General features: G+C 49.0%; 7 protein-coding genes and 1 pseudogene across 15 annotated transcripts; 3 read left to right on the plus strand and 5 right to left on the minus strand.

Moving 5' to 3' along the window:
- Positions 1 to 9,835: 9,835 nt before the first annotated feature.
- Positions 9,836 to 34,928, minus strand: EMC1 (ER membrane protein complex subunit 1). 4 transcript variants are annotated; one of them, XM_057698011.1, is made up of 23 exons: positions 34,814 to 34,920; positions 30,593 to 30,717; positions 29,865 to 29,930; positions 29,530 to 29,623; positions 28,553 to 28,681; positions 27,763 to 27,889; positions 27,086 to 27,235; positions 26,627 to 26,794; positions 26,052 to 26,123; positions 25,632 to 25,691; positions 24,854 to 24,976; positions 24,007 to 24,103; positions 23,548 to 23,670; positions 21,669 to 21,868; positions 21,370 to 21,519; positions 20,370 to 20,531; positions 19,925 to 20,044; positions 17,055 to 17,192; positions 14,587 to 14,760; positions 13,801 to 14,011; positions 12,880 to 12,964; positions 11,694 to 11,823; positions 9,836 to 11,510 (listed from the first exon to the last, which is right to left on the minus strand). In XM_057698011.1, the coding sequence occupies exons 1-23, from the start codon at positions 34,906 to 34,908 to the stop codon at positions 11,331 to 11,333; spliced, it is 2,979 nt and encodes a 992-aa protein (XP_057553994.1). In that variant the 5' UTR covers positions 34,909 to 34,920; the 3' UTR covers positions 9,836 to 11,330. The 4 variants fall into 4 exon arrangements, with proteins under 4 accessions (XP_057553994.1, XP_057553995.1, XP_057553993.1 ...); XM_057698010.1 differs by having other exon boundaries at positions 9,837 to 11,510; positions 25,632 to 25,694; positions 34,814 to 34,928; XM_057698012.1 differs by lacking the exon at positions 23,548 to 23,670 and having other exon boundaries at positions 25,632 to 25,694.
- On the plus strand, positions 17,381 to 17,487 carry LOC130843014 (small nucleolar RNA SNORA70; annotated as a pseudogene).
- Positions 34,929 to 34,978: 50 nt separating the features above from the next.
- On the plus strand, positions 34,979 to 41,121 carry MRTO4 (MRT4 homolog, ribosome maturation factor). 2 transcript variants are annotated; one of them, XM_057698032.1, is made up of 8 exons: positions 34,979 to 35,256; positions 37,258 to 37,316; positions 38,148 to 38,251; positions 38,757 to 38,838; positions 39,099 to 39,166; positions 39,430 to 39,581; positions 39,969 to 40,045; positions 40,148 to 41,121. In XM_057698032.1, the coding sequence occupies exons 1-8, from the start codon at positions 35,229 to 35,231 to the stop codon at positions 40,304 to 40,306; spliced, it is 729 nt and encodes a 242-aa protein (XP_057554015.1). In that variant the 5' UTR covers positions 34,979 to 35,228; the 3' UTR covers positions 40,307 to 41,121. The 2 variants fall into 2 exon arrangements, with proteins under 2 accessions (XP_057554015.1, XP_057554022.1); XM_057698039.1 differs by lacking the exon at positions 34,979 to 35,256 and adding an exon at positions 37,021 to 37,080.
- A 60-nt stretch (positions 41,122 to 41,181) lies between these two features.
- LOC130830733 (aflatoxin B1 aldehyde reductase member 3) lies at positions 41,182 to 48,847 on the minus strand. Its single transcript, XM_057698020.1, has 7 exons — positions 48,544 to 48,847; positions 45,390 to 45,577; positions 45,108 to 45,212; positions 44,319 to 44,415; positions 43,976 to 44,075; positions 42,431 to 42,560; positions 41,182 to 41,590 (listed from the first exon to the last, which is right to left on the minus strand). Exons 1-7 carry the CDS (start codon positions 48,779 to 48,781, stop codon positions 41,429 to 41,431), a joined length of 1,020 nt encoding a protein of 339 aa, XP_057554003.1. The 5' UTR covers positions 48,782 to 48,847; the 3' UTR covers positions 41,182 to 41,428.
- Positions 48,848 to 58,304: 9,457 nt separating this feature from the next.
- On the minus strand, positions 58,305 to 65,212 carry LOC130837617 (aflatoxin B1 aldehyde reductase member 2). The gene is made up of 7 exons (XM_057710549.1): positions 64,846 to 65,212; positions 62,055 to 62,242; positions 61,773 to 61,877; positions 60,624 to 60,720; positions 60,273 to 60,372; positions 59,548 to 59,677; positions 58,305 to 58,734 (listed from the first exon to the last, which is right to left on the minus strand). Exons 1-7 carry the CDS (start codon positions 65,171 to 65,173, stop codon positions 58,573 to 58,575), a joined length of 1,110 nt encoding a protein of 369 aa, XP_057566532.1. The 5' UTR covers positions 65,174 to 65,212; the 3' UTR covers positions 58,305 to 58,572.
- A 191-nt stretch (positions 65,213 to 65,403) lies between these two features.
- Positions 65,404 to 81,487, plus strand: SLC66A1 (solute carrier family 66 member 1). Of its 4 annotated transcripts, XM_057744227.1 has the most exons (9): positions 65,410 to 65,443; positions 66,261 to 66,320; positions 69,963 to 70,182; positions 76,061 to 76,190; positions 76,868 to 76,955; positions 77,590 to 77,732; positions 77,906 to 77,998; positions 78,605 to 78,790; positions 80,279 to 81,487. In XM_057744227.1, exons 3-9 carry the CDS (start codon positions 70,019 to 70,021, stop codon positions 80,348 to 80,350), a joined length of 876 nt encoding a protein of 291 aa, XP_057600210.1. In that variant the 5' UTR covers positions 65,410 to 65,443; positions 66,261 to 66,320; positions 69,963 to 70,018; the 3' UTR covers positions 80,351 to 81,487. The 4 variants fall into 4 exon arrangements, with proteins under 4 accessions (XP_057600387.1, XP_057600210.1, XP_057600303.1 ...); XM_057744320.1 differs by lacking the exon at positions 66,261 to 66,320; XM_057744404.1 differs by lacking the exons at positions 66,261 to 66,320; positions 76,061 to 76,190 and having other exon boundaries at positions 65,404 to 65,443.
- A 3,828-nt stretch (positions 81,488 to 85,315) lies between these two features.
- On the minus strand, positions 85,316 to 218,262 carry CAPZB (capping actin protein of muscle Z-line subunit beta). Of its 2 annotated transcripts, XM_057698098.1 has the most exons (10): positions 218,106 to 218,262; positions 158,570 to 158,659; positions 126,064 to 126,185; positions 120,720 to 120,833; positions 103,371 to 103,512; positions 102,903 to 103,019; positions 91,291 to 91,356; positions 90,504 to 90,580; positions 88,918 to 89,030; positions 85,316 to 86,158 (listed from the first exon to the last, which is right to left on the minus strand). In XM_057698098.1, exons 1-9 carry the CDS (start codon positions 218,106 to 218,108, stop codon positions 88,928 to 88,930), a joined length of 834 nt encoding a protein of 277 aa, XP_057554081.1. In that variant the 5' UTR covers positions 218,109 to 218,262; the 3' UTR covers positions 85,316 to 86,158; positions 88,918 to 88,927. The 2 variants fall into 2 exon arrangements, with proteins under 2 accessions (XP_057554081.1, XP_057554089.1); XM_057698106.1 differs by lacking the exon at positions 88,918 to 89,030 and having other exon boundaries at positions 218,106 to 218,252.
- On the minus strand, positions 132,783 to 133,259 carry LOC130830792 (40S ribosomal protein S24-like). Its single transcript, XM_057698119.1, has one exon. The coding sequence runs from the start codon at positions 133,211 to 133,213 to the stop codon at positions 132,815 to 132,817; it is 399 nt and encodes a 132-aa protein (XP_057554102.1). The 5' UTR covers positions 133,214 to 133,259; the 3' UTR covers positions 132,783 to 132,814.
- Positions 218,263 to 285,456: the final 67,194 nt, after the last annotated feature.

The following is a 285,456-nucleotide window of genomic DNA, read 5'->3' on the forward strand; positions in this document are numbered from 1 at the left end:
CATTACTTTTCAATCTTTTTTCTTTTTAGCAGCAGTGATTTCCAATACTGTCTTCCAGCTCACTGATCCGTTCTTGTGCCTCATTTAGTCTACTATTGACTCCGTCTAGTGTATTTTTCATTTCAGTTTTTGTATTCTTCAATTCTGTTTGGTTGTTCTTTGTATTTTCTAATTCTTTGTTAAAAACTTCTTTATACAGTGGAATACTACTCAGCCATAAAAAAGAAATAATGCCATTTGCAACGACATAGATGGACCAAGAGATTATCATACTAAGTGAAATTAAGTCAGAAAGAGAAAGCCAAATACCATGTGATATCACTTATATGTGGAATCTAAAATATTACATAAACTTATCCACAAAATAGAAACAGATTTACAGAACAGACTCGTGGTTGCCAAGGGGGAGGGGTTATGGGGGGGGGAGGGATGGAATTAGCAGGTGCAAACTATTATATATAGAATGGAGAAACAACAAGGTCCTACTGTATAGCACAGGGAATTATGTTCAGTATCCTGTAATAAAACATAACGGAAAAGAATTTTTCTAAAAAAACATTCTGATTTCTTGCTGTGTGCATCCATTCTCCTCCCGAGTTCTCTGATCATCTTTACAATCATTACGCTGAACTGAAAGAAAGTAAACTTTTATCCACGAGATAACGTCTATTTTTTTGCCTGTAAAAAATGATCCGGGCTCCAGATCTAAGAGGGAAAAGCAGTTTGACTTAAGGAAAGGTATGCATGCTTTGAGGGCCCTCTTGTGTGTGAGTTCTTGGTGGATGACTTCAAGCTCCAGGCCCCTGTGGCTCACAGTCCACCCAAATCAAAAAATGCTCACAAGAACTGTGGAGATTTAAAAATCCTGAAATTCTCCCCCATGGTTTGGAGGAGCGTCTTTTATTCCCAGTGTAATGCTGATAAGTTAATTGGTACCTGGTGATCAATCTAGACTTTTAGGAAGAAAAGACCTATTTTACATTAGAAATAAAATTCAATTAAGTCAAGGCCAGTCTTAGAGGAAAACAAGGCTTCAGTGATCATGGTAGGGATTTTCCTTTAGTGTCTTACTTACATCAGGTTAATAATAATAACAGTTTTCTTAAACATAAAAAATATGAAAAAGACGGGAAAAAAACTGTTCCGTGACACAATAAATATTGCCCTATTACAAGATACAGAACCAGAACTGTAAGAAGGATGGAGACCAAGCATTTTATAGTTGCTCTTGGGACATTAATTTTATTTTACCCAAAGGACAAAATTAATCTGCAAAGGTTCTCTTGGAGAGGTTTCAAGAAATAAAAAAAGATCAAATGATCTCGCCGTCCTCCATCCCCCTCCATTTGCTGCAGCTGGAAGAAAGAGAGAAAAAAGGCAAGTGCAGACTATCACAGGGAGATGTGCACCTGTACCTAAACAGTATTTTAATATATTTTTTAATATTTCTGGCTTATGGATTTGAAGAAAGCATTCTAGGGTAAGGACCTTTCATTATAAATACATTAATTTCAGTATTGGAGGTTTGTTCTTGTCTTGCTACAAAGATTTACAATGGCATCCACATTCTAAATTTAGATAACAAAAGAAACAGGATAAATAGGGGAGTAAAAAAAAAAAAACTTCTAGATAAAACATAGGCTTCTAATACTTTGGCCAGAAAATAAGATCAAAACTAAAAAACAGTAATTTTTATAAATTATTAATTGAGGGACTTAAAATACTAGTTTTCTTCTACCCCAAGTGGCTGAGCAAGGAACAGAGTCTCTTCAATAAGTTGTGTGGTGAAAAGCGGATAGCTACGTGTAAATGAATGAAATTAGAACACTTCCTAACACCATACACAAGAATAAACTCAAAATGGATTAAAGACCTAAATATAAGGCTGGATAGTATAAAATTCTTAGAGAAAAACATAGGCAGGACACTTTTTTTTTAAGCTCTTTATTGGAATATAATTGCTTTACACTGTTGTGCCAGTTTTTGCTGTACAACAAAGTGAATCAGCTGTATTTATACATACATCTCTATATCCCCTCCCTCCTGCAACTCCTTCCCACCTTCCCTATCCTAGCCCTCTCAGACATCACCCATCATCAAGTTGATCTCCCTGTGTTATGCAGCAGCTTCCCACTAGCTAGCTATTTTACATTTGGTAGTGTATATATGTCAATTCTACTCTCTCACTTCATCCTGGCTTCCCCTTCGCCGCCACCCCCAGCCCCCCTGCCCCGTGTCCTCAAGTCTGTTCTCTATGTCTGCATCTTTATTCTTGCCCTGTCACTGGGTTCATCTGTACCATTTTTTTAGATTCCATATATATGAGTTAGCACATGGTATTTGTTTTTCTCTTTCTGGCTTACTTCACTCTGTGTGACAGACTCTAGGTCCATCCACCTCACTATAGAACACTCTCTGACATAAATCAAAGCAAGATTTTTTTCGATCCACCTCCTAGAGTAATGAAAATTAAAACAAAATAAACCAATGGGAACTAATTAAACTTAAAAGCTTTTGCATAGCAAAGTAAAACATAAAAAGACAACCCTCAGAATGGGAGAAAATATTTGCAAACAAAGCAACCGACAAGGGATTAATCTCCAAAATATACAGACAGCTCATACAGCTCAGTATGAAAAACAAAAACCACCCAATGAAAAAAATGGGTGGAATGGAATTCCCTGGCAGTCCAGTGGTTAGGACTCCATGCTTTCACTGCCAAGGTTGCAGGTTCAGTCCCTGGTTGGGGAACTGAGATCCTGCAAGCTACAGGGAGCGTCCAAAAGGAAAAAAAAAAAAGGGTGGAGGATCTAAATAGACATTTCTCCTAAGAAGACACACAGGTGGTCAAAAAGCACATGAAAAGATGCTCAGCATCACTAATTATTAGAGAAATGCAAGTCAAAACGACAATAAGGTATCACCTCACACCAGTCAGAATGGCCATCATCAAAAAATCTACAAACAATAAATGCTGGAGAGGGTGTGGAGAAAAGGGAACCCTCCTACACTGTTGCTGGGAATGTAAATTGATACAGCCACGATGGAGAACAGTATGGAGGTTCCTTAAACTAAAAATAGAGCTACCATATGACCCAGCAATCCCACTCCTGGGCATATATCCAGAGAAAACCATAATTCGAAAAGACACATGCACCCCAATGTTCATTGCAGCAGTACTAACAATACCAGGACATGGAAGCAACCTAAATGTCCATCAAAAGAGGAATAAATAAAGAAGATACAGTACATATATACAATGGAATATTACTCAGCCATAAGAAAGAACAAAATAATGCCATTTGCAGCAACATGGATGGACTGACCTAGAGATTGTCATACTGGGTGAAGTAAGTCAAAGAGAGAAAAATATATAATACCGCTTCTATGTGGAATCTAAAAAAAAAAAGAAGGGTACAAATGAACTTATTTACAAAAGAGAAATAGTCAGATGTAGAAAACAAACTTACGGTTACCAGAGTAAAGGGGGGGCGGATAAATTGGGGGATTGGGATTGACACATACACACTACTATATATAAAATAGATAACTAATAAGGACCTACTATATAGCATAGGGAACTCTACTCAATACTCTGTAATGACCTATATGGGAAAAGAATCTAAAAAAGAGTGCCACTGCTGGGCATATACCCAGAGAACACCATAATTCAGAAAGACACATGCACTCCAATGTTCATTGCAGCGCTATTTACAATAGCCAGGACATGGAAGCAACCTAAATGTCCATCAACAGGTGAATGGATAAAAAAGATGTGGTACATATACACAATGGACTATTACTCAGCTGTAAAAAGCAAGGAAACTGGGACATTTCTAGAGACATGGATGGACTTGGAGACTGTCATACAGAGTGGAGTGAGTCAGAAAGAGAAAAACAAATACCGTATATTAACACATATATGCGGACTATAGAAAAATGGTATAAATCAACCGGTTTGCAAGGCGGAAATAGACAGATGTAGAGAACAAACATATGGACACCAAGTGGGGAAAGCGGGGAGGGTTGGGGGGGGAATGAATTGGGAGATTGGGATACCAAATTGTACGCTCTAAATATATGCAGTTTATTGTATGTTAACTATCTCAATAAAAGTTCTAAAAAAAAAAAAAAAGTAGATGTATGTATATGAATAACTGATTCACTTTGCTGTACACCTGAAACTAACACAACATTGTAAAGCAACTATACTCCAATAAAAATTTTAAAAAAAGAATTTCAACCCTGTGGCCATTAAAAAAAAGGGTGTGGGAGGTCTGTACTGCTAATATGGAAGTTCTCCATGACATGTTACGTGATAAAATCAAGCTGCAGAACATTACGTGGTCTGGAGAGATGCATACCAAACTGTTCAGTAGTTACTTCTGGGAAATAAAGGGTTGGGGAAGGTCTTAAAGGGGATACTCGCCTTAATTTTTTTTTGGCATTGTTTAAATTTTTTTAACTTCTATAATCTTTTTTTATCTTTTTAAAATATTTATTTGGTTGTGCTGGGTCTTAATTGCAGCACTAGGGCTCCTTAGTTGTGGCAAGTGAACTCTCTTAGTTGCAGCATGCATGTGGGATCTAGTTCCCTGACTAGGGATAGAACCCCGGCCCCCTGCATTGGGAGCATTGGGGCCCCCTTAACCACTGCTCCACCAGGGAAGTCCCCTATAAATCTTTTTTTTTTTTTTTAAGCTCCCCTATAATCTTTTAAAATAAAGAACTTAGGAACAAAAATTGAAGCAGTTCATGAATACGAAGTACCAGTATCTCCATTATTAAAAGGTACCTGGTACTTCTCAGTTTACATTTCACAAAAAATAAAAGTGCACAGAATGTCGTCTACCTTGTTTTGATTATGGAATGATAATTGTCAGTTTTTTAATGTTAAGGTAATTGTGATAAAGAATAGTGTTTTCTAAAACATATTTGGACTTTGAGTCAGTAATCAAAGTTGTTTTTATTTTGTTTATATAAGTACATATAAATATAATACCAAAGATACCTTTCCTTTTTAAAATGGAAATTATGGTACCTATATTGATTTTATAAGCATGTCTTATAAAAAACTGATTTCCCATGTTGATCTTATAAGCATTTCTTTTAAGTAGCAAAGCAGGGCTTGTCAGAGTTCCAGGCACACCAGGAAAAGGTGGTAGGACTATCTCGGCATTTCAGCCAATATAAGAATTCCTAAGTCACCAAAGACACTAGAAACTTAAGAAACTACAGACAAATGTCCTAAGACTTCTTTGAAGAAGGTATAACCATTTGAGGAACTATTTGTCAAGTAGCAGCTTCATACTTAAGACCGTGGGGAATTCAGAAAACAGTCTGACAATCCCTGGGAGACACAAAATGACTGAAATAATAAAACGCTAGGATACATCACTCAGGAAATTATGTGGTTACGCCCAGGAAACTGGGAGATCCTCAGTAGCCGAAATCAACAGGGAAGGCTTTATGGAGTGTAGATTTTGGACAAACCACATTTTGAGAAGGGAAAAAACATCCCAAGTAAAGAATATACAGAAAGAACAGACTGATGACTTTAAAACAGAATTTTAAATGAACAGAAATTTGTAAATAAGTCTTGGGATAATCCTGATAATTGTGGCTTATATAATAAACTCTTAACAACAACAACAAAAAAGGCAATTTATAAAGGCAGTGAAATAACAAATCTGAAGTTTCCAAGCTGAAAGACACCTTACAGACCATGCAATGTATGCCCTCACACAAATGGTAAAACACACTCAGAGAGGTTAGGTGACTTGAATTAAAGTCTCAACACATATGTTAGGACTTGAGTATTTTTTCCTATCACACTTTGTTCCAGAAAGGACTTATGGAATCTTTATGAATATATGATGTCTAAGATGCATTAATTGAAAAAACAAGTAGCAGAATTAAACAGCATGATTCCATTAAGAAAGAGTACGTAGGACTTCCCTGGTGGTCCAGTGGTTAACACCCTGAGCTTCCAATGTAAGGGGCGCAGGTTTGATTCCTGGTCAGGGAACTAAGATCTCACATGCCTCATGGGGCAGACAAAAAAAAAAGTATGTATACAAGAATATTAAACTCAGACTCTCGAGGCTTCCCTGGTGACTCAGTGGTTAAGAATCTGCCTGTCAATGCAGGGCACACGGTTCCAGCTCTGGGCCAGGAAGATTCCACATGCCACAGAGCAACTAAGCCCTGCACCACAACTGCTAAGCCTGCGCTCTAGAGCCCGCGAGTCACAACTAGTGAAGCCTGCGCACCTAGAGCCTGTGCTCCACAACAAGAGAAGCCACTGCAATGAGAAGCCCGCGCACTGCAACAAAGAGTAGCCCCCACTGTCTGCAGTTAGAGAAAGCCCGTGCGCAGCAACGAAGACCCAACACAGCCAATAAATAAAAATAAATAAATTTATAAACTCGGACTCTCAATGCCCATGTGGGTAATTAATGTTAGAACTAGTCCACATTAATTTTTGCATTTTAATTTTTTTTTAATAATGTGCATGTTCTATTTAAAATCAAGGGGAAAAAAAGATTTGTTTAAAGTGACTTGAGACACAATTATTCCTGATACTGAGACGAGGGGAAATTCTCATTGGTCATCCACATAACATGATAAACAATGTCTTTAACAATATCTCTAGAATAAATGCAACACCAAGTCCTAAAATCCATTCCTAGGGATAGGTTATGACAAAATACTGTCCCCCCAAATTCAGTCTAGATGCACAGCTAGTTCTCTGCTGGTCTGGCTTCATCTAGGGATCGATTTCAGAGTAGCCTGAAGAAAAGATGGATTATATACAAGGGTAAGTCAAAAATAATCCACACTCTGGCTGTAGAATTTATTTTAATTAACTTTTAGAGAAGACAAATACATCATTTTTTGACATAATCTTGCTTTTCAATGTACTTCGTCTGTCAACGAGCTTTCATATTCCCTCGTTAAAAAATATTTTAGGCTGAGCTTCAAGCCACAAATGCACTACTGTCTTCACCTCATGAGAAATGAATCTTCGTCCTCATAGGGTTGCTTTCAGGGGACCAAACAGGTGAAAGTCCAGTGGAGCAAGATCAGGACTATAGGGAGGATGCTTTAACACCTCAAAGTGAAGTTTCTGCTGAGTGTTGACAGTGTGGGCAGAAGTGTTCGAACCTGCACACCCTCAGACCACAAAAAAACAAATCACTGCACACTGAAAATCACAAGTGGAGCATCCATTTTTGCTCGCTGATGAGCAAGTGAACTGATGTAACACGTTCACACCTGCACAGCAGTGACTGGGGAGACTGCAGCCTTGAACAGAAAGCGCTGATAAGACAGTGCAGCCAAAAGAAGTTTTAATAATAACCAGAGCGTGGATAACTTTTGGCTCACCCCTGTATATATGTATGAGGGTGCCCACCACAAATGTGTCTCCACTAATCTCCTTTTGAGTTATTTGTTACTCTTCTCTTACTGCTGTCTTTACCCAGTCAATTTTCATTTTATTTTACTAACATTTGCATTTGTGTAAGCTGTCCCAAGTACTTTTGTAACAAGGTGAAAGACTGACCATCGAGATCTACATTAAACTTCCCGGAGCACAGCTATTCTGTGCTGCTACACAAGCATGGAGCTCTGGCACTCATTAAAGCTGGGAAGAGGAGTAATAGTCTCTCCTTAAAATGAGACAACCTGACAAGGATTTATGGCTAAACAGAGGGCCAAAGGAATGCCTTCAAGAAGTTTTCCAGTGCAGACAAAAGGGTGGTCAAGGCCCAGAACTTTACTCCACAGAGAAAGGCAAAATGAGTTAACTCGCAACTTAAAATTGTAGACCGTAAGCAAAATAAATATTGGAGGAATACTAACAAAAATTATTTGGGTTTCAGAAATGTTTAACTCTGTGACTTGTTTTGGTGGTTAAACTGCAGGGTCAGTTGTGTCTTAGAGCCACACCTAGTTTATGACAATAAAACTGTATTAATTGCACATTAGCCTGGTCACCGAATTTCTCTGCTGGGATGGGAGAAGTGGGGCAGGTATCAACCTCTTCCAAAAGTGGTGTTAGGGACTCTCTGGTGGTGCAGTGGTTGAGAATCCACCCGCAAATGCCGAGGACAGGGGTTCGATCCCTGGGCCAGGAAAATTCCCACGAGCCACGGAGCAACTAAGCCCATGTGCCACAACTACTGAGTCTGCACTCTAGAGCCCACAAGCCACAACTACTAAGCCCATGTGCTGCAACTACTGAGGCTGCGCTCTAGGGCCCGCATGCCGCAACTACTGAGCCTATATGTTGCAATTGCTGAAGCCCGCACACCTACCAGCCTGTGCTCCGCAACAAGAGAAGCCACTGCAATGAGAAGCCCGTGCACCACAATGAAGAGTAGCCGCAGCCCGCAGCAACTAGAGAAAGCCAGCGCATAGCAACGAAGACCCAACACAGCCAAAAAAAAAAAAAAAAAGCAACAAAACGGTGATGTTAAATCAATAGGATATAATTTTAAGCGGGTAAGTGGGACATAATACATTACTTTTCACACACCCCTCACCCCAAAAATTACCTATCAAAATTTTAAAAGATTCTTACTGATCCTGAAAGTTCTAACTGCAATTCTGTGTTCAATTTATGCACATTCCCCAGTCATTGATTCCTATTCAGAGTCAAAGACTACGGAGAAATTATAACAAAAGCCACAAGTCATCCTACATTATTCCCAAGAGGGACTGAGAATCATTAAATACTATTTAGTGGCAAAATTTTACACCACAGGATCTTGTATGCTGACCAAACTAATAAAAATATGACAAAAAATACTGAAGAACTTACTTTTTTAAGTGAAACATTGCAGAGGGCTCCAAAATTAACCTAATTGATGAAGGTAGGGGAAAACAGATGGCTCTAGGGATACACACAGAAAAAGAGGAAGACAAGAAAACAGCAGAGAATTGAGAGGAAGCAGTTTCAAAAGCCATAGGCAGAGGCTGAGCATGGCTGGTCAGAAACAAGTGCTGCTTTAAGATTAAGAAAGGTTGAGGGACTTCCCTGGTGGCACAGTGGTTAAGAATCTGCCTGCCAATGCAGGGGACACGGGTTCAATCCCTGCTCCAGGAAGATTCCACATGCCGTGGAGCAACCAAGCCCGTGCTCCACAACTACTGAGCCTGCGCTCTAGAGCCCATGTGCCGCAACTACTGAAGCCCGCGCGCCTAGAGCCCGTGCTCCACAACAAGGGAAGCCACTGCAATGAGGAGCCCGCACACCACAATGAAGAGTAGCCCCCACTTGCCACAACTAGAGAAAGCCCGTGTGCAGCAACAAAGACCCAACACAGCCAATAAATAAATAAACAAATAAATACATTGGAAAAAAAAATTTTTTAAAAGAGAAAGGTTGAGAACTAAGAAGACTTAGATTTGACCATGCCGTTAGCATTACCTATTTTAACTGCCTGCTTTGAGGTAACTTTCAGTAAAATAGTTATGATTAAAGTGGAAATACAGGGAACTTTATGAAAAGGCAGGTAGGTTCCCTTCCATCAGCTTATTCTTTCAGATTCTGGCACATACACGGGTAAATGAAAACTAGCATCTAGCAGATTTACTGGGCTGTGTCAGCAGAGCAGGCAACACAGCAACGGCTAATGAGGCAGCTTGCACACATTTATACAGGACAGGCAAAATTCCAGCCAAGCTTTCTCCAAACTGGGGCAGAATTTTTTTAACTTGTACTTATTGCCGTCTCTCGGGTCACTTTTTTTTTTTTTTTTTTTCCTCTCTTTTTTTTTCTCAGGTCACTTTAAACAAAATATGTCTTGAGTCAGGATGAATAGAGCCTGTTTTTTCTGGAGATACTCAGATGTTCATTCATTCGTTAAAATCAATTTCACAATTTTATTTTAAAGTAAAATTATTCTCATTTCTCTTCCTTCTCTACCATCACTATATGACCACAGAAAGAAAAAAATTTGCTTTTTAAATACAACTCTTATATAATTAAGTTGGCATGTTTCCCAATTAAAATACTGCACTCCATTTCTGCACAGCTTTCTGTCCCCTCCAATGCAGAAGCAGCCTCAATGTGATGTTCCAAAGCCACAAATAAAGGACTTGAACAATGTCATTCGTCACTCGCTTTATTCAGACACTTAAACGTACCTCTCTCCCAACAGGGCTCTCTGTACATTTCATTCTTCACAGTAAAGAAAAACACCATCATTCCCCAAACCCATGAACAAGGGAAAATTTTTAGGACATCTTTAGTTTGATAGCAGACATCAGCCCAGCCAAGATGCCAGTTTCCTACCCCTACCCTTCTCTTCCTCCACAAGATGCCAGTTTCCTACCCCTACCCTTCTCTCCCTTCTTTTTTTAAAGATAAGATTTCAAATCTGCTCATATTAAGAGAAGCATAGTAACCCACACATTAATTTATAACTAAAAATAAATAATGAGGTTCTTAAACAAGGACAACTTTCTCTAACTAGGTTCTAAGATGACTAGACCAGCCTGTGAGTGAAATGAGAGATTATGAGGGACTGTGAAACAGACAGATTTGTTTTCCTCCCTTGAAATCTCTTCAAAGTTCACACAATTCAGTAGTATTGAAAAGGCCTCAGCTCCGACATCTTAGGAGAAAAGCTTGTACGATGACCAACAAACCAAGACACTTACGCACTTGGCTTTTGATGAACTGAAGCTAAGACTGGGTGGCCCACTGATGAATGAAACGAGAGGCTTAGCTGAAAGAAGTTTTGACACATACACAGATTCCTCAACCCAAAGTTACTTTGGAGAGAAGCCATGAGAGGCTGGCTCAGCCCTCAAACCTCAGCTAAGGATGGCTCTTCTTTCTCCCCAGTGTAAAATAGCAAATGCACCTACAAGGTGGAGTTGTCAGTAAGAGTTCCCTTCTGACTCTGAAGTATCAGAAGGCTTTCTAGATACACTTGGGAAACAGAAGGCAAACCAACATCAATTCAAACAGGCCTCACAAAAGAGAAAAATCTGTTGGAGGTCTTATTTAAAAAAAAAAAAAAATTCGTGGACGGGCACAGAAAGGAAACGGCAATGGCTTTGGGACTCCAGGGGAAAATCCATCATCGTGCTTTGAGATCTTGACTGAGAGAGTGAGTTCAGCCTCCATCCACCACCAGTGACGCCGCAGCAGACGTATCTCAAAAGAAGTCCCCACGAGAGCCCATCTTCCTCCCCAGGACTCTTGACTGAGACAAGCACCTGATACACATCCTCCCACGACCTGTCAAACTGCAGCTGGAGCTTCCTGTCTGACCCTCACTCCCCTCAGCTCTCTGCTCTCCGGCAGTGGGTCTTTACCGCCAGGCACGATTCAGGAGTTTCACCTGTGCCAGTCTCTTAGTGATCATGGTGGCAAAGACCAGGCCGAAGAGGACGCTGCTAATTAGCACGTAGTCGTAGTCATCCTTCAGGACATCGAACTGTTTGGATGGGTAGACTCGAGTTTGGTAAATGTCCAAACCGTAGGCCACAACCTGGAAGGCAGAGGGAACGAGAAATCCATAAGAAAGGCACCAGTGATTCGCCCTCAACTGCAGACCCTGGTCAGGAAGGAAACAGACTCCTCAGCTGTCTTCCCATGGGTGAAACAAAGAGCAGGTGTCGCACAGGGTGGCTGTGGATGAGGTGGCACAGGCTGGGCCAGGGACTCTACTCACCAAACAAGTGGACTCCAGGCCCGAGGGAGCTGTGTAGATACCTCGCATTCGAGAAACTGTCTGGTTATAGTTGATGAACCGCTCTGCGTGGATCTGTACATCTGGAGAATACGGGATCAGGTTCTCCTCTCTGCAAAACACCAGCCAGGACCGGCATTCAAAACTGTGTAAGGGGATCTCCTGGCTGCCCTGAGCCCTGGGAGCTTTCCAGGCCACATATCAGCCTCAGATCTTCCTCCAAGGTCTATGCGCATCAAGGAATGTTAGGAAGGGCTGCAGGGAAGAAAGCTGTGTGGAGAGTAACACAGGTCGGGATTCCTACCTTGTTCTGTGTCTAAAAACAAAACCAAACCAAACCACAGACAACCAGTATTTCACACTAGAGGAAGGGCCATTTTAAAACCAAAACATTGAACCACTAGGCCAGTTCCTGCTCTTCACTCCGGGGTGCCTCAGTCCACCAGCTTTAGCCTCCCCCCTTTCTCCAAACCATACTCCTCCCTTCCCTTCATGCAAAGATACATCTACTGCCTCCTTACGCTACCCACAGTTCCTCACACCCCTAAGGGAAGAGAATTCAGGATGGAGACAAGAAAATACACAGAGATGATGGCTGGAAATACAAAAATGACAACGAACACTGACAAGCTACTGGCTTCCCCACATGACCCAGCCCCCAGCACCTCCCTCACCTCATTTCCCAGTGTCCCCCACCATCGGCTGCTCCAGCCACACTGGCCTCCAGCCTGCCCTATAACTCGCCAGACTTGATCTCAGGGCATTTGCGGTTCCCTCCTCCTGTAACATTCTCCATCAATACCCGCAAGGTCAGCTTCTTACCTACTTCAAATCTTTACTCAAAAGTCACCTTTGCAGAGGGGCTTCCCCAGGCCACTCTCTCAAACTGCACCCCACACACCCCCCCACACACCCTTTCCAGCCCGTCCCTTTAGCTTTTTCTCGTTAACATGCACAAGCACCTAACACAGCATCACGTCACTCGTTTATCTTATTTACTGTCCATCGCGTCTCCCCTACGGGAACGCAAGCTCCACGAGGGCAGACGTGTTCACTACCACATCCCCAGCGCAGCAGGACAACACACAGCGACTGACAACCAAGCGTAATCAACAGGTTAAGTTCCTTAAGGTCACACAGCCTGCAGCGCTACCCACATGGGTCTCACCTGCTTTGTTCTGTTGGGATCTCGGGGCGGCGGGGATCCAGCAGGGCTTTAGGAAGGGAAAGCACTGCTCCGGAAGGCAGCCCAACTACACGGAAACGAGTCAACAAAAGTGAGTGTTCACACTGACCTGAGCCCAATGAGGGCGACTTACAAAAACGTCCTGAGCACAGAAACCGAAATAGAGTTTGAAACCAAAAAACGGGTCAATGAGGCTCCCTTAAATGGCCAAAAACAAGAATCCAGTACGCATGGGTCTGAGTGAAGGTTCCCCCTTTGAAGATCCTAGTTTCTTCACATACCATCCTGAGACACGAGAAAATAAAGATCTAGATTCAAGAACTGGATAATGATGAAAGAAAAGCATGGAAGCCCACTTCATCCCCCTCCTTTCCCCCAATAATACCTGCCCCAGCTAAGCTGGTCTCCTCGCTGTTAGCCAAACACGCGCGTATGTGCTGCTGCAGCAGTGAGGCTGGTGGGGACGGGGGTGGGGGGAGGGCAGCCGGAGGACTGGGCAACATGAGATCCCACAGTTTCAGGAATGATGGGGATTAAACTCGGGAAACTACCAAGAGGGCTGTCTTCCTCATATTTGAGGATAAAATAGTAATGCCAAGTGCCTATCAAGTCTGAGAGTCCCAAAGGTCTTTGGTAAAATCAAACAGACAGAGCAGCCAGTTTCTGCAGCCCAACTGCACAGGCTACCTGTGAGTTATGGAATCAGGTCTCAACTTTCCAAGCAAGGTGAACACAGAACAGAGACATGAAAGTGGTTCATCAGGAACGAGGACGAGGAGGGACGTGTCAGCTCTTTTACAGATGGCAAAGCCAGACTAGGGAACTTCTACTGAAATAAAGCCCTCCTCACTGATCCCGGCTCCGTCCTCCAGTGCAGCTGCCTGAGGGGACCCGGTCACTCACTAAGCAGGTGTCGGCTGGTGATGCCCCGCTCGGTGATGGTGGCCTCCATGGCACTGATGGCAGAGGGGAAGATGTAGGACTGCTGGAGGACCTGGGGCAGCTGCGGGCGGTCCAGGGAGCTGAAGGCCGTGGCGTTGTACTGCTCAGTTCCCTCATAGAGCTCCAGCGCGGTGAACTCATTGCGCCGGGCCTTGGTGTTCCAGTACTGGTACTGCGGAGAGAGGAGGAGGGCACTGCTTGGGGCTCAGCTGCTGGTTCAGCACGAAAGGGGAACTCACATGCAAAGGCACGTCTGGGAAGGAAAGAAACCACCACAGCACGCTAGCTCTCTTCCTGCTACCAAGTTTACTAACCTCCAGGGCAGTTTTACCTAGACTATCCAAGTTCACCACAAAACAAAGGAATTCTCAAGATTCTCCGAAGTCAGAAGAATAATAGCTAACATCTGAGCGCTTACTACGTGCCAGGTGTTATTCTAAACTCAACTAGAGGTGACTATCGTTACCCCTATTTCACATACGATACAACACAGGGAGCTTAAGTAACTAGTTCAAGGTTGTACAGTCAGGAAATGGAAGAACAGGCGTTCTGAATTTCTGAGCCCAGCCCCCTACCCAGCACCCTCTGCTGCCAGCCAGGGGTTTTGAATTCTGTGAAAACACAAAGCAGGAACTGGTTTCTGGAACAAGAGGCAAGGAAAGGATTTAGGCCACAGGGAGACCGACCACGTACTCTTACGCTACGTCAGGCCCCTGGTGGTGCCCGAGGTCACACGTCGTGCCTTACCACCACCCAGTTCTCCGAGTGCACGATGTGGACGGGGCCCTTGGCCTTCCTCTGCACGGAGGAGTGGATGATGCGCCCGGTGACGCCGTCCACGAGGAAGATGCCGATGAAGGTGCGTTCGTGGTGAACGTCTGTGCTCTCCGTCACCACGGCCAGCAGGTTGGGGTTCAGACTCTGGGGAGACAGAGAGAAAAGCTCCTTCAGAACCACGGTGGCACATCACAAGCGCCACCCCCGGTGAGCCCGGGAGAGGGAGGCGGCCCGGAGCTCTCCAGCTAGCAGAGGAAGTGGGTTTTCTGGCTGGAAGAGCTTCCTATTTAGAGGTCCTCATCGCTGTGCTTGTTCAGTGTCTGCTGCGGGCTGAGGGCCATGCCGGAGGCTCTGCCTCCATCATTTCACTGAATCTCATAAACATCCTTGAAAACAGCTGTTATTATCCACATTTCACAGATGAAATGTCTTAAAGTATTTAAGTAACTTGCTCAAGTCACAGACAAGCAAACAGTAACTCGAGATACAACCCAGGCCAGCCCACTCACTGACGGAAGGACACGGGTCCAGCAACACAATGACTCTCTACGAGTGCCCTCCTCCCACCACACCAACGCATGGGTCTCAGTTCTCGTCTTACTTGACGGACTAGCACCAGGTGGTCATTCCCTCCTTGAGACACCTTCTCCACCTGGCGTCCAGGACACCCGCGCCCTGGTTTTCCTTCTGCCTCACCAGCTGCTCCTTCTCAGTCCCCTCTGCAGGTCCCTCCTCCTCTTCCCAGTCTCTGGACGTTTCTGTCTACACTTGCTCTCCTGGTGATCTCAGTCAATCTCGTGGCTCTCACACCATCTACAGGTGTTGGCATCACCCGAGTTTATGTATCCAAGCCAGACCTCTCACTGAACTCCAGACTTGACTCACAGACCACCATGTAAGTATCACTTCTTAGGTGTCTCATCTCAAACTTGACATGCCCGAAACTGAACTTCTGTTCTATCTCTGTTAAAATCTGCTCCTCTGCAGGCCCCTCAAGTGTCAGTGTCTTAGACCTGGGACTCTGAGTCATCCTTGACTCCTTCTAACACAGATACAAACACCCTGTCCATCAGCATATGCTATTGGCTCTACCTTCAAAAGTATCCAGAATCTGATCACATCCCAACCAACGCAGCTGAAGCTGCCATCACCTCACCTGGATTATCACAGTAGCCTGTCTGCCTGCTCCCCTCCCTTGGCCTCTATAGTCTAGTCTCAACACAGCAGGCAAAAAGTCTCCAAAACAAATGTGAATCCAAAAAGCCCTACTCCTGGGTCTTCCCTGGTAGTCCAGTGGTTAAGAATCCACCTTCCAACGCAGGGGACGCAGGTTCAATCCCTGGTTGGGGAACTAAGATCCCACATGCCACAGGGCAACTAAGCCTAGGCACCACAACTACAGAGCCCACGTGCCACAGCTACTGAAGCCCACATGCCTAGAGCCCACGTACCGAAACAAAGAGTAGCCCCCACTCACTGCAACTAGAGAAAGCCTGTGTGCAGCAACTAAGACCGAACACAGCCAAAATAAATAAACTTATTTTTAAAAAAAGAAAAAAGAAAACACAAGTATTCAAGTAAACTTTACCTCTTAAAAGTAAAATTAGACGTCAAACACGTTTTTCTAGTACAAATCAAAATGAACTTTAGAATTTGTATGATTTTGGTCATTCTGAACAAGTAAGACTGACTGTGGCCCCAAGGAAGGCATCCGTTGATAAAGAGTCCAGTGATGGCATTAACAGTAATGTTAACAACGTGGCAGGCACTCTTCTAATCACATCACGTGTTTCCGTGAATCTGCAAAACAACCCTATGCCGTAGGTGCTACTATCCCCATGGTGTTGGTGAAAAAGGAAGCTCAGGAAGCCTAAGCAAGTCACACATGATGAGCAGCAAGTCTGAACCTGGACCGTCCAACCAGAGGCTTGCACTCTGCCTCACGCTTAGTGGAACGGCTGCCTGTCGAGCTCCTTGGTCCATGTTCCCCTGTTCTATTACGCCTCCTCCTCCAGCTCAGTCTCTGCTCAGCCAGAGGCTGTAAGTCATGTTCCTCACCACGACGATGACATTCCCTCAGGATAGTTCTGCAGCCGGCTCGTCACAGCTCCGTCTCCTGCCTTTACCACTAAGCAGAGATGGAGCTGCTGATGGATCGACGAAGGTTCCGCCCCAGAAAGGGCTGTCAGTGCTACCACTGAGAGTAGCAGCTGACATCTACTGGGTGGTGGCCACATGCCTGGCACTGTGCTAAGCATGAGTGCCTCATGTGATCCTCACAACAATCCTGGGAGGAGGGCCTGTCGGGCCCATTTCACAGACAATAAGCTAAGGCTCAAAGGGATTAAATGACTCACTCCAGGTCCCGCATCCGCCAAATCCCAGCGCCAGAATTCCACCCCATGCTCCTCCGCGCTACCCCAGACAGCTGGCCGTACCTTGTAGAGCACGCTGCGGTCCCCCATCACTCGGCCCTGAGAGTGAACGTGCTCGCTGCTGCGCTTCCCCTTCACCTGGACGATGCGCTGCACCTCCGGGGGGATGGTCAGCTCCCAGCTCAGCTCCGTGGTGAGATCCTGGGACGGAGCAAAAGAGCCAGCGCTGGTCATCAGGAAGGTACCTTAGACCCGCGACAGCGGTGGCTAGACACGTCCTGTCGTTCAGCTGGGGCCTCTGTGCGGGAGGGAACAGGCATCAGAGCTCCCAGAGAAGCAGCAATACGGATCTAGTCTGGAAAGAAGCTATAGAACTCTCGGTTTAAGTAAGGAAACTAGTAAAGCCTGGCGTGCAATGGCTGCAGACAGCAGCCTCCTGGGCAGTGGGGGTACCTGTCACTTGTCTGGGCTGCCTGAGGGGACCTGGGAGACAGTCCTCTCCAGGGGACATTCATGTCTGACCTCATGCCGCCCCCAGTTGAGGCTCCAGACAGTGCTGCGCGGTGCCTTTGGAAAGCCCCAGGGCCCAGTGGCCAGCCACATCATCATGTCCATCTGCACCATACTGCAGAGCAAGGATCATGTGACTGAGGCCCAACACAGAGCCAAGTTCAAGTTCCCTGGCCACCAGAAGATCCATATCTCCAAGAAGCAGGGCTTTACTAAGTGTAATGCAGACTTAGTAGAATCTGAAGACTTGGTGGCTGAAAAAGCAGCTCCTCCTGGATGGCTGTGGGGTCAAAAACATCCCTAATCTGTGGCAGGCCCTGCACTCATGGGAGCCTTGGAGCTGCCCCTCCTCACTCACGTCCACCAATAAAAGATGGTGTCAAAAAAAGAGATACTAAAGCCAGTGAGAAAGGAGAGGATTACTCAATAGTAATCCATTGTTTATCTGAGTAAGAATAATTCAAAGAAAACTAACCACTTATTACTAAAATCTAAGGTCATGTACATTGAGCCAGCAGTGAATGACTAAGCTGGCAGGGACCTCAAAATGTTACAAGAAACGTTCTTTATAGTCATAAGAAACCAATAGACCTATATGGTTAAAGGCATTACTATACATCCACACTGTGGAATTACACAGAGCCCTGGGGGGTGAAGGGGTGGGGGAGTGACTGGAAAGGAGCACAAGGGCCCCCCGGGGGCGCCAGTGCCAAACTGCTTCCTGATGTGACTGCCGTGTACACAAACAAGTGTGTTCCTTTTGTGAAGGGCCACTGAGCAGTAACCTCGGAATTCTGCACTTTTCTCAGTACTATATTTTAATGAGATAGGGGCTTAACAAAACAGTAGGTAGAAAACATAGTAACTGAAAAAAGCAGATTTCCTATTAATTAAATATAGGTCAATTCCATTTCAGGTAAGAAAGAATATACATGAAGCGCATGTCTAAGTGGTCCGCAAGCTGTTTACCCAGCACTGCAGACACAGAGGCAGCACAGCGGAAGGCGTGGAGACCACGGACAGGCATTCCATCTGGGGAAGCAGCTGGCAATGGGGCTGAGAGCGCCCGTTCACGTTTTGCTCCTATACCTCTGTATCAACTTAACTGTATACTATAAAAATGTATTCATGTGTTATTTAAATTTTTTTGAAACAATAAAAATTTTTATTAAGAACAAATAAGGCTCCATTACCATGGACTCCTGTGAAAATATTAGAATTCACTAAACCCTTCCCAGAGAGCAAGGTCGCCAGGGAGCCCACTGGAGGTCAGAGGCTGGAAGACCACCTCCGGCTGGCTTCCCACGTGAGCTCTGCCTCCTTTGTCGTCCCCCACCATCTTTACAATGACACTCTCAGGACTCCACTGACTCATGGCAACCGCACCCCAGGTCATGCCCCTCTATCCACAAAGAGCTGTCTCTTTCAAGGTCCCCTTTTCATCAACTCAGAAGGACATTTTTTTTCACCCACAGGATAAAGAGCACGTTTTCTGGACAGACCGTTTCCTATGCTGTTTAAGCTAAAGGTTAGCTGTTACAAAATGTCAGGAAAGGGCACTGCGGTTTTTAAACAGTAGCAGCTAAAACCTGGATGGCATTTACCCTGTGCCAGGCATTGCTTTGTGCAACTTACGTGTATTAACTCTCCAACTCCTCACACAACAACCCTCTGACGTGGCAGTATTACCATTTTGTTTTACAGACAAGAAAACAGAAGGCCAGAGAGAAGTCATTTGCTCAAGGACACAAAGTGAGTAAGCGATAAATAAAGCTAGGCTTCCCACACAAGCAGCCAGGTCCAAGCTCTTAACCTCTATGCTATACTGCCTCTCCAAAGGCCTCACGGACAGGATGGGAAGGCCCTCTGGGGAGTACATACCATAAATTACCCCTCTACACAACCCTGCTGTCAGGGCCAAGGCCCTTGTCAAGCTCAGAGCTGGACTTCAGAGTCAGGGTGAATCACTATTTGCAAGAGCTAGACTCAGGTATGTGAGGATCAGAGCAAATCACTCCCATTTCTAGAAATAAAATTCAAAGCACACAATCAAGCATAGATCAACAACACCATCTTCATACAGAAAGTACTATTGTTCAATCAAACCATTCCCACCCGCCACCCTCCTAAGAATGGAGAAAATGCCCCTTCTCTCTGCTACAGAAGAGGAACGTGGGATGAAAGCCCCACAGGGGCAGAGATGCTGTCTATTGCGCATGGCTCCTTCCACAGCAGCTAGAGCCACACCTTCCGTGGAACAGCTGCTCCACAGATGTGAAAGTGACTGCCTTGGAATCAGACATCAGGAATATGCTCATCTAAGTTTACAACACAGTGAACAGCGCAATTCACGCCTTAGCCAAATAACCAGGAAACACCTATATTCCTCCTACAAAGGGTCCTGCCAGCATGCCCTTTCCTACCTTTCGAAGTCGATATCCGCACAGCCGTCCCTGTTCCGCATCCACCAAATAGAAGAAGATGGAAGGAGCGAGTTCATGAAGCTGTCGCAGGACATTCCGAGTGGCCGGGAAAGCAGTGACCTTGAAGACCCCAGAAAAGAGTTAAGGAAAAAGGAATCTCTAAGCACAGTTTCTGCAGACTTGTTACTGTTTCCCACCAAAGAAGGCCTTAAGAAGAAAACACCAAATCTTAAAAGAATTAAAGTCTATTAAACTCAATCGGGGCTTACATGGAGTTCTGTTAAGAGTCCGTGTTTTCACAAGTGCAGAAAGAGCAATCACGTCAAGCCCAGATGTGTGTTCACCACAGCCAGCTCCCCTCTGGGGCCCATGAGCTGCTGTCTGAGCACCCTGCCCCACACGTGATCAGCTGGGCAGTTCTGCAGCCACGCTGCAGACGGCGTACCTTGTACTCCTCGTCTATCAACAGCAGCACCTTGGCATAGTCTTGATCCATGATGGGGAGAAGCAGAGATTGCAAGATGGGGCGCTTCAGCACCGGGGGGGCCACCTGACTCCACTTCCCGAAAATGGGATTGAAGACGTAGAGCGAGCTCATTCCTGTCTCCTGAAATGGGCGAGCAAGCAGTCAGCCGCCACCAACGAGAAAAGAGTGCAAATCCTCGGGGGGAGCCTGGAAAGCTGGGACTTGAGCTCGGCTATGGCGATTCCCTAGTCTTTGCCCTCCTTGTGGAAGATAAAGTCTTGGCTGAAGGTGAAAGTGTCTGAAGGAAGATGTGTCAAAAGAGTAAGAGTTACGGGGATATGTGTATAAAAACAGATGATTGAACTTGGTGTACCCCCCCAAAAAAAAAAAAAAAAAAAAAAAAGAGTAAGAGTTAAACTGCCTCAAGCTCCAAAGCTAAGCAAGAATGGGTCACGCTGGGGAATGAACAAAAAAGTCAAGGACCAACTCAGCAACCCCAGGGCAGCCATTCCAGAGGATGTCTCCCAAGTCCCCTTTCTTTTTCTTTTTTTTTTTAATTTTTATTGGAGAATAGTTGTTTACAATGTTGTGTTTGTTTCTACTGTACAGCTAAGTGAATCAGCTGTACATATACATATATCCCCTTTTTTGGATTTCCTCACCACAGAGCATTGAGTGGAGTTCCCTGTGCTATACAGTAGGTTCTCGTTAGTATTCTATTTTATACATAGTATCAAAAGTGTATACCTGTCGATCCCAATTTCCCAATTCGCTGGCTTACATCACACCTGTCCTACAGTCCTTTCCACATCAGCCCCGGATGGTCCTCCACTCAGGCAAAAATTGGAAGAAACAGAGCTCTAAGCCCTGACTCCTTGCCTTTAATGCTCAGAGAATCCCAAAGGCCTAGGAGGAACTTAATTTACAAAACACCAAAAACCACAGCCACACTGGCTCCGATGAGAGGTGGAGGCCTCACCTTGTCCTTTACCAGCAGGGTGCACTGTGGGGGGTGGGGGAAATGGGCAGTAGTCCTCTGGACCATCAGTTTAAAGGAGGAGTCTGGCTTGACGTTGGGGAGGTACTGTTTCCACAGGATGGTGCCAGAGCTGCTCTCAATGCCAAAAAGCTGCAAAATAAATACCTGGCTCACTACCAGCAAGGCAAACCCCAAAACTAGTTCCATCCGTGAAAACTAGAACCAGCGCCAACCCCCTTCCAAAGGTTTTTTGTTCCCCGCCCTGGAACCTCAGAAGATTTGGCTCAAGCCCCTCTCACCTTGCCTGAGGCCGTCACCATCACCATCATCTTCTGGAGGTTGAACTCGTCCCTGGCCAGGGTGTCAATGTTGATCTCATTCTTAATCTGACTCCGGGGCTTCCGAGCATCATAAAACATTTTCCAGAGGTGGGAGGTCCACGCCTGCAGCAGGATGAGCTGGGACGAGAGGCGCTTCAGGAACATGCCCAGCAAGCCGTCTGGTGTCAAGGAAAAGGTAATGCAGCTGAGGCTCACTCCTCATCGGACTGGGTGTTTCCAGCGAGGGGGCACCTGCTCTTCCTAAGGAGTGCTCTCTCCCTCTCTGGTGGAGCACTCAAGTCATCCACACCCTAGGCCACCAGGCCAAGGGGCAGTCCTGTGCCCGATGCCAACAGTCTCACACTCAGGCACAGCCATGCAGGAACTTCCAAACCTACTCACCTGGCTCTCAGCACTTCACCTGCCTGGAATCTGGGAAGAGGAGACTAAGAGGGTAGGGATCAGCCAGCCATGCAGGACGCAGCCATGCTGTGAATGTCTCCACCACAACCCCACATCCAGAACGGCCAGAGGAAGGCGTCCAGGTGCCATGACAAAGCCGGAAGAGGGTGGGCTATGGGGGTGCCGGGGCGCAGGTGTGCGTGTCTCGTGGACAGGTACTTCCATTTCCCACTGCTTTGGGCCTATGTTGTCAACTAGTTAATCTGCACCCAACAGATATACTCGCAACCCATTCCCAGGGCTCTCTTTCACTCTACCCCTTCCTCCAACCATGAGGCTACCACCCTCAAATCTCCTCCAGAGACCAGACTGGCCACCAAAGAAAGACTGGTCACCATGGTAAAAAGCATAGCCTCTGGAGTCTGGCAGACCTGGATTAAAATCCCAGCTCCACTACTTACTAGCTGGGTGACCTTGAGAATGTACTTCACCTTAGAGCCTCTAGCTCCTCATCTGTAAAATGGCACATAATCCATTGGGCTGTTGCCAAGATCAGACCACATGATGTACATACAGGATTTCCCACAGGGTTGGGTACGGGGTAAGTGCTCACTGGAAAGGAGCAGTGCCTTTGCTTCTCCAATTTTCCATCAACCTCAACTCAAGGAAGAGAAGTGAAAGGCAAACAGGAGAGTCACAAGCATAGCAGTCCACGCACACGGTATACACCTCACTGAGACACGTCAGGGAAAACAAATAATTAACCAAACGCTAGCCGTGTGGGCAGGCAACGAGCAACAAGGCAGCAGGAAGCACGTTTTACCTTGAATGGCTGGATCCAGGCAGCGGAAATAAATAGTAAAGTCAAATTAATCCTCAGCTTAAGAAAATCTGCAGTGCCTAGCAGGGCACCTGGCCCTGAGCAGGCCCTCAGTAAGTACCACCTGGATAGCTAAGCAAGGACGGAAGGGAGGAGGGGGGCAGGAATGAACCAGAGGAGAGTGAACCAAGGTCATCCTGCGTGCTGGGACCATGGCCGGGTTCAGAGGACACTGGCCTACTACCACAGTAAGCTGACCAACCCAGTCACATCTCTCTGGAAAGGTGTGACTGTGGCTTTGGGGACAACGGGGATACAGTGCCCGACATGGTCCCTGACAGCTCTTAGGTATTCAAACAAGGGTAGCTATGACTATGCTAAGAAGATCCTTTCTCGTCAGGATCTTTCCCTAGAGGGAGTCACAGGTCATTCCTTTCAGAGAGAAGAATGGCTAAACCTTAGGGCCACAACCACACCAGAAACTGGTCACAGCACTAGTTCAGAACAGACTGGCAAAACGGCCGTGCTCAGGAAGCCAGGGACGCGTAAGACAGCACCTCCTGAGGTGCAACTACCAAGCCCGGTCCCAGTGCACCCCCACGGGCAGCTCTGCTTCCCGGCCCCCTCGGTTCATACCTGCCTTCTTGCCAAATTCCCCTTCCAGCTCAGCCTGCGCGCCCGTCAGGGGGAGGTCCACCATCTCCAGGCACACCACCTCAGCCAGGGCCTCCTCGCGGCTCCACAACACCACCCTCCCTGCTGCAGAGGCCAAGGTTACAAAAGTCAGGCCCGCCTCCCTCGTCCCCTGAAGGGACTCTCCTCGGTGGCTCAGGGACCACCACAGTTCTTGTGCCAAAAAGAGAAATGTCAGGGCAAGGGGCTGGAATCAGGAGATCAAGTGAGGAAAGTGCTGTCTCCCATCCGAGAATGCTAAGGAATTTTTCAAAGGCAGGTGACATATGGCTCTGGAAAAATTATTCAGGACACACTCCACTTGAATCTTTCCCAGAAGCCTGTCCACAGCCCCACATAAAGAGTCTGAATGGAATTCATGGGCAGTCCTAAAAAAAAATGGGTTGAATGAGGTCCACTCACCCAGCTGCTGCAGGAAAAGTAGCAGGTGATCCTCCGTCTGTACCAAGGCCCGGTAGCCCACAGAGTCATCCTTCTTCAGGAAGACCTGGATGTACAGCTACAAGTCAAACAGTCAAGACCACAGCAGTCAGAGAGAATCTAAATGCCTCTCAGAGAACCAGACCCCAAGATTCAAAACATGAGGAGTTGGTCAGAGAACCAGACCCCAAGATTCAAAACATGAGGAGTTGGTCAGATGTCCAGGTCACTGCATTATTGGATGTCCGAACAATACAGCTTTCACCTGGACTCCAATTAGATACCATGAATTCTTAGGAGCCGACACAGCAACAGTGCTAGGCGCTAGCTCAGGCCTCTCCGTGGAGGAACCTGTGTACTTCTCGGCTACCACATCGTCCGTCATGCACCGGTCACACCCCGCAAAGTGAGCAGGAGACCCAGATCAGACTTTCCGCTTTAGCAATGCAGAAGCCCCAGCCCAGAGAGGCTGAGGAGCGCCAGTGAATGTGCACAGAGGCGATGTCGGGCAGCGACTCTGGACAGGGTCCTCAACCTCACCAGGCACGGTTTCCTTGTTTATAAAATGAAGGCAGTAACGACCACAAGACTGCTGAGAGGGTTAAATCAAGCATCGCGTCAGTACAGAGCTTAGCACGGAGCCTGGCGCACTGCCAAGCCAGCATACATGGTACCTGCTTTTACTATTCTTCTCAGGGGTTGATGACAAGTCAGCAGCCCAGGTATGACGAGACCCCATGTCCAGAGAACCCTACTCCAGGACCCATGGCTGTGAGGTGGCCCCGAGGAAAGAGAGCCCTAGGCTGAGAAGCCCATGGCCCCGACTTACCCGCTCTGGCCGAGTGCCGTGCTGCTCCAGGCCAAAGGTGATCGTGGTGTCGAGCAGCCGCCGACCCGTCTCCACTAAGTAGAGGTTAATGGTGTAGGTCTGGTTGAAGCAAGCCAGCGAGTCCTAGGGGTACAGACAGCAAGGTCAACTACAGGGATCCCCAAAGCAAAGTCCCCCAAAGGAAGTCCGAGAATCCAGGGGGGGAGGGGGCAAATACCCTGGAGAAGGATCCAGGCCAGGAGAAGAAATATACACAAAGGGAAATAAAAGAGAAAAGCTAAGTCCTAAAGCAGAAATAAGGTGTCTGAGTAAACAGATAAAATTACAACCACTATACATATCTGTCCTAGAAGGAAGCCACTGCAGTGCAGGGAGACTTGCAAAAGCCCACAGGCAGGGAAATCACACACCCCCTTGGGAAGAGCTTAGGAGCTGGAATCCACGGCAGAAACCGAAGCCTCTGGCCAGAGTCCCACACTCTGCTTCAGTGCAACTGCTCAGACTACCACTTAACTCCACCAGCCGGGATCCCATGGGACATGGGGAGACAGAGGCCCAGAGGAGAATGCAGTTAAGAACAGACTCTAGGGATTCTACTTTCTAATCTCCCAACTGAAAAACATCAAGAGAAACATGGTTTAATTTACAGAACTCAGAAAACCCCATTTGAGGCTAAGAACTCCAGGAGACCTGCTCACAGCCTTGGCTGCGCCCCCAGCTTCGTTGAGGGGCCTCCTGTGTCTCTAGGTCTGGCATGCTGCCCAATGCCACACCCTACCTGTGGACCAGACTTCTCCGGAAAGCTCCCCGTGGACCCATCTTCAGAACTGCTAGGCTTCTGCTGGGGAAAAGAGAAGGACAGAAGGAAAAAATACAGCCAAAGGGTCACTTCCCGATCACCAAAATGAAGCTTTCACTTCTATGTCTTTTCAGCCCTTGGGAGAAGGCAAGTCCCATTTCCCATCCCTGCCCACAGAGCCTGTGCAACCCTGAATAGTCCCAGAGGAAAGTAAGGTCACCCCATCCCTGGGGACAAAGGTGTGCAGAAAGCCCTACAGATGAGGTGAGAACTTATTTCTCAACAGCCTCCTGCCCCCGGGTTCAAACTGACCAGGTGAATATGCCCAGACTTTAAGCTCTCAGGACTCCAGGCAAAGATAAGAAGGGAAGACCCCAGCCTGTCACTCCCAATACTCACTGCCTCATTCCGACAGGTCACGACTGCAGCCACCGTCTTCTCCCCAGTGGTGGCAAAGCTCACTAGGGCAGTCTGGGGATAAAGCAAGGCGTCAGCTCCTAAGCTGGGCCTGTCCTAGCCAGCGCTCTCCCTAAGTCACCACCACAGGAAGGCTGGCTGGCCTTGGAGTTGGAAACGCTCCCAACTTTGGAGCCCAATGGCCAGGGCATTTGAGAGCAGGGGCAGGCCCCACTGCATCCACAGCTGAACACAGGCCCTTCCCCAACCCCCAACACAGGCACAGGTCAATCCTGCATCCCACACTGCTCTTAATACCTATAGGGAAATTCTAATTAACACGCCCACTCTCCTGTGGACTCAGGAAGGCGCCAGTTTTACTCTAAAAATCCTCTGTAACTCTCAGAAAAAAAAAAAAAATTCCATTTCAGCTCCAAAGCTAACCCCTCTCAAACAACTCTTGGAAAGATGTCTTCTTTCTTAAGCAAACATCTCCAGATTCAAAGGCAGGGATTTTTAGCATCCGTGTCTCGGCTAGATCCTCCTGAGTCCTAGCGGACCACGCTGCCTGCAGTTACCTGCGGGAAGTCTTTGAGCAGACTCAGGATGCCGTGGTTGTAGTGCACCAGTGCGTAGTGGCTTGGGGACAACTGCAGGAAGAACTGGGCCCGAGAAGGATCCACTGGGTTGGGCTGTGTGGGCAGGACTCGGGGTTGGAATCCGCTTGCAAATTCTAGGTCAAGAGACTGGGAGACAAGAAGAAAAAGGATGAGGGCCAGAAGTCACTGATCATCCCAGGCCGGCAGCCTCTGTCCCACTTTGCCAGTGAAAGTAACGAGGCCATGGCATATGGCTCCAGAAGCTTCCGTTCGGGTTCTCCAGAGAGAGTGGCCCATCTCCTCATGCCAGTTCAGCCAGATGCCTGACCTCCCCAGGGCTGTCAGGCCTCGGAAAGGAAGCAGTGACACTGGGAGAAAGGCTTTTCTAAGCAGCAAAGGCAACGCCTTGCGCCAGAGGAAGCAGCACTAGCCTCTCACCTGCAGCGGGATCTGCCTCAACTCCCACTCTGTCTCCAGGGCCAAGGTCTGGAGGGACCATGAGCTTGGGTCAGGGCACACCAGGACAGCCTCATCCACCACACCGCAGGCTCCGGTGAGACTCTGCAGCCAGGGAGTCGACACCCTGACCTGCGGGAAAGACATCAGAACAGGAGGCTCACGGGGATTTTCATGTGTCCCTCTCAGCTCACCAGCAACGTCAGCACCAGATCCCACTGTGGGGCCTAAGCTCAGAGGTGCTTCCTGCTAGGTTCCAAAGGAGATCCCCCATTCTTCCCAGCCTCCCGGGAGCTCTAAAGCTCATTTGAAAAATATACCAGGTCCTTTTTAATACTTGACAATTCAGATAATCATTTCTCTACTACATTTGTCTTATATGGTTTTCTGTTATCACCTTACAGTATTATCTTGTAAGATACTTGCAGACAATGAACAGATCTATACAATTTTTTTAGCTACCCCAGGAGAGCACCATGTGCAAACATGAGGGCTTTAAACAAATGCCTGATGAGGAGAAAGCAGCCTCCAAGTGCCCAGAATCAGGGACCATGAACGGCTTTTGCATCCTCCCAGCCGAGTTCCCTGGTCGCCAGGGCAAAGCAGGGCTCTATCTACTCCCCTCTACAATTCACAAGGCTCCTCGGGCCTGACCATACCTGCTGAACAATCTCTCCATCTTCCACGTTAAACTTGACAATGTTCACATGGCTGGAGGGAACAACTCCGAGGGCCCACACTACCCCAGAGCCGTAGGAATACATCATCTGGTAATGGATGCTGTCACTGGGAGAGGGAAGGAAAAGCAGGGAGCAACAGCTTTAGCCATAGGACAGGACCATCCTCAGGGGTCTTCCAAAACCAGGCCGCCAGGTACTTGGCCGGATGTCACAAACTAGCAGTCCCAAATAGGTTTTGTTTGGTTCACAGTTGTTGTTGTTTTTAATGTGAATTCATCCTCAACATTTAGAACTGAGAGTTTACATGTAAATATAAGATTTCTACCTTTTCTTAAAAAGTGACACAGTATTTAACACCAGGCCTGTGCGGCACCAATCAGCTGAGTAAGGCTGCCCCCTCGAGGCAGACAAGGCACACTGCAGCTCCTGATAATCCCCACAGGGCCTGCTCTGCTCATGGACGCTATGCACATGGCCCGGCAGGAATCTGAGCTATGGGTCCCTGCCAAAGCAAGTGAGAGAACGAGCCACTCCCCTTGCTTGACTGGCTCTCGTGCCCAGATAGAGAGTTTTCTCCGCACCAAAGGAAACTCCAGAGGCAGCCACAGCCTTGGAGTTCAGGCCTAGAGCTAGCTGAATCCAACACGCTACAAATGATGCCAACTTAAGGTAAGCCTGAGTCAAAGTAAACACTTCAACCCTCGAGGAGAAAAGCAGGCTTATAGAGAAGAGGAGGAGGAAGGCATCACCAGGGGGAAGGCAGCTTTACCTTTCTGGGAGATGCTCCACCCACTTTAGGTGCCCAGTGGAGAGGTGATGGAGGGCAAGGGTGGTCTTCTTCAGGACCGCAATGTACCTCACCGACTCCTGCAGGCCTACCAGCCCAAGCGCCTGGAAACTGAGCAAGGACAGGGGTGAGCGCTGCCCAGGGTCACCTGAGCCTCAGGCTGGACAATCTGGGATATAACCACCATAGCTCAGTAGGCAGCGAAACAGGCTTTGGGGTCAAATGCACCTGAATCCTAATCTTGGCTCTGCTTTCCACTGGCTGACTTGAGAGTCTGTACCTGCAGCCACTTGGCTGTACTGTTTCCATGAAACCCCCGTGGATCTCCTAAGGGTTGTTCCCTCCTTCCCCTGGGATCCCACAGCAACCAAGCCAACCGTTTACTGTGGCAGCCACCATACAGTTCTGTCATTAGTGGGCTGCACACCTGCCTCGCCCAACTGACAATGAGTTCCTTGATGATGGAAACTGTCTCACATTCACAAGTGGGTTCCCCCTGCCTGGGGGCTCCCTGAGGACTTACCAAATGAATTACTAAGATGTATAATCTAATGCAAGTAACCTGTAATTTAGACAACTTTAGCAAAGAGTAACAGTAGCTCAAATTGTTCTTAAATATAAAATTAAAACACTAGAAGTGTTATATCATGTCCTTTTATCTAGAACATTACATAGTTCTCACGTCATGGTAAGATTAGGAAAAGCAGTCAACACAAGAACAAACACCCAGCACAGAGCTCTGCATCTAACAGGTGCTCAATAAATGCTGGTGGAGTAAGCGCATGTGTCCCATAACCTCAAGAACATCAAAAACTGGGTGTCTGATGTTCTCTGGCTCTTCAGCGGTTTTTTCCCCTGGGAAAAAAAGCCAAAAGGCCCAAAGTTACTGTCTATGCAGATCTGTGTTCCAGCAAACACTTTAACCAGGCCAAAATGAAATTCAGCTTCTTCCCGTGTACCTGACACTGTCCAATGTAACCTCCCAGTTCAGGCCCCCAATGTTAGTCTCCCAGGAGCGCATGATCCGGCCGCCATTGGACACAGTGATTGCATCTGGAAGAGAAAAGACCACGTGAGCTTATCTCCCAAACTGATGCTCTGTCTGTAGCCTGCTAGGGCCTGTGAGCAGTGGCCTCACCTCTGATGGATAAGTGCAAACAGAAACTATACCTGTCCTTTCCTGTTGGGAACAACCCCTACTCCATTCCCTACCGGACCCTGAACAAAGGAAGGGACCAAGGAAAGAGGAGGAGGAGATGACGCTATCATGGGGACAAAGAAGGACTCTACCTACCCTGTCCATAAAGCAGCATGGCGTCCACTGCCCCTTCCGCCGTGCCCTTGTCAACGTGGCGCCACACTGAGAGACAGGAGAGTCACACGTTACTACGAACTGCAGCGAGGCATCCAAGAAGTCGGGCGGCAGAGAACCAAAAAGGCCTTCATGCCCAATTTTACTTCGAGGGAGGGAAGGATTACAGCTAACTGGCAATGATCCACTCCCACTCACTGGTTAATGAGGGGAGCCACTATTGTCCCAATCCGAGGTCTCCGCACTTCCCATCCCCACCACCACCCCATCAAACATATAAATGGACAATGACAAAATTCACTAAAGCCATACGACTCACAAGAAAAGTAGTGATTGTAAATTACATTTCCATAATGTTAATCCCTAAAAACATCCATAAAAGCAACATAAGTAATGGGGGGGATCCAAAGCTTTAGTGCAAAATAGAAAAATGTGTTTTTTGCAGCAATATCTTATTTAAGAACAGTCAGGACTTGGGCTGAGGAAATAAACTCAAAGGCCAGTTACACGAATACATTAAATATTCAAAGATGTTAAGACCAAAACAAAACAAAAAACACATGATCAGAGTCCAGTAAGAGATGCAACTTTTGGCCAACTTATCCCTAGGCAGGAAATCAGCCAGGCAGACTTCACAAGCCATTCAGGAGCCTGGATTCACTACAGGCAGCCACGCCATCCCCAGCTACCCGTCCACACAGTTCACTCACAGATCTCCCCAGTCCGAGAATTCAAAGCTGCAATCACATTCTTCTCTGTGGCCACAACCAACTTCTTGGATCCAGGGGAAAATTCCAAGGAGGCAAATTTGAGCTTCCCGACATACTGCTGTCTCCTAAAGGAACGAGTACAGAGAAATGGAAGGCGCCAAAACCATCACCGGACAAAACGCTTTGGAAAAAGACAACTGCACAAATACATGAGGTTATCATCATCATACCTATCTCGGGATACATGACAAATGTCTGTTAACAAAGAGAGCTGACCAAAAGCAAGATTTCCAGGCAACGTACTCAGAAGCAAAGGGAAGAAGAGAGAATACCCCCTAATCAATGAGAAATACAACAGTCTTCCTTCTAAATGCAAGCACTTGTTTATCCCAAGATACACCCAAAAGAGCAGCTGGCCTAAACCCCACTGGAACAAAATTACAGTCCTCTCTGAACTTGTTAATAGTGGAACTAGAAACTCATGTTACACATGAGAGAAGAGACACAAACCCTGCTGTCAATGAGCATACAATCCAACTTTCCCTTCTATTTTCGGTGAACTTTGGAGAAAAATTATGCAAATATTCTTACAAAACTCGATAGATCAGGGTCAGGCCTTGGTTCTCTGCAGCCTGATTTTAGCCCACGTTATGATCAGAATCCACCTGACTCATTACTCATACTTTCCTTGGAATATATCCCATCACTTTCAACACTCTCATCTAAGCATACAGTGAATGCACTTCGCTTCCCGTGGCATACTACCAAGTACAGAGGAGGTGTGTTGCACATTGCTGTTCATGAATTGCAACCTCTAGCAAATTAAACACCTGACATTTATACTGAATCTCCTTTGTTATGCTCTTTGCTCTAATTTTTTAAAAAAGAAGAAACTACACTAGTGTAGACAGGTTTATATGACATTTGACAGTTTCTATCTGTATTTTCACATACTTTAATCTCACTGTAGTCACTGAACACTTTATGAAGTACATAGGACAAATATTATTACTCTCATTTTACAGGTGAATAAACCAAAGTCCACTGAGGTCAACTAATTACTGTCGGAACTAGAATGCAAAATTAAGACCTTCTTAGTCAAAATCCCATGCACTCTTTTACAATGCTGTTATCTTCTATCTGGACTATAAAAATAATGCCTGCTTATTGTAGAAAACGTGAAAAACATATAAAGCTATAATTTTTATTATAAAACAAAACACCTGCAGCTGTGAGAACAGATGCCCCTTTCACACGAGAACCTGTACAAATGGAAAACCAGCATGTCCAAAGCATTGCCGCTTTCCAAAGGAGAAAAGGGCCGCCCATGGGCTTCACGATCGAGAAAATCCTTAATTCAGCCTTGATCCCCAGTTCCTCATCTCTGTCATTTTAAACAGCATGCTGCTTTGCCAAGTTGCTGGCACTGTTCCAGGTGCTAAAAAAAAATCCATTTTACATAGTACCATGGTGAATCCAGACCGACACCAGCTCCCATTAAACACCAGCTGAGGATTCCCTGGCTCACTGACAGATGTCTTCTAGCTGAAGATGCTCTGCACACCAAGGAATAGAGGAAGGATTTTGCCTTACCCCCCCCTTTTTTCTGGTGAGTGAAAAAGGTTCGATCATCATGGAATGACAGGTACCATGCGATTAATTACTCAGAGCAGATGAGGCAATTTGCACAGTCTTCAAGTCCTTTGCTAATTGCAACTCTCTTGTGAATTATTCTGATTCTATTGCAGATTTTGATTTGTATGATCAGCACTGATTATCTGATTAGTGTCCAGCTTGTGGTTTTGAGTTTATCAAACTACTGTCTGTTGTTTCATATTTAAGTGTATTTAAAGAAATTAAACACATTATTCAAGCCAGAAAAAATAAAATAAAATAAAATAAAATAAAATAAAATAAAATAAAACAAAACATGCCTAAAATACCACCACCCATAAACGTTTTTTTTTCCCAGCCATAAACTTTTCAACATTTTGGTGTATTTCCTTCTGTTTACTTTTCAATTTATAAATTGCATATACCTAGGATTCCGCTAAACTGGAATCACACACTGTACATGTGTAATATATACAGTCAACCCTTGTACAACACAGGTTTGAACCATCCAGGTCCACTTATATGCTGGTTGTTTTCTACAGTAAATACTGCAGAACTATACAATCCATGGTTGGTTGAATCTGCAGATATGAAACCACAGATAAAGAGAGCTTACAATAGGTTAGACTCAATTTTGCACTGTGGGGAGGGTGAGCACCCCCAACCCGAGTTGTTCAAGAATGAACTGTACATATTGGGACTTCCCTGGTGGCACAGTGGTTAAGGATCTGCCTACCAATTCAGGGGACACGGGTTTGAGCCCTGGTTCAGGAAGATGCCACAACTACTGAGTCTGAGTGCCACAACTGCTGGAACTCAAGCACTTAGAGCTAGTGCTCCACAACAAGAGAAGCTACCACAATGAGAAGCCCACACACTGCAAATAAGAGTAGCCCCTGCTCACCACAATTAGAGAAAGCCCGTGAGCAGCAAGGAAGACCCAACGTAGCCAACAAAATAAAAAAAAAAACAAAATTGAATTTTTTAAAAATTAATTTTAAAAAGCTGTACATATTATATTGTGAGCATCTGCCCACATCATTAAAAATGTGACTTACACTGCATTTGTCACACTGTCTATATCACATACTTACATATCTGCCCCCCTAGACTGAGCTCATCTCCAACTCTGTACCTGCAGCACCTAGGATGACTGTTGGCCCACAAGAGGCACTCAACAAACACATAAATCAATTTGTCTGATACAGAAAAGACTTCACAGAGGGGCTGGGCTCTGAAGGTAGTGCTCCCAGAGACTTGCCTGGTGGCATAGTGGTTAAGAATCTGCCTCCCAATGCAGGGGACACAGGTTAAGTCCTGGTCCAGGAAGATTCCACATGCCCCAGAGCAACTAAGCCCGCGAGCCACAACTACTGAGCCTGAGCTCTAGAGCCTACGTGCCACAACTACTGAAGCCCACGCACCTAGAGCCCATGCTCCGCAACGAGAAGCCACTGCAATGAGAAGCCCGCGCACCGCAATGAAGAGTAGTCCCTGCTCGCCACAACTAGAGAAAGCCCATGCACAGCAACAAAGACCCAACTCAGCCAATAAATAAATAAATAAATAAAATTTATTTAAAAAAAAAAAAGATAGTGTTCCCTGAATAGTAAGAATTGTACTCAATGAGTCAGGCACTATACTGAGTAATTTAAAAAGAATTGCCTTATTCATCCTTACAACTACTGTAGGAGGTAATGGACTATTAGTAAACCCATTTTGCAGATAAAGAAACCAAGGCACAGAGTGGTTAAGTCATTTTCCCAAGATCGCACAACGCTTAAGTGGCAAATTGACTTTCAAGCAAAAGTGAGCCAAATCCATGGCCTTAAGAACGGGTGGGTGAGTGAATGAGTGACTAGGTGAATGAGTGACTAAGTGAATGAGCGACTGACTGCGTGAATGAGTGACTGAATGAAGAATGAGTGACTGAATGAAGAATGAGTGACTGAATGAAGAATAAGTGACCGAATGAAAATGAATGACTGAGTGAATGAGAGATTGAATGAAGAATGAGTGACAATGAAGAATGAGTGACAATGAAGAATGAGTGACTGAATGAAAGTGAATGACTGAGTGAATGAGAGACTGAATGAATAGTGAATGAGTGAGTGAGCCAGTGAGTGAGGGAGAGAATGAATGGCACCTCCTGTCTGCCGTGAGTCTTGGGCGGCCCTGTTTTGAGGCCATGGCAGGGCCGGGCTAGAAGGGTGGGAGAAGAGGCCTTTCACTGAGGGCTGTCGACGTCTGACCCCCAGTAGATCGGAAATCTGACAGTCGCAGAAATGGGGCCTGATGGGAGAGGAGAAGAGTGACCTCTGACCAGAACGGCAAGCATGCCCGGATGGCAGAGCCCGCTTGACGGGCTTGCGACCTACACAGTCGCACAGGGACTGGCTCAGAAGGGCCTCCAACTCTCGGTTTCATGCTCTGCCGTCGCCACCTTAAAACTCTTAATTCTTAAACAAGGACTCACATTTAATTTTGCACTAAGCCTCGCAAGTTATGCAGCCGGCCCTGCTACAGGGTAACGGCCCCCCCCCCCCTTTTTAGACAGAAGACAGGCACTGGGGAAATAGTTCCCGAATAGGACCCGCATGTACGCACCAATCAAATTTGCCCACTTGGTCTTCGTAGACCGCGGCCGCAGGGATGAGCAGGACAGCCCAGACCCAGAATCTGGAAGCCGCTGCCGCCGCCATGATGGAAACCCGGGCCCCGCCCGCCGCCGGCCCGGCATGCACCGGGCCGCAGGCTCCGCCCCCGCGGAACCATAGAGTTGGGACCGCACGCGGAGCCCTCGGTGGGGCGCTCTGGACCCTGGGATCCCCTGCCCGCGCGGGAAGTCGCCCTGGAAACGCGAGGAAGCGGGCGGGCGACGGCCGGGCCAGGAGAGGCGGGCCTGCTCGCAGATTGGGTCAGGCACGTGCAAGGGCAGCCCCCGGGGGCAGTCCCAGAGGCCCCCGCGCCGCCGAGGTCCTAACAGGCAGCACCGTCTTCCGCCGCACGTGGCTGCAGCGCGATGCCCAAATCCAAGCGCGACAAGAAAGGTGAGCGCAGGGGGCCTTGGGACCCGGATGGGAGTTCGCGGGCTGGCTGTCAGCTGCGGTGGGGGACGGAGTGGGACGCCGGGACCTCCGCGAGGGCTCGCTGCGAGCTGGGATGGTTGGAGGTTTCCGAGCAGCAGGAGCACCGCAAGCACCGGAGGGGGCTGCAGCCCGGTCGGGTCCGAGAGCGGAGACGGCTTTGCCAGGCTTCCAGAATTTGTCCAAGGCCAACTGGCCGGGGAACAGCCTCTGAGCACCCAGGCTGCTCCCGATCTCTCCTTGGCCCACCTTTCCTACCTCAGCCTCTCTCTCTCAGCTTTCCGCGCTCCCCCCACCCTACCGCCTTTCCCTCAGCCCGGGTTTATCCCTGAGTTTGGTCCTGTGTACTTGAAGTTGCTTCTGCCTGGCATGCTTGTGCTCCGGTCTTCGTACAGCTGGCTTTTTCTCAGGTAGCGGTTCGTAGGACACCTCCTAAGAGAGTATTCCTGACTACCTCTACTATGGTGCGTCTCTCTCACCCCGGCTCTCTAGCACATTCACTCAACTAATTAGGGGCCTGGCAGTCTCTAGGCGCTGAAGGATACAGCATTTACAACAAAGAAGGCCTAGAGCCCGCATCAAGCTTAATATTTTAGTTATGGGAAATATATCCTCCCAGGATACCAAAAGTCAAATCAATGAATTCAGAAACTGATGAGTCCCGTGGAGTCAAAGTGAGAGAAAGAGAAATTGACATTCTTTTGTACAGTGTGGCCAGAGAAGGTCTCTCTGTTGAGATGACAAATGAGCAGGAACTTGATGAAAGGAAGTAAGCAACCCATGGAGTTACCGGGAAGGGTGGAGGTCCAAGGAGGGAACACAAAGGGCAAAGGCCCTGAAGCAGGAGCATGTTTGACATATTCTGGGGCAAGAGGCCAGCGTGGCTGGAACAGAGTGAGCAGAAAGGACAGAGAGGGAATTGGGCAGAGTGTGCGGACCTTGAAAGGCCTTTGCAGGGAATTGGCTTTCACACCCAGATGAAACAGGAGGAGAGAGTTTGAGTAGAGGAATGACGGGGTTCAACTTTACTTTTTAAAAGATCACTCTAGTGGCTTTGTTGAAAATAGACAGGGGAAGGCAGGGGCAGTGAGCAAGGGTGGAAACAGAGAGACCAGCAGTAATCCAAGAGAGCGTGGTGCTGGCCAGGTCCACAGTTGTAGCAGTGGAGATGGTGGGAAATGGGCAACGGTATTTTGTTTGCACTCCTGAGCTACACTTTCGCCTGCCGGGTGTGATTACTTTTCTGGATGTGTGCTTCATGAAGAGGGACTGACTGAGTGCCAGGCGGGATGAATAAGAAGCGGTCCCCTCCTAGGACCCAGGGCTTTGCATTTGATACCCTGATAAGCGTTTGTGGAATAATTGGGTTCTGTGGAGGGAGCCTTGCTCAGATCTGGCAAATGCCAAACCCTTCTGGGTAAGGGGCAAACTGGGCCCCAGCTGTTGTTAGAGAAGAAGTGCTTGTCCCTCCCCAAAGAGGCATTGCTGCATGCACGGGTCCCAACTGCAAGACGAGGTGTAGCAGAGGAGATGTCGTCCGCAGACTCATCCTTCCACAGCACAGAGCAGCTGTAGATGGTCTCTGTGCACCACAGCCAAGAGCAGAAAGGGACCTGTCTCAACCAGGAGGCTGGTCTGCCACTGGAAACACCCCCAGAGCAAGAACACGGCCGCCCCCCACACCTCAGTAGGGATTTTTAGGTTTGCCTCAGAGAGGCTAAGGAATACCTAGTTTGTCTAAGTAACTGGAAAGATGTGAAGGGATCTTCAGGCTCAGGAATGCTAAAGGTAGGCACTCTGAGGACCCTGGGAGCAGCCTTGCATGCCAGAAGTGGTGGCCATGAAAGCCTTGGTACCCTTGCACAGATTGGCTTGGTCCAGCTGGCTACCAAAGCGGGGAAGAAAGAGTCTCCAGGACATCCAGGTTTGTCTCTCATCACCTCCCCTTTCTCTTCTTTGTATTAGTTTCCCTAACCAAAACTGCCAAGAAAGGCTTGGAACTGAAACAGAACTTGATAGAAGAGGTAAGAGCTTGTTCTTTTTATTTCCCCACACCTTGTATTTGGTTTATAAAGGTGGGTGTAGGGCTGTTTGTCAGGGAAACATACTGTTTTTAAAACAAACCAAAAAACAACAACAGCAAGGTGCTGATCCTGCCTTTTTTCCTCCAGCAGCAGCACCAATAAAAACTCCCGTAGTGATGGTTTCCAGCTCTATTGAGCCCTTACTCTGCCCCACACAGCACTGTTTCATGTGTGAAACATCCCTGTGAGGTAGATGCGAGGTGATGGTATCGCTGTTTTGCAGTTCGGTAACTGAAGCTTGCAGAGGTTTGTTAGTCTGCCTGATGTCAGAAAGCCAGGGAGTTAGCAGATGTGGGTCATAGCACCAACCCACTGTCTGCACTGCCTCACGGCTGCAGGCTGGGTGAGAGCGGAGGCTCCTCCTGCACAGAGATGCCGTTTTCCTGGAGACCTGCTCGTCGTGGCTGCGGCCAGCAGCATGGGCACCGAGGGGCTGATGAGCCGGCTCCCCTTATGAGTAAATAACAAAACTTCATGTGTTTCCACATAGCAGGAGCCTTCCTAGTGCGTAGCTAAGTTTCTAGGTCGTCAACAATTACTGGACAAAGCAAAGAGAAGTGGTCGATTGCACTGGTGGCCACAGTAGGTCGGAAACTGGGAAGAGAGTGGGCTCTTGACCTGCGTCTTAGCTAGGAGGAAACCACCAGGTTAGAGGCTCTAAACACCCATGTCTGTAAGAGTCCTGGAGCAGCCTCTTTCCCACCTAAGGCCAGGGTACTGCCCAACCCCTGCTGCCCCTTGGACTCCAGAGCCCCATGAATTGTCCCACAGCTTCGGAAATGTGTGGACACATACAAGTACCTCTTCATCTTCTCTGTGGCCAACATGAGGAACAGCAAGCTGAAGGATATCCGCAGCGCCTGGAAGCACAGCCGGTGAGCGGGCAGTGGGAGGAGGGCCCGAGTGCAGAGGGGCCAGGCTGCTAGCAAATAGGTAGCACCTAAATAACGACAAAGTACCACACCCCCACCCCTGCTGAAGGGCGCTTTTTAACTGTTGAAGCTGGTCTTGCACTGGGGAGGGCAGTGCTCAGGTAGTATTTGAGGAGTGATCCCTCCAGGAGAAGGGGCTCCCTGAACCCTGGGGTCTGGTCCCTTAAGGAACATTCCGCCAGCTCTGGTTCAGACCATTAAATGGGCCTCTTCCACATATCCAAATGTGCTCACAGTGGGCTGAGACAAAATGTTGTGAGTGTCAGGGTCTGTGCAGGAAAATAATGAGAGGGACCCTGGGCTGGCGACAGCGGGCAGGGCTGCTTGGAAAAGTGGGAGCCTCTGGCCACGCCTCCTGCCACAAAATAGCCTGGGACTGGAGCCGGTTTGCACTTAAGTGAGGGCAGAGCGGGGCGCTTCCTTTATGGACCTCTCTTTTTCTCCGTAGGATGTTCTTTGGCAAGAACAAAGTGATGATGGTAGCCCTGGGTCGAAGCCCATCTGATGAGTACAAAGACAACCTCCATCAGGTGAGTCTCAGGCCCTCATGCAGAGGGCCAAGGCCAGGCTGCTTTCTCCCCTGCTCTCACATGACTCACACTGCAGCCATCTGGCTGGCCCAGCGGTCAGCTTAAAGCTCAGTTCTCCTTTAACCTCCAGACCCCCCTCCAGCTGTGACCAAAAATGTCTCCAGGTGTTGCCAAATGTTGGGGGCCGGGGTGGCAAAATCGTCCCCAGTTGAGAGTCACTCCTCTAATGTGCCCGACCCCACCCCACTTTGGTTTTGTAGGTCAGCAAGAAGTTGAGGGGTGAAGTTGGTCTCCTTTTCACCAATCGCACTAAGGAGGAAGTGAACGAGTAAGTGCTCTGGAGGAGCAGTGGGAAGGAAAAGGTCGGCAAGATCTCTGGGGAAGGAATAATCCAGAACTTCGTACAGTGGAGGCATCGAGAAAGCGCTGGTTCCTGGAACCCTGTTACTGAGTCTATTCTCTCCAGCCCCGAGCTCCTGGCTGAGCTCAGGAGGATGGGGAGGGGAGGGGAGGCCCAGGCGGAGCCTGACTTCAGGCAGGCAGATGGGCCTGTGGAAAACCTGCCCTCCTGCCACTCCTCTTTCCCCTCAGGTGGTTCACGAAGTACGCGGAAATGGACTACGCCCGGGCTGGGAACAAAGCCACTTTCACCGTGAGCCTGGACCCGGGGCCCCTGGAGCAGTTCCCCCACTCCATGGAGCCGCAGCTGCGGCAGCTGGGCCTGCCCACGGCCCTCAAGAAAGGTACAGGGACGTCCGAGAGCTGAAAGGTCACAGCCTAGCGGCCGAGAGCACAGGTTTCCGAGCCGGACGACCCAGCCTCCCCTTTCCAGCTGAGCAGGTTGTTTCTGCAGACCTCCGTTTTCTCCTGTGAAAACGGGGCTGAGAGTGCCCACGTGATAGCTGGGGTGAATGTGGACAGTAACTTACAGCTAGAATGCAGCGGTTAGGCGACAGGAAGGAGGGAGGAGTTACTGCCCCTCCGAAAACCCTCCTAGGCAGCTGAACACTTGCTGATAAACCCGTGCCCTGGTGCTGCTGCAGTTGCTGGGGCGGGGGGCCGACCTGGTCCCTCCAGCTGTGCACAGGCCTCTGTGCAGTGTAACTGCTTGCGGGCCTCCTTCTCTGCAGGTGTGGTGACCCTGCTGTCCGACTACGAGGTGTGCAAAGAGGGCGACGTGCTGACTCCAGAGCAGGCCCGCGTCCTGGTGAGTCCGACCCCCCCGGCATCCGAGGCTGCGGCGGGAGGGGCCGCAGACTCCTGACCCCACTCACTCCTCATGACCTTTGGTTCCCTTTGCTCCTTACAGAAGCTTTTTGGGTATGAAATGGCTGAATTCAAGGTGACCATCAAATACATGTGGGATGCCCAGTCCGGGAGGTTCCAGCAGATGGGAGAGGACCTGCCAGAGAGCGCGCCAGAAGAGTCGGAAGAAGAATCAGAGGAAGAGGAAGACGACGACAGCTGATGGGCACTTATGACGGGGCTGCCGGGCCCGCGGGCCTTGTGTGGACTGGAGCCCGTGGGGCTGCCCCTGCCCTCGGAGGCCGCAGCCCTGTGTTCTGCTGTGCGTGTACACAAGGGATGGTGACCAGGACGACTACTTTTCTATAATTGATGAAACTTTGGCAGCAGGGGGTCTCCTGCAAAAGGGACTTTTCTTAGGAAAAAAGCCTTTGGGTTTGGGCTTTGGTTTGGACTCCCAGGATTCTTTGTTCACCTCAAGCCAGTGTCCAGCACTGGCTCCTGTGTGACCACCACGGCCAGGCGGCTCTGCGGGCGCGAGAGGAACCGCCTTCTTTCCTCTGGCCCTTGGTGCCCCTAGCTTGAAACTGGGATTTGCTGAGGAAGACAGGCAGGCTGCCGGCCCCTACCCCTACTCTCTTCTCTCTATTCTCTCCCCTGCCCCCCGCCCAACCAAGGCCAAGAATCTTATGGGTGACCAGAAGACAGGAGGCATTAGCTGAGACAAGAATAAAGCCACCACTGAAGCTGAATGTAGAAGATGTCCCACAGCCTCCAGGGTTTATTCTCCTGGGCGGTGGCTCTCTGTGGTAGGGTTTTGCCCAGATTGTTCTGTTTGTGTTTAATGAGGTCATTCTGAATGAGAGAAAATCTACCTCGGGGTGTACGGCCCTCTTTTCTTCTGTCACACGTAGAAGCTTGAGGGCCATCTGCAGCCCTGCTGTGGAGAAGTCAGGTTGGGTTCAGGGCGGGAGGCTGGGAGACCCTTTCACTGTCTCTGCCCTTTGAAGACTAATCCCTACTCCTGCCCCCTTCTCACCAAGCTGGTGGGAGGATGGGAAACAGCCTTCCGGCTGCAGAGGAAACAAATTCACCAGGTTTGCTTGGGGCCTGGGCTCCAGCCAGGTTAGTGTCTCTTTATTCAGACAGGAAATGCTCAGGTAGATGCAGCCCCGGGCTTTTCACATAATGAAGGCAGCTGAGAGTATTCACAAGAACATAGGAAATAAGCAGTTTGTGAACTGGGACTATGAGGAAAGAACTAGCTACAGCTTAAGGTCAAAACGGTGAGAGAATAAAAGAGGTGACAGAGTGTGCCCTCTGCCACCCCAAGTCAGGACTAGGCCTAGCGGAAGTAGTTGGGACATTCATGGGCGACCAGGTGCCAGGCCTGATCAAAGGCCTGCACGACGGCCGGCTCCAGGGGCCCTTCCTCAGCAGCCGCCAAGTTCTGTTCCAGCTGCTCCATGCTGGACATGCCCAGGATGACGGCGTCCCCGTGGGCGCCCTGCAAGGGGAGACGGCCAGACGTCAACACCCGAGTGCACCAGTCACCCCAGGCACACACTCCCCCTGCTCCGCAGCCTTGCCCCTGCCAAGACCTGAGATCCGATGTCTGTAGCCTATCTTATTCCACAAAGAACTCATATTGCCTTCAAATAGCTCTAAAACCCTGCTTCCCTAGACTCATGCAGCTGGGCAGGCCAGGGTTAGGCACATGACCTCTCTAGGCTTTAGGCTTCTTTTATCTTGCAGGGTGATTGTGGGAATGGGGTGGGAGGGGGGGTGCGGCATGCAGGATCTTGGTTCCCCAACCAGGGATCAAACACATGCCCCCTGCATTGGAAGTGTGGAGTCCTAAGCCCTGGACTGCCAGGGAATTCCCTAAAATTTTGTATAAAGTATTTTGCTTCAGGCCTGGCACTTCACGGGGGCTCAAGAAAGAGGCGCCATTAGCACATGACACCCAAGCTGGAGGAAGGTGTTGGGAGAGCAGGACAGCAGGGAGAGGGCAGCCCTGCCAGGTACACAGAGCTGCCCTCTGCAGAGCGGGCAGCCAGAGACAGGTAAATGCTAATGGGGAAAAAACATAGGTTTCAGCGTCACACATCCCTGCCCTATCTCATGAACCCATGGTCAAGTGAAGTAGCCTCTTCACTTGTCTACTCATTTGTAAAATTGGAATAAGTATATTTTCTAGGGCAATAGTGTTTGTAATGTGACACTCAATAAGAACAGGATTACCACCCGAAAGACCTGGGCGGTGGAGAAGTTCCAGAAGAGGAAAAGGAGTAATCTCAAAAATCACCAAATAATCACATCACCCTCTTCACTTCCTGCTTCCTACCTGGAGCTGGGAGTGGTGGTACATCCACCGGAGGCTGGCTGAGGTCATGCTGGGGGCACTGGTGCCATACGCAGCCTGCAGGGCCTTCTCCACCAGGGCAACAGCCTCGAAGTAATGCTCCTTCCAGAAGCTGGGCAGGTGGAGAGGGTGGGACAGGGGTCAGGACCATGGGGTACCTACAGGGTGGTGGTCCCTGAGGCGTTTAGGGACCAGTATCTCAAGGGGAGTTTACTTCCCTGAGCAGCAGGGTGCATGTGGATTTCTGGGCCTCCTGTCAGGGTGCTTTCCGCCCAGTGGTGGGCACAGTGAGGATGCAGGGGGCAAGGATCCTTGCACTAAACGTGCCCACCAGATGCAAACAACACAGCCTCCCAAATCAGGGCCCCAGAGAGGCTACAGCACCACACCAGCGTGCCCAGGGTCACAGGACAAGTCCTGGCTCCAGTCCTAACTCTGGCCTTGTATCAGTCCCCTGCCTTCACTTACCCGCTCAGGGAAAAGACACCCCAAGCCAGTCCCACACAGTGAGTGCAAAACATAAAGGAGATAATGCACCTGCCATGCTTTGTCAACTAAAAAGAGCAGAGAAGATGAAAGCCATCTACCGAGATCCTCCAGGGGTGAGGCCCAGGGGCTGGTGGTGTGACAAGCTCCTTGAGAGACTGCTTTGGGCAATGGCTCCTAAACCAGGCCAGACAATCAGAAACGCTGGCAGGGGTGGGCAGCTGGATTAGGGTTTAAATTGCACCAGTGCACACAGGACGGTTCCAAATATTACATACTCTGCTGGTTAAAAAGTCCTGGGCCATTTCAACAAAAATAGCATTGGAGCCTTGGAGGCTCAGCTTCTATAAATCTTGAAAGATTAGGAACTTTCTAGCAGTCCACAGATAACGTCTAAATTTGATGAATTAAGGAGTAAGCAATACAGTGTATACATCAGAGATCTCACCGTAAATGCCAGAGGGAAAGAAAGCTGTAGGAGTTTAAAAAGCATCACCTCTGAGGAATGCAACTTGGAAAGGGCTTGCTTTTAGCTGTGGGCATTACTTTGATAACTTTTTCAAACTTTCAAAAGTGAAAAAAAGGAAGGGAAGAAGTCTGGTCCCAACAGATGTTCAACTATAACTTTAGACACTGATGACAGTTTTATTGCCAAGAGTTTACAAAACTTACACTCAGTTGCCCCAGGTGACAGGCCAGCATCAAACCCAGGATTCCCAAGTCCCAACCCAAGGTTCCTCCTCCCGCTGTGGACAGCGGGTAGGCTCTTCCCAGGGAAGAGACATAGTCTTACAGACCTGGCAGAAAGTCCAGAGCTCCACGCATTCCCAATCTAGGACCCCAATCACTCCCCAGAGACACTAGGGAAATTTTAGGGGTCGGGGGTGGGTTCTTCAGTAAAGCCGGTGGGAATCCAGGGGCCAAGATCTGGGCGCAAGGGAGAGGTCCTAGCGCCCAAAACAGCAGCCCCAGGGACTCCCCATTTCAGACTAAGGGGACCCACGCCACCTCCCGCCAGGACGCAGCACATCCCCAGCTCACCGCTTCCTGTAGATCTCAGCCCAGGTGGTCCCAAAGAAGCGGCCCACAGGTTGTTTCCCGTCCTTGTCCTCATACTTGTACCTGCCGGTCAGCAGGCCCCCTGTGGGAAGGCTGTAATCAGATCTCCTGGCACTGCCCCCAGAGGCTGTCTGGACTGGAGGTGGGGGTGATGGTGGGGGACCCAGGAGGGATGGAGGACGCAGCCCGGCCTCTTGTCAAACCCCTCCCTGCTTCCCAGGTCTGGGGCCGGGCATCCCCCGCGTTGGGAATAGGCAGAAACAGGGCCAGGAAGAGCCTTCAGCCCCAGGAAGAGCCTGTCCCCACAGCAGCCCATATCCCATACCAGCCAGAGGGTTGTAGGCGTAGAACCTCAGTCCAAAGTGCCTGAGGCAGGGGAAGAGCTCTGTCTCCACCTGCCGGGTGATGGCGTTGTACATGCCCTGCAGGCAGAAGGGCCAGCTGGAGAGGGTGCACGGGACCCCAGGTTTTCCCGTGGAGAACCCCCAGTTCAGACCTTAACAATCAGGGCAGATACGTAGTGGCGCTGGTGGAGAGGGCTCACGCCCAAGGAACACACATTCCTTCGGCCAACGTTTCTGAGCACCGCCTATGGCCTGGATATTGGATTTCCAGCCGCAAGCCAAAGGACAAAGCTGCTGCCCTCAGCGATGCAACAGTGAGGCAGAGCGTTAACGGGCATAAGCAACAGAACAGGCGATCACACACACTCGGGAGTTCTGTCGCCAGTGCCTGGCAGCAAGTAGGTACACAAACATCTGCTGAATGAATGAGGAGGAGAAGAGGAGGACCTGCGATCTCAGGCTCCACTGGACCCTCGGGAAAGCCTTCCAGAGGGAGAGTCATCTAAGTGAGACCTGGGCACTCCCTCCAGGGAGAAAGGGGAGCACAGTTCCAGGCTGACTGCAGAGCGAGAAGCAGGCAGGAAGGGGAGCCAGGGCCAGACAGAGCGGCTGCCTATTGGCCGGGCTGCGGGCACCCAGGAACCACCTACAGGCTGTGAGCAGGGGAGTGGCTGCTATGGAGAGGGCACAGGGGCAGTGGGAGGGGCCAAGAGGACCTGGGATCAGCAGGCAGGCGCCCTGGAGACGAGGCCCCGCAGCCCTGGCCTCACCTGGTACACGGTGGGCAGGATCCAGCCGTTGCTCTTGCACAGGGTGCAGATCTCGGCCACCTCCCAGGCGGCATAGTTGGAGAGGCCAAGCTCCACAAACTTGCCCTGCGGGGGAGAGGCCAAGGTCAGAAGCCACGACAGCCTGGAACACTGGAAAGGGGAGACTGGGCTGGGGACCCTGGGAGTGGGGTCTGCCCCCAGCTCTGCTCTGGGACAGTCTGGGAGCCTCCACTCTCTTGGGCAACGACAGGCCAAGGAGAGGAGCAGGGGGGCTGCTCTCACCTCCTGGTGCAGCTGGTGGCAGGCGCGCAGCGTCTCTTCCACGGGGGTGTCGTGATCTGGCAGGTGCAGGTAAAAGAGGTCCACTCGGGGGCACTGCAGCCGCTGCAGTGATGTCTCCAGCTGGGACCGGAGGCTGTCAGGCTTCAGAGAGTTTGCATCCAATGGATTGGCCTTGGTGGCGATTTTCACTTTGGGAGGAGAGACATGGAAGTTCAGGTCAGTTTACCAAACATTGCAGAGGATCTAGTGTAATGGTTAAGAGACAGACCTGGGTTCACACCCCAGCCCTCCCAGTTCAAGCTCTGTGACCCTGACCAAGTTATTTAACCTCTCTGAGCCTCAGTCTCCTCGAGTGTAAATTGAGAGCGACCATGGTACTACCTTGTCAGACGGCCCTGAGGATTGATCAGAACTTTGACAGATTTGCTCATGACGAGCTGCTAATGTTATCACTATGATGACTATTTACCAGACAGCTGGGTGTGCCATGCCTGGCGCTCAGGGCTGGCTGAGGTACGCCAGCACGGGATCCCTGCCCTCAAGGACGCACAATCTAAGGGGCCACTACAGAGTGAGAGAGGCGGGGACAAGCACAAGCCAGGGGAGGAGCCCTGGGAGTTCAGGGAAGGCTTTCTTAGAATCTGAACCTCCAAGGGCAGTCAGAGACCACCCAGAGGCAAGAACCTGGCGTGTGAGGAGCCACACCTGTGATCCCATGGATCTAGAACACCCGGTCCAGGGCGGGACATGAGACAAGAGAAGGGGCCACACACCAGATACAAAGGGCCTTGAGTGCACCCCTTAGAATCTGACTTCAGGAGGCTACAGGGAGACTTTATGAACACTTTTCAGCCAGCGAGCAAGTGGTCAGCTTTGCAGTTTTGAAAGATGACCCTGAATGAAGCACAGACAAAGAACCTCAGGGACAGGTCTGGAAACAGAGAAAATGGCAAAGAAACTGCGGCAGGAATTCAGAAAAGAGATGCAAGAGGTTTCAACTGGGGCCCCAGAGACAGAAAGGCAGGAAATTTCCATCAGAGAAATATCCCATTGAGAAAAGGCTGGTGTTATGCCCCCTGTGTGAGTCAAATACCGTTCTCCCCACCCCCATTAAGAATGCCAGGTGGCCGGACTCACGGGTGAGGGGAGGACCCGCTCTGCACAACTCACACCTGGAAAGTCACCTCAGCAGGCCAGACCCCTTGAGATGGGAGAGAGCAGGCTGGAGGGTTGGAGGGCTTCTCATTTGGAATTTTCCATTCCACCACCTCCTCCCCCTCAGCCCCACCCCTTCTTGACAGTAACTTTAGATCTGAGATTTAAGAACTTTGGCCCAGCTAGTTAGGGCCTGAAGGAGGGAAGAGAAGGAGGAGTTAGAGAAGGAAAAGCAATCAGAAATAAGACCAACCTAAATGCCCATCAACAGATGAATGGATAAAGAAGATGTGGTACATATATACAATGGACTATTACTCAGCGATAAAAAAGAATGAAATAATGCCATTTACAGCAGCATGGATGGACCTAGAGATGATCATAAGTCAGACAGAGAAAGACAAATATGATACTGCTTCTATGTGGAATCTAAAAACATGATACAAATGAACTTATTTATAAAACAGAATTAGACTCACAGACAGAAAACAAACTTATGGTTACCAAAGGGGAAGGGGTGGGGGGATAAATTAGGAATTCCAGATTAACATAGACACACTCATATATATAAAATAGATAACCAACAAGGGCCTACTATATAGCATAGGGAACTATATACTCAATATCTTGTAACAACCTATAATGGAAAGGAATCTGAAAAAGAATATATATAGTTATACATATATATGTATGTGTATAACTAAATCACTTTGCTGTACACCTGAAACTACCACAACATTGTAAATTAACTATATTTCAATAAAAATTAAATTTAAAAAGAAAGAAAGAAAAAAGAAAGAAAGAAAGAAAGAAAAAGAAAGAAAGAAAGAAAAGAAAGAAAGAATAGAGTTGTCACAGAGAGGCAGCCGGGTGATCTAGAAGGCATATGAGATGAGATGCATGTGTATTCACGTTTTGTTCCAGATCTACCGCGCTGTGAAACCCTTCACTCTGCGGAGCCTCCAAGTAAAAGACGGCACAGGGCGCTGACGATACTACCACCACTACCACCATTAACAGCTAGCAATGCTGAGCCCCCATCATGCGCCTGCCAGGCACGTGACAAGCACTTCAGATGGCATCAGACTGATAAGGGATGTTCCCCTATCCCGATAGGCTAACCCTCCCCTCGGCTACATCTGCCTGCTCCAACGCCCTCCACGCTGCCAAATCTCGTTGCCTTTGCACACTCACTGCCCACAACCACAGCCAGGAATGCCCTTTCTCCTCTTACTCGCCCTGGAAGACTATCAGTTCTTCAAGGTCTGTCGTTCCATTTTCCGAGTGTTCTGCAGTGTCCCCTCCCAGGAAGTGGTCCCTTTTCTGGGCTCCCCAGCCATCTCTAGACTCTGAGCTCCCTGGAGTGGGTTAGTATCAGTTTCCCTTCGATGGCGCAGAGAGGGCAGTTAGACTCGGGAAAGCTTCCACGCCCCCATCCCAGCTACTGCCCGTAGCTCCTGCGGCTCCCAGGCGCGGCCACCCTGGTGAAACGTGAGGCACTTCCCACTGGACGGCGCCCCGGGCGCTCCACGGAGCAGTCTACCGCCCAGAGCAACGAGGAAGCAGATCCCCGCTAGTTCCAAAATCGGAGCCGGCACTGTGCCAAGGAATGCCAGGGCGATGGGGGCAGGATTCCTGCAGATCAAGACTGCACCCGGCACCTGCGGGGGAGGGAAAGGGGGCAAAACCTGCACAGCGCCAGGCTCCGTTTTCAGCGCCCCCGAGAGGGTCTAGCCAAGTCGTTCCAGGCTAGACCAGAGTTGGGACCTGGCTGAGGGGAGGGAAAAGGAGAGGAAAAGAGTCAAGACAAAGCACTGTCCGGCCGTCCGGGGCTAGAAGTGCACGGGGCCTGAAGAGCGGGGCGGGGCGGTTCACAGAGCTGCGGGGTGGCCCGTGGAGGTCGGCGCCCCGGGAGCGGAGCCAAGCTGTCGGTCCTGGCCGCGAACGATGCTTGGCTCGCGGGAGGTCAGAGGGCCGGGGCCCGAGGGCCAGGCGTTACCTTTGCAGTCGCTGCGGCCCAGTCCGAGCCCCAGGTCACCCAGGATGCGCTCGGACTGGCCGTCGGCGTACACGAAGGCCGTGTCTATCTCGGTGTGGCCGCGCTCCAGGAAGGCGCGCACGGCCACTGCGCTGGTGGGCGCGTCCATGCGGCGCCCCATCTCCATGGCTCCCAGCACGGTGGCGGGCCGTGCTCGGGAGCCCGAGGCAGCCCGTGGGGGCGACACCAACTGGGACATGGCGACGACGGGAGACTAAGACAACCCGAGATCCAGCGCAGCCGAAGGCAGCAAGAGGCCTGGAGAGCCGCCGCTTTAAAGGGGGGGGGGGGGGGGGAGGGGGGAATCGGGCCCCGCCCACCGGCGTTGGGGGCGGGGCCGGGCGCGAGAAAGATGAAAGGATGCGCGGCTCCCCGCTCCCTGAAGGGTCTTGGGGTCCCGGTGTTCTTCCAGAGGGGACTCTCCTAAGGGCTGACCGCCCTAAAATGAGGTCTTGGCCCAGAGGAAGTGCCCTCGGAATTGTCCCGCCACCTTGCAGGCCCCAGAGGTGGGCTCTGTGGTTCTCTCCTGGGGTCTTGCCAAAGGCTCAGCCAGCGTCAGTATTAAAATACTGAAAGAAAAGAACTGTCAGCCTCAAATCCTATACCCAAGCGAAAACTCCTTTCAAAAAGGAAAGCAAAATAAAGACTTGTTCAGACAAAAGTTGGGGAGAATTCATAGTGGCCAGCTTTCACTATAGCAAATATTTGAAAAAATTCTTTAGAGGGAAGAAAAGTTGGATTTGCACATGAAAAATGAAGAGTGCTGGAAATGATAAATGTAAGGATAAATATAAAGGGCTTTTTCTCATGTTTGACCTTTTAAACAGATAACTGGGTTTTTATAAAGTTAAATATACACTTACTGAATGACTCAGCAAAAACTACACCCCATTAATCTTCATGAACCTACAAACAAAAACCGTTGTGCAATCGAGTACAGTTGTTACTGAGTCCAAGCTTGCTCTGCTCACCGCATGACAGGCCAATGAATTGGAGAGGAGGTGTTGAGGCAAGGAATACAATTTTGTTTGGAAAGGGGGCAGACCGAGAAGATGGCAAAGATTGTCTCCAAAAAATCATCTTATCTGGGTCTGGATGCCAATTTCTTTTATAGAATCAGAGAGGGAGCGGCTGTGAGGAAGTAAAGTAAAAGGGCCATCAGTCTTGCAAAACATCTCCAGGAATGACCAGCCTCTCAGAGGGGATGTGTTAATTTCTTCTTTCTTGCAGCCGTTCAGAGATGGGCAGGGGTCAGATTGTCGGCCTGTGAGCTCATCAGAGGCACTTTTGTTTTACATACAGGCAGAGGGGCAGGGTTCCCTGAGTTAAGCCATTACATGTGGTTATAATCACAAAAGCAACGAAAAGCAAAGGTTAAATTCAAAGAAACAGATCCAACATGGAGTCCCATTTAGCTCTTCCCAGTCACACAGTGATGTATAAAAAGGATAATACATCACGACTCAGTGGATTTCATCCCAGGAATACAGTTGGCTTTATATTTGAAAATCAATCAATATAGTTGACTATAGTAACAAACCAAAAAATAAAACCGATATGATCATCTCAATAGATGTGGAAAAAGCATTTAACAAAATTCAATACCTATGCATGAAGAAGGAGGGGAAAAAAACTCTCAGCAAACTAAAAGAAAAGCGAACTTCCTCAAACAGATAAAGGGCATATACAAAAAATATATAGTTGACATTATATTTAACAGTGAAAAAACTTTCCCCCAAAGATTGGTAACCAGGCAATGATGGCTGCTCTCACCCCTTTTTTTTTGTTGTGCTGGAGATACTAGTTATACCAATATTTCAGTGTGCGTGCGTTGTAGCAGGCAATTTCTAACATAACTACAATGCCATTATCACACTTAAAAAAAATGAACAATTCTTTTGTGTCACTTAATACCACATCCATAGTATTCAACTATCCCTGATTGTTTTTAAAAAAAGTTTCAGTTGGCTTGGATTAGGATCAATCATGATTTACCCATTACATTTGGTTGTTATATTTCAAAATCAGTCAATATAGTTGACTATACTAACAGACCAAAAAATAAACTTGTATTTTTTTTTTTTTTTTTCGGCACACGGGCTTAGTTGCTCCGCGGCATGTGGGATCTTCCTGGAGCTGGGATTGAACCCGTGACCTCTGCATTGGCAGGCGGATTCTTAACCACTGCACCACCTAGGAAGCCCTAAACTTGTATTTAAACTTCAGCAAAAGTCTATTTAAATTTCAGCATTCTCACCCCTTTCTATGCATTTGCTTATGGAAGAGACCTATCTGTTGGGCTATAGGATGCCTCACATTCTTTTTGTATAGTCATAGTTTCATTTAGCTTGTTCCTCACATTTTTTATCAAATGGAAGTTAGTGCTAAATGGCTAGATTATATTCTAGTTCTAGTTCACTGGTTGTTTTTGTTTGTTTGGTTGGTTGGGATTTTTGGGGGTTTTTTTGGTAAGAATGCTCATCAATGGTGCTGTATATTTCCTGATGCATCACATCAGGGAGACACAACCTCATGGTTGACCCACTCCTGACAACGCTGAGATCAAACAGTGGGTTCGTGTGGTATCAGCCTGCTCCCTCCAAGCAAGGTTCCCATCAACCCTTCACCTTATGGTTTCATCTTTTGATGATCTTTGCCTGAATCAATCAAGATAGAATTTTTAAGTCTCAGATTATGTTGTGTACATTCTAAATACAGATCTTAGGAGTATAAGGTTAATATGTATAACCTTCTGACTACAGTTGGCCCTTGAACAACATAGGTTTGAATAGCCAGGTCCACTTAGACGTAGATTTTTTTCAATAGTATATACTACAATACTGCACAACCCAAGCTTTGTTGAATCTGAGGAGGTAGAATCTCTGATGCAGAAGAGGGAACCTTGGATACAGAGGAACCTCATATGCAGAGGGCTGATTATAAGCTACATGCTGTGCGGCGGGTCAGCACCCCTAACCTCCACATTGTTCAAGGGTCAACTGTACTTTATTTATTTTATTTTATTTTTTATTTTATTTATTTATTTATTTTACTGGCTGTGTTGGGTCTTCGTTGCTACACACGGGCTTTCTCTAGTTGCAGCGAGCAGGGGCTACTCTTCCTTGTGCGCGGGCTGCTCTTCGCTGTGCGCGGGCTTCTCATTGTGGTGCCTCCTCTTGTTGTGGAGCGTGGGCTCTAGGCATGTGGGCTCAGTAGCTGTGGCACACAGGCTCAGAAGTTGTGGTGCATGGGCTTAGTTGCTCCGAGGCATGTGGGATCTTCCTGGACTAGGGATCGAACCCATGTCCCCTGCATTGGCAGGCGGATTCTTAACCACTGCAACACAATTACTGAGCCTGCGCTCTAGAGACCTCGAGCTGCAACTGTTGAGCCCATGTGCCACAACTACTGAAGCCTGCACACCTAGAGCCCGTGCTCTGCAACAAGAGAAGCCACAGCAATGAGGAGCCCGTGCACCACAATGAAGAGGAGCCCCTGCTGGCCGCAACTAGAGAAAGACTGTGTGCAGCAATGAAGACCCAATGCAGCCAATAAATAAATAAATTTATAAAAAATAAATAAATAAATAAGACAATTTGTTAGAGTCTAGTAACAGACTAGCTCAAAAGGTATGCACTGTGCAGCAGGAGGATCAATTTCAAAGTTTAGGGGACAACAAATACCAGCAGTGTCTAAATGCCAAAGCCTCTAAGCAGTGATGTGATTATTACAGACACCTAAAATCTTTGGGGTTTGAATGGGATAGAAAGTAGAGCTTGATTTACTGACATTTAGAACACTTTCTTTATAGGATTTTTAACAAATTATTTATTTTGGCTGCATTGGGTCTCCGTTGCTGCATGCAGGCTTTCTCTAGTTGTGGTGAGCAGGGGCTACTCTCCGTTGTGGTGTGATGGCTTCTCTTGTTGCGGGGCAAGCGGTCTCTAAGGGCACAGGCCTCAGTAGTTGCAGGACGCAGGCTCAGTAGTTGTGGCACACGGACTTAGTTGCTCTGCGGCATGTGGGATCTTCCCGGACCAGGGATGCAACCCATGTCCCCTGCACTGGCAGGCGGATTCTTAACCACTGCACCAGCAGCGAAGTCCTCTACTGAATATATGGAGGCAATTCCATAGGTATCATGAACGCTTCTAACCAGCACATCAAAGCATTTGCAGCCTGCAGAAACAATTCTAAATGCACTTATCAACTATGCAGTTCAGTGAGGGAATGGCCACTGTACTCCCGACAAAATACTCCAAGGCTCTCATATTAAGTTCAGTTTCAGGCCATAGTACCATTCCCTTTATGGACAAGCCAGAGCAACATAACTTTACATATGAGGGGAACCTCTAGGGAGAATCCTTTTCTCCCTCAACCTCGGCCTGAACCTAAGCTTTTTTCTCAGGCTTTGTGTTTCCTCCCTCAAGGCAGGGTATGCATCTACACAGAAGAGCTGTTATTCTAACAGGGTTAGCCAAAGGATCAGAGTTGAAGCACATGTCAGTTTGGAAAGGCCAGGTGCCTAATCAAATAGTAAATACCAGATTTCCATTTCTCAAGAACGTTGATAACCAGTGTATAACTTGTGCATCGTATCCGTTAATATTTACCATCTACCATGGGGAATGTAATGTAACGACACCACTGGCCACATAAAAAGCATAAAACATAAATCTGAACTGGTGTTATAGACTACGAGGTCTGTAATCCACCCCTACCCCCCCTCCAATTCATATGTTGAAACCCTAACTCCAAAGTGATGGTGTCAGGAGGTGGGGCCTTAGGGAGATGACTAGCTTTAGATCAGGTGTGAGAGTGGAGCCCCCATGATGGGATTAGAAGAGGAAAGAGACCAGAGAGCTCTTCCTCAGCCAGGCGAGGACACAACAAAAAGCAAAGAGGCTGTCCCACCAGGAAGAGGCCCTCACACATTCCAAATACACTGGCACCTTCATCTTGGACCTTCCGGCCCCCAAAACTGTGAGAAATAAAGATTTGCTATTTAAGCCCCGCTCCCCGTCTCTGCTATTTTGTTATAGCAGTCCAAACAGACTGACGGGTGGCATGAGCATTTCAAAATAATTGCTAATTTTTGAAGTAGAAGATTGTGTCCAAAGATGATGATTTATCTTTTTAAAAAATATTTATTTATTAAATATTAAATAATAAATAGACCTGTGCTGGGTCTTAGCTGTGGCACTCGAGATCTTTAGTTGCGAAAGATGATTTACCTTGTACAAGGTAGGAAGTCTATTTTCTTATCACGTATAACTTTTGATCTAGATTAAATAATTGTTTTTCTCAATTAAATTCGTTCATTTTTCATTCTAAAATTTCTTATGCACGCCAGATGAGTAAAGCAGCAACTGCTGATATGTGGTATCAAGAATAGAAATACTTGGGCTTCCCTGGTGGTGCAGTGGTTAAGAATCAGCCTGTCCATGGGTTCGATCCCTGGTCTGGGAAGATTCCACCTGCCGAGGAGCAACTAAGCCCATGTGCTACAACTGCTGAGCCCACGCACTGCAACTACTCAAGCCCTCGTGCCTAGAGCCCACGCTCCTCAACAGGAGAAGCCACCACAATGAGAAACCAGAGCACCGCAACGAAGAGGAGCCCCTGCTCACCACAACTAGAGAAAGCCCATGCGCAGCAATGAAGACCCAACACAGCCAAAAATAAAATTAATTAATGAACTGAAAAAAAAGAATAGAAATACTTCACAAATAGGAAATAATGCCAGTTTTGTATCAGTGCCAGAAACTTCAAATAGATAATCAGTCAATTTCAATGATAATTAAATTTTTTCCATCCAGTTCATGGAATCAAAGTAAAGCTCTTGGAAGTTCATTTTGTTGAAGGTGAAGCAACTGACACTACTGTGCATATTTTAAATTCAGTCATCAAGTTCAACAGTGAAGATCAACATGCTTTGTGGTGGCCATACACGTACAAATCTTCGTGCATCACAGTGTTTGTTAAAAATAATCTTATTACATTAAAAACCAACAGTTCTTCTCAAACAAGTGTGCATCAGAATCACCTGAAGGCTGCTTAAAATTAATCGCCGGGCCCCACCCACTAGACTTTCTGATTTAGGAGGTCAAGGGTGAGGCACAATGATTTGCATTTCTAACAAGTTCCCCAATGATGCTGATGCTGCTGGGCCTGAGACCACAATTTGAGAGCAAATGGCTTACCATTTCACTGTTAGATGTTCTCCATCACTATATCATTCAATTCAGACAGTATAGACCAGGATCTGCAAACTATCGCCCATGGACCAAATCTGACCCACTGCCAGTTTTCACAAATAAAGTTTTATTGGAACTTTGGCACAAAGCAATATCTATTTACTTATCTATGGCTGCTTCCTCACTACAAAGGCAGAGCTGAATCACCGCAATAGAGACCATATGGCCTGCTGCTATGGACTGAATGTTTATGGATTAGTTTAGGGCGAATCCACTAAATTGGTTGCTGGCAATTATAATAGTCTCTGTACAAATTCACATGTTGATCTAACCACCAAAGTGATAGTATTAGGAGGTGGGGCCTTTGGGAGATGCTTAGGTTACGAGGGTGAAGCCCTCATGAATGGGATTAGTGCCCTTATAAAACAAACCCCCCAGAGCTCCCTTACCCATTCTGCCAAATGACAACACAACAAGAAGATGCTGTCGATGAATCAGAAAGCTGGTTCTCACCAGACACCAAATCTGCTGATGCCTTTGTTTTGGACTTCTAGCCTCCAAAACTGAGAAATTTCTGTTGTTTATAAGCTACTCAATCTGTCATATTTTGTTTTAGCAGTCCCAAATCGACTGACACCAAAATATTTACTACCTGTCCCTTTACAGAAAAGATTGCTGACCTCTGATGTAGGCCATGGTGGAATTAAGTTTTCCTTATATTATGCTGAGACTACAGAATATTGATTTACTCGTATATTCATTGGTCATTCTCTACTTCTAAAATGCCATTTCCACTTTCACAACAACCACAAGAAAATTCTTTAAGAACTGGTATTTACTATTATGTCCCTAGTAAGAGCATTTGTTATCAAGTACAAGTCTCTCCAGTATGGAGCTGGAAAGATTCTTGGGGAGCAATAAAGATTTTCAAAAAGCTTCTTGTGTGAAATTTGGGAGATTCAGGGTTGTTTTAGTATATCTGGAACAGTGCTGAGGCAGAAGGGGTGTTAAAGAAAATGAAAAAATAAAAACCTCTGGAGTAGAAATGTATTTTCTCATAAGCATTTATGGATTCTAATGTTCCTCACTTCCTTATCACTTCTAAAATGTATTCAGAATGCAAACTGGAGACACTGGTGAATTAACCATCACAACCACTGGTAACAAGCAGGCCAGAATGGAGAGGAAGCACATAGGTCAGCCCTGACACCTTCCCTCGAGCCTTTAGCTTCAGGAGTCCCCTTTCTGCCACACTGACTCAAGTACAAAATCTATACCAACTCATTTTTCTGGTCTTTTATACACTACACAAGTCTCCAGTTTAAGGTTAAGTATTTGTCATCTTCCAGATCCAACTCTGTTCCCCTGTTTTTTGAAAAAGCTGTTTAGTAATGAAATGGCTGAATTCAAGTGACCATCAAACATGCGTGAGATAGACTCCCTGAAAGGATCTAACAGATTGGAAATGACCTAGCAGATGCCACATCCCTGACAGAGACACTCAGGACTAAAAGTTCCCCTGACCAGTTAAGAGGTTCATCTTCTTGACCTCTTAGGACCGTTGCTCCCTGAGACAGAGTTTACCTTCCAAAGATGACCATCAGTTTCTTTCACATCCTCCTTTTACAACATAACTTAGACACTCTTCCATGAGGCAAGAGAGATGTTGGTTTTCTTGGGATGCTTGCCCATGTGCTGTGGGGAAGCCCAGGGCACATGGAGGGGTCACATGTAAGTGACTACAACAGCTGACAGTCAGCTTTAACTACCAGATGTATGAATTAGCCTGTGGGTCATTTTAGCCTCCAGCTGAAATGGCACTTCTGACAATGGGGAACAGATGCATATTCCCCACTAAGCCCTGCCAGACTTCTGAGCTAAATGACTGTGTTTTTTTTTTTTTAAAAACATCTTTATTGAGACATAATCCACTTCACTATACATCCATGTAAAGTGTATACTTCAATGTGTTTTTGCGTATTCAGCACTGTACAATCATCACAGTCAACTTTAGAGCATCTTCAACACCCACCCAAAGAAACCTGAACTCATTAGCAGTTAACCTCCATTTCCTCCCAACCCCCCCTCAGCCCTAGGCATCCACTAATCTACTTTCTGTCTCTAATAGATTTGCCTATTCCAGACATTTTACGCACTTCAGATCATACACTATGAGGCCTTTTGCAACTATCAACTTGGTATAACATCTTCAAGGGTCAACACTGTAGATGTTTCATTACTTCATTCTTTATTGCTGAATAATAGTCCACGGTATGGATATACCACTTTTTATTTAACCATTCATCAGCTGATGGACATTCGGGCTGTTTCTACTTTTTAGCTATCATGGATTTCTTTCTGGACTCTCAGTTCTGTTCCGTTGATCTATATGTTTATCCTTATGCCAGTCCCAAACTGCTTTTATTTCTGTAGCTTTGTAGTAAGCTTTGAAATCAGGAATTGGAGGGCTTTATTCTTGTTTACATTTGTTTTGCCTATTCTGTATCCCTTGAATTCCCACATGAATTTTTAAAAAATTTTGTCAATTTCTGTAAAAACAATTCCAGCTGGGGTTTTGATAGGGACTGTATTGAATCTTCTTAGGTCAATTTCAGACTCTTTAATCTTCAGCAACTCAATTTTGTGACGGTTTGTTGTGCAACAATAGTTGATACTATTATTAATATGAGTGGAGTAATAACTGATTTTACCCCACTTGGGGAAGCATCCACTTTACTACGGGTAAAAACAAAGAAGGGTATCTACGCTTTAAATAATAAAACTTCATCTGCAGGGTGTCTCTCTATATGGCAAGAAGGACTTCTCTTTGAACAGAATCTTTGATTGGCAGTTCTGTCTGCATTTCCAAGTTGAGCCCCTTTCATCACTTGAAGACAATGGTCCAAGTGCTGCCTGGCCCACACCCCACCCCTCCCCCAGGGGTGGGTTTTTTTTGCCCTGGGAATGTTCAGACAGCAACCATTGGACCTGGGGTTTCATTTCTTCTCCAGCCTTGGGTGCCTCCTACTTGGGACAGGGATTTACTGAGGGAAATGGGGCTCCTGGCTGCCCACACCCACTCCAACCAGAAGGAGGCCCAGCAGCAGAGCTGAGAATCTGTGGATGACCAGAAGACAGGAGGCTTTAGCTAAGAGTAAAGCTGCTGCTGACATGAGTGTGCGTTAAAATGTCCCACAGCATCCTGGGAGGTTTCATTCTTCTTGGTGGTGACGCTAACGGTAGGTTTTTGCCCAAATTATTCCATTTCTAAGTATGTAATGAGGTAATTCTAAATGGGAGAAAGTCTACCCCAGGGTGTGTGACCCTCTTTTCTTCTGTCGCCTGTGGAAGCGAGAGGGCCCCCTGCAGCCCCGCTGCGGAGCGGTCAGGCCGGACTCAAGGCAGGAGGCCGGGAGACCCTCCTGCTGCCCCTGCTCTTTGATGACTCCAGCTCATGGTTCTACCCCTTTGGCAGGAAGCCCCCAGGCAGGGTGGAAACAAGCTGAAAGCAGTTGAGGACACAAATTTGTGAGGTTCGCTTCGGGCCTGGGCTACAGCCAGGTCAAGTGCCTGCTTTATTCAGATGGGAAATGCCTGAACGGGGCTCAGCGCCAGACTTTCCACACTGTGAAGGCAACCGGGAGGGAGGCGGGGTTCTAGAAAAATAATGCATGATCCAGACAGTGGAGGACGACCATGCTAAATCAGCTCAAGGCAAAGACCGGCCAGGGTGAGAGGAGAAGAGGTGACAGAAAAGGAAGAAACCCTCTGGCGGCTTGAGCCGTGTTGGGGCCTAGCGGAAGTAGTTGGGACATTCGTGGGCAACCAGGTGCCAGGCCTGATCAAAGGCCTGCACGACGGCCGGCTCCAGGGGCCCTTCCTCAGCGGCCGCCAAGTTCTGTTCCAGCTGCTCCGGGCTGGACATGCCCAGGATGACCGCGTCCCCGTGGGCGCCCTGCAAGGGGAGACGGCCAGACGTCAACACCCGAGTGCACCAGTCACCCCAGGCACACACTCCCCCTGCCCCCCAGCCTTGCCCCTGCCAAGACTTGGAATCTAGGATCTTATGTCTAGCCTACATAGTTCTAGAAAGTACGTAAGGTGCCTTCAACAACTGTAACTGTGTGACCCCAAACCCTGTCTTCTTTCCTCCTGCTGACACACTGCTCATCCTCACTCAGACTTAAGTTCAGAGCCCAGTTCTGCCACTCAGAGCTGTGTACACTTGGTTTAGCTATTTAACCCCCTGAGACTCAAATCTTCTCAACTGTCCCCGTGGTGATGGGAATGAGAAATGATGCAAAGCACTTAGCTGCCATTTATTGAAAACCTAGTACTATATACACATGCCAGAGTCTATGCAACTATGTAAGGCTCAAGCTGGAGAAAAGTTTCAGCCAGGAAGACAGGGCACACCAGAGAGAGAGGGAAACCCCAACTCCCACCAGAGGAGCCAGACCCATGGGTTTTATAGTCAAATCTGAGATAAGTCTCTAGCCCTTTCACAGCTGTGTGAACCCCAGTTTACTTGTCAGTAAAACTGGAATAATCACACTTCATCAGGCCTAAGTAATAATTCAATCCATGTTTGTAAAGCCCTCATCATGGGGCCTGGCACTTGGAAGGCTACTCAGAACACCAGGAAGGCTGCCATGAGAACTGGAACAGAGAGAAATTTCAGAGGGAAAAACTACTTAGGAATCACCTGAAGGTAATGCTGGATTCCCTAAGAGAGCAGAAGAGGGGCTTCCGGGGATGGCTGGGTTACCTGGAGCTGGGAGTGGTGGTACATCCACCGGAGGGCGGCCGAGGTCACGCTGGGGGCGCTGGTGCCATCCGCAGCCTGCAGGGCCTTCTCCACCAGGGCAATAGCCTCGAAGTGGTGCTCCTTCCAGAAGCTGGGCAGATGGAGAGGGTGGCACAGGTGTCAGGACCATGGGGTCACACTGGTGCCACCACCAAAAAGTCAACCAGGGCGGCTGCGCCCACCCCACCCCTGCAGCATGGAGAGGTAGGCGTCCCCTCTAGCAATGGGTCTCCTGCTTTACTGGGCAGTAGAACCACCCAGGATGCTGGCTCCCTCACCAGGGACCTCAGTGACATCGTTACCCCTAAGAACTCAAAGCCTGCGTTAACTTTACCTAGGGAAACAGGCAGCTAGTACAGGGCACGACTCGGCCCCAGGCCTGCTGAGCCCCCATCCAGGGCCCTGTCTTTCCCTCTTGGCAGGCGATGAACATTTCTCAGGGACGAGCTATGACCTGGAAGATCAGGCATAAGGTCCAGGGATCCTCACTCCTCACGGAGGTCCCAAGAAAACAAGAAGAAACCCTACAGAGGGCTTCATAATCCCTCCAGGAATCAAGAGAGGTAGGTCCAGGCAGGAAGGGATGGCCTGGAGCCCCCAGGAAAGCAGCCTAGAACGTCTCCATTTCAGATAAAGGGAACCCCCTCCAACTCCACTCATCCTGACGCAGCCCATCCCCAGCTCACCGATTCCTGTAGGTCTCAGACCAGCTGTTCCCAAAGAAGCGGCCCACAGGCTGTTTTCCATCCTTGTCCTCATACTTGTACTTGCCGGTCAGCAGGCCCCCTGCGGGAAGGATGTAATCAGATCCCCTGGCACTGCTCCCAAGGGCTGCTATGGACAGGAAGTGGGGGTGGTAGCGGGGTGGGGGGACCCAGGAGGGACGGAGGACCCAGTCTAGCCCCTTGTCAAACCCCTCCCTGCTTCCCACGTCTGGGGCCGGGCATCCCCCGGAGTCAGAAAGAGGCAGAAACAGGGCCAGGAATGCCTTCCTGCCCCAGGGGGAGCCTGTCCCCGCAGCAGCCCATTCCCCGTACCAGCCAGAGGGTTGTAGGCGTAGAACCTCAGTCCAAAGTGCCTGAGGCAGGGGAAGAGCTCCGTCTCCACCTGCCGGGTGGTGGCGTTGTACATGCCCTGCAGGCAGAAGGGCCAGCTGGAGAGGGTGTGTGGGTGAGGGGACCCCAGTCTTCTTTAAAAACCTTCAGTCAAAACCTGCCCAGGACTTCAGCAATGATTTCCAAAATCACTAGTGGTGGCTGGGGGATAGGGAGATGGTGCCAGGCCCCAGGAAGAGACAGTGGGTGGGAGATGTCATTCCACACATGTCTGCAGGCACCAACTGTGGGCTGGACACGGAGTTCCCAAACACCAGTGGATCTAGTAAGGTCTCTGCTTCCAACAGATGTGAGAGTCGAATTAAAAACAAAGACAGAGGGACTTTCCTGGTAGCACAGTGGTTAAGAATCCACCTGCCAATGCATCAGACATGGGTTCGAGCCCTGGTCTGGGAAGATCCCACATGCTACAGAGTAAATAAGCCCATGTGCCGCAACTACTGAAGCCTGTGTGCTGCAGCTCCTAAAGCCTGCACACCTAGAGCCTGTGCTCTGCAACAAGAGAAGCCACCGCAATGAGGAGCCCACGCACCGCAACGAAGAGTAGCCCCCACTTGCCACAACTAGAGAAAGCCCACGCACAACAACAAAGACCCAACAAAGCTAAAAATAAAAACAAACAAAACCCCCCCCAAAAACAAACAAACAAACAAAAAACTAAAGACCGGACAGGTGATCACATAAACGTGAGTTCTGTGATCATAGCAGATTCTCACAAACACTTGCTCAATGTATGAAGATGTGGTCTGGAGACAGGAGGCTCCACTGGACTGGCAGGGAAAGGCTTCCAGAGGGAGAGTCATCTAAGTGAGACCTGGGCACTCCCTCCAGGGAGAAGGGGGAGCACAGTTCCAGGCTGACTGCAGAGCAAGAAGAAGGCAGAAAGCAGAGCCAGGGCCAGACAGAGCAGCTGCCTATTGGCCGGGCTGCGGGCACCCAGGAACCACCTACAGGCTGTGAGCAGGGGAGTGGCTGCTATGGAGAGGGCACAGGGGCAGTGGGAGGGGCCAAGAGGACCTGGGATCAGCAGGCAGGTGCCCTGGAGACGAGGCCCCGCAGCCCTGGCCTCACCTGGTACACGGTGGGCAGGATCCAGCCGTTGCTCTTGCACAGGGTGCAGATCTCGGCCACCTCCCAGGCGGCATAGTTGGAGAGGCCAAGCTCCACAAACTTGCCCTGCGGGGGAGAGGCCAAGGTCAGAAGCCACGACAGCCTGGAACACTGGAAAGGGGAGACTGGGCTGGGGACCCTGGGAGTGGGGTCTGCCCCCAGCTCTGCTCTGGGACAGTCTGGGAGCCTCCACTCTCTTGGGCAACGACAGGCCAAGGAGAGGAGCAGGGGGGCTGCTCTCACCTCCTGGTGCAGCTGGTGGCAGGCGCGCAGCGTCTCTTCCACGGGGGTGCTGTGGTCAGGCGCGTGTAAATAGAAGAGGTCGACCTGGTGGCACTGTAGCCGCTGCAGTGATGTCTCCAGCTGGGACCGGAGGCTGTCAGGCTTCAGTGAATTCCCTTCCCAGGGATTGGCCTTGGTAGCGATTTTCACTTTGCGGGAAGAATGTAATGATTAAGAAATTTATTATAAACCACTCAGTAGCCATGTGACCCTGGCTAAATTGCTTAAGTTCTCTGAGTTTCAATTCTCTAATCTCTGAAATGGGGATGCTAGCAATGGAACTGTCCTCACAGGGCAAGCACGGGGATAAAATGATGTCTCGTGTGTGAGTTTCCAACGTTCACTGCTGTTCTGTTATTAGTCACCCAACTGCTGGCTGTGCTCAGCCTCATAGTAGAGGCCGAGCACACAGAGATGAACTAAACACACCTGATCTCTGCCCTCAAGGAGCTCACAGGCTAGTAGGTTATAATATGTTACAATATGTAAGTGCAGCAGAGTCTAGAGGAGAGGTGTGTGGCCAACCTGGGAATTCCAGGGAGGGCTTCCTGACCCCTCAAGTTGAATCTCCAAAAAAAGCATCCTAGGACTTCCCTGGTGATCCAGTGAAGACTCTGTGCTTCCACTGCAAGGGGCGTGGGTTTGATCCCTGGTGGGGGAACTAAGATTCCACATGCTTCATGGCATGGCAAAAAAACCAACCAAACAAACAAGCCAAAAAAACCGAAGAAAACCAAGAGTCTCAGCCAACAGAGAAGGGTAGGAAGCACATTCCAAAGGGTGGGAACTTGGACAAAGTCACAAAGACAAGAAAGCACAGTATGTGAGCGCCACACCCGCAACTCTGAGTTATAAATGCCAGGAAGGGAGCACGGGCCATGAGATAAGAGAAAGGGGCCCAGCTCTAATCCCAAAGGGTTTTCTCAGATACCATCATTCAAAGGTTTCATGAACGAACCGGTCAGCTGTGTTCGCTCTGGCTGCCGCATTGAGAGAGAAGTCAGGGGTCAGGCCTGGAGCCAGGGGGTTAAGTAAAGAAGCTACAGCAGGAATTCAGGAAAAAGAGATGCAGCTGCTGAACAGGACCACTGGCAGATCCATTTGAGAGAGAGGTACCAGGTAAAATGAGCAGAAGGCAGCGACAGTGTCCCCCTCCCCTTCCAGACTCCCGGAAGCGTGCCCATCCGCACATCCACTGTAGAGACACACTGCCCATGAGAACAAGAGCGTGTCCTGCCACACAGGCAGCTTGGAAGTGCTGCAAAGGATGCCAGCTCTCTGGATTCCGCATTTTCCCTACTTGGCAAAGGCAACTCAGTAGTTTCAGAGGGGAGGGAGTCATCAGATCACCCGGATACGGGAGAGACCAAGTCCCCCAGCTTCTCGTCCAGATTTTCTCAAACCCCCTGCATTCTTGGTGTGAACTTTGCCTCAGTCCGGCCTGAGGGTTTTGACTCAGTGAGTGCCTGGCCTCAAAGAGGGAAGCAGGGAAGGGCTGGAGAGGGGAAAACCAATTCAGAAACAAAATCTTCAGCAGCCACAGGGGAGCCAGGTGAACTGGACAGTGTGGGTCTGGGATGCACTTTCCCAGTCTGCTCCTCCAGATCCACCAGGCTATGAACCTAAGGAGGACCCGGAGGAGACCGCCCACAAAGACTGGGAAGGAAGAGCCTCAGGATGGAAAAGAGGAGGAAGTGTGCGGTAGTAACAATAACAGCTGAATTTACTGGGTCCCACCGTGTGCCAAGCACCCTACTGGGCACTTCCAATAGCATCAGGCTGATGAGGGACTGTCCTTTCACACACACACATCCTCCACGCAAGCACACCGGCCTTGGCAACAGCTATGCCCGCAGCCTTTCATGCCCCTTTCTCTCATTCTCTGCCCAACAAACCCCTATTGGTCCTTGAAGGCCCAGCTCCAGTGTTCTCTGAGCCTTCCCTAGGGCCTCTCCCTGACCCCACCATGCCCTCCTCCCCTAAAAGTACTTCCTTTTCTAGGCTCCTCTGAAATCATTCGCTTCCATCTTCCCCACTAGACTCTGAGCTCCCTGGGGGTGGGTTAGAGTCACCTTCTCTCCTATAGCTCCATAAGAAGCTGGCACGGGGCCACAGAAGTGGGCAGAAAGGCCTTACCCCCTATCTCACACCTCCCCACTCTTTACCCCACCACCCCTGATCCCCTAGCCCAGACTATGGCGATGCTACAGCTCTCCCTAAGAGAGCCAGGGGTACTGCCAACTGAACAGAGAAAGTCTAGGGACTGATGAAAGACCTGGATGAGAAAAGCGCGCTCGGGGAGTGCATGGGCGCGGAGGACAATGGGGAGAGGGGCGTAGGCAGAGTGCCTGGGAACCGGTTATGGGCACCTGGCAGGGTTGGAGGGGGTACGACATAGCTCTGGAGACCAGTGCCGCAGAGACGTGCACGAAGAAAGCAACGGCCGTAGGAAGCCAAGGACTAAATCAGGCTCGGGGTAAGATTCGGGGTTACCGAGCTGCAATCCCCAGACGAAGAAGAGAAGGGGAAGCTGGTCAGGATAAAGCGCTGTTCAGCTGTCGGGGCTGGATGTGCAAGGGACTTGAGGAGAAGGAGGGTTCACAGAGCTGCGGGATGGCCAGGAGAGATGGGCACCCCGGGAGGGGACGAAGCTGTCGGCCCTGACCGCGGCGGGTGCATGGATGGGGTCCGGTCTGCGCTGCACGGTGCAGGGGGAGGACAGGTAGTCCGGGGCGCGGGCGCTAGGAGTTACCTCTGCAGTCGCCGCCGCCCAGCCCGAGCCCCAGGCCGCCCAGGATGCTCTCGGACTGGCCGTCGCTGTACATGAAGGCCGTGTCCAGCTCGGTGTGGCCGCGCTCCAGGAAGGCGCGCACGGCCGCGGCGCTGGCGGGCGCGTCCATGCGGCGCCCCATCTCCATGGTGCCCAGAACTGTGTCGGGCCGGGCCGGGGAGCCAGAGTTGGCCCTCGGGGGTCGGGACATGGCGGCAGCGGCGGCCGCGGTGCGAGCCTCGAGCGGCCCGGGACTACGCGCACAGCGCACGGCGGCGCGGGCCACGGCGCGAGACAAAGCGCTCAGCATGAAGTCCGCGCCTGCGCGCTGGGGCGCCTCGGGCCCAGCCTACCTGCCGCGGGGGAGAAGCGTGGCTCCCACCCCCGCGCATGCTCCACTCGCTCGCCACGCCTCCAGGGGCCGTCCGTCGAGGGCCCGGCGCAAGAGGCGGAGCCGCGCAGCTCCGGGGCCGAGCTGCGCGGGGCGGGGCTGCGCGGGGCGGGGCGGGGCTTCTTGTCAGCTGACCGCGGCAGGAGCCAGAGAACTCAGAAGCCGGGCGGTGCGGAGGCTCTAGACGTGGTAAGTGGAATTTGAGGCTGGGGCTGCGGTTCGGGACTCTGGGCCTTACCTGCCATATTTTTCCAACACCCTCCTCCAGCCCCTGGACGGTCCTGGGGCTACTGTCCCCACCTTGGGGCGCTAGATCCTGGAGCGAGGCTCTGGGCTGGGATTGGGAGGCTCTCGGGGGCCCAGGTCCCCCTCCTCAGGGGCGACCAGCATGACCCCTCGGGCCAGTCTGACTAGGGCTTGGGGTCTGTGTTCCTTTTCCATCTCCCGATCCCGGCCGACGGGCCTCTGCCCTTCTGACGGCTTTGTTTTCCCCAGGGCGGGCCGGGGGAAGGAACCTCGCGGCGAATGAGCGCTGACCCAGCGGCTGCCCTGTTATTATCCCCGCCAAACAGGCAGCCCGTGCTCGGCTGAGTCACTAGGAAGGAGTTGTGACCGAGCACCTGGAGGGCTGGAGTGGCTGGCAGCTCCAAGCCCGGACGCCCCTCCCCTCAATTGCTCCCCAAGTCTGCAGGGAGCCCAGATTGTCCCCGCCCACTCCATGCCTCGGACAGGTTTGCAAGCGTGTAGGTGGGGAGTCTGTGTTTGGAAGAATGAGGACTGACGCAGTCTTTTCTATTCAAGGCTTACTGAAGCCTGCTGTTTGCCAGGGTCCCTGTGGGGGGAGGCGAGAGAGCTACAGCCAGAACAGAGTAATAGCTATCGCTGGTTATTCGACTGAGGGTTATCCTGTGCCAGGCACCATTCTCATCGCTTCGCCTGGATTATCTCGTTTAACTCTGCAATTAGCCTAAGAGGTGGTTACTTGCATTATTGCCCTGTTTTACAAATTGGAACTCTGAGGCTCAATCATTTGCCCAGGAATTCTGTTCTAGTAGGCATCAGTCAGGTCAGTTTCAGAGTGCTTTCTCCTGGATGCTAGGCCATCCAAGCTCACAATTAAGTCTCCCTTTCTCCTTTCCTTCCTTTGTTTCTCCCTCTCTCTCTCCCCCTCCCTCCCTTTCTTCCTTCTTTCCTTCCCTTCTCTCTCCTTCTCCCCCTCCCTCCATGTCTGTCTGTCTCTTGCTGTTTTCTGAACCTTTACAGTGCAGCTGGTGTGTCTGGGCCCTAAGAATAAGTTTACAACTAGGGTGAGGGAGAGGAGTGGGCTTAAAGGGCAGCATCGTGTGGGGAGGAGGGTGGGGGAAGATGTGACAGGTGTGGTCCAGCCAGCTCCTGTGAGGCCCCTGTAAATTGAGAGGGCAGTTTAGAACTGGGTCTTAGTGTCTCTCTACCATGCCCTGCAGGGTGAAAAGGACAAGCCTAGGGGAAGAGACGGCATGGACAAAAGTCTGGAGACCTAGGAATGACCCTCTGAAGGCCTAGAGGGAGGGATAGGAGATTGGGGGGGTGGGGGGAGGGCAGTTCTTGGAGTACCCTGGGGCTTTGCCTCAAGGAATTTGGACTTATCTGGTAGATAAAGGTGGCCACTTGAGCAGCTTCAGTGGGGAGCATCTCCGTGACTCAGCTTGGGATCTGGAAGAGTTGCTTGGCTGTGGCAGGAAATGCCGTTGCCAGGGCCGCCTTTCTTAAGTGTGGTCGTGTGCACAGAATCTGCATGGTCAGAATCCACTGGGGGAGCTTCTTAAACCCAGGGTCCGTGATCCTCAGCCCAGGCGCTCTGATCCTGAATTTCAAACATGTGCCCTCCACCATAACAAGGCACCCCTGAATCAACTATACTTCAATAAAAAAACAAAACCAACAAGCCCCCCTGCTGTGGTCCTTGTCACACATACAGACCTGGTCAACCTTTGTTGCAACCCTGGACGTCCATTCACTCAGTGCTGTTGGACCAGGAGGTGGGCCTGGTCTCAGAAGCCAGCCCTGGGGCCCAGGCTGGTTTCCTACTTAGGTCAGAACCCACAGGTGACAGGCTCTATGCACAGTGGCCCTCAGAGAAAAGTGCCTTCTGTTTGGGGCTCAGGTGTGTCTCAAAGTATCCTGAGCCCCGAGCTGCATGTGGGCCCCATGCATGGACAGGGGACCACCTAGCCAGGGCCCTGGGCCCTATGAGCCAAGGTACCTCCCTCAAGACACCCCCCCCCCCCCTCACTGGGCATATGTGCATCTTCTTTCTTCCCTAACCTGCTGGAAAGAAGGAGTGAGAGTGGCCTCAGGGTGGTTGAGATACTGGTCTCTCCTTAGTCACTGCCAGTGTGTCAGGCCCTGGGCTAAGAGCTTTATGTGCATTTTATCTGTGCAACAACCCCAAGGAGTGAGTGTCATTATCCTCATTTTATACACAGGCTCAGACCGTTACTTGCGCAAGCCACTCAACCTTATCTGTGAAATGAGGACAGTGTTCCCCTCACAGAGAAGGTACTAGGATGGCAGTGTACTACGGTGATGACCTGCCGTGGCGTGTTGGGGATCTACAAGAAGAGGCTGGGGGAGGCGGTCCCATGGAGGGGTGGCTGGGGAACAAAAGGACTTGACTTGAAATGCCTCTGACACCGCAAAGGCACAGTTCCTACCTGGACTGCGTGTTCACCCGCGGTGGCTTGCAGCTACTGCTGGCAGGACATCAGATAAACGGCTCCAACATCAGCTGTGTTGAAGGTGTAGGTGGGTCACTAAGGTACAGAAAGAGGCCTTCAGCCCCCCTTGTGGGGACCCAGGAGGGACTGCAGTGAACCACGCAGGCAGTGACCTGGGGTGCCCTTGCCCCCAGCTCTGGGGCTCCCTGGCGAGTCACATTAGAGCTGAGAACCTAGAGCTTCCTGAGAAAAGCAGCTGACCCTGCCCGATGCTCCCACACCGCTGTGGCCTCAGCCGTTCCAAGGGTCCAGCTAGGGTGTCTCAGCCCATTCGGGCAGCTGTAACAAAATACCATAGTGGGGTGGCTTAGAAACAAACATTGGTTTCTCACAGTTCTGGGGCTGGGAAGTCCAAGATCAGGGTGCTGGGGGATTCAGTGTCTGGTGAGGGACCACTTCCTAGTTTACAGATGGCTGTCTTCTCGCTCTGTCCTCAGCTGGCAGAAGGGGTAAGGGAGCTCTTGGGTCTTTTTTTACAAGGGCACTAATCCCATTCATGAGGGCTCTGCCTTCCTGACCTAAATACTCCCCAAAGGTCCCACTTCAGAACATCACATTGGGGGTTAGATTTCAGCATATAAATGTGAGGACAGGAGAGACATAAACATTCGCTCTATGACATTGTCTTTGGGGCATTGCTTTATGAGGATCCTGGGCCTTTTGACACAAGCAGAAACTGAAAGTGGCTGGAGAGAGCCTCATCCCAGGCGAGGAAAGCTCCTCTGAGTGCAGTGAGAAAAGAGGAAGCCTGCCTTTGGGCTGCATGAGACCCTGGACCGCCCTGCCAGACCACAGGAGGGTGCCGCCATGCCCAGGGACAGACAAAGCATGGTGGCTATGAGCACTCCCTGCTTGGGTGGCCCTGGCAGGTCACTTCCCCAGGTCCACGTGGACATATCAGTAGCCCCCACTTCACAGAGTTGATGTGCTGCAAGATGCAGAAAGGCTTACATAAGGCGCTTAGCACAGAGCCGGTAAAGCGCTCAGCCATCAGGTGCTGTGATGATTCTGCCCGGTAGTGATGCTCCAGCAGCCCCACTTCCTCTCCCTCCTCTGGGACTGTCACACAGACAGTGACTGCTCCAGGGCACCGAGAGAGGGGACTTCCCTGCCTGCCTCAGCAGCCAGCCAGCTTCTGGCTTTGTCGGCAGTGAACCTGGGGAGGTGGCTCCAGACGCTGTGCCAGCAGGTGTCCCGCACGTGTGAGCTGCTGGGAGAATGTGGCTTGAGCGCTGCAGGCTTGAATCCCAGCCACTTGTGCAACTCACGTGCTCCTTCTTCGCCACTTGCCTTATCTGACCAATGTACTAGGAGATAGCTGTACTTTTTTTTTTTTTTAATTAAAAAATTTTTTTTAATTTTATTTAAAATTTTTTTTGGGTCCAGTCGTGCAGCTTATGCGATCTTAGTTCCCTCACCAGGGATTGAACCCAGCAGTGAAAGTGCGGAGTCCTAACAACTGGACCACCAGCGAATTCCCAGGACAGGCGTACTTTAAATGAGAGGATGTACTTAGTGGGCCTGGTCTCAGCAGACCCTTGCAGTGTGATTTACAAGAAGAAAAAACTGGAAACAATAGAAACATTCAAGAGTTAGAACAAAGGTGGTGGTGTTTGAGGGTTTAGTTCTCTTCACTAGATTTATGAACTCATTGGACCCTCGCAGCCCTATGGGGGAGGTGCTCTTATGGCCCCATCTTGCGGATGAGGAGACTGAGGCTCGGGGAGGCTGAGTGGCTTGCCCAAAGTCAGAACAGGCAGAGTGGGGATTCGAATGCACCTGTCTCTGACCCCAGATCCAGCGCCCTCCCTGCACGTGTGGTCTCTTTGACCTCTGTACTGATTGTGTTCTCTGGTTCAGGGGCAGTAAGGCTGGAATGGGCTTACAGTGAGGGGACCATGACTAGGACCTGGACCTCCTGAGGCTGAAGGCCCCTCTCTTTTTCCCTGTAGAGCCCTCGCCTGCCTCAGCACACCGGCTCCTTCCCTTTCTCCCTCCCTCTGCAACCATGGTCTGGAAGAAGTTGGGCTCCAGCAACTTCTCCAGCTGCCCCAATGGCTCCAGCCAGTGGATATGGGACGTGTTTGGCGAGTGTGCCCAGGATGCCTGGGACAAGGCCAGCGTGGGCCTGGGCTTGATCTCCATTCTCTGCTTCGCTGCATCCACCTTCCCGTGAGTAGCATCAGGGTGGTGGGACCAGGGCTGGGTTGCATGGGTGCGACAAGGGCTCCAGGGGCTGCACCGAGGATGGGCTGCCTGGCTGGCCTTGGGCCTCTCCAGACTCAAGGCCAAGTGTACTCCCTCCCCCACCCCCACTCGCTGACTTCCAGCCCATCCTGGAAGGCCCTGCAGTGATCCCCACTCTAGGCCCCGCCTTGTGCTAGACCATGCTGACACACAGACAGGAATGCTACCACCTGCTCAGTGCGTGCCCGCTGTGTACCTAGCTCATTTCTAAGCACGTGACATGTCTTTACCCTGTTTAGTCCTTATAACCACCCTGTGAAATAGGTACAATCCCTATGCCTACTTTACAAGGAAATAGAAACCCAGAGAGGTTAAGTAACTTGCTCTGAATTGCACAGCTACTCAGAGAAGAGGCAGAGGAGCGGGAGGGCTGGGGAGCATCGAACTCGGCCCCTGTCCTGGGACAGTTTGGTGGAGGACAAGCAGTGATCACAAAACAGCGTGGCCACTGCTGTGATTAGGGAACGCGGACACACTGTGACCTGGGCAAGTCCCTTCACTCCTCTTCCCCTTCAGTTTTCTCATCTGTAAAATGGGAATATTGTTCCCTACCTCACAGGGTTGCTATGAGGATGGCCTTTACACACTGTACGCTCAGTCCTGTTTTTGGGGGTGGGCCGGGGGGAGAGGAGGTCAAAGAGAGCATCAGGGGTCCTGTAATGTAAGGGCAGTCTCCACTCTTAGGAAATCTTATGCTGTTTCTCCTGAGGGAGAAAGATAATGGTTTAAAGGAGAGGTAATTTATACACCATTGAGTTAGCCCATTTAAATGTACAAGTCCAAGGTTTCGTATATGCGCAGTGTTGTGTAACCATCACCACAATCAGTTTTAGAACATGTTCGCCACCCTAAAAAGAAGCCCAGAAAGAAATGAGTCATTCCTTGTTTCCCTCTAAATCTCCCAGCCCTCAAGCACGAATCTATGTTCTATCTATAGATTTGCTTATTCTGGACATTTCATATAAAAGGATCATACAGTATGTGGCCTTGTGGGACTGGCTTCTTTCAGTTAGCATACCATCCTCAAGGTTCAGCCACGGCGTACGTAGCCAGTGGCAATGCTTCCTCCTTTTTTCCACACGAATAGCAGTTCATTGTATGTGTGTATACATTTTGTTTATTCATTCATCCATTGGTGGACGTTTGGGTGGTTTCTGCCTTTTGGCCTGTTTGATTAAGGCTGCTGTGTAGGTTCATGTACAAGTTTTAGTGGGAATGTGTGTTTACTCCTCTTGGGTATATACCTAAGGGGTGGAATTGCTGGGTTGCATGGTAACTCTGTGTTTAATCTTTTTTTTTTTTAATTGATTAATTATTTTTTAAATTTATTGGCTTCATTGGGTCTTTGTTGCTGTGCGCGGGCTTTCTGTAGTTGCAGAGAGCGGGGGCTACCCTTCATTGCAGTGCGAGGGCTTCTTATTGCGGTGGCTTCTCTTGTTGCGGAGCACAGGCCCTAGGTGCATGGGCTCAGTAGTTGTGGCTCTCGGGCTCTAGAGCTCAGGCTCGGTAGTTGTGGTGCACAGGCTTAGTTGCTCTGCGGAATGTGGGATCTTCCCGGCCCAGGGATTGAACCCGTGACCCCTGCATTGGCAGGCAGATTCTTAACCACTGCGCCACCAGGGAAGGCCCTGTGTTTAATCTTTTGAGGAACTGCTAGACTGTTTTCCAAAGTGGTTGCACCATTTTATATTCCCATCGGCAGCGTATGAAGGTTCCAGTTTCTCTAAACCTCCATCAGCACTTGTTATTTTCTTTTTTTTTTAATTAATTAATTTATTTATTGGCTGCGTTGGGTCTTTGTTGCTGTGAGCGGGCTTTCTCTAGTTGCGGAGAGCAGGGGCTACTGTTTGTTGCAGTGTGTGGGCTCTAGGCACTCGGGCTTCAGTAGTTGTGGCTCGCAGGCTTAATAGTTGTGGCCCATGGGCTCTAGAGCGCAGGCTCTGTAGTTGTGGCACACGGACTTAGTTGCTCCATGGCATGTGGGATCTTCCTGGACCAGGGATTGAACCCATGTCCCTGCACTGGATTCTTAACCACTACGCCACCAGGGAAGTCCCTCTATCTTTTTTATTATAGCCATCCTAGCGGGTGTGAAGTGGTATCTTGTAGTTCTGATTTGTATTTCCGTAATGGCTGGTGATATTAAGTAGCTTTCCATTTGCTTATTGGCCAAATTATATTCTCTTTGGAAAAAGGTCTATTCAGATTCTTTGCCCATTTTTCTATTGGATTGTCTTTTTGTTGTTGAGTTATAAGAATTCTTTATATATTCTAGATATATTTTGCAAATATTTTCTCCCATTCTGTGGATTTTTTCACTTTCTTGATGGTGTCGCTTGAAGCACAAAAATTCAAAAATTTGTTGACGTGCAGTTTTTTGTTTTTGGCAGTTCGTGCAGCACATGGGATCTTAGTTCCCTGACCAGGGATCGAACCCGAGTCCCTTGCATGGGAATGTGGAGTCTTAACCACTGGACCACCAGAGAACTCCCTTGATGATGTCCAGTTTATCTGTTTTTTTCTTTTGTTGCTTGTGCTTTTGACGTCATATCTAGAAATGATAACTTAATCCAGGTAACAAAGATTCACCCTTATCTTTTCCTTTAAGAGTTTGATATAGATTTATCCAAGTCTGACACCAATTCCAATGTGTTTTTTTACCACACCACCAAACAGTCAACTCAATTCTCACACTGTCTACACCTGAGACAGCCTCAGATCCCTCCTCCCCACTTCAGAGATCAGTCATAAGTCCAGGTTGTCACTTGTGCTTCTGACCTCCAGCTGTAGAACGGAGATTCCCCCCACCCCTCCTCAGGCTCGATTAGTTTGCTAGGGCGGCTCACAGAACTCAGAGAAATGATTTTTATGGAGGCTTTATTACACAGTCGTTAGCCATTATCAATTAGGCGCAATCTCTAGCCTCTGTCCTCTCCGGAGGTGAGTAAGGGGGCGGGACAGGAGGCCTGTGAGACTGACTGTCCCAACCTTGTAATCACATGGTTGGTCTCCCTGGCAACCAGTCCTTATCCTCAGGTGACCTAAGGCCTTTCCAAAAGTCACTGCATTAACATTACAAAAAACACCTCTCTCTCTCTCTCTCTCTCTCTCTCTCTCTCTCTCACACACACACACACACACACACACACACACACACACACCCTTAGGACATTCTTAGGAACAATGTGAAGAAGGGAAGAAGACCAAAGATACATATTTATTATAAATCATAATATCACCAGTTAGCTCTTACATGTAGAGCTTTGGTTCAGCTTGAGTTGTATTTTGTATACGGTGTGAGGTAGGGGTCCAAACTTGTTCTTTTGTATGTGGTACCTGGTCGTCCCAGTACCATGTGTTAAAAAGACTACACTTGGAAATCCCTAGCACTCCAGTGGTTAGGACTTGCGCTTTCACCGCTGAAGGCCTGGGTTCAATCCCTGGTTGGGGAACTAAGATCCCAGAAGCCATGTGGTGCGGTCATTAAAAAAAAAAAAAAAAGGAAAAAGACTACTCTTCCCTCATCAAGTTGTACCAACCTGCTGTTGAGGGCTTGACATTTTTACTGGCTCACCTTGTCCCAGCTGCCATACTAGATGTGGCAGAAGTAAGCAAAACCAACCCCATCCTTGCCTTTGCAGACCTTCTATTAGGGAAGGAGGACTGGAGGGACAGGGGGAGAGACTGGAGGCAGAGAGGCTGCTTTGGAGGCTGTGTAAAGCATCTAGCAAGCAATGATGTCGTGGGGATTGGATAGTTGGCCCTTAGGAGGCAAACCGGACAGATTGGGGTGATGGGTGGAGGCTGAGGGAGAGAGACTCCCTGTCCTAGTGTGAGAGCTTCCCCAGAACCACGGGGAGCTGGAGGAGCTGGAGGAACTGGAGGAGCTGGCTGAGGCTTCCCCTTTCCCCAGGGCATAATGCCGGCATGGCCTGGGCCTGGCTCATTAACCAGGGAGAGGGGTGTCAGAGGCCTGGGAGAAGCCCCAGGTGACAGCCGGAAGGGCAGGCACCTTTCTGAGTGTGACAGAATCACTTTCCCTGAAATTTATAGAGACCCTTCAAGTCACAGTATCCTAGAAGGGGCTTTATTCAGGGCCACAGGGTAAACCTTAGGGGCCTTCTCTGCGCCAGGCTAGGCACTGTCCCTTCCCTTAGGAAGCTTGAGTCCAGGAGGAACTGCTGGCCGGGAGGGCCCTGAAGAGGAACTGATATTTCCTGAAAGATGTAAAGGAGGGGCTGGGTGGGCCATCCGCTGATGCAGAGTTTGGAGGAAGAGAAAGCAGTACTGGTGAAGAGGTGGCTGGGGGCCTTGTCAGGAGGATGGGATGCTTACTGAAGAGCACTGAAGACTTTGAAAAATTTTGGCAAGGTTGGGGTTTTATTTTTTATGTTATTTATTTTTTATTTTTAAAGATTATTTATTTATTGGCTGCATTGGGTCTTTGTTGCTGTGCACAGGCTTTCTCTAGTTGCGGCAGGTGGGGACTCCTCTTTGTTGCCGTGCACGGGCTTCTTGTTGTGGTGGCTTCTCTTGTTGCAGAGCACAGGCTCTAGGTGTGTGGGCTTCAGTAGTTGTGGTGCCCGGGCTTAGTTGCTGCATGGCATGTGGGATCTTCCCGGATCAGGGCTCGAACCTGTGTCTCCTAGATTGGCAGGCGGATTCGTAACTACTGCGCCACCAGGAGAGTCCAAGATTGGGGTTTTAGAAAGATCCTTGAGAGGAAGGACGGAAACGAGGGGCACAGGCTTGGGGGACAGACCTAGAGAGGTGGGTTGGGGGGGTGGTTCGCAGGAGACGGAGGTGGAAGAATGGCCACGGGAAGAACCAGGGCCAGGCCCAGCTTTCCTAGCTTTTATCTTGGGTGGTGTGTGGGATGAGGTGCTATTTAGTTACCTTTTACTAATTTAAAAAACATATTTATTTGATCGCCCCGGGGGCTCTTTAGTTGCAACAGACGGGCTCCTTAGTTGTAGCATGCAAATTTTTAATTGCTGCATGTGGAATCTAGTTCCTTAACCAGAGATCGAACCTGGGCCCCCTGCATTGGAAGCACAGAGTCTTATCCACTGCGCCACCAGGGAAGTCCCAACCTTTTACCAGTTTAAATACATGCAGATGATTAAAAAGAAACGTAAACAGCAGATGGCCGTCATGGAAAGGCTTAGGGCAGGACTGGAACGTCAGGATCTGGGTGTGAATTCTGGTTCCCCGACTTTCCCATCCCCAAAGAGGCTGATCAAGACTTGACCCCATGGCTTTTATAATCAGAGCTCTGGGAACCACAGCCCCGGCCTTCTCTGTTGCCCTTTGAAGATAACAGGCCGTGGTTTGGCCCATCTTATCATCCATCAACCCTGGAGATAGGGCAGTGCCCAGGCCTTGGGCCACAGCCACAACCACCATCCTTCCTTCTGCTACCCCCCCATCCCCCATAAAAGAGAGAACCCAGGGTCCCTCTGAAGTGTTCTCATGGCCTGACACAAAACATCAGGACCCTACAAAGACCCCACGTCCCCACCAAGAGACTGCTGTGGAGGAGAATCTGTCACGCCATGGCTCTCTGGAAATATGTGCATTCCGTAGAGCTCCCAGCTTGGAAGGGATTCCCTGGTAAGAATCCCCAAAGGGCAAAGAAAGGCCCGTGAGGATCCCGCCTGTGGGAAGGATCAGCTCCCAGGCCAGCTCCTGTGCAGCCGCCGCCCTGGCCCCGCTCTGCTCCCATCAGCTGTTCCCATATTTACCCCCCACGCGGTGTCACAGCCATCGGGCCCTGAGCACGCGTCTTCCTCCCCCGCCACAGCCAGTACGTCAAGGCCTGCAAGACGGGAAACATGGACCAGGCCCTGTCGCTGTGGTTCCTCCTGGGCTGGATTGGCGGAGACTCCTGCAATCTCATTGGCTCCTTCCTCGCTGACCAGCTGCCCCTGCAGGTGGGCCGGTCCCCAGGCAGGGTGGGCTGCCAGGGACAGCCAGGCAGAGGCGTCCTTCCATCTTATGAGGGCTCCACGCTGTAAAGAGAGCCCTCTGCCTGCTGTGCAATGTGACAATGGGCTGGTCACTGCCCTTTTGTGGGCCTCAGTTCCTCCATGTACAGAATGAGCACATTGAGCCAGAGGATAGCTGGGCTCTTTGACCTCTGAGGTGCTAAGATCCTGATGGAGCTTTCAGGGCCTGGGGCCCTGGAGGAGGAAGATTTCCTGTGGGAGGCCCGGGTGCCATCGTCCTCCTGTGGCTAGGTGGAACTGGGACTCAGAATCAGGAATCTATTGTCTTCTTGAGGGGGACTGTAAATTGCTCTGGTATCAGGTCAAACGGTAGCTTCCACTTAACTTCCGAGTCCCATTTTGTCCTGCTTGGTCCCGCCAGCCGCCATGTCCTCCCTCTGCCTGAACGGGCACCTGCCAGGCTCTTGCCTACCTGATGTCTAGTTCTGCCAGGTAGGAACTGCGATCCCCTTCTTTGCAGATGTGCAAACAGAAGCTCCAAGAGGTGAAGCAGCTTGCTCAGGGTCACCCAGCTGGGGTGGAGCCGAGCTGCCTGGGTGCTGGCATGTGGTTCCCCGAGCCTGGGACTGCAGCCAGCACCCTGGCCCCCTCCTCTCTTGCAGACCTACACAGCCGTGTATTACGTCTTGGCCGATGTGCTGATGCTGTCGCTGTACTTCCATTACAAGTTTAAGAAACGCCCCTCTCTGTGTGAGTACGGGGACCCACCTGTGCCAGGTGCCTGAGGGCAGCCGGAGGCCCGGGAGCTTGGGAGGAAGCAGGTTTCCCATTGCTGGTGATAAACCAAACCTCAGAAAGGCTTCCTCAGGCTTTATCTGCAAGCCGGGGCCAGGATTGCCTGATAAGCCAAGATAGAGGGCAGTGAGCACAGCTGGGCAGGACCGCAGGGCATCCCCTTCACTTAAGTTCTCTCATTCAGCAAACATGACTTCAGCTGCTCCTCTGTGCACGGCTCTGGGCTTGGAGCTGGGGAAACAAGGACACGGCACACAGGCCATCGCTGCCCTTGAGTGTTCAGCAGGGGTCACGTCCAGGGCTGTACAAGAAACGACCCCGGCAGTTGGCATTGGGGCTCTCTCATTATCACTGCCATGCTCCGTAACCCCCTTCCTGCCCCCACCGCCATCATCGGTTCACCTTTACAACCCTAGGAGAAGGGTGCTCTCGTTATACCCATTCTACAGATGAGGAATGAAAGCTCAGAGACCTTAGGTCACTCGCCCAAGGTCACACAGCCACTGAGGGGCAAGACCAGGACTCAGAGCCCACTCTGTCTGCGCCACTCAGATCCCTAACCTCAGCTCCCCTCCTGCCTCATGCCCAGGGTCTGCCCCCATCAATTCCGTGCTCTTGTTCCTCTTCGGGATGGCATGTACCGCCCCGCTGCTGAGCAGCGCTGGCTCGGTGGCGGCCCCAAGCGAGGTCTTCCGGGGGCGGACGCTCTTGTCTGTGGAGCCCGGCAATAAGGTGAGGTGTGGGCCTGCGAGGGCAGAGCAGGGGTGGCGGTCTGGCTCACCCCGAGGGCCCGCCCCTGCACGGCCCTGCGCCTGGGGGAATTACTCTCTAGGAGGGAGCTTGGGGCTCTCGTCCTGCACCCTTGGCCCCTGCTGGGCGCTGAGCACCCGCCTCTGCCCTCTCAGCCCTTCACGAAGCAGGAAATCGTTGGCTTCGTCATCGGCTCCGTGTCCAGCATGCTGTACCTGCTGTCCCGGCTGCCTCAGATCCGCACCAACGTGAGCCGTGGGCAGGGACGCTGGGGCCGAGGGAAGAGGAGCCGGCGGGCAGCTTGAGCTCCTGGGTTAAGGGGGTAGTGCGGGGGTGCGGAGTCTTCGTGCGGCAGGTCTGGTCCACGCTCGTTGGCTTGGGTGACTTAATGCAGTTCTCCAGGCCTCAGTTTCTGCTTCTGGAAATAGGCATGAGATGCCTGCCATCCAGGGGTACGTTGTGACCCGTGTGTGTCCCAGGGAGGTAGGAGGTCAGGTGAGAGCGAGGGGCTGAGAGCAGAGGAGAAGGCAGGGAACAAGGGATCGGGGAGCCTTGCTGGGCAGCGAGTCAGCGTGGGGCTGGGGACTGGGCACCTTGGGGCCGGTGGGGTGGTGCAGCCCCAGTCTCCTGCTAACCTGGGCAGGGGGCCCGGGAGATGATGGAACGGGGATGAGGAGTCAGGCCCTGGAAGCAGCTGGTCTGCACACCAGGTCCGTGTCAGACATTGGTCACATTGCGTGCGGCCAGCTCACAGCATGCACAGTGTGGCAGGGCAGATGGGCATGTGGGCCGTTACGGTCCAGAGAGACAAGAGCCCCGTTTGAGGTCTCTGACCCTCCTCCGCTTGCCTCTAGTTCCTGCGAAAGTCGACCCAGGGGATCTCCTACTCGCTGTTCGCCCTGGTGATGCTGGGGAACACTCTGTATGGGCTCAGCGTGCTGCTCAAAAACCCCGAGGTGGGCCAGAGCGAGGGCAGCTACGTGCTGCACCACCTGCCCTGGCTCGTGGGCAGCCTGGGTGTCCTGCTGCTTGACACCGTCGTATCCTTCAGGGTGTGAGGGCTGGTGGGGCAGGTGGGGTGGGCAGGGCTGCAGCAGCCTTTGCCTGCACACGGCTTCAGCATCCATCCATCCATCCATCTTTCCTTCCACCCATCCACCCATCCATCCTTCCATCCATCCATCCATCCATCCATCCATCCATCCATCCATCCTTCCATCCATCCATCCTTCCATCCTTCCTTTCATCCATCCATCCATCCACCCACCCATCCTTTCTTCCTTCCATCCATCCTTTCATCCATCCATCCATCCATCCTTCCTTCCTTCCATCCATCCATCCATCCATCCATCCATCCATCCATCCATCCATCCATCCTTCCATCCATCCTTCCTTCCTTCCTTCCTTCCTTCCTTCCTTCCTTCCTTCCATCCATCCATCCATCCGTTTCTCCATCCTTTTATCCATCCATCTATCCATCCATCCAAGAGTCAAATCTCCCATGTGCTGGGCATCCCTCTAGGTACCGGATCCAGTCGAGCAAGAACAGAATGGCCTTTGCCTCAAGAAGCTCACAGCTCAGTGGGGAGGCTGACAGGATACGCATAATCATAAATAATCACTTCATTGTGGTGCCATCGAGTACCACTGAGAAAAACTGTAAGAGTGTGTGACCAGGCTGTCCTGGCTTAGAGGCTCAGCAGAGGGCTCCACGAGTGCCATTTAAACTGTGCCCTGAAGGAGAAGAAGTTAGTCAGGCAAAGGCAAGGGAGAGGTGTTCCTGGCACAGCTTGTGCGAAGGCCCTGGGGAAGAGGGCGTAAATCAGCCCATCCAGGCAGGAGGAAGGAAAGCTGCAATGTGGAGATGCATGGGAATTAGAGAGAAAAATGAGCTCCAGTCCTGGCTCCCCTGTGTCCTGTGTGACACAGAGCAAACCGTTAGCCTCTCTGTGCTTCCATGTCTTCATCTCGCTGTCTCACCAAGGTCATGGGGCAATTACATAAGCTAAGGTCTCTGCAAACACTCAGCACCGGACCCAGCATGCAGTGAGCGCTCAGTAAATGTTTGCCAGCTAGCCGAGCAGGGCATTACTTGGGTCTCCTTGGGGAGGAAGTAAACATGGCCCTTGTTTGTTTCACCGTTTGCCGCGTTCCTGGTAGGTGCAACGAGAGATGAAGGAAGTTAAGCGCTAGTGCCCCAAATGGCCCCCGCCACTTGGTGAAACCCCCAGGATGCTTCAGGGCGGGAGGAAGGCAAGATCCTGGGGCTGAGGTCGGGGGAGGCTGAATGGGGAGGAAGACCCCAGCGCTGGACTTGACCGATGAATGGGGTTTGGCTGGGGGTCGAGGGGTGGGAAGGCAGCAGGAGCAGAGGCCAGGAGGCCATGGCTGACCCTTCCCACCTGGCTGAGTGCAGGGGTGGGGTGGGGGAGGGAAGAGGGCAGCAGCTCTGGATGGGGCCATAGGCCACCCCAGGGCAAGTCCAACCTAGGCTCTGCTCCTTTTGGCCTTGACCTCGACTCCCCCAGATCTCCATACAGTTCCTGATGTACAAGGACGCCACCACCTCATCAGAGCGCCAGCCACTCCTGCCCAGCTGACCAGGACCCAGGCCAAGCCCGGGATGACAGGGACCTCCCGATGCCACACTCAGGAAGGGAGTAGTATGGGCAGTGATGGTGCCGCTGACCCTGGACTGGGCCGTGGAGGAAGCCGGGGGGCCTAGAATTGGCCCAACCACCTCCCCCCGACACCTCCGAAACCTTGGCTCACCTACCTCATTCTGCCGGCTCACCCCGCCCCACCCGCCCGGGGAGGGGCCCAGCTCAGCCTGTGCACCCAGGACTGTCGTGTCCACTGCAGATGGCCTAGGAAACGGTACTCCCGATGAGGCCTGTTCTGGTGCTCCTTCCCTGAGGTGCCGGGCTCCCGGCTGCTCTGGGGAACAGTGATGGATGGGGCTCGGGACCCCACCTACAGGGCCCAGGTGGGGGCCTCAGGGCTCAGAATGTGGGAGAGCCAAGCCGGAGGGGACCGTGTCTGCTGGCCCTCCCCTGCCCGGCCTGCTGGGCCTCTGGTTTCTTCAGCCTGCTTCTCTGTGACAGGCTCCACACCTGGTGGTGGGGACACAGCAGCGAGAAAGACACTCCAACTGGGTCCCTGCTCCGCCGGCGCTCAGCAAGAGGCAGAATAGTTAAGGTTCAGACCTTGGTTCTGCATCTCAGCTTCTCTGTGCCGTGGTTACCTCATCTGTGCAATGGGATGATAGTATTACCATATATCCTTCTAAGGATTAAATAAAATTGTGTGATTACGGAGGTTAGCCCCAAAGTCTGGCGTGCAGTAAGAGCTCTTTGAAGGTTAGCTTTGATCATCTTGAGTTGGAGAAGAAGGACAACCAGATCTCCTGGAAATCAGGGAGACCTTCCTTGAGGAGGTGACACAGCAGAAGGACGAGCAGGAGATAACCTGGGGAAAGTCGGATTGTTGCAGGCGGAGACGGTGGAGAGGAGGGCAGGGCTTAGTCCCGAGCTCTAGTTCTCGTGACCCAACCTCAGTTTGTCTCCCAGGCCCCATCCCGAGTCCGCTTTCTTCTTGGCCACAACCCCTGGGTGCTTGAGGACAGAGGGGCCAGCTCCCCTCTGTGGGCCGGCTCTCACCCCCCACCCCCCACCCCTCCCCAGGCCTCCCAAGTCCCGAGAGCCATTGGGGTGGGTGGTGTCAGGTGCGGCTAAGGCTGGGGGCGAGGAGCTGGGCCTCAGCGTGAGCCTCTTCTAGAATCGTCCTCTTCCAGCTGCAGAGAAAGGAAGGAGCCCAGCCACGGGGCTGCAGCCTGTGCTGCAAGGGGATGCATGGCCCAGTTTGGTGCCACAAACACAGTTCTCTCCGCCCTGGCCCACACTGTGCTGGGTGTCTGGGAAGGGGGGGTGAACCAGCTCTGGTCCCTGCCTTCAAGGAGGGGAGATCGTTGCCTGGCCCTAGAGGGAAGGACTGTGACCAGAAGGTACAAAATGCTGCAGGAAAGAGGCTCAACCAGGGAAGGCTTCCTGGAGGAGTGGCCCTGGAGCAGAATTTTGAAGGAGACGGAAGGGTGTGTGCAAAGGCCTGGAGGTGGGAGTCAGGGCAGCTTCCAAGGTGGGGCTGGAGTGGTGACAGGGTGGTGGGGGCAGGGCCCGCTGCCAGTGCTCCGGCAGGTCCCCCTCATGGCAGGTGACTGGGTTTGGGTGCGGGAAGAGGAGGGAAGGAGGGCCTGGGGAGGCCAGGGCGGGAGCACCTCTGAGGTTCCGTTGGGCAGTGGGGCAAGTGGGACCCATCACCCCAACCTCGTCCTGGGCGGGCCTGCAGAACCCTGGGTGTCCCCTGGCCTGCAGCTGACATTTACTGAGCACGTGCTGTGTGGGGGCTGGGCTGTGCCCTCATGCAGTCCCCACAGCCCCCTTCTGAGGTAGGTGCCATCGTCACGGCCATCTTACCAAGGGGAGAACAGGCTCCAGGAACTAGGTCCGCCAGCTGAGAGGGGCAGCGGTTCCATCCCCAGTAGGTCCCTCAGCTGCAGGGGCCATCCCCCTCCAGGCCCGCAGCGTCCCCTCCCCGCCTCCGTCCTCAGCTGGGGGCCCAGGGCTTCAGGCCGGATGCCAGCCAGCCTCACCCTTGCCCTCGAGGGTGGGGCAGCCCTGCTGTGCTCAGGCCCCCTCCTCACTGTCCTGAGCAGGGCCCCCCCCCCATGCCCACAGCCCATCTGGTTCAGTGCCCTTTGCAGTCAGGATCTGGCTGTTCCCAGGGCGGTGACCTGGCTGGGTGCCCTCCCAGCCTGAGGACCTGGGGGCTCAGCGTGGCAGTGTGAACCCAGGTGTGGGCCTGGGCTTGAGCTGGGCAGGGAAGGAGAGGTCACAGCCCCTGCCCTGGTGGGAGTGCCATAACCCCTTCCCTCCGGGGAACACCCCGTCTGGTGGGGTGATGGCCCTTGCCCACACCAGCCAGTCTGCTGAGTGCGGGGGTTCCTCCTCAGGAAGGCCGCAGTCCGATGGGGGAGACGTGGGCATGTCCATTGGATGGAGGACACTTGTGACAGTGGGCAAATGGGACAGGCCTGCAGGCCTGTTGTGCCAGGGGAAGACTCATCAGCATGTCCAAGGAAACTGGGACCCTCCTGGTGTTCCTCCCCAAGAGGGGAAGGGCCAGTCTGACCGTCAGTCGATTCCACTGCTTGGACTGGGCCGCGCTCACCGGCCAGTGCGGTCCCTGAGGTGAAAGGTCCCGGGTGGGCTGCCTTGCTCCTTTGGCTGCAGGCAAGGGTTGGTAGGGGCCTCACCTCTAGGTGAGGCCTGAAGGGACAAGAGCCCTCCTCCCGCCTTAAGTGTGGGCCTAGTGTTTGGCTTCAGGCCCAGGCTCTGCACTTACCAGTTGCCCTGGTAACTGGTTCGGGAGGATTTCTCCCTTGGGACCCGCATGGGGTGCAGGAGACTGGGCCAGTCACCCCCCCCCGCCCCCCCCAAAGATCCCTGCCTTGGCAGGTTACATGTCAGTTATTTAAAAATATATATTTTAATTTTATTGGAGTATCGTTGATTTACAATGTTGTGTTAGTTTCAGGTGCACAGCAAAGTGACTGCTATTTATATACCTATATTCATTCTTTTTTTAGATTGTTTTCTCATACAGGTTATCACAGGATGTTGAGTAGCGCTCCCTGTGCTCTACAGTAACCGTTGCTGGTTATCTATGTGATACATAGTACTGTGTGGGTGTTCACTCCAGTCTCCTGATTCATCCCTCCTCTGTGGTAACCATAAGTTTGTTTTCCGTATCTTTAAGTCTGTTTTGTACATAAGATCATTTGTATCTTTTTTAAAATTAGATTCCACATGAGTCATATCATGGTATTTGTCTCCGTGTTAGCTACAGAATGAGATGCCATCTAGGAAAATGCCCAGGGCACCCCAAACGTGGGGCGGGGGCAGGCAGGTGGCACCTACAAAGACGGACTGGCCCGCAGCCCTGTCCTCAGCACCCGGCCCCAGGCCCTCCCAGCCCAGGGTCCCCTTGGTTACTTAGTGAACCTGGGACATTTCTTTTTCCCCCACTCGCCCCATGTGGGGTCTTCGTTCCATCTTAGTTCTGGGCCACACATCCCGGTGGGAGCAGGCTGTCTGCCTCTGCGTGTGCTGAGGCTTCAGAGCGAAGGCTGCCCCCAGGCCCAGTGACTGGCTGCGTAGATGCTGGACACAGGTACCCCTTTTCTTCCAGCCTCTTTGGGGGCTCACTGGCCACCAGGACCAGAAGCCCACTCACGAAGCAAGCAGCAAAGGCTCTTGGCCAGCTGCGCGCTCACAAGGAAGGAAAAGGTGACCCATCAGCGTCTGGAAAGACAGGCACCAAGGCTCCGGGAATCATTCCTGGTGGGAATGAGATGGCTGTTTCAGTATCAGTCTCTCCAGAGAGAGCATCTTAACTGGCTCAGCATGGGTCACCCGGGGGGACGAGGGAACAGCGTGGCCGCCCTGCACCGTGGGGAGCGGGTGGCACTGGAGAAGGAAGAGGGGCCATGAGCAGGTCCACAAGCCCTGCACCGGTCCCACAGAGCAGGGAAAGGCCCAGCGGGAGGTGGCCCCAAGCCTGGGGCACACTCCTCTTTTGCCCCTTGTTTCTGGCTGGCCCTCATTGAAGAAACCGGGTCTCAGAGCCCACTGTCCCTAATCTCACCGGCCTGACTCAGCACCAAAAAACAGCAGTGATGGCTCTTCCAGTGATGGAAGATTTTAGAAGGAAGAGTATCAGGCCTGGCACTTGTTACAGGCACAACTTCTGGCTTTCAAGTGTTATTTTTGGTCACGTGATTGAACACCTAATAAAAACGAACTCATTTATCTGTGCCAGGCATGTGACCACAAGCCTGTGAGGATGTCATTTCCGCCATACACATGTGGAGACAGGCTCTGGGCCCACCCACCTGACAGAGCTCCAGCCTTCACCTGCCTACCTACCTCATCTCCACCTGAAGGTCCTTGAAAGGACCTTCAGGGGTCTCTCCTGGTCCCTTGTTTCTATCTCGGTGGTACTTTGCACTCAGGAAAGACGTGCCCCATCTGGGAACTTTCTCATCAGACCAGAGAGAAGCCGGGACCAAGGAGTCAGGGACAGGCATGTCAGGGATCCAAGTACCTCAAGCCAGAGGGGCTTCACCGGGCTGTGGGCCCTGGGGTCAGCTGGGAGCGCGCCGGCTGCAGCTCTGAGGGCCCTTGGGCGTGTCACCACAGGCTGCTTTCCCACGTCCCTGAGGGCCATGAGGCTGGCGTGGGACGCGTGGGGACGCGCGCCTGCACAGCAGGTGTCTGCTGAAACGAAGGGAGCCTGGGGCTGGGGCAGCCCCACCTCGTCCCACCTGAGGGGTCTGCAGCGTGGGGGCCCCGAGGAGCCGCTTGGGCTCTGCAAGGAGCCGCTGCTCACTCACCCCGTGCGCCCACTCCCTCCCCCCGACACCCTGCTGCGTTCCCCACCCCTCGGGGTCAGCCGTGAGGTCACACATGCTTGGAAAGTAAAGCAGGCGAGAAAGAACACAAGGTCAGTGCTCACTGCGTCCCAGTTTCTTTTTATTTGTTTTTTTTTTTGTTCTTTTTTTCCTTTTTTTTTTAAGTATGGAAGCTCAAGTATAAGATGTAGATTTTTTTCTCTTTAAGCTTTACAAAAAAACAAAATAAAACAAAAACTCCTTTTGCATTCCATAAAAATTGACAGAAAAGCACCTGGCCAGAAGAGCAGGACGGGCCGCAGGTCCCCGCCCCCCACTGTGTGGTCTCCGCGGGACAGGGGCCAGGCTTGCGGGACGATGATGAGGGCCACCTCTCCTTTCTCCCAGAGCTGTCCCCTGTCCCCCCCAACCCCCAACCCCAAGCAACTCCCAAACACACATGGAATCAGATTTCCAGTTTTTCTTCTATCTTTCACACACCACAGTTATTTCATAAAATTTTTTTGTTTTACATTTTTTACACCAATGTAACAAAAAGGTGGGAGGGAAGGGAGGCAGACAGTGTATTTTATGCCTATAAATGGGTGGTGGTGGGCAGACGGGGCCGGGGCAAACAGAAAACACGGTTTCTATGGAAATACCGAGTTTTGTTAGCAAAATGTGGTGGGAAGTAGGCCTCGGAGACAAGAAGGGTGTTCACAGGGTTTATTCTCGGGAGAGATGGCGCTGTGCGGTGGTGATGCAAGTTGTTAGGTGACCTGTCGGGGAGGGAAGGGACGAGGGAGGGAGCAGAGTTTCTAAGAAAGGAATCTAATGCGCGCATGGCGTGTCCGGTTAGTGGGGAGCGGAGGCTTAGCACTGCTGCTTTCTCTTCAAAGCCTCCACCAGGTCGTTCTTAAGAGCTTCTTGTTTTGATTTGTCTGCGAAAGTCTGCACAGACCTGCCGGGGGCGGAAAAGAACTGTCATTAGCGGGTTGAATGGGAAGAGTGTGGCAGCGAGGGGTCGAGGGCTCCCGCGCTGCTGCGTCCAGGGTGCGGGGCCGGGTCCCTGGGCTGGGTGCCCCCCAGGCATCTCTAGGAGCGCAAGCCTCAAGCCGTGCGGAGGAGACTGAGGGTGGCCCCGTGGGGGAGGCCACGGCCCACCTCTGCGCCAGGCTAGGCGTGACCTGGACTCGGCACAGGTCCCCACATCAGCCCGAACCAGAAGTAGCTTCTGGGCTTCCCAGCACAACGCAGCAGAGACCCTCTGTGCTTCAGGCCAGCTGTGGACTCAGGCCAAAGGCCAAGAGGTAAGGACCCCTGCAAAGCTTCCCCCGACCGCTCCCCTGCCCAGCAGGGTGGGGTGCAGGACTGGCCACCCAGTGAGTGTTGAGAACCAGCACCCGGGACACAGAGCCCCCTGCGTTCACGGCCCAGGGGGCACCTGTGGGGCAGGCACGTCCAGGCTTCTGCTGCGAGGCCCCATCAGCTGTCAACTTGGCCAAGACAATCCCTCAGCATGAATTTCAAGAGGCAACAAGGGACAGGTAAGTGGCTCTGGGTCACTGCTGTCAAAGCCTGAATTTGTGGGGAGATGCTCACGGGAGTGCACTTACACACGGGTTAGACAAAGCGAACAACTAAGCTTTGCAGCGGTTGTACAACTTACAGAGCGCGTCTCTCACACACTTAACTCTCACAAGCATCCTGGAGGGAGGGGTCTGAGCATTATTCCCAATTCACAGATGAGGAAACTGAGGCTCTGAGAAATGCCCCGGCAATGACCTTAATGATCACTTTGTCAAATTCCCCCAATGTGTGGGTTAACCAGGAACTTATTAAGCTGTTTATAAACTTTCTAACAGTTTCAGAGCAGTGGAAAGAACGAGCAGAAGGCTGCCTCACAGCAATGCCATGGAGCCAGGGAATCTCAAGCTTGACACGCACTGGCCGTGGAACAGAACGGGAGGGAGAGACCAAAAACTAATCCCCAGTGCCGAACATGGGTGAAGCGCCATGAAGTAGGACCCAAGAGCATCCCACGTGGAATTCTGGCCGCTGAGTCCTAGAAACTTCATGGGAAGTGCCCTCACGATGGTAGAGAGGGTGGCAGAGACAAGACTTTGAAAGTCTATGTGCAACTAAAAAAATTCCATGAGAAGCGCTGACGTTTTTGGTTGACACTGCTGAATACACATTCTGAATACGTGCGCTGCTCTGCGACAGCCAAAGGAAGGGTCAGGCACCAGCCCTGGTGGCCCCCAGGATCCAAACCTCAGCCAGCCCACCACAGGCTTCTGGAAGGCTCCCAAAGGGAGGTGAATACGCCCAGTGGGCGGAGGCAGCAGGCGGAGTGGCAGCTCCCCGGCCTCAGTGGGTGCTGGCTCTTCTGGGAAGCAGTGGGCCAGCCCTGGGTTGTACCCAGCTCCCTGCTACCCCTCAAAGAAGAAGTTTCCAGAGTTAGAACCAGCTAACAGACAGAGGTTAGTCTTGGATTGGCTGGAGGTATAAGGAGCAGAGCACTTCTTTAGGGAAAGGAGCTCGGGAAGGTCATTGCCAAGCAACCCGGAACCAATGCCTGGAGGTGGGGAGGGGCTGCCCTGGACAGAAGGTGCCAGGCTGCCCCCTGCTGCGGGCGGGCCTGTGTTGGAAAGCCTCCAGTGCGTGGCCACGGGACTGGCCAAGGCAAGGGATCCAGAAGATTCTAGACCCACCCTAACAGCTGAGAAGCTGGAGAGAAAACTGCACTATATGGAACCCCTTAAAAGCAGGTTTCTTAATGCTATGATGGGGATGCGATGGTCCCAGCAGGAGGAGGGAGGCTGACCGGTGCCTCAGGCCTGAAGCTGCCACACAGACCAGACTGTGCTGCGGTCCCAGGGGAGTGGCTCTGCCTGCTCACACAAGTGCCCCCCCACCCCCTCCAGGAAACCCCACTGAGCCTCTTCTGGGTCGGGGCCTCTGTGTGCAGCCCCTGGGCCTGGGAGGAAGCCCCTAAGCCCCGGCTCTGCAGCCCTGCCCGGCTGGGTTTATATTAAAACCCGTCTCCCTCCTCCTCTCCGGGGACGCTGACCGCTTTCACACATCTGTGTCTGTCACTGCTCAAGTCATGGTTCTTGGCCATTGTCGATGAGCCAGCGTGAGGCTTTTAGGAGGACAGCTGCAGCTTGCCAGGGCACGGGTGATGCTGCTCCCGCCAGCAGCTCCGGGGACATCCGGTCTGGGGGTGGGGGCGGAATACAGCCCCACTCTGTGTCCCATCCTCAGACTCGGATGCACCCCTTTTAGGTGAGCTAGCCCCAGTCAATCTCCCACCGAGAAGGGGCCTTATTTGGCTTCTGGGATCTTCGGTGGAAAGTTGCCGAAGCCCTGGCTGCACACACAGCAGACAGAGGCCCCCAAAGCCGCGGGCTGAGCGGGAGGCCACGGGGAGCAGCGCAGGCTCCTGCTGGAGAGGCGGCGGGGATGCCCGGCCCAGGCTGCTCAGGAGCAGAAGCCCAGATCGCCTGCCCCCCTCACACGCGGCCCCCACCCAGAGTGCAAGGCATACACACCGCACACGTGATCGGGTCCGTGTTACACGGGGCGAGCCTACACGTTAACGGGGCTGCTCCCGGGCGAGCGGCCACGGGGTTAGTGGTGTTTAAGGGTCTGGGGGATCTCAGCGGGCTGGTGAGTGCTGTTTAGTGGGGCGGCGCTCAGGCCTCTCAGGCAGGGTACCTGCAGCGGCTTAATTATCAGGCTGGATGTGGAGCTGGCGCTGCGTCAGCACTTGGGAAAGCTCCCTCTGCAGCTGCAGGAACTTGGGGTTGTCGGGGATAACGTCAACAGATCTACAGAGAGTGTGCAGAGGTGAGAGCAGCGGGAGGCGAGGACGCGGGCCCAGGAGCACGCGGTGGGGGCGACAGTGAGAGGAGTACAGGGGACACACAGGCAGGAGAGAGAGGGCAAGCGTCACCAAGGCCACTGCCCCTCGGGGCCTGCGGTGCGGAGGTCGTGGCCGCGGAGCTCTTGCGGGTGGTGGTCACAGATTTCAGGGGTTTGAACCACCACCCCGTGGGCTCTCTGCCATTTTCCAGCCATCGCCCAGGGACCCTACAGGTGGGTGGGTGCGTCTGGTGTGCATGGTGCTGGGGCCCCAGGTCAGGAAGCTCTGGGCACAGATGACTTATGAGGCCCCAGGCTCAACAGCTAGAGGAGAGTAATGTGTGTGCGTTTGGGGGCGGGGGGGTGTGTAGAATCAAACCCACCAAGGGCCAAACCACGTTCCCCACGGGCGGGAAGAAATAGAAAAATGACGACTCCAAAGTGGACTCGACTCTTTAAAACTGTGTGAGTGGAAGACTGGAAAACCTGTCTCCTGGACAGATTCACAAAGCAGGGCAGCCCCTGGAGCTGCTTCCCGCCTCTGCTCGCTCCCAGAGGAGAGCTCTGTCCGCAGAGGCCTGTGGGGGACTCGAGGGCTGGAAGCCCAGCAGAGCACCAGCCCCCGGACGCGCGTGGCGCTGTGGGGACGCACAGCCAGCCTCCATCCCGCGCCCTCCCGTCAACAGTCCTGCTCCTGGACAGGCGGGGGGCCACTGAGAGGAGTCCTTGGTGGAAGGTCACACAACTCCAGGTGACAGGGGCTACGTGAGGTCCCGGCCTCCTGACTCCAAGGCCAGTGCTCGCTGCACAGCACCTCCACTGCCCCCAAGGGGCCCTGGCCCCCCGGCCTGCCGCCATGACCCTGAGGACCCCGCGAGCTGACCCCTCAGCCTTCACTTCGGCCAACACTGAAGACTGGGGGCACAAGATGTGTGGGGAGGGGCAGCCGACAGAGCCCTGGGAGGACCCCAGGGTGGCGGGTGCCTCAGCAGAAAAGCGGCAGGCTGGGGGGCCCCCTCTGCTGCCCTGAAGCCCACCCGACCAGCAGCTGGTGGTGCCCCTCGCTCCTGCGCCTTAGGGTCTGACCTGGAGGGACTCTCAGGCCCCGGAGTCGAAGGTGCTATGCAGATTCTTAGGTGGGACTCAGGCTGAAGGACTGAGAGGTGACTCCAGGGACAAGGACACCAATGCTGTTACGGTGAACGGGCCCCAGGAAACAAAGATGGTGGAGGTTGGAACCCACCTCTATTCTGAGTACAAACCCTGTATGCGGGCCTTTCCTTGCAGAATCTGCAATAACAACCCTATAAAGTGGGTACTTCAGCCTTGGTTTACAAAGCTGGAAACTGAGACCCAAGGCCATAGAGCTATTAAGCAGTAACCTAGGATTCAAATCCACATCTTTTTGGTTCCAAAGCCTATGCTTTTGGGTACATTACCTCAGCCCATTGACGATGTCCTTTGTTTTTCCAAAGTAGATCTCATTCAGTGTACTTCTGATTTTATTTTCCATGTCCTGGAAAGGGAGGTCAGTGAGACCGACGGGAACAGGCAGGCGTCCCGACGCCCTCCCTCCTCCCACCCCGCATCCCTGCAGTCCCCGCTGTGACCACAGGGGGGGGACGCAAGACTGCGCCAAAGCCAGCGAGGGCGCCCCACGGCCAAGACCTCGCCTGTGACGTGTGCTCTGAGCGCCTGCCCATCCTCGGCACCCAGGTACCTGTGTCCTATGCTGACCGTTACTGGGAACTGGCCTAACCCCCATCACCAGCCCTCAGCCCTCCCACCGGCTCTGTGCACAATTCTGTGCAGCTGGAGAGCACCCCCTTCTTCCAGGTGGCGTGGGGCGGTGGGGGCCGAGGCAGCCGCAGCTCGAGCTCCTCCAGAGCCCACTGGTGTTCCCGGGATCGGCTTCCTTTCTGAGCTCAAGTCTCTGCTCGCACCCAGTGGACTGGGGGAGACAGGACTTACGGCCTCCTGAACTGCGTCTTCTGGGTGCACGTGTTTAGGGGGATAGTACACGGGGTGTCTCTGGAGCTGAGCCCTGCTCGCGTCCAGATCAGAAGGCTCAGAACACATGAGGCCAGGGCCAACAATGAGAAACGTGCTGCAGCTGCTGTGGAGTTGCAAAGAAGCAGCAAGGGAGGTGGGCGAGCCGGCTGAAGGGCTCTCGGGACGAACGTCCCACGCGGAGGCGGCACACCGGGGCGGCAGGAGGCCACTCACCTCGACCAGGCGCCCGATGTTGGCTATGTGTGGGGAGCAGTCGCTCACGGTTTCATCCTTCTCCATCTGCAAGAGACAGAAATGTTCTTCCAAGTCAGAAGAGAGCCAGGTGAGGGCGGCAGCCTCTGCCGACGGCACAGGGCCTGTTCTCCCTGCGGGCAGGCCTGGGACCAGCGGCAGGGGTTGCAAGGCCACTCTTCCAGTGGGGAAACCCCAGCACAAAACAACTCAAGTTTCAGGCCATAGACAGTCCAGCCAGCAGGAGCCCAGAGTCCCCACGTCCAGGGGAGAGTCTCTTGCTCTGCCCTTGGCGAAGCACACCTCTCCTTCCGCCCCCACAAGCCTGCGGCAGGGAGGGCACAGGCGGCCACGGGTACCAGGCACGCTGGGGCCTGATGTCGCAGGTGAGCCTCCAACGTGCTGTGCTGCTGCTGTGTGTGGCAGCTACGGAGGGAGGGACCGACAACCCCAGTGTCAGACAGATGGGGTGACTTGGCCAAGGTCACACAGGCAGTAACAGCAGAGCCCAGGTCAAAGCCGTGCTTCCTTCCAAGCCTGCATTCCTTGTGCTCTGTGAGGCTGCGAGGCTGGCCACGTGACTGTGGGGAACTTGAACAGGAGAATCTCAATCCAGGTCCCTGGTTATGACGGAGGGGGTTTTAGAGGGGGTGGGACCCAGCGAGTCAGTTCTGGCCCAGTGATCAGTACTCTGAGTATTGAAAGGGAAGGGGGCGCTTCCCTGATGGTGCAGTGGTTAAGAACCCACCTGCCAATGCAGGGCACACAGATTCGATCCCTGGTCCGGGAAGATCCCACATGCTGCGGAGCAACTAAGCCCATGCGCCACAACTACTGAGCCTGCGCTCTAGAGCCCATGAGCCACAACTATTGAGCCCATGTGCCGCAACTACTGAAGCCCATGTGCCTAGGGCCCGGGCTCCACAACAAAAGAGCCCCTGCAATGAGGAGTTGGTGCATGGCCAACTGAAGAGTAGCCCCCGCTCTCTGCAACTACAGAAAGCCCACGCACAGCAACAAAGACCCAACACAGCCAACAGATAAAAATAAATAAATTGATTTAAAGAAAAAGAAGAAAAGAAAGGAAAGGGGGCAGGGAGGGGAGAAGGCACTGATGACCCTGACAGGAGCGCTGAGTCATGACACAGAGCTCTCCCCCCACTTCCTATGTTTAAGGCTTATTTTTATTTCCCTCACGAGATTATACGTTCCTTAAGGGCAGATATATGTACCTGTTTCACACTTGACAGGTGCCTTGCAGAGTGGTAAGTGCATAAATGCTGTTTAAACTGAGCGGAAGCGTAGCTAGTCACCTCTGTGATTGAAATAAAATATGGAAGCTGCGGGAGTTTGGGAGAGAATGGATACATGTATACATATGGCTGAGCTGCTCTGCTGTGCACCTGAAGCTATCACAGCATCGTTAATCGGCTATACTCCAATATATAAGTATTAAAAAAATAAAATACAAAAAAAATCTGGAAGCTGAAATAGACAATTAAGAAACAGGATGAGAAGACAGGAACTGGATCAGGAAGGCTAGAGCTCAAAATGAATTTGGACGAGTGAGAAAAGCAGAGCAAAGGTGGAAGGTTAACGACCTTCAGAACCAGAACAACGGGGCAGATGCTTGGGGTGGGTGGTGGTCTGTTCAGCAGCTAAAGGCCTCTGCTGTGTTGCACCTGTTTTTATTTCTCTTATCCATTAGGGAGACTGATTTTCAGGCTGGGAGAGGTAGAACAGACCCAGTTAAGAGGGAGACAAAGCCACGAGCAGATGGTAGGAGAGAACCAAGATATTTTAAATGATTAAGTTTCAGGACCAGACAAATCTGATTCTGTGACACAGACATCCTTGAAAAGTTACAGCACACTTCAGAGGTGCCAGAACACTGGGGGAGGGCAGAGGCTGACCCCGCTTCCATAGCAGAGGGAAGACTGGAGTGGGAAATTAACCACTCGTTTGACCCTGATCCAGACAACAACTTTTGATGGGACCGTTAAAAACAAAATATCTGCTGGTGCATTTTCAAATCAGATACTCCAGGAGCCAGCACAGGCTTGCTGTGAACACGATCTGCTGCGAGATCTCCAATTTCCTATTGAGATGGACATGCTGGGTTGGAGAACAGAGGCTCCTCTGAGATCACATCACGGTGGCAGGTTCCCACCTAAGATCCTGCGGCTGTGGCTGGACGATGGCGTGCTCCTGTTCCCAGAGTGGCCCCGGGGCATCCCGCCGATTCTCCACCTGGCCCTGGGTCCACCTGTTCATCCAGGGCTTAAGGCACAGCCAAGAGGGTTCATGGGATGCTATCTCCAGCATCAACGGAGGAGGTGACAAGAAGGGTGCCTCCCAGACCTGAGACATGGGTCAGCTGCAGAGCACAGCGCTTCCTGGCAGAGGCCGCCTCACTCCATCCCGTCCTCGTCAGAACCACTTTAAAGCCGAGGAAACTGAAGCTTAAAGGTGCCAGGTACTCTGCCCAGGTGACAGCCCTGTTAGACCCTGACGCCTCTGCTCCCCCTGCCCCAGAGCGCTGCTTACGTTCACCCAGGCAAACGCAAACCCCATACCTTGGCTCAAACGTTAACCTGAGAACAAAATGGGGAACAAGTCCAGTGAAGAGACTTGTGGGTCTGAGGTGATCTCAAGCTTGACAAGAATGACGTGGCTGCTAGGACAGCGTTCACGCAACTGTAGGGACCAAAATGAAGGTACTACGGGTGCCCAGTTCAGGGGCAGCCCATCCACCCCCATCACACAGCCAAGCTGCAGGGCCGAGGCTCCGTCACTCGCTGAGGAAGGCCCCCTCTGTTCTGTCCCAGCCCAGCCACATCTGCAGGGCTGGGTTCAGTCTGGGTTTTCAGAGTCATGGACAAAAGCTGGAGTTCTTCTGCTTCAAAGGTCTGAACATCCTCATCCCAAGAAATGGGAAAGAATGTGGGTATTTCAGGTTGGGAGGGAAAGACTCGGGAGATCCTGGCCATGCTCCGAAGGCCTGCTGTCTGGCAGGGGCGTGTCCAGCCATCCGCCTCACTGCCGAGGGGTGACGGAGATGTCTGCAACAGCATCTGCTCACAGAGCAATGAGCCCTGGGTCCCTGCAGGTGTCTGGGGAGAAATGGGGCGGCCATTTGTCAAGATGCCACAGGAGAGGGATCCGGAGTGGAGTGATGGTCTGGAAACCATGGCTCTGCAAGGCCCCTCCAGGGTCAGGAGCAGAGACGCCTGGTTCTGGCAATGCCGTTCTGCTGAGAACTGGCCAAACGCAAGAGATGGAGTGAGCTGCTAGAATGACCGGCTGCTCTGCCTGCGACACCGGGCCCTGAGCCGCCGCAGGCACTACGGCCAGTGATCCAGCGGAGTCTCAGCCCTCAGAGGCTCCGGGGCCCCCATGTGCCCACCAACCTCAAAGTGAAAGCCACTCCCCACCGTGCCAGGCGTGATGAGCGCCCCACCCTGGGCAGAGCTGTGGCACCTGCAGGACACGCTCAGGGCTGAGGCTCCACAACTGGAACGCGTGCGTGTAGAACGGGGGCTGGGAGGCCCCGTAGGTGCCCCCCGCCCCGCCCCAAGGAAGGACGGCGCCTGCCTACCCATTCTTTTTTTGTTTTTTTTTTTTAAATATTTATTTGTTTGCGTTGGGTCTTAGTTGCGGCAGGCAGGCTCCTTAGTTGTGGCTCATGGGTTTCTTAGTTGCGGCATGCATACGGGATCTAGCTCCCTGACCAGGGATCGAACCCGGACCCTCTGCATTGGGAGGGCAGAGTCTTAACCACTGTGCCACCAGGGAAGTCCCTCGCCTACCCATTCTTACAAAGCATTTCTGGACACCAACATGCTGGCACTGAGTGTTCTCTCCTGCCACGTGGAGGAGGTGCCTGGCCTGATGGCAGCTCAGGGCTGCTCTTCTGGGTGAGGAGAGGTCTGGGGGTCTGTCCCAAATGAATTACGTCCTCCCACAAATCAGTCTCTCCCCCTCTCCAGCTCCACACAGATGGCAGATTCCCTGATTCCAGGCAAACAGTGAGGCTCTGAGCTCAGCGAGGACCCCATTTTAAATGAGCACCAACCACCCAAAGTGAGGCCCAGGACTGATGGCAGTGGGCTCAGGGCCGTCGGGGAAGCAAAGGCACATCAGATATCCCGCCTCTTCAGAATCAAGAGCCATCCTCCAACAAAGGAAAAGGCTAGAACTGCTGGGCACTCAAAGGTAAGAGAAGGTCTGGGCTGGGGGGCCGGGAAGGGTGAGCCTCTCCCAGGAGTAGACCGACTCCCTGGGAGGACACGAGGGGCTGTGAAGCTCAAGGCAGGGAATCAGAACCCAGGGCAAAGGCCCGGCAGGGCCGGGGGGAGGGAAGGAAGAGGGTGGGCTGGGGTGGGGGCAGAGGCCTGGCACGCAGACGTTATTTCCCCGGCCCCCTTGCCCGCACCCCTGCCGGCCCCCTCCACACCTGGGCAGGGTCAGCACGCTGGCAGTGCTGACCTGCCAGAAATAGAACTATTTTTGCAACGCAGATACTATTACATCCTTATAAAAGCGGCTGCCAGAGGAAAACATTTTCATGTGCTGTGGTCACACAGATGTTCCACAAGGTGGTTCCAACTGAGTGTGAAGTCAGAGCCCAGCCCGCTTGTCCCCATCAAGCACCTCCGCTCCTCTCCGTGGCCTGGAGACGCAGAGATCAGGGGCGAGTGTTTAGAAAGCAGGCCGTTTTCCTCAAAAGGGAAAACGTGAGCAGAGTGCCCCGCAGCACTTTCCAGTGAGCAGAGCCTGGAGGGTGGGGCCCTGCAAGAAGCCAGCTCCTGCTCTGAAGGCTCAGGGCGAGGGCCTTCCTTGCCTCTACCTTGCACTGAATGAGCTGATGGACACACTAGGCCCAGAATGCGCCCGGCTCAACGGCAGGTCCCTTCCCAGGACCCTCCCTGGCCTGGCTCCTGGGCAGCAGCCAGCGGCATCCTCCTGGTTACTGGGCTGTGCTCCAGGTCAGAGCAGGGCTGGAGGCCAGGACGGAACATGCTGTCAAGCCAGAAGACAGTGGTCAGACAGCCTCTCAAGGAAGGTCTGGTTTGCCTGGTTTAGGAAAAATTTAACTGACCCTAAAACTGTATACATTCTAGAAGATGGAAAAGTCTCTGCTTGCATGATACATGGTAGCAGCAGTAACAGCTATTATTTATTGGGCATAACCCATGCGTCAAAATGTTTATTTCTGCCCTACAACACTCCTTCTAAATGGGCATTATTAGCTCGATGGTGAAAATGCTGAATTTCAGAGAAGGGAAGTGGTTTGTCCAGGTCACACAGCTGAAAAGAGACTGGGCTAGGATCTGAACCAAGGTCTGGATGATTCCAAGACCTGTTTTCTTCCAGGAGACTTCTCCGTTTGCTCAACTTCATCCACGTTCTTTACCGGAAAAAAAAATCAAGGACAAACCACAGTCTAGGGCTCAAAAATTCCGAGCAGTTTCATCCCTGCCTCACCCGCCTCTCTTCCCCAACCCTCCCTCGGTGTCTGCTCTGCTCCCCTCCTGACCAACCTTCCCAGCAGGGGACAGGCACAGGGAAGTGGCCTCATGCCAGCTTTCCCTCTCTGCCAGGCTGGGCCATTCCACCCCAGGTCACCCGATGTAAACCAAAGCATCCCTGAAGCCACACTGCTGAAGCCTCTCTGCCCCTGAACCCAGGAACCGCAGGGAACAAGGGAGTAGCCGCAGCTGTAGCTGAGCCTCCCCGGCGAGAAGCCCTCCCTGAACCACCCGAGTTTGGCCCGGACCCCTTTGTTCCCCACATCTGGAGGGAAGGCCACGGGCCTCTTCCCCCTGCTCAAACATGCCGCCCTGCCGAACTGCCAAGCGCGAGTCAAAGAGGATTTCCCTGCCTGGACACGTGAGCAGGTGCCTCTGCTGGAGTCTCACTGCTTGAAGATACATCACGACGAGCCTTGGTGCCAAGTGGCTGGGGTGGGGGGAAGAGCTCTCCTTGCGAGTGACCGGCCTAATCTCCATGCCCCACGAGACATTCCACCTTTGTTTCTAAATATTTAAAATTTGAAAAAAATATCACATGAACATCTGCAGGGCCTGGCCCCGGACTGGAAACCTTGGATCTCTTTCCAGAGATTCACAGTCCTGCCTCTTTCCCACGTCTCCAGCTGTCACACAGAAGTGACCCCTCAGTGCAACTTCCTTTTCAGCATGTTGGTACTTGGCCCGCAACATTTTTTCACTCGCTCGCAGCCTTCCTGCCTTCCCGCTGGGGCCCAGGTGGCAGCTTCCACCCTCCTCCCCTCAAGGACTGGCCGTGATGAACCTCTGTGAAGACCTCCCTCATCCTGCCTCCTGTGGCCCCATGGCTACAGGGATTTGCCAAAACACTTTATTTGCTTCGTCTTCCAGGGAAGTCCCTAAGAGACATCTTTTGGTGGGGGCGGGGGAACAAAAGGCCAGAGTGGAGAGGGGTGAGGGCGCCTTGGCCTGAGCCCCTGGGGCATCTCCACAGCCAGGGGTCACAACCAGGTGTGAAATCCGGCTCCAGTACATGTACCAACAGCTGAAAGCAAGTCAGTGAGGGCTGCTCAAAAAAAGGCGCAGATGGAGGCAAAGCCTGGGGGCGCCAGGGAAGGGGACCCGGGGATAAATCCTGCCAAGCCCAAGCCACAGCCCTTACCAAGACAGGCACAGGAAGCAGGAAAGTGGGGGAACCCTGGGGGACACGCCAGGGAAGGGTGGCCCAGGCCTGTGTGGCTGCGGGGTGGCCGGTGTGAGGTGGATGGAAACAGGAGAGCTGGGAGCCCTCGGCCTGGCTGGGTGCTCCTGACCGCTGGCCAGGATGGCTGCCGGGGTCGGGGCCGGCACGGAGGGCCTGGTGAGATGGCCCCTTCCCTCCTGACACATGTGGGGAGGGTGTGAGTGAGCACGGGGCTGCAACGAGGCCTGGGTCACTGCGAGTACTGCTTAATGGAGGAACTCAAGTGAGGAAGACCCATCTGAGCCCCTCGCTCACAGCCTGGGGGTCACCCCAAGGCGTCTCCAACCCGTCCCTCCTCTACTCCTCCCGCCTCTGCCCTTCCTCGTTATTTCCTGCCTTGAGGCTCCTTCACTGACCGCCAGCTGGCAGAGCCACATCTTGAAGACACAAATGTGATCAGATCAGTCAACTACTTAAAAATCTTGAAACCCTCCTCACTACCTTGGGTGGTGAAGGCATCTCATACGGTCAACTGGGTTCCTGAAAGAGGCACCCACAGGGCGGCACTGCTGAGCACACTCCGGGACTCCGTGGCTCTGGCCCCACTCGCGGCGCCTGCTTCTGGGGCCGCTGGTCCACTGCCACTGCCCACGCTGGCTGCTCGAGGGGCTGCCGACGGAACGTCCCCGGGCACCCAAGGGGTAGTGTCCTGTCTACACTGAGCCCAACTGCTCGATGGGTTTCTGTGCAAATGCTTACTGAGCATCTCCTGAATGCCAGACACAGGGGACAGATAAAGACCAAAGAATGCAGTGTGGCAGAAGACAGCCTCCTCTTTTTTCCAGGCAGACAGATCTGGGTTCACAGCCTGGCCCTGCCTGCTACTTAGGTAGGTCACCCTGGGCAAACTGCTTAATGGCCTGAACCTCAGTCTCCTCACCCGCTAAGCGGGAGCAATACTAACTCCATGCTGCTGGCGACCCCACCAGCGGAGACAGCCCGCACGCCACACGTGTTCACCCTTCCTCACCCGCTCACTCAGCTTTCCCGGAACCCCTGCACCTCCCACCCAAGAGAGCCGGAGACGTTTTCCCAAGGCTCACCTGGGACAAACAGCTAAACCCACAGCCCTCATTTCCCCTGTTTGCGCAGAAGCTACGCATCATTAACGTAGATTTGTCACCCTCATGGCTTCCCTGCCCCTCCTTCTGCAGTTACTTACACTGGAAGCCAGCCCCAGCTTTAATGCACCTCAGATGAGTTATGTGACCGGCCGCGAGGATGATGACAGAAGCATGAATTTCCTCACAAAAGCCCAAGAGCACAGGCAATCCAAACAGGCCGGCGCCCGGCCCGGCGCAGCGCGGAGGACAGCCACTCATCAGGCCTGCGCTTGGCTTGGCAGCAGGCGCTGCTCACGGCAGGCCGGAACCAGATCCTGGCCATGGGCTGACAGCTCTGATTTAAACGCTTAGGAAGCCTGAGGATTAAATATTTGTCCAGGTCACTGTAAACTGGATGGAATTATAAACAGTTTGGAGCCGTAAGTGATGCAGGAAACAGCCTCCGGATACGGACTTAGGATTTTCCACCCCCCCCCCCCCCAGGTGGCAGGGTGTGGGGGAGGCCAGCGATGGGGGAGGCCAGCGATGGGGGAGCCAGCTGCCTGGGGGTTTGGCCGCCCCTCCCTGGTCAGTGGTTCCTAGGATGGGCTCCATCCAGTGAGCACCAGCCTCGCTCCTGGGATGGTGGGGGACAGCCCTGCCCAGAGGCCGGACAAGGGGACCCCCAAGATCCCTTGCGGCTCCAGGCCCTGTGACACGGCAGAGGTGGTGCAGCTTCTGCACGGAGAGTCTGAGGCCCAGGCACCTGCCCTGCACTTCTGCTGTTCAAGGGTACGCAGATGCCTCTCGGACTGGAATACAAATGCACTTAAACGAGCTACTAAGTTTATCCTTTCTGCCACATGTTTAAAATCAATGGTTACTGAAAGTATAATTATTATCTTACTGAAAAAACCACTGTGATGCTAAAAGCCATCGTCATAAAGTCAGGCTCTCCTAGGATGAGGGTGGGAACAGTCATCTCTGCCGAGGAAGGCTTCCCCCGAGGCTGTGATTTTACACTAAAGCACCCCTGCCCTGCACTGACACAGGGGTAAGACCTTCCCTTGGGATGGGGCTGTTAAGGGTCCTAAACAGGGACTCCTAAACAAGGGTCTTAAACCTGCGTAGAAGCTGAAAGCATGTGAAGTAGAAGTCAGGACAGGTCTGCTCCGGGGGAGGTGGCAACCTTCCAGTCCAAGCTCCCAGTGCACCTCAGACACACCAGGAGGGGACACCTTGGAGATGGGCTGCTCGTGACACCTTAGCCAAAGGTGGGCAAGAGAAAGGAACACAGCAGCTGTGATACTGTGATTTATAAGAAATACATGTTTGGTCATTAGGATGACCAAAATACATTTCTCATGTACATCTGGTCTGTATCCGGTTCCTCACTCACAGCTTCCACACCCTTGGAATTTCCTGAGCGACTGATAAGAGCAACGGGAGCATCTTTCATGATGTCTGGTCTCCTGTCCTCAGTTCCTGAAGTCAATCGCTTCAGGGCCACAAAGGTGAAAGGGGTGTCTGGTCACTCACGACAAGCCCCTTTCCACCACAACTGGGTTTATGTTAACGAGGTGACTTTTGGAAGGCACCTGAGGATGAGGGCTGGTTACCAGGGGAACCAACCACAAATAGAGGGGTGGACCTTTCAGTCCCACCCCTGATTTCCAGGCAGGGGAGAAGGCCTGGAGGTTGAATCAATCACCAACGGCCAATGAGTTAATCAATCATGCCCGTGTAATGAAGCCTCCATAAAACCCGACAAAAATGGGGATTCAGAGAGCTTCCAGGTGCCACCATGCCGGGCCCCAAAACTCCACGAGGAGAGACGCTCGTTTGAGGCCTCACCCTGTGGCTCTCTTCACCTGGCCGTTGTCTTCCATGGTGTGGGTGCCGGTCCCTCCTGGACTCGGCTCTGAGCAGGAAGGTGCCCTCCAGCTGCAGAGCAGAGGCGCCCAGAGAGCCCTCCTGCCTCGCCGGGCTGTGCAGGACCACAGAGACAGGAAACAGAGCCAAGCAACGCCTCTCACCACATCAAAGGACCCTGAGTTGCAGAGACGTGCTGAGCCCTGAGGGTGAGGTGAGAAGCCACAGCCAAGCCTGCAGTCACCTGGTCCTAGCACGGCAGGGAGCCGGCCAGGAAATGGCAGACGGTGTTCAACCACAGGTAGCTCAAACGGCATCTATCCCTGCTCAGGCGGCGGATTCAAGCTGAACAAGCTCACCCTGAAGACCAATGCCCAGAAAGACGGTTATCAGACTGATGCCTCCCTCTATGGAAGTCTTTGATAGCCACGCTAGAGAGCTCTAAACCTGGCCTTGTATATGAATACAGAGTCATCTTAGTTCATGTGCAAGGAAAAGAGCCGGGAGGAACAGCTAACAGCTTTCGGGTGACCGAAACGGAGACTCAACATGTCTGTCATGGGCAGAACAGACAAAAACCAAAACTTGAGTTCACATGTGAAACCTCATTCTGAGAAAGATCCGCTGCACAAGAACAGGATGGGAAATCCCTGGACCGTCGATAGTTCAAGGGAAAAGCGATGGGGGTGGGGGTGCCAGCGGGTGGCCACCGAGTCCCTGCACACCTGTGAGGTGCCAGCAAAGCAGCACGGGCCCGTTCTGGGGAATAGGTTCTCTCCCGGATGCCTCTTTTTATGGAGGCTGATGTAAAAGAAATGGGCTGTCTTCCAAGGCAGCGAGCTCCCTGGTCCTACCCGAGAAGGGCAGCCAACGTCAAGACCCTGTGACTCAAGCAGTCTCTGGAGTGGTTTAACCAGACATACTCATTTTTTCTGTATGAGATGAAGGAATATTCTGAGTTTTGCAAAGTGCCCTGCTAGGGTGCACAGGGGCAGATGCGGCTGACGACCAGCCCGCCACCCCCCTCATCCCTGGAGCACTGCCGCGGGGGCCAGAGCTGAGCAGAGAGCAGGCATGCAGTACCGTGTACCTGCACAGGGAGGCCGGTAAACGCACTTGGAGGCTTAAGTAGGCACCCCCCTTTTTTGGATCCCTGTTTTATTTCAGCCCTTTCTCTCCTTCTGGGGACCCTGGCTACCATCCCCCAGCAGCCTGCCGCCAAGCCCCGAGGCTGACCCTCTTGTTCCATCACTCCTCACTGCCCACCTCCAGCCCCCAAGATCATGGCCATCAGTTCTCTTTGCAGAAAGCACCTCTCCAGTGTCCAGTGTCTGCCGCCCGTCCATACCCACCCCTCTTCCAACTGTGAAAAGCTGCCCGCTTTCACTCCAAGAAATCGACACCCCTGTTCATCTGCTCCACCACAGGTAGTCACATGACCCTAGCCTGAGGAAGTGATTCTGTGAGGGACAAGTAACCCGACCCAGTAGGGAGACATTCCTGGGGTTACGGCAGACTTGCTCTGAGAGAGAGGCTCTCCCCCAGGACGGCCAGAGGCCGCCAGGGGCCCGCACGTGGAGAGTCAGAGTCCTGCCCACGTCATTCATGTCTTATACCCAGCCGGGCTGAACGATGTCTAAACTTCACAACTATGTGAGCTGACTCGTTTCCATTTTCACTTAAGTCAGTTAGTTTTACTTCTGTCACCCGCAACCAAGATCCCCCCATACATCATCTAACTCACAACTGAGAAATTAATCCATTCTATGTTACCAGAAGCACATCCTAAACATCACAGGAGCATCTCAGTGTAAATATCTTGACCCAACATAAAGCCACCTGTGACCGAATCTCAGGCCCGTGGGGAGATCATGTCAGGCCCAGAGGCTGCCCCAGGACCCCCTGTGGGGGCAGCGACCACCCTACCTGTCTGGTGAGGCTGCCTCCGAGGTTCATGGTGCCGGAGCCAGATTTGTTGGTTTGCAGCCACAGCATCACCGTGGAGGTCAGCTTGTAATGGGCAGTGCGCCCACTGGACTTCTCCTGCAGGGCGAGACAGAGATCAGAACCTTGGGCGCAACCCTGAGCTGAGCAGAGCCCGAAGCGGCCCCTGAATTCAGGTCATTCTAACACGTCCCTTCCTGAGACATCACCACGACATGACCATATAAAATCCCAAGTGGTTTTCAAAGGGGCCGAATCCACGGTCATGTGTGTCCAAGTTCTTTGGGGACCTTTTTCATCAGTGACTCCTGCACTCCTGACTTATCTCTACCCATGTTGCCGTGGGCACATTCAGGGATCAGCAGGGTTTATACGTCACAACATCCTCCCATCAAGAAGCATCGGCTAGGGAACAGGCTGTGGGCCGCCAGCTGCGGGGGGGAGCTGTACCTGCACTTCCACCACGTGGATGGAGTCCCAGCAGCCTTTGATTTTCTTTGATCCATCGCCAGCCTTCTTTATGAGGATCACGCCAGCAAAACCATGATCCAGATCCCAGAGGTAGACAGAGGAGACGCCGCCTTCAAAATACCTGCAGGAAACAGGCCCACGTGTCCATTAGATGTTTAGTCCGTCAAATTACAGATCATCATCCCAGGTCCCGGGGGTGGTCATCTGGCGAAGATTCATCTAACTGTCTGTCTGGGATTAAGGACCCTCCCTACGGTGGTTCCAGGGTTGATTCCTGCATGTGTCCTGCTCATTCACTGGTCAGGGGAGGGGATGCAGCATCTTTGGGGCGGGGGGGGGGTCACAGAAAGAACATGGAATTAGGAGTCCTAAAGATGAATTTGAGTTTGAGCTGCCCCTTCCTCTAGCTTTGCGGCCTTTGGCAAGCTGACTCCACTTCTCCGGGCTTCACAGTCCTTCCAGACGAAGGGTCCAGCAAAGTGTGTGACATACAACAGACCCTCAGTGCAGGTCATTACTACTGAGTAATCATTATTGTCTGGTATTCGTATCTTTTGGGATGGCTACCTTACAGGTGAAAAAGAGGAAAAAAACAGAGTAACCACGGTCCAGACTGCTCCCACTACGAGCAGACAGGGCTCTGCTCCCCCTGAACAGCTCCAGGGCTTCTGCAGGTCTTTCAGAGCAACCTGCCGCAACACTGCAGTCTGAAACAAAGGGCTAAGGTTGGGACCGAGCTTCCTCGCCAGGTCTGAGGCAATACTGAAAAATTCCTAATTCAGATCAAATGCAAGAGGGAAAGGAAAGGCCAGAGGAGCCAAGGAAATCAGGCAAGGATCCCAAATTCAAGGGCGCCAAGGCAGCGGCTGTGTGTACAGGTCCGAGGAGCTCAGAAAGCAAAGGTGGACCATCAGCTGTCGAGCAGCACCTGGAATTCTGCTGACAACCAACTGCGACTCTGGAAAGATCTCGTCTCTGGGGGCTAGCACATCCTTTACCAGAAAGTCTGTGGCCTCTCTGACCCCAATTAACCCCACGTCAACGGTGCGGCAGGCACACTCTGGGACTCTCCAGGAGGGCCAGTGCCGCAGCCTCGGATGTGAGCAGCAGGCGGGCACCACGATGCACGGGGCCCCACCCCTGCCCTGCCAGTCACCTGTTACGTCAAGCACTTATCCGCCCAACGACTACTTATCAAGAGCTACCAGCTGTGAGAACTGGGCCTTAGTTTCTTTATAAATCAGGGACAGTATCTACGTTATAGGACTACTGAGAGACAAAAACAATATAGGGAAGTAGATACTTGACCAAAGATTATCATTTTTTCCCCCAAAGCGTATTTTTTATTGTGGTAAAATATATATAACATAAAATTGACCATTTTAGCCTTTTTTAGGTTTACAGGTCAGTGGCATTAAGTACATTCAGATTGTTGTGGAACCATCACCACCACCCATCTCCAGAACTTTTTCATCTTCCCAAATTGAAACTCTGTAGCCATTCAACCATTACTCCCCCTGCTCCCCCAACCCCCTGGCAACCATCATTCTATTTTCTGTCTATCAATTCAGCCACTCTAGAAAACATAAGTTTCTAGCGTTTGTTTCCAATATTTATCCTAGAAAACTCATAGTTTCTATCGTTATCATTTTTTTAAAATTTATTTTGGCTGCGCTGGGTCTTTGTTGCGGCGCACGGGTTCTAGAGCATGCAGGCTCAGTAGCTGCAGCACACGGCTTAGTTACAGTATGTGGGCTCGAACCCAGCTCCCTTGAATTGGGAGCACGGAGTCTTAACCACTGGACCACCAGGGAAGTCCCAAAGATTATTATTTTAATAACAAAAACAAGTACCAAAAATGAGCATGTATGTGAATCATACCTCGATAGCACTGTTATATAATAAAAAATAGAGGACTTCCTAGGTGGTGCAGTGGGTAAGAATCCTCCTGCCAATGCAGGGGACATGGGTTCGATCCCTGCCCCAGGAAGATACCACATGCTGCGGAGCAACTAAGCCCGTGCACCACAACTATTGAGCCTGCGCTCTAGAGCCCATGAGCCACAACTATTGAGCCCATGTGCCGCAACTACTGAAGCCCACGCACGTAGAGCCCATGCTCTGCAACAAGACAGGCCATCGCAATAAGAAGCCCGCACACCACAACGAAGAGTAGCCCCCACTCGCCACAACTGGAGAAAGCCCGTGTGCAGCAACAAAGACCCAACACAGCCAATAAAATAAATAGATTAATTAATTTAAAAAATATATATACACGGTAAATGTTAATATTTAGAGAATGTATGTGATGGGCATACAAGAATTCTTTGTATTCTTTTTTGGGTAATTTTACGCTAAATCTGAAACTCTTTCAAACTAAAAAGGTTTTGTACAAAAGCCAGTATGTGATATACACCAGGGTGTAACCAAGAGACAATCAGACAGAAGAGGTGGTCCCTCCTCACACTGGTGAGCTGCAAGGCCTGATGGCTGCTTTGTTCTCTGGCTCTGACCCACCGCAGGCCCCCTGGGGGTCCACACCTCCTCAAGCCCTCCTGCCGGGATTCCTCAGGCAGACTGTCCCCACCCTCCATCCAGTGCTACCCCCTGTGACTGAGCTGTCAAGTGAAATTCACAGCCGTCTCCCCTGGCAAGTCGGCCCCAGAAGGCAGGTGACGGCAGGAGGCTGTAGGAGGTGGCAGTCCCGGGGCTGAATGTCCCTCAAAAGGTTGAGGGTGGGGAGGATGCTGGCTCCAGACCAGGGCTGTACAGTATAGAACTGCAAGGGGAAAGCTCGGGAGAATGAGGAGACCCAGCTGTGGGGCCCAGGCGACCTCTGGAAAACTGGCCAATGCTGGACACTCGGCGACCCCACTCAGGAAGGCTCTTTCTCTTGTCCTAAATCTCTCGGCAAACCCCAGGCAGGTAAGTGTTTTGGCCTAGAGCCCGAGGCCCCCCGCCCTCCATAGGGCCACCCTGACCTGGGTGGGTGGGAGCTGGGCACACTCCGGGACCATCCTGGAAAGTCGCTGGGACATGCGGGGACGCATCGGTCACCTTGGGACCAGAGCCCTCGCTCAGGTGAGCGGGTGGCATGGGCTGTGGGGGCCCTTCCCGCTTGCTCTCCTGCGTTTTGGTCTCTACCCCCGCCCCCCACAATTCACTGCTGCGGGAAGGGCGGCCCACGGCAGACCTGCCCACTGTCCCGTTCCTGTCGGCGACAGCTGGCTGGGTTCCATCGCATGGTTGTTCCTTTTCGTCTGCTTGTCGGGAGAGCAGTCCCACATCAAAAGGGAAAAAACAACAACTTTTAAAAATGTGGCTTTTCTTGTGCTGGCAGAAAGGGTGGGCCGCTAATTCCTTCTTTCCGCTGGCCAGCCTGGAGTGAAGGCGCGAGGCCCAGCGGGCGTGTTCATCCTTCCGCAGCCCACGGCCTCAGGCGCCTTCCAGACCAGAGTGTTGTTCTTGTCTCTGTGCTGGGACTCGGGGAGGGGGAGGGCAGGTCAGGCTGCCCTGGGAGGGAACCAGCAGAGGGCCCGGTGGCCTGAAAGCCCTCGCCGACACCACCCGGCGACCAGTTCAAAAGCACCAGGTGGCCTGTGGTTGAGCCCCCTCTGTCCCCTCCTTTAGACTTGCCTCCTTCCCGGAAAATAAAACAACAGCGTTACCGTTTTGCAAGGCAGAACTGGCTGTTTCCACCCCAAAGCCCCACCCCACGGCCAGCCCCCACTCCGGGCAGCCCCTCCCTGGCCTCCTCGGCTTCCCCTGTGGCCACACCGACCAGGTCCAAAGTTACAAAATGCTGGAGACAAAGGAGGTAAAAATGGAAGCTTGATTCTCATCCTCACGTGGGTTACTATTCTTTCCCCAAAATTAAAAAATTTATCACAAGAACGTTATTTAAAAAAAAGGAAACTTAGCCCACAACACCATAAATCAACTTATCCCATAAATCTCCTTTTTCCGAATTCCCCTCCAGTCTCTGTCCAGATGCTTACTTTTTATGTAACTGTAAGCACAGCACGGGGACTGGGCTGGGCTCGGCTTTCCTCCCTTGGCCGGAATCATGAGCACCTTTCCACGGTGAGCTCCGTAATTGTTTTTAAGAGCCGGGACAGATGCCAGCGGACGGTATCCTAATTCACAGTCGGCCTTTCTTTTAATAAAGAAACGGCGGTGGTGGCACCAGAGGGGCCGCTGTCGCTCATGTTCGAGAGCGGACTTGCATTCCACCCACCTACACGCATCTCCGGGGACCTGCGCGGCGGCGAGTCTCAACCTGATATCCCAGGACAAAGGGGGTGGAGGACGAGTGAGCAGAAAGGGCCGGCTCAGAATCGCCAAGAACGCCAGCCTGTGCGGCAGGGCGGCTGTGGGCACGGCGGTGGCGAGGGGGCCGCAGGGCACCCCCGTTCCCGCCCCACAGTTTACGGCCCTGCTCTGCGCGTGAAACGTTAATTAAAGAGGGACCTCAACAAGTTTTTGGAAATTTATTCTTACCTACTGTACTTTGATCATAATGACATGAAACGGGGAAAAAAATAATTTTTATGTGGCTCACATTTATGAGTTTTTACATAAAGGCTTTTGTGGGTATTTTAAGAATGTGCTAAAATGTTGTCTGAAACCACATAAAGCCATCTGAGGAGTCGCCCGCCAGAACTAACAGCACACACATGGAAGCACTTTAACTGGCCTTTGTATACTTAATGAGTCAAATAGTATTAATATTGTTTAAATGCTAACATGCTATTCCAATAAGGTGGCTCGCCATCGCTGGAGACTCGCTCCTGGGCCGTGCACGGTGACGCGAACGCGGGACCAGAGCGGCCCGGCGCTGAGAGCCGGCTGCCGAGGGGCTCACCCAGCCCACCCCACTCTAACCCCGCTCCATCAGGGAGGGAGGGAGGGAGGACTGTCCCGGGACCACTGCCATGGCCCAGCTCAGCTGGGCTCAAAAGGGAAGGCCCAGAGGTCTCTGGTCAAGTGGACAGCTTGGGGAATACCTTTAAAATGTGGACGCCCAAAGATGAAAGCCCTGGGCTTTTCTTAGGCCTTGTACCTTCAGGGTTTCTTAGGCCTTGTACCTTCAGGGAGTGAGAGCTGAAATCCACACGCACGGTGAGGGGGGTAAATGACCTGTTAGCCACAGGGACACAGGGACAGTCTATGGGGACACTGTGGAGAAGCCACCCTGGAAAGTCAAACCAGGAAACAGTGGGCCCTTTCAGAGTTCCAGGAACATCAGGAGTAAAGGAAACGATAGACCAGCCCAGACCAACCCGGGGACAACTCTGCCCTGGTGTCCACCCAAGAGTGAACTCTTTCAACCGACTGCCACTGGCTCCACAGTCTTGGTGGCTTTTAAGACCTTCCCAGCTGAGAATTCAGACAGCTGGGACTAAGGAGATGGGGCCACCTGGGTTGGCTCTATAAGTCCCGCCATCTGAAGAGTAGTATATTGACTGCAACCGGGTTTCATAAACTTCCAAAGACCAGGTCACCTGGGGTCAGCCCTGCACTGGACAAGCCAAGAGTCACAGGCAAGCCCCTAGCTCGGGTGGGCTGGCTGTTTACCCACATAGCCAATCACAGTGACGCACCTGGGTGAGTCAGACCCTGAACCGGCATCAGTGAAACGCCTGGGGTGTCAGTGACTCTCTTCTTCTCAGAGATCTATGTTGTTTCCCCCAAAATGCACTTCTCCACTTGACCAAAGTCAGTGTCACACACACAGACTCTATGCCCATAACTCTCCAACCACAGGACTTCTGGGGAGGAGGAGAAAAAAGGGAAAACATAATACTTCACACTCAAACAGACCTACTTCACAAAAGAAAAAAACAAAAAAAACACCAAAACCTATTTCGGCTCCCAAACCTTTATGGAGTGTTTGAGGCTGAGGTGTGCGTGGAGACCAGGATGGAAACTTGTTTCATGAATCTGGACTGTAAGCAGGCTTGGCCAACGCAAGGCTGCGCATGTAACAGGGAAGGTGGGGCTGGAATCCGCTTGGGTGCTGGCCCTCCTTCCTTCCTGTCGAATTGCCTTCTGGGAGAATAGCTGGACCCGAATGCAGAGGCCCCAACAGGTAATGAGTCTCATGCCAGGACCCCCACAGAAGAACCACGGCCGGCACAGATCTGCTGGGTGCACGCCCTTCTCGGATTCACTCCGACGTGGTCCTTTAGCCGCAAGTGGGCTGGGCCGCCTTCCCAGAGCTGGGCAGGAGGCTGGAGAGGGCGTGGATCTCTGGCAGTACAATGACACCTGCGATGCAGAGGACGGGCAGCCACCCCCAAACCCAGACAAGTCAGCAGTGGGGTGGGAGGTGGGGGGAAGCACAAGGCCACGCCCCTGGGTGCCGGAGTGTGAGCTTCTGCAGTCGGCTTGGTTAAACAGAGCCAAGAGGAAGGCGAGGGATATGTACGTGGTGCCAACGTGGCTGTCTCATTTGTGAGATGAAAACACTGGATTTGGGGGGGTCACTGGGGTCTCTCCCAGCGCTGACACGCTACGATCGGGTGGCTGCACGAGGGCCACGTGAGGCAGACCCTGAGCACCACGGTGCAGACTCCTAACACCTGGATCAAGCTGACCACAACTCTGTTTACACACCTCCAGTGACAGCCGTTTCCACCATGGCTTTCGGAACGCGTCCCAGGGCTTGCCCACGGACACGGGACAGGTATTCTGCGGAAATTCCTTTCAGCACACACAGGTGCAACAGCCCCCGGAGCAAACATGCCGATCTGCTTAGGCATGTGCGACTTTAACGCCAGTTGCACTTAGAAGTGCACATCTGGACTGCGGCTGTGGCGCTTTACAGCCTCTCTTTACAAGGTTTTTATTTTTTTACTTGAAGAGGAATAATGAAGGCCTCTCTGGAAACAATGGTGCCGCTGCAGGGGCCGCCGAGCTGGCCCTGGCGTCTGACCACGCTGTCCACACCTCGCACCTCTGTGAGCGTCTTCTGCCTCTCCGGGCTACCCATGAAAACACCGCCCACCCAGGAGAACGTGGACAGTCAAGGCCTTCTGGAGTTTCAAAGTCATCGCCATCTCCCAAAGGGCTGCCACTTTTGAGAACTCATTCTGTGTTAGGGGCTTTGACACATTATTTTACCATTAAGCCTGTGGAAACCCCAAGAGAGAAAGGAATGCACCCAAGTTACACAGTTGAGAAGTGGGATGCTGGCTGCCCAGAGCCCTGTCCTGTTTCCTTGGCCCTGGTTCAGCCTCTGGGGCTGGACTTGGGTAAGTTCTCCCCTGCCCTGCCCCACATGCTGCTGTACACAGTGCTGCCTCAAGGTGCAGGAGAAAGTCAGGGAAGGAAGGAAGGGCTACACCAAGTGGCTTGGAGTCTGGGCAACACTGAACACCCCGCACTGGGAGTTCTGGAGAGGAAAGGGCCACCACTTCAAGGCAGCAGCAGGGGCCTGTTGCCTGACCTCTATAAGACCAGCCACCCTGGATACTTGCATGAAGCAGCTTCTCTGGGAGCACAGGGTGCCTGGCAGGACCAGGGAGCACCACCACCGGGGGGAGCTGGTCTTTGCTACACCCCAACACGTGTAGCCACACAACCCGAAGCATGACTGGCTGCCATGTGGTGACAGAAACCCAAGAATCCTGGAAGAACCAGAGTCCCTGATGCTGACTCAGGGATCATGTTTGTAGAGGAGCTTGTTTTCCACACACTCCTGTTTTCCATTTAACTTTCTTCCAGCAGATGAAAAGTAGACAGTGCGTGCCAAGGCAAGCAGACCCGGGCACGGCCTTAGGAGCCAGGCGAAGGGGACCCATGTGGATGTCACTGGCCTCCAGGCTGGGGGGCAATGGGTGGTCTGTCTGGCACCCGTCTGCAGGGGCTCTGGGAACTCCAGCTGATGCCCCTGCTTCAGAGCAGGGCTCACAGCAGATGCAACTGACTCCGCGAGAGCAGGAAGCCACTCGACCCAACTTGCCCCAAAGCCGAGGGGCATCTCCCCATGCCTCCCACTCGCTCAAAACAGCACAGCTGGGGCTTCCCAGGTGGCGCAGTGGTTAAGAATCCGCCTGCCAATGCAGGGGATGTGGGTTCGATCCCTGCTCTGGGAAGATCCCACATGCCATGCAGCAACTAAGCCCGTGCGCCACAACTACTGAGCCTGTGCTTTAGAGCCTGTGAGTCACAACTATTGAGCCCATGTGCTGCAACTACTGAAGCCCACGTACCTAGAGCCTGTGCTCCTCAGCAACAGAAGTCACGGCAATGAGGAGCCTACACACGGCAACGAAGAGTAGCCCCTGCTTACCACAACTAAAGAAAGCCCGTGCACAGCAACAAAGACCCAACACAGACAATAAAATAAATTTCAAATAATAATAATAAAAAATAAAGGAGGTATTTAAAAACAAAACAAAACAAAACAAAAAAAACACTGCAGCTGAGGTGACCCTGGCCTCCCCCTTAGCTGCTTCCAGCACTTTTGCACCAGCCCAAGACTGGCAGCTGGAGGCCCACAGCAGGCAGGGCGGGTTCTTGGAGGCCCTCTGCATGCATGGCTGAAGATACAAATAATGTACGTGGAAACCCAAACACTAATTACGCTGCCGACAAGCTCAGAGCCAGACATGACTTTCCCGCCTTTACCCTGCGGTCCGCGGAGCACAGGATGTACAGCAAGCCATGCTGTGGCAGGGTCCCCTGGGAGACCTTTAGACACGGGAGAGGTTCCCCACCGCTGGACAAGGGGAAAAGGTGCATGTGTCGGGGGCCACCCAAACCTATCTGAAGGGGCAGGTGGCGAGGGCGATGGCCAAACCAGATGGTCCAGGTCTCCCCTGCCCCAGAACTTTCCTGCACAATTCCATCACTTCACGCTTACTCTGCTCAGTGCTTCCACCCATTCCCCAGCCGCGTTCTGACTGTGGAGACCAAAGGTAACTTGGCCCGTCTGCTTCTGGTGGCGGGAAACATGGGATAACCTCAAACCACCAGTGTCGCTCAGCCAGACTAGTGGGAGAGCAGTCAGGACCAAGCAGCTGAACTAGGAGCAGTCTGGGTCAGGGTCGTCCACCCCGGCCTCCAAACGGCTCCTGGAGGAATCACTCAGGACGTACGGTCAGAGCTGCCCCACGCAGCCCGGGACCCTCCAGACCCTTCCCAAGGCGCGGATGACGACGCCCCAGGCCCACGCAGGACAAGGGCCTGTGCACCTCTCCCCACCCCTCCTGTCCTGTCCACCTCTGCTCTCCAGCCACACCAGCGAGCCCCTTGGCTTAGAGTACTGCCCGGTTACACGGCTGAGCCCGGCTCCCTACGACCATCCGAGCTTCCACGATTCATTAGAAGGACTCATGGGACTCAGAAGAGCTGTGCTCGCAGCCACAAGTTATTCCAGGGGAAGGAGACAGGGCAGAAACCGCCAAGGGAACCAGGTGCAGGCTTCCAAGCCCCCCTACAGGGGAGTCACAAGGGGTGCGCCTAATTCCCCAGCGACGGGCCAGGACCACGTGCGAAGTGCCGTCCCCGGGGAGCCCGGGGTTCTTACCCGTGAGCTCCTCGGCCTCGCACCCCCCAGCTCCAGACTCCGGCACGGACCACCGTGTTGGCAAGACAGTTTCCACATCGCGACCATTCCTATCAGGGAATGGAAGGGAACCTCCCAGATCCAAGTTCCCAGACGCCAGCCAGGCCTGCTCTGGTGTCGCTCCTCTGCGACAGGGAGGCCCGCTCCAGTCACCCCACGGCGCCTCCCCAGCCACCACTCTAGACGCAGGGCCCGGTTTTTGGTCCTTCTCAGCACTTACCAAACGGTGCGAATCCTCTGCTCATTTGTTCACTTCTTCCCCTACGTACCTCCTCAACCCTGTTAAGCCCCAAGGGGCCCGCCTGAACCGCTCCCCCCCACCACCCCCGTCACCTGCAGTGCTCAGAGCACGGCAGGCTCTCGGGGACCCACCAGTGGCTCCATCATCAGCACCCTCTCCCGTCACTGCAGATGGGAACCACTTCCCTCCATTCTGGAAACAGATTTACTCCAGGTCTTGCCGTGGGCTGGTGGCAGAGCCCCACCAGAACCTGAAGCCTCCTAAGGTGGGCTGCTGTCTCGCCACATCCCTGCCAAAACCACCCCCCAGCCACAATCAAAAACACATCCACACAGGTAACTGCTGCCAAATGAGGATAATTCTGTTACACTCGAAGGTCCAAGCGGAGTGCAAGGTGAGCCCCAGACCAGCACCTCACTGACCGCCCTCCCACCCCGCCCCTGCCAAGACGGGCAATGGCAGTTTGCAGACAGATAAGGAAACAGAGGCTCAGAAAGTGGACCATTTGCCCAAAGTCAGTGAGTCAGGACAGAACAGAGAATCGAGGCCAAGCCTCCTTCAAAGCCCAGCTCCTCCCCACTCTGCAGCCTGACCCGGATACAGTGCCAGGGTCAGAGACTTTGGCTGGGAGGTGTCTGGGCCTCCTGCCAGGTGGCCCCACCCACCACCAGTTACCTTCTTCCCATACCTCTGCTACTTCCATTTCATCAGAAAGACTGCCACTGCTACCTACAATTCCCATCAGGACTGAAAAACACTAAAACTCTCCAGACCCAATGCTCACATCCCAGGAAAGCAGAGCCCCGAGGAGCCCGGGGTGCGAGGTCTAAGAAGGCAGCTGGCAACACGGAGTTTCAAGGACCCAAGAAACCAAGGCAACAAACTTTTTCCTCACAAGAACATGGATGCCCTGCCCTTGCTGGGCCGGTGTTGCTCAGACATCACCCGACAGAGGCAGGGGGTAGGGAAGGAAGGAGCAGAAAGCCACAACCACGACACGGCGGCCCCAGGGCAGGGCGAGGAGGCAGAGAGCCAGGGGAAGGTCCATCTGCCCAGCACCCTGGCTGCTGCCGGAGAGGCTCACGGGCTCCGGGGCTGCCACGGGGACGCCAGCCTTGTTTCACTCTGTAAACTTCTTCCAGACAAGAAGGGCTGATTAGAAAACTTAATTAAAGCTTTTGAAGATGATCTCAGACCCAAAGCAAGGAAGAACACAACATACCTTCCCGCTCCGCTCCTCCACCCCCCAGACGACTCTGGCCTTCATTAAGCTTTGATTTCAATCAATTGCACACCCACTAAAATTAACTTATAAAGCCAATAAATTGCAACCGCATGTTTGAAGGTTTTATCTGCTGTGAGCCAAGAGCCCAGGATCGCAGAACACGGGGCGCGACGTCTGGCACAGATGGGAGCAATCCCCTCCGAGAGAAAGCAGTGGCAGCCCCCTCACTTAGAACATCTGGTCTCAGCAGAACCTGGGCCCGCAGGGGACCCAGCGTGAAAGCCAGAGTGGGGAAGGTTTCCCATCTTCTCTGGGAACCCGGAAACGCAAAGCCCTGATCGTGGGGTTCACAGCAGCCAACTGGGGGCTCAGACTGCAAACGAGACGTTTCTCTGGCAGCTGTGAGGGCCGACCCTCTGCGGAGTCTCTCCCCGGAAAAGATGGCTCGCTTAGGTCATGTGATGAGCTTGTGACTGATGGGCTACCCCAGGCCTAGGCCTGACAGAGCAGAGGTAACCCTGCCAAGAAAGCAGTGACCCCGTGAGCCAGCCATCAGAGAGGTGGCTCTTTCTGCAGCCTCTCCCTACTCCCCAGGGGCTCACTGAGCCAGTCCATGCATTAGAGCCAGGAAACCACCTCGGGGCTGGGCAGAGAAGAATGAGAGCATCCTGGATGCTGGTGACCAGGGTGGGAGGGCTTGGGAGGGGAGTGATGATGTTTCAGACGACTGGAGAGTCGATCACGACCCCCCCCCCCACCCCCACCCCAGCCCCCCGCACTCCAGCAAAACCTGCCTGTCATCTCCTGAGCACTTTCAACGAACAGACTATTTTAACCTAAAATCAGAGTTGTGCTATCAACAGTTGCTTAACAGTTATTCTCTCGGGGAAAAGTTACCACCATGATCCCTTTCTGCCGCTGCTGACGGCAAAGGAGGAAACCAGTAAACGTGGGAGGGACGGGAGGGTGGGCGGGTGAGAATGCGGCAGGGAGCTGGGAGGAGCAGGGGGAAGCCAAGAACTGGGGGCTTCAAAGGAATCACGCAGGACACACAGCTCACCTCCCTGGGTCTCTACTCGCCTCTTGCCCACCTTGGGAAAGGAGTCACGCTCCCAAATGCTGGCACTTCTAAGCCATGATGAAGAAATGCAGGCAGGAGAGACGGGGAGGCCACATCCCCACTGGAGTTGCAAGCCGGAGGGCCTGCTCGTCTATCCATCCCTGGCCTGGCCCCTCACTCGGACCACACCAATTCCCTCTGCTGACGATTAATCCGAATTCCCTACAAGGTCACAACCTTTACAGCCCCAGGGATCAAAGCCCAGAGCCCAAGGACAGAAGCCAAGGCTTTCCCTCCCCAGCCAAGGATGCTGGTGAAGAAGCTTTCGTCTCTCACAGCAGAGAGAAGCCTCTGGGGGCCAGTAAGCACTCCTTCTCTGGGAAGGAAGGCTGCTGCGGCCCTGGGACGCCTGGCCTGGGTGCCATCTCAGCTGTCTTCATGCTCACCAAAGGCTCCTTCCTCTCATCTTGTAAAGGAGAACATCAGGAGGAAGAACAAGGCTGCCCGGCCAGGACCAGCACAGGAGAAAGGGGAACCAGGAAGCTGTCTTCACGCTGTGACCAAAGGTTCAGTCTTAAGTTCAGTCTTAAGACACAGCCAACGGCTGCAGGGAAAGAGTGCGTCCACGCTGGAGGACGGAGTGGCAGGAGAGAGCATCTTAGGCCTCCTTTGTTTTTCCCCTCCATTTTTTGTTTTTTGGGTTTGTTTTTTTTGCTGCGCTGCGTGGCTTGTGGGATCCTAGTTTCCCAACCAGAGGTTGAACCCGGGCCCTCGGCAGTGAGAGCGCAGAGTCCTAACCACTGGACCCCCAGGGAATCCTGTTTTTCTTCCGTCAAATCTCGAGCTCTTCAGAAGACCACGAATCTCTGTGAGCTGCAGTCAGTGCAGCCTTCCCAGTGCAGAGTGAGGGTCCTTCCCGCTATCAGTCATGGAACAAGCAGCCCGCAAAGGCTCCTTACATACAGCACAGCGCTCCACACAACACAAGGGGATTCTCAGCCCAAGGGCCAGAGTCCGGAGCTTTCAGACATTTGAGGGGGTGGGCGATTGAGAGGCCAAAGTACAAGCTAAACCCAGTCCTGACTCTGCAATCCATCAGGATCCCAGAATTCAGAAACACCCGGTTGTCAGGAATTAAAGTCGGGGTTAGAACAGGGGATGGGCTTGCTTGTCACAGTCCTCTACCCCTGCGGGGTGCAGGCTAAGGCCCTCACTTCAGAGCGGGGCGCCCTGGAGCGGCAGCCGTCCACATCCAGCCTTCCTGGGCACAACGATGCGCCTGTCCTCTCCTGGCGGCGGCCCTTCAATCACCCTCTCTTCTTTCTGGCAGGGGTGGGTCTGCCCGAGGCTCCAGGAACTTCTTGGCAGGCCCAGGACGCAGGCCATCTTCCCGGCTGCTCAGGCAGCAGCTCAGCGACCAGAGCCAGCAGACACGGGGCAATTTCTGGGGAGCCTCCCCTCAAAGCAACCTTTAAGGCCTGAGCCCATCTGTCCACATGAAAGGAAGGCAGGTGGAAGAATCCACGGAGCAGCGCTGTGGCTTCCTTCGCTGGGGTGACTGCAAAGGAGTCTTCCTTCCTATGGGAAGAGGTCTATAAAGGGGAGGGGCAGGGATGAAGGATAAAGAGAAAGGCGTGACCTACTGCCCTGCCTCCTGTGGAGCAATCTGGCCCCTGGAAAACCTGGAGTAACCACTGGCCTGTGCTGCCCAAGGCCTCCAAGCCCCTGGCTGATCTCCGTCTGCTCCAGAACCACAGGGAGAAGAGCTCAGGCTCTGGGCCCTACCAAGGTCACTGACAGGGCACTGACAACTCACAGGGCACTCTGACAATGGGGACTTCTGGAGGTGAGCAGGGTACTGGGAAGGGAGGGAAAGGAAGGAAAGAAAGAAAAAGGAGATTTGTATTTGTAATTATCAGACCAGAAATGAGTCGGCTCATCATGTGGTCCAGCTGAGAAAATGGGCCTCACGCATGGCCTAGGGAGAGGGTGTCCTCGTAACACTGGGTGCTTTGAAACTGCTGACTCTGGTTGCCCAATGACAGCTCTAAGCACCATCCCTCAGGCGGCCTGTGGTTGCTGTGGCACAGGGAGAACTGGGTCTCCCCTCACACACGAGGGAATGAGGGGCCTCCTGACCTCCTCTGTGGGTGCTTCCCGGAGGCCTGGTACTCTCTCCTCCCCCCTTGAAGAGCACACTGATGCCGCTGGGGACAGAACAGCAACCTCTGGGCCGGGATTTCACCTCTACAGACCGTCCCAGAACCCAGGGGCTGGCTTGTCCTGTCAGATCCCCCACTGGGTGCAGGAGGCTGACCTGTCACCCCCTCCCAACACCCCCGCCGGTCAGCTCACCTTCAGAGGAGGGTGCAGGCACAGGCACAGGCCCACAGAAGTACGGGTCATTAAGGCTGAAAGCCACCTTCAAAGTGGACATTCGCCTAGGCAGGGGAGCCATCTCAGGAGGCGGTGCAGAGAGTCAGGCTTCGGGTACGAGCCCAGCGCCTGCTGTTTCCCAGCAGGCTGACCACCTGGAGGACTTTCCTGAGCATCAGTTTCATCGTCTCTTAAACAAGATCACTCCCACTTACCCTACAGAGTCACTGTAAGCACTGAGGAAACGCTTTGATGGGGAAATGCTCACGACATTAGGCCCGTCAAGATCCCACAGAAGGCACACGCCTAAGCCTGACCACGTGTCATGACGCATGTGAGCCAGCGAGACAGGAGGGAGAAAGAACCGGAGGAGCCAGAGACGACACCAGCCTCTTCCCCGGGCCTGGCCCTAAACCGTAGCACAAGGCGACAACATGTTTGCACCGCTTTATTCAGGAAATCACAACCCCAAGAAACCAAAACCAGCCTCGTTCTGATCCTTGGAGACGCAGGCACGAGCAGCCCTCTGCCCGGACTGCTCCTTCCCTGCCCAGACACCGGCCCTCAGCTCTAGCGGCGGCTCCCGAAGCAGCATTCCCGACCCTCCGCTGGGAGAGCCCCAGCCACTCCCTGTCCCGTCCCCCGTCACGGCGCCTGCCTGTTCACACTCTGCTGTCTGTCTCCCTGCGGTGGACGTGCCACACAGGCAGGCGCATGGTCCTCCGTACTCAAGGCTGGCGCCCCAGTCCTTGGTGAGCACCTGACTCAAGGCAAACACTCATATGTCGGTCAGGTAAGTGAATAAACGTCAGACTCCGGAGTTGGATAAGGATGGTTTTATACGGGACCATAACGTGAAACATATTACCAGCTGTGTGAACCTGGGCAAGTGACTTCACCTCTCTGAACCTGTCAGCTCATTTGTAAAACAGGGACAACCCTCTTGCACAGGCTGATGCGAAGCTTAAATAAGACTGAGAGGCAGTGAACAGCATGCTTGCCCAGTCACTGGCTGGTACCTGCTGTCATCCCCACTGCTGTTCTGTTACCAGTACTACTATCACTAGCCCATGAAACTGATGCCACTTGGGAATTCTTGTTTAGCAGCTGGATGGGTTTCTTGCGAAATGGCCAGGTAAGAACAGCTACAAATAAACCAGAGCAACGACACAACCTCTCAGCATCACTGGAAGAGGAGCTATTCCACCCCAGGGCAGAGTTCTAGATGTAAGAACTCTTTAATCTCTGAAATTCACTCTAACAGTGAAAATCAACAGCCTGTGGAAACTTTAGGCAAACACGGACTCAAATCCTAGCTCTTCACCTCTATGCCCAGTGGGGAGTCATTTAGCCTCTGGGAACCTCAATCTCCTCAACTGTTAAAAGGGAAAATCATCTGCCCCAGAGGTTCTTGAAAGGATTAAAGATAACGTACATAAAATACAGGCCCGTGATAAGATACTGACGACAAAGCTGAATTACACGGCGGTGCATTCAGGGGCGACTGAAATGTTTAGGGCCATTTGTTCATGGCTTCCTCATTTTTGCTTGTGCACTGTGGGTTTTTTTGTCTGTCTGCGTGTCAGACTGAGAAGTCTCACTTTCCCCCCCAAACCAGCTTTTAAAGGAAATTATTATATGTGTTATATCAAATCTGCAAAAAACTGGACACCCACACCAACTGTGCGCGAGTGGAGACCTGAAATTCCTTCTCAAGCGTAACACCACCAGCTTTCGGACAATGGTTTCAGTTCAGATGCTTCGTTTCTCTCATTTCCATTTTCTTGCCCATATCCTGGGTGAGGTCACACTGCAGATGGGAAGGCCAAATCCCACTGACCTCAAGGCTCAAGAGTTGGTTTTACATTTTTAAAGGGTAATATATACATTAAAAAGGAAGAACAAAGGAAAAGCGAGAGAGACTTACGTGGCCTGCAAAGCCTGAAATGTTTACTCTGGCCCTTTACAGAAATGTAGCCAAGCCCTCCCCTCAATGACTGAATTTGTACTGGGGCAGCATCACGTATATTACAGTTTTGCTGTATTTTCAATATAGAACTTAATGAAAAAATGAGATTCTATCAATTAAGAAAACCAGGCTTCAGAGGCTAACCTTCTCTGGAGCTTTTCCTTGCAAGGCAGATACATTAAGTGGCTGCCCTTTCTGGTGGTGTGACGGGGGCAGGACTGGATGGAAGCAGAAAGGGGAGGCAGGAATCTAAGCAGACGCAGCAGAAACACATTCCAGAGTGCAGGCAGAGGTCCCCAACAACTCAGGAGTCAGCAAAACATCGGCTCAGAGGTGGCTGCCCAAGTCCCACTGCTTAAGGACCTCGACTCCTCCCGCCCTGGCGACTGGTCTGGCAGCAGGGCCCTGAGCTCTAGGTAAGTAGTCAGGGCAGGAAGTGCGGTAAAAACCCAGGGGGCCTTTGGAGACAGACAGACCCGGGTCTGATTCCTCGCTCTGCCTAATGCCTTCGACAAACACCTTCCTCTTTCCGAGCTTTGACCTCTTCATCTGAGAAATGACTAAAACAGCGACCACGTTTGTGAGGACTTAAGATGATGTGTACGGAATACCAAGCGCTGAGTCTCGCATGCAGGAGGTGCCATCCCAGTGGCACCAGCTGTTACTGAGATGCTGGACGCAGAGGACCGCCCAGGTATGGAAGCAGCCTCTCACGACCCACCTGATGACCGCTCGGGCCCAGCACCCTGCTACGCGCGCTTAGAACTTTTATTAGTTAGGCCAGCCAGGGGGCAGGTTTAAGGGAGACTGCCTGGCCTGCCTGCGTCTCATCTATGGTCTATTTATCAAAAGAGCTGCAGGGCAAAGGGAGTCCATAACTCACAGGTCTCGGTACTGGTCAAAGGCATTGTTGGCTTCCACCTCCAGCTTCCTCAGCCGAGCAGAAGGCATGGCCCCATCTTCCAAAGGAGGGTCATACTTGTTACTCCACGGTGACCTGAAGGGGAGAAGAAGGAGATCACATGAACCGTTCCAGGGAGATGTGGCCAGTGAGCCTCTGGTCGAAGCCCCAGCTTCTGAAATTTCAGAGGAAAAGCCACTACGCACAGGCCCTGGCCACACACATGGCTTTCTCGAGGTTTGCAGAGCAAGGGCTCAGATTCTGTCAGACCTGGGTATGAACCCCAGGCGCCAGCTCTCACCAGCTGTCTATTTCCAACAGGTGGCTTGACTTCTCTGAGCCTCCCCTTCTTCGTGTGCAGACGGAGGCTGCTAGTTACCCACGGGGCTGCTTTACTGACACATCAAGTGCCTAGACTAGAGATGGGCATATAGTAAGTGCTCAACAAATGTGACTTCTTCCTCACCCTTTTCTAAATTTCCTTTGTTCTCACAATTGTATTGATTGATAGAGGCTCCTCTCTCCTCCCTGACATGCTGGCAGCTCTGGAGAAACTCTTACTCCGCAAAGATCTTAGGCGATTAAGGATTAAGAAGAGAGCTGTCAGTTATGCAAGCAGCAAGAGAGCCAGCCCCACGGGGAAAGGCTGATCACACCTAAGAAAACTTGAGGGACAGAGTTCTCCCTGTGAACAGAGGACGGCCTTCCAGCCTCCAAAGGCTGTGCGCACACAGAAGACTGCGAAATAATGAGAACCAGCCTCGCTTTTTCCAGCCCCAAGACTTGCTGCATTTCTTAAAATGTATTTTGCCACATCAGGAAAGCATTTAATCACAGAGAGTGCTGGAAAGGGGGTTATAAGGAAAACAGCCACTCATTAATTCCCGCAGGTGGAGTTCACAGAGCTGGGGGTTCAGAGAAAGAGAATTAAAAAGGTGAGAGGCGAAAAGAAAGGAGGAGAGGACAACATGGAATTTGGACAAAGTCCTTCACACGCTGGGGCGTAAGCACCGCAACGGTGCTCCATGGTAAGAAAGCCCGCTGCCTCTCCCGCTTCCCCTCCCAGCGACACTACTTCACATCAGCGAGGACTCAAGAGAACCTTCTGATCTGGGATCGAGGGTAAGGGCAAAAAGGCATCACTGTCTCTTGAACCCCAGGTTTAACTCATCCTGCGCACAAACATCTTTCTTCTTGGTACCTGAGGCCTGGTACCTACTTCCACAGATCACGTCAAGGCAGCTAGGCGACCTTCTCCAAGCCGCCCCCAGGCAGGGGCCCCAGCTTCCTTGGCTGCTGGTCCACAAAGGTAAGTGGGGCAAGAGTTGCCGTGCATGGTGTCCCAAAAGGGTCTCCGCACAGCAGTTGTCCTGGCCACCTCAAAGCAGAAAGTGCTTGGAAACCCTCCTTTCCACGCCAGCCCCTGACCTCTCTCACCAGTGTTGGGAGAGACTGTGCAACAATGGGGTGAAACGCTCCCCGCTGCCCCGTGACTAGCAGCCAGCTCTTGTGGTCACACTGGGCTGTGCCCAGGCCACAGCATAGGGTTGTCAGACAAGCCAGGACCCTGCCTGGCTTGGAGGGCAGGTGAGAAGCCAACGCTGGGCCCCTTCTCCCTCTCCCCGAGGCCTCTCCCTCTCCGAGCAGGGCTGACACGTCCGTTCTCGCTGTGTTCACCCCTCAAAACAGTGCTGCCCGACAGAACTTCCCTCGACAACGGAAATGTTGTGTATCTGACTTGTCCAAAACGATAGCCACTAGCTTTGTGTGGCTCCTGAGTACTTGTGTGGCTGAGGAACTGAATTTTAAATTTTATTGAGTTGGAATTAGTTTAGACGGTCAACTTTAAGCGCCCAGAGGGCAAGGGTCATGCCTGTCCTGCTCTCCACTGTTTGCTCAGCACTGGGAACAGTGTCTGGCACTCAACCACATGCTCATGAGGGGGAAAAAAAAAAGTAGAAAATGAGCAAATGCACCCCTGACACAAAGCAGAAGTAACCGTTCCCCCTGCCTGGCCCCTCACCCCCATACAGATGGCGATTCCTGCAGATGTCACATCCCCGCCCCTCTTGCCCATGACACACGAGCACTCCGGGGAGGAGCCCGTGCGGCCAGTCCTCACGCCCCAGCACCCAGCTCAGCGCTTGTGAGCTGAAGCCCTGCAGCGCCGGCTGGGGAGGAAGGGACACGGGGCACTTCTGCTGGTGCTCCTCCAAACCAACGGAGATGGAGCAGCTTTCTGCTGAGGGACTGCTGAGCATTAAAAAACAACAACAACCTCTCACCAGACCCAGAGATAAAGATGGAGCTGCAGAGTGCTGTCACCACCACTACTTACTTGTAAACTAGGCTTGGTACTTCCACTCGCCAAGGGGAGTGGACAGGAATCAGAGTGAGAGAATCGGAGCTCCCTGCCTGCCCTGCGGCTCCTAGACTCCTAGGCACACTCGGAGGTCTGACCTTTGTTTCCTCGGTTACATGGCCATTGCTATCCTGGGGGCCTGGAAGACCCACCCCAACTGGCTTTCGTTTAAAGGCGACCTGATTAGACCTAAGAGCCCATCTCTCTTGAAGACTGGGGGTCTGGAATTTTCAAGAAGCCTGTAACTCACATCTCTCCAGGCTCACAGACGACAGCATTTCAAGCCATGAGTCCTGGAGCCGGGGTAATTGTAGCTGGGGGAAAAATCATAACATTACCCAGAATATTCTGAGTGGAAGGGGCACTCAGAACACATTTAAGAGCTTAAATGGAGGCCATTTGAAAAAAGACAGATGGACAGGAATGCTTAGATTTCAAAAGTCAGGCCTTTCATTTCCCTCAGAGAATGTTTTTTGTTTCAGCTAACAGGTTTCAAACAGTGCTGTTGGCAAACTGGCGCACCAGAAGGATCTTATTTAAGCAAACGATCAAACACAGGACAGAAATGTGTGGAGAAAATCAGAAGACCTTGAAGTTCTATACCGAGAAGAGAAAAAAGGAAAGCTCTGTGCCCCGACAGCCCGGGCTCCTCTTCGGCTGAAGACCCCCAGCCCCCCTACGGAGCCCCAGCAACACAGGTGGGAGCCAGCAGGGTGACCTGGAGGCGCTGCAGGTACCACATCTCTGGGAAAGCCCAGCCCTGGATGGACTGGAAATGATCGCAGTCTTCCGCGGGCTGCCAGGGAACAGCTGCCTCACACAGCACGCCTGGGTTTCCAGGTGGGAAAAAGAAATATAACGATGATGCTGACTTAGCAAGACTCAGCCCCAGGCCCCTCTTCCACGACGCCTCCCCTGAACCCCGTGCCCGGTGAGGCTGCCTCATCCTTTGGCCATGGGCTCCCTGGCCTGTCAGCCCCCTTAGCACTCTCGGGGACCCCTTCCCTGGGGAGGACCAGACCCAGTCCTACGCCCACAACCCGGACAGTGGCTGGCACTCCCTGGCTGAGCCTGAACTGCTTCAGGGCTGTCTAACCACCTTGAAGCTGGATGCCCACCTCTGCACCTCCATCTCTACCGAGACCTCCGGAACTCAGGCTACTCACAGCCTACCTGACGTTCCACTTCCACCCGATGGGCATCTGAGGCTTAAAATGCCCCCAAACCGGCCCCTCCCAGAGCCGTCCTCACCTCAATACTCACGCAGTGACCCCACCTTCCAGCTGCTCATCCCCCCTCCCCCCACCTGCAGACACTGCTGGCTCCACTTATAAAAGTCACCTCAAACTACCTCTCCCCATCTCCCCTCTAGTCTCCAGCCTAGATTAGGGCAAAATACATTCTTTACCTAAGTTCCATTTGAAGCTAGGAAAGGGACATGATTACATGACAGTTGTCTAGCCTCATTTAAACAGTATTAATTCTTTGTAATATAACCCAAGTTCTGTGCTGTTCAGCACGTCACGTGTTATTTCTTTTAACCCCCAAGTGCCCCGCGCAAAGCCCTATCTCTCTCGCCCGGCCTTCAAGCCTCTGGCCTCATCCCCCACCCCCTGGCCTCCCCTCACTGCTGGGCTCGACCCTGACAGCTCACCCCACCCAGGGCCTTTACAGGGGACGCTCTTCTCCCAGACCTGCGCGGCAATGAACCTTCTCATCTTTAAGTCTCAGTTCACACCTGACCACCAGCGCCAGAGGCCTCCCTGTCTACCCCTCCGCCCCCTCCCTCCCCTTGTCCTCCGCTCTTTTCTTTACTGGTTCTTCAACAACCTCTACAGTTCGTGCAGCTGCTTACTCTCTGGGCTCCTCATTAGGACCCAAGCTCCAGAGAAGAGCGACTCAGTGCCGGACACACAAGTGCCAGCTCAGAGACACGTCACTGAGCGTCCTGTCAGAGGAATGACCAGCACCACCTCCACTTAATACACGAGAGAACCAGAGGCAGTGAGTAACCTGCCACAGCTCCCGTCCGCTCCAGGGGGCAGTGCTGGTTTGGAGCCCACATCAGCTAACTCCAGCGATTTCCTCCTGCTGTCATTTCTCAGGCCCCACCCCTCCCCCCAAAGAACACGAGGCCAAAGCGTTAAGACTCAGCCCAGGTTCTGTGGCCTCTAAACAAACCTGAAGCAGACGGCGTTCCTCCACCATCCTCCAAGGCGCTGACTACAGCCATCTGTCACAGGACTACCAGACGGGTCTAGGGATTCCCAATCTTTTTTAATATTAAGAACTCCTAGGCACCCTTAAAAACCTAGCTCAGATATCATCTCCTTCGGGAAGTCTTCCTGGAGTCAACCTCGGCCCTCTCTCTGCTACCCTGAGTAAGCTTGGCCCTGGCTGCGGGAATCACGTCACACAGCACGGGTGTGTCTCCTGTTCCAGACCACTGATCACTCAGGGCAGGGACGAAAGTCGACTGAGTCATTCACAGCCCTGGGCAAGGGTGATGGAGAGAAAGGAGAGCTGCACGTCTGTTTGAGGAGCTTCACTCACACGCCCTTAAGCCCGCAGGCCCTCCCTGCGCTTGGAAGCCCCGTCACGTGCACACCCCGGACCTTCTCCTTTGCAGGACTTGATGCGATTGTAATGGAGCAGTTTGCTGCTTTCTACCAACACCCCTCTCCCGTTAGACTGTAAGCCCCACCAGGGCAGGGGCTTCTGGTTCACTGCTGCCATCTCCAATGCCTACTGAAGGCACTCCACAAACATCTACTGGTCGACTGGATGCAAGGATGGATGGGAGGATGGATAGAAGGGAGGCAAGGGGGAAAGCCTAGCAGAAGGACAAGCAGAAAAAAGGCTGATGGGCTGTCAGCTGTCAGTGGTCCTTGAGCTGCTGGCAGAAGTAGGGAGCAGCCGGGGTGGGCCTGGCATGCCTGCTGCGTTCTTGGGGCAGGAGCTCACCTATAGGAGTCCCCATCTCTGTTGTAGTCACACAAAAGGTAATCCTTTCCCACCACTTTGTCTCTGGCGATTTTCAGTGGCTGGTCAACAGAAGACAGGAGATCTTCACATAGACTGGGGACCTGGCAGAAAGAGAGGAAAAGGCAGAACAGGGGTTAAAATAACACATCAAACCCAGGTTGGCCAATGGCATCTGTAGCCATACCGTGGTCAGCATATTTACCATCTGGCCCTTGGCATCCTGCCAGAATTATGGGCCTGTTCTTTTCTTTTCCACATGTGTCTGACACCAACTGTGTCCCTCTATAAAGAAACCTGTTCTTGAATTACAGTGGAGCGTGATTTCCAATACAGCCTTCCTTCCAAACTGCGTGCAGCTTTAATTACCTGGTCGCCAGGGTGGTCTAGGACATTTAAGTACGTATGTGCTCGGTACTGGTCTCTGGTGGGCAAAGTACAAGCTGAAGCCCTGAGAAGAAGGTAAACACTTTAAACACATAGGAATCCTGAGAACTCTGAGAAGAGCCCATCCGTGCCGAGAGCCCCGACAGGCTCCCTTGCTGGGTGGAGTTTCCAATACTTTCCAGGCCCCTGGCCAAGCGTTACCAGGCTGGCTTGTAGAGTCAACCCTACCTGCTGCAAAGGTAGCTTCCTGCCAGCTTCCCACAGTGCAGAGCTCCAGCTGTTGTGCTCAGGCTGAGCCTCCTGGGCCCCCGGGAGGAGGGGGGCCCCGGGTAGGGGGGCGGGCAGGGCTGAATCAGGGCAAATGCTGCTGAATTGGACGCACAGCCCTGCTAGTAACCAGGCCTCTGGCCTCCTCCTCCCAACTCAAACATCAATTTCCACCGAAATATTCCAGGAAGGGAGGGCAGTGCTCTCAGAAATGGATTCCTTTAGGCCTGAGTCACTTCCATGCTGTATTTTCAATGTGCTGACTTATTCGTTTCATGGGCCTGGGTTTACGGAGGCCCCACCGTATCGTTTACCAGACAAGTGGCTGCCAACTGCACCAACAACCCTTCCAAATGGAAAAGTTAAATCATGTGGCAAAGACACCCACAAGAGCAGCTCAGCAGAGAGGCTGACAGCCAGAGCAGTTCCTGCGCTCCCCTAGAAGACCCTCGCCACCACCAGGGAGACATGGACAGGGGCATCGCCACCTCGGGGACCACCAGTCTCCGTGGGCTTCTCGAGGCATCTCTGCTGACGGTCGGGTGTTTCCGAATTCGGCCTGGAAGGCGCTGTCCGGCACAACTGTGAGACAGTGACCCTGCCTGGTGACTCCCAGCAGTTTCTCATACACAGAGCAGCACTGGGCAGCCAGCCCCCCAGAGACACACACCACCAACCCCTGCATACAACGTGCTCATTTCAGAACACCTTCTGGATGCAACATCTGTGTACCCACCTCCCCAAACAAAAAGACGCACAAATAAAAACGGGGCTGTTTTCAGTTAGTTTCGGTGCTGAGAAGATCAAGCGTCTGCCACGCATCGTGCACTATGCTGGGCCCTTTACAGATGGCATATTGTCTACCAGAAGCTCACACTCATCTTGTGAAATAGCCATTATCCCCATTCCACAGATTAAGAGAATAGAGGCTCAAAGTCATGAGGTTGCCCAAGGCCCACACAAGAGGAAAGCGGTAGCGACGGAAGTCTCCCCCTCTGACCAGAACTCTGGTTTAATAGACAGCTAAGAGGAAGGAGAGCACACGCCAAAGGTACACTCTGCTGGGAAACGACCCCCTCCCACCCTACCTCTGCTCAGCTATGGATGGCCACAGAGCCCTTCACCTGGAAAAAAGTCCAGATCAAGGCAAGGAAGATTTGGGACTTTCCTGGTGGTCTAGTGGGTAAGACTCCCTGCTCCCAAAGAAGGGAGCCCGGGTTCTATCCCTGGCCGGGGAACCAGATCCCACATGCATGATGCAACTGAGAAGCTCGCTGGCTGCAACTAAGAAGTCCGAATGCCACAACTAAACATGCTGCAACAAAGATCCTTGTGCTGAAACTAAGACCCACACAGCCAAAACAAAAAACAAAACAAAACAAAACAAAAAAAAGGCAAGGAAGATTTCAACAGCTTCCACCGAAGGCAGCTGGGATTTGAAGTGGCCTTGCTTTCCTGTCGCTGGCCAAGTACAATGGCCCTGGGCACCCATGTGCTCACCTATCACGTTACAGCCTTTTCCCAGCATCACTGTTCTGTTGGGCCACTCCCTTGGCTTACCTGTTGGACCCTGACTTTTGCCTAGAACCCCACCCTAACTGGCTGGGGCCCTGACACTACTGACCTAATTTACCCTGGATTATAGTAAAGACCAAGCAAACAGGCTTTGAAGCAAGACTTCTGATCCTACTTTGCAATGGCCTCCTGGCCTGGGGCAAGTTACTTTACTTCTCTACCAAGACGAACTTTCTCACCCATCCAGCAGACAGCGGATAAGAAAAACCAACCCAGCTGGGGATTGCATGTGACAATGACGCGTGCAGTACTCAGCACAGCGCAAGGGCGGGGCATCGCGTACAGGTCAGGAACCCACACGCTGACGCCCCTGTTCCCCCTCGGTCCCAGCACCACCAGCTGCCCGTCGTTCTCAGCTCACAGCCCCAGCCCGGAAGGCAGCTCCAGCCTAGGTCGCACCTGAAATTGCTGTACTGCCCCAGGTGCTGGATGAATGTGCACATTGAGATCCAGTTCTACCCAGAGCCATGCAGCCCCTCTCCTGCCAGTCCTGCGGCAGACAGCTAAGTCCCTCAACAGAGGAAGCTTATAAGATAATGGGATTCGGTATAAAACAGGCTTGACTTCACTCCAATCCAAGAGGCTCATTCACAGATGAGAAGTGTTCCAGTAACTTCTTCCTAGCACTTACACTAACTGAAATGATTTTTTTATTGATTTATCTCCCTAGAACGTAGGTTTTACCAGGGTGAGGACTTCAGCCCTGTTCACTGTTGAATCCTCAGTGCCCACGGTGGTGCCGGACACAGAGCAGGCACTTGATATACGTGGGGAGGAAGAAGGGAGGAGTTTTACAATATGGAGCCTCCCAAATGCCCACTGGCTTTATTTTATTTTAAATATTTAAATATTTATTTATTGGCTGCGCTGGGTCTTTGTTGCTGTGCGCGGGCTTTCCTAGTTGCAGTAAGCAGGGGCTACTCTTCGTTGTGGTGCACGGGCTTCTCATTGCGGTGGCTTCTCTTGTTGCAAAACATGGGCTCTAGGTGTGTGGGCTTTAATAGCTGTGGCACGTGAGCTCAATAGCTGTGGCTCATGGGCTTTAGAGCACAGGCTCAGTAGTTGTGGCACACCGGCTTAGCTGCTCCGCGGCATGTGGGATCTTCCTGGCCCAGGGAGCGAATCTGTGTCCCCTGCACCGGCAGGTGGACTCCTAACCACTGCACCACCAGGAAAGCCCTCGGCTTTATTTTTAAATTAATAAATTGGTGTGTAGCAAGATTCTTCACCCAAAGAGTGTGTAGTCAAGAACTAAACTTTGATGGGTACCAGTGACAATTTCACCATGGCTCCACTAGGCATCCTCAAACGTGACCCGTGATGTGGTTTCAGAGCAGCAGACAGAGCGAGTGGGATTTTAGTGAAAGTCCTGGCATGTGTGCTACTATATGACTCCAAGGAGCACAGTGGTGGTGCAAGACTGAGAACCAAGAGACCTGGGATCGAGCCCCTGCTCGGCCGTTAACTAGTTATGCAGGCCTGGGCTGGGCCCGAGGCTGCTCGTCTGGCAAACACGGCAAGTGAGCTGCATCAGACCCAGATGGCTGCTGGGCCATGGTAAGAGCCTCACTGCTTCTATGCAAATAATTCAGGTAAAGAAAGACTCTAGTCAAGACAACAGTAAGTTCTTTGAGAATGCCTTTTTTTTTTGGTGTTAAGATGTCTGTAATTTTATGAAACGATAGGTTTTGCTTTGTTCTAAAGGTTCACAGCCCAGTGACCTATTCCTCTTCCTCTTCTCATTTAAATGTTTATGGCCTGTGAAGTAAAAAAATGTGGCAGCTGCTTTTTTAGAAAATAGGACCCAGCCCTCCCTGCCTGTCCAAGTAGATCTGGGTACTTTCAAGGTCAGCATAAAGGAGCAGGAGGGACTCCACTTCTCCCCCCCACCCCTTGTAACTCACATCCTTCAAAGCACAAAGTGGATTAAGGCGAAGGGGTTGATGCATGACACCAGCTGTCATCGACAGCTACTCCTGCCGCCTGCCCAGCCTCCTTTCCTACTCTTCTGGTCACAAGTCTCCTCATTCCACACAGTTGGGCAAGGCTGATCTCCACTCCACCACCACCCATGGGCAACGAGAGGGCCTCAGCCCCCGATGCATGCAGGGAAGTCTTCTCCAGGGGCGATAGGAGGATACTCAGGTCACTTTCTTTCTGCCAGGGCAGCCGGGTTGGGGGTGAGGGGCCTGGCCTGCAGCAGGCATGGGGAGCGCACCTCCCTAAGTTTCTGAGCGCTGCAGCGCTGTGGACCTAGTGGACCCGGGCGCCCAGATCCAGCCACTCTTGAAGATCTGCGCCTGGACTTTTCAAAATCTACGGCCAGGTACTAGCCAACCTCAGGAAAACATATATCCGAATTGTAACTCGCAAAGCTACGGAAGCACACAGGAAAACAGAGAGCTCGAGAACGATGACTGCCCTACGGCGAAAGCACCTGGTTGTGACATGGCTGGAGGATCCTCCACCCCAGCAGGCACAATGTTCGCCTTTTGGATACACTCTCAAGTTGGGCCACATCCTTGTATTCTATTTCCCTCCACCAGTCCTGTTTCTCTGATCAAAGTTAAAATGCTCTGTAAGAATAACCTTATCATCGCCACATGGAACGAGAAGTGTGGACTACACAGTGTGCCCGCAGATTCGTATGGGAGCAGCTGCCCAAGGGCTCACTGGTCACGATCTGGCTTCACCGCCAATGCGTCTTGTTCCCACCCCTCCACTTCTGCCTGAACCCTCTCTCGAGCCACCACTCTGTCCTACTCAGTGCTTCTAGACACGCAAGTCTGTACATGCATTCTTCCGCTTAAAAATCCTCCCCGCTTGCTGGATAAGATAATGCATTGGTCAGTTAAATTTTTATTTCAGATACATAATGAATAATATTTTAGTACAAGTATGTCTCTATACACAACATATTGTTTGTTAAATCTGGCAACCTATCCACATTTAGTCTTTTTTTTTCTTTAAATATTTATTTATCTATTTGATTGGATGGGGTCTTAGTTGCAGCACATGGGCTCCTTAATTGTGGCTTGCGAACTCTTAGTTGCAGCATGTGAACTCTTAGTTGTGGCATGTGAACTCTTAGTTGTGGCATGCATGTGGGATCCAGTTCCCTGACCAGGGATTGCACCCAGGCCCCCTGCACTGGGAGTGTGGAGTCCTATCCACTGTGCCACCAGGGAAGCCCCCATATATAGTCTTAAATCCTACCACTCTTCAGGACCTAGCCCAAACTCCAACCTCTTTGTCAAGATGCCATGTTCTTTGGAATTCCTGCAGTGACATCAATGTCAGCTGAATTCTAAATGCTCTGGGACAGCTGTTCTAACACTGGCCTCAGCTATCAGGTTTCTCTTTCCTTGCAATTTAACATTCTTCACTGAGCGCTGACTTGGTGCCCGCAGAGGTAGAGGCTAGTCTTCCAGACCCAGGCCAGCGACACACACTGGTGGGTGCTCCAGTGTGTTCACAAAAGCGGGTATCAATCCTGTGATCTGAGGTCACAGTACAGACCCAGAATAAAGGCAGTTCATCTCTGTAATCTAATCAACTAGTTAATGGCTCTCTCCCTACACTCATGCCAACCCCACCCCACCCCACCTCCTAGTCATGGCAAACGCTTAGAACAGTGAAAGAAATCACATTAAGTCCCATGGATCATGAGTTTGCACAGCAATTTAAATGAAAGGACAGGTCCAAACAAAGCCGGGAGTTCACTTTGGGGTGTGAGCGTCATCGGCTCTGCTGCCTCGGGACCCCAAGGAGGGCCTCTGGTGAGAACACGTGGTTGGTGTCGACCACCCGAGGGCTGGATGGTTTCTGTTCAAGCTGCCCATCTGATCCGCTTAACAGCCTTTGTAAGGAATGTTCAGAAAACAAGAAAGGTGTCAGACCAATCCAAGCTGTTGGGGGGATTTAAACCTAATTCCAAGTGACATGAAATAATAAACAACGCCGCAACTGGCCAAGACAGCGTTTCCGCCATGGTGCTGGTGGTGAAGTTCAGGCCTCTGGCGGTTTCTCCACTGCCACGAACTTCCCTGTGGCCACACCCCAGGGAGCAGGAACTGCCTCGCCCTGCACTACCAGTACCCCCACATCTGGTTCACGGGTGCCTGCGGGGCCACAGGAAAGATGGGGTGAAACGGGAATAAAGTGAACTAGGGCAGGGAGAGGAAAAACCCAGAAGGCAGAAGAGAGGCTGGCAGGCCATGAACAATGGCCTCAGGGAACACCTTAACAACACTGAGAATAAAGAGGAGGGCAGCCAGCACTGGGTGGGGTGGGTGCGCCAGGCACTGTACTATGCAAACCCTACCCGCATCGCTGTCTTTACCTACCTACCTATCTACCTATCTATCTATGTACCTATTTTCATGTAAAAGGTCTTAGTTTATTAATTCTCTCATGACAAATCTGCACAATCACCACAGATACAGTCACTGCAGAATCGTTAGTCCTCCTGTTGTCCAGTCTCTAGCTGACACCTGCAGTGGTGTCAGTTCTTTGGGCCAGCACCAACACTGGCCTCTGCAGTGCCCCGGACTTTCTTCATTCTGTTCTTGCATTCCTTTTGCTGTTTTCTTGAGGTCTTTTTCTTCTCATATAGGCCATGTCCTGCAAGCCTGTGTTTGGGCTCATTTTTCTTTTCATAATCCAAGGAATCGTAAATTCTGCCAAAGCCAGTTGTCTTGCCGCCACCAAAATGGGTTCTGAATCCAAATACAAAGATGACATCTGATGTGGTCTTGTACATCTTGGCTAGTTTTTCCTGAATTTCTGTCTTAGGTACTGTTGCCTTCTCAGGGTGAAGGACATCGATGACCATTTGTTTCTGCTGAAGTAGTCGGTTGGTCGTGAACTTCCTGGTCTGGATAGTTACTGTGTAGTTCATCATGGCGCCTGATCCTCAAGCAGCCAGGGAGGAACAGAGCCTGCATTGCCTCCTTTAATCCTCAAAACAGCCCTGCATATAGATACGGTTACTGTCTTTGTTTTAAAGAAGGGCAAGGGAATTTTCTGGCGGTCCAGTGGCTAGGGCTCTGTGCTTCCACTGCAGAGGCCACGGGTTCGATCCCTGATCGGGGAACTGATACCCTGGCAAGCCGCATGGTGCGTTCAGGAAAAAAAAAAAAAAAGGTGGGGAGGCACGAGGGCCTTAGAGAAGTAACTTGCCCCAAGTCACATAGCTACTAGCCAACATCTAAGAAAAGACATGCGAGATACAGTACATCTGGGTTAAAAAATTTAAAAATTATAGGGACTTCCCTGGTGGTCCAGTGACGAAGACTCTGCACTCCCAAAGCAGGGGCCCGGGTTTGATCCCAGGTCAGGGAACTAGATCTCGCATGCCACAACTAAGACCCGACGCAGCCAAATAGATACAATTTTTTAAAAAGGCTGTAAAAAATAAATAAATGTTACACTCACTCTTGCTGTTGTCCCAAACTGAATACTTTTCTATTATCTAGCCCAACAGCTGATCACATGAAAAGAGATACAAATCAGAAGTTTCCGGCCACAAGTGAGGTTTGTGTTTGGGCCGCCATATGGTTCTACTTTGCCTCTTCCCCTTCTCCATTAGTTATTAATGTTGAAAAAAATTGTTCAACCAGAAAAAGAAACTTGAGATGAACCCTTAAAAAAAGCACAAAAGCCAGACCAGTTCAACTCCAAGGATAATCTAATCCACGGCGCCCTCGTCTTTAAGAAATGCGCCCTTGTACCTCGGTTTTTTTTAAAAAAAGGCCAAATGAATACATTCCGTCTTTTGATCTGCCCGCTGGCTGAGAGCCCACCACCAGAGAGATAAGAATCGAAAACAGACCCTGTTCGCTGGGTCGCACACTCAGAGGAGTAACGCTGCTGAAATATCATGGCTGGGCAGAGAGCTGGCTGGCCCCACCCCCCGGCAGACAGCAAAGTATCAGGATGCCGGAGCTGCCTCCCCCTGGCCAGCAGAGGTCTCTGCTTACAATCTGTTCCTGTTATTTTTTCCAAGGCCCCAAACTTTGCCCGCTTTTTTCCTTAAAAAAGAAAGTAAGGGGAGTGTTTTTAGTGACACGCATGCCTGTGTCAGAAACACAGTCTACAGGGTGGCATTCTGGAAAACACTAATCTCAAAATCAAGCACAAGTTCAAATCCTTGGTCTGCCACTTCCTGGCTGAGTGTAATCTTCCTAAACCTCAGAACCCGTGGCTGCAACACCTGCCTCAGTAGATCCTGAGTGCACGCCCCAGGCATGAGTTAGGTACCACAGATTCGGCAGCAGACGAGATGGATGGGTGTGGCCCTGCTCTCGCAACGCACACCCCAGCCTCTGGAAAAAGACGAGGCACAAGGAGCCATCCCGAGAGTGGCGAGGGCTGTGACGCGGACCCGACGGAGATGGGAGGGGGAATGCCGGGATTCAGTGGTCGGAGGTGGATGGAGATGATGCAAGAGTGGAGGAAAGGAGAGGCACTGCGATGGGAGTGAAGAGCCGGCACGAGGCCCCGAGGTGAGTGTAGGAGAGCAGCACCCGTGGGCTGGAGTGGCACCTCGGCCAGTGGCGCAGTGCCTGGGCCCCTTTAAAGGGGATGGCAAGCTCTGGCACATCGTTTTTCGTAAAACTTCTTAAAGCCTCCCTCCCACCTCCTCCCCAGACTTCCAGGTTTAAGAAGGATGCACTCGAGGACCCATCCGTGAACATGGGCCCAGGTGGCCTCCAGAGCCTATGGGACATGAGAGACACCCACCCCCAGCTCCACCCCCTGATCAGGGTGAGGGAAACAAAGTCCTCCCCATGACTGCCTGGAGGCAGCTTTGTCACCAAAACCTTAGTTGTCACCAGAAATACGTTGGGCCCTGGAAGCAGAGTTTCCAAGTGAACTGATCTAACGCCTCTCCAAGTGTGGGTGCCCCGCGCTGGGGACACCTGACCCCATCCTGTAAATCCACTTGGAGGGCTTGCCTGAGGGAGCAGAGGGGGAGCCCAGGGGTTCTTGCTCACCAGGGAGGCCTCAACCATGTCATCAGGGGATGAGAATGTTCCCGAGTGCCTCCTCTGAGACGAGGCTGGTGCCCTCCAGGACCCCACCCTCCCCACCGTGTGGACAGGGAAACCCACATGCAGGGAAGCTGCTCACACAGCCAGTGAGGTGGGGGTGGGGCAGGACTGGACTCTAAGTTCCAGACTCAGACCCAGCGGCTCCAAAGCACAGGCCCCACCGGGCTGACAAGGCGAGGGGCTCCCGCTCCCACTTCCAGTGGGGCTCCGAAGAGAGGGGGTAAGAAGGGAAGAGAACTGGGGGGGAGGGAACTCAGGGTCTGCACGGCTTCTGCCCCACCCGCCCCACCCCCCCCACTCCTGGCCTGCACTGTGGGCAGGGGCCCTGCGCCACCCAGCACAGCCCGACCCCAGGGCTGCCAGCCCTCCTGTGTTTCAGATCCGGTCTCTCCCCTAATTAAGCTATCCCTGGACTCTGAGAACAATATTCCTTAAGTACAAGTTCAGACCGTATTCTTCATCTGAAGATTGTAAACTATGAAACGCGCTTTTAAGGAGAACACTGTTAGAGGGGCACACGCGTAAGAAGCAATTTCCCGATTTAGGCAACAGCATGACCTGCATGCACCGTGCCCCGCAGGTTCAGGCTGCTGCTGGCACGGGCTCCTGAGGGGCACACTGCCAGCCGGGTCCCCGCACTGGGGGTCTAACACACGAGAGGCTGCCAATATTAGGAAATCGTTTCTGATCAACACGTTTTACCCTGCTTAGAACTCAATTTTTCCGTGCCATTAACAACAGAGAGCTTTCTCAAGAAACAAGCCCCCCCTTCTTTTCTTAGGCAGGTCCCCCAAACCACCCCAGAGGAAAATAATAAACAAAGGCAAACTTCCTGGGCTAGGTTTCAGCCATTCGTATTCCAAAGCTTTTCCTTCTAGAAGCTTAAGGCCTGGAATAAGAGGCCAGAAGGGTTTTCTAAAGAAGGGTCAGGAAGGGGCAGAACAAAGAGAAGACAAACTGAAAGGCCCCTGTTGTCCACGTGTAACCCTACGCTTCCGAAGGGGATGAACCAGGCACCTGGAGCCTAATTAAATTAACCGTTCCCTGGCCAGGAGCAACCTCATCACCTGTGTCTGCAGAGACAAGTCGAGGTCTTTTTAAGCTGCCGCCGGTGCCTCTTCATGAAGGACTGGTCCCTGCAGGCACGGTACACAAGCACCTTTAAGAAGCCAGAGGCAGAAAACTCACTGGGTCTAAGTTACGTGGAATGGACCGAGGGCCGCACACGGGGCGGCCACCTGCCTCGGCCTGGACAACAGCGGGCAGGAGGCTCCCCGACCCGGCCCAGCCTCCTGCTGCAGCCCCATGGCTCTCCCACGAGCCCCTCAGCCGCCCCTCCAGCCAACATCCTGGACAGTCTCTCCGCCAGGACAGTCTGTCCTTCTCCCAATGCCCTAGTGACCCCCGGTTACCCTTCAAGGTCCTCTTCTATGCATGCCCAAGGCTTCCTTCGTGAAGGCGATGCCACCTCATCCATGGGCTATGCCCCTGCCTCCCTATACGAGACCGGGGCTGGGCCTCACGGATTCGGGATGGGGTGTCTCTCCTCAGGGCAGGGATGAGATGTCTGGACAGCCCCGGGCCTGGCGTAAGGCTGGTGGGGCTTCCTAAACGTCGGTGGGATCGTGTTGAACTGTGGAGAAGGAGGGCCACTCAGGTGGAGTTCTGATCTTTTGAAGCCCATGTCTATCTCAGTGGGGAGCACACCCCAAGTGTCCTTCAGCGCCTCTCCTAGAGCTGGACTAGAGACCGGCTGAGGAGGGGGCGAGAGCAAGAGGGCGGTGACCTGGGGTGGCACTGCACCACCGTGACCAAGGACCTCCCAAGTCAGATGCGGACTCAAGCGCCTGCACGCCCCCTGGGGTGTGGACCACCACCCTGCGAGGACCTGTGGGGCTGGCCCCTGCCCCTCACACACCACGCAGGCACCTACTGACGCTGAGCCCACAGGCTTCCCCGTGCGAGGAAGGCACGCGGGGACAGAGCGGAGATCTCTTCCCTGACAGCCCGCAGTCCTGCTTTCTCAGGCTGTGTGGTTAAAGCATTACTGCATTGGCTGCATTCTCATAAATCACCTCAAATCTTTTTGGGAAAAAGACCAGGGAAAAAGACATGAGAACAACTTGTTTATAACATGGTCTTTTTTCCAAAAACAATGTAATTTCATGGGCAGGACAGAGGGTCCCTCTATTGTAATATCAGTAGTATCGTTAAAGCAATGACCCTAACGACAGCAAACATTTTTTTTAAAGAGCCTGTGATGCATGAGGCACCCTTCTACACACGGAACAGACATCCTCATTCTATTGTCACGGCAACCCTGTATGAAGCAGTGGTGCTACTGTTATCCCAATTTATGCCAAATTCTCATCATTTACAGACGAGAGCACCGAGGCACAGGGAGGTTAAGAATAATAACTTGGCTAATAAGGTCACACAGTTTGGAGGTGGCAGAGCCAGAATTCAAGGAAACCCATGTAAACCCACCGCAGGGCTCCTCAGAGCCACCCAGGGAGGCCAAGGACCTCGTGAGGCGGCAGCAGAGGCTCAGAGCCGTGCAACCGCCGAGTCACACGCCACAGTCCTGGCTCTTTCCACCATGCATTCTCTCCAAACTCTCAAGACCACAAACTTCTAAACAACCGAGACAGCACAACAGTCCACCGAAATCCCAGTGATACTGCTGGTCCCTTTCAAGTGGAACTGCTCACGCTGTGTGAGCGTGTGTGTGTGTGTGTGTGTGTGTGTGTGTGTGTGCGCGCCTACGTACACATGCGTGGGGGGTGGGGGCCAGCACTGACGTGCCACGTTATGTGAGGAACACCCAGAACAGGTCGGTGGTGGCTTCTCTCCCTTAGCACAAAAATCATCCTGGCTGGCAGGCCACAACGTCTCACACTGGATTCCTTCTGCTATGGATGTCTCATCAAAGTCTTGTTTTAACTTCACCAGGTCACCTAGAGAAAATGACCATGCACAGACAAAGAAAAATCTGCATCTCTTCCTACTGGGGAAACAGTCAGCTCCACTCAGGAGCAACGGATGTCTTTCCCTTCGTTGGCTGTGTCTTCCAGGATCAAGAGCTCCTCTGTTTCTCCACTTCGACTCATTAGGAAGTAAAACTCAAATCCTCCAGATAAAATCTACCTAGACGTATGAGGGATTAAATACAGTGTCCTCAACCTCAAAGTCTAAGAAGAGAGAGGGGAGCACAAGTGAAGTCCCAGTGTGCTCTGGACCGGGGAAGTACCAGATACTATGGAAACGAGTGGGGGTCACCCAGAACTTCTCTGGAGGAAAGGAGGAGCAGGGGAGGTCGGGGAAGATGTCTTGAGGAGATAACATGTGAGCTCAGTTATACAAACTGAAGCACGTGTGTGGCAGAAGAGGTCACAGAGAAGCTGGCAGGACTGAGATGCAGGAATGCCCATCTGGTCAAAGGAGTGCTGTGTGGAACATAGAACACTGACGGCCACACAGCTCTGTGAAGATGCTGAAAAACCACTGGACACTTTTTTTTTTTTTTTTTTTATTTATTTATTCATTTGTTTATTTATTTATTGGCTGCACTGGGTCTTCGTTGCTGTGCACGGGCTCCCTCTATCTGCGGCCAGCGGGGGCTACTCTTCGTTGCGGTGTGCGGGATTCTTATTGCTGTGGCTTCTCTTGTTGTGGAGCACAGGCTCCAGGCGCGTGGGCTTCAGTAGTTGTGGCACGTGTGGTCAATAGTTGTGGCTAGTGGGCTCTAGAGCGCAGCCTCAATAGTTGTGGCACATGGGCTTAGTTGCATTGCAGCGTGTGGGATCCTCCCGGACCAGGGATTGAACCCGTGTCCCCTGCATTGGCATGCAGACTCTTAACCACTGTGCCACCAGAGAAGCCTCACTGGACACTTTAAAAGGGCAAATTTTATAGTACATGAATTATATCTACATAATCACAATTATATCTCTATTGTTTAATAACAACAACAAAAAAGGTGAATCGAGAGATATTCCAGGCAGAGAGCACAGGCATATCCAAGGAACTATTAGTTCAATGCAAATACAAAAAAAATTAATTGGGGTTTCCAGCAGGAAACTTACGTGACCAAAGTTCAGGTTAGTAAACTAAGGAACCAGGGGCAGGGTTATCTTTCTCTTCACTCTTGTATCTATCTGGCTACTGACCCTTACAACCCAGAACTTTCCTACATCAGAATAAATTAACGCAGCACATGGGACGGATGCGTCGCCAGCCTGCAAGCCAGGGGTGGGTCTCCAGTGAAGTGGGACTAGATCACCAGATGAGCCGCAGCTGCCCTGGTCCTCAGTTTCCTCATCTCTAAAATGGCCCAGGGACCTCCCTGGCGGTCCAGTGGTTCAGACTTCACCTTCCAATGCAGGGGGTGCAGGTTCAATCCCTGATCAGGGAGTGAAGATCCCATGTGCCTCAGGGCCAAAAAGCCAAAACATAAAACAGAAGCAATATTGTAACAAATTCAATAAAGACTTTAAAAATGGTCCACATCAAAAAACCTTAAATAAAATAAAATGGACCCAAACTGAACAAGATGGATGTTGTGGTTCTCCAAGGCAGAGAAGAGGCACCTGGTGGGGTGCTGGTGTAGAGGTGGGGGCTCAAGGTGGTAAGAGTAAGAGAGGAAGTCTGGGCCCAACACTGCCTGTTTCATTCAAGTTTGGTATAAGATTTAATTTGAAAAGAGGGCTCCACTAATTTTTTTTTAAAATTTATTTACTTATTATTTACTTATTGGCTGCACTGCATCTGTTGCTGCACACAAGCCTTCTCTAGTCTCGGCGAGTGGCGGCTACTCTTCATTGTGGTGCTCGGGCTCCTCACTGCGGTGGCTTCTCTTGTTGCAGAGCATGGGCTCTAGGCCCACAGGCTTCAGTAGTTGTGGCACATGGGCTCAGTAGTTGTGGCTCACAGGCTCTAGAGCACAAGCTCAGTAGTTGTGGTGCATGGGCTTAGCTGCTCCGCAGCATGTGGGATCTTCCTGAAGCAGGGATCAAACCCGTGTCCCCTGTACTGGCAGGCAGATTCTTAACCACTGCACAACCTAGGAAGCCCAGGCTCCACTAATTTTCAAAGTGTCTGAAAACCACTAGACTAGATGACCAGTAAGGTTCACTTCAGTTTTAAGATCCTACAAAGTTTCATAGTGCAAGACTTAATTTAGTCATCTCTACGACCATCCAAGATATGGCTATAAGAACTCATCAAAAGTCTTCTGTGATATTCTAAAAAAAAAAAAAAAAAAAAGTTTGTGACTTTTTTCCTAAAACAAAGTGTCTCCTGAGCAAGGTACTGGATGACACCTAAAACTGACTAAGCCCTGGGCCTGCCTCCGAGGTGCACACGAGTGAATGACCCATGAGGGGGAAGAAAGAAAAAGCTCGTGACTGCACACACTTCTCCCCTGAATTCCAGTTCAAATTTAAAATTCTTAGGAATGTTCTCCTTGTAGAACTCAAATTATCCCCTCTTCTCTCTCCCAGGAGTGATCTCCTGCCCCCAGAGTCCCCCGCCCCAATCCTATTCCTTAAAGGGAAGCCCAGCTTTTCCTGCTTCCCAAGGCACAGATCTTTATCAACTTGAGTGTCTCCTGCACTGATCTGAGGCCTCGTTACTGGCAGCAAGTACAGCATCCGCTTTTAAAGGGGCCGGTGATGGACACACATCAGAAACCCCAGGCTCCTGTCAGGCGCTCTCAACCACAGCCTGCGGGACCCACAGCTGCTCCGCACCGACCCAGGTCGCGGCCAACTTCAAAGGTCAGGCAAAGCAGGGTGTGCGCGCCCTGCTCTTCCCAACCAGACGTGCTCTGAGCGGTGACCCGGGCACTCCTCCTCCAGCGCCAGTGCCCGCTGGCCTGCACAGGGCTTCCTGAAGGCCCCCAGAAAGGAAATGCTTTCTGCTTCTTCTGGTCCTGGGAGGTACAATCTTTCTCCAACTCACTTGTATCACATTTCTCATCAACCAGAGGACAGGATTTAACTTAGAGAGAGCCTCTTCAGACCTCTTCCTGGAAGCTCTCCGAGGCTTTCACAAAACTCTGCTGAGGCCCCCCCAGCAACAGGATGCCATACAGTTCCTGAAACACAGGAGCTAGACAGACCTCCTACTGGAAAATTCTATTAGGGCAAGGCCAAGGCAGGGGTCTTTGTACATTTCTGATGAATTATGCCTGTGGCTCCAGCTGACAAGAACCAGGTATCTTCTTCACCTGGGGAGAGCTTAGCCTCCTGCTAACACACCCCAGTCCTTACCTAGGTCTGATTCCTTCTAAAGTACTTCCCTGGCCTTGCAGTACTGCTCCCATTAAACAGAAGCACCAGAGGACTAAGCTCTTTTGTCCCCACCCACCTAAATGTCACAAGAGCACAGCCACCAGCAGCCATCTACTGCCATCTCCCAGTGCCGTGGTGAGATACAGACAACGAGGTCATCACAACAAAAACAACCGAAGAGCATCTGTGCACGTAATTCCAAAGAGACTTAAATTTCCTGTACAGAGGCGGAATGAAAGCCAAAAAGGAAAAAATACTTCCCCCAAACAAAAGTGGGGGCTTTCAAGGAGACTTGCTGAGTAGCAAACATTTTGGAAAGACGGAATTTTCAACACAAACACCAAAGGGCAGAGATTTGAGGCAGAAGAGCTATGCACGCAGCTGGGAGGCTCTTTAATTAGGGAAAGATTTGCAAAGCCTGTGGAGCATCGGCACGTCTCCCCGTGGTCTCAGGAATGGAAAGAATGTGGAAAGCAGTGGGGTAATCAACAAGTCCAAATCTGCCTGACACTCTCACCGAGCAGGAGGCACGTGGTCTTGTCCCTTGCCACCTCTCAGGTCCCAGTGATCCCTTAAAGCAAGAGAAGAGGACCACGGGGTCTTGGGAGAAGACAGGCTGGATCGTCTCCTGCCTAAGGGTGCTTCCCACAGACAGCACACGGGAAAGCCCTTCCGTCAACGAGTTCTAAGGCGAAAACATAATTCAAGGGAAAACTAACTCCTCCTCAGACCTAGGAACTATATTTCTGCATGTACAATATAGCACTCTCACGAGTATTTCCAATGGGCTTAAATCTCCTGCACTTGGGCAGGTGATCTGTAAGGAAAGGGAAAAATGATATCCCCTGCTCCACCTAGCGGAAACACGGACTCCCAAGGGGTGGGAGCTGAAGCAATGGTTTTCCCCAAATAGTTGACACCCATGCTGATACTCCTCCCTTGGGACGTGGTGACAGGCAGTGCAGCCCTGGGCCACAGGTAACTGAGCTCTACTCTGGAGGATATTGTGCATGAGGATTTTCAGCAGTTACGAGAAGAGTTACCAAATCTGAAGTTACAAGGGTAACAAGGATGAGGAACAGAGGCACAGCCTTTGCGGCCCTCTCCTCCACCAAAATCTAAGAGTTCAGGACAAACCAACAGTCAAGAGTGGACTTTGGGTTCCCTCGGGAGGCAGCAGCTGTTACTGACCAGAGCTGCAAAGGAGGTGCCTGGACTTTCCAGAACGCCTGACGGATTGGATTCAGAAAGTCCCAGGTCCCTGCGAGATCAGACGAGATACAGGCAGGTGGCACCGGCAGCTCCATTAAACACTTGCTCTCAAGAGAGCCAGCAAAGTCATGGATTCCCCAGAAAGGACCAACGTGGCGTTTCCAGAGGCAGACGGGCACGTGGAATAATCTAAGAAAAAGGCCCATTTCCCAGCTCTCATCTTAAAATTATAGATAGTTGATCTCTGTCCCTCCCCTTATCCACCTAGAAAAGTCTGAGTAGCAACCACAGCTGGTCCTCAGCAGAAGTGGAGTGTGCGCCCATCACCTGCTTCCTGGCAAGGGATCCACGAGGCCTGAGCCAGTGCCCATGGCTCACCAGGCGTCAGTTCAGGGACCGTAAGCGGGATGGAAACACACCACCCTGCTATGTCTCAGCCTGCCTGGCTCCCTTCCTAGTGAGCGCCCTGTCAGGCTGTCTCAGGCTTCACCTACTTGAAGGAGCTTTCCCTGAAACCCACCCCTCAGTGTGTCCACAGAACTCTGCATTCCTCAGATCCACCTGGGTCTCTGTCTCCCCGACAACCACCTGCTCTTTAAAGACACAGACCCCATCGTACTTATCACTCTGACCCCAGGGCTTCGGCTCAGGTGCGAGCACTCAGCAGGGGCTCAGACAAGCCTCCCCCGAGTGTCTATCCATCACACGCCACACACTGGCGATACAGAGGTGAACAGAGCAGACATGATTCCTGCCCTCGGAGAGCTGAGTGGGCAGTGAAAGAGTTATGGAATTCAGCCGTTCCCCCCGAGAGTAAAGGTGAGTGGCGTGGCTGGGTGATTAGGTGGGAGCGGGTGGGGAGCGAGGCTCCAGCAGAGGGCTGCAAGGTAAGCAGGGTGGGTGTGAAGATGTGTTCCCAGTAAACAGGATGGCACGGACAGAGACCCAACAAGACAGGGCACGGGGCCTTTGGGAGACTCTCAAGCAGATCAGTATGGCTAGAGCAGAGGGGCCGTGGGAGAGGCAAGAGAGGTGGACGGGGCCAGATCAAAAGTTTTCAAACCCAGACCACTGTTTGGGCTCGACCCTGAGGACAAGTGAGGAGCCACAAAGGGCCGTGGAGGGTCACGATCAGCGCCGCGGGTGGAACGGCTACTCTGGCTGCAGAGGGCGAGGCGGGGCAGGTGAGGGGATACAGGCATGGAGGTCCAGAGGCTAGCGGGGTCATCCTGTGATCTAGGGTGGGGTAGCAGCAAAAAACGTTCACTGGACTGCTCTAAGATGAGGATAAACACACCTTCGGCTGACAGGCTGGATGCGGGTGGGCACCGCTCCTTCTAAGTGACCACTTTGGGCACAGGGAACACTGCGTCCGCTGGCCTCCAGCAGCCTGAGCTGCCCCCGCGGCCGCGGGGGCCTGCCGCTCTCCTGGACCCCCAGCCGTCACACGCCTGCGTACTAATGCCTTCACTGTCAAGACCCACGAGGTGAAGCTCTAGAGGTGCTGGCGCTTAGACTGAGGAGACCTGAGCACGCCTCACTGCCCCTTCCTGGCTGGGCGACGGCAGCACCTCCTAGAGGATGATTAGGAAGCACTCACCCACCGGCCGGGCCAACTGGGAACAGCAGGCCACTCTCACAAGGGGCACACTCCTCCTTAAAAGGACAGCTGAACTGTAATGGGCAAGGCCAAGAATTCAAGCTGCTCTGTCACTGAACTTCTCCTCCACTCACTCCCTGCTGTCATCAGGGCCACAAAGAGAGCTGGCCAGCATCTTCCTTCTCGCTGTCACAGCAGTCAGCATTGACACTGAGCACTCACTTGCACCCATGCTGCCCCAGGTCCCTGGCCCACGCTACCCAATCCTCACAACTGCCCTCTTTGAGAATGAGGTAAAGTTATCAGTCTCTTCCTTGTATAAATGAGGAAGCTGAGGCACAGAGAACTGAAGTCACTTACTCAAGGTTACCTGGATATTCAGGGCACACCCAGAGGCCACTAACTCAGACTCCAGTGGTCTTAAAGACTCGCGATGACGTACTGCCTTTTTGAGTACTGTCACCTGGGGACCAGGGGCTGAGGTCTTGAGTTACATCTCAGCTTCACAGCATCTTTGTCTCCCTGCATCTCTCTGCTTCAGATGACACAGCATAGGAAGCATAATAGGCCCCCTCTCCTTGCAGAGTTTGGGGATGGGCGGGTTGATTGGATCGTTAACCAACATTTATCTAGCATCAACGGTGTGGCCAGGCACTGCGCAGGGTCTGGGGATACAGACGAGCATGGTTACGTCCCACAGGTGCTTCAAAGCCAGAGGGCCCTTGGGTGCTAATAGTACAGAATTACAGCACACGAGCAACAGGAAATGCTCTAAGCCAACCCCTGCTGCGGGACACAACTTGGAGACGTGGCTTCCCTAACATGCAATGCTGAGAAGCAGGAAGCTCAGTGAACCAGGGAGGGAAATGCTGGAGAGGCAGCAGTAGGTGAGCCACTCACAGTGCCTGGTGCACAGCCCTACTCCCAACTGTCTTCAGTGCACGCTCAGAAAGAGAGGGGAACCCACTTGTGTGAAGGATAATCATTTCCAGCCTGGGGCGAATCTCTTGAAGGGTTTTGTTCTGAACTCAGAGTGTTATTTTAGCTTCCAGTCTACAGTAATTAAGTGTGCCTGTACATTCCAGAAAGAGGGGACAGGGAGATTAACGATAATTAAATCTCTTCTGCATTTGGCTTCGAATCTCTCCTCTGAGTAGCCTGCTGTCAAATACTAGTTCCAAAGCCTCCATCTGACATAACTCCTACCACCACCATCTGTAACATCAATTCCGCTCTTAGCCTGCAGGTTTCAGTTACATAAAAGGTAACAGGCCCACCAGAACCCGAAAGTCTGGAGTTTCACAAGTGCCTCTTCTGCTCACCAAACATCCAGGGTCTGGTCAGTAATCAAGAATGGCGGGGGGGGGGGGGGGGGCGGGGGGAATGGACGGGACAGGCTGGACAGCCCCTTCATGAGGCCTCTCACAGGCAGGTTCTGCGCATGCTGTGATTGACAGCGTCTCTAATGAACCTTAATTGTGAGCGCAACGGGCCCAGGAAGGCAGCAACAGATGTGGCAAAGGGGTAACCGCAAACCGTCCAACTAATGAATAAGAAGTGTCCGGCCTGATGAGGGCCATTGACCCAAAAAAGGAGGAGGGCGGAATCGTCCCTCACCCCTGCACCCTTTCTGAAGCTCTGACTCCTTTATGCAAGCAACAGGAAGCCTCCTTCACCTCCAATCCCCCAACAAAAAAAGAACAGGGACAGTGGTGCTGCTGGGTGGTGGCAGCTGCAGCCTGGATGTGGGGACCACATGAGCGTTACCATGGACGCTTCTGTCTCCATCAGCATCTCGGCTTAAACCAAAGAAGCCCAAACAGGACGCCCTTTCAGCGTGGAAAGGGGAAAGCTACACTCTATGAAGACTACACAGCGTCTTGCTGGTGCTAATTACTGGTGCTAATTATTTGCATTCAGTCTGCTGAATGCAACATCCGCTAGTGACCTGCAGTGACAAGGAGAAAGCTGTTCCTGGGGGAGCCGTGGGCACAGCCAGCAGGCGGGAGAAGGGCAGGCGCTAGAGTGGATAGGCCTGGGGTCCCTGACGCCGCTACTTACTCATCAGCTGTGAGGCTCTGAGCAACTCACTAAATCTCTGTTTCTTCATTTGTAAAATGGGGCTATCGAAGACTAAGCTTGTGGTAAAAGTGTAAAGCATCTAGAACAGTCTCTGGCATCTGACAGTTATCAATTAAAGCCAGGAGACCAGCGTGGCTTTCATTTGTTTGCACACTGATCACATCGCACTTGTGCAAATCTGATGTGACCTCAGAATTCTGTGCAGGGACTTCTGTGGTGGCACAGTGGTTAAGAATCCACCTGCCAGTGCAGGGGACATGGGTTTGATCCCTGCTCTGGGAAGATCCCACAGCCGGGAGCAACTAAGCCCGTGCACCACAACTACTGAAGCCCGTGCACCTAGAGCCTGTGCTCCACAATAAGAGAAGCCACCGCAGTGAGAAACCCACGCACCACAACGAAGAGTAGCCCCCACTTGCCACAACTAGAGAAAGCCTGGGTGCAGCAACGAAGGCCCAACGCAGCCAATTAATTAATTAATTAAAAAAAAAAACCCTGCGCAGCTCCCCTAAGCCAGGTACTATGCTAAAGCTTTACATATACAATCTCTAGTTCTCAAGGTCAGTGTCATCAGGCCCATCTTCGAGATGGGGAAATAGAGACTGCAAGGACACACAGCTAAGATGTGATGAAGATGAGAGCAGAGTTTGGCTGGGCCTTCAGACTGCAAGGCACTCAACTGAATCACATCCCACTGCTCCTTAGAAGACATGTAGGCCTTCCGGTCTCAGGCTAAGAGTTGCCCTAAAAACACCTAACCAGGAATTTTACAGACACTTGATATCCAAGTATACGAAAGCAGGCTGCTTTAACCTGGCAAATTGCGGGGGGGGAGTCCTGTTCCAAAGGAGAGTGCAAAATAAATGGGTACTCCGCTTCTAGTCCACCCCCCAAACTTCCACTCCCTGGCTGGTGGCTCATGCATCGGGGTATGAACAGGCAGAAGCAGGTGAGATGCTAAAATAGCTTCCCCACCATGAGAAGAAGCAGACACATGAGAGGCTGAAGAGGGGACAAAAGTCATGGAACAGAGGACCACTGCCGGCTGACTGTGAAAGACCCTCAGGTGTGGACTTGGGGGTTCTCAAGCTGGAGAAAGGGGTGCTTGGAGGTTACACTGGCAACATGGAGGAGGAGGAGAAACATTAAGAGACGTGGGTTCAAGCCAGGGACGAGAGATGAGCGGCCTGGATAAGGTGAAACTGCAAAGTGAATGCGAGTGAAGGCATGAGAAGGCAGAACACTGGATAAGAGAAAGGGGTCCTGGGGCTCAGCGCTCACAGTGGGCCTGTCCTACATCATATACAGGTGGGTACCTGGGTGGCATCCCTGGATGGGGGAGTGAAGGCCATGAGGTCAAGTGACCCAGGAGGTGACAATGTCAGCTGGCTTGTCCTTGGACATTGGGATCAACCTTAAAACCCCTCGCTACGTTGTCAGACCATTCAACTACTTTGTTTAGCGTTTCTTCCCCTGGGGTTCCAAAGAGCTCTGAGTGATAACCAGGGACAGGTATGCATCCAGCGAAGTGGAGCACGGAGAAGAGTGGCTGCCCAAGCAATGAGCGAGGGGAATGGAAGAGACCCACCCCACCCAGGGAGCCCACCCCACTCCAGGGCGGACGGAGAAGCATGCTATCAGATTACCCCCATCTCTGCGGAATGACAAACGCTGTTACTAATCATGAAACCACTCAGCCACCATCTGACTCTGGCCTCCTCCGCTGGCTTTGGGGCTGCTGGTGGTGGGTTTCCCAGCTTTCTGTTCAGGGATCCCAACTTGAGAGCTCAGTGAAGGCGGGGGTGGGTGGCGGTGTTCAAGCCCATCTAAAATGCCTCAGCGGAGGGCCGTTTCACCTCCTCCCTTCCAGGTGAAACCAATCAAGTCCTTACAATTGTGTGCTGGGTCATAACACCCTGATCCCCAACCCCACTGCCCTGAAAGTCAAGGCCGGGGCTGTGTCCGACACCTGTGAAAACAGGAAGGCTACTTGGAACATCAGGGCACAGCCCCTAGGCAGGCAGAACCTGGGGTTCAGCACACAGGTCCCAGGAAGCCAGTGAAGGTAGTAAAGCATCAGTGAGCATTTGTTTAAGCACCTGTCTTTCCTGCACATGTTAGCACTCTATACACACTCCCCAGTCCTCACAACTGCCCCCAGAATGCAGGTTTCTTATCCTGACCTTGTCTACTGGAGACAACTCTGGGAGGTGCGGGAACCTGCCTAAGGTCTCAAAGCTGGAAGGTGCCATTCCAGTCGGGTCCACCTCGCTCTGCTAAGGCATGGACCTGATGGGGGTGGGGGGAGGGGGGGGGCATGTGCCAGAGGCCCCACCTGCTCGCCTCTCTCCCCAGGGTTACTATTCCGGGCAGGTCATGTGCTCACAGACCTGAGAGAAATCGATGCCTCTTCTGCCAGCAAAAGGGGACCCTGAATGTAGTGACATCAACACAAGGGTATCCATGGTGATGTTCTTTTAGTTCTGGGCAATACAACTCAGGTTCTGAGCCTGAGACCATCTGGCCCTCACTTCACAGAGGGCAAGCCAGAGACCCAGACAGACCTGCTGGTCACAGAGCAAGCTGGTGGCACCCAAAGCCACAACCCAGCCTCCTGGCTTCCAACAAGACTTGCTTAACGTGCACAGCACTTTCTCCCTCCTACTGAAGGAATTAGTTCTCTGTTTGAAAAAGCCAACAAGAAAAGCTGTATTTCTTCCCACGACACTTCACCAGTTATGAAAATCTTAACATCACACTTAGGACCACTGCCCGAAAGGATCTAGAATCCAGGTCATCTGATGTGTAGGTTACGAACCTTTCCAGGAAACCAGTGTTTTCCAAAGTGGGCTGCATCAGAGTAAGAGAAATGCTGGGTTAAAGGAGAACAGTTCTTTTCTCCCCTTTTCTTTTCTAACTGCAGGACTTCCAAGAACCTTGAGCATGACAATCTGGAGGAGAAGCTCCCAGCAGGTAATCAGAGTGTACCACGTTCCCCAACTGTTTGCTCTTTGTTCCTCAAGAGACTCAACACCAAGGTGAGCTACCAATTTCTTGAAAGTCGGGAAAAGTGTAAGTTGTATCCAGGAGGAAATAAAATGCATCCACTGAGCAGAAAGAGGGGTCATCAGTGAAGGAGACTCTCCCAGTCAGCCTATCCTCTTTTGTTTGTGGATTAGCCTTTGCACGGCCTCCTCTGTGCATCTCGCTCCGTCCCACACAGTATCTCTACCGTTCTCACTGGTGGAGGCAACAGTACACAGTGGCCAAGGGCCCTGGGCTGCTTGGGTTCACAGCTTGGCTCCTCCGCTACTGCCTGGTGACCTTCGACAAGTTGCCGAAGCCCCTGCTGCTGCTTCCACCTTGTAGGGACGGATGACAGCAACAACCCAGAAGGTGTTCTCTGAAGATTTCAGGAGATATGTCCTTTGTCAAAAGCTACAAGTATTTTTCAGAGTTTGTTCTTCACCTTGTAACTTTTTTTGGTTTAAACTTTTAAATTAAATTTGCAGACTTCAAAGCCATCAAGCTGGCATTAGCTTCTATGACTTATAAAGGCCTCCCCCACCTCAACATCAAACATCATTGATGTTTTCCCTTTGATTCTTTCTTATTTGTTTAATATTAGTTCCTTAGTCCATCAGGAGTATGATTACACGCTGTGCAATAGATATTTAACTTGTTTTCCTTTAAAACTATTAGCTGTTTCAGCAATTTTATTGAAGAATCAATTCTCTCACAGTGAAGTGTGATGATCACTTGTAATATGCCCTAAATGGTTACTTCACGGGGCCCGTTTCTGAGCTGTCGGACCGCATCTGCTCTGCCCTCGCTTCTGAGCTGCACTGGACTCCTCACGCACAGCCAACCTGCCTCATCGGAAGCCTCTTCCTAGGTGGCATGTTGTTCTGCTGTTACAAATGGGATCTTGCCCTCCCACCCCTGGCATCATAAATATTCTAACTGGCTTATGCTGGTGTGTATGCTGACTTTGGTACATTCTATTTAAAAGCAATCACTTTACTGACCCATCCCTTTAGTTCCTGCAGTGCAAGAACTTGCTTTTCCTAAAATTTTTAATTTGCTTAATTAACTGAAAGAAGAGATAGGGACACATTGCTTGGGTTTGGGCAGGATGCTTTTTTAAGGAGCACCCCACCCCCAACACACACAATGCATTCTGTGTGTGTGTGTGTGTGTGTGTGTGTGTGTGTGTGTGTATGTGTGTGTGCGCGCGTGCGCCCCAGGGGGCAGGGATAGTCACCTGTAGAAATGTTCCCCTCGGCACAGCTGCTGGAACAGCCAGGCCAGGCAGAATCGGGCAGCAGTGTCTTTGTTCATCAAACTCTGAAGGGGTTTCATACCAGAAGAGGCAGAAGAGAGATTCTAAAACTCTTTTCTCCTGAGGTACTTACAAGTCCCACGGTGACTACCCCGCCCCCACCACAAATGTCTTTTATAGTTTCACCTTAGAAGATGGTCTGGCCCTCGCAGGACCTATGAGAAATGACATACTGGCATGTCTTCATTTTTAAAGACAGCAATTCAATGGACAATACGTTGGAATCAACAGCTGGGTCTGACTGCCCTTGGTCACAGATCAGGTACAGGACTCATGGGGCACTGGGACATTCTCGGTTTCATCTATAAAAGGGGATCCTCCCACTCACTTCACAGAGTGGCTGTGGAGATTAAACAAGGTGATGGATGAAAGGTACTCAAAACAAAGCCTACATGTATCAGTGCTTCTGACATCAGACGAACCTCCATTAAAGCAATTTATTCTCCTATGTCATTCACTGGAAAAGATTTTATGAAGAATGAAAAGGGGAGAATCAAAGAAAAATTATTTCTATTTTGAACTCTGCAAGTTCCTATGAAAAATAACAGAAGCGTACTACTGGATGGCTGACATTAAAGGGGATTGGGAGACAGCTAACTTTCCAATTACCCAGCTCTGGAGAATTTCAAGCCTGCAGCCACAGTGGGTAATCGACCCTGACTGTTCTAGAATGGTCAGGACCAGTGGACATATCACTACAGTTTCCTGGAGCAAAGCTGCCTTTGTTCCCCAAGGAACAGACACACAAAAGAAAGCAGATGACTCTGTACTTTTCTCCTCTATTCATTCAGTTTCAAGTTTTAACAGGTCTGGACTGCACATTCAGGAGGCAATTCATGTCATCCTTAACTGGGTCATATGAGGGTCTATTGTTCTCCATATAACAGAACTCATCAGAATTTCACATAACTTCCAGCCATACCTATGGGGGGGGTAGGGGGGTGGTGGTCAGGTGAGGGCTCTCCAGGAAGCCCCATTTCCTCTTCCTAAGCAAATCACACCATTTAGTCCTAGTTTAAAAGGGCTGCCTAGCTCCACCTTGACATAAATCATCAGGTGGCAGGATCCTCACCTCAGCAACAGGCTGGGGCGGTGAAAGGCCACCTCCCTCTGGAGAGGCGCCCTGGGTGGGAAACAGAGAGCCGGTCCAGCACCTCGAGTCCGGGGTCCGCTTTCCCCCTCGGCCTTGCTTTAGTCACTACAGCTGCAGCCCATTCAAAGAGCAAAATGCTTGCATGAAAAGGCTCACCACAACTTTCCAAGGCATGGAGTTCATTAAAATACTGCTGGAGGCCCTTGGCTGGAATGCTTTTTCCCCTTGTAAAACAGGAACTGCAGCACAGAGTTGCCTGTAGGAAAGCTCAGGATAAGCTCAGAAACATCAGTGCCACAGACTGTGCAGGGGTCCCTGAGTAATTACCAACTATTCCATCCAATCCCCTAGGCCTGCTCCAGAGACAACATCCGGCCTGGGAGAGAGAGCTTCCCTGCGGACCCCACCACACACGCAGGAGTGGAAGCCAAGTGCCCCAACTCCCAACAGAAACACACAGGGAACTTGCCCGGGTACCAGCGAAGGCCCCCTCCTCGCCTGGGCCTGGTGGGGCTGCAAAGCCCTGAACCCAGGGTGGGGAGCCCCCCTCCCCTCAGCTACCGGGGGCCTGACAGCAGGGAAACTAAAGGCTGTGGGGGGCCCAGTTACAAAGCCCAGCTGAGCATCTCCAAACAAGGTCCCAGAGCACCAGGGGGTGGGGGTGGGGGTGGGTTGTCCTACTTCTTGGAGCACCAACTTGACTGAAGGGTTCGGTGAAGAAAGAATTCTTTCTCTGTTAAAATGTCTTGCATGTGAGTATGTTATGAACTGGAATGCAAATTTTTTTAGAAGACAAAACATAAAATTCCCTGCTAGAGGCAGCCACTTTTGGCTTTGCCCTCAAAACTCCAAAGGTATGTATTTGTCCTCCTCAGGAATACTCTGTCAGGAATCTCTGGGGAAAGAGTCTGAGACACAGTAAGAGGTCAGGTGAAAGGTGGCCAGCAAGGAGGCAGAAGAGAGGGCAAAACTCATCGAAGGGCCGGGACCACTTTTACTCAAGAGCGAAGACAACTGTGCCTGCTGTGATCTGGGAGAGATACAGCCTGCAAAGCTGGCGTGGCCAAGCCCTCCTCTGTCCAGAAAATTTTGCCTGAATTCCCCACTAAAGGTCAGCTCTGCAGAGCCTGGCCTTGCGTCTCGTGCCCCTGGCACCCAGGATGGTGTCTGGCACAGAGAGATGCTAAACGCTTGTAGGAAGAATAACTCAGGTCTGCAACTCCTGACAGTCGTCCTCAGAGCTGATTAGGGCTGAGAGGATCCAGCCAAGGTCATTCTTACCACGCATCAAGCATCAAGCTCTTGGATCCCTGCATTTATCCCCGGGCTGAGCCCCATGGTAGTAAATGCTGACGGAACCCATTCACTTTTCACCTACTCAGTCTAAGACCTCTTCGGGAAGAAGACATTTTTAAATGTCGTCTTTGAAATAAAGGAGGAAAATATGCTGGTACGAGACTGTTTTAAACGGTGACGGTAACGGGGAAAACCAGGCAAGAAGAAAACACAGGCGTGGGTCCTCTTGACCACAGATGAACCAGATCACGTCTGGCCTTGAGGTCCCCAAGGGCGGCGGCGGCATCTGGGTCTCCAGGCCCAGTACATCTTCATCCCCTGGGGACAGAACTGAGTTTGACGCTTTACTCCACACAGCTGTCACTGGGAAACTCATTTCCAGATTTCCTGGGTTCAACTATTACTGAAAACTATTTCAACTATTACTGCAAACTAACAATGCTTAGCATAGATCAGATAGATAATCAATGATATTAATGACCGTTAAATATCAGCCTCAATTTCAATCACAAAGGTGTGTGCGCTTGGCTCCATGAGCTGCTTCCCGCACGGAGAGCAGGGTCTTGGCAACACAAGCTGGAGGTCTCCACTCACTGGTTCACAGAGCCCCCACGCCTAGGTGCACCCCGTGCACGCCAGCCTTCTCGTCTGTCAAGTGGGAATCTCCCTGCGGACCTCGCACTACCTACAGGTGGACAGTTTCTGCGAGCTGTTCAAAGTACAGGCACTGCTGAGGCTGGCCATTTCTATTTCTGGAGGGCAGTTCTGGCTGCTGAAAAGAAATATGCTGAAATGAAAACCAATCAAGTTCTCAATTTCCTGCTCAGAGCATCAGGATGGCTCTTCCACGTCTAACCCACAGGCCTGGCGGGATGGCCTGGGTGCTTTCCCCCTCACTGGAGTAAAGTCTGGGGACACCCAAGAGCTGGACCTTCGGGTGACTATCAGCAAAGCAGGGAGAAGGAATTAAAAAATGAAGTGACCGTTTGCGAGCAAAGACTTTTCTGCTTGGTTAAACAGACTTAGGTCTATTTTTGGTTTGCTCTTAAAAAGGCAAAGGACGGCGGCCTGCTGGGTGCCAATTTGCAGAAACAAACTCCTTCCTCAGCTCAGGGCTCAAAATACACCCCAGCGGAGAAGTTTCATCTCTTGCTGCCAGTGTGCAGAGTAAAGCCACAGAAGGTCAAAGTTTAGGAAGCTAAGGGAGCATCTTAACGTCACATGATTCTTGGCCCACAAGGACCTCTGGGTATTTCTGAAACAGCTTAACAACAGATTTCGGCTGGCTTCACTCTAGCACAATGGGATTAATATGTAATAAAATGATGTTTTGGCCATCTGCAAAGGAAGGTCATTTCCCACCAATCAGAGCACACTTCATAATCCCAAGCAGCAAAAGCTCTGACGGTGGAAAGAGAAAAGAAAAGAAAACCTATCCGGCATGATAAATCGGGCGGCCTCGGTCTCGCTGCCAGACACAGGCCGCATTTCTCGTTAATACTCAGCTGGAATTGGACCACTCCTGGGCCGGAGAAATCCCCCCACACTTTCTCTGGCTCCGACATCTAAGCGAGGCCATTGCCTTCATAGGGAATGCTGGCAAATCCGAGCGTTCTCGTCACTCTTAGAATTGGAGACTTTTCTGGAAAACAACCACCACCTACCTCCCCGTCATTATTTGAGGCAGGTGAGCAAGGCATTATTTGAGGAGTGAATGCAGGGTGCACTGGGCCAGTGCGCGAGCTGCTCTGAAAACATCTGACTGATCCCAGATCGCACGGAAAAAAGGCCCGGATGCACTGCTTCTAGACGGACCCATGACAGGGCGAGTTTTCTAAGATGACAGCTGGAGGGAAGGAACTAAAACTACACATGGATTTCAGAGCCACAGCAGTACACTCAGCACGAACCGACTCTTACAGGAATGAAAGAATCTTGCAAATCCAGTAAAAAAAAAAAAAACAAAAAACAGAACAAAACAAAAACCTGTCATTCCCAAGGAAAATGGAAGAAAAAGAGCAGTGATGAAAGAAAAACATTCAAAGGAGTAAGTTCCAGGACTACAAAACCAGCCCAAATGCTCCTTATACATTACAGTGCATAGCAGGGGCCGCAGCTGGCTTCTGAAGCATGTCAATATAGTTTTAACAAGGCACGCCTCACCAGACCCTAATTCAGTGAAGAGTCAGGCTCCGTTTCCATTTCGACACTCATCATACTTCAAATTAAAAAATTAATGAGAATACCAACTCCCCAGTCCGTTCTGGATGAGGGGCATCCATCATGGCCTCTCGTTCAGCCTCTGGAGGTAGACGGGGCCCAAGGCTGGTCCCGCACAACCTGGCGAGGGGAAGCCGGCGCCTCCCCAGCCCCTCACGAAGCAGCGGACCAAAGCGAACTGCACATCCTAAGTGGCCCAGCTTGAAGTAGGGAACGTCTTTCAAGTCTCTGGTTTTCTTTTTAACTATGTGAGCTTTAAATTGTTTTCCATAATACATCTATATTTTAAATATCTTAGATTAGTAATGAATTACATTATTTAACATTTTTCCCCCAAACAGGAAAGACAGATCAGGGAGACGCACCATATTTAATCTGTCGCTCTGAGTGTAAGTGATTCGACCTAAAGGTACCCAGCAGTGACCCCAGCAGGAGGATTCCTGCTGCTGCTTAGCTGGCCACAGCACCACCCTGCTTCCTCCTCGGAGTCTACATCATCCGATAAAGGTGAATTGGTCATATGCGCATTAAAGGGGTGTTGTGAAAACTAGACAAGATGACAGACAACACAAACAGCAGCTCCAGCTTGGGCCCGAGAACACAGCAGACGTTCAACAAATGGTAGCTGTCGACCCCACAACCTACGTCTGCCTCCGTCCCCTCTCCAGTCACATTCCACAGATGGCAAAGTTACAAGTGGGAAAACAGTGCATTCTGACAGCAATCTTTGGGATGCCACTTACTACACATCGCCCATCAGGGACAGACACAGTGCAGGAAGTCAACCTGGGTCTAAGTGCCCCCCTGCCATCTAAACCTTCAGGATGATCCTCTCACCCAGTATTACATGGCCAAGGTGAAGGACCGCTCCTGACCTCTTTCATTCACCATCAGTGCTGCAATCTCCCTGCTGAGCCCAAGTAAAATTGGCATATACAGCAACTGGTGTACCAGTTGACCAGGTCTGCACAGAAGCGGCTACACACACATCTCTGCAGCAGTGATGAGGGAGTCAGAGAGAAATGCCACAGCTAGAGGAAGTTACTTCAGCTGCCTACGAACACAACAGCCTGTGAAACACCAAGAAGACTGCTGAGAAAAACCTGTTCATCATCTCTTACTTCTGTGTTTGGTCTATTTCTAAAATACAGTAATAACTCAATCGCCAAACTAAATTCACACGCAGGCAGGCACACGGTCATGCCCAGTGGAAGAGCGGCAGCAGCCTCTGCAGCTGACCAGATGAGGGCCCTGACCCTACCCGCAGCTTCTGCCCACCCCCTTCCACCTCTGATCACTCAAAACTCTCCAACCCAGAAAAACAAGCCACCCAGCACGTCCCGGGTGCTACCCGACAGGCCTGCTGAGAACGAAACGAGGCCACGCAAGGAAACCGCTTAGCACAATGCGCTGTGTACAAAGTGCAGGCTGTGGGCTGATGGCGACAGTTGCACATCCAATCCAAGCCCTCCTGCTGGCTTCCTAGAACACCTCCGGACCTATCCAACTTCATATTCCATCATTTCCCAGCAAAGCCCATTTCTCTGACTCACACTTCACATGCCCATCCAATGTTTGAGCCTATGTTTAAATATTAGGATCTTTCACATAAAACTCCAAATGTACGTATGGCACCCCCAGAGAAATCTGAAAACAAGCCACAGAGAATCAGAGCCCCCAGGGCAAGAAGTGATAGGAGCAAAGGGCCTGCTGGCCAGACCTCTTTACATCAAGGCCACTTCAGCCATCTATGCCGCGCCCCCAGGCTCAGAGTGTGGGATTCCTGATTCCAAGCATATGGTCGGTTCATTTGCATCACAATTCAGCCTTCTGTTCTTTAATACTCATCTGCTGAGCCAGGACCCATCACAGTTTCTATCCACCTTCTCTTCACTTCCATCACAAGCACCTGGAGCTGGCTTTATCATCAGGGCTATTTACCTCCAGAAACCTCCTCCTCCTCACTTCCTGAATTATTACATGGAAAAGAGAGCAAGTTCACAACTGCATCCACAGGCTAAACTCTGTTCACACAGCTGCCTTTCACTGGGAGTCTGTGTCTCTATAAATACACAAACAGTTGCACAATGGACCTTGTAGACTGCTGCGGGGAGTCTTCTCTGTGAAGGACAGGAGTCTCCTGCAGTAATGTTCTCCCTAGTCAAACTGTTCTGAAGGCATACAATGGAACTAAATATACCACTTCAGCATATGAAAAAGTTTTCGAGCTACTATTTTAAAAGACATCTAATTAAGGAGCAATGCCTGGCAACTGATAATTACATCCAAGAAGCTGGGGGACACAGTGAAAAGAACAGACTACGATCTAGGAGGGCTCAGGTTCCGACCCAGAGAGAACTCACCGGCCAAATGATCTAGTAACTCAGCTGGCCCTCGGGGCCTGATTTTATTTTACTTCTTTTCATTATTTCCCATAGCTTTATAGGTGTTTTTGAATACTTTGAACATTTTAAAATAACATTATGGTGCCAGTTAATCTCTGGCATCATTTTGAGACCAATCATTCCATATATACACACACACATGAATAACAAATAAATATTTTAAAAATAGATGTGATGAGCTCTTTAAAAACCCGTTTTTGTGTTTTATGCCATTTCAAGCTAGAAGTGAAGACACTAAAGCATTTGAGAGGCTAGATCTTTGTCCTGCTTTGGCTGGAGAAGCTTCCACAATGGCAAAGAGACTAGTAAAAGCCTGGAACCAGGCACTGCTGAATGCCTGCTGGAGATGTGTGGCCTCTTCTTCCCCGGGGCCTAAAGGTAAGCTTCTAGAAAGTGAAAACAAGGCAGCTGGGGGAAGGGGACAGGTAGTACCAACTTCAGAGCTCCTGTCCTGGGCTTTATTAACACAGGTGGCACTGAAAGAATGACAACCACAGGAACCTCATCTCCTCTCTGGAGGAATCTCACAACCCAGTGGTGGCATCTGGGTGGAGACAGAGGAGGCTTGCTGTGTGGTCTGAATTCTGCGTGGAAAGGGTACACAAAAGCAACTGGGTGTGAGCCCCCGCCCCACATGAAACCATATGAACAAGGCACGTACCAGGTCGATCAGGTCGCTGAGGTTCTTCTCAATTTGCTGTGGAGGCAGGCGCCTCATCAAGTCCAAGGCACAGTCCAGCTGCTGATCACTCTGTCAAAGGAGAAACAGGAGCGTCTGAGTCATTTTGGCAATAGAAACACCAAAAACCCCCTTTTCAAAAGCATTCTGGGAGTTTCAGCTTGCCCCGGGCATCCTGAGACCAAAGAGGCCTGCAGCGGGCCCTCTGCCATGGCTCCTGGAGGGAGACCGGCCAGTCCCTCCCAGAAGGCAATGTCTGTCTCACGTGGAGGCATCCAAAAGACAGTCAAGCACGCGGAAGTGGGCTGCACAGTTCTGAAAGCTGCCTTGCTCGACCCACGTCTCAAAGCCTCATCAACTTCCTTCAGCAGCTTTCCAGACCTGCAGACATACTAACTCCCAACTGGTCGTACAGTAAGCAGGCTCGAGGAGTTAGGGGTTGTCCTTGCTGTAACCTGGACATGAATATCAGGAAATGTCACCAGGCCAGGTTCCTTGATGAGCTCCAAGCCAGGGACAAAGCCAGGCACAGAACACGGGGCAAGATGCGTGCAAACGTTTAAGTGCTTCAGTGAAGCACTTCAGATGGATCGGCTGAGGCTGGGTCCATCTTCCCGGGTGTGCGGCCCTTGCAAAACAGACCAAGACCTGAAATACCTACAGTCAAGAGCTTGCTCTCCCTGACAAAGTGGACTACGAGTGCACAAGCCGGGTGATCGCTGTTGCAGGGGCCCACGCAAGGAAACCGCTTAGCACAACGCACTGTGTACAGACTGGCTACACCCTGCAAACACACACACACACACACACACACACACACACACACACACACACACGAGGATACAGACTGCTCTTGTTCTCAGATCATCTCTTCATTTAATATTTGTGCTGCAGATATTTACTGAGAGCCACCAAGTGCCAGTCACCACAGACATGCACTAAGTAATGGAGGGAGGAAGGAAGGAACTGACTGGGGGTGAGCCTGGTAGGGTGCAAAGTGTTAATTCAGTGCACAGTAGGCTGTCACCCAGAAGCAAGGTCAGAGCTCAGGAAGAGCAACCAGAAATAAGGTGGGAAAGGCGGGCCCGAGAAAACGGTGAAGACCACTGCATGTGACGCTATGAAGTACAAGGAAGGCAGGTGGAGCCCCCAACACAACCAACCAGCGGAACTGTCTGATCTGTATCTTGAATCTGCTCTGCTCAGATCACTTTCAGGATTTTTGAAAGTCCTAACTCAAAAGCTAAAAAATCATTATAAACTATACAAGGTAATACTGGAAATGCCACATTTGGCAGTAATAAAATATATCCTCTGAATCCGACCATCTGCACTTCCAGGTACATCAACCACAAAACAGGCTGTGCGACAAGGACCCACTGTATATACACCAGAGACAACACATAACACATACATTAACTGGAGGGAGCATCCCTGCCAGGTAATCGACATGGAATATGCAGCAGGCTGTTTTTTAAAAAGAAAACAGAAACAAAAACCTTATTCCTCTGCTCAAGATCTTTATCAGGGACAATTTATTCTGGAGCCATACAGCAAACTGGCTACACCCTGCAACACACACACACACACACACACACACACACACACACACACACACACACTCACTCACTCACTCACTCCAGAAACCTTATAGCACTGGTTTTGTTTAGTGAAACATTCCAGCAACCAGGTATTCCTACTTGTGCCACGCCTTCTATGCCAGCCAACGCCACGGGGACGTGGGTCTGGCCAGTGGACGTGGGAAAACATTTTAACACCACTCGTAGGGTCAAGAACACAGATAAGGTGACTTGACACTAGAGATTTATATTCGGTGCTCCGTTCTGCCATTCATTAACTTATGACCTTGGGCAAATTTCTTAACCTCTAGGAAGTTTTATTTATCCCGCGAAACTGAATAAAGGAAACATTTAAAATGGAGTCAAGAGGCCAGGAGGGGGAGCTCTTGAGCGCTGTTACTCAAAATCAAGTACACAGGCCAACAGGAAGAGAGGGTCAGACCTTGTATTCCCAGTAGGAGGAGAGATTTCTCCTTGCCCAGCAGCAAATCCAGTCAATGGGACGCCATGGCCACCCTGAACTCTCACCTTCCTCCAAAGGACATTCCTTCCAAGCACCCCCTCTCAGGCTCCTTTTTCTCTATAAAGTAATGTTCCTCTCTGTTGTTTGCCATTCTTTTCCTGAGATGCAATTCTCTGCAATTCCTGAATAAATCCATTTTGCTGGTAAAGTAACTGGCTGTCTTATCTTTAAGGTCAATAATCCATAGAATGGGGACGGCACTTACTTCACAGCATTGTTAGAAGGACTTACTTAATGCCTGTGAGATGTTTAATACATAGCAGTGTACGTTTGGATCGGGAGTGTTTTCTGTGTATGTGTGCAAATACGTTTTAATTTTTTAAATATTTTAAAATATAAATATTTTATAATATTTGCCTGGCTCAACCCAACCCAGAAGTCTTCCCTGTTGCTCTCAACTGGAGCTAGGTGTTCAAACTCCATAAATAGCTATGTACTCCCTTGGCCATGCAAGAAGAGAAAACCCTAAATGATTCAAGTCAAACTAGTTAAAAGGTATAAACTAATAGGCCAAAGACCTTAACAGACATCTTACTAAAGAAGATATACAGGTGGTAAATAAGCATATGAAAAGATGGTCAACATCACACGTCACCAAAGAAACACAAACTAAAATGAGATACCATTACACATTAGAATGGCTGAAATTCAGAATTCTGTTAACACCAGAAGCTGAAAAAAATGTGGCACAACAGTAACTCTGATTCATTGCTGGTGGACAGGCAAACGGCACAGCCACATCGAAAGACAGTCTGGCAGTTTTTTACAAAACTAAACATACTCTTACCACACAAGTCAGCAATCACCCTCCTTGGTGCTTACCCAGGAGTTTAAAACGAATGTCCACACAAAAACCTGCCCACAACTGTTTAAGGCAGCTTTATTTGTAACTGCCAAAACTTGGAAGAAGTCAAGGCAAGATGCCTTTAGCAGCTGAGTGGATAAAGAAACTGTGGTACATCCAGACAATGGAATGTTATCAAACCGTGAAAGAACATGGAGGAAACTTAAATGTCTACCACTAAGTGAAAGAAGCCAATCTGAAAAGGCTACATACTGTATGAATCCAGCTACATACTGTATGACAGTCTGGAAAAGACAAAACTATAGACACAATAACAAAATCAGTGGTTGCCAAGGGTGGGAAGGGAGAGAGGGATGAGAACAGGTACAGCACAGAGGATTTTTAGGGCAGTGGAACTACTCTGTATACTACATATAATAGCGGGTATGTGTCATTTTCCATTTGTCCAAACCCAGAGAAGGTACAATACCAAGAGTGAACCCTAATGAAAACTATGGATTTTGAGTGGCTGTGACATGTCAGTGTGGGCTCACCAATTATAACTCTCGGGGGGGATGCTGACAGTGGGAGAGACTGCATGTTGGGGGTTGGGGGCACAGAGTAAATGGGAAATCTCTATACCTCCTGCTCAATTTTTGCTGTGAACCTAAAGTTGCTCTAAAAAATCAAGTCTTTTTTTTTTTAAGGTGTGAACTAGGGTTTCTCAGCTGGGATTGATTTTGCCCTTCCCACAACCCCCCAGGAGACATTTGGCACACACACACGGAGACATTTTCGGTTCTCATCACTGTGTGGGAGGGCAGCTATTGGCATCTAATGGGTAGGGGCCAGGGATGCTTCTAAACATCCTACGATGCATGGGACAGATTCCAATAACCTCGCCCAAAATGTCAGTAGAGTCAATTTTGAGAAACCTGGGTTTAAAAGAATTCTTTTGGGGGACTACAGACTCCCAGACTCTGCTCAAAGCTAAGGTCCCAGAAAACTGCACACGCATAGAATATTTTACATACAATTCTAACTCACAGACTACCCATAACCCTAAAAACGTCTGGTCTTTGGAAACAGTCTCAACTGGATATTAACAATATTCCTGATAACTAGAAAAAAAATTTTAGACATAAGCCTAGCTATACTGAATCTTTAATCCAGACACAGTGGGATGTTTAGAAGGGATTAACTAGAAGTTGAGTAGTGTATTATCTAAGAAAAGGAATGTCATAATGTGACCAGAGATCAACATGAAAAGACACTGTTTGAACCCTTCCAAGGAGCCTGTTCACATGCCCCAACCCCAATATGCTGTCCACAGCCTCATCCCCCAAGGATGCCGGTAGCATGAAGGCTTCCTTCTGGACAGTCCTCTGGATAGAACTGAAAGCACTAAAATACTACTGCAAAATGATCTAACTTGTTTTCTGCATTAATCCCAACAATCTTCATAGGAAATAATCACTACAAACTTCTAAGGCTAAGGATGTCTAACGATCGTTAAATTAGTAAATGACCGAAAGCCTCCCATAAGCCAAGCAATATGGGAAAGCTTAATGACAGCTTGTAAAAAGTTAAAATCAGGGTAACTGGAGCCCTCTGCTTGGGAGTCATCCCAAATCCTGAGGGGCCCAAACAGGAACCAGCACAAAAGAATGAAGAAAACATGGATGGTCTATAGCTACATGCAACCACATGAGTGGCCCCAGAAACAGAATGATGGTGGGGGTGGGGAAGCAAGTCCCAGGGGACTACCTAGGATGCTGCCACTTTTATAAAGCTCAAACCCCAGCAATACTCAACTCTCTGTTATTTAGATACTCACGTGTGTGTGTGTCTGTATTTTAAACTAACATAGCGAGCCTCTCTTTCCTACTAGCCAAGACAAGGTAATGTTAAATACAAAATGCAGAAGAGTGAGAACAGTAGTTAGTTACAAGGGAAGAAGCCACTAGGGGAACATGAAAGTTGATAGTCATCTAAGAGCTGCAAGGAATAACGGATTCAAGGATATTCATAATATCATGATGCTTACACTTACATATATGTTAATATGTTTCTTCATCGTTATCAGGGATCTAGATACTTTTGAGTTGATTTTTGCATACTGTGTAAGACTGGGGTCCAGTTTCATTCTTTTGCAAGTGGCTGTCTGGTTTTCCCAACACCATTTACTGAAGAGACTATCCCTCCCCCACTGTATATTCTTGGCTCCTCTGTCATAAATTAATCCTATAAGCAGGGGTTTATTTCTGAGTTGTCTGTTTCACTGTCACTGTTTCACGTCTAGAAATATTTTTTTTAAGTAATAGAAAAAAATACAAACAAGAGCAAGCAAGTTCAGGAACTGGGATTTAGGAGCTCAGAGTCCAAAGTTTGCCTGTTACTGGACGTCTGTGCAACCCAGTCTGCTCACTTAACCTCACGACCTGGGATTTGGGGAGAGGGCCTCTCAGAGTCCTTCTAGTGAGCTGTGCACTGTATCCCAGTGTAAGCACAGATGCACCCACTGCACCCACCCTGCCCTTCAACAGCCCCCTTCCTGCAGGCCAACAACTAGGTTTCAGTTCAACAACCAAGCGTTCAGTGCCGACCGTCGGCCAGGCCTTGAACCAGGTCCAGTGAATGAAACCTAGTCCTGACCCTCAAGGAACCAATCACAAAAGAGCATATGATCGCAAGGCAAGTGTGACGTCTACAGCAATGGGACACAGGAGCTGCAGAGCCGAGGCACAGCTCACAATACACTAAACCCTGACGTGCACTTCTTCATGCAGCAATTATTTTCCTAGGATTTCTCGGCTTTCCATTATCTTGTACACGGGCACCCCGTGACCAAGGGCCCTCCACGCACCAGCTGCTGTGAAACCCTAACTGATCCTAGACACTTCCCTCATAAAATGAGCTTTCCCAGTTTCACCTTCCACTGGTGGCATTTTCTGGGATGAAAGGGAAATAGTCAAAGAATGACCATTTCACTTCACTTTCCAGAATTCTCTGCCCATTCAATTAGTCATTCAATAATTATTTGAGTGTTTCCTAGGTGACAAGCACTGTTTTTGATGCTGAATGGTGAACATAACAAGGTCCCTGTCTCCAGGAACTTACGGTGCAGTCAAAGTCTATGCAGAAAAAGACGGAAGACGAGTCCTTGTTAGGATGTCAGCATACGGAGGGGAGAGAGACCCCGCTTTAAGGTGGTGAGGCTCCAAAGCATCGGTTTAGATTTTTGGTTGTGTTTTTTAAGAACATAAACTGAGCTGGGGAGTGTTTCACTTTCTGCTGGTTTTTCACACAACTGGAAGAAACACATAAACTGCTTAAACTCATCTTACGACAAGTTAAAAAACCGTTAACACAGATTAGAACACTGTTTCAGAATAAGAAGTCAAATTAAACACCACAGCTTAAAAAAACCTACTAAGGAATTTTCAGACACTGTTTGCAAACAGTGAAACCTGGCCTACTGAATGAACTAAAAGGGCAAAGACTGATGTGGAAATCACCTAGCAACAGCTATTCAGTCCCCAGGTGGGGATGCAGAGAATAGGACACGTCCCAACCTGTGATAAACTCAAGTGTCATACAATAAACACACCTATCCATAAAAATTAAAAACATTAAAGGTGCATATGAGTGACACAGGGAACCGCAAAAGATGCCTTAGAAGGGGGAGTACATGAGCCGGTTATCACTGGCTGGGCAGGGTACCCCGGGCAGACACAGAGGCAGAAGGCACAGTGAGGCGGAGGAGAGGCCTGGCAGAGCCGAGGCACACTTGGGAGGAAGGCAGCACAGCGGGGTGTGGCCCTGGTCTGGGGGGCCCACAGCAAGGCTGGGTTACATCCTAACCCTCAAAGGGCAGTGGTTTTCTCAGCAGGCTCCGGGCTGCACAGAGCTCCGTGCCCCGGAGACTGAACCTCACTGCTCCCAGCAGTTCTGCTTTTGTCGACTTTATAGGTATAGCTTTTGTGCCATATTGTTTGGCCTTTAAAACTTTAAAATGTGCTTCTCTGAAGGGATTAAGAGCCCCTAAAGATCTGTCCACAGAGGATTCAGAGGAACACTGCCGTGTCTTAGAAGGTGAAGCAGATTACTGTTTCCAAAAACGGCCTTAGCAAGCTCTCCCAGCCCCTCGCCCCTCTTACAGTGTGACTCTGCCATTCCTCCCACGTCCCCTCCCCTTGGAATGGGGAGTTTTCTGACTGTTTTTATCAACAGAGAATAGCAGGATCGACCTCTGCCACTTCTGAGCCAGAAAAGGTCATGCATCTTCCACCTCGCTTGCTGAACACCCACGCCTGCAGCCCTGAGCGGCGACCGAAACAGCGCACCTGCCCTGAGGAGGCCATGCTGCGGGGAAGAGCAAGCGGGCCCCTGCGGAGAAGCCCCACGAAGAGCCCCTGAGACTCCGAAGTGAGAAATCCGGCCAGCCCCCAGGTGCTCCAGGCCCCCACTGTTCCTGACTGCAACAGCACGAGACCCCAAGCCAGAACCACCCAGCCAAGGCTCTCCTGAATTTCTGGCCCCAACACCACTGGAGATAATGTCAGGATTACTGTTATTTGAAGTCACTAGGTCTTGGAGTGACTTTGTTAGACGGCAACAGTAACAGATACAGAAGGACGCCTCTGGTGACTGTGGGGAGGTAGTCTCACCAGAACGGCACTGGGGGCTGCAGAGTCAGCAGAGAGGCCGCCGCAGCAACCACGACGCTGGCTGTGTGGCCGGAGAGGACGGGGGCACCAAAGACTTTAAGAGGCAGGACAGGCAGGTCAAGGGTACCTGCTGGAAGGAGGTCTGAGATGACTAAGCTTTCCAGTAGGGACCACATGCTAGAAGATGATGCCACAGCCTCACTGGTGTGTGTATGGTTGTACGTGCCCTTTTAAAACAGTGTTTGTAATTTCAAGGACAAGCAGTAACTCAAAGTGTTCAGCTTTCAGAGCAGAAGTCCCGCCTGGCCTGCTCTAGTGACTGAGGCAGATCTGTACTTAATAGCATCTGTCTACATATAAACAACCAACCAAAGCTTCAAGGCCTTTACAGTTTGTTCTTAAATTCATCAAGATTTTCACTCGTTTACATTCCCAAGAGGCTTAGCAAATACTTCACAGACAACACAAAGGTAAACTTCACTGGAGCCCAAGCTGATTTATCACAAACTTATGGAGTGTAACTTAAACCGTGGTTTGTCTTGTATAATCTGTGACCCAACAAGCAACTTTGTTTAAGAGCTGAATCTGTTTTCTGCCATGTGGCTTAGGAACAGTTTGTGCTGGGGGCTATTTGGGGAAGAGTCACAGGCCAGCCCAGCCAGCCACTCATCTGTAGGTCACTGTGGAAAACTGCAGTTTGGATTAATAAAAAGAAAAGTGTTTCTTCCACTGACTGAGTGCCCTCTGGTTGAATCTTCTGGGAGGGACACAGCGATGACAGCAGCACATGGAGGGTGATGGCTCACCAAACACAAACACAAGCGTTCCCTTTGGATGACTTTCATTCCCACGGGAAAATCCAAGCCCTGTACCAAGTTAATCAAAGCCACAGTGAAAGCTCATCTGGCAGATCAAGCTTCCTTCTACCTTTTGGGGTCCACTGTATATCATCACAGCTGGGTCAAGGTCATCTTCAACATAAAATTTACCACTTCCAGGTGAATTAATTCAGTGCCTTGGGTCAATGTGGTTTTCAGCACCATGAAAACACATTCGCTTTACATGTCTCTGCTTTAAAAAAATTCTTCCAGGGGAGTTCCCTGGCAGTCCTGTGGTTAGGACTTGGCGCTTTCACTGCCGTGGGCCCAGGTTCAACCCCTGGTCGGGGAACTAAGATCCCGGGTTGTTGACACAATTCAATCCCAGGTTGTTATCACAATAAAATTCTGGGTTAAAAAAAAAATTCTGCCAGGATCACAGAAATTTAGATCCGAATGGACTTCTCAAGTTCATCTAAGCCCTGCCTCCTCCTTTTACAGATAATGAAGTTCAGAGAAAGTTGTGCAAGAGTCACACTGTCAGCGGTAGAATCAGCACTTGACCCCCTGATGAGAGGTTTCTACGACACCCGTTCCATCTTTCCACTTGATTCAGTCACCGAGCAACTGCTGAGTGAGGGGGAGGCACCCAACGGGCACACAGAGATGAACTAATCAGGTATGGTCCCTGCCCTCCAGGAGCTTGTGACCCAAGGAAGAAGACAGCCAGAAAAAGATGCAGGAAAGAAGGACCTCCTACTCTACGCTTAGAGCTATCTCATTGTCAGAGAGGCGCTGGGCACTCCTCCAGTAACCTTTCCAGATGACCAAAGCAGCGCTGGCCCTGTCTCCAGGGATGCGAAACCCTTGGATACAGAGGGCTGACTGTAATCACTGTTCTATGAGATTTCATATAAGGGACTTGAGCATCCTCGGATTTTTGGTCTCTGCAGGGGCCCCTGGAACCAATCTCCCATGGATATACCGAGGCACGAATGTACCAACTTGCTATTAATCCTAAAAGATGGGACTCCCTCTAAAATGTTTTATAAGCTCCATGTTTTTACACAGAGGGCAATAATGAACACAGTCAAACCATTTCTCACTGGCCAAGGGATACCATCAGGAGTGCCCATGCCTGGAGCATGGCCCTGTGTCTGTGTTTTAAATTTTTCTACCTCTTCTGTCAAGCCCTCAGCTACACTTCCTCATCAAATCTGCTATGGGTTAGGAAATTAGAAGTCTACCTGTCTTAAAAAGCAAAAACAAAAAAAACCAGAGGGAAAACCCCAACTGTGAGAGAAGGAATAAATTGTAGATTCATAAATTGGGGTCCAGAGTCCCAGTCCCAGTTTGTGAGCACCTTGACAGTATATGAAGGTGGATGTGTGTGTGTGTGCGTGCATGCATGAGTGTGTGTGTGTGTTTCAAGGTTGAGGGCCCACAGCTTTTGTCCTTTTCTCAAAGAGGTCTAAGACTCTAAAGGCACAGATGTGGTCTAATAATAAAAATTCATATTCTTCCACTTAACTTGCAGGGCAGAAGTAATAAGCAAATGATCACTTAATCCCTTGGAGCTTCAGTTTTTCAAATCTCAAAACATGGGCCTAACAACCCTCCACCCTGCAGGGTGCCACTGGGAAGGAGGTGACGCGTGTGGCGCAGCATCTGACCCACAAGGGCATCCCCACAGTCTGTCCTGCACAAGTGCCAGGAACCCTCCTGGGGGTGGGAAGCGCATGGCTTATCTGCTAGGACTATTACATAATAGTCTTCAGGCACTCAAGGGCCCTTTCCTCCCTGATTTTTTTGCTCATTTGACACAAGTTTTCCGTTTAGGCTGCCAGGAGTCTCTAGAAAGGCAGGCGGAGTGTTATTTCAGTTTCCAAGTCATTAAGCACCAACAAAGCAGGGCAGATACCACAACTCCCCTCCCCCCCCCCCCCCCCCCGACATGACACCCCCGCCCTGTTTACCAGGAGTGAACGGGCTCCCCTAAAACCAGAGTGGGAGAAGGGACAGATCTTCTGGGCAGGAAACAATAATAAGAGCCGACCAAAGTCCATATTCACCCACAAAAGATCTCCTGCCCTTTGTTTTTCGGTCCTGTACCACCCTCTCCTTGTTCAGCTTGCTTTCTGAAGTCATCTGACCCATCTCTCCAGTCCGGCCTAGCACCAGGAAATATTCCTGCCATTCCCCTTTCCTCCCTAGTTACTGGTGTTCCCAAGCCCAGCTGAGGCCACTGGAAACATACGAATGGGACAGTCCTAGCAGAGACCCTAAAATTACTTCGACTCTCCATCCAGCAAGGAGAATTTCCAACTGCCTCTCTCCCTGATATATTTATTCTGCAGCAAAACTTAGCAACCTACATACAGGCTCCGTGTCATATACTACAACAGCCGCCGGCTGATTTTTCCCTTACACATCCCTTCAGGGAGTGGAGGATCCAAAATCAATCACTCAGGAGGTGGAGCTCGAGACAGCTCTGCTGCCGGGTGGGGAAGAAAAAGGTTTCAGATAACCGATTCAATGTTCACATTCCCCCAATCTGCAGGGACAAAGTTCACCTGGTGAGTCTGGTGGAATGGCGAAAACTCTCAATGAGGAGTTAGCCAACTGAGGTCCCGAAGGAGGCACAACGGTGCGAAAACATACTAACCGCTAGTGTATTTGGGGGTCTTCTACCTCCCCTGGAAGCAGAGAGATGCCCCTTCCCTCTGGCATCCTTTACCTCTATCCAGTCTCGCCAGTACCTTGGAAAGCTTGCCGACCCATTTTACGCGTTGAAACTCTGCTCCCATTCAGCACCTGACCCTGAAGTGCCGCCTGCTCTTTATGACTCTGCCACACGAAGCGGGGGCGACGAGTCTACTCAGGGAAACAACCCAGGTCAGGTGACAACTAACAGATTCACGGCTCCGGGTTGATCGCCGAGCACCAGATTTCTCATGCACTGTTCTTGGCTTTGCTAATGGGCCAGCTGGGTGAACTGAAGCATTTTATCCTGGGTGTGCCTCCCTCTACCTCTCCAGACTTTAAAATAGAGAATCACAGAAATGTTAAGCTAAAGGGGATCTCAGAAACCAACTAATCAGCAACTTTTTTTTTTAATGAGGAGAACTGAAGCCCAGACTTATCCATAACTAATTACGACTTACCATATAACTAAATAGCAAATGAGCCAGGACCAGAAAACAAATCTCTTTATTATAGTTTAGTGCTTTCCATCTGCTTAGTAAGCACTAAATTTTAACTGTAAGTCAAAATTTAAGAATGGGACTGGATTTACTTTTTTAAAAAAAATACAATTTAAAATAAAACTGTTTATCATTAGAATTAACAATGGCATCACTAAGAATACTTATACAGTTGACCCATGAACAACATAGGTTTCAATTTTGTAGGTCCACTTACAAATTTTTTTTCAATAAATACATATTTGTCGAGACTTCCCTGGTGGCACAGTGGTTAAGAATCCATGTGCCAGTGCAGGGGACATGGGTTCGATCCCTGGTCCGGGAAGATCCCACATGCCATGAAGCAGCTAAGCCTGTGCACCGCAACTACTGAAGCCTGTGCGCCTAGAGCCCGTGCTTCACACAAGAGAAGCCTCTGCTCGCCGAAACTAGAGAAAGCCCGCGTGCAGCAATAAAGACCCAATGCAGCCAAAAACAAAAAATATAAAAAAAAGAGATGCTTAAAAAAAAAAATACATATTTGTATTGTAAGTGTATTTTCTCTTCCTTATGATTTTCTTAATAACATTTTCTTTTCTCTAGCTTACTTTCTGGGCCCACTGTGGACCAGACACTGCATGTGTAGCTTTTGGGAAAGCATCACAACAGCTCCATGAGATGGGCAACGTTATCCCAGCTTTACAGATAAACCAAGGCTCAGAAACGTTAAGTGACTTGTCCTAGATCCTGGGCACCGAATAACAGAGAAGGACACAGAACAAAACACATATTTTGCCTCCTATGACAAACAATCTCTAGAAAATGTTAAACAACCCAAACTAAAAGAAAATTAATTTCAAATGACTTGGGAGGACAACCCTCTAGCTCACAAAATCAGACAGGGGCAGGGAGTCTCTTCTTCCATGCTGGGCAAATTATAGGCAGTTCGACCGCCTATCAAATTCTGAAATCTCCTGTCCCCCTGCATTAGACTCTATTCTCACAGACACTATCACTGATGGGTGGATTTCTCAAAACCAGTAAAGGCTTTTTCAGACAGTTTCTGTGGTTGATGGTTTCCTGGACCCCTTCAGAAGATCTGCAAGGTGCCATGACCTACTGTCTGATCATGGGCTTTTCACAGATGTCTACAGCTGCTGCCTCTGCAGGATCCTGGCCGGTTTCGTGTAACAAGAGCCTAATCCCTTCACTTTGTCAACTGGCAGTTAGACACAGAAGTAGGGGCGATCCTGAGACATCTTCCATGCATGCTGTCCATTTCTACCTCGATGGCACAAAAAATTCAAGAAGCCTGTCACCAAAGTCAAAGGTGATTACAGCAGTGCCCCTGTATTCCAAAGAAGAGTTAAAATAATTTTTTTTTTTTTGGAAAAAACATCATCTGCATGTTCATTGACAAAGGCTGAGAAAACTATACTCCCTTTCTCAGAGCAGAAGCAGCCAATTCACATAAACCTTCCCCCAAACTGATTTATAAGATGGCCTGGATGAAATCCGTAACATTTGGCTACGGGTTTCCGCCAATAACATACTGCACATGGCTTCCAGAGGCGCAGGGGAGACCCTGGGTCCAAAGTGCAAACAGCACAAAAGGACAAGTCATGACAGGAAAGCAACAAGACTTAAAGGAGTTGGAGGAGATAAAAACCTCCACCAATCTAAGCATTTCATCTAGAAGAGGGCACTGCTGCCTTCTGACTTATATCAAAAGGGAGGTTTGAGGAAAAGAAGAACACAGTGTTTTTGCATCAACCAAAGCAGCTGGCCCGTTTCTTACCTGGGTTCCTGAGCTCTTATTTCAGATGCCAGTGTGAATCAACGTGGAATCCCCCCAATCTCCGCCTGCCTATCCAGCTCAAGGGCAGCTCCTTCTCATGGCACCACACTCCACACTGTCCACCACAGGCACAGCAAGGGAATCCCGCAACAATGCCGGCCCCCCTGGCACCTCCAAATACATCCCCGAAGCTTTCATAGCCTTTGGTGACGGTAAAGGACAATGCAACATTTTACCAATCTGTGATAAGTTTGTAAATTTAACCAAGACCTGTTACAAAGCTTCTAGCTGTCAGGACCCACCAGGCAGGGAGATGCCTAAAAGTGGGGTCCTTCTGGCTTTATTACCTAAGACCTAAGACAGACTCCCTTGCTGGGCTATGAGTAGCAAAAAGGAACCTGAAAGCAGATAGACAGGAGTTTAAATCCTTCATGGCCACCTCCTAGTAATGGGAGTCTGGAAAACTCCTTCACCTTCCACAGCCTCAATTCCCTCATCTGTTAAATGAAACTAATAATATCTACCTTGCAGTGCTGTTTTGAGGACAAGATTATAAAGTATGTATGAAGAAATTAGTAGAGTTTCTGAAACATAGTAAGTGCTCAATTAAACAACAGGTGCTATCACCATCCTGTTCCACAGAGTCTAATATCAGAGGGCACAAGACTCTAACATTCCTACATGGCATTAAAACACACACACACACACACACACACACACACACACACACACACAAACATACACACACACCCCCTCCACTTCTGTGGTTAACATCAAGGCATGCAAGCGGGTAGCCATAAAACAAGAGCCTGAAAAATCAAACCGGACACAGCCACCCCTTTTTGGCTCTTTTGGGCCAAAGGAAATTGAGCTTTATGAGTGAAAACACCATTCCTCTCTCAACAGACAAGTTTCCTTACAGAACATCTTGCCAACAAGACATTTTCACAAGTTCAAAACCGTCTTTTCTTCCATCCTTAACTAAACATTGAGTGCTATGTCTCAAGAAAGTTGGTGGCTGAGTAAGGAGCTTGAAGTCCCTCAATGAGCAAAAATAACTAAAGAAAGGGAAGCAACAAGTTCCAATCCCAAGATATCTTTCTGAAAACCAGAGACTAAGCTCAAACACTGCATGGCCCTGTGAGGACCACCCTCTGCTCTACGGTCCAAAACAAGCCCTGCCAGCGACACTCCAACCACTGCCAACAACGCCCGTCACTCCACGGGCAGTTACTCCATGGCAGGCTCGGACTTCAGGGCTCAGAATGCATTCATTAAAACAACAGCTAAAACTTTTTAAAACATTGCTCTAAGTGCTTTAATGCCACTATCTCATCCCATCTTACAAACAGTCCCAGGAGGTTAAGTCCTAGTGTCATTCTCAGGTGCGGAAACTGCGACACTGTGAGGTTCCACGGGGAATGGCGGTGGGGCTGGGCTTCAAAGGCGGGTCTATCTGACCCCAAAGCCTATCCTGCACTGTCTGGCAGCCAGCCTACCTGCTGCCACCATGTTCCCCTCTTGTCCTAAGGACCACGGCAGCCACCTCTTGGTTTTCAAGGCTCCAAAAGAAAAGGAACTTAACGTCCACTTTTGCCCAGCTGAGCAGCAAGTCAGTTAACAGTACAGGTTTCAGAGAGAAGTCTGCATTCAAACCCCAACTCCACCAGGTTCTAGCTGTGTGACCCTGGACAAGTGACTGAACTCTTCTGAGCCTCAGGTCTCCCCACTTAAAGAACAAGGGTCACTAAATAGCACATGCTTCATGCTGTTCTTTTAAAGATCAAGTGGGGGTTATGCTCATAGAGCACTTAGCACATACCTGGGACACAGTCACTGCATACATTTAACATGTTAAGTCCACAGAGAAGAGTAAGGGGAAAAAGGTAGAAGGCTATAACTTAAAATTTCAAAATAAAGGCTTCTCTGACCTTCTGTCAAACTCCAGAGACCAGTGCTGGGCTGGGTGCATCCAGGCAGGCACCAGCAGGCTGTCAGGCCTACACAGCCTGACGGCTTCGTGGTTTGATCAAAGGAGGGCTAGACCAGGCTCGGTGACTTGGGCTGAGCCTATTTCAACATGCACCTCTACAGAGCCAAAGTTCAAGGATGGCTTATATGCAATTCTTTATGAATCTAAACGCTCGATTTCTCAGAACAGTGTTTTCCTGTTCCATAGGAGATAAAACTGTATCACATCCAGATACCGAAATCCACTGACTGGTTACTTTCATTAAAAGCAGCCTTGTAATTTAGAACCTTCACTGAGTAAGGTCTTCCATGAATATAAGAAATATCACTCTGGCTCAGGCCAGAGGCCCTCTCAACGTGTTTCTAAGGACAGGATGGGGAGAAATTGGAGGACAAGGTGCTGAACAACTCAAGGGCTGGGAGGTCATTACCCTAACCTAACCACCTCCAGCTCGGACATTCCTCACCTACAGAGGAAAACGGCAGTCCAAGCCACGCAGTACACAACTGAGCCCCAGAAGACACACTTTCCTAAATAAGTGGGATGCTTGCTAATTTCCAATAAAGGAAATAAACGGTTACATCAAGTACTTCCTGTCTCTTGGTCACAGGAATAAATACAGACTGCAAAGTCAGCCGGCCTGAGATGCTCACACCCGTTCTGCACCGTCTGAAAGGCTTGATATGAAACAGGGAATCTCTGCAACTGGAAAAGCGATCTAGGAACAAAACACAACGGGCAGTGAAACTCATCCCTGGTCCTGTCACAGCAAGACACGCTTCTAAGTTTCCAAAGCTAGGACGGCACTCTCCCCGTGTTTCCACAAGCCCAGGGGAAACGAATAAACTGTTTACCAGAGGCCTCTGGCAAAGCAAGCTTCAACTCAGCAGCGGGAGAGCTTCATGACACAAAGAGAAAACATCGTCGTCGTACTTTGCCAATTTTTTTTTGGCGGGGGGGGGGTTGAAAGGGATTATTTATTTATTTATTAAGAACTTTTATTGAGATACAGTTAACATACAATAAACTGCATATATTTAGAGTGTACAATTTGGTATCCCGATCTCCCAGTTCATTCCCCCTCAACCCTCCCCACTTTCCCCACTTGGTGTCCATATGTTTGTTCTCTACATCTGTGTCTCTATTTCTGCCTTGCAGACCGGTTGATTTGTACCATTTTTCTATAGTCCACATATATGTATTAACATACGATATTTGTTTTTCTCTTTTTTCTCCTAAGTGCTGTGACCAAAACGAATGGGAGGCGCCATTGGAGAGCTTAGAGAAGCAGAGGGGGCTGTTTTGCTAGGCTCTTGCCTCTAACATGGGGGTAGAAATCAATTCACTTTCCCCTCTAACCCCTGAGTCCCAGGAGAATGCCAGTGTTTGGATGGCCTACAAATGCTCAGCTTCCCGGCAGCGCCCCAGACAGGGATCCATCCATCCAAGTATTGTTCTTACCTCCCACCTCCTCCTACGTCAGGGGAGGGGACCGGGCACAGGGTTCCGAGGTCACGCTCCTCACTTCAAGGATCGTGGGAATGCTTACGGAAACACTTGTCCCAGCTCTGCCAGCTGGATCACTGCTTCCTGAGAGGCTGCAAAGCTTGGGAGTGCAGGACCAGACACGGGAGGAAGGGCAGTGCAGGGAGGCAGATGTTACGTGTTATCATAAAAGAAACAGAAACGCTCAAATTGTGCACACTTTAAATGTGTCGCTGAGAATGCTTCGGTCAGACCTCAGTAAAGCGGAGGGGAGGCGGGGGAGACACCATAGAGCCGGCCACTGTTCCTCCACCTCAACAGGGTACTGCTGCCCAACAGCTTAGGGAACGCAGGTTTTAATGAGAAAATTCATTTAGGAAGGAAATGTAAGGAAACCCAGAACATGCTGAATGAAAGAGGAGGTTTTCCCAAGGTCTCAGCGCCCAGCAGCACACCGAGGGGCTCTGGAAGATGACCCCCGAGGCTTCCCACGCCCTCTGCGGAATCCGAGGCCTCGTCCAAGCTTACACGCGGAACGAGAGCCCAGACCAGAGCTGCCCTAAAGCTCTTCTGTTTTCCTGTGCAGCTTCCCTAGTGAGCCTCGGCGTGGAGGCGAGGGGCCAGGGAGAGCTCAGGGTAGGATCTCAGCTCTCAGACACACTGAGCTGTTCAAAGAAGTCAGTACACAGACAGGTGCCCGGCTCCCCACCAGAGGCTGACAGGCTCTGAGCAGCCTTCAAGGTCACCAGCAAGGGCTGCCCACCGTCCTTCTGGCTTCGCATGTAACCAAAGGCAGGCAGCTGGTCAGTGCTGGGATGCCCTGTGAACGGGGGGGTGGGGTGGGGAATGGCTTAGCTGATTCTCATAGGAAGATTAAATCCAGAGCAAGGGGGCAGGGGTAGGAATCCGTTTCCAATCAGTGATGGAAAACAGATTTCCTCATCAGCCAGGATTCTTTCCTGCAGGATGTAAAAAGCAGTGGGTTCCACCCAAGACCACAGAAGTCCAAGGAGGTATGGAGCATGGTGGCACACACTAGATACGAGGTGAGCCCATCAGACAGACAGGAAACAACACGCCCCTGGAAGGTACTCCCAAAACTCCCATAATGGAAAGGTGAGATCAAGTACAGAACCACCACCTCCATGTAAATGTTCTACATTTACAGAAATAAAAGTTTTAAAACCATCTTAACTACCACCTCCTCCCTGTAGAGCATAACCATGCATGTTCACATTAATATGGGAAAAGATGGTATCGACTAGTAAAGTCTTTGAGTTAAAGGTCTCTTGTTCTTAAAGAATCCACAATCTCAGGGTTTTAGTGACCTCAGAGGCCCACTGCCCCCTTACGAAATCCCTAAAGCACTGGGTCTTCTTGCCTCTGCTTGATCATTACCAGAGGGGGAAAGGCCCCACGTTCCCGGGCAGCCTGTTTCCACACGGCACTGGGTGACCACCTGCAACTCACCCGCTGACCGTCCTTCTGTCCTCTAGGGCCATCCAAAGATGTACGGTTCTTGGCCAGGCAACATCCCTTCAAATCCTTGAAGCAAGCCATCGCATCCTTCCTCACCTCCTGGCCACACACTCCTGGGTCTGCCTGTGCCCTGCATGTGCCACAACTCTGGGACCCCTCACCATCAGCTGTCCTCGGGGTTAATTCCACTGTCTCGCCGAGTGCTTACCGTGTGCCACTCATCTTACATCTTATTGTTAGATTCAGCCCCTGTAGCTGTTGTATTTTGTTGTTGTTGTTTTGTTTGTTTGTGTTTATGGAATCAAGGTCCTAACATCTAGTACTTCAGCAGTTTCTCCGGCTGCCATCACACCCTTTGCCCAGAAAGCAAAGCAGGACAGGGCCAGAGCAGAACCAGGCAAGGGCGGCTACCAAACTTTCCAACAGCTGAATAATACAACACATATGTTACTGCCACCCCCAATAAACTGCTTAGAAAGTACTTTGAGGTATACTCATTCAGGAATCACTTTATAAGATTCATTTGTAATGAATATTTGTTAGAAATGATGCTGGGAAAGATGATGTAAAAACAATCTGCTCTCTTACGTAGACTACGCATTTCTCCTGAAATGAAACCCCAGCAGCTCAGTGAAAGGGTAAATCTCTGTCCTGCCTAAGGCCGACTGCTCTGGACAGCAACCAATGCATCCGAAGCCATGTTGCTAGAACGGTGGACTGCACCCCAATGAATGAGGGCAGGAGGAAAAGTCTGCAGACAACCAAGCTGAGGACCCCCAGGCACAGTGACCCAGAATTAGCACATAGATAGCTATCACTGCATCCAACTCTACTGATTTACTCTATTCACCCTTAAGACAGACTGTTATGTTAAAAACCACACTTTCAAAGAATAACGAACTTAGAAAATACACATAATACTACTCAGGACTGAAAACTCTAAGAGAGTGAATCCCAGTTAGTCTGTCATGCATTTCGTGGCTGTGCACTTGTTTGTCCAAGCTAGAGTCTGGGGTCTACCCCTTCCCTGCCTTCAGAGGGTGGGGACACGTGGCACATTGGTGGCCTCAGCACACCAGGAATTAATCTACCTGAGGACTTTCCTTGGAAGTGGAGTGAGTGTGGGAGGTATACTTGGGAGCACTACATTTTCTCGGGGACTCAGCTTTGCTGCTGCCCAGCTCAGGGAGAGAAGGGTTTCAAGGCAGAAACAGAAGGCCCTGTTGGCCCCGTGGGAGCAGTGTACAGCACACCCACTTAACTTCATCCTCTGAGCACCAATCATGTATATAAAGTACAAGCCACAGATGGAGGGTGGTGACAGGCGTGCTCAACTCTTCTGCACAACCGGCTCCCAGTGTGTCACCAACTCACTCGAACTACAGAGAGGACCACATCAGACCTTCCCCAAAGAGGCTGAGGCAATGGTGATTCCGGGTGAGTGGTGGCTTGATAGGTGAGGGGGGTGGGGGTGGCCAGCGCCAAAGGTACCGACAGCCGCAGCCCCGAGGCATCCACAGGGCCCTTTCAGAACCATCACTCTGGGTATCTCCAGGTGGTGGAATTACAGAGGGTTTATCTGTATTTTTAAACTTTGCCTGTGATTTCCAATTGTAATTGGCATGCATTATTTTTTTAACCATAAAAAGGGCTAAAAAGTGTGTAAAGTGACAATTTTCAGAAAACAAAAGCCAGTGATCACTCTGGTCGATGGGACCTTGGTACAGTGCGTAGGAGAATTCTGTTCTCAGAACGAAGAGGCCCAGACTGCTCATTAAAATGAAACCAGATGATTGCATTCAAACTAATTTAAGCTGGGAGAGGGTGGAGTGGGTGGGTGCAGATGAAACAAGACTGGCCATGGCAACAGGTAAATGGGGCTCATTATATTATACACTTGAAAATTTCCATAATAAAAAGTTTTTTTAAAACTTTAATTCAGGCACCAGTCCCCTGTGTTAAGCCCCAGGTGCCACTTAAGCCAGGCTCTCACAGGCTTCGAGGCCGGTTTGAGTCTAATGGTTACAGGACATTAGGCAACTTTCTCTCACTTGCACTTGGTCCAGGGAAGCCCTCCTAAGGGAGGAGCAGAAGGAAACCCTAGACAAAGCTTTGCAACGGACCAGGTGCTTCAAGGACCAAAACACACGGGGTCCTCAAAAATCACCAAAAAACCCTTCAACTTGGAAAGCTATGCTTTCACTGGTTTCCTATAAAGAAAACCAGATGCCACCAGATACTCTAGAATCTCCAACTCTGGTTTGTTTTTAGGAAAGTTCTGCTGCTTCCAGCTTTAGCTTGGCTGCCATAAAAATACAGCTCCTTCGTGCTGCGGGAACTAACTCTACACCAACCGCAATGAAAGAAGGCTTCGTTATTTGCATCACCCCATCAGTGTTCAAATGGGTGAACACGTAAATGTCTAGCACCGGTGTGACTTCGTACCTCCCCCTCCCCCGCAAAAAAAAAAAAAACACTTGAAAATAATAATTATATCCTTCTATACAATGAGCATGTGTTACTTTTACCAAAGGATTTTTAAAAATCCATCCCTTATTTTAAAATAAACAGGATACCGTGCAACAGAACCACACTATCACCGCCGACTCAGGGCCCAGCTGTGAGAGAGAGAAGGTCATTACCCAGGTCAATTTCTGGTCCACGGCTGCTTTTAAAAACCTCAAATAAAAAATTCAAGTAATAATTTTGATGTGAACCTGATTGCCTCCAGTGTGCCCTGCACTTCACAAATGAGGAAACTGAAGCACAGAGAGGCTAGGTCACCTGACCAAGACCACACAGGGGATGCGTGGGGGCCGCAGTGTGGGGTGTGCACCTGACATGGCCTTCCTTGTTAAGGAAGACACCAAACCTCCAGGGCAGTTCATGGGTCTTATCCTCTGTGAGGCCAGAGGGAAAGTGATAAAAGTTACAGACCCTCTCCCCAGAGAAATGCAAATACAGACAAAAGTCTGCATATGATATCTGGTGGCTTCACAGATCCCTCTCATCCCCCAAACATCCCATGTTTAAAACCTCTGTTCAGATTCTGAAGAACTTGGGCGGGGGACGGACCACAGTTGGGGAGGCAGACGTGTAATCGGCTTCCACCTCTCCCTCCTTCAGTTTGTGTGTCCCCTGGGGCTGCCTCTTCTGCTTTTTGTTTTGTTTTGCTTTTTTCGTTTTCTTTTGTTCTTTTGGACCTTAGTTCCCTGGCCAGGGATTGAACCCGGGCCCTCAGCAGTGAAAGTGTGGGGTCCTAACCACTGGATGGCCAGGGAATTCCCACCCCTTCTGTTTCCATGCCACCTCCCCACCCCTTGGCAACTCTGGCTTGAATCTGATCAAAAATCTCTTTGGACTGACCCTCTTAAAACAACCAAAACATTTTCTCACCCATATAAGTACACAAACTTTAGGTGAAAACCAAGGATCAACAAAAAGAGGACATTTACAGAAAACACAACGTGCATAAGCACTGTCCAGATTATAAGATTCTGCTGAGATAAAGGACATCCTGCCTCCTAAGGGCACTGCCATCTTCACAGGCCCTGGTTTGGCTCTTCACTCATTTTCCTGCCACTTCCTGCCCTGTACCTCGATCTGACATAAAGGAGCCATCTCCGGGAAATCCTGGGGTTAAAGTCAGTCATTTCAAGGGGTAGATGAAATTCAAAGAAGAATTCTAAAAAGCAGTTTTGCAAAAACAGTCCCAAATTGGGAGAAAATTTTTCTTCTTCGGGTACAAACCCCCTGGCCCAGAATTCCGCAGAGGTCTCACACAAAGCTTTTACAGACATTCATTTCAGCACTGTTTATAGTAGCAAAAATTTAAAAACAACCTAATGCCCAGTGTAAGTAAATTATGGCACAACCATTAATATGAACCACTTAACGGGACTTTCCTGGTGGTCCACTGGTTAGGACTCAGCGCTTCCACTGCAGGGGGTGCAGGTTCAATCCCTGGTCGGGGAACTAAGATCCTGCAAGCCTCGCAGCACAGCCCACCCACTCCCCCCCAAAAATAAAAATTAAAAAAAAGATGAACCACTTAAAATCATTAACAGGAAGTCTGCAAAGATGTTTTAACTTAGGTGGAGAAAAGACTTCTGTAATGCCAATGAGAAAAATCAGGATGCAAAATTTTAAATACGAAAGCTGTATTTTAAAAGTATGCTTAGAGAAGACTGAAAAAGAAAAACAAAAAAGTTAAAGTGGTTTTATCCACGAGAGGGGAAACTCTTGAGTTATGTTTTCACCCTCTTTATACTTTCTTGCATTTTGCACAGATGAAACATACACCTTATCCCCTTGACTGTAAATACCAGCTTGCTGTAAAAATTCAAGCATTACAGAAAATGAAAAGTCCTCCTATAATCCCACCACCTAGAGGTAATTACTCCCCCAAAGGTAACTACTAATGATAATTTGGCTTCCATTCTTTCAGGTGTTTTCCAACAAGCATTATTTTTACAATCAAATAATTTCCTTAAAAAAAAAAAAAAACCAACCAATCCATATGACGCCCTATGTATGGAATGTCCAGAAAGAAAAATCTGTGGTTGCACAGGGGTGGGAACCCAGAGTGCACATAGGTGTGAGGGATCTTTCTGGGGTGAGAAAAATGTTGTCAAACTGGATGGTGGGGATGGCTCCACAACTCTGTAAATTTACTAAAAAAATTCACAAAACTGAACCATACACTTAAAAACAGGGAATTTCATGATATGTAAGTCACACCTCTATAAGGCAGCTGGGGGAAAAAACCAAACACACAGTGGCAGGTCTGGAGGAGCTGGCAGTGCCAGCTGCCCAGCCCCTGGGCTGCCCCACCTCTGCGCGGGGCTCTGTGTCCTGCTTCTCTCAAGAGCACATGGCAAGACCATGTGGTAGGAACAGAGGAAGCTGGCAGCCTGTCAGAATCACTGGACAAACAGCCTACATGGAGAGGCTCAGCAGATAAATGGGGGGGTGGGGAGAAGGTCAGTTCCAGCAAACACAGGATGCAGGAAAGCACCGGCCCTGAAGAGCTGTTCACAAGGCTCGGGCTGAGCTGCCAGGCTCGCCTCAAAGGCAAGCGGCTGAGGAGACAGAGCGCTGGCCCAAACGCACGAATGCCCTATGGAGCTCAGGATGCCGCTGTGCGGGAGAACTGAGGACCCCGCTATCATTCAACAGAAACTTTAAAGCCGCCCCCGACAAGATGTCACTCCCTGGAAGTCCTCAAAGGTGAAAACAAATGGGCCAAAGTTAAAATGAATAACATGACAATAAGCTGTCTGGAAGCGGTGAGGGGAGGGTCGCACATGACACAAAAGGCACAAGGACTACGGACTAGAAAAGCAACTGAGATGCCTGAAAGGGGGCAGGAGAGGACAATTCTCTTAAGAGTAACTGGCGATTATGCAGCCAAAGCTTTCATAGTGTTCATACTCTACTAGGCATCTAACCTAAGAAATCACGTTTATGCCCAAACATGCCCACTATTTTGTTGCAAAAAAATGGAAATAACTTCCCCAATGATAGGGAAATGATCAAATAGTCTGTATTATTACAATGTTTGTGCAGAGCGTCCTTAAAAACATAGGGAAATTATTTTATGTTAAATTAGCAAAGCTGGTTATAAAAATTTAACCTTAACTAAGAAAAAAATGTCCAAATCCTGGAGAGAAACAATAAATTTCATTCACAGGGTTTTTCTTTGGGTAGGGAGACGAAGAGATTCTTTTTCTCCTTTTATCTATTTTTCTGAACTTTCCAAATTTTTTATAGAAGTATTTCCCAATCTCTAAAAACTATGATCCACCTGCCAATTGGATTTTGTTAACTTTACCCTCTAGGGTTTGCACTGTGTAGAAACTAGCCTTTATTTTCCAGACATAAAATTCTAACCCTGAATGTGCTTTCTCAAATTACAACCCCACTGATCAAAAACTGACAATAGCCACACACGATGATAGTGAGGCCCCAATAGGTATGCTACCCAGCCCAGCCCGCACAGAGAATAATCTCTACTAGGAGCACATAAAACTTCTAGCATTCTTCGGGAAATAAGGATTTTGTAGCAGTCGTTGCTTTGTTTCATTATGAGAAAGAAAAATACTAACAAATTTAAAACTTAGCCCAGACAGTCTTTGGGCAGGACCAGACTGAATCCTCGAGGGAATCCAGCATCACCTAGAAGGAAGCTGCAACCACAACATACTCGTGCATTCCTAAGAGTATTTTGTGGACACGACAATCCAGCTAAATGAGTTTTATTGACAGCCAGATGTACCCCAGGGATGCCACCCCCAAGTTCAGGGTCAGAGCAGCCGGCCAGAGCTAGCTCAGCTGAGAACTGGAGGAGGAGGGCACAGCTCGCCATGCTGGCCCAGCACAGCCCTAGGAGCTCACCAGCCTTCTGCTCCTTCGATAGCGGTCTCAATTCCAATGCTGTGCCACACAGACAAGCTGGTGCCACCTAACCTATCTGCAAGAAACTGTAGTTAAATATAAACTTTATTCCCCGTTTAAGAATTAGAACGTCCCTGGTAGCACAGTGAATAAGACTCTGAGCTCCCACTGCAGGGGGCCTGCGTTCTATCACTGGTCAGGGAAGTAGATCCCACATGCATGCTGCAAGTAGGAGTTCACATGCCACAACTAAGGAGCCTGCCTGCCACAACTAAGAAGCCCTGGAGCTGCAACCAAGGAGCCTACCTGCAGCAACTAAGAACCAGTGCAACCAAATAAATCTTAAAAAAAAGAGTGAGAGAGAACAGATTCCATGTTTGCTCTCTAATTAGGACCCTCTTACCTGCATTCTAATAAGCTTTCTTCGATGTGGGAAAAAAAGACTGAGATGGGGGGGTGGGGCGGTGGAGAGGACACACTTCACAATTCCCAGCCTCTGCTGTGGGGTGGGCGGGCTGTTGGGTGGGTTTTCCTCCTGGACGGTTAAGAGCCACCCCACCTATCAAGCCAATCGAGTGTTAAGGGGCCACGGTCTAGAGAGATGGGAAACCAAACAATCTCCAAGTAATCAAATGTAAGATCAGGGCTGCAGCGCTGCTGCACGCGGGGGTGTGCCGCTGGCACGGTCGGGGACACTGGGACCACTCAAGGCAAACACAAACATGCAGAAACCCAACTTTCTCCAGACACTTTCCCCCTGGGAGGAGACTGCTCCTTTTCAAAGCCTCTGACTCCTCAGGGTCAATCAATTTGAAAGGGCTACCTCCTATCCTCCTCCCTCCCACCCTCTGGGGCATCTGATGAATATTTTTCTACTCTTGTTGCCTCAAGTTGAAGAGCATTTAGAGACTGAAATAAATACATTATTTCCCACTCCAGCAACCTCTTTAATCCACAAAGCTCCCAAACTTTTCCTCTCTGAACCATGGTAAAATCTCCCAAACTTTTCCTCTCTGAACCGTGAATCAAAACCTGGGGGCAGTTGTGACAATTTGGACCAAAGAAAGATGCAAAGCATCTTGCCATCTCTTACCTATGATAAAGGATTTCTATTCTTCATTCAATTGCAAATCACTTGCAGGAGGAGTTGCCTGGTGACCTGACCAACTCTACTCCCTAGTTTGCAACAAGCTGTCATCAGCCAACATATGGGGGGCGGGGGGGAGGGAAGGGAGGCAGGGGAGTGGCGATTGTTTTCAGGGTCTGCAAGTTTGACTTTGCTCACATCCAAAAATCTCTCCTACCCATGTGCCGTGTGGATTCCAGTAACTCTGCTGTTTACTTTCCCTGCCACCTCCCTTCACCGAGACTATGAAAGTTTCCACCCTCATGGCCACTCAGCCACCTGTTGCTCATCTTCTTCTGTCAGATCTGACACTCGTGTCACTTCTCTAGGTTCTGGGTCACATATTCTAGGCTGGCCAAGGCCCGGATGGGAGAGCCCTGTATTCTGGAATCATCTGGGCACTGGAGGCGATGATGGTTACAAAGCACATCTGCAGCTGGAGAGGCCGGGGCAGCAGAAGGATGACAGGACACCAGACACTGCGCCAGGCCCCAGCCTGTGCCCCTCCTGACTTCTCCATCTGGCTTCCGTTTGGCCCGAGCAGCTGGCCAGGTTTCCATTTGCAGATGAAGCCCCAGCAGCTTGGCAGCCACAAGCCCCGACCCTGAAGTCGCAGTAAAGCTGACAGTAACTATGTATACACCCTCCAAAAATTAAATTACAATAAAAGACCAAAGAGAAATACTCCAAGATGACAAATGTTTTGTCTAAGTAGTGAGATTAAGGTAATTTTAATTTATTTTACACTTTGCTATTTTTCTAATTTTCTACAATTTACAAAATCAGGAGACCGGGACTATCGTCATTTGTATGTTCTTTAAAAAAAATAAATAAATAAAAAGATACTCAGCATGCCGGCACTAGGGACTGCCAAGGATCGGTCCCAGCAAATCTAATGAAGCTCTCAACACGGTTACCTACCCACCCGCCCCACCAGCGCACAAGTTTCTTAACTTGTGAAAAAGAGGAAGACCACTACCCAACCTCAGAGACTTGCTGGGATGAAATCAAAGCACAGGTAGAGCTCCTGGCCAAGAACCTGGCATAAATTCATTCCATCCTTTCCAGGAGGCCCAAAACGTTGTTCACAGTAAGAACAGCTACCACCTCCTGATGCCCACCCTTCCAGACATGTAACATGAATCAACTCTTCCTAACTCCCCGGGGGAAGAAAGGGAGAAAACAAGGTTCAGGAGCCTGCTATGGTGCCTGGAAGAGGCTGACCAAGATTCAGGTCATGTCTGCCCACCTCCAGGGCCCGCACCCCTTCCAGGGCAAGTTCCAGGTGAAGACGGACAGGCCACGGCAATCTTGGGGCTTCTTATCACCACCCTGCTCTCTCTGGGCCGCCCCTTTCTTTTCAACGATTTCAGACTCCTTAGGGTCCAGGGAGGAGAGGGCACGCCTCGAGCTGAAATGATCACCACACAATTCTCAGTATCTTTGTTCACACTCGAAACCTGATCCCCTTGGTTCAATTATTTCCCAACTGTCCTTAACTCAGTCCAAGTTCACAGACAGGTTGATGCTGACAGTCCTGGGAGCCAGCTTTGGCCCTCGCCTCTTAAAGCCTTACCCAGGAGCAGTCTCTTTTTCAGCACTGAATTCAGGAAGAAAGACTTGGTTGCCATTTTGGTACCCTGAACTCTAGGTCACAGTGGTGTGGTAGTCTTTTTGTTTGTTTGTTTTTGGCCACACCTCGAGGCTTGTGGGAACTTAGTTCTCCAACCAGGGATCGAACCCGCATTCCCTGTAGTGGAAGCTCAGAGTCTTCTTTTTTTTTTTAAAAAAAACAACAGAAATTTTATTTTCTCACAGTTTTGGAAGCAGGGACATTTAAGAGCAAGGTTCTGGCCCATTCAGTCTGGTGAGGTTTCTCTTCTTGGCTTGCAGACAACTGTCTTCCTGCTGCATTCTCACATGGCCTTTCCTCTGTGAAGCTCAGAGTCTTAACCACTGGATTGCCAGGGAAGTCCTGTGGTGGTCTTTTAATACGCACCTGGCCCCATGGACATTGGTCCCACCCACGTCTCCCAATCAGGACAAAAAGCTCAACCTCAGGAGGCTCAGATGGGTGAGAGCCATGGCATCACTGTGGATCACGGTCTGGACCAGTGGAGAACATGTGCCCATTTGCAAAACTGGACACTGGAGCACTTCCCAAGAGACGCCCTCAAAGAAGCTGACAGCTAGCCACGCCGCAGCACGACCACGCTCCACTGCTGCTTCCTGACCCGCTGGCAGGGCTGGGGTGGGGGGCGCCCTGCTTTAGGAAACCAAACAGATAAGCATCCTAGTCCCTCCCGCAGCCACCCCACAGACCTCCTGCCAGGGCTAACCACATGTGGCAGAGGAATTTTTCGCTTAAAAAATTTTTTTTGAAGTTCATTATATCGACCCTTAGGGTTTGTCTGATACACAAAAAGTCAATGAAGTCCATGGTACTGACTATACATTTCTGGAGTGTTTCTACAGCCTTAGAGCAAAGGCCACTCGACAGGATCATCCACCTTCAAGCAGGAGGTGCGAGAGTGCCTGGAGATGCTCGAAGTTCACCCCATCATTTTACAAACAAGAACACCGAATCCAAAAAAAGGGAAGTTGGCCCCAGACCCCTTGGAAGCAAAAACCCTTAAAAACTACCCTTTTACACGTTTGCAATGTCAGCTGATATTCAGGCTTGTGTTGGGAAATCTTGTACATCTGAAGGATAAAGGGGCCAGGGAGGGAAAGTACCTAAAATGAGGACACTCGCCATGTTTGTTTTGGAAAAGACCAGTGGGGAGTCCATAAGAGGGGGTTATGAAAAACCCCACTGACACCACCACCAAATGCCTGTCTTTGGAATAATAGAAAGGGGTGTTTATTATTTGTAAGAATTATCTCTGCAATTGCATGACTCATCCCTGCATGCTAGGAATGCTCTCATCTGGTGCCAAGGAAAGATTGCTGGATTATAAAGTTTGTAGAAGTTATCATTACCCAATGCGTGTCACACTGCAGGGCAAACTGATATGCAGCAAATCAGCTATGTGGAGGAACTGTTATTGTTCCTCTCATCATTACCAGCTGTTCCTATTTTACTTGAAGGCCTGAGCAACATTTTCATCCAACAGCTCATCAACCTCAGCAGTCGAACTGCTCAGAAATGCCCACAGACTCAGCACAAGTCCCCAAGGAGAATCCACCATGGGTTCTGGACTCTGGATCATGGTACCAGGAAGGGGAGTGGTGTGGGCAGAGGCAGAAACAGGAGAGGAACAGGGACAGGAAGACCACAGGTGAGAGAAAAAGAACTTCCTGACCCAGATGGCACACATTAAGCCTTGAAGAGCGGAAATGAACAATCCTATGAACGGCAACTATGAAAGCCTTTTTTTCCAACTCCCAACTAACATGTGGTGGGAGGATGGAGAGGACCACGCCATAATGAATGAAATAACATCCCACCCGGCATGTGCGCAGCAGTGAAGAGCCTGCAGAGCGCTCCCAGCCAAGTTCCTGGACCCTCAAACAAAGCTGTAGGGCGGGCGAGACCAGCCCTGCTTACAGAAGCGGGGGCAGAGGCTCCGGAAGGCCAGCGCTCGCAGCGCCACACAACCGCTCAGTGACAAGGCTGCGGCCAGAAGCAAGCACTTCTGCACAAGACAGTTTGGAAATATTAGCGGGTGATGCTCGCCCAGTCATCTAATTACTACTGCCTCCACTTCTCTGGATGACTCAGAAGTGCCTCAGCCTCAATTCATGTAAAGCGAACCTCAGGGTTTTCCTCTACCCAAACCTGTAATTATCATGTAAGTAATAGCTAACATTTACCGAGCGTTTTAATTTTACTATGTGTCAGTAATAATGCTACGAAGCATTTTAACTTATTATTTACTATAATTATTATTTTACTGTTATTTTTCTCCATCCCCAACACCAACCCCAGCACCACCACCTCTACGACCCCCACCCCCCCATCCCTCCGGCACAAGCCACCATCAGGTCTCACCTGCTCTACCTGTCATCTTAGGATGGACCCACACCTGCGCCAGCCCGCTGCCTTCTCCACACCTGGTTCACAGAAAGCTTTTCCAGACTCAAACTCAAACTCACGCCTCACTGCTTATACCCTTCAAGGGCTCCCAGCATAAAGACAGCCGCCCACCTCTTCACTGTCTCCTACTCTGCTCCCTGCCCGCACTGGCGCGGCCTTCCTTCGGCCCCTCACACTCACCACGCTCCTTCCTGCCACGGGGCTCTGCACATGCTGTTCCCTGGCCTGCTGCTACTCCCTCAGCTCAAGCTTAGCTCTCCCCATCCCTCTGTCCTGTGGCAGCATGCCTCCCTCTGGGCACGGTGACCATCTGGTGGTGTCCATCTCCCCCACTAGGCTACGGGCTAAGGGGAGCTAGGGTGATGTCCTTCTCGGTCACCTCTGCATCACCTGGGCCTGGCACAGAGTTTAACTCACGGTCAGTGAATAAATATTCATGGGATGACTCTGCTATCTGCTTGAGCCCCGAGAAGAGCAGCTGTAAGCTGGCTCCCGGTTCTGGAGGGCCTCCACCACCAGTGGATGCAGCGTGGAGGAGCAGGAAGAACACTGCACGTGGAGTCTGCACGTCCATATCGGGGGGCCTGATGGAGACGGTACCGGCAGGTGTCCATCCCTCGACCCAGACAAACCCCGGGGCCTCCTAATGGGAATCAATGTCCACCTCCAAGTCCCATAATTCTGAGCAAACCCCAACTCTGTCCCCCTCCACTACACCACCCTCTCCCTCACTGGACATGCTAACTGCTCTCCCCCTGCGTCCACCCTGGCCTCTCACTATCCTTTACCTGCCTGGCAGTCAGAAGAACCTATTTTAACAGAAGATCACAGTATCCTCCCGCTTGAAACCCTGCAGCTCCTTCTTACCATCAAAATAAAACCTGATGCACAAGGCCCTGTGTGCTCAGGCCCTGCTGACCCGGCAACTTCACGTGGTACTCTGCTCACGAGCAGCCTTTTCTCCTCAGCCCAGCGCCCTGGCCCCCGCTGTCCCCTCCTCAGCAGCCCAGGGACTCAGGGACGGGGCCTTCCCTGCCCTCCCGGCCCGCCCCTCCTCCCAGGTCCTAGCGCGCCCCCTGCTTTGTTTCTCCGCAGCCCTCATCACCGTCCATGCTCCTGCTGACAAGGTCTCATCCCAAGAAAGCAGGGACTTGGCCTTGTTCACCCCGCCCATGAACCCTGCCTCTCGTGACGTGTATAGCGCACAATTCCCGAGTCCCTCCTGGGGACCAGGCAGTGAAAGAAGCATGAGAGATGTAGTAGCTCATCCCCCCAACAACAACTCTACCCCCTTTTACGGACGAGGAGAGTGAGGAACAAAGGACACGTGGGACCCAAACCCAGGCAGCCAGCTCCGGCATCCACGCCACTGGCCACCACCCCGGGTGCTGCCTCTCGTGCGTTCTCGGGTCACAGCTCTGTCTCCTGCAGAGAGAGGGGCTCCTGGATGGGGCGGGCACCATGTCTCAGTGGTACCTGCATCCCAAGGCCCGGCCCTCTCACAGGAGGTCCTGGATGAGAGCTTAGAAATAACTGAGGGATCGGGGAAGACACACGAAGGCCAGGGGAGGCCGGCAGCACAGCACCCTCTCGCCTGCACCTGCGGGGAGGAGGTGGCCCCTCGGGGGCCACGAGGACCGAGGTACCAGCTGCTATGACAGGCTCGCCGAACAGCAAGTCTGTCCTGTAAGGCCGCGTGTTTCACCCTAAAATAGCTACACTCTGGTTTTTAAACTCTTTTCCACAGAAAATGGACATTTGCTTTTCCAAGCTAATGACATTTGGAAGGGGTTTCCTACTGCTTTTATCTTGGAAAGTTACACACGATTACTAACAACTATTAACTGTCTTCTACAGGCTACACATTTACACACCATCTTCATTCAATCCTCAGAAAACTGTGAGGCTCACAAGATCATCCCAACCGACCAGGAAGGCTCAGTGACCAGAGGGAACCTGGCCCAGGCCACATAGCGGGGGCGGGGGGGGGTGGGGGGTGGGGCAGGAAATCCAGGAGGTCAGATTGCAAACTTGCATTCTTTACTATTAACGCCAAAAGCTTCCAGAATGCATTTCAGAACCATGTCCCAATTTCCTCCAAATGACTTGAAAGTATGCATTCAAGCAGTAGAGCTCTGAGGCTGTAAGGCCAAGGCAGGATCACCGGTGAGTGAAGCCCGGCTCTTCTAAGTGACGTCCACGAGCGCCCCATCGCAGCTTAGAGCTCCCCCGGCAGGAAGCCTCGGGGGTCAGCAGGAATCCTCCAGAAGAGATAAACTGCTGGTAAATGGGGGGGAAGGAGGGACTGAGTGGGCGAGTTCAAACTGTAACATCAACTCAAGGAACTGTCCTGCAAAGAGGAAGACAAACTGCAGACCATGCAAGTGGAACGTGTCAGGAGAGCACTGAACATCAGCCCTGCCAACCAAAAACATGCATGAGTCTGGTGACAGTCTTTCCCCATCTCTATTTTTTAACTCAATAAATAAAGTTTATTCTCTGGAAGAGGCCAGTCTGGGGTGGGAGGAGGAGAAAGAGAGATGAGGAAGATGAAGAGGTACAAACTTTCAGTTACAAAATAAATGAGTCAGTGAAACTAACACAACACTGTAAATTAACTATACTTCAATTTTTAAAAATCATATGGTATTGGGATTGCCATATATACATTACTAATAAGAAAAAAAATATCAAATTGTACACTTTGGATATATGCAGTTTACTGTATCTCAACTGCATGTCAATAAAAGTTCTTAAGGAAGAAAAAATCCTATAGTAAAAAAAAAAGTCAGAGGTAGGAAATGCAACAGCATGGAGAATTTAGTCAGTAACTATGTAATATCTCTGTATGGGACAGATGATAACTAGACTTATCACTCTCACGGTGATCATTTTGAAATTTATAGAAATATCAATTTACTACGTTGTATGCCAGGAACTAGCACAGTGTTGCAGGTCAACTGTACTTCAAGAAAAACTCAATCATGGAAAAAGAGATCAGATTTGCGGCTACCCGAGGTGGGAGTGAAGGAAGGTGGAATCAGATGAGGGCAGTCAACAGGTAGAAACGTACAGTTATAAGATAAATGTAAAACTGAGAAAAAAAATGAAAAAAGAGGCCTATTCGAGAGGGCCTCTGCACGCCCAGCAGGTAATGAGAGGCCCGGAGAAGCAGGAATCCCTCCCTGATCCTCACGTTACAGCTTAGGACCATTAGTCTTTCACATGGTTTAATTTATCCTGAAACACACCGGTGATCTAGGACAAGCAGGACACCCACGCTATGTGCCCTTCTGTCTGTCATGGCCCTTCCACTTCTTGGGTCTCTTCGGCCAGGGCAATTCACTGATATCATCTACTTGCTACAGTGGCCCTTTGGATTTGCGACCCTGTTCTACAAAGTCACCAAGGAGCTACAGAGAGAGAAGAGAACAGCCCCAAGGCCCGAAGGTGCTGGTCATTTTAAATTCTTCCCAAAGGGGTGGCAGAAGCAGAGGCCCACGGCCACGTCCAGCACCACAGACTACCAGATACTTTCTTTCTAAGCCATGGAGAGGTCATGATGTCAGAGCCAGTTATTTATGCAAGAAAAATAAAGACCTATTTTCCTGCATTTTATAGGGTTCTTATATGCAACGCTTGTAATTTTAAAAAGAGCAACTGATATAGTAAATGGAACAACTTACAGAGAGAAGTGAGCGCTTCGAGAAACAGGTGAAAGAAACACAGAAATAATTTCTGAATGCTAACAAAACTTCTCAGAAGAGAGTCCACTGCAAATGCAAGGCACGATCAGGTTATCCTGTAGGAAGCAAGTACACACACACACACACACACACACACACACACACACACACACACACACGACAGATCCCTGCTCCCAGAGGCTGGCATACAGGAACATCTTTCCAACACCACCAGCCTCAAGACCCCAGTCTCGAGTTCCCTTAGCTCAAGGGAACTTGAGTAGGTACCCTTAGTTCACAAATACACGACTTTAGGAGGGAAGCAGAGCCGCCCCCGCCCAGGCATGACTGCACTGTACAGACAGGCACACTCCAACTCCCAGGCCCAGCCTGTCTTTCAGTATCAGCCCCTCCGACCATACGACATCCTCGAACAGACTGTACTTCACGTGAGTTGCCCCTGTGGTCTACCTGGGATTGCTCTATGGTTCCTGCTCAGACCACAGGAATCCGAAGCTCAGCACAAGACCGCTAGCATTTTGAAGGGAGAAGAAACAGGGATGCTTAGTCTTAACTGCAACTTCACCAAGAGGTGCCACCACACAGGGCACCTCTGTCCCTCTAGGTCACAAGATGATAAGGGGCACGATTAAGGGTCATTATAGGCACCTTAAAGGCACTCGAGGATTTTCATCCAGGAAATGGAATAATGACCAGCATTCCAGACTATTACTCAGAGATTAGCTCAAAGGGTGGGGGGTGGCAGGAGGGGAGGCTTAAAGGGTTACATTTAACCCCAGAAAAGCAGGAAGTTCCAGCAAACAGGCTGTCATTCTATATCCAAGTCTTGTTGGAACTAAAGCACAGCAGGAAAACCAAGCAAACCGAAGGGGAATTAGAGCCATTCACAAAGGGAGGAGCCTTGGGATTAATGGACTCTTTAATTTTCGAATTTCCTGAGGTTTACGGCTAATTAGGCCCTTTAGCCATACTGTAATGTGATCAAATTTCAGCTGGGGTCACGGAATAGCCGAAGGTGGAAGATGGCACGGAAATCACCACTGGGCCCCAGGGACGCAGACAAGGCCCACGGCGCTGGCTTCCAGCCTTGATCCGCACTAATTAAGCACCTCTAACTCCCCAAACAATGGCTCAGGGGGCGCTGTGTAATCTACCGTGTACACTTGGGAGCCCTGTTCTTACAATACCACTTACTGATATGATAATTCCCTAACTTGGGACAAGCATGTACACACAGAAGGCTCAAAGGTGGGGAGAAAGGACACTGAATGCAACTAGCAAGCATGTATATAGACAAAAATATTCAAACCTGTTAACCTACCAATGAAAAATAAGGTACTATTTATTGCTTATTAAATTAAAAATCAAGGGAGAAAAACACCCAAGGTTGACAAGGAAGCAATAAACGGACAGTTGTATTGCCAGCAGCCCTATGACCTGGCATGACATTTTTTGGGAAAACAATTTGCCAGTATTTGTCAAGAGCTGGGAAAATGCTCACACTCTGACACTATATTACTCCTGGGAGTCCATGCTACAAAAGAACCCAAACACAAAGAAAATTGCATGAAGGACCACAGTCACTGTAACACTGTTTACAATGCAAAAACCTGGAAGCGACCTAAAGATGGAGTAGCAGGGAAGTTACTGCTGTGTCTATCTTCTCTAAGGAGTACTGGGCAGCCACTAAGGAATCATGGTTACAAAGGCTTCCTAGAAATGTGGGAAAAGTCTAAAGTAATATTAATTTTTTTAAAATAGACTTTTTAGAGACATTTTAGGTTCACAGCAAAATTTAGCAAAAGGTAGAGTTCCCATATAACTCTCCCCCCCCCTCAGGCATAACATCCTCCATTAATCTATATCCCCACCTCTCTGAGTGGTACCTTGGTTATAACCGATGGACCTACACTGGTAGTACCATTATCACCCATAGCCCACAATTTACATTGCTTGGTTCCAAGTCCATTCTTGGCTACAATCTATGGGTTTGGACAAATGTACAGTGACATGTATCCACCCTACACAGTATCACATAGATTAGTTGACTGCCCTAAAAATCCTCTGTGCTCTGCCTATTCCTCTCTCCTTCTCCCCTAACCTGTAGCAACCACTCATCTTTTTACTTTCTCCATGGTTTTGTCTTTTCCAGAATGCCACAGTTGGAATCACACAATATACAGCCTTTTCAGATTGGCTCCTTTCACTTGTAAGATGCATTTAAGGTTCCTCCATGTCTTTCATGGCTTTGTAGCTTATTTCTTTTTAGTGCTGAATAGTATCCCATCATCTAGATGGACCATAGCTTGTTTATCCACTCAACCTGGTGAAGGATATCTTGGCTGCTTCCAAGTTTCGGCAGTGCAGAGATTTCAGACGTACAGAGTTGGAGTCTTGGACGTGCAGTTTTGGAGTGTAGAGTTGCTTTATAAACACTGGTGTGCAAGATTTTTGTGTGGACATAAGTTTTCAACTCCTTCGGGTAAATACCAAGGAGCACAATTGCTGGGTTATATGTTTAGTTGTCAGCACGTTTAGTTTTGTAAGAAACCATCAAGCTGTCTTCTGAAGTGGCTGGACCGTTCTGCATTGCCACCAGGAATGAACGTGAGCTCCGTTGCTCACGTGCTCACCAGCATGTGGTGGCATCAGTGTTCTGGATCTTGCTCATTCTAATAGGTGTGTAGAGGCATCTCACTGTTTGGTCATATTAATTTTGAAAAAGGAAGATTAAAAAATTAAATGCAGCCTATGGCTGTAACTAGTCAAAAATCACATATATACACAAAAAGAAGGGATTTATAAAAATTTTTTTTAAAAAACTGTTACAAGTGATTTTTCCTCCTATGATCCAAACTTCCCACAATGAAGCTCATTAAGTTGAACCATATGAAATTGCCCATGGTCACCCATTTCTGGGCCTACAAAAGTGGCAATTTCATATGGTTCAATCTAACAGTTTTATAATTAAAATAAGTTTTAATAGCTTCAGACATTCACAGCACTTATCTTTACTGTATACCACCACCCACCATTTAAAGAAACATTTCCACACATGTGGGCAAACGAGCTGATTGGTCCAAAAGCCAACCTTTAGAATTTTATACTCCAAAAAAGTAAAGAAACCCTTCTAAAAGGATGTGAAACAGCTGACAGGAAAAAAAAAACAGCTAAAGAACGTCTCACCATATTTAAGCCCAATTCTGAAAGATGCAGGCAGGTTCTCCACCCACTACCATGATGGTACTTCTATGCTATAAATTCAGTTTGCAGAAAGCCTTCACCGGGTCACGAAAGTCAGGATGTAAAGTCAAACATTGGAGCGATTCTTTGTAGGAGGGTGTGGTTGGGGGAAAGTTCTGCCCCTACTGGATTTCCCCTCTCACTTCTGCCTGCCCTTCCAAAGGCCTCCTTCATCTTCAACCAGGTCCCGCTTCTCTAGGCCAGCTGCTTAGAGGATGTTTGCTTCCCTTTTCTGGCCTCAGGGCAAGGCTGATTTTATTCAGCCAAGTACCCTGATGCCTTGTGCCCAGAAAACAGGATCTGAAGGATAGGAAGGCACTCTGTGAAAGAGGCAGACTGAATATCCATCTGCAGAGGTGGGACCATTGTTTTTAAAATAAAAGCACATGTGTAAAAAATATCTAGACGAATATGTATATCAAACTCTTAGCAATATATCTGGGGGTGGAATTAAGGGATGCTTTCACTTTTCAAGTTACACATTTCTACGTTGTCCAAACAAAATAAGCTTTGCTTTTGTAGTCAGAAAAACACTAAGGAAATAAGAGAGAAAGGGAGATCTGCTTTGACTGACTTCTTTTTTAAACTTCCCACCATTCCTCGCTTAGCTTCTCAGCCCCTATTTCACAGTTCCTACATGGCAGAATTTCTTTATCCAAAAAAGGGGAAAAACTGGGTTGGGAGAAACAAATACCTCGTACTGGAGATCACCACGACCTGGCACCGTGCTAGGTGCTTCCTCCGTACCATTTGCCTGTCTGCTGAGCTGGAGCGTCCGGCCCCTTTGGAACAGCTACCAGGGCAGGGCCATCTGGGCAGCCAAGGACTTCAGCCAAAGATGCACTAACTGACACTGGCACTGCCCTGAAGGAACCAACCCAGCCAGCTCCGGGGAGGGGCACTGGGAGCTGGGTTAATCAGGTATCTCATTACTCTTCAAAACAACCCCAAGAGGCAGGTCCCTGAGATCCACGCCCCTCTATCAAGGATGGGAAGAGGAAGCATCAGAATGAAGCTTCATGAAGGCACTGCTTCTCTTACTCGCTGCTGGGGCCCCAGCACCCAGAACAGTGTGCGGCTCATGGGAGAGTCTCCAGAAGCAAGGCTGGTGGAGGTGGGAGTGAAACTGCCCAGGCTCAGAGAGGTGGAGTGATTTGCACAAGGTTACCCAGCCAGTAAGCAGATGGTAGGTAGAGTCAACTTCAGGCTCCAAATCCATGAGCCCTTCTGTGGACCTCTCTTGACTGGTACATTAGAGCAAGAGAACGTTTCAGGACCCAATTCTGCCTCTAGCTCTCTCCCCCAGACCACCGCCATTCCCTGGAGCTCCTGGCAGAAGCTGAGCTTTTGCCCAACCTGGGCATCCAGAGAGCATTCCAGTAGGAGCATGTTCAAAGCAGGCCTTTCGTGGGGATGCGTGGAGGAGGATTTGAGCTTTGCCAGATGAGCTGGCCTCCACCCACGCCACCTGCTCACCTCACTCCTTAACCCCCGACTTGAGCATGACTGTAAAGTCTATTTAAAAAAAAAAAAAAAAAAGATTCAATTTTTACTTAAAACAAGAGTTGTAAATGTTTAAGGAAGCAGATCTCTCTTTAAAATAGCCATTGCATAAATAAAGATTTACCTGGAAATGAGCAGCTAATGAGGCAGACCCGAGTGGGAATCTGAACTGTACAGTTCACTGGCAACATAACTACAGATAAACTATTGAACCTCGCCGAGCCTCAATGTCCTCATCTATGACATTAGGATAACACCTACTCCCACTGGAACCAAATGAAGATTAATCATTATATTTAAATGAGATAACATTTACTTAGTGTCCTGGGTACAATTCCTGGCACACAGGGGTGTTCAATAAATACATGCTATTGCTATTAAAGACAAGATCATAAAAATGACTGCACAAGAAAGGACTTTAAAAAGCCCATCTTGTCCAATACTCTCATTACAGATGAGGACACTGAGGTCCAAGGAGGGTAAGTAACTCAGGCAACTTCTGTTTATCCAATACAGCACTTTCCATGGGCATTATAAACAATGGGCACCCAGGAAACGTACTGTGTAAATAATACCCCATATGAAAGAACATATTCACCTAATCTGCTTAAAAATCACTTAAAACAGGTCCAGTGTAATGGTATTCCCTATGGTTTTTATCTAGAATAATTTTTTTTTTTTTTTTGCCAGGCTGTGCAGCATGCAGGATCTTAGTTCCCCAACCAGGGATGGAATCTGTGCCCCCTGCAGCGGAAGCTGGGAGTCTTAACCACTGGACCACCAGGGAAGTCTCTAGAACAATTTTTTTAATCAAAGAAAATTTCTCAGTGGGAACCAACACTCATCTGGACCCACACTGTCCAATACAGTAGCCACATGTGGTTAAGTTTAAGCTACTTAAAATTAAGTAAAACTAAATACTCAGTTCCTCAATCGCACTAGTTGTATCTCAAGGGTTCAAGACACGTGGCTAGTAATTAGAGGATAGCACAGAGGGCATTTCCAGCATCACGGAAAGTTCTAGGTGACAGTACAGCTGCAGAAGACATCCTTAAGTAATGCATACTTTACTTACTTAAACAATGGCTTTGGTTTCCTAAATCCTATTGTCTGCTAACAGCACTACCAGAATAAGGTAAAGACCTCAAGAGCCTTCCCTTTTTATGTAAATCTACATATTCTATCTCCTTTAAAAGTTCAAAAGGGTATATCCTTGGGGAGGGGGTAGGGATATTGGGGTCTAGGAGGCAGTGGGGACCAGGGACACGTAAAAGTATGACCTTAACAAAATGTGTTCTGAGCAAACACATAATTTGCGCCTCTGTCCTTCACATCAGTAAAATGAACATTCTTCAAAATAGGTCAGCAGTCCACTCACCCTGTCACACTTACCCAAGGGCCGTAAAAGGATGGGTATTTACTGCCGCTAAGCATCTGTGGTTTTGCAGCAGGATGTGATTGGTGCACAAGCTAATTTCCTTTACAATTCTGATGCCGAAATACTCACGTGACCCCTCTAAGCCCGGCACAGCCTCACACTCGCCCTCCTTGGGGATCCCCAGAGCAAGAAGCCCTATTAGGGGGAACAAGGCCCAGAGAGCAAACCTCTCTGCAGCCACGCCCACCTTCATCACCTTCTCTGAGGTCCCTGCAGGGTGGCACTCCCTCCAGGAGCCAGGAAGGCCACTTGGCACCCTTAGTTCCTAGGACGCCAAGACACACGACCAAATTAGAGACCAGATATGAATCTTCTCATATGGCGTTGAGGCCCTTTTAAAAAAAACACAGGGTGCCAGAAGCATTTTTATAATATTTCACCCCTTATGTAAAAAAGCGGGAGAGGAACAGAATTTGCTTGTATTTGTTTTGTCTAAAGAAATGAGGACAGAAAAAAACACATCTACACAAAAACTCACCACCGAAGATTTACAGCACAATTACTCATAACATCCAAAACCTGGAAGCGACCCCAAGTATCCATCAACTGGTGAATGGACACACTGGTGTACCCACGCCATGGAGTACTAGAGTCCCACACAGCACAAAAAGGAACAGAACAGCAATACATGCAACAGCATGGATGAATCTCCAAGAAAAGAAAAATCAAGCTAAGTGAAATCAGTCAAGCACAAAAGTCTATGTACTGTGACTCCATTTCTATGAAATTGCAGAAAAGGCAGAACCACAGTGACAAAGCAGATCAGTGGCTGCCTAGGGAAAGTGGTGAGGGAAGAGGGGAGGGAGTACAAAGGGCCACGAGAAAATGTTTTGGGGTGACGGAACTGTTCTACAACTTGATTTTGGTGGTGGTTACAGGATTATTACCAAAACTCATTAAACTGTATTCTTAAAACTGGTGAGTTTCACTGTATGTAAATAATGCCTTAATAAACAAAACAAACAGAGACCCCTAGAAGTATGAACAGTGGCTACCTAGGGCTCAAGGATTTAGGGAGGGAGAGACAAGCTGGAGGAGACTGGGCAGATGAGGACAAGGACAGGAGGGAGATTTTTCGTTATGCAGTGTTTTACGCACATATTTTTACTTCTAAAAGTTGTGACTCTCTTGCTTTTGCCAAAACTCAGTTACAACTCTTTTAGAGCCAAATGCAGAGGACGGCTTTGTGCACAGGCTCAGCTGGGCCAGTATGGTCCAATGACGGGTTTCTGTTGGTGGGTTACAGGCATGAAAGGCTTAAAGGGGATGGGGGTGGGGCGGAAGAAAAGTGTCTGATCCAATCAGAGTCGCAGGCAGAAAACCAGCTCTCTCCTCTTCACCCAGACGCCAGCAGTCCCAGTCCGGTCCCAGGTCTTCTGCCACATGTTATAAAGACAGAAGCTACCATTTATTGAGAACTTACTACATCCCAGGAGCTACTACTCATTTGGCATGCATCACCTCATGAATTATGATAAATCAACCACGTGGGTGGAGCCCTCACTATATGCTAGGTATGACGGGGGGCATTTTACCTGCTTTATTTAACTACCTCAAATAGACCCTGTGATGAGGAAGCAGTCCCAGAGAGTTAAATGGAGCCCCAAGCTATGCAGCTGAAAGTGGAGCGAGAATTTAAACCCAGGCAGTCTGGCTCCAGAAGCCAAGCTTTACATCTCTGTCCAAGAACAACTTTGTTCCTGGGACAGAGGCAACACTAACTTCTGCACCCATGCAGGCTGAGGGTGGGGAGGGAACCCACACCAGACACCACGTAGATCTGTGCGCCTGGCCTCCTCCACAGCACGAGAGCCCTGCCAGGAGGGGCTTACATTCCCACGTCAGAGAGGAGGAGCCAGAAGGGTGGAGAGAGAGCCACGAAGCTGCGGGCTTCTGAAACCCTCACTCTGTGCTCTCCATTCAAACTGCTTCCCTGGCTAACAAGCAGTGGGACAAAATGTTCCTGAGCTCCAATATTTTACAAGTCTATTTCTTTGAGCAAATGAATTACACGTCCAGGTCAAAGTCCTGAGCTGCTGTCAGAGAAGCTAGGAAACCACGGAGGTACCACCTGAACAGCATCCTGCAACTCCTGAGCCTGGAGAGAGTGGGTGCTCCTCAGCCCAATACAAAGAAAATGAGGCCCGGAGGCAGGAGGGGAATAGTTCAACATCACACAGCAGGTCAGGGGCCAAGATGTGGCCTGCATTCAGGGCTCCAGACTCCTGGAGCGAGTGCTCCTTCTGCCCCTCCAGCAAGGGATACGAAGGAATGCAATTTAGTGGTTACTCATTTTTAATATGCATAGAAAAAAATATAACTAGCACATCCAACGGGTGATTTTACAGATGTTTCTGCTTAGAATAGATTGAGGTGTTAGGCTCAAGACACTTTAAAGAAAAACATTACATAGATAACAATAAACCGTGCTGGTGGACGGCCAAGTAGGGAAACACGGTGTACATCCTGGGCTCACTCTGGTGGCAGGCTACAGCAAGAAAGAATAAAAAGAAAGAATGAAACAGAAAGAAGGGAGAATGGAGGAAGCCAGGGGAACAGCAGAGGTGTGGAGTCCCGCCTTGGTCCCCACAGGTGACTCAGCTCTTGCACAAGGACTGAGTGCCCTGCAGCACGGGACATCCAAGGGCCTCGCTCCTCCCACCCCAACCCCGCTCCCCTCGGCTGACCCAGCCTTTGATACAGTCTCCCCACCCCAAACATGCTAAGGTCCAAACACGCTAAGATCCAAATGCCACACATGAGCCCAGTCAGGGGGGGAAATGTGCTGAGTCCTGTGCACCCCCCACTCCAAGACTACTGTCAAGGTGGCCTCCCTCTGTTCCCTATACTCGAGCCAGCTGTCGTCAGCATTTAACCCATTTCCTTGCCTCGGTGACTCTCCTTTCTCTTTGCTGCATGCTTCTTTTAAAATTCCAGGGCGGGGGGCAAAAGCCCCCCTCTCAAAGCCTCCCAGCTCACAAGAGCCCTAATTACCAGGGCTGCTTTGGTTTAAAGGACTATTCGGGTTCACACATGTTTGCACACCGGCTGCGAAGTGCAGCCGGAAACCACTGCAGGGTAGCGGGGCTCTCCAGAGCTGCGCCTGTCCCACCCCTGCGGGTCCTGAGAATGGGAAGCTCCTCTAAAATCGCCAGGCACATAAAGGGCCTTATCATCACGCTGTAGTCGGACCCCCTCTGAGACAAGAACACACGTTTTAAGACAGGAAAAGAGTGATTCGCAAACACTCAAGCCTTCTTAGACTTTGAGACTCACTGGTTTACCAGAAAACTAGGAATCAAATACTCATAGGGATTATACTTTCCTGCACACCACACCCCCTACGAAAAAAAAAAAAATCAAAATTTGTGGAAGAACTCTATTAAAATCTTAGCCTCTACCTCATGAGGTAGGTACAACATGGGCCACAAACCAGGCTTGGTGGGCACCTGGTGTGAACCATCGATTCTCTTTATTTGCAGATGCTGTTCTGCAAATTCGCCCACTCACTAAAAAGCACGTGTAACCCCCCAACCAATACTCGGGGCACTTGCACAGTCATCCAGACACGCAGAGTGCGGAAGAGTCTGGGTCGCCCAACAGACCCGACCCAGCTGAGTGTGAACAAGGCGACCTCCGCCTTGTTTCAGCCCTTGTGCTGTAAACAGAGCCCTTCTCACAGTCTACTTAGTGCCACATTTTCCCCCTTGTTGTTGATCCTGCTGTTTAAAAACAGCCCTCATGGTAGTGCTGTCCAGTGTCCCAAGCATCAGGGGGCTGCTGTGCGCTTATGGAGAAAACACGTGCTGGACAAGCTGCGTTCCCAACTGAGTTACAGAGCTGTCGGCGCACCTTCAACGTTAACGAGTCGACAATGCATATGAAGGAAGGTGTCCTTAAGCAGAAACACCCATAAACAAGGTCTTTTTTTTTTTAATGTTTCACATTAGATCCTCAGATCTTATTTACATTCTTTTACCAACCTCTCTCCAGTTTCCCCAACCCCTGACCCATGGCGACCAATTTTCTACTCTGTCTCTATGAGTTTGACTTTTTTTCTTAAGATTCCACTCTGTGTTACTATGCAGCACTTGCCTTTCCCGGTTACGTATTAATTGGGTGACAAAAATATTGTCACCAGAGCATCCCAGGAACCTGGCCATGTTCCCCTGGGAGCAACGGTTCAGGACTGCTAACTCAGTGTGCGTGGTGACTTTACAGAAGGACAGCCCAGGGCACCAAGAACAGACGATTCAGGGGGGCAGAGCGCGGGTTCACGCCTATGGACGCAGGCTGCAGGAGCAGTCACAACATGCAACGGCAATGGGAGTAGGTAAAGAACACCACGAAGTGCTGCACAAAGACCCTCAGCGCAGCACAACGTACAGAGGAAAGTTAGAAACCCCTACTCGTCCAACTTCAGGGGAGTGATAAATAACAACATCAACTAGTTGACATGTTACTCATCTAAAATGTTCTTGAAGGATTTATAAGAAGAAAATTCTTGTGGAAAAAAAAACAGGATACAAAAATAACATAGACAATATGAACTCAATCCCATGAAGACCCTTTAAACTATGCAGAGACAGAGCTGCTGAAACAATATACCAAAAGGTAAACAGCACCTGCTGGCAGGGTGAGAGTATGGGCAAATGTTTCTTTTCTTCTTTCCTATATTTTCCAATTTTTCTATAATGAACACATTATTTACTCATTTGGCTGCGCCATGCAGCTTGAGGGATCTTAGCTCCCTGACCAGGGAAGGAACCCGGGCCCACGGCAGTGAGAGCGCCAAGTCCTAACTACTGGACCCCCAGGGAAGGCCCCGAACACACTACTTTCGTAACAAGAGAGAAAACACTACAAACTTTCTTTTAATAATAATGTCAGATTCCAGAGGGGTCCCTTATGGCGGGGAGCGAGGTCAGGAAGCTCCCCCAGGCCCCCGCCACTGGTGTTTGCACCCAACTACGAGGCCACGCACCTCCTCCACTAGGCTGCGAGCAGCTCAAGGCAGGACTGCCTTTTTTTCAGCCCAGCATCCCAGGACCTGGCACCGAGCATGGCACACGAGAGGCACTCAGCAAATAACGACAAAGGGGAAGGGGGTGGGCAGTGAACCAACAGCAAATAACACCAGAGGAAAGCAAGCCAGCTCCTGGGTGGCCTGGGTAAAGGCTGCGTTGTCAGCCTGGTCAGGCTATGGAGAGGGCACTGAAATGGACAAGGGCAAAATCAAAATTGGAGCCTCCTTCACAGTACGGGACTTCCTTTACGAGGTGGCCCTGCCTCCCCGCCCAGTCGCATCAAGCTCTCCCACCCCTTTTGGCTCCAACAAGTTTAAACTATTGGGGACTTCCCTGGTGGTGCAGCAGTTAAGACTCTGTGCTCCCAATGCAGGGGGCCCCAGTTCAATCCCTGGTCAGGGAACCTGATTCCACATGCTGCAACTAAGAGTTCACATACCACAACCAAGGAGTCTGATGCCGAACTAAGGAGCTCATGTGCTGCAACTAAGAGCCGGCACAACCAAATAAATTAATATTGTTAAAAAAAAAAAAAGCTTTTCTTGGCAGTTCCCCTGAACATGACCTCTGCGTTTGGCACGTGCTGTCCTCTCCACCTGCCATGTCTACACCTGCCCCCATCCTCCAGGCAAAGAAGCCCTCTCATCTCCGCTCCAACAAAACACCTCTCCCCTTGGGTCCCTGACTTGATTCCCCTCAGCCAGACACCTTCCTCGAGGCACCTGCACACACCCCTTACAGCCATCATCTTCCCTTCCCTAGATTCTTTTGAGGCCCAGAGACAGGAATGAGCCAGACACTGGGGGTCACCAGACAGTCTCAAGTGGATCCACACACGAGCATCTCTTATGTCAACAGTCACATAAGTTTATTTCAATGTGAACTTTCTACTCACGGCAATTAATATTGGTTTTTCCAATTGTGGTAATGACAAAGTTTCTCTCAAATAATTTAAGTGAAAAAATAGGGCAATTCAAAAAAAAATTAATTAACAGTTCTATATAGAGATGGATGTGGCAAAACCATGAAGGCTAACCCTAGATTAGGATATTTTGCAGAAAGCAAGGCGCTCTCTCAATCTGGTCAGAACAGTGAGCCAGACTGAAGAAACGAAGTTTGCCAGGCAGGGAGGGTGAGGGCAGATCGGGGCCCCGGGGGGGCAGCCAGCGAGGTAGAAGCTACAGCACTTATCAGAGCAAAGTGATGGGAAGAAAGCGCAGAGAGAAAAACACCTGTTCTCTTTAGCCCCACAATCCCACTCCTGAGAAGTTACCTTAAGGAAGTGACTCAAAAGGCGGGGAGACAAAAGCATGCAACATACGTGTGTGTGTATGTGTGTGTGTGTGTGCAGATAAAGATAGAGAGATATCCAACTGCAATAACAGAGAGCACAGTGAAGGGCTTTCAAAGGGTTCACTTTATAATCATCACAACAACCCCATGCAGTAGATTTTCTAACACAAACATTTTACAGAGTTTGAGGACAGGAGAGAGTGAGTAGTATGCTGCACTACTCAACACCATCACAAACCTTTCCCATACTGCTACACGGTCCTATCTCACCTTTGAACGGCTGCATCACATCCCACTGAACAGACATACCACTGGTTTTCAAACTACCGGGGAACATCCACTTTCCCCAGCGTCTTGTCACTGCAATTCACGTCTCCTATGTACATTGGAACACAACAGGGGCTCTCAAAAGGACCCGGGTTTAAATCTGGACCTGTCCCCAGATTTCTTCTTTAACTCAGGGTCCTGGCTTTTTCTGGATTGGTCAACCCAGCTGCCGTGAAGCTCCCTCACCAGGTCATGCTGGAAAGTGTGGTCTTTCTATGCATCCCTGGAGAAGCGTGTTCAAAGATGAGTTTTCAGGGAATTCTCTGGTTGTCCAGTGGTTAGGACCCTGTGCTTTCACTGCTGAGGGCTTGGGTTCAATCCCTGGTTGGGGAACTAAGATCCCGCAAGCCTCACAGTGCAGGAAAAAAAAAAAAGATGAGTTTTCAAATGGGCCCGAGTTTATGTGGCAGAAAAGACAATGGCCTACTCCAGAGCGTGGAGTCCAGATTCTCGAATGTTAGACAGAGGAGCCTACTCCCAGTTGCCTAGTGACTCACCGTGGGATCCAGACAAACCATAAGCCCCGTGTGAGCGGTGAAATTCAATGACACACCAGAGACGAAAGGCAAAGGCTTTAATGTCACAACAGCTGGGTTCAAGTCCTGGCTCTGCCACTCACTAGCAATCTTTGCAAAATCTCCAAATTTACACAACTTATAATTTGCATAAAGTTCTAAACTCATAGGCCCTCGTGCTTAGGAGAATTCTGGGAACTAAACAGGATAATGCATGTAAAGTACGTAGTAACAGATGTTACTGCCATCCTTTCCCTATTAACTCTGAGGGCCTGCTGAACGCTTCAGCTGACTTGGAATCTGGCTGTACTTGTTACAATACACAGCCCATCACCTGAGGCTTAGAAATCATTTTTTTTCCCCTTCCTTAGAGATTCTGGCATGTAATGGAATTCAACTCACAGAATTTTAGCCGTTAATCCAATGCCCCACAAGGATGCTAGAGTTAAGATTCCAGCCTCACAAAGCACTCTGAGCTCATCATACAAAGGTCTAGCACTATTTATATGTCCATGTTCTGCCAATTAGTCACACGATGGGAGGGCCCTTCCTTGGGGACCATAGCAACCAGTTCATGTCTGTTATTTCAAGAAATGCTTCCTCAACAATCAATATGTACCAAACAGATCCCATGGAATCAAAATAAAAGCAGGATCCTGGGGGAAATTCCCAAGATGCTTTTGTGTGCTCTCCATCTGGAATTCAGTAAGCTCAGAAACCAGAGTCCAACATATGCAAATACTGAATCATTATGTTGTATACTTGAAACTAATATAATGTTGTTTGTCAATTATACTTCAATTTAAAAAAAAAAAGCACAACCTCATTCTTAAAAAAAAAAAAAAATGGAAAGAAACCAATAGTCCATCAACACAAAAGCCTTATAAAGCCAGTTTTATGGGAGGCAAAAGGACAAGGGAATTCTAGCTAGCAGTTAGAGAAACACCCCTGAGAAAGGTTAGAGGAAGGAATGAAGAAATCAAGGTAGTTAAGGAGCTGGCAAGACTGGACCTATTTCCCAGGAATATCACCTAGTACCAAATAAGATGACACGTAATAGAAGCTGCCATGCCCCGAGCACATGGAGACCCTGCCCATCTTGTGGACAGGAGCCGACACCCACAGCCCAGCACTCTACGCTCTCTGAGGACAGGAACCTCATTCAGTACCTTCGTGTGGTTTTACCTCTTGGGGCTGGAATAATCACTTATCCACTGGTAATCTAGGAGAGCAGCAACTACAGCCTTGCTGCCCACTTCTGGCCCCAGGTGCAGTGTGACACGGCCAGGGCGTGGAGAGAGTTGGTCCCGAGTTCGAATGCTAGCTTGCTCAGTGACCGCTGCACTACTTCAGAGTCCGCCTGGATGCGCGCAGAGAAGAGGAGATGGTGCAGGAAGGAATAAAGAGTATACAAGTGCCCGTGGCCTCAAAAGCAACTGCACACCTGACGTGGGTTAGAGGATTCTATGCAGGACACGAGGCTCCCTTGCAAATAAAGAACTGCAACTACTGCATGCCCACTCTCCTGCACCTTAAGGTGGGCTCCAAGCATCAAAGCCAAACTAGGGGCAGTCACCTAACAGTCTGCTTTGAGCTGCAAAAAGTTTAAAAATTACTAAAGAACATTTGTTAGATGTCCAGAGGAAAGTACTGATACTTTCCTGGGTACGTGAAAATGCACCCTTGGACCAGCCTTCAGTGCGCACTGAGGGCTGGATTTTGGAATCAGAAGGATTGAGTTTAAAGGCCACCCTGCCCCTTATTAGCTGTGTGATCCTGTGCAAGATTCATTTCAACCTCTTAGGCTTCCACTGTCACAACCGCAAAATGGGGGCATGACCAGGGCAATGGGAAAGATGACAGGAGGTAGTACCTGCAAGGTGCAGCACAGAGGGGCTGACCCCACGCAAGTCCCCTTGCGTGACAAATCCTCTAAGCCAACGTGCAGAGTCCCACTCGGTGTGAAGGAGCAGCCCAAGAGCAAGCCCCAGGGAAGCCAGAGCTCAGGGCCTCTCCTTAGTGTCCTCGTGACACCTGCATTTCAGATTTACAGTACTCCTTCACACAGTCAATCCTATTCTCTTCCCAATGGAATGGTGCTAATTTGCAAGTCAAAGGATGAGATTCCTGTAGATAATAAGGCACCATCGTATGAGGCCTGAGCTACAGCATTTCATGTGTTTTATTCTTATTTAATCCTCTGTGAAGAGGAAGATATTATGTCCATTTCACTGAGGAGGAAGCTGAGACTCACAGAAATGAAGCAGTACCTCAGGCTCACACAGTCCCTGAGCAGACAGATCCAGGGGTCTCCTCCACTCCACTAGCCCAGGCTGCCTCCCAACAATTGTTTTTTCCCCCAGTTTCTCTTATCTTGCCTCCTTCTTATACCCCTAAACCCCAACATTCCACATATCTTAAAATCAAACACATGTCCTTAAAAATAAAACAGGAAACCCCTGAGGCAGTGAAGTCTGGCAGGTCTATAGCAGTTTACAAATGAAACACTGGTTAGTAGCAGCTGAGAGCCCCTGAGAAAACCTGCCGCCTTCAGAAAAGGAGCAAATGAATCAGAACATCCAGGGGGGTGGGGTGGGGGGAATGAGGCTCACTGATTAGCACCCTGCCCTGCTCCCCTCAGAGGCTCCGGGCACCATATGTAACCAGCACTCCAGGGTTGGCCACTCATGCCAAGAAAGAAAAAGTTAAGCCATTTTCCAGAAGACTGACTTTTATTATAACCTAGAAAAGCATCACTTTAAGCAACCTGTTCACAGAGAGGTAGGTGTGTTTCCAGTGAGGTCTGGGAGAAGCAACCCCTCCTCTGGGAGGTCAACACCGATGCAAAGTCCAGACTCCTTCCAACACAAAGCAGAGGGAGTTTCCACATTTCAAGTATCTTCTGGCTCTAATAACGTGGCAAGAGTCCATATCACTGATAATAACATAGTATTGTTAATAACAGTAGTTAATGTCATCCTGTCTGGCTTTACATGTATTAACTCATTTAATCCTCATAAAGTCCATCAGAAATAGATACTCTTATTCCCACCATTTCATCGTGAGACAAGGAAACAGAGGCAGAGAGTGAAGGAGGCTCCCAAGGCTGCGGGCTCAGACTGGGACCCAGGCAGTTGGGCTCCAGAACCTGCCCTTCACTGCTCTGGACTCTAGAATCAAGACTGCCTTCAGGGACTTCCCTGCTGGCACAGCAGTTAAGAATCCGCCTGCCAATGCAAGGCACACGGGTTCGATCCCTGGTCCCAGAAGATCCCACATGCTGCAGAACAACTAAGACCGTGAGCCACAACTACTGAGACTGCATGCTGCAACTACTGAAGCACGTGTGCCTAGAGCCCATGCTCTGCAACAAGAGAAGCCACCACACTGAGAAGCCCACATACTGCAAAGAAGAGTAGCTCCCGCATGCCGCAACTAGAGAAAGCCCGTGCACAGCAACGAAGACCCAATGTAGCCAAAAGTTTTTAAAATAAATAAATTAATTAATTTTTAAAAAGACTGCCTTCAACTCCACGGATGGCCAGTTGTGTTACTTCAGGCCAAGTGTTCAGCACCCATCACGTGCTAAGCCGCAGTGAATGTCTGCACAGTTAGGGTCCCTGTTCCCACCAGGCCCTGCTCCCGCCAAGTGCCAAACCCTCCGACAGTCTTTAGCGCCAGCAGTGACCTGACCAGCAGGAGAGTGCTGGCCCAACCCAGGGGGCAGACCCCACTCAGCTCCTTCCGTTCCTGTCACTCCCACCTGAAGTGACACTCACTGACTAGGAGCCCAACACTGATGTCCTGAAAGTCAGGTCTGGCCAAGGGCTCATGTCCCAGAGGAGATCTGGACAGTCGGTCTGTATTAGGCTGAATCACATGAAATGCTGGTATTCAGCCCTTTTTGCCCTAGGAAACAGCAAGTTCATGTGGTTCAACCCAATGGGGGGAGAGCATGCACCTTCCTTAAGGTCCTACTAGGTATTCATCCATCCAACACCATGGAGCCACAGCCCAAGTGCCAGGGACGGTGGAACAGGTGACAGCACCCACAGCTCTGAGCGGCGGACTTAGCATCTGCCTTCACTCCCGAGGACAAGAGACAGAGCGTATCAGGCATCGAGAGGGTAACCAGCTCACCCTGCGCAAGGTCATACAACTATGAACACAGCAAGCGTGGTCTTTCCCCTGAGGTTCCCGGGCAACCTCACACTGTCTGTGGTGCCCAGGCTGGGACGGGCTTCACAGGAAAAAGCCCAGGGCACCCTATACGGTCTCATCAACGAGGGGCTGTCACAGTGACAGCCACAGAAAGCCAAGGTGCACCCCTACGGTTAGCAGCCCAGACACACCTAACACCCGAAGGCTTAGCAGGCATCTTTTCTAAAAACCCACCGAAAGTTTCAGCTGCTTTCATTTTCAACAACCTGAACCAAAAAACCCTCCTAACTTCTAACCTACACCCAGACTTCTTCAGCCCCCACGGCTGGACCTACAGGTGAACCTCTCGACCTCGGGTGCTTCATCTATAAAATAAGCACCCTGGTGGGCACAGGCTTGAGGAGCAGGACGGCAGAGTTCAACAGGCGTTGAGTGGCTGGACCTGGAGCAGAATGCTGACTCTGCCACTAACCAGCTGGGGCCCTGAGGCAAGTTACTAAATCCTTCTGAGCTTCAGTTTCCTTATCTGCACGATGAGGCAACAGACCTCACGGGGCTGGGCTTGAGAGAATTAGAGAGCGACTGTGCATCCAGCAGAAACACAGGCAGAAGGGAGGTGGGACAGTGACTGACAGAGTCCGAGAGGGGGACCTGATGACCAGCGGGAGGAAGACTGCTGTCTCGGGGCGCCTCCAATTCCTGTTCCTCAAGACCAACCCCTAGGACTCCCCAGGCTCCACACCCCCTACAGCTGAAAGAGATTTTGAGACAGGAGCTGTCTGGAGGAGGAAACAGAAGGAAGCAAGGACAGCAGGTTCGATCCCTGGTCAGGGAATTAAGATCCCACATGCCACGTGGTGTGGCAAAAAAGAGAAAGAAAAAAAGAAACTGAGCCAAGCACCTGAGGTGGCCCAGCCTGGCCACTGCTGTGTTGAGTCCATACCCAGCCCCAGGGACCACACACTCACCAAGCTGTGCTCAGCAGAGAAGGGACTGATGAAAAACAAAGCCACAGGTGAGACAGGGACAAATTCAAGAGTAGCTCTTTCAGTGACCACAGTGTCTCAAATCACTTCTCACCAGGAGCGCAGGGTGGATCAAGCATTCCTCCTCTCTGTTTCTGAGCACAGAACTGCATGCAGGAAGCCCGTCCATGTGACATCAGACATACCCCTTCAGGGCCAAAGCCTCATAATGAAGAAGCCTCGAGTAGCAGCATCACCTGTGGAACTGCCTGTCCGTCTCTCATGGCTGCAACTGACCAGGGAAGAGGGCTTTTGGTACCTCCAATGGGAGGCTGCTTGTCACTGACCCCAGCAGAAAGAGTACATGCAAAAGCATCTTTACATACCCCTAGCATTTTTAACTAAAGATGTTTCACTAGGTAACCATAATGAGTCCTCTGCCAAAATCTTATGGAAACTTCCTGGGCAGTAAGCCCAAATCATGCTAAACAACAATTTCAGAGCGGATCCTAACTCAGAAGGGTCCTGCTGAGTTCAGGGCTAGAAGAGGAAGCTTCGCAGAGCAGTTTAAGCACTGGGTGGAGAAGTTCGAGGTCTGACCCAGTGGAAATGAGCACTTGCAATCTGCAGTGTGGTAAGAGCTTCGTGGCCAGAAAGCACTGGACTGGAAGCCCTTCTGATCACTGGCTGTGGGCCAGGGACTCTGCCTCTCGGGGGTCTCAGCAGAATTGAGGGCTGTGACCACTTGCTTCCAGGCTGCTTGGGGCGGGGGTTAAATGAAACACCACCTATCAAACATCCACGTGAAAAAAATAATCACTCCTGCTGCACCAACAAAGTACTGGGCACCTTCTACTCTTTCCACATACAAACTCATTCAATCCTCACAATAACCCCATGTGGCAGGAGGATGTAACCACCAGGGTTGCTGCCTTGGAAAAAGTAGGACTACGGGACTGGAAATTTATCACTAGGAAGTTGTAGATTAAGGCTCTTCTCACAGGTGTCCAGAGCCCTCCGAAAGCCGCGGGCGGGACAGGACGAAGCCGGGAGAAGGGGCGGGTTGCTGCCCCTGCCCTGATGCCCGAGTCGGGCAGAATCTCAGACCTGCCTGTTTCCATATGCCTCCTCCATTTAACGCTAAGACTCACGTTCTCATAGGTCAGACTGCTGAGCGAGCGTCCACGGGATGAATGACCTGATGGAAAAAACACGAGCAGCAGAGGCGCCTAGTGTCCAGAGCTCGGGCTCCGGAGGCAGATAGGCCTGCGTGATGAGGGCAGCGCAGGCTGGGCGGGCCTCAGTGCCACCTTCACAGGCGGGAGGGCTGGGTCACTGGGCTAACCAGACTGAAATCCCTGTTCAGGCATTAGTAGGATAACAAGGCTTTGCAGACACCACTATCTAGGATTTAAACTGCCCAGAAATAGTTGTTGGGTCACTGATAAAGTATCCTCTCCGAATGCCTGAACTGGGCAGCTCTGGGGGCAGAAGCTTCCCCCTCAACCCAGAGGTGGTAAATCACGACGGCTCACTCTGCCTTCCTATCTTTATCTTTCTCACCCATCCCTTCCTGTCCATCCCTGCAGCCACTCAGCGGCTGGGACCCTGAGAACCTCGCAGGCTGACGCTTGTGAATGCCTCCCTCCCGGGCCCTCCCGGCTGCACACCACTGCCAGATGACTCTTCCTAAAATACCACGACTCTGCCAGCCTCCTCGAATTTCTACCTGCCCTGTCAAAAATCTAACTGGCTCCACACTGTCCCAGATCAAATGCAAACTCCTTAGCTTAGCAACTCAGGCGCTCCACAACTCCCTCCTGAGACCGAGGCTCCGCCACTGGCCATCCACTCTGTGGCTGGTCCCCAAATTCACAAGGCTGACTGTCCCCCTGACCTCTGTTCTCCTTCCAGGGCCCTGCACCCACGTCATCCTCTCCACCGGGGCAAGGTCTCCGTGGGTTCGCCCCCAGCCCCCACCAAGGCTGCCCGTGGGCTGGAGTGGTCAGCAGGGCTTCGTGCAGGCGCTGGACTGCGAGGTAAGCCTGCGGGGAAGGGCAGACGTGCGGCCCTTGTTAAGTCTTTCCCTTTATTACTTCCTTCCTGCTGCACTCACCTTTCTGGATACATCTTGCCTCCCCTTCTAGATTAGAGGACAGGGCTTCTGTCTGTGTCCTTACTCTGCAGTATGCAGAATAAGACAAATGATAATCCTGGCTCCCACCTATTGGGTGCCAAGCACTGAGTTAAGCACATTACAGTTTCCACTTCTTTCTCCTAGTATCCCTATAAAATGCCATCCTCACGCTACCCATCAAGAAACAGGCCGAGGGAGAGCAGGATCCTCACTGCCAGTCACATACTGAGTCGCAGAGACAGCACTCCAAGCCAGGTGCGCCCAACCCCAAAGCCCGGGTTCTGTGCAGCAGGCAGCAAACAAAAGGCAGCACCTCTTGGCGCTCACCACTCACTCACTCTGCATCCACGAGGCACTTGCCAAGCACCAGGCAGCCCGTCCGAGGTGTGGGGTGGGAACCAAAAAGACAAGGTCCCTGCTCTCACAGAGCTCACAGGCTCTGTCCCTCTTCTTCCAAGCCCAGAAGAGGGCAAGGACTCAGTTCATAAGGGGCTCCACTGGGCACAGACGAGGCATCCAGAGCCTGAGATACAGCACCGGGCCGCGGCAGCACGTGGTGTCCACAGCACAGGGAGCTTCGTCTTCTGTGGTGCAGAGCCTCCAGCTCTACCAGGGACAGTCCTCATTCAACACACAGCCCAGAGTCAAGCCAACTCCAAATACTCCTTCAGCAGGCAGTAAGGAGTGGAGCAAAGGGATCAGAAAACCCAGTTCCTCCACTTAGTAGCCATACAGGGACGAACCACTTACCCCTCTGAATCTCATCTGTGAAACGGGGACAGTAATCGTCGCTGGGTATAAAATTATGTGCCAGATGCTGTTCAAAGCACCTGACGAGTTTTATCTCATTTAATCCTCATAACAGCCTTATGAGGAGGTACTGTTATTATCCCAATGCCGTCCGGCTCCTAAGTCCCGACGCTGCACGCGATGCTGCCTCCCTTCTAAGGCTGCACCTTCCCGGTGGGGCTGTTGCTAGTGGGCAAGTCTCCATCTCCCCACACCAGAGCGCTGATCTCTAAAAGCCTAGGTTTGGAAATAGCATTGCTCTCGCTGGTCTTAACGTGGGTGATCTTGCACCCTTTGGGCTTCCACAGCCCACCCTCACTGGCAGGATCTGCCCCAAGGAGAAATGGGACAAGAGCCTGTACTGTGGGCCCTACTGCTCACTGTCTGTGAGAAACAGAGTGAGTGTCCGGCACAGGAGTCAGGTGGACTCAGAGCCCAATCCCAGGCCTGCCACTCACACCAGCCACTCAACTTCTCGAGCATCCATCGCCGGGTGAGGCAGGACCTAAGTGATGGTTTTGGATTACGGTAGATCCTGAGTCAATGGTAGCTACCTGGGTGAGAAGGGCAGGACTTCTGTAGCACAAGGTTACCTTCCCGGCTGGGAAAGCTTCTGGTCTGCAGGGGACAGACCGTGTGTGCAGTGCCACTCATCTGCACGGTTGGCGGCAAAACAAGGGCAGGTGCCCTTCATAAGGCCAGGAATGAAGCCTGGCACAGGCCCCAACTTTCTCTTAAGTCTCCTACGTTATCTCATCCAAGTGTGCTTGCAGTTACATTAAATAAGGTTCTGCTTCCTGAAACTTTAGGTAAGAGTGACACGCCTCCCCGCCAAGCAACAGAAGCTGTGAAGGCGTGGACCCTTGTTTGTCCTGTTTATCATACATCCTTGTCCCCTGCACACAGAGCAGCACAGAGAAGGCACTTCATAAATACACTGTGTGCAGTGCATTAATCTTAGCCATGAGCTTCAAGCAGCTCCTAACACATCACTGTCTTTGCCTAATGGCAAGCATTTCCTAGCCTGGGAAGCAGGAGTCTCAATGTTCAAAGTACCTGCCCAGCCACTATTTCCCTGTGCTGTCAGTCATCTGTCCCCTCCCCTCCCCCAAGGAATGTAAAAGAAGAATAGGGCTTCCGAGTTATAAATAGGAGTATCTGCTTTCAAACATATGATTTAGCATTTCCTTAATCTCCAGCTATCGATTGCTGGCTACTGTTTTCAGGCATTCCACCAAAGAGCAGCCAATTGGGTTTACAATGAACAAGGCTGTATATACATGTGGGGTCTGAGGGGAGCTATGTATCTCACCTATACCAGCAGACCAGCCAAGACACCAGTTGTATCGTTTCACTTTGTAACAACATAACAGGCTTCTCCTATCATCTCCTGTCAGGCCAAACCATCTGGGAGCTGGAAGGACAACTCATGAGGGGGCCCGGCCCATTCCTGCATGCTACAGCCAGCCATCTAGCACCAGAATCAGAACTCTAAATTAGTAGCTAGAGCTGGGTAAGGAAAAGTGCTTTGAAACTATAAAGCACTTACAGATAGTGGTGAGATTTATTACCTGCTAAGAGAGAATGCAAACAAATTCCATTTGCCTATGCATTCATAACTGATGGCAACAAAAATCATGGAATTTTCTCCGAAGTCCAATGCGTTTTAGATTCTCAAACTTCTATTTCCCTCCATGGATAACTAAGATCTAGCTGGTTTCTCTACCATCAAACCTACTGAAAATAAAAACCTCAGTGGTCTTCATACTTCCCAACTATCACACAACCACATACCACTGCTTCTGTCCTACCCCAACTGTCTACACTGGTTTATTCTGCATTCTTGAATACAGAATATTCAAGAAGGGGATAAACTGAACAATAAGCAGTCAGAAATTACTGATAAGCCTAGAGGATAGTAAGAACAAGTTACTGAGAGAATGTGTACGAGATCCAAGTGGCTAAGTTCAGGACACAACCCAAAAGGGAACCCTCCAAGCTACTTCCTTCAGTGCGAGGTACTGTTCTAGGCCCTAGGGATACAGACACGGAAAAACAAAAGACAAAAATCCCTGCCCTCAAAGAGCTCACGTTAAATAATAGCCTGCATCACCACACTACTGTTTCACTATGAAATGACATCTCTACGCAAAGGACCGAGACCACAGCTGGTAGCCAAAAGTGTTGCTCCTCCCTTGCCAAGTCTGAGTACCCATTATCGCGTTTTCTAAAGAGTGTCCTTCACATCCTCAACACATAAGCAGCCTGGGACAATGGAAAGGAGGCAGTTTAGAGCCTGCCAGATGTGCTTTTGTCAACTGAGCAACATCTTGAGTAAGTTACTCCACACCCTGCGCCTCAGCTTCTTCACCTGTAAAATGGGGACAGCAATCACCTCAAAGGGCTCTGTGTGGATTAAATAAGTGAAGCAGAGAGACAGTGCCTGGCACCTAGTAGCCTCCACCCCCTCCAGAAAAGTTAACCTTTTTCCTCCACCCCTTCCACAGTCCTTTCAGCTTATCCAAATAAGACCCAAATAGAGGACTCTCAAGAAGCCTCATGTATCATCCTTTTCCTTCTGGGTGGTTCCAGGAATTTTCCCATCACATCTGGAGACTGGGGCACTCAGGGCCTAGGCAACATGCTCCCTTCCTCCCTCCCCCCTCCCCCCCACAAGGCTGCCAGAGATGCTGCCTTGAGCAGCCCCACCTGGCCACCCCAACCATCCTCCCCAGCTTTTGCCCTGACAGCAAATTTATAAAATCTCACTCCAAGTCCTCACCCAAAGCTGTCCTGGAGAAGTCCTTCCCCACCCAAGCCTGGGGCTGGACCACCTCCCCGGCAGCCAGTTCTCCATGATGCTATCAGAGAAGTCCAGTAACAACAGCCACGGTTTTCATCGACATACAGGAAAGCATTAAGAAAACACTGAGCCACTGTCAATTAGTCACCCTAGTTCAGCAGCAACATCCCTTCTTTAAACAAGGAACTGAGAGCCTCAAAACCCTTTGGGGCTCAAAGTCCACATGCAAACATCTGCCAGCACTGGACCGGAGGAGCAGGTGGCCGACCTGAATCTCAGTCCACTCTCCAAAGGTTCCTTGGCCACGTGAGGCAGAAGCTCTCTGGCCCTTCCAACCTGGGTGCTGGGCCTGCCCTGCAGAAGGTTCCAAAGCGGTGGGAGGGCAGACTCAAGGGTCGGGGCCTAGGTGAAACCTCTGGCCAGTCAGAGCGCCCCCAGAGCACCTGCCTTCATTACCAAAACAAACCGCACGAGTGCAGCGAGCGCTCTCCCTGGGAGTCTGGCTCACCTGATCCGCGGCACCTCCATAATCAGCAGTTCCAACCCTCACGAGCTGACAGTTGAGGGGGAAAGGGAGGCTGCGCCTGCTGGGGTGCATCGTGTCCGGGCCGTCTGTTGGCCTCCGGGCCCTGGAGCCCCCCAAGGGCGGGGGCGTCACAAGGGCGATTGCACAATCGCGTTCGTCCCCGTCCCGCGCGGCTCCCCCACCCTCACGACCCGGCGCCGCGGGTCCCGGCAGGACGCTCCGCCAGCACCGCACCCCGCGGCACCCGGGCGGCGGCCGCGAGAAGGGCCCGCAGAGCGCCGAGCTGCCTTCCGGGCACACGGATGCCCGCCCTGCCCTCGCTCGCTCCCGGGCGGCCTCCCGAAGGGGCACCGCTCACACCTGAGAAGGCACAGCCCCGGGACCCCCACCTCCACCCGGGCTGGAGAGCTCCTCTCGCTTCCTGGGGGCGGCAAAGAAGGTTCGCCCCAGGTAGAGGGGAAGGGACCACCTGGGTCGGGGGCAGGGCAGGGAGCCGGGCCCCGGAGGGAGGGGAAAGCCCAGGACAGAGCGGGGCTGACGCAGGCGACGCCGAGCGGTGAGAAGTCCAGGAAAGGAGACCAGAGGGTAGGGGGGAGAGAGTGACGTGCAGGCGGGGGGCCAGGAACGGAGGAGGGGGATCCAGACTTAAAACCTTGGAGGAGAGGAAAGATTCAGGCTGAAGCCACGGAGGAGAGGGGAACAAATGTGGGTCGAAGCCACGGAGAAGGGGCTAACGGGGGTCCGGACTGAGGCCATGGAGACGGGGGGGAGGTGGGGGACAGAGGCCCAGCCTGGACCCTGGGAGGAAGAAACGACGGCCTAGCCTGGGGCGTAGGGACGGGGGATGGGGACTTAGCCCGGGCCATGGGGAGGGGGAAGGGGGACCACGCCTGGGTCCCCAGAGGGGGTGCCTGGCCTGGACCGTGGGTCCAGAAGGGTCCAGCCTGGGCTACGGGGGAGACGAGCCTGGCCCCAGAGGTGGAGTGTGGGAGCCCAGCTTGAGCCAGAGGCGAAGGCTGGGTGCGGGAGGCAGGGTGGCTGACCACCCAAGCCGCCCAGGCCGGCAGCCCTCTCCTGAGCGGGCAGGGATGGTGTCTACCTGGGCTCTGGGACCCCGCCCCTCCCCCACCCGGGGGAACCCACCCTTCCCCGGCCGGGGGTGGGTGCGGGGAGGGGGACGCGAGTTCCGGCGGGGCCCCCGGGCCTGGGGGAGGGGGACGTCGGGCCTTTACCATGGTGGCGGCGGCGGCGGCGGTCCCGGTCCCGGCGTCTGTGGCTCTCCCCCCCGCAGCAGGGCCCGGCGCTTCCACTTCCCCGGGTGCCCAGGAGTGAACATCCGGGTCAGCGCCCCCCTCCCCCCGCGCCGGGCCGCCGCCACCTTCCTTCCCCGCCCCGGCCCGGCCCGGGCCCGCCCCCCACGCAGCCGGCTCTCGGCCAATGAGCGCTCGGGGCCGCGGCGATCGCCAAGTATGGAGTGCGGCGCGGGGGGAGGAGCGCCAAACGGGGAAGTGAGGGGCGGGGCCCGCGGGCGGGGCGGGGCCTGCGGGCGGGGCGGGGCGGGGCGGGGCGGGGCGCGGCGGCCCGAGGGATGGGTGGGCCGGTCCAGGGGTCCGGGCGCCGGGTCCTTGCTCGGGGTGGAGGCAGGATCTCGGGTTGGGGCTGGGGGGGTACTTTCTACCCGCAGCCAGACCCAACCCCCGGCCCTGTGGGTGCAGCAGCGCGCGGCGGCAGAGGGTCGGTGCCCGTCGGCCTCCGGGCGGGGATGCGGAAGGCGCTGGGGCTGGGAGGGGTCAGTCCTTCCCCGCCCCACCCGGTGCACGCGCTCGCTCCTGCGGCGGACCCGGAACTGGTGCGGTCCGCCGGGCAGGCCCATCCCGGAGAGACAGCGTAGGGAGCGAACCTGAGGTGGAATCCCAGCTCTGCCACTTCCTTGCTCCCTGTGGGACCCGGAGCGAGTCGCTGCACCTGACCCCGATCTTTTAAAAAGGAGCCACACCACTCACCGAGCACCTACCACAAACCAGGCCTTGTTTGAGGCACCAAAGATAACAGAGGTGAACAGGATATAAAGATGCTCTCATAGCTAGCTAGCTACCTGCTACGGAAATGCTGTGAGGACCACACAGGTAGAAATGAGAAAACCCGGCACAGTGAATGTTAAGATGTTAAGAGTATTTTTACATTTGCTAGAGAGAACTCTTCCATTTGCGCAGTGAGGCTGCCTCATTCCACAGAGTGACTCAGAATTTTTTTTTTCTCTTCATTCAAATAGTTGTAAAGCTTGGTCTAGAAGGCAGCAGGCCTGGGATGCGAGCCCTGCTAATAATAACTGCCTTCCCTAGTTCGCTCTCTCTTTTGTGAGATTCAAATCAGGTCACCCGTGAAGGGATTGTTAACTGTAAAGTGTGCCACAAAGGGCAGGAATGAGCACCAGGAGCCAGGCCATGTCCTTAGGCCCCTACCTTCAGGTAGTTCATGGTCAAGTAAAAGCTGCCACCGGCATAAAAACAATACAGGTAAGTCCCGCAAGAACGATTCACACCTGTGTTAACGGACATTCAGAAGAGGGCGTGGCACTTTAGAATTTTCGGTTGGTAAGTATTTATGGAGCATCTGCTGTGTGCCAAGCAGTGTTCTGGGCTCTAAGGATGGAGCAATGAACAAGACCATCCGTGTTGTTACAGAGTTTGAACCGGAGGTGCGGGAGACAACCAGCTACTAAGTAAAAATAGAGATGGGGAGGAAAAATCAGAGTGAGGGAATGGGCAGGCAGATTAGCAAAGCGGGGCCAGGGAAGGCCTAACATTTGATCAGAGGGAGGCACAAGGAACAGCAGGGGCAAAGACCCTATGGGGACAGCCCCTGGTGTGTTCGTGGCACAAGGAGGCAGAGGTGGCCGGCCCAGATTGAGCCAGGGGAGAGCCGCAGGAGCTGAGGTCAGAGAGGTGCAGAGCAGTGACAGGATCTGGCCTGGCCTTTCCAAGGATCAGGAGACTGCTGTGTTCTGAATGGGCTGTAGGGGGACTAGGGCTGTTCGAAAGATCTTTCTGTATTGAAGGCATTCTTTATTTATTTCAAAAGCGCTTACATGGGGCTTTCTGTGTGATGGACACTGTTATGCACTTTGCAAATAATAACTTATTGAATCCTCAGAGGCCTGGGGAGGTAAAACCAAGGGCACACAACAGAGATGCAGATACCTAGTGGGCATGAGAAGGAGAGGAGTCAGTATGACGCTAAGATTTTTAGCTTGATCAGCACCGGAAGGATTTACCATTTATTGATCTGTGGAAGATTGTGGGGGGAGGAGCAGGGATTTAAGGTTTTTGCAGGGGAAGGTGCTGGTAAGAGTCAGTTTGGGGCAAGTTATGTTTGAGATGCCTTTTGGAGGTTTAAAAAGAGATGTCAGGTAATCAGATATGAAAGTTGGGAGTTGGTGATAAGTTTATGAGAATTGTCAGCTAATAAATGATATTTTTAATTAGTTAATGTATTTATTTATTGGCTGCGTTGGGTCTTCGTGGCTGCGTGTGGGCTTTCTCTAGTTGTGGTGAGCAGGGGCTACTCTTTGTTGTAGTGCACAGGCTTCTCATTGCGGCAGCTTCTCTTGCTGTGGAGCACAGGCTCTAGGATCATGGGCTTCAGTAGTTGTGGCACACAAGTTCAGTAGTTGTGGCTCTCGGGCTCTAGAGCACAGGCTCAGTAGTTGTGGCGCATGGGCTTTGTTGCTCCGTGGCATGTGGGATCTTCCCAGACTAGGGATTGAAGCCATGTCCCCTGCGTTGGCAGGTGGATTCTTAACCACTGCGCCACCAGAGAAGCCCCATAAATGATATTTTGAGGCACTTAAAAGCATGAGACACCTAAGTGAGCTCACTTAGGAGGTCAACGTAGAGAGAAGAGATCAAGAAGAGAAAGAGTAACCAGCAAGGAGCCTGAGAAGGAGTAGTGACCTGGGAGGCAGGAAGAGGACCAAGAGAAGGTGGTTTCCCTCCTGGAAGCTAAAGGATAAAGGCATGAAGAAAAGTTTTGTGAGAGAAGTGACATTTGAACTGTTTACTTGAAGAAAATAAGATTGAAAGGAAGCCTTGCTGTTCAAAATGCATTACCTGTATTTTCTCATTTAATCCTCATGACAACCCTATGAGGGCAGTGCTGTTATTTCCATTTTACAGATGAGGAAACTGAGGCAGAGAGATTAAGTAACTTGCCCGAGATCACACAGCTAATCTTTTCAAAGCCAAGGCAGTCTGGGACGAGAGCCCACACTCATAACCCCAGGTCTGATTATGTTGCTCCCCTGCTCAAAAACCTCTGGAAGTTAGTTCCCTCATAATAAGAGGGCTCAGGAACCAACCCAGAACTCAGGGACAGGCTACTGCATCTCTCTCACATGGCCCCATTTCTGCTGCTTTTGAGGCATCTGCTGCATTCATGACTGTGTGGCATCCCCAGCTTGCTTAGAGCCCTATTTCCTCAGCATTTCAGCCTGCATGGGGTTCATCCTGGTGACCTTTGTCCCTGCTTTATTCTCTGCATCAGCTTATTCTATTAACTGGCAGATTCTTTTGTGTTTCATAGTTCAGATCCCAAGACAGAATCCCATTAACTCATCTCATCTTTTAATGATGACAGCTCCTTGGACAGGTCACTGGCCAGCCCACAGACTGGCTGCCCACAGGTCAGATACCACCCCTTGACCAGTCAGCTGTTGCTGTGAGCATGGGGCCATGTGGTATTAAACACAGCTGCCTTTGAGGGGCTGTGGGTAGGAGGCAAACACCGTTAATATTTTTAGTACTGTTTCTTCTTTCCTCTTTCCAAAACCCAATCTCCTTGGAAGTTCATACTATCATATTTTTCCACCTGCCACCCCTCCTTTTTCTCATGAACTGATCTCCACCTGCCCTCCTGCACCTTATTTTATGACTTCAGCATCCATAAGCGTAATCCATGAGATATCTTACCTTTTTCTTTTTTTTTTAATTAATATACTTGATTTACAATGTTGTGTTAGTTTCTGGTGTGAAGCAAAGTGATTTACTTATACCTACACAGATATTCTTTTTCATTATAGTTTATTACAAGATATTGAATGTAGTTCCCTGTGCTATACAGTAGGACCTTATTTTTTATTTTATATATCATAGTTTGTGTCTGCTAAATCCCTAGTTTATTCCTCCCCCCTTTCCCTTTTGGTAACCATAAGTTTGTTTTCTATGCCTGTGAGTCTGTTTCTGTTGTAAGTAAGTTCATTTCTATTCATATTTTAGATTCTATATACAAGTGATATCATATGATATTTGTCTTTCTCTGTATGACTTACTTTACTTAGTAGGATAATCTCTAAGTTCATGTTGCTGCTGCAAATGGCATTATTTTGGTGGGTTTTTGTTTTTGTTTTTTTTTGGCCACATCCCACGGCATGTGGGATTTCAGTTCCCCGACCAGGAATCCAACCTGTGCCCCCTGCAGTGGAAATGTGACCACCAGGGAATTTCCTTATTCTTTTTGATGGCTGAATAATATTCCATTTTATATGTACATATAAAGATCTTTATCCATTCATCTGTCGATGGACATTTAGGTTGCTTCCATGTCTTGGCTATTGTGAATAGTGCTGCTATGAATATTGGGGTGCATGTATCTTTTTGAATTACAGTTTTCTCTGGATATATACCCAGGAGTGGGATTGCTGGATTATATGGTAATTCTTTTTTTAGTTTTTGAAGGAACCTCTGTACTGTTTTCCATAGTGGCTGCACCAATTTACATTCCCACCAACAGTGCAGGAGGGCTCCCTTCCATGAGAAATCTTGTTGACTTCTTACTTACCAATTTGTTCCCCACCATTGAATTCCCACGCGCCCAATCCCCACTCCCATGGTCTTAAACTGGACTTACTCTCACCAGGAATTACACAACCTCAGAAAACGTGATCACAATCAAATCTGACTTTAACGTCTTTACCACAGTATCACACACAAGCATTTCTTCAACCTCACCCAGACCTGCAAATCTTTTGACTCTGCTGGATTTTTGCATTTATCTTCCCCCTGGTACTCACTTCCTTCCTTACCCACTTAGTGATAATCATTATACTTACTTCCTTGCAAAACCCTGTAAGCCCTTTGCCCCTATCTTTTCTTCTAACTTGCCCAACCCTCGTTAAACCCAGCTCCTCCCCTACTCTCTGCCTGTATTAGAATATCTGAACATTGCTGGAAAATTAAAAGTGACAGGTGTCACTTTAGGCTGATGTCCACGAATTTCAACTGAACCCTCAATCCTGCCCAGGCTTCCTACTGTATTTTCCTGCTGTATTCAGTTCCCCACAGTCTACAAGGATGATTTTTCATCTTCCTTTGTCCCCTTCTCATCCTTCACTCTAAGCAAATGAACTTGCCTCATACTTCACAGATATGATACGGTCAGACAGGAACCCTCTCCTCTACCAACAACTCTGCATCTTGCCCAGGTTCTCTGCCCTCCCTGCTTTTTTTTTGTTAATTGAAGTATAGTTGATTTACAATATTGTGTTAGTTTCAGACGTACAGCAAAGTGATTCATTTATACATATATATGGTTTTTTTCTATTTTCCATTATAGGTTATTATAAGATATTGAATATAATTCCCTGTGCTTTTTAAAAATTTTAAGTATAGTTGATTTTCAGTGCTGTGTTAATTTCTGCTGTACAACAAAGTGATGCAATGGTACATATATATATGTTCTTCTTCATATTTATATTGAATATAGTTCTGGTTACCTGTGCTTTTTTTTTTATAAATTTATTTATTTACTTATTGGCTGAGTTGGGTCCTCATTGCTGCTCACAGGCTTTCTCTAGTTTCAGTGGGCTACTCATTGCGATGGACAGGCTTCTCATTGCGGTGGCTTCTCTTATTGTGGAGCACAGGCTCTAGGCACTCAGGCTTCCGTAGTTGTGGCACACGGGCTCAGTAGTTGTGGCTGGCGGGCTCTAGAGCGCAGGCTCAGTAATTTTGGCACATGGGCTTAGTTGCTCTGCAGCATGTGGGAACTTCTCGGACCAGGGATAGAACCTGTGACTCCTACGTTGGCAGGCAGGTTCTTAACCACTGGGCCACCAAGGAAGTCCTAGTTCCCTGTGCTTTTGAATGAGGATCTGTGCACCTATCAGAACTAACCCCTCTACTTGCCCTCTGGATCTCTTTCCTTAGTCACTCATTTCTTCCTCCATCCTGGATCATTCCCACCTGCTTTAAAAAATGTCCCAGGGCTTCTCTAGTGGCACAGTGGTTAAGAATCCACCTGCCAATGCAGGGGACACGGGTTTGATCCCTGCTCCAGGAAGATCCCACATCCCGTGGAGCAACTAAGCCCGTGTGCCACAGCTACTGAGCCTGCACTCTAAAGCCCATGAGCCACAACTGTTGAGCCCATGTACCACAACTACTGAAGCCCATGTACCTAGAGCCTGTGCTCTGCAACAAGAGAAGCCACTGCAATGAGGAGCCCATGTATCACAATGAAGAATAGCCCCCGCTCACCGTAACTAGAGAAAGCCTGTGTGCAGCAACAAAGACCCAAAGCAGTCAATAAATTAATTAATTATTTTAAAAGTCCCAATATCCTAAAAAAGATTTTAACAACCAAAGTCTCTTTGATCCCACATCTCCCTCCAGCCACCCCCCCCCCCATTTATTTATTCCCCTTTGCATCAAAACATTTTGAGTTCTCAGTGGTGGCTGTTGCCGCATCAACTCCGATTTCTCCTTGAATCATTCTGGGTCGAGCTTCTGCCTCCTCCTGTCGACTTGAAACTTCATATTGCAGAAGCCAGTGGTCACTTCAGGGCCTCGTCTTACTGCTGACCTCTTGGTATTTTATTTATTTATTTATTTGGCTGTGCCAGGTCTTATTTGTGGCACATGGGATCTTCGTTGCCACATGTGGTATCTTTAGTTGCGTCATTCAGGATCTTTAATTGTGACATGCAGGATCTTTAGTTGTGGCATGCGGACTTCTTAGTTGCAACATGTGAACTCTTAGTTGCGGCATGTGGGATCTAGTTCCCTGACCTGGTATTTGAAGCCGGGCCCCCTGCTTTGGGAGCGCAGAGTCTTAGCCACTGGACCACCAGGGAAGTCCCTGACCTCTTGGTATTATTACAGTTGTCCGCTCTCCTCCTCGATGCACCCGTCTTCGTGCTCAGGGTTCCTCTGAGTTCCCTTGATGCCTCCTCTGCCTTTGCTGAGGGCCCAGTTCTGGGGGCCCTTCTGCTCTGCATCTGCTCTTTTGGTCACTGTGGGTTTTCAGCATCTGGAACATGGTAAGTGTTCAGTGAAGATCTGTGAAATAACATAATAGCCTCCATATCCTAGGATTCTCATGTGAATAAGTGGACCAAGACTGAACAATAAAGGAATGGCCATGTTTGAGTGCTTACTGTGTGCTGAGCGCTTTCCTTGTATTATCTCACGGATTCCTCCTAACAGTCCTTTGCACCAGGAACTCCTCTTATTGCCGTTCAGTAGAAAAGAAAGTTGAACAAATGACTTGCCTAAGTTCACACAGATAATAAGTGGACAGGGAATTCCCTGGCGGTCTGGTGGTTAGGACTCGGTGCTTTCACTGCCAAGGGCGTGGGTTCAGTCGCTAGTTGGAGAACTAAGATCCGGCAAGCTGCACAGCACAGCCAAAGAAAAAGAAAAAGAAAAACCTTAAAAAAAAAAGTGGATGAACCCATCCTCATTTTGGCTTTTCTGACTCCAGGTCTGTTCTCAGAAGCGCTAAATAGAGATCATATGTAGGAATGTGCTTTGTAAACAGCAAAAGACGATGCTAGTACCATATACCAGCACAGCATGGCGACTCGTGCCTATTAGGTGCCCATGAGTGTTTGCTGACTTGAGGCAGGGTGGGAAGGAAGTCCCGAGCCAAATGGGACCATCACCCGAGGAAGGAAGAAGCAATCTTGAAGACCTCGGAGACTCAAATCAACTTTCCACCGAAGGCTGAATCTTTCGTGTTGCTCATCAGCTACTATAAGACACATCAAGCAAGGCGTTACCTAGAAGTTTGCCCAACATGGTTTCTTACTCTCCTCCTTCAATTAAATCTCCACAGCTGGAACTGTGGGGTTAATAAATGCACAATTATCCCAGGGGGCTGGGGCTTCTTTAGCTCCTAAATCACCTCTGACTTTAACAGGCCAGAGCCTGGTGCCTGAGGTGGGGATCTTCTCAGATTACTAACAGTGGTTTTAGATGTTTTACTGTGTCTTTGGAGGTAGAAGAGGACCCTAGAATGAGCCAGCTTTTAACCTCTCACTGCATTGAATTCTGCAGACAAGGGGTTTAAACCACATCCCTTGAACATTCTACCTCCATATGCTAAAGTTGTATTGGGATTCATTTTAAGGATCTTTGGTACCAAGAGTACCAGGAGGGAAGAAATACCACCTTGTAATTCCATCTTCCCCATCCTTCGGCTGGGTTAGCAGTCTTTTCTACAGCTTAACACTTCCTCATTCTCAGACATTTAGTTTGGGTGGAACTGGGCCCATCCTTAGCTGCTGAGGACCGGACCCTGATTGCCTGAAGCCAAAGTATGGCCTTAGTTTGAGGATAGGCCCTTGACCTGATGTGGGCCACAGTGCTCCTTGTAGAATACTAATTAAACTCTGCATGAAGGGGGGTGGCCCATCAGGTAAATTTTGGAAATACAGTAAATAATATTCCCACTTGGGGATTCTATTTTTTCAAAAATCTCAATTATCCCATCTCTCCCCAGATTGTTGAATTACTCCCTCTCAACTAGATGATTACTGTGGTTTTAAACATGCCTGTCTCATATGTTAAAAAAAAGAAAGAAGAAAAATAGCCTACATGGTTTCTCTGGCCAACCCGCCAACTCCTATCTTTCTCAGCTACAGAAGCGTCAGTATTGCTCTCTCCACTTCTACTTCCCCTTCTAGTCCATCCCTCCTCCACAGTAATGACCCTCAGGTCACCCCTATCTCCATGTCGAAGAGTACATGGACGTGTGTCAATCCTCAGCTCCTTTGAGTCCCAGGGGTACTTGACACTCTTGGTCACTTCTTCCTCCTTGAAGCACTCTGGTCCATGGGCTTCTGTGACATCACACGACTCTCCTGGTCTCAGGCCTACCTCTCTGACTGCTCCTTCTCTGTTCTTTGCAGACTCATCCTCTTCTATGCAACCCCTAAATGATGGGGTTCTCTCCTCCTCTGACTTTGCAGCTTCTCCCTAGACAACCTCATGGCCTCAGTTCCCAGCAGCAGGTCTCAGTCATGAGCCCACCCCTGGAACTGGCAGGGATGGGGACCCTGTAATGGGGGAGGGGAAGTGTTTCCCACGTAAAGGAGAGGGGGATCAGGGTACTATTACCAAAAGAAGGAGAAAGGGATGCTGAAGAGTAGGAAAAAAACAGATAGTCATTACAGCATGCATTCTGGGTAAGCTCATGCAAATTATCAAAACAGGCTCCTCAGAAAGAGAAAAACAAATATTGTATGCTAACTCATATACATGGAATCTAAAAAAAAAAAAAAAAATGGTACTGATGAACCCAGTGACAGGACGAGAATAAGGATGCCAATGCAGAGACTGGACTAGAGGACATGGGGTTGGTGGGGCGGGGGGCAAAGGGGAAGCTGGGACAAAGTGAGAGAGTAGCATAGACATATATACACTACCAACTGTAAAATAGATAGCTAGTGGGAAGTTGCTGTATAACAAAGGGAGATCAACTCGATGATGGGTGATGCCTTAGAGGGCCAGGACGGGGAGGGTGGGGGGGAGTCGCAGGAGGGTGGGGATATGGGGATATGTGTATAAATACAGCTGATTCACTTTGGTGTACCTCATAAGCTGGTACAAGAGTATAAAGCAATTATATTCCAATAAAGAGCTTAAAAAAAAAAAGGCTCCTTTTTGGTCTCAGAAATTTCTCATCATTGGAACCCTAAGTAGGACTGAGTACAAGCCCCAAAAATGCTGATTTCCTTTGAAGACCAAACACTTGTGTGGTTTTTAGAGGAGGCAGCCTCGGCTAGACAGCTTAGATCAACTTTTTCCACCCATCAGCATCTTGAAAGAACATATAGCAAGAAGGGGGAGGTAGGCAGACCACTAGCATTCCACTTCTTTTAAACACGCCCCGAAGTCGTCACTGCCAAGAGGATGCTTTGTCTGAGGTTAGACATCATCCTTTCGTGGCTTTTGTTTTTGCTTTTCTAATGGGTACCTGGGAGAACTCACAGCTGCCTTCTGCTGAACCAGAAGTATTTGTATCCTGACCATCTGTGGGGTCTTGCTCAGAGTTAGAGAAAGACTTCTCACATGTGGGCCAGCTGTTGGAGTTTTTATATGGGAGAATTCATGTTTAGTTTATTAAGCTGACCAGCCAGCCACCCACCAGGCTTGGGATGGCCTCTATAATGCGTCTAAGGCTAACTCTTTAGACTCAGAAGAATGGTCACCTCCTCCTTCATGTACTATTTTCTGCCAATCCCCTCAAAAGCTGAGTTTGAGGCCTCCTTCTGTGTTCCCGTGGAAACCTTGTACTTAGTACACCTTTTCACTTGTAATTTGCCCCTACTGCTCTCTGGGCTTCTTGAGACAGGGACCATGAGTCACATCACAAACAATTAGGACAGAGCTGGAATATGGTGCCCTATGAATGAAGCCCGTCAAAGGCTGAGTGAGAGGAACCCCAAGCACAGTCCTCGAGAATGGAAACTGGGTCCTCCACAGCAATTCCAAAGTATTCATCCCTCATTCCAAGCAGACACAGCAACGTTCTGAATGAAACTAAAACAGATGCAGAACTGACATAGGAGCTGAAAAAAATGGCAAGACTTAGAGACCAGTCTAGTGAAAGGCTAGAACAAAAGACCAGAGAGCAACAAACAATTGGGAATAAAATGTTTAAAAATACCATTTAGCATCACACACACACACACACAATTAAATACTTAGGGATACATTTAGTGAAAGATGTGCAAGTCCTGGATACTCTGAAAACTAGAAACCATGGCTGAGGGAAATCAAAGATCTAAATAAGTCGATGTACCCTATTCGTGGATTGAAAGTCTCAGTATTATTACCATGTTTATTCTCCCCAAATGATCCATAGATTCAATGCAATCCAATCCAAAATCCCAGCAAGTTTTTGTTTGTTTGTTTGTTTGTTTTAAGAAATGGATAAGCTGATTTTAATATGTATATGGGGGACTGGTGGTGCAGTGGTTAAGAATCTGCCTGCCAATGCAGGGGACGTGGGTTTGAGCCCTGGACCAGGAAGATCCCACATGCTGCGGAGCAACTAAGCCCATATGCCAGAACTACTGAGCCTGTATGCCACAACTACTGAGCCCATATGCCACAACTACTGAAGCGCATGCGCCTAGAGCCTGTGCTCTGCAACAAAAGAAGCCAGTGCAATGAGAAGCCGTGCACTGTGACAAAGATAGGCACCCCCCTGCTCTCCTCCAGTAGAGAAAGACCACGTGCAGCGAGAAAGACCACGTGCAGCCACAAAGACCCAACATAGCCAAAAATAAAAAATTTTTAAAAAATTAAAAAATAAAGTGTATATAGAAATGCAAAGACCTTAGAATCTTGAAAACGGAAGAAATAAGTTAAAGGATCTATACTACCTATTTCATACTTACTGTAAAGCTGCAGAAATCAAAACAGTGGGGCATTGGCATAAGGATAGATCAATGGAACAGAATAGTCCAAAAATAGACCAGCGTATATATAGACAAATAATTTTTGATGTAGGTACCAATGTATTTCAATGGGGGAAGAACACAGTGTTTTCAACAAATGAAACGTGAATCTTGACCCTTACTTCACACCAAACTTAAACATTAACTCAAAATAAATCATAGACCTAAACGTAAAAACTAAAACCATAAATCTTCTAGAAGAAAATGTGAGAGGAAATCTTCACAACATTGGGTAGGCAAAGGTTTCTTAGGATACAAAAAGTGCTAGCTAAAACAATAAAAAAATAAATTGGTAAATTGGATTTGGTTAAAATAAGAAAATTCTGCTTTTCCAAAATACCATTTAAGGAAAGGATTTCAGAGCCCTGTAACGCATTATTTAAACTCATATAGGACTTTTAATTTTTTTTGAAAGAAAATGGCATTCTCTACACTACATAAGCTTCACTCTTAATAAACACAAATATCAGCTTTTTTTTTTTACTTTATCTAGCTTTTTAAAAAATTTGATCGGAGTATAGTTGATTTACAATGTTGTGTTAGTTCCAGGTGTACAGTAAAGTGACTCAGTTATACATATACATACATCCACTCTTTTTTTTCTTTTTTTTAGATTCTTTTCCCATATAGACCATTACAGAGTATCGAGTAGAGTTCTTATTGGTTATCTACTTTGTACACAGTAGTGTGTCCATGTCAATCCCAGTCTCCCAATTTATCCCTCCCCCACCCCTTATCCCCTGGTAACCATAAGTTTGTTTTCTACATCTGTGACTCTACTTCTACTTCTGTTTTGTAAATAAGTTCATTTGTACCCTTTTTTTTTAGATTCTACCTATAAGTGGTATCATATGATGTTTGTCTTTCTGTATCTGACTCACTTCACTCAGTATGACCATCTCCAGGTTCATCGGTGTTGTTGCAAATGGCATTGTTTTATTCTTTTTGATGGCTGAGTAATATTCCGTTGTATATATGTGCCACATCTTCTTTATCCATGCCTCTCTTAATGGACATTTAGGTTGCTTCTATGTCCTGGCTATTGTAAATAGTGTGCAGTGAACACTGTGGTGCATGTATCTTTTTGAATTATGGTTTTCTCCGGGTATATGTTCATGAGTGGGATTGCTGGATCATATGGTAGTTATATTTTTAGTTTTTTAAAGAACCTCCATACTGTTCTCCATAGTGGCTGTACCAATTTACATTCCCACCAACTGTATAGGAGAGTTCCCTTTTCTCTACACCCTCTCCAGCATTTATTGTCTTGAGATTTTTGATGATGGCCATTCTGACTGGTGTGAAGTGATACCTCATTATAGTTTTGATTTGCATTTCTCTAATAATTAGTGATGTTGAGCATCTTTTCATGTGCTTTTTTTCACATTAAAGACATCTGTATGTCTTCTGTGGAGAAATGTCTATTTAGATCTTCTGCCCATTTTTTGATTGGGTTATTTGTTTTTTTGATATTGAGTTGCATGAGCTGTTTGTATATTTTGATGATTAATCTCTTGTTGGTTACTTCATTTGCAAATATTTTCTCCCATTCTGAGGGTTGTCTTTTTGTTTTGTTTATGGGTTCCTTTCCTGTGCAAAAGCTTTTAAGTTTAATTAGATCCTATTTGTTTATTTTTATTTTTATTTTCATCCACTTTTATTTTTTGTTCAAGTGAACCAATGGAGTGCAGAGCACATGACGACTTTGTTAAGGGTGACTCCTAGGACCAGGCTAGACATGGTGACCTATTTATCTAAGACAGTCAATGCCACTATAGTCAGAAAGACTGCATATTTTGGCCAAAAAGGAAAGCAAAGGCCAAAGGCAGAGAAGTGATGGCAAGTATTCTGTCTGGTTGGTAAAGTGACTAAGTGGAGAAAATGAACAGCCAAGTCTCAAGGCAGGCAGACTGAGAGCCAAATGCAAAGGGGGAAAGTGCAGGGCCTGATGAGACAGGGTGATTCAGCACAAAGGCCCAGAGCAATGCCAGTAGTAATGGGACCCATTTCTAATATTCATTGTGCTACTTTCTTTACAGCTTAAAACTGCCAGACAGGCTCAGACATACTTGGTCTAAGATCCTGTAAGATGGGGCCCAGTTTAAAAGCTACATGAGAAAACGCTGATCACCAAAGATTTCTCTCTATCAGGCACTATTGCCTGGACACCTGGCCTGGCAGTTCTGTTGGGCTTTATCTTGATGACCTTTTGTTCTCTGCCCCACACTACTCATGAGTGCTACAGGTATGTAGCACTGCCAGTCTACAGGTTCATCTTTTCCATCTCCTCTTCCTGGGCACAAACACTGACTACATGTCCTAGCCTCCCTTGAGTTAGGTTGTGGTCGTGTGGCTTTGATGAAGGGAATGTGGCAGGAAGATGGGCCACCTCCAGGTATGGCCATCAAATGCCCCTTGGGACCTACCCCGTACTCTCCCTCTCTCTTTGTTCATCAGCCAGCTGAATATAGAGGCTCCAAGATGGAGGAAGCCTGTGTTCCATCCAGGAGAGTCTACTGAAAACACCCAGTCAGACTGTGTCATAGGGAGAAAATAAACCTTTATTGTAGTAAGCCACTAAGAATGGAGGGTTTTTTCAGCAGCTAGCACTCCCTTGACTGATATAGGTCTAAAAAGCTACCCATGATAGCTTCCAACGTACATTGTTTAAGCAGGATTTCCATAAATGTGTTAAGGTTCCGCAGATACCTCAAGATAGAGCCACTGAAGATGGACAAAGGTCACATCACTACCAAAAGGTGAGCCAGGATTTGAATGAGTTCTGTCTGACCCAAAAAGCCTATCCTTTTTTCACATCTCCATAGTACCCCAAACAAAGAGGTGTTTAGATGTTTCGAGTGGTGATCATAAATGATGACACACTCGAGGATTCTGTGTAATTTACTCCCTGGCACATTTGTGCCACATATTCTTGCAGCACGTCTACCACTTCCCACAAGCCAGTGAGGTTGGGTATAATGACACCCTGTAATCCTTATTTTTATATCAACATCATCCCCAGGTACTAAATGGAGGGTAGCTAAAATTATTATTTTCTCTGGCCTACAACCTCAATGTTTACTAGTCTGGTAAAAGACTGTGGGGACCACACCATAGAGATATATAGGTCTTCCTTCTCCATCTACTCCTTCCTTCCTAACCCAACCATTCCAGTCATAAACTGGACTCCATGCCTCTTCTAGCTGAATAATTGCATCTTCTATGTCCCTGCAGTGGGAGAGAGAGCAGATGACTGAACCTCCACGTCCTAGTTTCCACATCTGTAAAATGGGTGTATGATACCTACCACCTACAATTGTCATGAGATTTAAATAAGACAGGCAATAAATTGGTGACGTATTGTATGCTGTTTGATTTTATGATTGGTCCCCTCCCCTGCCCCCAACAATCATCACCGTTGTTACTGAATATCAAACAGTTCTTGGTATTTTGTAAATACATCTGCTGGTCTTATTACATGGTGCATGTGTTTTATGCCTAATTGTGTCAGCCTTGTATATCTTTGACCTTAAACTCTAAATAGGCAGAAGACCTATAGTTGCTAAATATGTATTGGTCCTGTTACCATACAATTCAGTCATTGTCTTCAACCACAATAAGAGATCACTGAGCACTTTCTATCTTACGAGCTTTCTGCAAGGAGGCTCCCGGAATAAGAGTCTGTTTCTACCCCCAAAATCCATCAGAGGTGATTTTAAAAGGCACAGCAGCTTATTCTTCTTTAAAATAGCTTTTTCAACATCTGACTCCAGAAATACATGCTCATTGTAAAAATTATATAGATACAACACCAAAACCAGAGAATTACCCAAGGAATAATCACTACTATCTTTTTAGAACCTATCCTTCTAATCCTTTTTCTTTCCATATTCATACAAGTTTTACAAAAATGGGATCATACTGCATGCACGTTTTTGTTACCTGCTTTTTTCCTACCTGTGAACACATCGTGAATGTTTTACATGTTATTAAAGATTCTCCCATGGCACAATTTGTAATGCTGGTTTAGTATCCATCATATGGATAGATCTTGATTTTTTTAAAGGAATCCCTTTGTGTTGTACAGTTTGGTGATTTCCATCCTTCTTCCATTCTTAGCAACGAACATCTTCCGATGTATTCCTTTGCTCACATCCCTAATTATTTTCTTAGAACCCACAAGTAGAAGTTTGCCTCACAGAAAGAGCACACTGTCAAGGCTTTTCCTACCCCTTGCCAAGTTTTCTATTAGAAAAGTCCTACAAATTCACACTCCCACCAGCAGTGTATGAGAATGCTACAATAAAGGCTGTTGGCCAAGATGATGATTACGAAAAAGGTAAATAATCAAGAAGATAAGTATTTGCTAAAGGCTCTCCCCACGCCAGCTGTGTTTATTTGTTGAACTCTATAGCCATGTTCCTTGGACCAAACACTGAAGGTTCTTTAGACTTTTCGTTTATTTAGTGCCTCTTTCAACACTCTGAAACTTTGACCCAAGTTTTATCTGAAGGAAAAGGAGATTTCTGGTAAATATCGTTTCCAGTTGGGAAACTCAGCCCAAGTACTTCCATCCCTCATCCCAGCGTGGACCACGTCTGTGGTTTTAACTGCTGGGAATCAGTCAGAACTGGAGCCGAGAACTGTTGCTGCTGACTTGGAGCCGAGAACTTAAGTGCTTAAAAGAAATGAAAGAGCTGGTCTAGGGTGAAAAAATTCTATTCCAAGGTACAAAGGAAAACCAATAACAACCCAAGGGTTTGGAGTTTCACTTGACCTGCTCTGATAATATCACTATGGCGATGGTCTCCATAAACAGTTGCAAAATAGCAAGATGAAAAAGCACGAGCAAGTTCCACCCAGGCAATCTGGAGTTATTTTGGGGATGAAGGCAATGTCATCTGGGGTAAATATGGAGTGCAAAGTATGTTCTTTTAATAATCATCCCCTTCTTTTGTGAGGCTGAACAAAGGCCTGGCACATCAGACATTTGGGCTGAAAGCAGCACTGACCTAGTGTCTTCGGGGCTCAGGAGAAAGCACGGCCAAAGGAATGGAAATAATGGCTCATAACAGATGCTGGGATGATTCTTCCCACACCCTTGGCCTCTGAGACTCTGCTGAGCCTGATGTGGAGTCCCAGGGTGGAACAAGGGTGATGTTCTCGGGGAGGGCTGGCCTGGTCGAGAGGCTGGGATGGGGACCCCAGGGAACTGAGCTTGGTTGTCTGCCCCTGACCTTGATTCCTGGGCCAGAGGGGGTGGAGGGAAGCATCTTCAAGGCCACAAATCTGTCTCTGGGGCATCACCATCTGCTGCAGATGACATCTGCCACTCCCATCCTCATGCTCTTCTCTTTGAACCCCTGACTCAGCGAGCCCCAGTCCAGAAAGCAGAACTAGCTATTTTTTGCACCCAAAAAAAAAAAAAAAATTCAGGCAATACAATTGCTGAACTCCTTCCTGACCCTGAAACTCTTAGTCTTTGCACTTAACCCCTTGTTCTTCCCTTATTTTTTTAATTTCCTTCTCTTCTAGACTCCTAAACTGCAAGCTCCCCCATCATCTCTAGTGAAGATCTTCAAAGGAAAAGATTGTTCTGCGGTCACGGAGGCTGGAACAGTGCCTGCCACACAGAAGGTTCTCCATAAGTGTCAGCTGTTAGGCACTGAATCCAAAACCCCGTGCCTGCCCTGACATGGACATTTCTCCAGCAGGTCTGAGATGATGGCTGTTTTGTTCATTCACTCATTCAACCAATATTTATTCAGCACCCATGGGGAACCAGAACTTCTTCTGGGGACTGGGGCTACAGGAACGAACAGCATCCCAGGGCGCTATCCTTATGGAGATGACAACATTGTAGACCCTGAGTGACAGCTGTCATCACAGAGCCTTCTCTGACCACTGGGTAAAACCACCCTTCCCTGTTTTGTCTTTTCTTCCCAGAACGTATCATCACAGGGCATATTATATACTTTTTGTTTTTGGCAATGCCACGTGGCTTGCGCGATCTTAGTTCTCGACCAGGGATGGAATCTGTGCCCCCTGCTGTGGAAGCACAGTCCTCACCACTGGACCACCAGGGACGTCCCTACGTGTTTGTTTTTTAATCTGTCAGCCTTCTCACGCAAAAATATGTGCTCTTTGAGGGTAATTTGTCCATGGCATTCACTCCTGGGTCCACACAACAATGCCTAACACACAGTGGGTGCTCAACATATATACGTCAAATCAGTTTGTTCAATGTACTCTGCAATCCTCTAGAAGAACTTTCTAGCAAAATTGTCCAGGGAATGAGCTGAGAAGACCTCCAGAAGGTCATAACAACAGATTACAACTGTCCAGGGCTTTACAGTTTACACAGCAGGGAGGTGCACCGGGGTGAGCACAGGTCTTCACCTCTCCGAGCCCCGGTTTCCTCCTTGTAAAGTGGAGATAACGATGCCGGCCTTTGAGGGCTGTTGTGACCGTTGGAAAAGGCAACGGCTGTGAGCCGCCCCACCTGGGACCTGGTACTTAGCAGGTGCTCCATGCCTGGGGACCGAGCGCTCCCGTTTCTTTATTATTGGAGCGTCTCAATTCCGTGTGGACACCATTGTTATTCTTATCCCCACTTAACCAACAAGGAAAGCCCGACCCTCAGAGGTTTAGGAATTTGCTCAAGGTAGCTCAGGCAGGACTAGAACTCCCCAGAGGGACAGAATTCCAAATATAGTACCTTACCTATCACCCTGGGGCGGCCAGCCCTGGCAGGAAAGCGCATCTTGTAAATCCTATTTCCTCTTCCCCCCCACTCTGACTGTCCCCGATTTCAGGGCATCTCCACACCCATCGCAGTGGGAAAAGAAGAGCTTTGGAGAGAAGCGAGCTAAAGGGGAAGTTTGTGTGTTTGGTTAGTAGGTGAAAGGCGAATCCCCCTCCTGCCCACCTCCCCAGCTCATTCTGCAGCTTCTCCCAGTGCCTCCCCCGAGATTCCCCAGAGCCCCCATCTCTCTAAGCCTTAGGGACCCTCCACCTCCCACTGTCTAAGTTGACAGGGATTCTGGTGCTCTCAGGTGGGGTGGGCCATGAGACTCATTAGCATAAGTCAGGAAATTTCTTGCAATTGAGAGGTCCTCAGAATTCTGACTAGATTATTAATACTACTAGTAATTGAACTTTCTAAAAATTATAGTTTGAAAAATATTTATAATAGTGTTATAATTCATGAGCATCTCCTTGGTTCCGGGCAGTGTGGGAGGCAATTTACAAATACCTGACAACAACCAGAAAGGCAGGTATTATTATTCCCATTTTGTAGATGAAAAAGTTGAGGCTCGGGGAGATGAAAAACCTTAAAGGTCATGCAGCTACTAAGTGACGGAGGATTTAAACCCAGGTCTGTCTGCCTTCACAGCTCATGCTCCTTCTGCTACACAAAAATATGCAGGGGCAGGGAGTTGAGGTGCCATTAGGACACCTGTCCTACCAACCCTCAGAAGAAAATTGGAAACATCCTAAAAAATACAAAAATCAGTGAATGATTATATGAACTATATATAGTGTAGGCTGTAGAATATTTTGCAATTATTGAAAATTATACATAGAATATGATGACGCAGAAAAATACTTGTGATAAATGGAAAATGTTTACTATATAAATGAGCGAGTGAAGTATAAATAAGCATGTGCAAAAGACTGAAAGGAAATATATAAATATAATCACAACTGTTTGGTGGTGTTTAGAGGGATTCCCCCTTTTCTGGTTACTAATCTTTCTGTAATGTGGTTAAATTACTTTGCAACTTACAAATTAAACAAGTGTTCTAAGGCAATCCTCTCCAAAGTCCTGTAGCTTTGCAATAGACCACATAAACCAGCATGCATTTTTTTTATTGAAGTATAGTTGATTTACAATGTTTCAGATGTACAGCAAAGTGATTCAGTTATATATATATGTGTATGCATATATACATATATATTCTTTTTTTTAAATTTTTATTTATTTATTTATTTATTATTTTGTCAGCTGTATTCGGTCTATTTTTGCTGTGCTTGGGCTTTCTTTTTAGTTGCAGTGAGTGGGGGCTACTCTTTGTTGCAGTGCGCGGGCTCCTCATTGCCGTGGCTTCTCTTGTTGCGGAGCACGGGCTCTAGGTGTGTGGGCTTCAGTCGTTGCAGCACATGGGCTCAATAGTTGTGGCTCACGGGCTCTAAAGCACAGGCTCAGTAGTTGTGGTGGACGGGCTTAGTTGCTCTGCAGCATGTGGGATCTTCCTGGAGCAGGGATCAAACCTGTGTCCCCTGCATTGGCAGGCGGATTCTCAACCGCTGCGCCACCTAGGAAGCCCCCATATATAATCTTTTTCAGATTCTTTTCCATTATAGGTTATTACAAGATATTGAATATAGTTCCCTGTGCTATATAGTAGGTCCTCGTTGTTCATTTATTTTATATACAGTAGTGTGTATCTGCTAATCCCAAATCCCTAATTTAACCCTTCCCTTCCTTTCCCCTTTGGTAACCATAAATTTGTTTTGTCTGTGAGTCTATTTCTGCTTTGTAGGTAAGTTCCTTTGTGTCATTTCGTTTAGATTCCACATATAAGTCTTATCATGTGACGTTTGTCTTTCTCTGTCTGACTTACTTCACTTGCTATGATAATGTTTAGGTCCATCAGCATGCGTTATTTTAAGTTGCTAACTGGATAGATGACTTTCCTTTCCCAACTGCTCCAATCCTGGAGACCCCTACACCCTGCCCCATCACTTCCAGACTGTAGGTCTTGCTGCACACATTCCCAGCCAAGCAAGCACTGGGTATTATCCCCACCCACATCTGTGTTTGCTAATGCCATGCTCTGGTCTAGAGCTGCTCTCTTCAATATAGTAGTCATTGCCACGTGTGGAGATTTACGTTTAAATTAATTTAAATAAATAAATTTAAATAAATGCATAATTGAGCTCTTCAGTCTCACTGACCATATTCCAAGTGGTCAATAGCCACATGCAGCTAGTGGTTATTGTAGTGGACAGCACAGATATAGAATGTTCCAATCATAGCAGAAAGTACTGCTCCAGCATCTAGACTGAAGACAATTTCTTCAGCTCTAGGAAAAGGATTTCCTGGCCACTTGTTATCAGTGGATTGACTAGACAGTGACTTTCCATCCTAAAATTTTACTCTCTCATCCGATTTCTATACTCCAGAGAGCTCAAGGGTCAGGGAAAATTAAAGATGAGGCCACCCTACTAAAAGATAGAGGCTTCCCAGTTACTGCTAATAAAAAGTGCTTCAATATAGCTGATTTACTTTGGTGTACCTCAAAAACTGGTACAAGAGTGTAAAGCAAATATATTCCAATAAAGAGCTTTAAAAAAAAAAAGTGCTTCAGGGACTTCCTTGGTGGCGCCGTGGTTAAGAATCCCCCTGCCAATGCAGGGGACACAGGTTTGATCCCTGGTCTGGGAAGATCCCACATGCCGCAGAGCAACTAAGCCCGTGCGCCACAACTACTGAGCCTGCACTCTAGAGCCCTTGTGCTGCAACTACTGAAGCCCGCGCACCTAGAGCCTGAGCTCCGTGGCCAGAGAAGCCACCACAATGAGAATCCCACACACCTCAACAAAGAGCGGCCTCTGCTCGCCACAGCTAGAGAAAGCCTGCACACAGCAATGAAGACCCAACACAGCCAAAAATAATACATACATACACAATTAATTAATTATTTTTTAAAGTGCTTCATAGAGTGAAGATTGATCAGACAAGGTGAGTGAATGGGGAAAATTAGAGTTTTGTCTTTTTACTATGAATATTATCAATAGAAGCCATTTATTGATGTCTACCATGTGCCAAGCTCTGTGTATATTTTATATCCATTAATCCTCACAACGCTGCAAGATTGGTTTTACTCCACCATATGCTAAGATGAAGACATCGAGGCTCAAAGAAGTAAAGAAACTTGCCCAACTTCTTGAGCCAGAATCCACACCTACCAACACCAAAGCTCATACTCTTCCTATTATACCAAGATACCTCATGGTGGAGAGGTTCCAAATCTCATGGATGGATCTGATTGGGCTGCTTCAGTAACAAGCCTATCCCGGGACCAATCACATTGGAAGAAAGACTGGCCGTGCCTAAATCACTGTCCACTACTCTACTGATGGAGGCAGTGACTGATGGTCCCATTAGAACCATTTAAGATCAGCAAAAGGCAGTCACCAAGTAGAAAAAAGGATGGAGCACACAGAAACAATGCCATTCACTACTTGAACCCCATCTCGGTTTTTCGCACTGGGCCTAGCCAGACGCTGATCTCATTATTTTTCAAAATCATCTCAATGGGAACAGTAATAACAATAACTGCTATCTCTTGTCTAGAGCCTTGGCCCCGTTGCACGTGCTTTTTCCATGCATTATTCTTGATCCGCACTCTCGTACATGTTGTTCTTCAATAATATTGGGCTTGTTTTCTTACTTTGGGTAGAAATAGCAGATCCTGTTTCCTGGACACTCAGATTTGACCTGCCTAGGTTCTCCATGGTCTGTTTCCCACAGCTGGCCCACCCCTGCATTACGCTCCAGAGTAATTCAAGTCATCTGCGTATTAAACATCAGATCCTTTGCCCTCAAGCCTACACTCTCTCTTTGGGAGTTAAATGAATAAGACATTCACACACAGGATTACTCATTAGGTTGGGCGCCAAGGGGCCGATTCTAAACCAGAACTTAGTCTACATAGCCCAGCCTGGGGACTGGAGAGTTGACCAGAGGCTGGATCGGATGCCCTCCAGAGGGCCCTGGAGAGCTGAGAGGTCTGTGATTTAATGGTCAGGGGAGAAGGAGGAATGTTCCTGGGCCATGGCTTCTCCTTGGATTGAATCCAGCCTACGCAAGAGTCGCTTGGGGCCCAAGTTGTCTAAGTAAACACTGATTCCTTGACGAGTTTCCAAAATCGGGAACAGAGCAACTGTTTGGTTTGAACAGGCTGTGCTCTGTAAACCACTGCCTGCATATCACCAGGGCCCTGTGTAAATATTTTAGCTACAGATTGGAAGAACATAATTTTTTTTTTGAAATCCCATCACTTTGTTGCTAGAATTATAATGAATTATGTGTTGTCTCCATTGTTAGACTTTAAATGAATGATGTGTTATTTCTATTTATTGGGAGCTCCAGTTCTCTAATTTTATTATAAGTGTCTTAGATGTGTCTCTACTGGGACTGTTAGGGTTTGGGGAAAGCCCAATAAATATCATGCCATTTTTTTCCTGCTTGAATTTGGAACAAAATGAGGGGAAGACACAGGAATTAAGCAGGTAGAGATGAAAAAAAATTTATTATCAATACAGCTGATCATGAAAACATCAGCTTTTGGTGTCTGACTAAGGGGCCTTCTAATTCTTCACGCCAGAATTAGACAGACTTAGCCGCCCAGTTTGAGATGGCAGTTGACTGGAGCACACCTGTGCCTCAGGGATAGAGCCTGCTCCTGTTGGACTTAAGCCTTGGCGGAGAAGAAGAAGATGTGTGCTGCTAGAGAGAAGAAAGGAAGAAGGCCCTGAGCTGAGCATGCCCAGTTCCTTCTCCCAAACCCACCAATCAGATTGTTACTCCTTCTCCTGGGGCAACGGTAAGAGAAGGAGCGGAGAGCCGTTGGCATGTTACTGTGATGGGCCTTCTGCTGCATGGAAACTTGATGCCAGGGAAAAGGAGATTCACACCAACAGACACTTTGAAGCACAGGGCAAAATGAGGAGCGGTCCAAGGACCCCAGACATAGCCTCTTGGCAGAGAAGACGACCACTGCTTGAATAAGGAAGCAGAACTTGATCTTGAAGAGAAAGTTTACCTTCAGGCATAGTTGCAACAGCACTGGTAATACTCAGGCCACATTAGAGGTAGAAAAACTGAGACTCAAAAGCATTGCTCCAATCACCACAATCGACGTCATCTGCCAAGAAAATGTCACCTGCTGCCCAACAAAGCCTCCCTCTTGACTGTGGCAGACAAAGCCCCTGTTACTAAAAGAGCAATGCATTGAGTGGAAATTGGCATTGTAAATTTCAAACCTGGTCCTTTTTGTGTCTCTTCTCTTGGTTGTGTGACAGGATGGGTTTCCCTGGGCCCAGCACTCTCTCTGCTCCTTTCCATTCTCAACCCTGGGAGGAGATGAGAAGGCAGATCTTTTATCATAATAATGCCACAGAGATATACAAGAATGTATTAATATTGGTAAGACAGAAATAAGACTCTTTAGCCTCAATCACAGGGGGTTGTGGCTAGATGGAGCCAGAGGCCCTAGGGGAGGCAGTCGGAGAGAAGGTACCAACACAGAGCACAGGAATAGCAAAGATGTTTTACATCATCCTCTTGACGTTGAGGATGTTTGTGATTGGCTGGCTGTAATAAGATGGGGAACTTCCTGGGCGTGGACTCTGCCTGCTTGCCGTTCCAGGCTTTGGTGGGCATAAGGGCAGGGTTTTACCTAAATGGCTTTGTCATCCTCAGTTATCAGTGGCCTCTCTACCACGTTCCTCCCTCCTCTTTGATTACTGAACTTCATCCCTCCTTTATCTGCAAGGTCTTTCTCTCATCTTTCTCCTCGTTGCTCTTTCCACTGCTCTGCTCCTCACCTCTCAATTGAAAAACTTCTTAGCTAGACTTCCTGCCTTTATCATTTCCCTTCTGCACCTACTGTTCGTGTCCACCCAGACTGATCTGTCTGGAAAACAGACCTGATCTGCTCAAGGCCCTCTGTTATTCAAAAGTCTTTGCTTGTTCCTTGTTGCCTATAAAATAAAGTCCAAGATCTGAGATCCTCTGGCAGGTGTTCAACTTATTGCCTGCTGTGATCATTCGTACATCCTATATACAAAGACAAGTGTAGCTAAGCAAGTATGGGGTGTCAGATCAGAGGAAAGAGGTAGGGGGTAAACTGGGCTAATGGATCAGTTTTGCAGGACACTGGTAGGAAGGAGACATCATCTGGTATTTTTAATATTTACTGGGTCTTCCTAAATGTCCAACCAGAGGGGAATGGTGAAGTGATTTATGGAGCCTCTGCTTACGGTATTATATACTTACAGTTTAAAGTTACATTTTACAGTTTAAAAATCAGGTGATATAAAAAACAAAAACAAAAAATGGGGTGATAGGTATTCCAAAAAACTCAGGTGTTTTCATAAAATAATTATGAAGCCATCTAAAACTAAGATTTTGAAGACTATCTAGTGAGATTTAATATAAAAAAGTAGAATAAATCTATTATTGTATTATTTCCATGAAAAGAAAACAGACTAGAATGTATTACAAAAACATACTAATGTGTGGTGGGATCATAGGAGACTTTTCATTCATTCTTTACACTTTCCTGTATTTTTCAAACATTCTACAATAAGCATGTATTACTTTCTTTTTTAATAAATTTATTTTATTTATTTATTTATTTATTTATTTATTTATTTTATTGGCTTTGTTGGGTCTTCGCCGCTGTGTGTGGGCTTTCTTTTAGTTGCGGTGAGTGGGGGCCACTCCTCGTTGTGGTGCGCAGGCCCCTCACTGCTGTGGCCTCTCTTGTTGGGGAGCACGGGCTCTAGGCACGTGGGCCTCAGCAACTGCAGCACATGGGCTCAATAGTTGTGGCGCACGGGCCCAGCTGCTCCGCGGCATGTGGGATCTTCCCGGGGCAGGGATCGAACCTGTGTCCCCTGCACTGGCAGGCGGATTCCTAACCACTGAACCACCTAGGAAGCCCAAGCATGTATTACTTTTATTTAACGGTCACAAAAGACTATGTTTTCAAATATAGTCTATAGAAAAGACTATGTTTCCTCATATTTGTAATAATATGAGGAAATGTAATTTGTCATAATGTTAAATTTTAAAAGCAGAAAACAAAATTATAGAGAGAGAGCACAACTGTGTTAAAATTTTTTTTTGCAAAGGAGGAAGGAAGTATACCCAAATAGTGACAGAGTTTGTCTTGGAGAATTTTCTTTAATATGCAAGTATAATTTTTATTTTATAGGAGAAAACATTTCATTCAAAAATTAATCATGACAGTGTATTTTATTATTCAGCTTTCTCCAGAGAAACAGAACCAATAGGATGGATTTGCGTGTTTGTGTGTTTGTTTGTTTGTAAGGAATTGAGCCTCACAATCACGGAGGCTGGTGAGTCCCAGATCTGCAGTGTGGGCATTTTCATTTACGGCAGGCATTGTGCTGAGCATGTTACATGAATTACTTCACGTCGTCCTCATTATCACCATTTATTCCCATATTCCAGGGGGGAAAAGTGAGGCATAGAGAGGTCAAGTAACTCTGCCAAGGCCACAGGGTCAGCAAACGGGAATCAGGACACCAGCCTGGGCCGACTTCTCCATTAGACAAAAGAGGCACATCGCAAAAGGTCCATGATACTTTTAGGGGCCCATACATGGTTTTAATTTTCATTTATTTTATTTTTTAATATTTATGTATTTATTTGGCTACGCTGGCAGCTTGTGGGATCTTAGTTCCCCCATCAGGGACTGAACCCCGGCCTTCGGCAGTGAAAGCACCAAGTCCTAAGCACTGGACTGCCAGAGAATTCCCAATTTTTGTTTATTTTAAAATCGAGAGAAAAAAAGGATGTAATGATAATAAATATATAATGAATTTAGCCTGGATTTGAGTCACCCTTATTCCAGCGGAGCCCTAAAGTATGATGTTTAAGATTTTTTATGAAAGGAAAGGCCCACAAAGGCAGGAGTGCCTCCAGATCCCCTAACTCCAGGTCCCTGCACTGCAACCACTTATGGCTCATCCCCTCTTGGAAGCCTAGTTAACCCACTTTAAGCCTGGACGTCTGCGTGGATGCAGACAAGTCACCCTTTCTGTGCCACAGCTTCCTCCTCTGTAAAATGGGAATCATAGCTACTGCGGACTTGTCTACAGCCGGGAGGATGCCCTGAGGGTACGTGCACAATACCTCAGCTACGTGCCTGACGCTCAGTGAGGGCTCCTTAACCATTAGCCTCATCTGACATCATTTCTTCTTGCATTACAAGGTCTGGAGCGTCCAGACCCCACCGGGGCTTCTCTGAGAGGCCAGCTGGCTGACAGCCTTGGAGGAGCAACACCTCGTCAGGCTCACCAGGAATTCCACAGCATCTCCATGGCAGCCTCGGGAGAGATGCTGATGAGTTCTTCCACCAACCAGGGGAGATCCATGTGTATAAAAGCTTCCAGGCTTCGGGATCATTTCTCCCCCTTCCCACACCCCTCCCCATTCCCCTGGGCCCTTTCCCGTCTTAGCTCTGTTTCTGCAGGAAGCAGGACAGAGTGGACTCGTTTTGATGCAAGTGGAAGAGAGCGCACAGACTTGGAACTCTCAGGAACTGGCTTTACAGCCCAGCTCTGCCAAAACAAGTTTGGACAAGTCACTCAACCTCTCTGAGCTTCAGCTGAATAACAGGAACACACAATTAAAGTAGGAATAATACTTGTGACCATTATTTGTGCTAGAAGTGTAAGGGCTTTGGGGTCAGAGTCCTGTGGTTCAAATCATGGCTTCTACCTCTTGACATTACCTGACTTCTCTCCAAGTCTAAGTTTCTCATTTGTGAAATGGGGAACAATAACAGTACTCACCTCCAAGGGTTATTGGGAGGATTAAATGAGAGAATTAGCTCTAAAGCTCTCTGCATAAGGGCATACAGTGAGTGCTCTGTAAAGGTCAGCAACTATCACTTTAATTATAATTGTGCCTTTTCGTGAGCCCTATAGCATGTAGTCTGGATTCCCAACTGCACACAGTAGGTGCTTAATGGGTAGCTGTGGAATGAACAGATGAATGGATGGATGAGCAAATGAACAGACTATCACTTTTGATCTGAGATTCTTCTCCTCCCAAATCCTCTATGACCTGAACACGATAGAAATGTCAGCAGCCTCAAGACTTTCAGTCTTCTTGTTTCTTCTTGACTGGATGAGGCAGTTTAAAATATGTCGGCAACTCTGACTCTCCCTTCAAAAGGTGGACCCTGATTCCCTTCCCTTGACTGTGAGCTGAACTTAGTGCCTCCCTTCTAACAAAGAGAATAAAGTAGAAGCGACAGGGTAAAACTTTTTTTAAAACTTAATTTAATCAATTTATTTTTAAAATTTTATTTATTTATTTATTTAATTTATTGGCTGCACTGGGTCTTCATTGCTGTGCTTGGGCTTTCTCTAGTTGCAGAGAGTGGGGGCTACTCTTCACTGCGGTGCGCTGGCTTCTTATTGCATAGTGGCTTCTCTTGTTGCAGAGCACAGGGTCTAGGCACGCGGGCTTCAGCAGTTGTGGTGTGTGGGCTCAGCAGTTGTAGTACACAGGCTTAGTTGCTCCGAGGCATGTAGGATCTTCCCGGACCAGGGCTCGAACCCGTGTCCCCTGCATTGGCAGGCGGATTCTTAACCCCCGTGCCATCAGGGAAGTCCCTGTATGAATATTCTTGATAAGAGTTTGAAACAAAGGCTTTCCTGATAATACCTGGCTCAGAGACTTCTGACTGTTCATTCTACATAGTGTTTTAACACTAGCAGAAAGCCTGAACCCACCCTTTACTTGTGACCTTACTATTACTAGCCACACCTGCTAACTAATTAAGGACACTTTCCCTGCCTGGGATCTCAAGCGGGCTGCATCCTGACATCTGTTATACACCAGCCCTCAGTGGGATCGTCACTACTGGATCCCTGGCTGGGAAGGAAGAGTCAGGTGTGGTGATAAGCAGGCTTCCATCCCATCAGTAGCTCATATTTGGAAGCATCATATTATCAGTTTCAGGAGGGTCCATCTCAGGGAGACTATTCCCTTACTGACAGCTCCCATGCTGTTTTAACAGCAGCTAATCCTTTCACCTTATTTGGAGACAACTTCAGAATCCTTTCCCTGGCTAGCCAAGTCTCGGCACTCACTGGAGAGAACTCTCAGAGGCCTTTGCATCTGGGAAGTCTCTGCCTAATGTGGAAAAGAGCCTGGAAAGAGTGTCTGTGCCTGATCAGGTTGAGAGCTTGGGGCTGATAAAGACAAGCCAGCTCTTCTCACAGCTGAGGATGTCAGCAATCGGGCTGAATGGAGGGCATGGCCAGTGTGGCTGTGGCAGTCAAATTCATAGTCTTACTGACCACCTGCTACTTGCCAGTCACTGGAGACAAGGCCAGGACACAAAGATGAGTAGACAAGGTCCTCACCCTCAAAGAATCCACATCTAGGGGACTCCCCTGGTGGTCCAGTGGGTAAGAATCCGTGGTCCTGATGCAGGGGGCCCGGGTTCTATCCCTAGTTGGGGAATCAGATTCCACATGCATGCTGCAACTAAGAAGCCCGCATGCCTCAACTAAAGATCCCATATGCTGCAACTAAGGCCTGGCACAGCCTAAATAAATAAAAAGAAAAAGAAAAAGAATTCACAGTCCAGTTGGGAAGACAGGCAAAGCAGTGAATAATTTCAATTCAGAACAGTAAGCAGAGGTTGATCTACCTACCAGGTGAACTGGGAGCAGAGAGAGCAAGAAAGGGTTCCTTCCATGGGGATGGAGAGGTCAGGACAGATTCAGGGAATACCAAGGAAGTACGATCAGCCATGAGCTGAGTAGAAGGGAGGAAATCCTATGTTAAGGACTTTGAAGGCTAGGGCAAGGATTCCTCTGAGTTCTTGGTCTTAACTTCTGCGGACTGGCAGGATTTAATTTATCCTCTTCCAACCTCTCTTAGAGTCTAGCTGCATCATTGACCCTAAAACAGAATTTTAAATTTGAAGGAGGATCTTACAAAGTAAACTTACACCTGGATTTCAGCAAGGATCCCAAGACAAGGGTTGAGGGCAGATCTCTTATCAAATCTGAATCTGTTTACTTTGTCCATCTGCATTGCCCTCATGCTAGGACTATTGCAGTAGCCACCTAACTCGTCTCCCCATTTCTACTTCCTATGGCAGCTACAGTGATTTTCAGATTGGATAATGTCACTTCCCTGTTTAAAAGCCTTAAAAGGCCTTCTTACGCTTTGGACAAAATCCACCCTCCTCTCTATGCCCCGCCAGGCCCATGTGTCTGCCTTCTGCCCACCTCTCCAACCTCCTCTCCTGCCCTCCCTGACCTGCTCATCCTTTCCCATGCACTGGCCTTCATTTGCCCAAACACAGCAGGCCCTTTCATACTCAGAGCCAACCGCTCATTCAGAACATTTATGAAGCACCTTCTATATGCCAGACATTGTCCTTAGTACTGAAGGTAGAGCAGGGAACAAAATGCACACAAATCCTTGCCCTGGGGAAGCTTACATTTTAGTGAGGGGAAACAGACTGTAAACAAGACACATCAATAAATACAGTATGTTGGATGAGAATCAGGACTAAGGGGAAAGAAATAAAGCTGAGAGAGGGTATCAGAGGTGTTCAGGACTGGATTTGCAATTTTCAACATGGTAGCCAGGGATGGTCTCAACAAGAAGGTGACATTTGAGACTCGAAAGGGGTGAGGAAACAGGCCAGGCAGATATGTGGGGGAAGATATGTTCAGTGCAAAGGCCTTGGGGTTGGGGCATGCCCTATATATTCAAGGAACAGCAAGGAGGCCAGAGGGGCTGGAAAAGAGGAAGAGATGAGATTCAAGAAGTAACAGGGGTGTATAAAAACAGATGATTGAAATTGGTATACCTCCCCCCAAAAAAATAATAAATAAATTAAAAAAAAAAAAAAAAGAAGTAACAGGGGGACTTCCCTGGTGTTCCAGTGGTTAAGACTTCAAGCTGTCGGTGCAGGGGAGCTGGGTTTGAACCCTGGTCAGGAAACTAGATCCCGCATGTTGTGACTAAAAGCCATCATGCCAGGACTTTCCTGGTGGCACAGTGGTTAAGAATCTGCCTGACAATACAGGGGACACGGGTTCAATCCCTGTTCTGGGAAGATCCCACATGCTTCGGAGCAACTAAGCCCATGCGCTACAACTACCGAGCCTGTGCTCTAGAGCCCGTGCTGTGCAACAAGAGAAGTCACCACAATGAGAAGCCTGAGCACCGCAACAAAGAGTAGCCCCCACTCACTGCAACTAGAGAAAGCCTGTGCGCAACTAGGAAGACCCAATGAAGCCAAAAATAAATTAATTAATTAATTAATTAAAGAAAAAAGAGCCGCATGCCTCAACTAAGGCCTGGTGCAGTCTAATTAATTAACTAGTTAACTTAAAAAAAAAGAAGTAACAGGGATCTTAATCAGGTGAGTCTGACAGGCTGGCACAAGAACTTTGGCATCCGTAGAAACCACTACCTGGAACACTCCACCCTGGCTCTTTACATGCTGGCTCTTTCCCATCTTTCAGAACTCAGAGAGACTTTCCCTGATCGCCCTCATTTGTCACTATTACAACACCCTCTTTTCTTCGTAATACGTACCAAAATAATGCAATCGTTTGATCCAATTCCACACGCTTCTCTGTTTACTATAGCACAAGCTCCGCGGAGGGCAAAAGTCCTATCTGCGTGACCAATGCAAACCCAGGGCTTAGCAGACTGTCCTGCACTCAGTGAGTGTCCAATAAATCATTTGTAGAATGAAAGAAGCATGGAGATTCTGTGATTATTATTCCTAGTTTGAACCCTATGGAGTATGAAGAAATAGGTTTTGAGGTTGGAGGAACATCCCCAGGAAACGTGTGGGCATTGGCCTGGAGGTCGAAAAGCTTTCAGAGAGAGATAAAGACTGAAAAAAGAAAAACCAAAAATATGCCACATGTATGGCCTTGGAGATTAGAATGGCCTTGAAGTTCTAAATAGCAAATTACATAGAAGCTAGAAAGCAAAGGAACAAAGCCTTCAGAATACTATATGAAAAATGTTAAGATAGACTTCTATGCCTAGCCAATCTATCAATCAGATGTGAGGTAGAATAAACATAATTGCAGATATGCAAACTCTCAAAAATTTTACCTCTCGTGCACTTTTTCTCAGAAAGTGATTGATGATGTACTCCACCCATATGAGAGAAAAACACAAGACAAAGACAAGTATCCAGGAGACAGTGGCTCCAACCCAGGAGAAAAGCAAGGGGAACTTCCAAGTTGATGGCAAAAGGAAGACTCAGCATGACAGCTGTGCAGACAGCTCAGTCCAGATGGGTATAGGAAGGCAGAGGGCTCTGGGATTGAGATCTCCTGAAAAAGAGGGAAATTCTCACGTCATCCACTCCATACAACCAGGATGGCCTGCGTCATTTGCAGGGCCTAGTGCAAAATGAAACCAAAGAGGCAAGGCCTCTTGCTTGGAAACTATTAAAAATTTCAAGATGGTAAAAGCAGAGCATTTTAAAAAACTGGGTGGGCTCTTCTGAGAGTGGGGCCCTGTGGAACTGCATGGGTCATATGCTCAGGAAGTCACCCTGCATGTGACCATGTGGAAAATTAGAGAGATAGCTGTCCTTATCTGCAAGCTAAGAGAAACCAACTCTAGTTAACTTACGGAGAAAGGGAATTTATTCAAAGGATATCAGGTGGTCCATAAAATCCCAAGAGGGTTACAGAACAGTGTTCATAGCTACCCTACTAGAAAAAACTCCTCAAAGCAGGCTGTAAACTGGTACAATGAGGGCGATGCCACCACTATCCCCAAGCACCAGGCACTGCAGCTTGCATATCTGATACTGCTGGGTCCCTGGGCATGGTTCAAGGTCATTGTCTCACACTGCTGCTGCCCCACTGGAACTTTTTCTACCCAAAAAAGGTTTCTTGCATTTTCCGCTTCTCCAGTCATTAGTTATCTAGTCACAGTCAGAAATGCGTGCATCACGGGACTCCTCTGGTGGTCCAGTGGTTAAGACATGGCGCTTGCACTGCAGGGGGCGCGGGTTCTATCCCTGGTCAGGGAAGTTCCGCCGCATGCTGTGTGTGGTGAGGGCAAAAAACGAAAGAAAGAAAGAAAGAAATGTGGAGCCCAAGCCAAGTGCCCATGCCCTAAACTGCAAGAGGCTGGGAAAGCAAGCATCTAGAATCTTCCCCTTCTATGATGGAAGTTCTGCTTCCCACAAGTCTCCCAAGGGGGAGTTTCCCAAATACAGGAAGTGTTTGAGATCTGGACAGCCAGGAAGAATAACAAATATCTGCTCTCAAACTATGGGAAGAATTGGTAATACATAGACTAAAACAAAACAAAATGACACAAAAACTAAGCAAGTGAAACCAAAAATAAGACAAGTGGTAATACAGATAAAAATAAAATAAGAAGTGCTCAGAAAGGAAACATAAGGATAGTACACTATGTGGCTCATCAGGTTTCTGCATTTGCAGATTCTGAATAGCATCAAAACTGAATGTGGACTTAATCCCCCAAATTTCATATTTATCACCTGGTGAAGATGCAAAGGGGAGAATCAGGGTATCTGATGATTTAAGGATGCTAAAAAGATCATCTGCCATGATGGAAAGTTGATAGATAATGCCTACAATTGATACATGAGAAGTAGAAGTAAAATCACATGTAGAAATAAGGACATCAATGCCTGAAGAAGCTGCTAAAACGTAGAAAGTGGTCCTCTGGGGAATAAGACTAGAAAGTGATAAGAAGTCAGGTAAGAGAACTGCATTTTTGTTGTTGTTTGTTTTCGTTATAAGCCTTTTTGTACTTGTTTTGGTCAGGCTATATTATGCTACGCTGCAGTAACAAATCCCGAAAATCTTAGTGGCTTAACCAAGTAACAGATTTTTGTTTTCTTTCCCCCCTCATTTGTAGAGAATCCAGTGTGGGTTGGGCAGCCCTCTTGTTTTCTCATCATCTGGATCAAGGTCATTGCAAAAGGAAGAAAATACTGGAGGGTGAGGTGGGATATCAGGCCTGGAGACGGCTTACATGGCTTGTACCCACGTTCTACTGCCCAGACCTCAGTCACTTGGGCCCAACATAACTAAGAGAGTTGGCAAATGTGATCTTCTCAGGAAGACACATAGCATCGTCTTAGCCACAATATCATGTACAGTTACAAAAATTAATAGACTTTATTATTCAGAGCAGTTTTAGGTTGACAGAAAAATTGAGCAGAAAGCATGGAGAGTTTTCACATATCCCATCTCTACCTGCCCCTCCTCCCCCACCTCACCCCCAACCCAGACAATTTCCTCTATTTTTAATTTCTTGCACTGGTGTGGTACATTTATTATTATTGATGACCCAATATTGATACATTACTATTAACTAAAGTCCATAGTTTACAGTAGGGTTCACTCTTTCTGTTAAATAATTCTTTGGGTTTTAAGAAATGCATAATATTGGGACTTCCCTGGTAGTTCAGTGGTTAAGAAACTGCCTGCCAATGCAGGGTACATGGGTTCTGAGCCCTGGTCCAGGAAGATCTCATATGCTGCGGAGCAACTAGGCCCGTGCACCACAACTGCTGAGCCTGCACTGTATAGCCCAAGAGTCACAACTACTGAAGCCCTTGTGCCACAACTACGGAAGCCCACACGCCTAGAGCCCGTGCTCCACAAGAGAAGCCACTGCAATAAGCCCATGCATCGCAATGAAGAGTAGCCCCTGCTTGCCGCAACTTGAGAGAGCCCGCGCACAGCAACAAAGACCCAACACAGCCTAAATTACTTAATTAATTTTAAAAAAGAAAGAAATGAATAATAGCATGTATCTACAGTTATAGTGTCACATAGAATAGTTTCGCTGCCTTAAATATCCCGTGCTCTGCCTATTCATCCCTCCCCACCACCCATGCTCACTGAACCCCTGATCTTTTTACTGTCTCTACAGTTTTGTCTTTTCCAGAATGTTACAGCATTGGAATCATACAGTAGTCAGCCTTTTCAGAATGGCTTCTTTCATTTAGCAGTGTGCACTTCAGTTTCCTCTGTGTCTTTTCATGTCTTGATAGCTCATTTCCTTTTAGTACCGAAAAATATTCCATTGTCTGGATGTATCACTGTATGTTTATCTACCCAACCTACTGAAGAACATCTTGGTTGCTTCTAATTTGGGGCAATTTTAAATAAAGCTACTATAAATATTCATTTACTGGGTTTTGCATGGACATAATTTTTCAATTCCTTTGGGTGAATACAGATGTAATTGTGGGGATACAATTGCTGAATCTTACGGTAAGACTATGTTTAGCTTTGTTAAAAAAAACTACCAAACTGTCTTCCAGAGTGGCTGTACCATTTTGAATTCCGGCCAGCAATGAATGGGACTTCCTGTTGTTCCACATTCTTGCCAGTATTTAGTATTATTAGATGAAGAGTATGGCTGTATCACATTGCAGTTTTAATTTGCAATTCCTTAGTGACATATGATATTGGACATCTTTTCAAATGCTTATTTGCCATGTGTATATTTTCTTTGGTGAGATGTCTGCCTACTTTTTAATTGGGTTGCTTATTTTCTGATTGCTGGCTTTAAAATTTTCTTTGTATGTTTTGGATACAAGTCCTTCATCAGATATGTGTCTTGCAAATATTTTCTCCCAGCCTCTGGCTTGTCTTCTCATTCTCTTAACTGTATCTTTCACAGATAAATTTTTAGTTTTAATTAAGATCATCTTATCAATTTTTTCTTTCATAGTTTGTGCTTTTGGTGTTGTGTCTAAACACTCATTGCCATATGGGGTAGGAGATTAAGAGGTACAAACTATTATGTATAAAATAAGTTATAAGAATACATTGTACAACATGGAAACTATAACCAATATTTTATAATAACTATACATGCAGCATAACCTTTAAAAATTGTGAATCACTGTATTGTACACCTGTAACATGTAATATTATACATCAACTATACTTCAATCTAAAAAATAATAATGATAAAAAATAAAAACTCATTGCCAAACCTAGATTTTCTCCTGTATTATCTTCTAGAAGTTTTATGGTTTTGTGTTTTACTTTTAGGTTTATGATTCATTTTGCAAAAGGTGTAAGGTCAGTATCTAGATTCATTTTTATTGCGTGTAGAAGTCCAGTTGTTTCAGCATCATTTGTTGAAAAGACTATCCTTTCATCATTGAATTGCCTTTGTTCCTTTGTAAAAGATCCTGTGACCGTATTTGTGTGGGTCTAATTCTGGGCTCTCTATTCTGTTCCATTGATCAATCTATTCTTTTAATACTTCACTGTCTTGATTACTGTAGCTTTATAATAAATATTGAGATTGGGTAATGTCAGTCCTTTGATTTTGTTTTCTTCTTTAATATTGTGCTGGCTCTTTCGATCTTTTGCCTCTCCATATAAACTCAGTTTACCAATATCCACAAAATAAGTTGCTGGAATTTTGATTGGGATTGAATTGAATCTACAGATTGAGTTGGGAAGAATTGATCTTAAGAATACTGAATTTTCCTATCCATGAACAAGAATATCTCTTCATTTGTTTAGTTGTCACTTGATTTCTTTCATCAGTTTTGTAGTTTGTCTCCTAGATTTTCTACATATTTTGTTAGATTTTATACCTAAGGATTTCATTTGGGGGAGCGCTAATGTTAATGGCATGCTTTTAATTTCAAATTCAAATTCTTTATTGCTGGTCTATGGGAAGGTGATTGACTTCTGAATATTAAACTTGTATCCTATAGCCTTGCTATAATCACTTCTTAATTTCAGAAGTTTTTGTGTTGTTGATTCTTTGAGGTATTCTACATAGACAATCATGCCATCTGGGAGCAAAGAAAGTTTTATATCTTCCTTCCCTATCTGTGTACGATATGTCATTTACTTCTTATTCCATGAATATGTTATTTTACTAAAAATATTTAATTTTTTAAACTGGGGGGGGGGTACTTTGGGAGGGTACCTGGAATGCTGAAGTGCTGAGGCACTCTGTAATTGAACACAAAATTTTAAGTGTATTCGTCTCTGTTCCCTTGTTTAATTAATTAATTAATTTTATTGGCTGCAATGGGTCTTCGTTGCTGCTCACCGGCTTTCTGTAGTTGCAGGGAGCGGGGGGCTACTCTTCGTTGTGGTGCACAGGCTTCTCACTGCGGTGGCTTCTCATGTTGTGGAGCACGGGCTCTAGGCGCAGAGGTTTCAGTAGTTGCAGCATGTGGGATCATTAACTGGATCACAGGCTCTAGAGCGCAGGCTAAGTAGTTGTGGGGCATGGGCTTAGTTGCTCCATGGCATGTGGGATCTTTCCGGAGCAGGGCTTGAATCCATGTCCCCTGCATTAGCAAGCGGATTCTTAACCATGGTGCTACCAGGGAAGCCCTCTGTTCCCTTATTCCTCAAAAGTTAATGATCTTGAGGCGGGGGGGAGTCAAGGAAGGGAGGGAATACGGGGATATGTGTTTAAAAACAGATGATTGAACTTGGTGTACCCCCCCAAAAAAATAAATAAATAAATAAAATTAAAAAAAAAAGTTAATGATCTTACAAAAAACAATAGGTGTTGGCAAGGATGTGGAGAAATTGGAAACTGTGCACTGTTGATAGGAATATAAAATGGTGTGGCTATAATGAAAAACAGAATGGAGCTTCCCCCCAAAATTAAAAATAGAACTACCATATGATCCAGTGATTCTGTTTCTGGGTATACCCAAAAGAATCAAACACAGGATCTCAAAGAGATATTTGCACACCTATGTTCATTGCAACATTATTCACAATAGCTGAGAAGTGGAAGCAACCCAAATGGCGTAGGTGAATGAATGGATAAAGAAAATGTGATATATACGTACGATGGAATATTATTCACCCTCAAAAAGAAAAGAAATCCTGTCCTGTGTTACAAAAAGGATGACCCCTGAGGACATTATGCTAAGTAAAATAAGCCAGTCAAAGAAAGACAAATACTGTATGATTCTACTTGTATAAGGTACTCAGAATAGTCAAATTCATAGAAACAGAAAGTAAAGTGGTAGTTGCCAGGGGCTGGGGGGAGAGGGAAATGGGGAGCTGTTGTTTAATGGGTACAGAGTTTCAGTTTTGCAAGATTAAAAATTTCTAGAGATCTATTGTCCAACAATGTGAATATACTAAACACTACTGAAGTGTACACTTAAAAATGATTAAGAGGATATATTTCATGTTATGTGTTTTTCCACTACAATTTTTAAAAAGGTAATGATATTTCCTTATTAGAATGGAAAGATGAACATGAAGGCTTTTCAGGTCCCACCAGATCCTACTAGAAATCTATCTGTAAGCATATACTTAAACATGCCACAGTATTACTATTTAAATTTTAAATCTCTTAAATGTTTTAAAGAGGCTCTTTGTAAAAGAAATGATTATTTTGCATTGAGAGAGGCCAACTCCAATTTATCAGATTTGAAAAAGTGTTTTTTTTCTTGAGTCCTCTTAAGGGCATCAGAAGTGTATAGGATTGGGGCTTCCCTGGTGGCACAGTGGTTAAGAATCTGCTTGCCAATGCAGAGGACATGGGTTCAGTCTCTGGTCCGGGAGGATCCCACATGCCACGGAGCAGCTAAGCCCATGTGCCAAAATTACTGAGCCTGGGCTCTAGAGCCCACCAGCCACAACTACTGAGCCCATGTGCTGCAACTACTGAAGCCTGTGTGCTGCAACTACTGAAGTCTGTGTGCCTAGAGCCCATGCTCCACAACAAGGGAAGCCACCATACTGAGAAGCCCACGCACTGCAACAAAGAGTGGCTCCTGCTCACCACAACTAGAGAAAGTGCACTTGAAGCAACGAAGACCCAACACAGCCAAAAAAAAAAAAGTATATAGGATTCCCTGGGATAAAAATGTTTCAGTTTTCTGAGTCCAAACAAAATGTATCTATTCAATGACAACTTACTGTATAAGTAAAAAATTAGAACCAACCATATTATCTGAACAATTTAGTTTATTTTCAAACAAGGTATTATCAATTATACATCAAAGTGTTTTCCTATTTGCTTTGCCAGCCAGGAAGCTCAGAACAAGATTTGTAGTACATCTCTAAGATCTGCACAGAACTATAGGCAATATGTGTTAAGGCAACTTTGTGTTCTCATTTGTCTCTTAATTCATCTGATTTATTCCCTCCCCTAATTTTTCTTTAGCCCCAGTTTCATTGCTTACTTTTTTTTTTTTTTAATCTTTTGCACAGCACACATTTATTTGGTCAATCCTCTTCGGAACATAGTGCATTGTATAAATAAGTAAAACACAAATGAGTAACATGAATGAGCACCTTACAGATATGGTCTTGTATAGTCATGCATTTCTAAACATCATAAGAACCACTACTTCCAAACACAAATGAAACTCCAGGCCCAAGTGAAATTCATCTTGTGAGGCAGAAGGAAGCAGTGAAACATTAGTGGTGGACTCTTCAACTAATATATTTCATATCTCTTTGTAAACAGGAAACACACAGCTCTAACAGCCAAGCAGCTGATGAGGGAAGGATGTGGGGAGGAAGACTGGTACTGTCAATGAACTAGCTGCAAGGGCATTTATTGTTCACTGCAGCCCTGATTGAACCTTGTAAGAAAGAGATAGGAAGTTAAAGGATACAGTGAGGAAACTCTTAAAACACACTGATGTATCATAAATCAAGATGACACTAATGACTTCTGTTAGTTGTAATCTGATTTGGGCTGTTTCTCCAGCAGTGGGAGTGAAAGACTTTGTGCTCTCTTCACTCTCCCTTCTTGTTTTCTTTCCTAAGAGTCACATAGAATTAAATGAAATTGAGTACGTGCTGCATCAATTAAGCTTCCTGGTTGCAAGCCACAGAAACTGACTCTAAGCAAAACCAAAATTCTTTAGAAGGGTGTTATGGACTGAATGTTTTTGTCCCTCCCAAACTTACATGTTAAAGTGCTATCCCGCAATGTGGTAGTATTTGGACATGGGGCCTTTGGGATGCAATTAGGATAGGATGAGTCATGAGGGTGGGGCCCTCACAATGGGATTAGTGCCCTAATAAGAGGGGATACCAGAGAGCTAGTGCGCTCTCTCTCCCCTCACACTCAGCACAAACAAAACAGAAGTCTTTGAGCCCACAGTGAGATGGAGATTACCTAAAAGCCAAGATAAGAGGCCTCAGAATGATCTCCACCTTGATAGCACCTTGATGTTGGACTTTCCAGCCTCTAGAACTGTGAGAAAATAAACCTCAGCTGTTTAAGCCAGCCAGTCTATGATGTTTTGTTATGGCAGCCTGAGCTGACTAAGACAAAGGATATGGGGATTCACAGAATCAAGGGGAAGCTTGGAAGACCAGCAGGAACAAAGGGACCTCCAAAAGACTGGCAGTTTTGTTTGTACAATTCCTGGAGCAGAAGACACTCTTCCCATAGACCAGGAGTCAGCAAACTGTGACCCACCAGCCAATTCTAACCTACCATGTGTTTTTACAAATAAAGTTTTATTGGAACTACCTCTTCCTTACAACATTGCTGGTTTCTTCCATCAGGACTGCAGAGAACAACAACTGCCCACAGAAAGCTTATCACTTTACATGTTGTCTATGGTCCTCTTTGCACTGTAATAGTGGAGTCGAGTAGCTGTGACAGGTATCATATGGTTTGCAAAGACTAAAATATTAACAGAAAAAGTTTGCTGACCCCTGCCATATACCAAGACAGACTAGCATGAAATGGTGCCCCCTGGAGTTGTGCAATGCACTGGTGGCTTTGTCTGGGGAAGGCTGTGCAGCAGAAACCACAGCTAAGGCTATGCTACAGACAGGTCATGTTCATGTGCTGCCTTTGATGAATCTGGGGTTACCCCCTTTTCCATTCTCTTTGTCTTTGGAGAGTCCATTGGCTGAACTTAAGCCATGGGCCCATCCCTGTGCTAAGGGACAGAGGGTAGAAGGATCTGGCTCTCTTGGCTTCATTTGTAAGTATGAGTAGGGTGTCAAGAATACTCCTTGTTAGACTCCAAGTGAGTCCCAAGAAAGGTGGGAGTTGGATGTCCTTTGGTCAAAACTCGACAGATGTCCTCATGAATAATTACAAATATCCCCATCATTGTCATATGACCCTTCAAGGTACACCTGGTTGGCTCTTTCATTGTCTTGCCCCATGTCCAGACTTGGGCCACTTTTTACTACTAGCACTGTGGCCACCTTAGTCCAGGACAACATCATCCCTTACTTGCATTATTGCAACAGATACCTGATCTACCTCTCTGCTTCCAGCCTTGCTTACTGCAATCTGTTCTCCACACAGCTGTCAGAGTATTCCTTCTGCTGTTGGTCGGTTGGTGGCTGGGTGAGATGATTCTTTAAAACCCAAAGTCGGAACATGCTACACCTCTGCTCATGCTGTCCAATGGCTTCCTGTCTAACTCAGGATAGAAGCCAAAGTTGTCACCATGGCTACCAGGGCACGATTTATCTTCTCATTGTCTCTCTGACCTTCCCTTCTACCATTCTTCCCTTCGCTCACTCTGTTCCATCCACACCAGCCTCAGGCTGTTCTTCTAACAACACAAGCATCCTCTGGCCTCAAGGTCTTTGATCTTGCCCTTCCCTCCTCCAAGAATTCTGCTCCCTGAGAGAGCTGCATGGCCCCATCCCTCAAGTCCTTCAGTCTCTGCTCAAATATCTTCTCAACAGAGTGCCCTTCTTTGACCACCCTGTGTCCCTCTTTTTCTCCCTCACCCTGCTTTATCTTTTGTCATAGCGTTTCTCACCACCAAACATAAGCTACACGTCTGTTGACTTGTTCCTTGTCTGTGCCTCATCGTATCATGTCAACTCTGTGAGGGCTGTGGTACCACCATGAGCTCTGCGTGAAGGCAAGTAGGCACCAGATGGATAATGTGAATTGAAAGAATCCTGACCCAGGAAGGGCACTGCATCACTGAAGCCCCTGGGAAGCTCAGGACTGTGGAGCCCCCTTTCGTGTGAAGATGAACCTCTTTCCCCACCCCCGGAGTGTTGATCCTGAATTCCCTCGCTTCACCCCAAGGAATCTCCAGACTATAAAACTAAAAGCTGATGGCATTGACTTATTAAACCCCAAAATGCCTCAAGAGCAGGGAAAGGGTACTAACTGCAGAGCAAGGAGGCAAGATTTTCTTTTTCTTGTCCCCATTACCCTACTCTATTTTTCTTCATAGCATTGACACTATTTGAAATGGAGCTGAAGCCCCATCTAGCCACTTGACTATTCCTGTATTTTATATCTGTTCTTTCTGAAACCTTCTCCTGCTGATTTTCCTTTGAGGATACCACCCTTCCCCCAGTCCCAGTCTGTATGACTTGACTGGCATAGCTCTCACCCTATCTCCAGGGACAGGCATGATGACCAGACCTACACTTATCAGTCTACTTTACCCTCTGGCTACAGTGACTACTTTGAATACGACCCCACTCGGACAAAAGAGAATCAGGACCAATTCAAATCAATGGCACTGCCAAGGAAATAGAGCATCATCTTCCTGTTTGTTTTAAGAGAGAATGCGATATAATCCTGGAGCTGCTGATGAAAGTGCCACAACGTGGGAGGACATTTCCTATATAAAGTTCCACAATAAAGAGATATAGGGAGGCTAATCTTGATACTTTTGAGCTTCTAGATCCAGCCATACCTGAAGCTAGTGACTTTTCAGATACATGTTGCCTAAGCCAGTTTGAGTAGGATTTTCTGTTATTTGCCACCAGGGGATCTTCACTTTTTTATTCACTCTTCCCTCCCAATGTACTGTTCATTCATTTTCTCTAACCCCTCTTCTGTTAGTAGAAGCTGTATCTCTAGGTCAGACATTAAACCCTGAAACAGTATGCAAAAGTACTTCCTGCTCAAAGCCAAAACAACTGGATCAAGAAGGGGAAAGGTCAGTCCATTTTCCCCATGTTTCCAAACATTTGGATATTGTCAACATGAAGACAGAACTTCTAGCTTTTGATATGGTAATTTCGGAGCTCTGTTAATGCCAAAGAACCTAATTCTCATGCTCTCCTTAGAACTGTAAGACATCAGAATTTGACTGAAGTCTTACATATGTGCAGAATTGGGAGAGAAAGACCCTGAATACATTTGCTGAGATAGTTGCACAACTTCCTCTTAATCTATTAAAATGATGTCATTGTTTTTAGAGCATTTTGAGCTATTTTTCATTTATAATGTTAAAAGAATGGAGTTAGACACGTTAGACTGTATCTTCATTACTTGAAAAAAAACTCATTTTTTTAAATTGAAGTACTGTAATAAATGTCTTTAAAAAATAAAACATTACAGGAATATATAAAGGAGGATATGTAAATTTCCCTGTGAGCTGACTGTTTAGAGATGGCCATGATTACAGTTTGGTGGATATTCTAGTATGTCCTAAGACATAAGTTCTTAGACACAAATGGATTATACCATACACATTGTTTGTGACTTTTTTTCTTTTATATATCATGGACAAGTCACCATGTCTTTATTCAGAGCTGTCATAGTCTTTTAAAAGGTTGTATCATATTTCATTATGTGCAGGGCTATATATGTCATTTGAGTTGCCATTGTATAGAATAGCTTTTTTTAAATAAAAGAACTTTTATTGGAGTATAGTTGATTTAAAACATGTTGTTAGTTTGTGCTATACAGCAAAGTGAATCAGTTATACATATACATATATCCTTTCTTTTTTAGGTTCTTTTCCTAGATAGGCCATTACAGAGTATCGAGAAGAGTTCCCGGCAGGTCCTTATTTGTTATCTATTTTATATATAGTAGTGTATACATGTGAACCCAAATCTCCCAATTTATCCTCTCCACCTCCCCATTTACCCCCTGGTAACCATAAGTTTATTTTCTACGTCTGTGACTCTATTTCTGTTTTATAAATAAATTCATTTGTAACATTTTATTAGATTCCACACATAAGCAATATCATATGATATTTGTCTTTCTCTGTCTGACTTAGTTCACTTATTATGATAATGTTAGGTCCATCCACGTTGCTGCAAATGGCATTATTTCATTCTTTTGTATAGCTGAGTAATATTCCATTGTATATATGTACCACAACTTCTTTATCTATTCTTCTGTTGATGGACATTTAGGTTGCTTCCATGTCCTGGCTATTGTAAATAGTGCTGCAGTGAACATTGTGGTACGTGTATCTTCTCGAATTATGATTTCCTCTGGATATATGCCCAGGAGTGGGATTGCAGGATCATACGGCAACTCCATTTTTAGTTTTTTAAGGAAACTCCATACTGTTCTCCATAATGGTTATACCAATTTACATTCCCACCAGCAGTGTAGGAGGGTTCCCTTTTCTCCACAACCTCTCTAGCATGTATTGTTTGTAGATTTTTTGATGATGCCCATTTTGACTGGTGTGAGGTGATACTCCTTATAGTTTTGATTTGCATTTCTCTAATAATTAATGTTGACCATCTTTTCATGTGCTTTTTGACCATCTGTATAGAATAGTTTTGATTGCATAGAAATTCCACAATTTATTTTTCCATTTTCTTTTGAATGGACATTTGGGTTCTTCCTAATGTTTGCTATAATAAGTAATGTTGTCTTTATATCTCTCCATGTTTGCATGCTGGTGCAAGTGTGTAGAATTTATCTCTAAATGTGGAATTGCTGGGTCAAAGAGTACCGACATTTAAATTTTAATAACTAGTACCTAAATTTCCTCTATAAACTTTGTATCAGCTTTTATTAGTAGTGAATGAGAGTGTTTTGGATGGCAAACTTTTTTTTTTTCACTAATAAAAATGATTGGTAGGACTTCCCTGGTGGCACAGTGGTTAAGAATCTGCCTGCCAATGCAGGGGACATGGGTTCAATCCCTGGTCCAGGAAGATCCCACATGCTGTGGAGCAACTAAGCCTGTGTGCCACAACTACTGACCCTGTGCTCTAGAGCCCGTGAGCCACAAGTATTGAGCCTATGTGCCACAAGTGCTGAAGCCTGAGTACCTAGAGCCCATGCTCCGCAGCAAGAGAAGCCGCCATGAGAAGCCCGCACACTGCAATGAAGAATAGCCTCCACTCTCCACAACTAGAGAAAGTCCAAGTGCAACAACCCAACACAGTCATAAATAAATAAATATTTTTAAAAAATGATTGGTAGGTGTCTTAATCTGTTCAGATAATAAACTACCATAGACTGGGTGGCTTATAAACAACAGAAATTTATTTCTCAAAGTTCTGGAGGCTGGGAAGTCCAAGATCAAGGTGCCAGTAGATTTGGTATCTGGTGAGAACCTGCTTTCTAATTCATATACCTGTGTCTTTCTTTTTTTAAAATTTCTTTTAATTAATTCATTTGTTTGGTTGCATTGGGTCTTTGTTGCTGCCCACAGGCTTTCTCTAGTTGTGGAGAGCAGGGGTTACTCTCCATTGTGGTGCACAGGGCTTCCTCATTGCGGTGGCTTCTCTTGTTGCGGAGCATGGGCTCTAGGCTCTCCGGCTTCAATAGTTGCAGCACACAGGCTCAGTAGTTGTGGCTCACAGGCTCTAGAGCGCAGGCTCAGTAGTTGCGGTGCACAAGCTTCGTTGCTCTGCAGCATGTGGGATCTTCCCAGACTAAGGATTGAACCTGTGTCCCTGCATTGGCAGGTGGATTCTTAACCACTGCGCCACCAGGGAAGTTCCTACCCCCATCTTTTTGCTGTCTTCATATGTCGGGAAGGACAAGGAAGCTCTCTGTGGTCTGTTTTATAAGGGCACTAATCCCATTCCTGAAGGCTCCACCCTCATGACCTAATCATCTGCCAAAGGTCCCACCTCCAAATATCATCACACTGGGGACTAGATTTCAATATATGAATTTGGGGGACACAAATATTCTGTCTACGGAAGTAGGATTGCACTTTTTTTTCTTGATTATTAATCAGTATTAGGGAAAGAATTGCAATGACCCATTTATTTTCTTGCATCAGCCAGAAACCAAACTCAAATTGGCTTGGCAAAGAAATGGACTGAACAGTAAGGTAAATGGCTTCAGGCATGGCTGGATTTAGGGCTCAAATGATGACAATGAAACTTATTTTCTGTTTCCCGCTGGGTTGGCCTTATTCTGTTCTAGGCCATGGTCCCCTGTAGTTCTAGGCTCTCTCCTTTTAGTGGCAAGGTGGTTACCGCAGCTCTAGCCTTCATATCCACTCAGGTTCAAGTTCTGCACACAAAAGCAAGTTAGTATCCCAATAGTCTGAGTCAAAGTCCCGATAATCACCCTTATTGGACCTATCATTGACCCAATCATAGTGGTCCAAGGAATGGGTGAGTGTATTCACTTGGGCCTGGGGTGGTCAAGTTATCCACCCTTGAGGGAGATAGAACCAACCACCAACCCCCGACTCCCCCAGCAAAGGAACTGAGAATGAGGGATAGGCAGAGGCCCTGATGAAAACCTGGGAGTGCTGAATGCCTGCTGGGGAGAGAAAACCTTCCTTCAGTTCTGCTGATCACTATTGACTCCAGAGTCACTCTGGGGTAAATGCATTCTCCATACTGCAGCCAGAAAGAAGTTCTCCAAAAAGAAAAAATCTGAGCCTTGTTTAAAACTCTTCAGTGGTCCTTCCTTGCCCTCAGGGTAAATTCCATCCTCCTTAACAAGGCCTCCAAGACGTAGCTGGCCTCTCCTTACCACTCCGGCTGGATTTCTCCCCCACATGCCCACACACCCCCACTCCCTAGCATTCCTTAGTAAAGCCATGCTGAATTGCTTAGCTGTCTGAATACACCCTGTTCTCTCTCCCACTTCTTGGCCTTTGCATAATAGTCCTGGTGATTTATAAAGAACTTACTAAGTGTCAGGCAATATACTAAGCATTATACGTGTACCCCACTTGAGTGCTCACAATAACCCTATGAAAGGCAGTAGGGTGTGTGAGGTAAAAACACACTCCAGAGACAGTCTGCTGAAGTTCAGTTTCAAGCTCATGTATTAGTCATGCTTTTATTTTCTGTATTTATGATGCTTTGGCATTTTAGGGCCTTGCTAATCCTGGAGAGACTGCCCTTCCCAGAGCTAGCTAATTCCTAGAGATAGTAAACAACTTGCCTAGGAGCTGCCTTTCCTATTCAAACCAGTCAATCCAAAACCAAACACCCAACTACCTCCTTTATCTTACTCTCACAACCAGCCAATATTATCCCTGCTGTCAATCACCCCAAGACTGGGTAGCAGATAACTAGAGACCACCATATAGCCTGGAGCCTGCTGAAATTTTTCAAACTACCCAGTCCTTGCCTCTCTCCTTCCTTCCATGAAAAGCACAATAAAAACTTTTGCCCATGCTTTTTTTTTTCTGTCTAACTGACCCTGGTGCTATCCCATGCTGCCCTGTGGAGCCTAGCATGCCCCACTCCTCTTGAGAATTGTAATACATTCTTCTCTCAAAGGCAGTTGTCTCCATGTCTGTCATCTTACCATACCTGATTAAAATAAAATCTTAGGTACGTTTCAGAACAGCTCAGCTTCTTACTAGGTGTGTGACCTTGGACTCAATCTCTCTCTGTCTTGAGTTCTCTTTATCTAAAATAGGGATAATAATAACACCTGCATATAAGATGTAGGGAGGGTCTTCCCTGGTGGCTACGTGGTTAAGAATCCGCCTGTCAATGCATGGAACTTGGGTTTGGTCCAGGAAGATCCCACATGCCATGGAGCAACTAAGCCTGTGCGCCAGAGAGCGTGCGCTCTAGAGCCTGCGAGCCACAACTACTGAAGCCCGAGTAGGCTTAGAACCTGAGCTCTGCAACAAGAGAAGCCACCGCCAATGAGAAGCCCACACGCTGCAACGAAGACCAACACAGTCAAACAAAAAAAAATGCAGGGAAAATTTGTGAAAGACTTTGAAATGGGGGGCAGGGGGTTGGGGTGATGAGGAAAGAAAGAAGAGATAGTAGAAAAGACATTAATGGGTATCTGATTAACTCACACATCAAGGTTTTTGGTATATTTCACTGTCTTTGAGTTATTTTGCAACTCAGTAAGTTGTAGAAAACTGATAGTAATGCAATAACTATTGCTAGTAGAAATGCAAATTGTGTCTGGCAAAGTGAAATTTTGCCCTGAGGATATTGACCAGTTTTGTCAGTTTTGCATCTATTTGTAAATTCATTTCAGCATTCCTTTCCTTACGACAAATGTAATACTTCGAATTTTGCTTTTAATCACTTGTAACCTCTTAGTGGTTCCCTCACTGAGTAATGAGTTCAATAAAATCTTGGTCAATGTTCATTTGTGTCTGTAGAAGAGTCATGATTTTATCTTTTTTGAATGTGATCCTTGAATGTTCCACTGAGCTATCCAACAGATCCACCAGACAGAGCCAGATAAACTCCATTTGCCAAAGTACACCTCATGGGTGGTTCAAGTACAGGCACATCTTTTCTTGGCTCTCAGAGGTAGATACCAAATAGCAATAGAACTTGAACTTTGCTAAGTCTCTGTTTCTACATTTCCTATTAAGTTTGTATTTCGTTTTTCACTTTGGTTTGTTTACAGCCAATAAATTATTCTCCTTTAGTGGCAGCAACAACTGGGAATTTTTTTTAAATTAATTAATTAATTAATTTTATTTTGAGGCTGTGTTGGGTCTTCATTGCTGCGCAAGGGCTTTCTCTAGTTGTGGCGAGCTGGGGCTACTCTTCGTTGTGGTGCCCGGGCTTCTCACTGCAGTGGCTTCTCTTGTTGCAGAGCACAGGCTCTAGGCGAGCGGGCTTCAGTAGTTGTGGCTTGCAGGCTCTAGAGCACAGGCTCAGTAGTTGTGGCGCACGGGCTTAGTAGCTCTGTGGCATGTGCGGTCTTTCCGGCCCAGGGCTCGAACCCGTGTCCCCTGCATTGGCAGGCGGATTCTTAAGCACTGCACCACCAGGGAAGCCCCAATGACTGGGAATTTGACTTTTATGGTCAGCACATTTACTGATCTCTGTAAAAGGGTTAATGAATTATAGAGATCTATTCTCTGTTGAGAGAAGCAGAGAATCTGGCTTGTTAGCCTTTTTGTTTGTCCACTTGAGCTTAAATCAATTAAGACTTTGACCAGTGAGTTTTATGTATTATTAAGCTTACTCTTTTTTTTTAATAAATTTATTTATTTATTTAATTTATTTATTGGCTGTGTGGGGTCTTCATTGCTGCACACGGGCTCTCTCTAGTTGCTGCGAGCGGGGGCTACTCTTCACTGTGGTGCACGGCCTCCTCATGGTAGCGGCTTCTCTTGTGGAGCACGGGCTCTAGGTACGTGGGCTTCAATAGTTGAGGCACATGGGCTCAATAGTTGTGGCTCACGGGCTCTAGAGCACAGGCTCAGTAGTTGTGGAGCACGGGCTTAGTTGCTCCGTGGCATGTGGAATCTTCCCAGAGCAGTGCTCGAACCTGTGTCCCCTGAATTGGCAGGCAGATTCTTAACCACTGCACCACCAGGGAAGTCCGATTGAGTTTACTCTTGATCCTTGGCAAAAGCTGTAGATCTAAAGCTGTATAAGCTTGTGGGAATTCCCTGGCAGTCCAGTGGTTAGAATTCTGGGCTTTCACTGCTGAGGGCCTGGGTTCAATCCCTCCTCAGGGAACTAAGATCCTGCAAGCCTCATGGTATGGTCAAATAAATAAATAAATAAATAAAAATAAAGCTCTATAAGTTTGTACATGTGTAACACTGAAAGACCCTTATCTCTTGTTGTGTAAGTGTGTAAAGTTTTCAAATCTTTGGAGAATATTAATAAATTAGATTATGCAGAGTCTTAAAGAAAAGGAGCTCTTCTGAATTTCTTACAGAGATTCAAAACAAATGATTATAAATATTCTTAAAATTTGAATAAAATGAGGAAATTAATTTTTTAAATTATTAATGAAATGTTTTATTTTTTTTAAAAAGATTTATTTATTATTATTTATATATTTATTTAATTTTTGGCTGGGTTGGGTCTTTGTTGCTGTGCACCAGCCTTCTCTAGTTGTGGCGAGCGGGGACTACTCTGCATTGTGCTGTGCGAGCTCCTCATTGCGGTGGCTTCTCCCGTTTTGGAGCACAGGATCCAGTCACGTGGGCTTCAGTAGTTGTGGCACATGGGCTCAGTTTATCCCTGGCCCAGGAGTTGAACCCGTGTCCCCTGCATTGTCAGGTGGATTCTTAACCACTGCGCCACCAGGGAAACCCAGGAAATTGAATTTTTAATTTTGTTTTTCTTCTTTTTGGCTGTGTTGGGTCTTCGTTGCTGTACACGGGCTTTCTCTAGTTGTGGCAAGGGGGGACTCCTCTTCATTGCAGTGCCAGGGCTTCTCAGTGTCTAATACTTTAAATGTGTGGTAAGTAAAAATATTGTTCTTATGGAAGCTCAGAAGTGTTGTAAAAACTTGTGCACATAATTAAGATATGTCTGGCAAATAAGGCTAGCTTAATAATTTTGCTTTAATAAAAACAGCTATGTCTGATTTATCAGTGTGACTATAATACCAGTGTACTTTCTATTCTACTTGGGTTTATTTACCCTGAACTTATTCAGGTTAATTGATCAGGCAAGCTAAACTTACTCTTGTGTAACATTTGCAAAAATGAAGAAATGTAAATTCTTATTCAACAGAATTGAATCATTAGTCTGACAAATCTTATTTTAACAGCGATCATGTCTTATAGTATATTAGCTAATCCAAGATCTTCAGATGACTGAAAACCTTGAACTGATATTAAATTGAGTTATTTAAGGAATAATCGCTGATGCTTAAATAATCTCTAAGATAGAATACTGAAATGGTAACTAAGCATGATTTTAAATTTATATATTCTGTATACATGCTATAAACGCTTTGTTCTGAGTTATGTTAATGAGCATTTTTAAAACGTGTAAAAGAAATACCTGTGTGTGGGAAGACATTCTGGAACCTTTTTGAAACATTGAAAATGTTGAAGTATGTGGGCCGAGCGATGGGATTCAGGATGTCCTGCTTGAGCAGTGGAGGAGCTGAGGGTGCGGGGCGTGGAGACTAATATCACCCTGTTTGGTCCTGAGGGATGGCTGGTTAGCCAAAGACGGGTAAGATTCCTCAGAGGAGGAACAACCTAAGACAGGCACAGCCGCAGAGGGGCCAACAGGGGTGGTGCATAGAGCCTTCCTTATATCACCGTGTTTGGCCCTGGAGGATGACTGGTTAGCCAGAGACGGGTAAGATTCCTCAAGGGAGGAACAACCTAAGACAGGCACAGTCGCAGAGGGGCCAACACGGGTGGGGCACAGACCCTTAATCCTTTTGAGAGAGGTCTCCTGCCCCCAGGGCTGCTTTGCTCTCCACGCCCAGCTCAAATCAGGACCCAGGAGGCAAACAAAGATCATTGCCCCCAGTCATGTGAGGCCTTTGATTGTTTATGGGATTAACCTGGGAGTGTTAGACCCTTAGGCTATGCCGAGAACTCAATAAAAGCAATAAAAGCAACGTGGGATCAATCAGCGAGGCTCTTTTTTTTTTTTTTTTTTTTCCTTGGCGCATGGGCTTAGCTGCTCCGCGGCATGTGGGATCTTCCTGGAGGAGGGCTTGAACCCGTGTCCCCTGCATTGGCAGGTGGATTCTTAACCACTGAGCCACCTAGGAAGCCCCTCAGCAAAGCTCTTGATCCTAGAGGTCTTGAGTCCCCCGGTCCCATCTTTCTCTTAAATCTGTGTCTGTGTCTTCTTCAAGCTTGCGGCACCCGTCACTCACCTCGAGTCGCTGAGTTGATCCCGGCACCTGTGGCTGTAGAAAGCTGCACTGTAAGCTTTGCTTGTCTGCTACAATACTTGGGTAAGGCACACAGGTTTTAATTAACTTACCCCCTATACCCTATTGTTATCTGTGAAATAGAAGTTAGTTATTTTGGTAAAAAGTAAAACTTTGGTTAAAGGTAAAAATTCTACGAGGGGTTGAGATTACACTAAGACGAGTGGCAACCGAGAATTATAACATGTACGTCAGCAGGTGTTCTCAGGCTTTTTGCGGGGAGCCCCTTGATGCCCTTACATTCTTGAGATTTATTGAGGACCCCAAACAGCTTTCGTGTATGCAAATTTTTAAAATATATAGATTTTATGTATTGTTTCCATAGGTAGATTTTTAAATATATAGACTTTATTTTTATTTTTTGTGTATAAATTTTATTTTATTTTGTTTTGCACATTTTAACTGTTAATATTTACCATATTGGAATTTGAGACAGGAAAAATTTTTTAACAAATCTTAAAATATAATATATTGATTCATTTGAAGGTAAAAAATGATGTACTCATTGCTTGGTAACATAAACATCATCTTAGTATTAATATGAAGATTGTTCTGGCCTCATGGGCCCACTGAAAGACAAACACTGTGCTAAGGTAAAGTGTCAGTTTGATTCAGAATATAAAAGAACATTTATATATAAGTAAATTTTACTTGCTTTGGTTTGTAATACCTGAATCTGAAAAGAAGCTATGAAATATGTTAAAATTATAGCAAAGTTTGCTCAATCTTGACAGCCTGCTTCCTTGGTTTACTGATTCGTGTTTTCACCTGCTTATGAAAGGTCATTCTTTACTTTCTGTATAATTGCCTAGATAGCAAACTTTCCCCGTCTTAATAAGTTTCTATGATTTATTTTGATTTTATTCTATCCTTGATTATTTAAGGGGGAAAATAAGAGAAACACGATTCCTCACTTACAAAAAAGCGAATCTTCTTTACCATCTTGTTACCTTCTAGGTGTACTATTAAATGCTTTCTCATCACAATGATAGGCACTTGTGATCCTCTCTTAATTGAATGTCCAAATCACCACTGATAACTTTTTTGAATTTTTGCCTTCCCAGACTGGATCCTAAATATAGAAAAAAAAGTAAAATAAAATTTCAAGATATCTGCTATGTCTCAAATGATCTTTGAGCTTTGCCATAGGATCTCTGGAAAATCACAAAGATTTGTTCTTTCACTTTATTAAAAAAGATGCTAGAAATAATTAGATTTGCTTGAGGAGCTGCATGGAAAGAGTTGTCAAATCAGAAGACATGCTCAACTTTCTCTAGGTTAAATGTATGTAGGCAAAATGTTATTTATACAAATATTTTAAAATTGTATCCTGTATGAGAAGTCCCTGCAACAATATCTTAGCTCTCAATAGTATGTTTTCACCCTCAAGGAAAGCACCGTTATGAACCAATGCTCTTAAGAAGTAGAACAATTATGAAATAGCTTTGTTGAGTTTTCCTACTTTCATCAAAGTCCTGTCAGTGCTTTGCCTGGTGATATTGGCAACAATAGTATAGTATATCAGTCATGAGCTCAGATATTATTATTATTTTTTATAATCACCATCACCATTTTTAAAATAAATTTATTCATTTATTTTTATTTATTTACTATTCATTTATTTATTTATTGGCTGTGTTGGGTCTTCATTGCTGCATGCAAGCTTTCTCTAGTTGTGTCGAGCGGGGGCTACTCTTTGTTGTGGTGCATGGGCTTCTCACTGCAGTGGCTTCTCTTGTTGCAGAGCATGGGCTCTAGGTGTATGGGCTTCAGTAGTTGCTGCACACGGGCTCAATAGTTGTGGCTCATGGGCTCTGGAGCACAGGCTCAGTAGTTGTGGCACACGGGCTCAGTTGCTGTGCAGCATGTGGGATCTTCCTGAAGCAGGGATGGAACCCGTGTCCCCCGCATTGGCAGGCAGATCCTTAACCACTGCACCACCTAGGAAGTCCTTGGATATTATTTAAAATGTTTACTCTCTATCTCAATACTTGGGTAAGGCTTCCTTCTTTTCTTTTTTCTTTTCTTTTCTTTCTTTTTTTTGGGAGGGGGGCAGCGCCGAGTGGCTTTAGGGGATCTTATTTCCCCAACCAGGGATTGAACTGGGCCCCTGGCAGTAAGAGTGCCAAGTCCTAAGCACTGGACAGCCAGTGAATTCCCAAGGCTTCTTTCTTTAATTTGAATCTAGCATGGTCTAGGTCAGTGGGATGCACACCAGACTTACAGAATAGAGATCTGTAGCCATCTACAGATATTTCCAGTACAAAAAAAAAAAGAAAAAGAAAAAGAAAAATTATGTCTCAGGATTATTTTTTTTATTTTTATTTTTTAATTGGAATATAATTGCATTACACTCTTGTACCAGTTTTTGAGGTACATCAAGTTCAATCACCTGTATTTATACACATATCCCTGTTTTCCCTCCCTCCCTCGACTCCCCTGTCTCAGGATTATTATATGTTATCTCAAGATTTTTTCCTCTATACAAATTACGTTTATCCATTGTTATGAATCAAATGTAACATTTACTGACTTTTATTTGAAAACAGGCTTAATCAGGGACTTCCCTGGTGGTCCAGTGGTAAAGAATCCGCCTTCCAACGCAGGGGGTGCAGGTTCCATCCCTGGTCAAGCAACTAAGATCCCACATGCCATGGAGCAGCTAGGCCTGCATGCCACAACTATAGAGCTCACAGGCGCCTCAACTAGAAAGCCTGCGTGCTGCAAGCTACGGAGCTCACGCACTCTGGAGCCTGTGCACCACAACTAAAGAAGAGAAAAAACCCACACGCCACAACTAGAGAGAAATCTGCACACCCCCCAACAAAAGATCCCGCATGCCTCAACAAAGATCCCATGTGCCACAACTAAGACCCGATGCAGCCAAAAAATAAATAATAAATAAATTTTTAAAAAGAAAATAAGCTTAATTATTATCTTTAGAGATAGTTTGCCTAAATTTTATTCTTTTTGGAATGTTTGATTATCTTTGCCAGAAACAACAAAATTTCCTTGTCAGTTTCATGATTTTTCTTATGAGCTCTCATCAGACCTTTCACATTGGAAAATTGTCAGTCATAAATTAACCATATCCATTTTGGTTAATATCTCTGATATCTCTGAGGCTAGCCTGAAGACCCTGCTATAAGCCACAGACCGGAGCTTGTATTCTCAACAAAGAAGGACAGTTTCAGAGCTTCATGGAAAAGGACTGTACCAGATACTTCAAACTATTGACACTCAAAGCTACCTGACCTGGCTTAAGCAAATTTTAGGCTCTGCTAGTGGAGTAAGTCAGGATTTTCAGGATGCCATAGTCAAGCAGATGACTTCTTAAGACATTAACTCGAGTAAGCAGAACTAGAATTGATTACATAGGACTGAATGAACTGACAAGGGAAAGTTTATTGTAGTTACTTGTTTGGAATGTTGTTGATCTTGCTTTAATGTTCTATTTTCCAGATGTATAAGGAAGCCCTTTGTCTTTCTTCTTAAGCCACATCTAACCTGTAACAATTTAGTAGATTCTGCTTTTGTAAGTGGAACTAAATATTCACTGACCTTGCAGCATTCAGAAAATCAGTGTACCCCTACTTTTCATGGCAAGAGTTATCTGCATAGTTTATTCCTTCCTGCCAGAATAAACCAATTGTACATCAAGCCCTGGAGTGTCATATTTAAGAACGATGCTCCTCAAATCAGGTATAACAAGACACTTCAGGGAATAAAATTTGATACTGAACTGAACTCGGGTCCAATTGCCTATGGGCAGGAAAGCCAATCTACTGATAATTGGGTTGTCATGAAGGAACATGCAGCATTTATTGATGGGCCAGGCAAGGAGGATGGGCATCTCATGCTCAAAAGACCAAACTCCTCGATGACTTTCAGGGAAGGATTTTTAAAGGTAAAATTAGGGGTGAGGGTTGCAGGGTGCATGATTAGCTTGTGGACTTTTCTCTCATTCGTTGGTGGTGAGGTAATGGGGTGATGTTTTAGGAATCTTAATCATCAACCTTCCAGTTCCAATCAGTCTGAGGGTCTACATGCTTGTGGTCAGCATTTAGTCATCCTCCTCCACCTTGGGGCAAGGGGTGGTCTTAGTTTCTGTAGAACAACTCACAGGTATGTGTCAGATTGTTACCTACCTCCCTTGAGAAGGAACTGGACTCTGGTTTATCACTGAACTATTGTCTGAGGGATCATGACTTTTCTTGCTGGACTGCTTTTCCTTTCTCTCTGCATCTTATCACTTCTCCAATTAGTGACTGCTTGAGTCTGCTCTTTGGAAGGCCTAGGAGACTTTTTTCTACAAACAAGAAACAGCGTGCACGGAGGGCCTTCTGTACCTGGGAGGGCCCTGCAGGGTCCCAATCCTTTTCAATCCCCCCTTTTCTTTGATAATCCTCAAGGGTGGGGCAAGAAAGGGAATAAAGTTTTGGATAGAGAGGTTAATCATAAACTCCACAGGATAATTTGGTTTTAGGGGACTCACTTTCAAATTTGGCTGTACTTACAGAGCTAATCCCTACAAAGCTTTCTAAGAAAATTGATCTGGTATCTGGTTTCCAGGTACTAAGGAATGCTATTTGGGATATTTGGGGGACCTCAAAAAGAGGAATTCACCCAGATATATAGGTACAACAGATGAGAGAAATCTGGTGAAATAAGTTTCTTGGGCTGGGTTTCTTAATGTATGAATAACAAATAATAGACCCTTTAAAAATTCCAAGTGGAGAGCCCTTATAAACATTTCCAGATAAAAGTTAATTTGTAATTGTTTAAAAACTGTATGGCTTTAAATTTTGTGAAGCAAATTTACAAGACTTGTATTACAAATTAATACTTTCACTGCACCTATGTAAACAATTAGGACAGATCTAATGAGACCAGCTTTATTTAGTGATCAGGAATAATTTTTCTTTGAGATTATTATGATGATAAGGGGTTCAGGGGACCATAGAGAGAAATTGGAAAGACCCTGAAATTTATTGGATGTCTCAGGGAAAGATTATCTCTCCCTGTCATTGTCTTTGAACTATTTTATAGCTCTGTAAGTTAGAGAAAACTGACAGTAATGCAAATGATTCTTGTCTATAGAAATGCAAATTGCGTCCAATGTAATGCAATTTATTATTTATTATTTTGTGGATATTGACCAACTTTGCCAGTTTTGTACCTATTTATGAATGAATTTCATTTTTCCTTATGCCACTATAATTGTGGGGTACTCTGATTTCTCCTTTGAACTAGTCATAAGATCTTTCTGGTTCCCTCATTACGTAACAGATGCCATAAAGTCTTTGATACAGGTTCATATGAGAGTCAAGATTTTATCTTTTTTTTGGAAAATTATCCTTAAGTTAGTACATGTAATATGCATTGAACAGCGCCTGGCACCCAGTACAGACTTAGTAAATGTTAGCTTTTGTAAGTAAAGGATTCAGATTATCCCCATTTTACAGATGAGTAGAATGAGGTACAGAGAAGGCAAGCACATTTGCTTAAATGGCACAGCTTGTTAAAGGAGGAACAGAGCTAGAAGTCCAATCTGTCTGTCTTCAAAGCCTCTGTCTTCTTGTCCCCAGCCCCACCACAGCCCTCTCTTTCCCACAGTCCTCTCTGGCTGGACTTTGCTAACTCCCACTCATTTATTTTTTAATTTTTTTAATTAAAAATTAAAAAAAATTTTTTTGTCTGTGTTGAGTCTTTGTTGCTATGCGTGGGCTTTCTCTAGTTGTGGCGAGTGAGGGCTGTTCTTCGTTGCAGTGTATGGGCTTCTCAGTGCAGTGGCGTCTCTTGTTGTGGAGCACGGGCTCTAGGTGCACGAGCTTCAGTAGCTGCAGCACATGGGCTCAGCAGTTGTGTCTCTCAGGCTCTAGAGCGCGCTCCCACTCCTTCTTCAGGTTTCATAATTGGAGTCTTTCTGGATCCTTCTGGGCTAGGTTAGCAGCTCCACCTTCATACTTGTATCTTCCCCAGTCAAGCTCATATCATAAATATGTTGCAGCCATCAGTTTCCACATCTAAAAGATGAGCCCCCATAATGACCAGGGACCAAGACTTTCCATTACCATCCAGCACAGAGCCTGGCATACAGCAAGGGCCAGAAGTGAGGTATCATGTAGGTTTTCTCCACCTGGGATGGAGAGTGGGGATGCTTTCTGGAACTTCCTGGAACCCCTCTGCATCTTTGTTCTCTGCCAGCCCACCACTCCTTGGGCTCCTGGCCACTCTGGGGAGTAGCAAGCCACCTAAAGAGGATGCCCAGAGCCACTAGGCTCTCATGACCTGAGTTTCTGGGTTTTGTTGTTGTTGTTGTTTTCCAAATCAAATTCCAGAAATCCAGGTTTAAAAATAACCAAGAAATGCAATCTTCTCCACCAAGCTGCCTGGCAAAACCAAATCCTCAACAAAGACCAATGTGCAGTCTATCTTCACACTTACTCATTTTCAGATACCAGCTCAGCTCTGTTTACGGTAGGGAGGAAAAGGGGAGGCAGGACTCCTTGGGGCCGTAGGACAAGGGCCCAGGAGTGGGGCACAAGCTGGGCTGGGTGCAGACACATGCCCTTGTGGGCAGACAGCTGCTTGAAACTGCTGTGAAGTCCAGTTTTCCTTGGAGTCCCCGCTTGCTGGTCCCCAGCCCAGGTTCGGGCAGGAGATCAAAGCAGCCCTGGAAAATGGTCTCCGTTAGTGATTCAGAATTCATTCTCCTTCCCTGGGGAGACATCAGCCTCTGCTCGAGCCTACCTTCCCTCATCATGACTTAGGGAACAGGCTGGTGATAATAGAGCGTAGCATTTATACTCACACAGATCAACAACCTCCAACTCCCTCCTCTTTTCTCCGTGGTCTATTTTTTGACCTGTCGTCTTTCTTAATGCCCGTTTTGTGGGCAAGAAAAAAAAAAAGTGTGATGGAGGAGAGGAAATTTAGGACTTGGAAAACTGTCAAATTTCATATTTCCTCCTTATTTGAATCAGCATTTATGTCCCTCAATGGGGTTTTCCTGCATATGCTTGTATAACTCCCTTTTAAAACAATTTTTGCTGTTTTTTCCTTTCCCTGCCCCTGGGTGAGTTATTCCAACGACTACTTTCCACCTCAAAAGAAAAGTTGTGGACAGGAAAAAAGTGGTCGTGTGGTCTGTTGGCTACAACTCCAAGTGGAGGCAGGAGACTTTGGTTCTATTCTGAGCCTTTTTTGGGAACACGACGAAGATGAGGGACAAGAGCCCTGCCCTTTTACGGGAGCACCCGGGACCTGGTGCCAACAAGAGGAAGCTGCTTCCTCCAGATCCGAGGCGGACCAGGAACTATCATTTACGAAACACCTGCCCAGTGCCAGGCCTTTTACTGGCCGGCTTAATGAATCCTCACAGCTTGTGAGATAGGTTTTTTGACTCTCGTGTTACAGCTGGGGAAACTGAGGCTGAGAGAGATGAAGTGGGTTGGCCCTATTAGCCCAGTTGCCAGTGGCAGTCAGGAGCCGAGCCTGGTTCTTGTTCTCAGGTCTGAGCTGTTTCACTGTAAAGCGCAATCCACAATGATGCTTGAGCACCTATCATGCGCCATCCTCTGTTTTTGTAGTGATCTTAATCCCCCCCGCCAGGGATCAAACCCTGGACCCTGGCAGTGAGAGCACTAAGTCCTAACCACTGGACAGTCAGGAAATTCCCTCACAGATCCCTTTCTTGGGATTTCCCTGGCGGTCTAGTGGTTAAGACTCAGTGCTTCTGCTGCAGGAGACTCGGGTTAGATCCCTGGTCAGGGTACTAAGATCCTGCATGCCAGGTGGGGCCAGAAAATAAAAATTAAAAAAAAAAAATCCCTTTCTTTATGGAGCTTATATTCTAGTTGGGGGTGGGTGGAGGAGAGAGGAAGAGAAAATAAACATAATAAAGAAGTAAATTATGAAACACGATAGGTGGTATATGCTAAAGACAAAAGAAAAATTAGAGCAGACCAAGGGTCCTGGGAAGGCTGGAGACACAGCTGTACATTTAGGTAGGGGCATCAAGTTGGGCTTCATGGAGCTAGGATTTAAATTCTGGCCTGACTCCAAAATTTACTCTACTTTCTATTACCCGTCTCTGTACACCCTGGGAGTTTGATTTGAGCCAAGGAGGAGAAGCAGCTTTTGCCAAGCGGAAACTGGTTCTGTGGGCTTTTCCTGCCATCCGAGCACTGGGAACACTGTTTCCTGGCCCCCTTGAGCCTCTGTGGAATCCATCTACACATTCATTTTTCTCTGCATGTGTCAAAGCATAATACAATTTTTATGTGAAAAAAAAAAAAAGGGCCTCATGGAGGAGGTAACATTTGAAGACTTAGATGTGAGAAGGGAATTCCCTGGCAGTCCAGTGGTTAGGACTCTGCGCTTGCACTGCCTGGGGGGGCCGGGGTTCAATCCCTGGTTGGGGAATTAAGATCCTGCAAGCCACATGGCCCAGCCAAAAAAAGAAAAAAAAAGAGAGAGAGAGAGAGATGTGAGAGTCAGAGAGAGGGGGCTGATGTTTGAGGGAAGATTATTACTGTCAGAGGAACAGTCAGGTCAGTGCAAAGGCCCTCTAAGGCCAGAGTTTGCCTAACACATTCAAGGAGCAACAAAGAGACCATAGTAAATTTGAGATGTGTGATTTCTCTCCTTACAGGGCCAAGTAAATAACAGCCAAAAGCATGACCAAAGAGGCCCATTTATGAGGAGCTTCCAAACAAATCAGCCAATTCCAGACTTTCCCCACTACTGCCTTCCTCTAGACCAGCTGTTTTGAACCCAAGGGCCCGTGAACTTGGATGGGAAAAAAAATTATATCTTTTTTTTCCCCCCACTAATCTCTTACTTGAATTTAGCACTTCCTTCAATTATGAGTATAGGCAGCAAACCCCAGCAGACGTAGCAGGACCAGCAACTGACACCAATAGGAATCACAGATACTTTTATTTCACATAACAGTTGCTATAGATTATCCCCAAATGTCTTTTACCCTCATCACTTTGAACTAATAGTTGTTATAGAACCTGCCACTAGGTCTTATGATTCATTGTATTAACAAGCACATGTGTTACTATATCACAAATACAAATGTAAAACATTTTTGATAATGGCATTTCATTATATTTAGTTTCCTTTGTAATCCTGTGCATTTTATTGGTTGTAAGAAAGGTTGCATCAGCTTCCCTAGACTGCTAAAGGAGTCCATGGCGTAAAAGAGTTAAGACCCCTGATCTAAGTTAAATATCCTTGACAAGACATGAAGCAAAAGAAATGAATACATAAGTCACTAAAATTTCTTGATGCGTGACAGCGACCATGCCAGGAACTTGTTAGACATTACCTCGTTTAATCCTTACAGTTGCAAAGTGGATATGACTATTATTCCCATTTTAAATTGAGGAAATTGAGCCTCAGAGAGGTTAGAGTCACCCAGCCAGTCAGTGGGAAATCGAGCTATTTCTAAAGTCTGTTAATTGCATCAAAACAAACTGGATCATAGGTTGCGGCCTAAATGTACCTGTGAATCAGCACAGTTCATAGCCACGTGGCAGGGTGGTATTAGTTTAGAGTCTGGAGACTGGAGCTACTTGCCTTGGCTCAAATCCAGCGTTGCTGCTTGTTTACATGTGACTTTAGGTAAATCACTTAACCTCTCTGTGCTGTCATTTCCGAGTCTTTTTCTTTTCTTTTTTAAAGAACTTTTGTTGAGATATAATTGACATACAATAAACTGCATATATTTAAAGTGTACACGGTGAGTGGGCTCTGGGCGGAATTCACAAGTGCGCAGTATTGGAGAGTGAGGGTAAGCCCTCGCTCAACTGACTGATCCTGGCTAACTGATTAGTGACTTGATATTAGGGGCTGTTACCATTGGAGAAATGGATCATAACGTTCCCCCACCCCCACACACCACCCCAGGTACAACCCAGGAAAACAGAGTCAAGCTCGCTTTGCAGAAAGAAGTTTTCTTGTATAAAGTGAATGGAGGGACTTCCCCGGTAGAGCAGTGGTTAAGAATCCACCTGCCAATGCAGGGGATACAGATTCCAGCCCTGGTCTGGGAAGACCCCATATGCCACGGAGCAACTAAGCCCGTGCGCCACAACTACTGAGCCTGCACTCTAGAGCCCACGAACCACAACTACTGAGCCCGTGTGCCACAACTACTGAAGCCCACGCACCTAGAGCCCGTGTTTTTTTCTTATTAGTAATGTATATATGGCAATCCCAATCTCCCAATTCATCCCCCCTGCCTCCACTTTCCCTCCTTGGTGTCCATATGTTTGTTAGCTACATCTGTGTCTCTATTTCTGCCTTGCAAACTGGTTGCTCTGTATCATTTTTCTATATTCTGCATATATGTGTTAATACACAATATTTGTTTTTCTCTTTCTGACTTACTTTACTCTGTATGACAGTCTCTAGGTCCAGCCATGTCTCTACAAATGTCCCAATTTCGTTCCTTTTTATGGCTGAGTAATATTCCATTGTATATATGTACCACACCTTCTTTATCCATTCATCTGTTGATGGACATTTAGGTTGCTTCCATGACCTGGCTATTGTAAATGGTGCTGCAATTAACATTGGGGTGCATGTGTCTTTTTGAATTATGGTGTTCTTTGGGTATATGCCCAGTAGTGGGATTGCTGTGTCATCTGGTAATTCTATTTTTAGTTTTTCAAGGAACCTCCATACAGTTCCGTGTCTTTAACACAAGGCATGATGGTGGTAACAATGCCACCAGCATGGACATGTTGTGGGGTAGCAAGTTCATGATGCCTAGAACAGTGCCCGGAATGTAGAAGGTGCTTGCTTTACAAGGATTTATTTTTAAGAGCTTTGGCTCTAGAGAGAAACAGATTGGGTTTGAGTATCTGCATAACTAGCTGTGTGGTCCTGGGCAACTCACTCAACCTCTCTGAGCTTCATTTTCCTTGTTGTGTAAGTGGGGATCTTAATACTTGCCTTGGAGGGTGGATATAAGGATTAAATGAGATAATGAATACATGATATTTAGATATTTACTGACTAGTACAAGCAATCTCTAACAGACACATGCTCAATAAGTGCTAGCATTAATTTAGTATTCTTTTTTCTTTTTTCTTTGGTCATGCTGGCATGTGGGATCTTAGTTCCCAGATCAGGGATTGAACCCATGACCCCTGCAGTGGAAGCACAGAGTCTTAACCACTGGATCGCCAGGGAAGTCCCTATTATTATCTGTTTTTAGTTGTTGTGTGTTTTTTTTTTTTTTTTTTTTGACTGCAACAGGTCTTAGTTGCAGCATGTGGGATCTAGCTCCCTGGCCAGGGATGGAACCTGGGCCCCCTGCATTCGGAGCTTGGAGTCTTAGCCACTGGGCCACCAGGGAAGTCCCTATTATCTGTTTCTATTTCTTTTCAACCCCATCAATTTTCCTCCTCCTTGCTCTTGTCTTTACTAAGCTTTCCCAGCCCCATTCTTTTACTCAAAGATTTCATGGAATGTCTAATACAATCAAATTATTAAAGCTAAATCCAGACATTTATTACCCAAATATTTATTGAGCACTTACCATGTGCCAGAAAGTGTTCTAGGCACATGGATACATCAGTGAACAAGAGTCAAACATCTCTGTCCACAGCAGCTAATATTCTAGACCTTAGATATTCTGCTGCACATGACGTCCCCTTTACTGATCTAGAGAGAATCTAATATTTGACAATAATAATTTAATATCAGTGTATTGGCCATAGGTCTATACTGCCTTTCTCTAGACAGATCCTCCCTAAGGTGGGCTCAGTAGGTCTTCATCCCCATCTCCTACCACTGATTCTCTAGACGTGCAATGCCCATTCGCAGTTCCATGCTTTCTCACAAGTCTGTCCCTTTGCCAGGAATATCGTTTCAACCTGATAAACTCCTGCTTGTTCTTTGGGATCTGAATCAAATGACCATTTCCAATAAATACTGTATGATATCATATGTGGAATTCAAAAACTACAACAAGTAGTGAATATAACAACAACAAAAAAAGCAGACTCAGATATAGAGAACAAACTACTGGTTACCAGGGGGGAGAGGGGAGCGGGCAGGAGCAATATGGGGTAGGGGATTAAGAGGTACAAACTATTAGGTACAAAATAAGCTACAAGAATATACTGTACAACCCGCGGAATATAGTCGGTATTTTATAATCACTATAAATAGATTATAACCCTTCCCCCGCCCCACCCCACCCCCAAGCCGGTGATGGCGTGGAACGTGTTGATGACCAGAGTGGACCTCAGGAATTATCTCGAGCACATGTACAACGTGCCCATGGCTGCCGTGCAGAAGAGGGTGCAGCACGGTTCCAACAGGAGGAGGAATTACAGGAAAGTCAGGATAAAGAAACCAGACTACAGGGTAGCCTACGTGCACCTACGGACAGACCTTCACGTTCCCAGATCTGTTTCCCGAGAAAAAGAGGTCTGAAGGCAGTTGTGCCTACGAGGACTTCCGGGACCAGGTCCTGGAAGACCAGAGGCAGAGTCAACCCCACTGTGGCGGGCGTCGGGGCTGGTTCCTCTTGTGACAGGCAGATGACAGTTCAGCTCAAATAAAAGTGCTGTGGGGCAGGTGGGGATAAATAAAATGGAGTATAACCTTTAAAAATTGAAAATCACTATATTGTACGCTTGCAACTTACATATGTACATCAACTATACTTCAATTTTTTAAAAAAATGTCCACCTCCTCCAGGAAGCCTCCTTTGACTCCCCAGGGCAGATGCCTTCCCTACTTGAGCCCTCTAAGGGACATCTGCTTATTTTACCTGATCAGCCTCAATGCCTTAGTTGTCCTTAGCTGTCCTTTAGGGAACCATCCCCTCCTTGCTTTCAGTCCACTGGGCTGATCTTAACCCTACTTCTCCCCTCATTCCAGGACTGAGCACGTGACTAGGCCTAGCCAATCAGAGCATTTCATTCCCTTAGCCATAGAGATTGTTTCAGGGATGGGACATGACCAATGAGATTCAAGCCTGGGACTTTTTGTTTAACCCAGTTCAAACTGTGTTTCTGTCCCTTGCAATCAAGAGTCCTGACTGAGTTCAAGCAATCCCTGAGTAGACTGTTTTCTGATTTCTCTGTTACTGTCTGTCTTTCTTCCTAGACTATGAAATAATTCAGGGTAAGGATAGGTTCCTATTCATGAGATGATCTGGGGTCCAAGTCCCTTCAGACAAATGGCAACTGACATAGTCCTGGGACAAGACTGTGAATAGATACTCTTGTCTGTTCCGTGTGAATGTGGATGGCTTCTGACCCTTCCTTCTGAGACGGATGGAAAAGAAGGCATTTGCCAGATCAGTGGCCCCATCCCATGCATCTGAGGCTGTGCTTATCGGCTGTAGACAAGTTACCACAACTCGAGTAGCAGCTGCAATTGGTGCTACTCCTTGATGGAGTTGACAGTAGTGCACAGTCATCTTCCAGGATCTGTCTGGGTTTTGTAGGGAACACATTGGTGATTTCAACCTTTATTGGCAATTAATCACTCTCCCCCTTTTATTGTCTTTCTCCAGTGCATTGGTAGCTTCCAGCAATAGCCATCCAATTCCAAAATCTTTAAAACTCCCACACACCTGATGGATTGCACCCATCAATTCATTCTCTTCCTCTCATACGCCATTCCAGTTCACCACCAGTGAAAATCTTTAAAACTGCACCATAATTGCATGCCAGAGGCTGCTGTTACTCTACAAACCACCGTTGATGGGGTCTTCATTGCCAGGCAACTAGCAGGTGATCCAGCTCTAAAATTCCATTTATTTTGCTTCCTAAGACCACTTCCAATATCAACTGACATAGGTTGAATTCTCTGTGAAACAGATTCTGAGTCTGAAATTTGCATGTAAGAAGTTTTGAGGTGGGGTGCTCTCAGGAACAAAACCTGTGAGGAAGAGAACCAGAATTGGAAGAATCAGAATCAGAATGCCGAGGGAGAAGCTGCACTCCCATGAAGCTACTCTGAAGGCTTCAGACAGAACCATGGGGAGCTCTAGAGCTGAGAATGGGTTTTCAGAGTTGTCCCGCTTTGAGGCAAGGAGGCTAAGGCATTTACACTCCCTGCTGGACCTGTCATTGGATGCAAGATGCCTTTAGGAAGAGGGCTTGATCTTGGGCAAGGCACCACTCTGTCTAAAAGTGCCTGGGTCCTGAAGTGGGGGATCTGGGCAAACACCACTGCATCCTCTGTGAAGGGTTTGTCTTTTCCATGTTGATGTGCTGGTATTCCACACACATTTCATTTTATTTTTGTTTGACTGTTAATAGATTTATTTTGTTGTTAATTATTTTTATTATTGCAGTAAGCACACAACATGCAATTTACCTTCTTAACAAATTTTAAGTGTACAATACAATGTTGTTAACTGTAGGTGCAATGTTGTACAGGAGATCCCTAGAACTTATTCACCTTTCTTTTTTCTTTCTTTCTTTTTTAAATAAATTTATTTACTTATTTATTGACTGTGTTGGGTCTTTGTTGCTGTGCACGGGCTTTCGCTAGTTGAGGAGAATGGGGGCTACTCTTTGTTGCAGTGTATGGGCTTCTCATTGTGGTGGCTTCTCTTGTTGCGGAGCACAGGCTCTAGGGTTGTGGGCTTCAGTAGTCGTGGCACACAGGCTCGGTAGTTGTGGTTCTTGAGCTTAGTTGCCATGGCATGTGGGATCCTCCTGGACCAGGGATCAAACCCATGTCCCCTGACTTGGCAGGTGGATTCTCAACCACTGCATCACCAGGGAAGTCCCTGATTCACCTTTTTATAATGAAACTTTGTACCTGTCAAGTAGCAACTCTCCATTTCTCCCTCCGCCCTTATTTTTATTTTTTGTTATTTATTTTTTATTGAAGTATAACTAATTTACAATGTTGCGTTAGTTTCAAGTGTACAGAAAAGCGATTCAATTATATATCTACAACTATCCTTTTTCAGATTCTTTTCCATTATAGGTTATTACAAGATATTGAGTATAGTTCCCTGTGCTATAGAGCAGACCCTTGTCGTTTACCTATTTTATATATAGTAGTGTGTATATGTTAACCCCAAACTCCTAATTTGTCTCTCCACACCATGTACATTTAAAATATTAGACTCATTAGTTTTAGATATTGCAAATATCTCCTTTCAGTCTGTCATCTGTCTGTTAACTGTCTCTCAGTGTCATTTGTTGAGTAGAATTCCTTAGTTATGCTGTAACCAAAGTAACAGATCTCCCTCTTGAAGGATTTGTCCCCATTGCCTATGTCACAAAGATACCCTCCTTTGTTCTGTTCTTTCATTAAATATATTTTTACCTTTCATATTTAGGTCCTTAAATCCTTTCAGAGTCCACTTTGGGGTTTTGTTTTTTATTTTTTGTTTTGGTTTTTTGTTTGTCTTTAGCCTTCTTAGCCATGCCACATGGCTTGCAGGATCTTAGTTCCCCAACCAAGGATTGAACGGGGGCCCACGGCAGCAAAAGTGCTGAGTCCTAACCACTGAACCTCCAGAGAATTCCCTCAGAACCCACTCTGAATGTTGAGTACTATACAGGCATCTGATTTTCTTCCCTTTTCCTCTGTACAACGAACCAGCTTTCTTGACCTGTCTCAAACTCTCTGCTCTCAGGTTTCTAATCTCACCACTGTCTCAAGATGTGACAGCTGCAGAGAATCACTGACCTCTTGCTATTCGTATTCCATGGTTTTAAAATAATCTCCATTCGTCTTGCCCTTGGGCAAGCTCTGGGCACCACCTCCCCCTCTCTGCAGCTAGGTGTGTGTGCTCTCTTTAAACTTACCATTTGTTCTTATTTATCTCCTCTTTCTTTGTCTCTTCTTTTTCTTTCATCCCTAGGGCTTCATTGGCTTCACTTCTTCTTGCAGCCCCCAACAATTGGTGTAATTTAAGACTCTATCCTGTTCTTTATTTCTATCCCTTTTAATTCCATCCTCTTTGAGAAATTCATCCATTTTCAAGATTTTAATACCTCCAGGTGGATGAGTTGCCTACTGGCAAATCCAACCCTGACCTCTCTTGTGAATGCCAGTAACAAATTTCAAACCGAAAACTGAACACTTTTTAGTATCTCTGAATTCAAATTAATCTTAACCGTGAAAGTGATTTTATACGATTTGCCTATATTTTATATGTTTCCAAATTCTCCAACATTCCGTCACAGTATCTTCTATAAACTAGGTATTCAATATATATTTATTCACT

This window comes from Hippopotamus amphibius, chromosome 1 (assembly GCF_030028045.1).
Source record: "Hippopotamus amphibius kiboko isolate mHipAmp2 chromosome 1, mHipAmp2.hap2, whole genome shotgun sequence".
NCBI lineage: Eukaryota > Metazoa > Chordata > Mammalia > Artiodactyla > Hippopotamidae > Hippopotamus > Hippopotamus amphibius.

Coding starts and splice junctions, on each gene's coding strand:
- EMC1 (XM_057698010.1), bottom strand. CDS start 34,908: ATGGCGGCGGCAGCGGCTTCCAGATTCTGGGTCTGGGCTGTCCTGCTC. Junction 26,124..26,626: donor TGCTCAAAGACTTCCCGCAG/GTAACTGCAGGC, acceptor CTTTATCCCCAG/ACTGCCCTAGTGAGCTTTGC. Junction 12,965..13,800: donor CACCAGCCGACACCTGCTTA/GTGAGTGACCGG, acceptor GTTTCCGTGTAG/TTGGGCTGCCTTCCGGAGCA.
- MRTO4 (XM_057698032.1), top strand. CDS start 35,229: ATGCCCAAATCCAAGCGCGACAAGAAAG. Junction 35,257..37,257: donor ATCCAAGCGCGACAAGAAAG/GTGAGCGCAGGG, acceptor TCTTTGTATTAG/TTTCCCTAACCAAAACTGCC. Junction 39,582..39,968: donor GCCCACGGCCCTCAAGAAAG/GTACAGGGACGT, acceptor CCTTCTCTGCAG/GTGTGGTGACCCTGCTGTCC.
- LOC130830733 (XM_057698020.1), bottom strand. CDS start 48,781: ATGTCCCAGTTGGTGTCGCCCCCACGGGCTGCCTCGGGCTCCCGAGCA. Junction 45,578..48,543: donor GGGCCGCAGCGACTGCAAAG/GTAACGCCTGGC, acceptor CTCCTCCCAAAG/TGAAAATCGCCACCAAGGCC. Junction 42,561..43,975: donor GCTGAGATCTACAGGAAGCG/GTGAGCTGGGGA, acceptor CCACCTGCCCAG/CTTCTGGAAGGAGCATTACT.
- LOC130837617 (XM_057710549.1), bottom strand. CDS start 65,173: ATGCTGAGCGCTTTGTCTCGCGCCGTGGCCCGCGCCGCCGTGCGCTGT. Junction 61,878..62,054: donor GCCACCAGCTGCACCAGGAG/GTGAGAGCAGCC, acceptor TCTCCCCCGCAG/GGCAAGTTTGTGGAGCTTGG. Junction 60,373..60,623: donor CGCCTACAACCCTCTGGCTG/GTACGGGGAATG, acceptor TCCTTCCCGCAG/GGGGCCTGCTGACCGGCAAG.
- SLC66A1 (XM_057744227.1), top strand. CDS start 70,019: ATGGTCTGGAAGAAGTTGGGCTCCAGCAACTTCTCCAGCTGCCCCAAT. Junction 76,956..77,589: donor TAAGAAACGCCCCTCTCTGT/GTGAGTACGGGG, acceptor CCTCATGCCCAG/GGTCTGCCCCCATCAATTCC. Junction 77,733..77,905: donor CTGTGGAGCCCGGCAATAAG/GTGAGGTGTGGG, acceptor CTGCCCTCTCAG/CCCTTCACGAAGCAGGAAAT.
- LOC130830792 (XM_057698119.1), bottom strand. CDS start 133,213: ATGATGAACTACACAGTAACTATCCAGACCAGGAAGTTCACGACCAAC.
- CAPZB (XM_057698098.1), bottom strand. Junction 126,186..158,569: donor TCAGCGACCTGATCGACCTG/GTACGTGCCTTG, acceptor TCTTTCTGCCAG/GTCCCCAGTCTATGTGAAGA. Junction 89,031..90,503: donor GACATCGTCAATGGGCTGAG/GTAATGTACCCA, acceptor CACTCTCTGTAG/ATCTGTTGACGTTATCCCCG.